Consider the following 288,358-nt stretch of genomic DNA (forward strand, 5'->3'; position numbering starts at 1 on the left):
GTTAACATTTTCAACTAACTTAAAACAAAATAAACTGTGAAAACTGATACAACTAGCTAAAATATTCACATTTGTAAATTAAAAATAGGTTAACCGTGTAATTTAAATGTGTTGTGTATATTTATTGATAGAATATAATATAATATAACAAATTTTTTTGTTTATTTTCAAAGAAAAATTATCTGAATGAGAAAATGTCATTACGCCTGCAAATATTTCTCTTAATATTTTTTTTAAAATTACTTATCTACTCGATTGTTACTAACTTCACTTACTGAACTTAACTCAATGAAATCTAATATAATTTTTTTTTTCAGTTAGATATTTAGGTTTGTGGGTAAATTTATTTAATTTAATTTTTTTCCACATTGCTTAGGTTTTTTATAAACACATTCTGCATTTATTTCTAAAATATATATAGTATTAAAAAAAGTTCATTTACAGTCATGTTTAAAATCAACAAAGTCGTTTAAATCATGTACTAGTATTTTTTAATTAAAAAAGTACCCATACAACACTTCCCAAACAAAAAAAAAAGAGTTTGGGCTTTGGGGGTGTTTTGTACCTGCAGTCAAAAATAGATATTGAAGAATATCACGTTACCCATGCTTAATACTCAGTGCCTGCATTAAATTGTTCCATAAATAGAAACTAATTCTGTGCGTTGCCTTATAATTAAATATTTTCTTGGAAATAATTGTAGTGCCAGGAAAGATATACTGAATATCTTTAATTTTTTACAACGTTAATAAAATTCATACATAATAATTACAAATAAAAAGTCAGTTTATTTTTTATATTATGTAAAATTTTACAAACAAAATATTTAAGATGGAATATTATTTTGCGTCTATTAAAATTTGATTACTTGATCAGTGTACTCAAAAGAACATGAGTGAAATAACACAAACATTACTAAACAATACGGTTTTAATAAAATGAAAAGATTTTCTGGGAACATAAATCGTAATGAAGTCGCTTAAAGCAAACACTTAGAGTTCAGTAACACCAACATTTAAAAAATCCACTGGGAACAAACATTTATACATGTAGCCAACAAAAAAAAGTGTTACAGTTTGTAAATTACGTAATAACGAGTGCAAACAAACAGGTACCATGTGAATAATTTAACAAAAATACTTACAATGTACATAACCGTGATAATAAATTATATTTCTTAAAATAATACTTTAATTCTCGAGAAAAAAATCGTTTCATACCGGCAAATTACAAGTAATGACTCAATTCATCTTCAACGGTCACACAATAAAAACTCTTTTCACTGACGACAATCGGAAGGCAAGTTATGATTTTTCTCCCCCCTTTTTATTTTTTTAACACCAATGAACATCAAGGTTGAAGGAAGAAATTGTCTCGAGAGAGATTGATTTTCACCAAATTTTACAAAACAGAATACAGACACATCACAAAATTTACGTAGAGGCAGCCATGCTTCTCAGACGATCTTTTCTGTCACGTTCAATATCTCGTGAGCTCACAATGCCTCTTGTCTCCAAGTCTTTCCAGAAAGTGTAATTCTTCTCCATGTATTCCAGTAGCTTCGGCATTTCAATGAATTCTGAAAAAAGTAAAGGACTTGTTCAGTTATGCTGATAAGTCGCAAGGAATCCAACATCTTCGAAGCTACACTCATTTACAATAGGTCTGATGTTCTGACACAGCATTTATATAGGGCCTTCAGTTGTTGTTCGACCTTGAAAATGATTGCAGCAATAGTCGCTCTCAAACTTGCAAAAAAAAAAAAATCGTAAAATAAATATTGTTTGGTAGTTATAATATTATTGAATTTATAAACAAATATATAATTATAAAGAAAAAATGCCATATAAAACACGTAAGGAAAATATAGTATATAATAAACAAATGCATTTACACTACAGATGTGATAAATATTAAAATTTCTTTGGCTAAATTACATGTTATTCTTGTTCTTTTCTTACCATATATTTTGGTCATTTACTATTTTAGTATTGTCCGATTTTATGTGTAGTTAAATAAAATACTTTTTTGGGTGAATTAATGGGGGAAGGGGGAGGGGGCGATATAAAAAAATAATTGGGGGGTCCCCCCTTTCACATAGACTTGAAAATATATTTATGATATTTTAAATGCATCGGGTTATAATAATACAGAGACATTTAACCTTGTTTTGCTCAACTCAAAATTTTAATTTACACATAATATCTCATGCTGTGTCTTGACACTTCTAAGCTTGAATAATTAATGAAAAATAATTTTTGCTTATAATCCCGTTTGGTGTGAAAGCAATTCGAGGAATTGAAGCGGCTTTAAGGTTTTGGTGTGATCTTGATTTATGTGGATGCCGAAAGTAATAGAAGCTGCTCCTGACAGGGTGTAAGGACTGTGATTACTCGCTGGTAGTGTGATAAGTAGCACAGAACAAGGAGGGAAATATAGAAGTGCGACTCTTACAGTGGAAACTGAAACCATGTTTCACGCGACATGTGTCGCTATCTGTTGGGTGGGCCCATAACTACCAGCAAATAAAAAATTGTAATAGAGGTTCTCATACAAAAATTTTTTTTTTAGTTAATACTTTTTTTGGTTATATTAAGTTTTCTCCTTGGCAGTGCAATTTAATGGATGCAAAAATACTTAATGCTGTTTTGTAATAAACCGTCATGTAATAAATAAAGGAGTAGGAGGTGCAAAAACTCATCGTATTACACACTACAAAATAAGTGGCTACCTAAATAGAGTGAATTTTCACTGGTTTGTTTGCCTGATAGCTTATACATTACTTCTCCTAATAAATTAATGTAGTTATTTCAGCAATATATTAAGAAAACTACTATCTAGCGGATGGGCCCATAACTACTTCAACAAACTAGGTCTCAGTCTCGGCATTTTAGAGTTTCTCCCCCATGATTAGAAGCCACATTCTCCACGTAGATCAGGCAGGAGTTCTGCCAGCCATTTGTTTTTAACACGAAAAATCGATTTCCTAGCATTTTAAAGTAAATGCAGTTATCTAAAAAAATGGAAGAGGTGATGAAAGTATTAAAGTTATGTTAATCTAATAAACCTAAATTTGGTTTACTTATACAACCCATCACATTAATATTATGTAGTTGCATGCATGGAGATTACCTAATGCACAAGAAGTGCTGCGTTTGACATATTTGGCCTTTAGATCATTGTCTATGGAGGATGGCAATTAGTAATTCTTTTTTTTGCTTGTCTGATTTTAAAGTTTCAAGCTATGTATTTAATTAAAAAAAAATATTGCAATTGTTTACTATGCGAGAGATCTTTTGTGACTTCTTGTTCAACCATCTACATTATTGCTTAAGGGCTATTAAGTTTATATAAACATTATTTCCTTAATGAAAGAAAATAAGAGAAACCATTTAAAAAATGTATTTTGAGTTCTTTACAGCTTTGGTTCTTAGCACAATATCAACTACTAGAAACCTGAAATCAAATGGGGAAAAAAATTGCAAATAGCTTAAAAAATTATACATGGAATGCAATAATATATGATTGGGATAGTAATAATGTTGTTTGATTTTAGATAAGAATATCAATAACTATATGAGAAGTGCTTAATTAAAATTAAAGAACTGCAATCACTAAAATGCTACATCACAGCAAAGTATGCAAGGCTATGAAAACATGTTCCAAAGAAAGTATGCAAGAGTATAACAAATTTCCAAAATAATTTTTTTAGTATCTATTTTACGCAGTGGGAACAATTTGTTTTGTTGGGTATCTATATTTTACCTCCTGGTTACTCATGGAAGCTTTAAAGAATTAAAACAAATTACAAAACAAACCTTCCCAAGCCTCGAACATCTCTCTGATGATGAAGTCCATGAAACCGATCTGAGATTTTGGAATGGAGCAGGTAGCTCTGTCGAATAACGGCATCACCACTGGCAGGTTGTTCGCTTTCTCTTCGTCTGTCTGTGAGACAAAAAATTAATAAAATTGGGCACCATGGTAATAATTACACCTAATCCTTGTACAGCAATTTTGTATTTTTAAACTAAAAAGTTTTATGAAAGTTAAATAATGTACCTTATTAAATCAAATTTAACAAAATAATTTATGATTAAAGATAATTCTAGATCATCAATTTAAATCAAATTTGTTTTTAAAACAGGCAATTATGGTTTAATTGTCCTTATTTTGATAAATTTCATTTGTTTATAACACTATTTCATGAGTATAGTGTAATTTCAACAGTGATACATGCAACCTTTACAACACAACAAAGAAATGTGTAATAAACAAGTTTAAAACCCATTTACTCAAAAAATAACAATCTATCTGAAAATATTTTTTTTTTAAAATTTAAATCAGTAATTCAAATATGAGTGAATAAGTGAAGTACAAATTGAGTCAAATTAATCTTTAAATTATATTTATACATTTTTTTACAATATTCTGGCTAAAATAATGAAATGAAATTAATTTTGCTTACTAAACCAATTATCGCAATTTCCATAAAATCTTGTCCCTTTTTATGAATCGTGAATATAAATTTACTGCCACAAGAGACAAAAATATTTAGGATTGAGTTATATAAGATAAAGAAAATTAATACTTCCTTAAGTATTGTTGTTAAAAAGTGGTTAAGTCCATAAACTCTAAGGTACTAAGATCACTATTAGAGGCAAACAAAGCGGCTTAAGACGATTTATATATTTTTACATTCTTACAGCAAAGTGAGGGAAACAATCAGCAATAAAAAATAATTGATTGCATCACCACTGGAAAATGTACCAAGCAAAACAGTCGCTGGAGAAACTTATTTCATCATATTTTACAGCACTATGACACAATCACTGGCATAATTCATAACCACAACTGACATGTGCTCGCCAAGCAATTATATATACCTATGAACTCATGACGGTTCGCATTTCACCCAATACCTAAATCACGCACGCACGCACGCACACATGCAAGAATAATCCCAGAATCATCCCAGAAACATCCCAAAAAATCCTAAAAACATCCCAGAATCAACCCAGTACCAACCCAGAACAATCCCAGAACCAACCCAGCAACATCCCAAAAAACACCCCAAAAACATCCCAGAACAATCTCAAAACCAACCCACAACAATCCTAGAACCAACCCAGAACAGTCCTCAAACTGTCCCCGAACCATCCCCGAACCAACCCATAAAAGTCCCCAAACCATCATCGAACAAACACAGAAACAACCCAGAACAATCTCAGAACCAACCCAGAACAAAACAGAACCAACACAGAACCAACCCAGAACAATCTCAAAACTATCCCAGACAAACCCACAATCTCAGAACCAACCCAGAACAAAACAGAACCAACACAGAACAATCTCAAAAAAATCCCAGAACAAACCCACAATACCAGAACCAACCCACAACAATCCCAGAACCAACCCAGAACCAACCAATAACATACCTAAAACCAACCCAGTACAGTCCCCGAACCATCCCCGAACCAACCCAGAACAATAGCAGAACCATCCCAGAACAAACCCAGAACCAACCCACAACCAACCCACAACAATCCCAGAACCAACCCAGAACAATCTCAAAACCATCCCAGTACAAACCCAGAACCAACCAAAAACCTACCCAAAACCAACCCAGACCAGTCCTCGAACCGTCCCCGAACCAACCCAGAACCATCACAATGCCATCTCAGAATCAACCCAAAACCAAACCAAAACAAACCCAGAACCATCGCAAAACCATCTCAGAATCAACCCAAAACCAAAACAAAACCAAAACAAACCCAGAACCAACACACAATCATCTTAGGACCGACCTAACTAAACCTAACCTAATCTAACCTTGAAGTGGTTCAACCTGCCGGACTTCGAATTGCCGCGGCGCATCTGTTTTCCGTCCTCTTCCTTCACTGCCCACCACATTCACATCTTTAGAGTCTAGTTATACCACACCTCTTCCTTTAGCTTCCCCTTCTATTTCCTTTCGCACATGCGCGTGGTAATACTTCCTTGCTTTTTAATACATGCGCAAAAGTCTTTACCTTCCTTGTTAGAGCATCTTTTAACCCGACTACGGCGAAGCCAAAAGGAAGGTTTATTTTTTAGAAGTCTATGTATGTATTTTGTGTTTGTATTTACCTTCGTTCCTCCGTAGCGCCTAAACTATTTATCCGATTTTGATTAATAAGGTGTCAATCAATTCGTTATTATGGCCTGGGTAACATAGGCTACAATTTTAACCGACTTCAAAAAATGAGAAGTCGATTTTACCTTGTAAACCCCGATTTTAACCAATTTCATTCCTTGCTTTTTTTTTTTGACGTTGGAAAACGTATTTTTGGAAAGGGCCAATTTTACGTTGCATTAAGTAGGGTTAGAACAGTGGAGGGTTTTTTATTAACGATCTGGACATGCAAAAATTTTATGTAACCCTCATGATTTAGCATCTTTGATGGATTTGGAAAGGCTGAGAAGTAGTGACTCTGTTCAATAATAAGTAAATACCCAGTTATCTTCTTGTATCTATTTTTGTAATGTATTTTCATCTGTTAATATATAGCAGAGTATAATAATTTTTTTTTTTAAATTTATGTACAGCAAGATTACATATATCTTATCTACTCTACACTCACTGACACACCTCCCTCTCATCCTCACATTTTCTTACAAACTTTCACCTTTAGGAACTACTAAGCTTACATTTCACACATAGGTAGGCCTACTCATATTAACTACGCCTATGCTGTATCTCGCAGCATTGTCGGTAGGGGCAGATAAAGAAGGCGGTTTACTTTATTCTATTCCGCATACTGAGCAATTGTTTTATAATGAATGTCCATGTTTAATTATTAAGTATGTAGTACTCAAGCTACTATATCACTCGTCTTTTTTCTGTCGCATGACAGGTTAAATCGGAAAATATTAAAATTTAAAAAATAGCTTAAAAAACTGTATTCAGATTACGAAAAAAAAACACTAAAACGTAAGAAACAAGGTAGGTGCTGTTTGATATCATCTTCTTATTGAGTAAAACATGTCATTTGATATATTATATATTCATTTTTATTTAGTTCTATTGAAATCCTCTGTCACTTCCACATTAATAACATTATAACTCAATTCAAATGCCTTAGTCATGCGTTGTCAATTACAGATTTTTTTTTCTTTTAACTGCAACCAGACTATGGAAAAAAACACAAAAAGATTGCTGGCCAGAGTTTTATCGAACCTCAGCACCCTACAACCTTACCTATCCTAACCTAAATTACTCTCCCTAAAAAAAAATCAAGGGAAGCCTAAGATGTCCATCAAGTACTGTCCCTGCCCGAACACGCCCGAATATACACCTTCGGCCAACCTCGGTTTTTTTTTATATATATATTTATATTTCTCTGATTATTTTAATGTAGCTATACTAACCTAACTAACAGTCCATAGTGTTTTAAAGTGTTTTAATGTAGCTAACCTAACCGACCACTTTTAACATTTGAATTCATTTTTCCTGCGCAAAAATAAAACAAAACCCGAAGTTGGCCGAAGGTGAATTGTTCGGGTGTAATCGGGAATGGCAGAACTTTATGTGCATCTTAAGCTGGGTTTACGATTGATTTCCTTAAGAATTATAACTTATCATCGAGCACACGATTAAGTCAAAACTACATTTTCCAGTTTATGATTGACATAGAAGTCGTCAATTCTAACTAATCACAGCACATGGTCGGCCATTGTTTGAAACGGAGAAGCAGGTTTGAAATAGGTTATTGACAAATGGGATATCTATTTTTCGAAATGGATGATGATTACAAATGACAAATATACGAATTCTAACCAAAAATACTGCCTCGCTCGGTCCAATAATAAGACAAACTTCCGGTTGAAAGGTTCCGGTTTGTTGTGATTGGTCGCTTCCCTTAAGTCTTAACGAAAAATATAAAATATAACCATTTCTGTTAAGTCTTAAGTCATCATATGGTTCGCACACGACCCGTCAAAATTCACACACGACAATCGTAAACCATTCCACTAGTTCACATAGAGTCATATGGTAAGTACACGACTAAGTCTTAAGTCTTAATTCTTAATTTTCAATCGTAAACCCACCTTTGGGTCTCCCAATCAAACCTAACCTAACATTTTACTTCGGTAAACTTCGGAACTGTTCGGGTTGCGGTCGTGGCTTCCACGCGCGTGCGGACCGAAGGCCAACCCCCCCCCTCTCCCCGGACGCGAGAACGCGCAGACGCGGAGGGAAAGAGCTGACCTGCGTGAAGTACTCCTCCGCTATGCGCAGCGCCCACTCCACGCAGTTGTGGACGGGCCGCGTCGGATTGGACACGTCGGCGCACTTGATTAGCATCCGCTTGACCAGCGACAGCTGCTCCAGGCTGTACGTGTGGAACGGGTCTATCGCCTCGCTCGCCTGGGAACAGGTTCGGTCGAAAACTTTGCGGTGTTTATTATTTTATTTATTTATTCAATTTTTTTGTTCTGTAGATCCCATATGGACGCAGTGGCGTAGCCAGGATTTGCGTACGGGGGGGTGTTAAGAAGCATGCCCCCCCCCCCCCCACCGTATTAAAGCGGTTGGTCCGGGGGTCCTCCACCGGGAAAATTGGGATTTTAAGGTGTAAAATATTGCTATTTTAGCAGTTTTCGGTGCTTAAATTTAAATATTGTAATGGTAAAAATTTTATTAATTTTAATATGAAATTTGTTTGAGTGATGAATAAGAAATTAATTAAATATTTGGTGCTAAGGGGGGGGGGGGGGGGGGTTCAACCCCTAAACGCCCCCCCCCCTGGCTTCGCCCCTGTATGGAGATAAGGACTCCGGGATATAGAACATGTCAATTGATGCAAATACATACATACATACATATACACAAACAAACTGTACAACCACAAAAACTAAATATTACAGAGTACTTTTACATCTCAAAAGTAAGAAAGAGAGATTAAAAAAAAAAAAAAACATGGGTACACAAGAAATTGTATAACTTGAAGTCTAAAGCTCAGAGTGAAGAGTTAGTTTACAAAACTCTAAATATTTTTCTCCTTCACACTTCTTCTGTCCGTCCTCAATCGCTCTCTGTTGCAATTTGCACACACAAACGCTGTAATAACATTTCTCCGTTTTTCCATGACCCAAAAATCACAAAATTCCCTGACTAATTCTTAACGTGTAACAACTTAAGACCATGGTGCTGCCATCTGTGGTGGATGGCGCGAACGGAAATTCACAAAGCCAAAGGAAATCATTATAAGAGTATCAACTGTTTAATGCATTCTAACAAGCGGGGCAGTATTTTAATAAAATAAATTATCAATAAATCAAGTCCAACGCTGAAGTTTGGTATTTCTTTTTTTAAAGAGCCGTTTCATAATATGGTAATTTAGTTCTGCTAATCAAATGGATTGATAGTCGGCGTAGCTGATCCGGCAGCGAATTCTAGCGGCGGGTGCGGAAACCACGTGTGATTCGCGTCCAGAAATGCAGTTGAAAACTCAATTTGCTTATATTTATCACGCTCGGCTTTATTTTAAAGATTTATACGTTACATCTCGTGTTCAAGTTTCGTATTGTAAGTGTATTTGCAACACGAAAACACATAAATTTGTAAACAAAAAAAAAAAAGCCAAAATCAGTTGATGTCAAAAGTTTAAAATCATAGACAGCATAAAAAAATTCTGTGGAAGGAATTAGAAAAACATATTACTGCGAAGACGGCCACTGTAGGCTGAAAACGAGAAAGTTCCAAAAAAAACAGTAAATAAAGTAAAAAAAAAAAACCTTGGAAAACACAGCGACAAACAGACTGTCTGTCTGAGCTGACCAATTCCTTTCCCGGAATTTTCTGTGCTGTCTATGATTTTAACTTTCGACATCGGGTGATTTTGGCCCTTTTCTTGTGTGTTAACACGTTCTTAATTTTTATCATTTCGTTATTGAGATTTCTTAATGGAATACAGTGTGACCAGCAATAGCGTATGTAAAAAAAAAATGTAAAGCAATCTTCCACATTGGAAGAACCATTCAAATAACTTTTCTGAAATATTTAGTTTTACTGGTAACTATGGACAGAAGTAGGAATGGAAAAAAAAAATCTATGCCAATAAACTATCAGCTTGATATAATCGACGTATCGTGTTATCAAAATATCAAACTTTTACCCTCAATTTGCTTATTATAAAACTAATATTTAAGGATATGTAACATTTAGTTCTTGACAGCTATGTCCCAAGCTTTTATGGTGAAACTACCTGAAACAAGTTGATCTCTTACCAGCAAAAAGCCAAACTGGTTTTTACTAATAGAAGTAAAATGAAAGTTAAATTATGAAATAGGCCTACACAACCTAACAAAATTTTCACAAAAAAAAATTTCTTAAAGAAGTCCCTATCGACATTGTTGCCTGTTACAATGTATTTATTCTGTAAGGTTTTAGAATACACGGGTGATTTTTTATTCAAAATGTTGGAGATGGAGGGTTGGAAAACATCAAATTATTTCAGTTCAATATCATCAGGACAAAATACCGACGTTAAAACAATTATCGCCATCAAAACATCAACACCAAATTGTAATTAATTTGACACGATGTATCCATATTTCCGATACATCGATGTACCCATATTTACGATACAACGATGTATCAATATTTCCGATACATCGAAGTACCCAATTTCGGATACATAGATGTACCCAATTTCCGATACATCGATGTACCCAATTTCCGATACATCGATGTATCCAAATTTTCGATACAAACCATGTATCCATATTTCCAACACATCGATGTATCCATATTACCGATACATAGATGTATTCATATTTCCGATACATAGATGTCTCCATATTTCCGATACATAGATGTACCCATATTTGCGATACATAAATGTACCCATATTTGCGATACATAGATGTACCCATATTTGCGATACATCGATGTACCCATATTTCCGATACATCGACGTATCCATATTTCCGATACATCGACGTACCCATATTTCCGATACATCTGTGTACCCATATTTCTGATACATGGATGTATCCATATTTGCGACACATCGATGTATCCATATTACCGATACATCGATGTATCCATATTTCCGATACAATGATGTATTAATATTTCAGATACATCGACGTATCCAATATTTCCAATACTTCGATGTATCCATATTTCCAATACATCAATGCATCGATATTTCCGATACATCGATGTACCCATATTTCCGATACATCGATGTACCCATATTTCCGATACATCGATTTACCCATATTTCCGATACATCGATTTACCCATATTTCCGATACATCGATGCATCCATATTTCCGATACAACGATGTATTAATATTTCAGATACATCGACGTATCCAATATTTCCAATACTTCGATGTATCCATATTTCCAATACATCAATGCATCGATATTTCCGATACATCGATGTACCCATATTTCCGATACATCGATTTACCCATATTTCCGATACATCGATTTACCCATATTTCCGATACATCGATGCATCCATATTTCCGATACAAGGATGCATCCATATTCGCGACACATCTCCCGCGAGAGGACACGCAGTCCGCGGCGGTCACCTCCAGGATGCTGAGCTCCTCGTCCTTGGAGCCGGGCCTGCTGAACACGCTCACGAACTTGGTGAGGTGCTCGAAGTGGCGCGTCATCTCCGTGGCCAGGATCATGTCGATGACATTCTGCCGCACCACCTTGTAGGTGTCGCGCTCCAGGCCTGCACAGCGGCACACACAGCCTTTATCCTTTCACACAGGGGCGCAACAACTAAATTTCCAAAAAAAAGGGGGGGGGGGAGGGGGGCAATATACCTTTTTTTTATAAAGAATCATCTATCCCCCCTTAATGAAGTGGGGGGGCCCGGTGGTCCTCCCCCGGAAAAAATTTGTATTTGAAGGTGGAAAATGGTGCTATTTAAGCAGTTTTATTACCCAAAAATTGATTACACAGCACACTTTCTTTGCCCCCGTTTGCCCCCACTTCAAGGTTTCAGAAGGGGGGGGGGCAAAATACCCTTCCCCCCCCTGTTGTTGCGCCCTTGCTTTGAGACACACTTTGTGTCAATTGCCAAGATGCACCCAATCATAATCTATTTATTCTAACTGAACTGTTTTCTTTGGATACTTCAAAATGGCCTTAATCCTTTTAGTCACACTTTTGTCAGTTCCTAAGATGTGCCTAATTATTATTTGTTTATTGTAACTGAAATATTTAATTTGCATACTTCAAAACGGCCTTGATCCTTTCAGTCACACTTTTGTCAGTTCCTAAGATGTACCTAATTATAATTTGTTTATTGTAACTGAAATATTTTATTTAGATACTTCAAAACGGCCTTAAACCTTTCAGTCACACTTTTGTCAGTTCCTAAGATGTACCTAATTATAATTTGTTTATTTTAACTGAACTATTTTATTTGGATTTTTGATGTGCAAAATTCTTAGCTCTCGGTATAGCCTAACAGCATTTGGTAGAAATAATTTCGTGAAAATGGAAAAGGAAGTTGATGAACGGAAATGTGCACCCAAGATGGCGGGCCCGCGTGTAGCAACACAAAACCCGTATATAGTCATTTTCGTTAACATTAGAGGGAAATATCGCCTGTGATGTGTAATCATCGAACCTCGGTAATGAGCAAATTCACGTGTTCTCACGTTGAGAAAAAAAAAATTGTAACACGAAACTCGGACACGAAATTAAAAGTAGAATTATTAAAATAAAATAAAAATCCCAAGAGTGACAAATATATGAAAATTGTGTTTTCAACTACATTTCTTGACGCGAAACCCACGAAGTTTCTCCGCCCGCCGCTGGAGTTCGCTGCTGGAGCAGCAAGGTCGGCTACCGAATATTTAGAGTTGTAGAGCGAAATATTAAACTGTATAATAAAACGTCACCAATTAAAAACGGAAAGGAAGTGAGAAAAAAAACTAAATCCCGGTTTTGGACCTGATTTTCAAAAAGGAATTTTTACTAAAATACTCCCCATCTTGTTAAAATTATCGAGATTTCCTTGGTCTCCATGAACCTTTTTGATCGCGTCATCCGCCACAGATGGCAGCACTGCGATTACACACGCGACTTCCTTTCCGTTCACACAATTACTCCCACCAAATGCCGTATTACCGAGAGATAAGATGTTCACACATGAGCGCTAGGAATGCTGCGGAGCGGAGAAATGAGCATGCCGACGCGTCGACTGCACAAAAAAGGTGGCAAGCTTCCGCAACTCCTGTGTTCTCTCAGAGAGAGAGAGAGAGAGAGAGCTGAAGCTGGTTCAGCAGGCGTCTGCAGATGTGTCTGTGCCCGAGGTTCTACGAGAAGAGGGTTGGTATCGAGGATGTCGAAGGCAAGCCTGTGCGAAGCTTCGTGGTTGCAAAGCTTTGAAAACATGGAAAGTGTAACATTATCTCACAAAAATGTTTAAAAAAAATTTTTTAAAATTTTTTTTTACTTCAATCGTTTTGCAGGGAACAACATTAAATAATCGTTTCGACTTCGCAGAATATAAAAAAAAAAATTCGATTTGGAATTCGGTTGGTATTCGAACCTGTGCGAAGCTTCGTAGTTGAAAAGCTTTAAAAACATTGGAAGCGTATCTTTTGCTGATGAACATTTATAATTTTTTTTTTAAATATTGATTTGTGTATGTGTTTCTCGGTAACATTTTCTTTTTCTTTTTTTCTTTTTACTTCAATCGTTTCGCAGAGAACAATATTCTCAAAACATTTCGACTTCGCAGAATATTTTAAAAAATTCGATTTGGAATTCGGTTGGTATTCGAACATGTGCGAAGCTGCTTATGAACATGTTTAAATATATATTTTTTTGAGTATGTGTTGCTAGGTTAAACCTTTATTTTTTTTTACTTCAATCGTTTCGCAAATAGTTTCGAATTCACGGAATATTAAAAAAAAAAAATTGATTTGATACTCGGTTGGTATTCGGACAGGCCTAGTCGAGGACCAGCACCTCAGGGGAGCGTCGGGACATTCGATTTGATACTTGGTTGGTGTTCGCACAGGCCTGGTCGAGGAGGAGGGCCTCGGGGGAGCGTCGGGACATTCGATCTGATACTCGGTTGGTACTCGGACAGGCCTAGTCGAGGTCGAGCGCCTCGGGGAGCGTCGGGACATTCGATTTTATACTTGATCGGTATTCGTACAGGCCTGGTCGAGGACGAGCGCCTCGGGGGAGCGTCGGGACATTCGATTTGATACTCGGTTGGTGTTCGCACAGGCCTGGTCGAGGAGGAGGGCCTCGGGGGAGCGTCGGGACATTCGATCTGATACTCGGTTGGTACTCGGACAGGCCTAGTCGAGGTCAAGCGCCTCGGGGAGCGTCGGGACATTCGATTTTATACTTGATCGGTATTCGTACAGGCCTGGTCGAGGACGAGCGCCTCGGGGGAGCGTCGGGACATTAGATTTGATACTCGGTTGGTATTCGGACAGGCCCAGTCGAGGACGAGCGCCTCGGTGGAGCGTCGAGACATTCGATTTGATACTCGGTTGGTGTTCGCACAGGCCTGGTCGAGGAGGAGGGCCTCGGGGGAGCGTCGGGACATTCGATCTGATACTCGGTTGGTACTCGGACAGGCCTAGTCGAGGTCAAGCGCCTCGGGGAGCGTCGGGACATTCGATTTTATACTTGATCGGTATTCGTACAGGCCTGGTCGAGGACGAGCGCCTCGGGGGAGCGTCGGGACATTAGATTTGATACTCGGTTGGTATTCGGACAGGCCCAGTCGAGGACGAGCGCCTCGGTGGAGCGTCGAGACATTCGATTTGATACTCGGTTGGTGTTCGCACAGGCCTGGTCGAGGAGGAGGGCCTCGGGGGAGCGTCGGGACATTCGATCTGATACTCGGTTGGTACTCGGACAGGCCTAGTCGAGGTCGAGCGCCTCGGGGAGCGTCGGGACATTCGATTTTATACTTGATCGGTATTCGTACAGGCCTGGTCGAGGACGAGCGCCTCGGGGGAGCGTCGGGACATTAGATTTGATACTCGGTTGGTATTCGGACAGGCCCAGTCGAGGACGAGCGCCTCGGTGGAGCGTCGAGACATTCGATTTGATACTCGGTTGGTGTTCGCACAGGCCTGGTCGAGGAGGAGGGCCTCGGGGGAGCGTCGGGACATTCGATCTGATACTCGGTTGGTACTCGGACAGGCCTAGTCGAGGTCGAGCGCCTCGGGGAGCGTCGGGACATTCGATTTTATACTTGATCGGTATTCGTACAGGCCTGGTCGAGGACGAGCGCCTCGGGGGAGCGTCGGGACATTAGATTTGATACTCGGTTGGTATTCGGACAGGCCCAGTCGAGGACGAGCGCCTCGGTGGAGCGTCGGGACATTCGATTTGATACTCGGTTGTTATTCGCACAGGCCCAGTCGAGGACGAGGGCCTCGGGGGAGCGCCGGGGTATTCGATTTGATACTCGGTTGGTATTCGGACAGGCCTAGTCGAGGACGAGCGCCTCGGGGGAGCGATGGGACATTCGATTTGATACTCGGCGGTCGGTGTTCGCACAGGCCCGGTCGAGGTGGAGAGAGAGAGAGAGAGAGAGAGAGAGAGAGAGAGAGAGAGAGAGAGAGAGAGAGAGAGAGAGAGAGAGAGAGAGATTGAGAGATATAGGGAGGGAGGGGACGCACCTTGGAAGATGTTGACGCGCGGGTCGGACACGGTGAGCTTGAAGGTGAGCGCCGCGTGGTGAGACTCCAGCACGCTGATGTCGTTGTACAGGCAGGCCAGCTCGTGGTCCGAGTTGCAGAGGAAGGCGCTCGACTTGCCCGGGTGGTCGATGTCGTGCGCCGCGGCCGACACGAGGCAGATGGCGCGGTCCAAGGGGTCCAGCACGGCGCGCAGCTTCCCGGCGTCCAGGAAGCAGGCGGCGCACTGCATCACGTCGGCGGCGTGCGTCGAGTTGTGGTACGAGTTGCGGCGGCGGTAGTTGTACTCGACGAGCGTCAGCCAGTTCTTCAGCGTCGTCTCGTCGCAGCCCAGCGCGAAGTGCGAGTCGAAGTGGAGGAACAGGCTCATGCCGAGGTGGACCAGCGGCCTGCGACACACACCGGTCCGATCGCGCCTTTTACAACGCGCTCCTCCGCGAATATCGTGGTCTCTCGCGGCCATTGTCCGGAGTAGCTCGCCGTTTTTTTTCTTCCTAACCTAAGTTAAATCTTTGAATATATATACTGTATAGAAGTCGCCAGCCCAGGTTAAAATTTCTAATACGGTTTAGAGGTAGTTGGTTAATTCACCGCCGCAATCGCCACCATCTCTAGGGCATCGACTTGTGATGGTCCCTAGCGGACAAGTGTCGAACTCTTCAAACACCCCTTCCCCCTCCCGTTGAACGACCTTGAGCTGCAGTGAATGATAGGTGGGTGGTGCGGGGAATGACAGCGGGTGACAGTGCTGCGCTCTAACGTGTAAATAACAACTAAGACGATACAGGGCGTTACGGCAGCGCACTGCACCGGTGAAGTTCCCAAGCTGCTCATCATACGCTTCTGAAAAACGTAGAGTAAATCCTATCTACTAGCGACTTCTATACAGTATATATATTCAAAGGTTAAATCTAAGTGTGTAAGGGAGGGGTCTAGGTAGGGAAGACTCTAAGTGCGTCTCAGGGCAAGCCCTATACGCTCTAAACATGCGGGTTTTTAACCATGCAGAAAAGGTCACGTGCATCATGTGCTAGGAGGGGATTGGCCAGCCATGGCAGACGTTTTCGCAATGACTAACTCCCCTCACTCTTAATTCTAGACTAAAACTAGATAAGTTGGACCCAGGTAAAACCTCCATAGACAGAGGGAAAACCGGCTTCTGGGTTGTAGTCACCAGATGACAAGCAACTACTCAAGGCTTTAGATGGAACGACTAAACACTTTCCTTGAACCGGTTTAAATATATACACACAATGCATTGCTGGTTCAAAATATCCAGCTTCCCATTACAACTTTATAAAGACCATCAGAAGTTGTAACATGATGAACATTTGGTTGAAAAATACCTGTAGAAATTAATTACGACTTTAAAAAGCTCTCAAACTTCTCGGTTACTACATTATTAAAAAAAGAATTAATCATTCATTAAATTAGAAATTATTTGTAAAGTAAAGTAATTACTCCGGAGCATACATATCGTGGGCATAAATGGGTTGCAGCCGCCCAGAAGCCAAGCAACCACTCGAGTCTTAAGATGTAGATGTCACCGGGACGCAGCGACAAAAAAAAAACACTTTTTCTGAACCGGTTTGAATATATACACACAATGCATTGATGGTTTAAAATGTCCAGCTTCCCATTACAAGTTTATAAAGACCATCAGAAGTTTTAAGATGAATAGCACTTGGTTGAAAAATTCTTGTAGAAATTACTTACGACGTTAAAAAGCTCTCAAACTTTTCAGTTACTACATTATTAAAAAAAAAAGGAATTAATAATTCATTAAATTAGAAATTATTAAAAAAAACAAAAAAACTAACATAAGTTCGTATAGTTTCTTCGAAATTCCCGAGACATCTAAAAATACACGGCACAGACAGAACATAAATTTAGTTCTTCCTCAATATTTCATATAACCATTTCACAGAGATCTCTAGAATCCTAGCTTCCAAAAATCTTAGCATCTAAAAGTTAAAAAATAAATAAAATTATTTTCAAATTAAATTGACTGGATGGTTTAACTATTGAAGATATTTATTTAATTTTTAATTAACGTTTTATACACTGTAGCAACTTATGTACGTGAACGTTTTCCTTAAAAATATTAAATTTAGACTTCAAACATACTTTATAAAAAAACTTATGTAAGATTTAAGATATTTAAAATTTGTCCAACTGTTCCAAATTATAAAAAAGTTTACATTTTTTTTCAAAATTTCGCACGAAGATTAGAGGGACTAGACACACTCACACACAAGCTTAATTTTGCATGTGTTAAATGTAATTTCCTGTTTTTTATTAGGAACTCTATTGTCAAAGTGATGCTTCTGTGTGTGACAAACGTCCAGTTTAATTTAGGAACTCTATGATCAAAGTGATGCTTTTGTGTGAGTTAAATGTCATGTCCTGTTTAATTTAGGAACTCTATTGTCAAAGTGATGCTTTTGTGTGTGACAAACGTCCAGTTTAATTTAGGAACTCTATGATCAAAGTGATGCTTTTGTGTGTGTTAAATGTCATGTCCTGTTTAGTTTAGGAACTCTATTGTCAAAGTGATGCTTTTGTGTGTGACAAACGTCCAGTTTAATTTAGGAACTCTATGATCAAAGTGAAGCTTTTGTGTGTGTTAAATGTAATGTCCTGTTTAATTTAGGAACTCTATTGATCAAAGTGATGCTTTTGTGTGTGTTAAATGTCATGTCCTGTTTATTTTAGGGACTGTATCGTCGAAGCGAAGGAAAAAAAGAGGAACAGGAGAAGACAGACCGTAGGTACGCTACCTGAACTCGGTGAGCTTCTCGAGCCTGAAGATGTCGAACTCCCAGTCCAGCGACCGGTCGAGCAGGTCCTTGGCCTTGGCCGAGAGCGGCAGCAGCTTGGACGCCTTGCTTGTCGGCTGCTGCTTCAGCGACATGCGGATGTTGGACGACTCGCTGGAGCTGCGGCGGGTCGTCGACACGTTGCCCGGCGTGCCGCCTTGCTGCGGGGTCACGAGACAAGCCACCTCGCGACATGGGCCATCATGCCCCCCACCTCGTGCTCAGTGGCGGATACAGGATTTCGGTTTTGGAGGGGCTTGAGTCCAGGGGCGTACAGGGGGGACGTGTCCCCCTTTAACTTTTTCGGTGGAGGGGACTGTCCCCCCCCCCAACTTTCTAGACCGTGATATATTTTTATTTTGTAATATTATTCTGCCCAACTTTATTTGCAATTTCTTCACTCATCAAATAATTTTATCTTGAGGAAACAATAATAATTATAACATCGATGTGTATCCAATGGTTTAGATACAAAAAAAAAATCTGCTTAAAAAGCGCTATTTTGCACTTTTAAAAAATCAAAATTTTTCCGGTGGAGGACCCACCGGAACCCCCCCCCCCCCCCCGTCTTAGTAAGAGGGGGAATGGGTTTACATGACATCAAAATCATTAATTGTCGTCCCCCCCCCAACATTATGAACACAGCTACGCCAATGGGATTGACCGAGCTGAGGCTAGGCTTCATCAAGGCAAACACTAAAACAATAGTGGACCCACATGCTTTTGGAGGGGGCTTGAACCCCTTAGACCCAACCCCCTCTGGATCCGCTACAGCGAGTCGTGCTACATTATAACTGCACAGTTATTACTCACATATACACTTTTTTTTTTTTTCAAAATGTTTATTCAACCTTTTAAAATTATGGTTAGATACTATTCTACTAGTTTAATGTAAGCTTCATTTATAAAAATTAATTTTTCAAACGTGATAACTAGAGACCTGCAAAATTCGCGGATTCTTTCGTGATATGCTACATACAATTGAAATAATTATACCTTAGCGCTGCTTCTGCCACTGGTTCACTGTTAATCTGGAGTATTAGAGACCCTCACTCAAAGAAGTGTCGAATCACAGACACCCAGTCGAGACGACTCACAAGTCATTAGCCAATGAACAGGTGGCATTTGCCCGAGTATGTAGAGTGCAGTAGAGTCCATCCTGGAGGTAATTGAACCCGCGAATTTTGCAGGTCTCTAGTGATAACGTCTTATAAATCGATGAACTCCGGCCCACACGCACGAAAAAAAAAAAAAAAGCATGACTCATCGTCACGTTTCGCCTGAGCCCGAGCGTGCGAGAACCGGCCAACCACCGTGAGAGAAAATCTTCTATAATATCAAACAGGTTAAAGGCGGTTTTTTTAAAACTAATTGTTCGTGATTATATGTTTGAATAAATGATTTAAAATTAAATTTTGCAAAAAAAAAAAATTGTAAAAATAATATTTGAAAAATTAAAAAGTATGCAATTTTTCATCAATGTTTTTCTTATGACGTTATCACGTAAAATTATCGTCCGTAAACCGACTTTACAGACAACCCCCCCCCCCTTTTTTTTTTACTTTAAAATAACCACAGCGAGGATGTATATTTATTTCACACGCTGGGATATAAATAAACGGGGCTGGGCCCTAGACCCAGGGGTCCACCCAGCCCCACCCTTGTGGGGATTTTGACTTGCGATCAGCACAGGCATGGACAGCCAGACATGCGAGTTGGGAAAACATTTTTCCCCGACCCGGAAACTTTCGTGCCGCCTCAAAATTCACGAAAGGACAAAACTATCCAGGGATCTTCGTAAACTTACGGGCGATTGCTACCGGGGGTGTCATGAGTAGAGAGACCGGAAAAATTCGAGAGTTCAATGACCTGTAGGATATACTCCATGATCCTCTATGCACGCGGGGGAAAATTACATTTGCTCATTGGCTACTGACTCGTGACACTTGTTAACTGGGACGCTAGTGATTCGATACTTCTTTTTGTTTAAGGTTCTTAATTGGCCAAGTGTCATTCAGATAAACTGTGGCCCCAATCACTGACGCAGTAAAAAGGCAAACGTGTTTGGATTCTAGTCCATCACGAAATGAATCCGCGAATTTTTTTCCGGTCTCTAGTCATGAGACACGGTGAAGTTTGTCGTTTAATCACGTGGAAAAAAACGTGGTTTTCATGTGTCAAATGCTCCAGGTGACCCGTGTCCCGAGAGAACGAAGACCCGTGATGACCCGGGGACCCGGTCGGTCAGGGCGAGATCCGAGTCCCGAGACCGCGTGACTGACTCCCCGTCCACGCTGGGGAAACCTTCTTTTCACAGACGAGAGAGCCAAACGCCCGATCGTACATCCTCGGTTTGTTTTTTGTTCATTGTAAATAAATATGGCGGTGTTGATAAAAGGAAAGACCATAAACAAGGCAACGGTATTTATTTCTAGTTGTTTTTTTTTTAGAGGAAAATACCTAATTGAAGAAACGTACTTCACGGATTTGTATATTTTTCATACCGTACAAAATCTGGGAAGTCTTTGTCTTCCACAAATATTCTCGGGACGCCCCATATTCCGTGAATGCTTATTTTGGACATCTCATGATAACTAATGATCAATTAGTAGAGACCTGCAAAATTCGCGGATTCAGTTACCTCCAGGATAGACTCTACTACACTCTACACACTCGGGCAATTGCCACCTGTTCATTGGCTGCTGACTTGTGAGTCGTCTCGACCGAGTGTCTGTGATTCGACACTTCTATGAGTGAGGGTCTCTAATTGGCCCTCATTAATCCAGATTAACAGTGAACCAGTGGTAGAAGCAGCGCTAAGGTATAATTATTTGAATTGTAGCATATCACGAAATGAATCCGCGAATTTTGCACGTCTCTATCAATTAGTTTAGGTCAGCTACATTATAAATACTTTAAAACATTGTGGACGGTTGATTTGGTTAGGATAGCTACATTAAAGATACTGTGAAATCATGTAAACGGTTTCCTAGCCCTGGATAGCTACATATTAAAAAGGTTATTTGCTAAGCAACCATAAAATGATTTTACATTATTTTTAATGCAGCTATACTTACCTAATATAACCAACCATCCACAGTGTTTTAAAGTATTTATAATGTAGCTAACCTATCCTAATCGACCGCAAAATTTAATGCCACACCGGTTTATACAATGAGATAGAAGGGGAAAAAAAAAAAAGCGAGCATGAACTTCGGGGAACTTCGGGTGTGGCTCTCTCGTCCGTGAAATGAAGGCTTCCCGGCGCGACACGCCGGGACCCTGTCCCGGGATCCGAATCAATCGACCCGTGGACCCGGGTCACCAAGAGCTCGTCGCGGAAGACCGTCGGCGAAACGCCGCAGAAGTGAACCGGGTATCTCTCTCTTGGCGGTTCTTGCCTGGTACATAAAGGGGACCCATCAGCGCTGCAGTGAATACAGCACACCGACAAGCCTCCAATGCACACCAACACGACACTACATCACGCCAGTTAGCCGATCTAACTGGTGGGGAGCTTCACTCCCCCCGCCGAATTAGGTACACGTAACTTTTTGTAGCATTACACAACCTACCAGCGAACACACAGGCCCGTGTGCCAAACCTATCCCAAAAGACACGCACCCCCGCCGTCGATTCAAATGATTCTTCACCAGTGTTGGGTGCACCTGAATTACTATGCACTTAGCGAGTTATATAAACTTCTGTTTCTGGCCTCGCCCACGCTTACTGCCCCGGATGGCAATATCATGAATCTGCGGCGGCCGCAGTGACTAGAATCCATCCTATATTACGAACTGTTTGTTTCACTTGTAAAATTTTAAGTCGAGGAGCGCATTCGGAATACTCTTTGGAATATTTGAATTTGAGATTCTGATCCGAGAAAATTTGGATTTGATCCATCACTGCTAATAACTCAAGAAAAAAACTTTTTTCATTTCTAATTAAACATATTTAGACGCTTAAGCGTTTCATCTTATATACTAATACTTTCTCTATTATTTTCAATAATCCAGTTGTTCAACTCCCAACTCCAAAGGCGTAAACCAGCTTTCCAAAGCATTTTATACCATAAATCGTATCATACCTGCAGTCCCAAATGAAGGTTGAATTCAAACTCAGGCTGTATCATTTACATCCAAGGTAATTTTTTGTAAACGACTATTACTTATTTAATGTTTAAGTTGTAGTAAATCATTCACATTTGACTTTGCTAGACATTTTTGAAACTAATATAGTCTAGTCTTGTCTTTTATCTGACCCTTATAACAAAATTCTCATCACCCCAATGCTTAAAAAGAGCTGAGGAAGTGGTGAAAATAATTATAAAATAAAATTCAGGATTACAGTCACAGGGGGGAAATAGATAAGAGTAATTTATAGAAATATTTAAGCATGAATTTTACAGTTCCCAGTTTTGTGTTCGACTGCATTGTAAATCATAACTCAATTGTTTTATTTAACGCAGTGTTAATAACGGGTGTATTTAATAACTTGTAGTAGGTAGTCCAATCAGTATTCTTACCGTCAAAAGAGCTGATATCAAATCACTTGTCACTGGGTCCTGTGTTTTTAAATTCCTTTCCCGCATTGTTGCGGGGCCATACAGTTGCTCTGTTGTGCGTAAAATTTCTAACACCTGTAAAGAGCAAAGAAACACAAAACAAATCTCATTTAAAAATAAGTAAGAAAAAAAATCAGGCATGCTAAGATTTTAACTGCGTACTTCTAATGAGTAAATTTATCGGGAAAATGCTTATTTGTTTTTCCACTTCATACTTGTCTATTTTGTGGATGTTTGCTCATGCCCATAGATAGTAAAATTTTAAATACTATTTATTTTACATGTTTTAAGAATTTTGTGTTAAAATCAGGTTCCTTTAGGTACCCATCATACAAAAGTACCGAAAGACTTAATGCTCCAGTCGAACTGGAAAACAAAATCAGTTATACTTCCCAAATACATAAATTCAATTAAACACAATCAAATGTTTAAGTAGTAACAAATAGAGCTTCTAATTTCTCTCCTAAAGGTAAATGTTATGACTGACATTACAAGAAGAAATTTATGAAAAATGCATACAAAAAATCCTCAGATTTTTCAACCACACGTTGTAATAAATTGTTTGTATGTTACAACTAGAGGCAAGATTATATATCGAAAAAATCGAAATAATACCGAACTCTAAGGAAAAATAACAAATGTAACGAAATTAACTTGCATCAGCTATTTTTTTCTATTACCTACAATGTAACATTCAAATTCGTAAACCCTTAGGCATTTATTAAGAAAATTAAAACCGAAATGAGCTATGAATCAAATTAATTTTATTTATAGTTATAGTTTTTCTAAAAGTAAACTGGAAAATGTACAAAGTTTTAAAGTTTTTAGTTTCAAAACTTAATTAATAGTTAAGTAATACAAGCTGGTAACATATATCACATCATAAATAAATACATAAGGAAATTAGACTTAGAACACTGCATATATATTTATTTGACTCATAATATCAGTACCTAGTATAATAATAAAAAGTGACAAAGCAAAAATTACAATTTTTTGAAACTATGTCATTCCCATAAAGGAATTAAAACATTCACATCAATGTAATTTTTTTCTCACTAAGCCACTGCTAAAAAACGTAACGTAAGTTAGTAGCACTGTTTTGGTGCATAATATGTGATGTAGGCCAAATTTGAGAAAAATTATGTATGTACGTGTAATATTAATAACACGTACGACATTCACAAAAATGAAAACGATAAAATCTAAATCATAAATTTCTAGAAAGAAATCGGCCAACATACAAAACTATAAAATGTGGCTCTATTTGTAAATGAAAAAAAAAATCATAAGTTCCGATTAAAAAACAAAAATCATATGATAAAGTTAGGCTGCCTACCTTGTCAAGAACAAGAGCTACTTGTTCAGTGGCATCTTCTTGAACTGAAGAAATGAGTTCAATGACCTTGGTGATGGGTGCCTGCAAGGAAAGCGAGTGTATTTTGGCCAAACTTTGCCGCCGAGTACCTGCAGGAACCAACCAATAGAAATTCATGTACCCTGGCATCTACAATAACGGAGATTAAAAAAATCAATTCAGCAATCTTAACAGGTTACAAATGCATGTGAAACAGTTTAAATATGAATTTTGGCAAAAGTCAGTTTGAGAATGTACTGGAATCATAATAGCGCGAGAGACGCTAAGAGGATTATATATATCCAACAAATCACGTTCGATAAATATGTGAACGTGAGAACGATAAAAAATGGCTGACGAGACAATACTTCCTGAGGAGAAAATATTTCTTATTTCCATCGCGTCATAGGCCCGAAGTAGCTGTAATGAGAGTCACAATTTGGTATTCGAATGTTGGTTAAACTGGTGCGCTGGTTATAAAATTATTACTCTTTATTTTTAGAGGTTTTATTTATGCACTTCGGCAAGGAAATCTAAAACAATGTTCACGTAGAACGACGTTTTGGAATAAATATTATATTTAGATCAAAAAACATTTTCCTCGAACTTGATGGTTGTCGTATGACGAGGAACATTTTATATCTAGTAGTTTGTTTACGTGTTTCGCTCGAATAAAAACAGCATGTTCACAATAATGAGATTTTTGCAATCGCGTCTGTCGCGCTATTGTGATTCTCGCATCACAGTAAATGCTGACTTCTTTGTTCAAGAAGTCAAAATCACCACCACCACCTTGTTCTGTTACTGCTTTTCGTTAGCGGGAATAAATACAAACCCACTCCCCAACACAAAACACAGGTTTATATAAACATACAAGCTTTATAAAATTTCCCTATAATATCTGAAGATAAGACGCTGGAAACAAAATTAAATAAATATGATTTTAAATAGTTGAAGAATCTACCTTACAACTGCCTGAAGAGCTAGTGTATATCAATATGAGGAAAGATAACGTTAAGCATCACACGTATGAAAATAACATATACAGTACACTCCCGATTATCCGCGAAATTAAGTGACAGGGCCACCGCAGATAGTGAAAATTGCGGATAATCCGCAAAAGAGCCGAAAATGGGAAACAATTTCAACTTAAAAAAACTAAAAATTTATGTACAGCAGAAGTTACAATTAACAGTAAAAAAATTGAAATGATGAATTTTAGTATTTTACTGAATAATTGAAATACAATATATTTCAGTAATGTACACATAAAAGTGCTCGGCACTTACTTAGTAACAAGGATACAGTACTGTACGTACTCAGAGACTTCATTATACACTAAAAGAGCAACCATACGACTAGAAACAAAGCGCGACAGAGACAAAAATAGCAACGCATGCCAGCCTGCTGACTGAGTTCCGAGAAGGCCTGTGGCGTTTTACTGTATACTGCACACAATACACTCGTCATCCAGTAGAGTTGCTCACTTGTAATAAAATACAGATTTACGTATGTGCTGTATTTCTTCGTAGCATGCGGGGATAATAGGGAGTTAACTGTATTCATAAGTGACGATTTCAAAAGCAGATCATAAACAATAATTGTTATTAAAACGAAAGTTCGCCCACTGGCGTGTCTGTCTGGCTTATGGGCCAAAGGGGTCCGGGTTTGACTCCCGGCCGAGCAGAGGAATTTTAAAACCTTCTCCATGGGTTCGGGATGTACCTTTCACCTCCATCCCGCCTTGGAAAGATAGTGACGTCACGGCTATCACCATGCTGTTGCCTGTGCTCACAAAAACCCAGTGATGGGCAAAACGGACTATCACTATCATTAAAGCATAATAAATTGAATATTACGGGTGAAATCTCCGAAGAAGAGAGTTAATTAAGGAAAATAATCTTGTTTGCAGTTAAACGAAGGGCCTTATTTCAAAAGTGTTAACACTCCACTTTAAACAAAACAAAAACAAAAAAAAATTGTAGTTATCTATAACTTTAAATTTTTCATATAAGTCATTCAATGTCTTGCAACACGCCATGAACGGCAATATTATAGGTGTCTCAACCATGGAAATTTTTACCACTCATTTAAATTAAACAAACTGTAATTCAAGAAGGAACAAAACCGGTGGAATATCACTATTGAAAAAAAAGGGTCTTTATAAGTGTAAAGTATTATTAATAATAATACTTTACACTTATAAAGACCCATTTTTGTAAACGACTATTACTTATTTAATGTTTAAGTTATTATAATAAATCATTCACATTTGACTTTGCTAGACAGTTTTGAAACTTAATGTAGTCTATTCTTGTCTTTTATCTGACCCTTATAACAAAATATCTCATCACCCCAATGCTTAAAAAGAGCTGAGAAAGTGGTGAAAATATTTATAAAATAAAATTCAGGATTACAGTCACACGGGGAAAAAAGATAATATTTATTATATATATTATATATTATATATAAATGAAATATTTATTTGCCCAGGATATTTTGTAATTTGACCCAAGAGGGCACGCACACTCTTGAACCGGCCAAGTACGCTCACCATCGCTGCTGATGGACCGGATGTCGGTGGAGCCCTTCCTGACCGAGTTGAGACTGCCCCGGTGCATTATCGCCTGCTGGTGGCTGGACGTCTGAGAGTTGCGGTTCTCCATCCCAGCGGGCGGCTCGTGGATGTACACGTACTGCGCCGGAGTCCTGCAATGGACCAATTAATTAATTAATTAATTAATGAAGAAATAAATGAATTAATGAAGAAAGGAAAGATTTAATGAAGAAATGAAGGAATAAATGAAGAAAGAAAGGAAATTAATGAAGAAAGAAAGGAAATAATGAAGAAAGAAAGGAAATAATGAAGAAAGGAAATAATGAAGAAAGGAAGAAATTAACGAGGAAATAAAGGAATTACCGAAGAAAGAAAATTAATGAAGAAAGGAAGGGATTAATAAAGAAAAGAAATCAAAGAAGAAAGGAAGGAAATAATGAATAAAAAATAAATTAATCAACCAAGGAAAGGTAATTATGAACAAAGAAATAAATTGATGAATCAAGAAAGGAAATGATGGATCAAGAAAGGAAAGGTAAGAGGAATGAAGAATCAATGAATGAAGTAATGTAGGAAGGAATGAAAGCAGCAATGAAGGAATAAAGTAACGTATACACGAAGAATGAAGGAAAGACTGAAGAAAGGAATGAATTTATTAATGAAGGAAGGATGGGAAGCAGACAAATGAACTAGTAGAATATTATTTTTCAAAAAGAATGTATTTTTGGATGAAGAATTGGTGTGGTAGTTAATATCAGTTATATGGTCGTCGGAAAAGTTGTTTCAGTTCATGCTAAAATGCATAAATAAATTCTAGGCTGCTAGGGAAAAGGAGCAGACGTAATTTTTTTTTTTTTTTTTTTTTTTTAGCCAAAATGGCACTAAGTCAATCGACTGCTAACAGGATGAGCTTTACTATGTGATTTTGGTACTATAAGTCAGCAGTAATTAGTTTGAAAGATTGTTACGTATGCCCGTCATACGTACATTGATGACGCCGGAGAGGCGCCTAACCGTGCGCTGGATGCAACATGTTCGACACCAGTTGTCGCGCGCTGCGCGGAAATCATCGGAGCCGTTCGGAAATCCTCGGCGAACTTCGTTGGGCGGGCTTTCTACCGGACATTGGGTGTGCGGCGTGTTCCGGTCATGTAGGCCCAGAACTATCTCCGATGTTTTTTACCTCGAGTTCCAGAGCTATATAAGGCCCTGGGAGAGAGACAGCTCCGAGACGACAACCAAGGCGGGGAGCTGCTGCTAGCGACTGCTACACCGTCAGAAATCTCGCCTGCCTGCCATCACGCTGCCCGAGCAACTTCGAACCACTTGGTAAGACACTTCTACGTAAAACTGTTTGCCCAGCTAAGAGCAACAGCGTTAAGACAGCGATACCAGTTGGATCAATATTTATAAATTCAGAAGAGGGGCTAGCGTTGACGGCGGCATGGTTTGGAGATGACGGTGTTTGAGCTTAAAACCACCCAGAAGAGCCTTTTTCTTTGATTCGACAAATAACAGTAACACCCGGATTCAACAATCAGAACTACGTGCTTTTCAGTTATAAATGAACTAACACGTAAATGGAGATACAAGAAGAATTTTGAACATTGAGGACTTTAAACGTTGATCAACTTAGCAGTCACTCCCTCACTTGGTTTAGTGAAGTTTAATAATTATGTTCCTAAGAATTAATATCATACTTAAGAGCGTTAACGTAAATGATAAGAGTTTTAGATTTGTGTGTTTGAAAATCATAAAACTTGTTTACTATTCGTTCTTCAAGGAACTGCAGATATCCTTATTCTTGTAATTTATTTCGTTAACGTGCATCAATGTTATGCCTTCAGCATCAAAATATGGTTGATGTATTTTGTTGTAAATTCACGTAATTTGAATTGACAGTGTAACCCGACGCATTGCCGCAGGCGTTATGTACTAGTTGAGTAGCCCTAAACGCAGTGTTTTGTTGAGGCGCCTCCACTTAAGTAAGGGCTGTCCTAATCATTTTTGTATTTTCTGTTCACAGAGACTTTCCAGCTGTGTAACAAGTGAAAGCTCTGGAAACAAATATGATTTGTTTATATCTTGAAGTTAATATTTGTTTGTGATGAAGGGTATGTGTATTTGAAGAATAAAAAAGTTGATGTCTAATACTTAGCACACCTCTATCTACCATCTCACCCCTTGTTCCTCTTGCGTTTGACACGAGAGGTTACAATATATAGTATTACGTTTTTTTTTCATATAATAAATCGTAACTTTCCATACCCAAGAGGAAACGGAATACATGTAAAAACTTGACTTAACTATATTTTTCCTGGCAGCCTAGAATTCATTACCGACCATTAAGTGTCAAATCTGACATATTTTAGAGCAGGCTAAGGATTGGGTTTTCAGAAAAAGATTTGATTGCAAACCAACAATCACGCAAACCAAGTTTACTAAATAAACTGTCATCATTGTACCTATTCAAACAGAACATGGTCAGCGATTTGATTCTGAACCTTTAGGCATATTTAACTTCAGTAAACACATTAAAAAAAATTAAAAATAATAAATCTAAAATAAATAAGTAAATAAATGTGGTGTGTCATCTCTTAAAAGAGAGGCTTATTATACCACGCCATTCAGCAGCGAGATTTACAATAGCTATTGTTTTCTTCAACTGCTTTGACCAAGCCAAAAACTATTTTTAACCTTTTTAGTTTCTAGCTAGTGTGTGCAAGCGTTCTTCCGAAAGTATTTACGAGTGGGAAAGATCCGTAAATCACGTGGCATTTGCGTTTGGACAATCGCTGGTTGTCATGGGACCACAGAATTACGTCATACAACTCGGCTGTTGAAAAATCTGAACAGTCTGGGAAGGGAAAGGAGGGGGGGGGGGGGGGGTCCAACTTGCCAAAAAACACAAAGGGAACAATGTCGTCACACAAGGCGAAGCTTTAGTTGAAGGAAAACATGCCGCTAACTCGACTTATACAAGTCCAAACATACTGTGAAATTGTGTTTAAAATAGGCCACTCTGCATTTAAATTATATTTGAGGAATTTTATATATATATATAGAATAAATTACTGGACTGATTCTGTATTCATGTAAATTATATAAATCCATGTATGAACGAAACACCACTCACTGACTCGTGACCGGTTCTTTGGAACGGTAAAACTTGCGTACAAACTTGTAATTTGGCTGGTATGTCTTTATTTTAATGATCTATGAGTAGGGACCTGAAAAATTCGCGGTCCTCTGTACACTTGTACAAATAACGCCAGTTCGTTGGTTGCTGACTGGTGAGTCGTCTCAACTGGTTTGCCTGTGATTCGTCACTTCTTTGGTTGAGGGTTTCTCATTGGCCCAGAGTCACCCAGACGAACAGTGAGCCAATAGCAAAAGCACCTTAAAGGTATATGTATATAAATTTCAGACTATCACGAAATGAATATGCGAATTTTTCCGGTCTCTATCTATGAGCATACACTAACAAGTGACTCTATGGAAATCAACTCCCAAAGGGGGGCATAGAGGGGTGGGTTAGGAAATTATCTTCCGTTTATGTTACTCCGTGCGACCAATAGAACACGTGCATTTTCGTTATCTCTATAACATTTTTTATATTTAAATGAATGATGCGCAGCCGTGGTACAAGTGATTTTTATAGATTTAGTAGGTTCATTAACAACCCTTATCTTCAAATTTTCAAACGTCAGGATATTTTTTAGTCCATACCTAAGATTACAAAACAAAAATAATTTTTTTTAAACACGCTGGTAACTTCGTTATGATTGTTTTGATTGCACAAATGTCGAACAAGAAATTTGGTTGCCATTTGTAATGTTTCCGTGCACACTGCAGACGGTTGGCGAAATTTCAATATCTTTTGTCTTGCATGATCCGTTTTAACGTTCCCGCCTCATTTTTGAGGGCCATAGGCCGGATTAATATACCACGCAAGAAACACAAGAACGCAAGAAAAGCACGATGCAAATTGTTTAATAAAGTTGTTTTTTTCCAAATAACATTTCAAAAACTCAAGCAATTGGCAAAATAATTACGCCACGCAACCTTTTTTTGCGTTCCAGCTTACGTTTCTGCATTCTATTTTCGATACGAAGTGCTACGAAAAATTATTTTTACGATGCAGACGAAAAACATACATCGCATAGTTTTGATAAATTTCACTTATTAAACTATAAGCCCAGTGAAACAAATGTCTCTTTGAATCAAGGTTTTTAAAAAATTTCAAAAATAATTACGTCTAAACATTATTTATAAAACATGAGGCCGACTAAGTTTCTTTAAGTTTTAAGATCTGGGGGAAGGGGGGAAGGAGAAAGGGGGAATGAGGTGAAGTAGAAGGGAGATTGAGGGGAAGGAGAAGGGGGAATGAGGTGAAGTAGAAGGGGGAATGAGGTGAAGCAGAAGGGGGAATGAGGGGAAGGAGGAGGGGGAATGAGGTGAAGTAGAAGGGGGAATGAGGGGAAGTAGAAGGGGGAATGAGGTGAAGCAGAAGGGGGAATGAGGGGAAGGAGGAGGGGTAAAGGAGGAGGAGGAGGGGGAACAAGGAGCGGGAGCCGCTGACCTGCCGGGCAGCGCCACCGGGTAGACGCGCGTGCTGAGCGACAAGGTGTCCCCGGTGCGGCACCGCCAGCTCAGCAGGCCCTCCCACTCGCGGCCCTTCTCCAGCTCCAGCTGCATGGCGTCCAGGCCCTCCGACACGCACAGCTCCAGCAGGTGTCTGCCCACGAGGCTCTGGCTGGCGTAGCCCAGGCACTGCTCGGCCAGCTTGCTCACGTGCTGCGAGCGACACACGCGCATGTCACACCTCTCAGCATCTCCGTGAACAGCTCGTGGACGGAACAACGGTGCCCCCGAGCACAAGTCTCAGAAAATAAAAAAAAAGACTGAATTAAATTCAACTACGAGAAAACTAGACGTATTAAATTACGAATAGCATTTCACAACTAATAAATAATATTCCATAAATTTATAACTTTAAATAACACAACATACTAGATGAATTCAATCCGAGAAAAATAAATAAATAACTAACTTTAATATACCGTGATGCAAAAGGTAAAAAAAAAATTACAAAAATAATCCTAAACAGTACATATAAACTATAATAAAAATTAATTATAAATAATTACTATAACTAAATATAAAACTAAAAAAAATTAATAAATGAATATAATAAAAAACTAATGATTGCACAATTAATCTATTGAATGAAAATGAATATTTTTTTTTAAAACTAGTATTTGACAAACTTGATACACTTTCCAGCCTGGAAAAGATGGCGGGACCCGCGTAATTCACTAGAGGTGGACGGGGTCCCGTAACTCGGGATAAGAGCTGGGAAAAAGAACATTCCTGAACTTCGGGATTATAATTTTTCTCCTCGAAAAAAAAAAAAGACTAGTAAAAACCTTCGGGAAAACTAATTTTTTTATTCTAAAAGAAAAAAAAACATCATTTACCGTCACCATCTACGTCATGTAACAAAACCGCAACTTTGCACATGTAGGACTGGACAGACGAAGAACAAAGACATCACAAAAAAAACGTAATTTTAACACGCGTTCCTAACAGCTGTTAAGAATAAAACTAGATCAAATAAAGTATTAAGTGTTATCAAAAACATTCAAAATTAATTAATATTCTTTAGTTTTGACGAATGTAAACATATTTGCCGTATTTTTAAATTATGTTTGACCACGGACTTCCCGAGAGAAGCAATGATCAATGTGGCCAAAAGTGTGACATTCGAAACGATACAAACACCGTTTTCAAGAAAGAAAACGAAAGACGCCAATTTGGTATCAAATATTTTATGTTCAATTTATAAGATTGTTCAGTTAGTCAAAATGTATAATCTTAAGTGTATTACGATTTATGGAAAATGAGAGTGAGATTTACAATCTATTTTATGAAATAAAATCATTAACTGTACCGAAACTACCCTCAGCGCATCAAGAGCACTAACTTTACTTTTTGTTCTTTTAAGCCACCCTATCTACATCAGCGCACAAACTGCATCATAACTGTTCCGAAACAACCCGTAAAGCATATAATACACTAACATGGAGAAAAATTGTATGAAATAAATAAAAATTAGCCTAACCTAACCTGGATTCGTTTGGGTTCGATTCGGTTCACACAAAAACACCGTAGCTGTTCCGAAACTACCTGTGGCACATAAAGTGCACTAAATTTACGTTTTTTAATGCCCCCTTACCTACAACTGCGCACAAATTTCATTACAACTGTTCCGAAACTATCCAAATCCCATAAAATCCACTGACTTTGAGAAAAACTGAATGAAATAAATAAAAATAAGCCTAACCTAACCTAGGTTGGGTTGGGTTTGGTTCAGTTAGGTTATTACCAACTTGCTAAACAGAATTATTGCTATGTTTATGAAATTAAAAAAATTACAAGTTTTCCCTAAAATATATACATTTTGTATATATATCACACTCGGCATCATTTAAAAGAATTCATCTTTAAAAATTTAGTGTCTGAGTTATGTCGTATACATGAATTTATTTGCAACATGAACAACATGAGAACACCTGAATTTGCTCGTTACAGAGGTCAAATATTTACACGCGACTACTGAAAGACTCACTCAATTTTTTTTTTTGTTTTTACATTACAACCAATTCTAAAATTCGAACAGGATTACTCCCTAGCATCTTATGTTGTCACAAATATTTACTTTTCTCGGTGTTCTAAGTATCATAATGCATGTGATAAGTCGAGCAAGTGTCTGGGATTGTTACTAGTGGCTGGGTCGACAAACGGCGTACATATGTGAGCGCGCTATTTATTGTACCACTCGAGATTCATTACACGTGTCTGATTACGAATGGAATTCAAAGACCCATTGCGTGTTTCGTATAGTTCCATGGGTTTTAAACAGTGAAAAACTATATATATATATATATATATATATATATATATATATATATATATGTGTGTGTGTGTGTGTGTGTGTGTTTTTTCACAGACGCAGAGTATTGTAAGTGGTTACGAAGACGGGAAGCCTACGATTCACTCGTCCTTCTGGACATACCCGAATTCTCACGTTGGCAAGCCTTCTTTCAACAGACGAGAGAGCCAAACTCCCGATCGTGCATCTTCGGGGGGGGGGGGGGGGGGGCGCGTTGGTTCATTTTAAATAAATATACAACTCATGATAACTAATAGTCAATTAGGTTAGGTTAGCTACATTATAAATACTTTAAAAAAAATTGTGGACGGTGATTCGGTTAGGATAGCTACATTAAAGATAGGTACTGTGAAATAATGTAAACGGTTTCCCCGAAAATAAATACACCTGTTGTGTGGTACGGGGGGGGGGGGGAAGAAGCAACATGAACTTCGGGGGAACTTCGCGGTTTGGCTCCCTCGTCTGTTGAAAAGAAGGCTCGCCAACGTGGAGTATTCGGGTATGTCCAGAAAGGACGAGTGAATCGTAGGGCTTCCCTACGAAAGACGGGAAGTTTCGGTTCCCTGCAAGAATTTCCCGAAGATTTCCGAATGTTTTTGCGTTTCGGCATTAGCGCCACTTCGGCCGCTAAATCGGAAGAAGTTCAAGCATGTTGTGACTGACCTAACCTAACCTAACCTAAACCCATTCGAATTTTTTTTTTAAATTTCAAATTTTTTCGAGAGAGAAATCCGAAGTTTGCACGAACGTGGTAGGGAACCGATACTAAGTGAGTTGTAGGCTTCCCGTGTGTGTGTGTGTGTGTGTGTGTGTGTGTGTGTGTGTGTGTTTCCACAGAGGCTCTCGGTCTCCGTCAAGATCTACAAAATGTCACTGAAAATAAAAAAATAATAAAATAACATCTTAAGATTAAAAAAAAACATTAGGAGGGGGGGGGGGGGGTAAGCAGTAGAGCTGGTACAGGGATGTCTAACCTCCTTGGGACAGGGGGATGTAGGGTTTTGACTGAAAGAAAAAAAAAATCATATTTATCCCACATCGTTTCAGGTTTATTTCCAACACATGAATAAATAAATAATTGTAAATAATGTCAAGCTACTCTTGTCGACAAGGGCGAGGGGCAGAGGAGAGCTGACCTGTATCCTGTGCGCGGAGTCGGTGATGTGCACGAGGTCGCCGCTGCGGGCCAGCGCCAAGGCCATCGCCTGGTTGGCCAGAGACGCCTGGACGCGCGGCGCCAGGTCGCACCGGTCCAGCAGCAGCAGCTCGTTGGCGCACAGCGCGGCGCTGGTCGTCTCCGCCATCACCTGCGCGCGTCGCCACACACACCCGGGGGCGGCGGTTCATCCCTCCACCCCTCCAACCCCCACCCCCACCACACCCTCCCCAGCTGTCGTCACCTCACAAAGATCCTGGACGTAACAAAAAAAAAACCTGTTTTACATCAACGTACACGAAAGAAATAAATTACCTCCATCCCTCCCCCACCTCCCTGCCACGCTGTTGTCACTTCCAAAGATCCTGGACGAAAAAAAAAAAAAAAAACCTGTGATACAACAACGTACACGAAATAAATAAGTTTCCTCCATCCCTCCCCCACCTCCCTGCTACGCTGTTGTCACCTCCAAAGATACTGGACGTAACAAAAAAAACCTGTGATACAACAATGTACACGAAAGAAATAAATTTCCTCCATCCCTATCCCCACCACCCTGTCACGCTGTTGTCACCTCACAAAAATCCTGGACGTAACAAAAAAAACCTGTGATACAACAACGTACACGAAATAAATAAGTTTCCTCCATCCCTACCCCACCACCCTGCCACGCTGTTGTCACCTCCAAAGATCCTGGACTGTAACAAAAAAAAATCTGTGATACAACAACGTACACGAAAGAAATAAATTTCTTCCATCCCTCCCCCACCACCCTGCCACGCTGTTATCACCTCACAAAGATCCTGGACGTAACAAAAAAAAAACCTGTGATACAACAACGTACACGAAAGAAATAAGTTTCCTCCATCCCTACCCCACCACCCTGCCCGGCTGTTGTCACCTCCAAAGATCCTGGACGTAACAAAAAAAACCTGTGATACAACAACGTACACGAAAGAAATAAGTTTCCTCCATCCCTACCCCACCACCCTGCCCGGCTGTTGTCACCTCCAAAGATCCTGAACGTAACAAAAAAAAAACCTGTGATACAACAACGTACACGAAAGATATAAATTTCCTCCATCCCTATCCCCACCACCCTGTCACGCTGTTGTCACCTCACAAAGATCCTGGACGTAACAAAAAAAAACCTGTGATACAACAACGTACACGAAAGAAATAAATTTCCTCCATCCCTACACCCACCACCCTGCCACGCTGTTGTCACCTCCACAGATCCTGGACGTAACAAAAAAAAAAAAAAAACCTGTGATAGAACAACGTACACGAAATAAATAAATTTCTTCCATCCCTACCCCACCACCCTGCCACGCTGTTGTCACCTCACAAAAATCCTGGACGTAACAAAAAAAAAAAACCTGTGATAGAACAACGTACACGAAATAAATAAATTTCCTCCATCCCTCACCCACCACCCTGCTACGCTGTTGTCACCTCACAATAATCCTGGACGTAACAAAAAAAAAACCTGTGATACAACAACGTACACGAAATAAATAAGTTTCCTCCATCCCTACCCCACCATCCTGCCACGCTGTTGTCACCTCCAAAGATCCTGGACGTAACAAAAAAAAAAAACCTGTGATACAACAACGTACACGAAAGAAATAGTTTCCTCCATCCCTACCCCACCACCCTGCCCGGCTGTTGTCACCTCCAAAGATCCTGGACATAACAAAAAAAACCAGTGATACAACAACGTACACGAAAGAAATAATTTTCCTCCATCCCTACCCCACCACCCTGCCCGGCTGTTGTCACCTCCAAAGATCCTGAACGTAACCAAAAAAACTTGTGATACAACAACGTACACGAAATAAATACATTCCCACAAGACCTGTAACATTAATTCTTTTGTATTGTGATATTTTAGTTGTTTTTTTTTTTCACGCCCACGATCTTTCGACTTACTTAATTAAAAAAAAACAGCGAGCATCACGTATTACAGGATTAATACGCTAAGGCTTTATGTATTTACGTAACATTATAATTTCACTACCGAAAGTTTGGCAGGGTTTTACTTATTTTTTTCCACGTAATAACCGAAACGATCGAGGCATTCGTCACGTCGCTTCGTGACACAAGCTTCTCGGTGCCTTCTTCGAAAGAAGAAGAAGAAGTTAGCCGCCAGTGAACAGAGGTACAGGGCCAGCGCCTGGGATATTCCCTCTCCCTCACGACGCCGCTGTGAGGCGGGTGCACTAATCGCGCGTAGTAAGGGGCGCTGGCCCTATATCTCTCACTTGAGGTTAACCTCTTCGAAGAAGGCATCTAGAAGCTTGTGCTACGAAATGACAAATGCCTCGATCGTTTTGACGATAATGTAGAAAAATAAGTAAGACCATTTTGGCGATGAAATTATGTTATGTAAATTTGTGTTTTTTTATAGCCCATCAAGGGTTGGGAAAAAAACAGCCCTCGTATATTCAGGATCATGTCCTCAGGATCAAATGATAAACTGGGATACGTGATGTGGAATAATTACCCGTACACAGTGTTTCACTCTAACAACCCCCCCCCCTTTTTTTGTTTCCTCCAAACCCCCCCCCCCCCCCCCCCCCCCACAGTCCAACATTCACACACGATCGATCCGAACTATCAGTTCTGACTTAAATCAGTCGGAACTGCCGTGTGTGGGCGAGGACGGTGGACTTATCAGTCGGAAATCACGGACTGACGAACTGATGGCTTTCCCATGAAATCGGTATGTTGGTTCGAGAGCCTTCAGTCCGAAATGCCGTGTGTGGGAAAAGCGTTTCGCCGGTCCAAACAATCAGTCCATCAGCTGAATATCGTGGCAGACATCTTTGTCAAAACTCTTAGGTTGCTTTGCTATTCCACAACCCCCCCCCCCCCACCCCCCATTTTTCTAACTAAAAGTGAAACTGCAACTGCAACATCATAACTTTCTTCCATTATTATTATTATTATTATTATTATTATTATTATACGATGAAACGATACACAGCAACAGCAACCACAAGACTTATCGTAAGTCGGAAAGGCTTCAGTTGAGTTCGAACTGTCAGTTCGGACTGAGCAGTTTTGGACTGGCCTTTAGTTTGCAGTACTGAGAAAATGGCACACTATTGACGAACTGATACTTACCGGCTTGTTAACATTAAAAATTAGTCACAGTGTGCGTATGTATATATTAGTTTGCGATACTTCTGTGACAATACCACGGCTTAATGACAGTGTCTGCTGACAACTTATGCTACATACAAGGAAAGAAAAGATGGCTAGTAAACGAGAGTATTCCCTAGTGTTGGTTAATTGAAAGATTCTTCAAGCGGGCCGTACGCGGTTATCACTTGCCTAGAGCTATACCTAGTTGTTCAGGCAGGAACCCAGCAAGCCTGAGTGATCCGATCACTCATCTGCTCTCCGGATAGGGTTTGTTTCCCGGTGAGGTAAAACCATAGCCGAGTGGGAAAACGTGGTTGACGTCGTCTCTTGACGCGTATATAATTAACGTGAGGTTCGTAGGTTTTGATTTTAAATTTTAACACACGCGCAGATGTTTCATTGTTCATCGCATACTTATTCGATTCCTTAGGCTTCGAGTTCTAGGGAAGGTGCTATAATAATAATAATAATTTTATTTCCCCCTTTTTTACATTTTGTTAACAATATTCACTTAGTTAACCAGGAAATTTAGCACTCACGAAAGCAAGCTTGTATGTGAGTGCATCTAGTTCAAATTACATGTGGTATTTTGACAAATGTAAATATTTGTAAATGTATAATAACTGATAAATAAATATATATAAAATATAGCCTAAGAAACCTTAAGTTAGGGCTAGGAAAAATGAAATCACCTTTCCTAACGTGCAGTAAAATAGGAACAAAAAAAAAAACTATGCTTAAGTTCGATTCATGTGCATTTCGTCGACAGAAACCGACCGGCGCAAGTCGATCCTCAAAAGGTTCGCGTCCACTGGACGATTTTGATCGATTTTTCTACGATATTTCAAAAGCTCCGCTCGGACTAAATGGAATCACACGCGCGCGCCGATGCCCGAAGAAAACAAACAAACAAACGTGTCCACTCGACGCATCCCCCAGGCGTTTCGGTCCAGAATCTGAATCAATGTTTAACTACAGCCTCCCCATCCAAACAGAGGCGAAAAACAGCCCCCCCCCCCCCCCCTTTTTAACACAGTCTCCATGGCAATATTAGTTTTCATCTTCGGAGTGCAAAATGTATTGCCGATAGCCCTCGGGAGAACAGATCGCGAACTCTTCGTTGGTATTATTTTTTTCCCCCTCTACATTGTTATGTATAACATTACGAGGTCGCTTTCAGAAATGGGTCGACAGAATTCGTTTGTTCGTTTGGTGGGTTTCCATTTGCACAATTGTCACGACAGCCCCTCTGAAAAATTTTCGTTCCTAAAATTTATTGTTTTAATTTGAAATAAATGAAGTTATGCTTCTTTAGGTATGTCACGAAAAAAAATTATAAGAGTGAATTTTTACGATGCGCGCGAACCATGCAATGAAATTTTCACAGGATGTAAAAGACTATATACAAAAGAAAATATTACATACAAATAAAATTATATATATATGCTTTTATATCTTATACTTTAGTGATTGATTTTGAATACTGGTCCATATCATTGAAAACATTTATTTACTGTAATTATTAGTGATAGAAATTATGTTTATAAACGTTTTCAAGTTATTTATGTAAGTGAGGTTAGGTTATACTCCTTTAGGCACTTCATTACAAAAAAAATGATGAGAATGAATTTTTACGATGCGCAATTGACACGAAGCAAATATGTAAGATATTTTTCCAGCCAAATCACGTTGAACACATTTTTTATGTCACTGCGACAAAATTCGCGGTCGAAACTGTCTTTCCGATTTTGAAAGATTTTCTATTTTCATCACGTTACTGAAATGTGTGTAAAAATTTTTTATCACAAAATACTTGAATGATTTATTGGTGATATTATTCTTCATATATGTTTAAAGGTTTTATTTACAAAATGTATATGAGAATTTGTGCACAAGTAATGAATGAACGTTAAATTTGGAATAAACCGTCTCTGTTAAACACATTGATTAAAATTAACGTATGAATAACAATGACTATCACATGTGTGGTGCTCATATAATGGCCTAAAAAGTTTTTTTTTTACATTTATAGCGCAGTAGCAATTTTTTTTATACTTCCAACGATGTAATAGTTTCTTCTTGCTAACGCATGGCTAGATGTTCGTGAGAACGCTACTGGGACATGTCTCACACGGATAATGAAGGTAAACGCAAAGAAGGAATCTCAAAAACGTTCGTTTAAGCATGAAAACGTTACAGGCAATGGTACTCACCCTGTTGAACCCGGCGGCAAGGAAGTTCTGTGCGACTGATTCATCCTTCTCTACGAGGCTAAAATGTAAAAATTACACATTATTAAATTAAAAAAAAATAGTTAAACTATATCATTACACGCAAACATAAAGTATGTTATTAACAAGCCATGTTATTTAAACGGTGTTTATTAGCAGGCTTGGCAGACTAACTCATCAAATAAAAACTAGAAGAATAAAATTCTTATCAACACCTGGATAACATTTTACGATTCTAAGAAGGAAAACTAAGTGATATATCTAATGCATTATACCGGACACAAAATATTTTTATGTTATCTAAAAAAAAAAAACCAAGCTATATTATACAACCCCATTGGCTAAGGTATTATGATTTATGACGTGTAAAAATATTAGATCTGGGTACATGGAAATTGGTGGGAGTAATTTCGTGAAAATGGAACGGATAGGATGAACAGATGTATATATATATGTATGTATCTAGACTAAGGGCGCAGCGTACATTGTGTCGCTGCGACAACAGTTGTCGCTAGGAGCATTGTGTCGCAGCGACAACAGCTGTCGCTAGGAGCATTGTGTCGCAGCGACAACAGTTGTCGCTAGGAGCATTGTGTCGCAGCGACAACAGCTGTCGCTAGGAGCATTGTGTCGCCGCGACAACAGTTGGGAAGCTAGGAGCATTGTGTATCCGCGACAACAGCTGTCGCTAGGAGCATTGTGGCGCAGCGACAACAGTTGCCGCTAGGAGAATTGTGTCGCCGCGACTACCACGGGCGCCGGAACGACAGCTGTCGCCGCGACTACCGCGGGCGCGCCGGGACGACAGCTGTCGCCGCGACTACCGCGGGGCGCCCGGGACGACAGCTGTCGCCGCGACTACCGCGGGCGCGCCGGGACGACAGCTGTCGCCGCGACTACCGCGGGCGCGCCGGGACGACAGCTGTCGCCGCGACTACCGCGGGCGCGCCGGAACGACAGCTGTCGCCGCGACTACCGCGGGCGCGCCGGGACGACAGCTGTCGCCGCGACTACCGCGGGGCGCCCGGGACGACAGCTGTCGCCGCGACTACCGCGGGCGCGCCGGGACGACAGCTGTCGCCGCGACTACCGCGGGCGCACCGGAACGACAGCTGTCGCCGCGACTACCGCGGGCGCGCCGGGACGACAGCTGTCGCCGCGACTACCGCGGGCGCGCCGGGACGACAGCTGTCGCCGCGACTACCGCGGGCGCGCCGGGACGACAGCTGTCGCCGCGACTACCGCGGGCGCGCCGGGACGACAGCTGTCGCCGCGACTACCGCCGGGACGCACCTGCGCCTGACGACGGCGACGAGCAGCGCGCGGGAGGCGGGGCCGGCGAGGCGCGCCGCGCGGCACACGGCCTCGGGGTCGAGCAGGCGCGGCTGGCGGCAGTCCACCAGCACCAGGAGCGCGCCTCGCCGCGCCGCCAGGCAGTCGGCGGCGGCCTCGGCGGAGCGCGCCACCTGCAGGGCCAGCCCCAGGCGCTCGCCCGCCAGCCACAGCGCGTCCAGCTGCGCGTCGTCCTTGGGGAACACCAGCACCACCTGCGACCCACGTCGCCGCGACTACCCGTCAACCCCTGCTCCTCCAGCGGGCGCAACAACAACGAGTTATTTACGGGCAAAAGCCCGGCCTGGCCTCTCCACCTCCACCTCCACCTCCACCTCCTGGAACTAAACCCGCGAGGGCGTACCAAGAGCACTAGCTTTTCTTCTTTGCTACAACAACAACAACAACAACAACAACAACAACAACAACAACAACAACAACAACAACAACAGTCGAACACCTGGAGGTTTCCTCTTCGGACCAGCGGGCACCGCAGTGTCACCGCGAGACCCGCCCACTGCCGTGATGCCAGTGCAGTTTTACTGCGCATCCTGTCGCGATGTCGTCCGGATGCATGGGCGTGACGAGGCTTTACGGCCGAATATACTTATAAGAATTCTATATTATTTATGGACCGACCTTTTTCTGGGAGGCACAATTCCTGGGAAGCTCGGAAGCTCCAAGGAACTTGTAATGTTCATGAAATGGCGCATAGCATGTCAGCCTACCATTAATAAAATGTGAATCATTAAATGCTCCAGCCATATCGGCTCTTTCTTTCACGTGACACATACGGGAAAAAAAGAAGAAGAAAACTCAATTTATTCTGAAAATAATCAGGAAAATTAAAAATAAAAAAAAATGGGTGCGTGTACTTAGTACGCGCGTGAGAAGTTATAATTCTTTGGCATTATTAAAAAATAGTTTTTAATTGCATGCAAATAATTAATTACAATAAAAAAATTAAAGGGCTGGAAAAATATAGTCAACACAGTCAATAAAGTTAAGTTTAAATTTGAAAAATTAAATAAATAAATAAAATTTAGAGAATAATAAATATGACATAATTTGTACCAAATATATAAGATTCTTAATTATAAATATTTATAATTGATTTTTTAATATTTTAAAAGAAAATAAATAAATTTAATAATAAATTTTAAATTAATTTTAGTTTATTCTTTTTTAAATATTTATTATTTTCTTAATTTAATATTCACTTTTAATTTTTATCAAAACGTTTTCATTAAATTTGTTAATTTATTACTATAAATATTTATTTTTATTCAATCTAATAATAAATAAAAAAATAATATTTTAATTTGATGTTCGATTTTAATTTTTATCACAAGTTTTTTACTATCTAAATGTTTTATTAAATTTATTTCTTTATTTTGTAAATATTAAATAAATAATAAATATTTAACATTAATAATTTAATAATATTTAGTAATAATTATATTAAATATAATATTTTAATTTATATCAATAAATAATACATACGGATAGTTAACCTCAATTATATTGGAGCACTTGAAAAAGTATATAAGCACAATTTTTTTACGAATATTTACGAATAGTAAATAATATTAATCAAAATATTTAATTTAAATCACTACTGAATATAATTTATTAGCACATATATAATTCGCACTTGTATGAAACTAAAACACGTTTTGTGAATGTAGAAACTATAAACATGTGGATAAATATTATAAATATGAAAACAGTGATCAGAAGCGACGAGCGTGCCAACATGCGCGACTAATAGAGGTTCTATTTCTATTTTGTTGGTAGCTTTTTTTCGGGACTTAATGATCGGTTTAGCGGGCAGCTTCAACCTGTTAATTTTGTGTTACAGTGATGCGCGCGCATATTTAAATTTCACTCTCATCATTTTTTCATAACGCGCCTAAAGAGGTATAATTTCAAAAAAAATTTAGAGCATACTTCTTATCCATTCTGTGTGTACATCAAATCTGTGAAATAAACTACACATTGTTCTAAAACATTGAAAAGGTATAAAGTCCTGGATAGAGTTTCTTGCAGTCTAATATTGTCCGATGTTTTAGGGGTTTAAGACACTTTATCTTGGATCAGGTCACACGTTAGAGTACACGCACCCATTACATATTCTGGAAAGCTCTACGGGACTTGTATTACACGTTTATATTAATACTAGCTGAAGTGACCGGCGTTGCCCGGGCTAAACACATCATAATAATATAAGGAACACCACTGCTGATTTTCAAGTCTGTAGGACGTACACTTGAAAAAAAATTGTTTGTCTTTAAAGTATGTTTACGGACGATAGTTAAATGTGACAACGTCATAACAAAACATTGATGAAATGATTGCATACTTTTATGAATAAAATTGAATCATTTTTATTGAATTATCACTGTTTTGTATGGATACAAAGAAGGAGTGAAAAAATCTACAATTTAATTGATAAATTTACTTTTATTTGCACTCATTAATTCAAATATGTTTATTACTTTAACGAAGAAATTATTTTAACTATAACTTTTATACATTCTTGCTTTTTAACTTCTTCCACCCTGTGTTATTCTGTTAAGGATAGGACGATGATAGGAAAAGTAGGAAACGAATGGGAGTGTTTCAAGTTTAATGTGCCTCAAAAAAGTCAAATCGATGGTTGTTCCAATCGAGTGGAAGAGAGATAGATGCGGCGCAAGCGTACAATGAGCGTAACGGGACACAGCGTAACGGGGCAGTGTGAGTAACGGGACACTTTTTCGTGCGTGCAGCCGGCGTTCATTGATTTATTAGACGTTGTCACGTCAAAAAGGGGAAATTTCGAATTTAAAGTCCCATTGATTGCACGGTCTCGGTGCGTCAAGGCTACGTATCAGCAAACTCGGGACGACAATCTTCAGCTTCATATTGTGGGAAGGCAGGTAACCCTTAGGCAAGACGGGACGAATAGCATCAAACGATAGCGCGTTACCAATTCAATGCAACGCCATCCATTGACGAAGTTCTAAACTGAACTGTTATCAGCGCCTTTAGTTCGCTGGCAGGAGCCAGCGTCACTAAGCGGATGGGTTTCGCATGGGTTACATACACATTACTGATAAGTACTGAAAGACTAGTTACCCCTTTTTTTTTGACGTGATAACGTCTAATAAATCGATGAACGCCGGCTGCACGCACGAAAAAGTGTCCTGTAACGCACATTGTCCCGTTACGCGGTGTCCCGTTAGGCTCATTGTACGCTTGCGCCGCATCTATCTCTCTTCCACTCCATTGGAACAACGATCGATTTGACTTTTTCGAGGCACATTAAACTTGAAACACTCCCATTCGTTTCCTACTTTTCCTATCATCGTCCTATCCTTAACAGAATAACACAGATTGGAAGAAGTTAAATAGCAAACACGTATAAAAGTTATAGTTAAAATAATCTGTTCGTTAAAGTAATAAACATATTTGAATTAATGAGTGCAAATAAAAGTAAATGTATGTATCAATTAAATTGTAGATTTCATTTCACTCCTTCTTTGTATCCATACAAAATAGTGATAATTCAATAAAAATGATTCAATTTTATTCATAAAAGTATGCAATATTTCATGAATATTTTGTTATGACGTTGTCATGTTAAACATTCGTCCGTAAACCGACTTTACAGAAAAACAATTTTTTAAAATAAAAATCTACAGTTTCTCTGAGCTTGATGAAATTTGCACAATTGACCTCCATGACAAGAGGGGGAAAAAAGTTAAATTTAAAAATGTGTATTCAAGAAAAAAATTTACATTACTATTGACACTAACACCACTGGCATATGCGAGCCTACAATAGTAGACATAGTCGAAGTAGCTTCTCACACAGTAACATGGTGTCTTTCACAGATATTTTTGCCAATTTTTTTTTTTCAATTATTTCAGTGGAGGGGGGAGGGGTAAAGCAGGGCCGGCGCGTCCACACAGGCGAACCAGGCAACCGCCTAGGGCGCCAAGTAGCTGGGGGCGGCGCAGCACGACACATAACAGCTCATATAATATGTTTAACGATTATTGAAACTAGATGAAAATGGATTTTTGTAACAGTTTGGAATGTTTATATTGATATAAGTAATTATTTAAAGTCCACGGTGACCTGTTTATGATTTGTAATAAGTAAAAAAAAGTAAAACAAAAAAAAAAACACAAGCCTGCACATATTTGATTGTTGACAAAAATCTTAGGCTTACGTGATGTATTTTGAGGCAAGGAAAAAAAAATTTTTTGGGGTGTCCGGCCGGGTGGTTGGGGGGGGGGGGGGGGGGTTGGGGGTGGAATTAAGGTTTTTTCGCCTAGGGCGCAAATTTACCTTGCACCGGCCCTGGGGTAAAGGGACATCACCCTACCCCTTCCCCCTCCTCCCCCCTCACCAACTGACGTCTAAGGCTGGGTTCACAATTAAAAAAATTAAGCGAGTGCATAGCAAGCCATGCACACGACCTGTGCACACGACCTGTGTGAACTGCGAAATTGGTTCACAATTGAATTCTTACTGTTAATTTCAGCCAATGAAATTTCGCGAACTCTGCGACATCTGTTTGCAGTGTTAGTAAATAAACATATAAACTTTCAAAATAACGATAATACTATTTTTATCTCGACATTTTATTACCACAATATGGTTAATAAATATAAACATATTTCTAGTCCCGCCAAAAAAACACCCTGCTGTTCTCTCATTGGCTGTTGTGCCATGCGTACGCGACCGAAATAAAATATATTCATTTCACTCCTATGCGCACGACCTCGCTCCCATGCACACGACCAACTTTCTGCTATTGTGAATCGTTAGGTTAGGAAACATGGCGTTCATATCCTGTGCACACGACCTACTGTTACTGTTACTGTTATTTTTTTCAATTGTGAACCCAGCCTAACAATCTCGGATCGTCCTCGCTGTGACGCCGCGTGAGTCCGTAGCTGCCGGCGACTGTGGTTCTGTGGTCCGGCGAGGGTTGCGGGGAGAGAGGATGAAGAGGAGAAGGTTGTGGGGGTGGGGGGGGGATAATTAGCAATCTGCCTCGTCGGGCCACCCGCGCGGACTGACGGGCCCTGATGACCTCCCGTCGCCGCCGGCAGACGAGACCCCAGGCGCCTGCCGCGGGCAAGGCAGAGCCGATCACAGGCCGTCAGGCGTGCCGGCCCGCGACCAGAGAAACAAGACTTCACAATCCCCCCCCCCCCCCCACCCCCCACACACCTCCTTTTTCTTTAGCGGGTTTCCAGGGTATAGTTTCCTTGATGATGTAATCTCACTTACCTCCTTTCCATTTGACGAGGTAGAAAAATATTATATATATATATTATTTATTATAATTATTTGAGTGCCTACTAACAGTCAGAGCCTTTAACAGGTGGGCACTTAACAATTCAATACTAATATTATAAATGCGAAAGTAACTCTGTCTGTCTGTCTCTTTGTCTGTTTGTTTGTTTGTTACCTTTTCCCGGCTGAACGGCTGAACGGATCGTAATGAAATTTGGCAAGGAGATAGATTATATCCTGGGGATGGAAATAGGCTATCTTTTGTCTAAAAAAAAAAAAATAATCTTTAAACGGGTTAAAAAAAATATCTTAATTTTATGTAATGTGTGTCATAGATATACAAACTGTTAGTGTCATTCCTCTATGCCTGCCGAGCAATAGCTTTCAAGCCATTACGTTAGGTTTTTCTATTGTAAGGAACTAAGTAGAGAGTAAGAAAAAAATAAAGATCTTGACAGTTTGTAGTGTCGCCATATTTGTTTCAATTTTCAATACCATTTTTGTATATTACAATTTAAATTGCAGAAAAAAAATCATGTTTCATAAATACATAAATAGTGAGTGTGTGTCATTTCTCTATGTCCACGAGGTCTCGCCGCGTCAATTTTCTCCTTGGGGCGAACCCGTCCGCTTACTTAAATAAACAGCTTTTATCGTTGAATGATTTCATGATTTATTTCATGAAAATCTGCTCTCATAAAAAAGTAAGTTTTATAGACATTCAATAGGTCTCTCTCTCTCTCTCTCTCTCTCTCTCTCTCTGAAGATCAATCTATGAATCGTTACAAATTTATTTCCTTTATTTTTTTAGTTTGATTTGATACAATATGATTTCACTAAAAATCAATTTCTACCCCTTCCTATTTTCATTTCCACATTACGAAGTTTCACTTCTTCCGCGCGGAGGGACTCCACGCAATATTTTTGCATGCAATTAAAAACTATTTTTTAATGATGCCAAAGAAGTATAACTTCTCATGCGCGTTCCTAAGTACACGCACCCATTTTTTAAATTTAATTTCTTCTATATATATTTTTTCTCCCTACCTAGGGCACTCGTAATTCTTTTAAATTTCACGTGTATGTTTTCAATGTCATTCGAGTTGTACAATTTTTTTTTGTCAAATTGGTCATTATTTATACTTTGTTTCATTTTGGAAGCATACATATTTTAGGTATTATGACAAATAAAAAAAATTAGTTACACTAACATTCTTAGGTTTTTATTGTGTGGATAGTTTCAAGTTTAATATATTATAGGTATATAAATTCTTAAACTTATAAATTTCTTCGAAATTTATTCATAGGCTGGTAGGCCCTACTTATTTTTTCTATGGCCAATATTGTTATTTTTTTTACAGTACCTACTTATTTGCAAGGAGTTTGGTTTAGTGTTTATAATTTATCTGCTGAGCGTCAAGAGTCTTAGGGCTGCTGAGACCGAAGACCAGAAATATTTATCTATTATGTAATATATTGTTGAAAAATTTGAATTTTACTATTTCAGGTAGGTTGATTTTTTTATTAATTATAATAGTTACGTGTAATTGCCATCTTCCTTTATTTCATATTAAACATTATGTTTGGTTGAGTGTGAGATAATTTTATTTATGTATGTTTTAATTTCATTTATTTTCTTTTATATATATATATATATATATATATATATATATATTCTTACCTACCTACTTCTATTAAATTTCAGGTGGATGTTAACATTTTCATTCCAGTTGAATAATTTTTTTTGTCAAATTAGTTGTTATTTATACTTTTTGTTTCATTTTGGACTATGTTTTTTTTTAACTTAATTCAAAGATTTGTGGTGTGTACAGGGAGTGATATCTCTATTAATTTCTATACTCCTTTGGATAAGCGGAATATGGCCACCACAGTTTTACATATAAACAAATCCTACAAATGTTTTAAACATTATGACAAATAAAAAATAGTTTCACTAACATCCTTAGTTTTTATTTGTGTGTATAGTTTGAAGTTTAATATTATGTATGTACGTAAATTCTTAAACATAGAGTTATTTATTAATTTATTTAGAAAATTATTCATAGGTAGGTAATAAGTATTTTTATTTGTCAATATTGTTATTATGGTAGATAGGAGTACAGTAAATGCCTACATTCTTATATTCCTTTATATCTCTTTCGATTTGGAGTGTTTCCGTGCCATTCGGGGTCCTCAACATCACAACCCCACCCCCCACCCCCAGGTGGTTAAAGCCCCAAAATTTCGAAAGTTTAAAAATTTTTCAAAATCTTTCTCTTTCGATTTTAAGTGTTGTCGAGCCATTCAGGGTTCTCAAACCCCCCGCCCCCCTCTGGGAAAAAGCCCCAAAATTTCGATAATTTTAAGAATTTCAAATATCATTTCTTTCGAGATGGAGTGTTCCGAAACATTCCAGGTCCTGAACCTCCACCCCCCCCCCCCCCTTTTCACAAAAGTGAAAGCCACAAAATTTCTAAAAATGGGAGGAAATTGTATTAAAATTAAGTCATTACGAACTAAAGTGTCCGGGGCATGGTGGAACTTTTACCCAAAGTCGACTTACCACCCAATTTTGAGGGAGGGGGGGAGTGCAAAACCCCAAAATTACGAAAAATTTCTTTAATTTAAGTATACTTTATTACTATTTAGAGTGTTTCCGAGCCATTCGGGGTCCTCAAACTACCCTCCCCCCACAAGGAGTCAAAGACCCAATAATAAAAAATTTACCAAAATTTCGAAAACCTATTCTCTTTCGATTTGGAGTGTTGACGAGCCATTCGGGGTCCTCAAAATCACTCCCCCCCCCCCCTCTCGGGGGTCAAAGCCCCAAAATTTAGAAAATTTCAAAATCATTCTCTTTCGATTTTTAGTGTTTCCCTGCCATTCAGGGTCCTCAAAATCACCCCTCCCCCTCTGGGGACAAAGCCCAAAAATCTCGAAAATTTCAGGAATTTCAAATATCATTTCTTTCGAGATGGAGTGTTCCAAACCATTCGAAGTCCTGAACATCCACTTTCCGCAAAAGTGAAAGCCCCAAAATTTCGAAATATAAGAATATATATATAATTGGTAGAGACCGGAAAAATTCGCGAATTCATTTCGCGATAAGCTAAAATACAAATAGTTATACCTCAGTGCTGCCTCTGCTATTGGCTCACAACTCACCTGAATGACGCTGGGCCAATGAGAAACACCCAACCAAAGCCTTATTGAATCACAGGCTGCTACGTTGGGACGTCTCACAAGACAGCAGCCAATGAGTGGGTGACATTTGACCGAGTGTACGTAGAACTGTGGAGTTCATCATAGAGGTCATTGAACCCGCGAATTTTTCCGGTCCCTAATAATTGGATGTTGGCATGTATGACGTCGATAAACTCTTACACCGTTTGACCGATCGCCATGAAATTTGGCACATCGAAGTGTTTTTATCATGAAGAAGGTTTTTATGCTATCCATTTTTTTGTAACTCGCCGCTAGATGGCGCTGTAGCGCATCAACTTCTAAACCTTTCAACCGATCGCCATGGGTAAACAGAAAATCATAGGTCACAGATACACAAACAGTAATTATGTGTCATTTCTTAATTTCCAACACACTGGACATATCGCTATCCATTTTGCTGCAACTCGCGGACAATATATCACCCGGTGTTCATCCCGGGCAAAGCCGGGTACTGCAGCTAGTATTACAAAAAAAAAATAAAAATAACATACACAAAACACAATAATAACACAACAATAAAATGGAACAACACAAACATAAACACATGACAAAAGACACTTAAAAAAATATAATAACTAAATTTGTCAATTTTAAATTAATTCATTATCAATGAAATAACAATAATACATTATTTACGTCAGAAATTATCTTAACTGCAAGAAAATTAGGAATTCAAAATGTCTTTCATTTATAATTTTTGCCCTTTTAAAAGGGTCTAAATCTTTCAAAATATCATTACAATTATCAGTACACCGTTTTGATAGCTCATTTTTTGTGTGATACGTTCGAAAAGGTCGTATTGTTCTGTGATTGAATGAAACACGCATCTATTTCATTTTTAACATGACCCCTTTTACAAATTAAGAGGTGCTGTAACGAGAACGTTGAATAAGAGAAGGTAGTCTAATGAATGTTGACTAATCATTGCCAATATCTCAACTTAAGTTTGATTTGATAAGAATATATATTTTTTAATTTTGAAGATATTTTTACAACCATTCAGGGAGTAAAAGTGACTATAGATTATGAGAATAAATTATCCATGTTTATAAATCATACTACGTGACTTACATACCGTTTGATTAGCTTCAGAGACATTAATTTTATAACAAAACTAAACTGACCGCCTCTTCACACCGTTTGTGGTTGAATATATAAAAAATGGTAGATGTAAAAAAATGCTATGAAATAATATAATAAACTTTATTCTTGCTTATCTTCTTACATCCAGCTTAATTTACATGGATATATGATTTCTTTTTATCAGCACTAACGTACCCCCGATTTACTGCATTTGAGGTCAAATTTCGAAAATGGAGAAAGATCCTTACATAATTAATTATTTGAGTTATTAATTCTCAGTTTATTACATCCAGCTTTATTTACTATGATAAGAAACACGGGCAAGAAATTTAACGTAAAATTCTTTTAAATAATGCCGACCGTTGCGAATATTCAAAAATTGTGTTTTCAACTACATTTCTGGACGCGAATCACACGTAGTTTCCGCACCCGCCGCTAGAACTCGCTGCCGGAGCAGCTACGTCGACTATCGAATAATTTGATTAGCAGACCGAAATTTTAAACCGTATAATGAAATGGCCATTGGCTGCCATAGACTTTGCAGGGGCCTTCCTCGGAAAATTTTACAAATGGTTTTGCTAATATGTCTTAAGATATTTTTTATATTCTATCCTGATTATTTATCCCCAGGTTAGTTCTATAAATGCTCAAGGTCAAATTTCCCGTTTAATCACACAATTATACGTGGCAAAAAAAAAAATCTTTGAAATTTTTTCTAATATGAAATCATGAATTGGAATAGTTATTTACCAGGAAATTAAGTTACAAAATAAAAAAAAAACAATTAATTTCCATTTTTCTATTAACGTCCAATATTTTTAACAAAATAAAATATATACAAATTATTAATTTCTATAAAGTTTTCCTTTGGCTTTGTGAACTTCGGTTCGCGCCATCCGCCACAGACGGCAGCACCGTGGTTACACACTTCCGTTCCACCCGAGAAATTACTCCCAGCTAATTCCCTGTACCGAGAGATAATTTTGGTCGGGAGTTCGAGGGGGGTGGAAGTTCCAGTCGCGCTTGTGACAGTCTTGAGGAATGAGACTGTTAATGCATTTAAGCTCTCCGCAGCCTCGTCGCAACCCTAGTTCACTGCGACCCTTCAACTGGGACAGTTGCAGAGAGATCCAGACAGACACGCCACTCATTTGTCACGGAGGAGGGGGAAAAAAAAGAAAAGAACAGCGCCAGTCAGAAGGCGTCTGCACAGCATGTCCCCCCCCCCCCCCTTACCAGCCCACCGAGAGTACCACGTCGTGTCTCTTCGGGTTTTTTCCTCCCTCGTCTGGACGTGGACTATCTTGGAGGTTCGGCGACCTCGGGGATGGACTCGCACGTTCCTGTCCATGCTCGGTCAAACGCCATTCTTTAAGGCCCCCGCCTACCCGGACACACACACACACACACACACACGCACACACACACACACACACACACACACACACACACACACGGTGCGCAGAGCTTCAGGAAAAAACAACGCGATTGGATAACTACTCAAGATATCCGAGTGGGGTCTGCTTACGAAGAGCATTTAAGAGTTCGCCGAGGGCCGAAAAAGTACTTTTGATTTCGGATTAAGTTTTCAGACTGTAGTTTCAGAATAGTTAAAATGGCATAAAAACGATTTTTTTTTCAGAGTAATCTTTAGGCGTAAAACAACCGGTACAGATTCTTGAAAGCACTTGAGGTACTTGCATTACACCTTTATCTTCATTTCTCCGCCATATAATGTTACGGTCACCGCTCAAATTTCACAGTCGCCCTGTGCACGACGAGAAGACTGCGCGCCAGTCCAGAGGCGACACCCGCGCTAGAAGCACCAGCGAGCGTCGCGCTTATCATCCCGCCTCACTAACACACACACACCCCTGACGAGGCGGAGCCCTTAATACGCTACGGCCGCACAGGGAGCTGAGCTCGCTATGTTTGCGACGTTAGTGAGCTAAGCGAATGAAACACAGCCAGCTGCAACTCATGTGTCACTGGCCACACCAAGCTACGTTCGCTATGTTCGCTATATCGGCGACGTCGCCAGGTGTTTGGTTCTCGGCTGTTTCTTTCTAAAACATCGCTGATTTCGCGCATGCGCAGACAAGCAAAAATAAAATAAAATGTTTTCGCGTGGGATTGTGCTGTACTTCTACGTCTGCTTTTTATGGAGTCTAATTTCTCTCAGTGTTGTGGTGCTTTAAAAAGTCAAGTCGACGGAAGAGTTAATTGACCGATTACGAAAAAAAAAAAAATATCCATGTTTATGGAAAAAAACTATGGAAGAAAATAGAAAGCAGGACAATGCCTGGGATTTTATTCCAAGGAAATGCTATCAAAATTAGTTGAGTTTATCCTGAAATGATCCATAAATTTGGTTTCGTCCTCACTAGCAAATGCTTCATCAAATGAAGAAATTCTTAAAATTCTTCTGTTTTCAAATTAATATCATGAACCCATTTCTTTTTACGTTCACATTGCTGTGAGAGCCAGCAGAATATCATCATGGTCGGAATCTTCACTCGAATTTCACGGCATGCGTCTCTCCGACATCGCGAACTAGACTATGCTGTCTGGCCAACTGGAGCAGCGAACATAGCGAACATCGCGAACATCGCGAACATAAGAGTTGCTTTCTGTGTGGCCTCGGCTTTATAGTTGGCTGCTCACTTGCGATGAGTCCGGACTCAGAACTCAATTCAAAGGGGCGACTGGTTGATGCCACAAGTTGGGCGAACGGGAGTGGTATTTTTTTTTTTTTTTTTTTTTTTAAGCTATGCGCATGTCTTAGCACGTGCTAGACATGACACTACTGGGTATCGGATATAAAAAAAAATTGCTAATCCTGAAGATCCTGGTAAGGATAATGGGACAAACTATTTAAATTATTGCATTGTCATAGGTCCTTGATAAGTGTGCACCGTTTCAAATTAATACGACGGTTTGAAGGGGGGGGGTGAAAAATTACGTTCAAAGATTCTGTCACATAGATACATACAGGCGAAGCTAATAAAAGCGTGTTAAAAAATGGGTCAGGTTTTGGGCCTGCATTTTGACTCCCAGTTACGAATGTCGTGTCCACAAAAATTCGGCCACACATCCAGGCTGGTGAAGCGCCAGGCAGAATCTTTCGCAACGTCCGCAATTCTCATGTTCGCCTGGTACTCCCAGTCGCTGGGTTTCGAGCCGCTCACACCAACAGTATGTCGCGCAACTATTGACGCCACGCTGCATAGGGCGCGTACCATACCGGCGAGTGCGTACACAGCTGAGGAACACCTTGCAGTCCCGACGATAAGCTCAGATCAGCCAGCCACCCCCGGTGTTCAGAGTGGCTGTTCCTGGCGTCGCCAAACCGCAAAGTCGCCGCTTTGTAACCGGAGGGCATTAACAGGCATGGAGGTCGGCAGATGTGCGAGCTACATACAGTAGGCGAGGCATTCTGCCATAGAAGTACTATAGCGTGTCTCGTCCTTAGATTGCAAGGTGCATTTAAATGGGCGGGCATTCTCTCTCTCTCTCTCTCTCTCTGGCTTTCCAATGCACGATGTCTGATATTAGCTCTGTCCCAGTTCCAGTGTGCTCTATTACCAGATACATGCAAAGATCACAAAACTTTGGGATACAACTAACTGTATGATTGAAAAAAAATTTTTCAAAAAAATAATTTTAGGAGGAAAATATGGAATGAGAATTGGAAAAAAAAAATTCTCTTTGGGTGTGTTTCATCAGAACATCATCTCACAATATTTAATTCTATCTTCTAAGGAAACTCAAACTTAGATTTTAACCGTTTTGTCGTAATTTTTTGTATCTTTTGATATTTAAATTTTTGACTTTATTTGACCATAGGTAATAATTAATGGAATGTATTGTTATGTATAGTGAACGAATGCTACAAATACTTAGTTTCTAGTGTGAAATAATAATTGCTGTTTATAATGGATTTATTCTTCTTTCATAGTATCCCAATAAAACTGTAATAAAACTATCAAAATTAAAAATATATATAAAATTATTATAATTATCAATATTACACAAAATAAGAATTTTAATTCTAACAAGCCGGGTAGCACGGATCTGAAAAAAATAAGCGCTATTTGCTCTGTATTGCAATCTAAGCACGAGAAAGACACACAGTGGACACACAAAATGCTATTGTAAAAATGATTCAATTTTATTCATAAAAGTATGCAATCATTTCATCAATGTTTTGTTATGACGTCACGTTAATTATCGTCCGTAAACCGACTTTACAGACAACCAATTTTTTAACGATTATTTGCAATGTGAACGACATGAGAACACACGAATTGGCTCTTTACCGAGGTTAGATGGATGATTCACCCCAGCCGGCGTTTTTTTTGACGTGACAAAGTCTAATAAATCGATTAACGCCGGCTGCACGCACGAAAAAGTGTCCCACTACGGATGTCCCACTACGGATGTCCCACTACCGATGTATCCTGTTTGCTCTTTGTACGCATGCGTGGCATCTCTCTTCCACTCGATTGGAACAACCATCGATTTGACTTTTCAATCACATTTTCGTCGTTTGAATTATTAATATTATGTAATTTAACGATCGTCCACCGATTTTCAGCACAATCGGTACGGTTATTTAAAATTAATGTTGAATATTCAAATACGTTTTCAACCAACAATGGTGTTTTAAAGTTACACATAATAATTCAAATTACACCAGGGATATTTTGCACCATGTTTTAAAAACTATTGTAACACATTATAAATAAGTTTGGTGTATTTGGGATGCATATTTGTTATAAAATCGTGTTATAAAAACGAAATAATATTATTTCCCTACCCTGAAAAGAGTTTATAAATAAATAAATAAATATCATATATATATATATATATATACATATATATAAATGATATTTATTTATTTATTTATAAACTCTTTTCAGGGTAGGGAAATAATATATATATACATATCATTTGAAACTACCAATTTTCAAGTATGGCCTCGTGGCCATGTTAGCGTGACTAACTTTAATTCCTTAGGTTGTCGGTTCGAATCCCGGCAGCATCGAAATTTTTTTTGTACTTGTAAAAATAATTAAGGCGCACGCAACATTTCAAAAGTAATAAATATATTTAAATTAATGAATGCAAATAAAAGTAAATTTATTAATTAAATTGTACATTTCATTTCACTCCTTTGTATCCATACAAAATAGTGATAATTCAATAAAAATGATTCAATTGTATTCATAAAAGTATGCAGAGGTAGATTTATTTTATCATGCAAAAGATAGAAAAATTAAATAAAAATTTCTTCCTCAAAGAATATAATATTTTTAATGCAAAATGGTTTGGTTGCGAAAACCCATTGCGGCTCAGTCTCAGGCCGAATATGATATTTCCTTTTCTTCTGGATCAATCATTTCATCAATGTTTTGTTATGACGTTGTCTGTCACGTTAAACTATCGTCCGTAAACCGACTTTACAGACAACCAATTTTTTTTAGTATGCTCAGATGTTGATCGTTTTTTTGGTCAATTTTCATTTCAGTATGTAAATTAAAAAAAAAAAAACTACTTTTGAAATCCGGCAAACCCGCCAGCCAGCCTATCCGGCGGCCCCACGTGTTTGTTGTTGTGTTGGCCGCACAACGGGATCGCCTCCTTGTATCCGGAGAACATGAAGAGGCGGGAGGTTGGTACAAACGAGCGTGTAAAGTGAAATGACACGTGACACGACGACGATGCCGCAGCGCCAACGCATCGCTTCCTACCAGGAGCACATAACACACGGGGAGGTGTACAGCGTTTTACAGTTAGCTTTCTATCCGTAGAGACCTGCAAAATTCGCGGATTCATTCGGTGATAGGCTAGAATTCAAACACATACACCTCTTAGATAATTTTGCTATGGGCTTACTGTTCAGCCGGAAGAATCTCAACCAGTTATAAACCCTCAAACCAAAGAAGGATCGAATCACAGACAAACCAGCTGAGAGACGACTTACAAGTCGGCAGCCAATGAACTTGCGTTATTTGCCCGAGTGTACGGGGGTATGTGCAGTCTATCCTGAAGGCCATCGAAACCGTGAATTTTGCAGGTCTCTATCTATCCGCACCAAAGAGAAACTAAATTAAACTGTTCCAACGCGCAGAGAGCTTGTACGGGCCCTTATACACGTGCGATTTTTCTGTCGCTCTTGATGCGCTGATGGCAGATGGATGGTTCTGTTCCCATATTTTGTTTTCTAAACTGTATTTTTTAAGACAGTGAAATGTGTGTTTTCAGAGTAAATTTAGAGACGAAACGCCCGGTATACGAGATATTTGAATATCTCACAGTTGATAATTGATTACAAACATATTTAATTTTTTTTTCACCTAGGTTTTCCGCGTGACGAGCTTTGTACAAGTGCATCACCTACCACGCAATATTAAATCTTTCCGATTTGTGTTGTAGCCAAGGGCGAAAATCTGTAGGATTCCCAAGGGAATTTACGGGATGACGTTTTATCATTTCCATTTCACAGTCACTCTTTTCCCAAGAGAGGGTATTTTTTTATTCCAGGAGGGGGGGTTAGGCTCCTATGCTTCCAACTTCCCCCCCCCCCCTCCCGGATATACGCGCATGATTGTAGTATTGCGTCCCCAAAGGCAGACGTTCGGGGAGATAATATTATTTTTATTTTTTTTTAGAGTTTCTGTCTTTTTTTTATGCGACCTCACACGCCACGTGGCAATGCTACAATCGCTTCGGAGACTCGGGTTATGTGCATACTTCACGCCATGTCCCTTCCAATTTATTCCCATTTGTGAAGACGACACATTATCCACTGCAATCATCCCTCCCACACTTTTTCCGCGCACCGTTACCCCCACACACCTTGTATGACAGCATAGTGGCGGCAACATATTAGCGCGTCGACTTGAAACCATACCTGACCTTTAATTTTTCACCCATCACGATGTTATTTTCATTGCAGTGTTTTTTTTTTTTAATGATACGGTGGCCATGCACATTTCGAAATTTAAGGTTGTTAAAACAATTTTTTCCATTAGCAACACTAATACGAATAGGATTTTTTTTTATAAAAAAGGTACTTTCGGACTCAGTTAAAAGTAAACCTATGCACAGTTAATTTCAAAACTAATGTCACCATTAGATGAACGATAAAACATTATGTATGAAAGAAACTTTTTAGACCTTATGTAATAGTTGTTAAATTAGACCACTAACGCTATGTAAGTATTCTAGATACAATATCGAGTACATTTTATAGCAATACATATGTGTACTATAGAGGTATTATTAAAAAAAAATGCATACGTGTATCACCGGTTACACCATTTATCTTATATATGCAATCCAAAATTACATGATTAAATAGAATAAATTTTTATTTAAATGCGAACATTTCATAGCTCTTGCTGATGGAAAACAGAGGTAAAACAAATGACTTTAATATTTAATTTTTACTTTGTCACGTAGTACGCACCGCACACTTACAATACACACAACTATTTTTTACGTAAAAAAAGCTCATTAAATTTTGCTTAAGGCGTTCGGACATGTTTTAGCAAATAAAATACATCATTCCGAAAAGAAAAAAAAATATCTTCAACACAAAAATAATATGTCCGCTTCAAACGTGTGAATTTCTGAGCGGTTTCGAAATAGGCCCTACTCTTATTTTCACACCGATACCCACATTACAAATGCGTCGTCAATCATCTCTTAGTTGATATTTTACTATCAGTTTAAGTAATGCATCATGCTCAATACATCTTAGTTGATCCGTCTCTCTCCTGTGTTTTGCTGGCTTATCTTACTATGAGAATATTTTGGGTTTATCTCAGTGCCCTCATTTCCAACTATTAGGAAGGTCAACCAAAATTACTGACATTCTTTAAGATGTTTTTTTTTCAAGGATCCGTCAAGATGTCTTTTAGGAAGGTATTCCGAAACTAAACATGCTTACATTTAAATAATAACAAATAATTAAGGTTTTCTGTGTTTTTCACTTATTATGTTTTCTATTGTGTTTCATCTTTGACATTTTTCTGAAGAACGACTTTTAATTCTAACTCAATTTCCAGCTTACCTCTCAGTTTTTAAGTGGCGCTGTTGAAACTTGGCCCTAAGCTATTTATTCTTCACGGTCTTTGTTAATTTTTTTTTGTATACAATTAAAACATTCTTCATCGGCTTTAATGAAGATTTACATCAAAGAATACTGCAGATGAATTACATTTGTGCTCATTTTCATTTATCGCGCGATTTTAGCTTCATCACTCATCCATAGTTACTCTCTAAGAAAATATGTGGCTCCATGAAAGGGTAAAATTTTCGTAATCATTTTGTATTAGTCTACTTCAAATGCCACTCTATATTTTACTCACTGCATTATGGTTTACTGCCGTGAAATAAAACAACAAATTTTGAGAATTTTTTTTTTCGGGCTTTAATTTCACAGTTATGGGAGAAAACGGTGCTTAAAACATCTTCGTCGTCCACATCTGTGATAATATTATCTTTATGGTTCTTCCACTCTTTGCTGTTTTGAAATACAAAGTGATAAAAGCTAATTAATAATAAACTGCTTTCGAGCTTAATGCACCTCCGCATTTTAAAGGCATCTGAATGTGTAACGCTGTTCAGTATAAAAGGCTCGCGTAAAACAGACGACATAGATAATTAACTACGCGCCGTACACGCTGTACAAAAGAGTCCTTTCCAAGGATTCTGCTTGTAAAAAGTAAAAATAATGTTTTATAGCGCATTTGTTTTATGAATGCTATAGTCAAAACAGCTAGCCTCTCACAAAAGTTTTAAAATATTGTAAGTACAATTACACCTGATTTAGGTAGAATATATCATTAAATATTTTTTTTTAGGTAACTAATGTACAGCAACTTAGTATTGAAAGAGTTATAGCTTCTTTTTTTTTTTTTCGAGGGCCACATCATTTTGCATGTACTAACGTTACATACGTATAAGTAATTTTTGACGGACATATGATCGAGGTTTATGTACTAACGAAAAATGTTACATAGTATACAGTAATTTCATTCCGCGTAAGATTTTATAACTTGCACACTAAAGTTATGAACTGGTGTAACTTAAGTCAATCTTACGGAATACCACAATTTAGTGGCCACGTACCATAGCCGTAGTTACGTACTGGTGTATTATAAGCCAGGTTTTTTATGGATACCCCGCTTACCACAGATTTGTACTTGAGCGCCATAGTTGTGCACTTGAGCGCCATAGTTACGTACTTCAGTGCCCTAGTTATGCACTTGAGCGCCATAGTTATGCACTTGAGCGCCATAGTTATGCTCTTGAGCACCATAGTTATGTTCTTGAGTGCCATAGTTATGTACTCGAGCGCCATAGTTATGTACTCGAGCGCCATAGTTATGTACTCGAGCGCCATAGTTATGTACTCGAGCGCCATAGTTATGTACTCGAGCGCCATAGTTATGTACTCGAGCGCATAGTTATGTTATTGAGTGCCATAGTTATGTTCTTGAGTGCCATAGTTATGTTCTTGAGTGCCATAGTTATGTACTCGAGCGCCATACTTATGTACTCGAGCGCATAGTTATGTTATTGAGTGCCATAGTTATGTTCTTGAGTGCCATAGTTATGTTCTTGAGTGCCATAGTTATGTACTCGAGCGCCATAGTTATGTACTCGAGCGCCATAGTTATGTACTCGAGCGCATAGTTATGTTATTGAGTGCCATAGTTATGTTCTTGAGTGCCATAGTTATGTACTTGGGTGCCATAGTTATGTACTCGAGCGCATAGTTATGTTATTGAGTGCCATAGTTATGTTCTTGAGTGCCATAGTTATGTTCTTGAGTGCCATAGTTATGTACTCGAGCGCATAGTTATGTTATTGAGTGCCATAGTTATGTTCTTGAGTGCCATAGTTATGCACTTGGGTGCCATAGTTATGTACTCGAGCGCATAGTTATGTTATTGAGTGCCATAGTTATGTTCTTGAGTGCCATAGTTATGTTCTTGAGTGCCATAGTTATGTACTCGAGCGCATAGTTATGTTATTGAGTGTCATAGTTATGTTCTTGAGTGCCATAGTTATGTTCTTGAGTGCCATAGTTATGTACTCGAGCGCCATAGTTATGTACTCGAGCGCATAGTTATGTTATTGAGTGCCATAGTTATGTTCTTGAGTGCCATAGTTATGTACTTGGGTGCCATAGTTATGTACTCGAGCGCATAGTTATGTTATTGAGTGCCATAGTTATGTTCTTGAGTGCCATAGTTATGTTCTTGAGTGCCATAGTTATGTACTCGAGCGCATAGTTATGTTATTGAGTGCCATAGTTATGTTCTTGAGTGCCATAGTTATGCACTTGGGTGCCATAGTTATGTACTCGAGCGCATAGTTATGTTATTGAGTGCCATAGTTATGTTATTGAGTGCCATAGTTATGTTCTTGAGTGCCATAGTTATGTTCTTGAGTGCCATAGTTATGTTCTTGAGTGCCATAGTTATGTACTCGAGAGCATAGTTATGTTATTGAGTGCCATAGTTATGTTCTTGAGTGCCATAGTTATGTACTCGAGCGCCATAGTTATGTACTCGAGCGCATAGTTATGTTATTGAGTGCCATAGTTATGTTCTTGAGTGCCATAGTTATGTTCTTGAGTGCCATAGTTATGTACTTGGGTGCCATAGTTATGTACTCGAGCACCATAGTTAAGTACTGGTGTACCGTAAGTGAGTGTTCCACGCGTCTCCAGAGCCGCTGGTCCTAGGGCCCCACGAGGGAACGCAGCGCGCGCGTGATTTACGACTCACGCGTCTGCGCTTCTTCCCGTCGTCCCACGCGGCTCCGAGGCCGCGCCAACTCACGCACACGAGTGCAGCGTTGCCAAGTTTTCAGCTTCCCGACTTAAGGAGGGTCAGCATCCCAAGTTATTTTGCTTTTAACATTCCCTGTTTTTTTTCCACATGGTTTTAAATAAATTTACAATACACAGAAAACAAATTTTTTTCTGTACTTTTACGAAAGAATTCCTTATGAAACCAGTTGCCAAGAAATTGTTTGTAAAAAAAAAAACTACAAGAACGATATTTTAACTTTGTACAACACATGGCTGTGGTTGATTTCGCTTATTTTCGAGATGATTCCGAATATTTCTCACGAAAATTTGCGCATGATTTTATATTTTTAATAATATTTTATTCGAGCATAATTTTCTTTTCAAACCATGGAAAATATAATCGAATTTTTTTTTTTAATGACTGGACTTTATTTTGCTTCAATGTGCTTATTAATGTGCGCAGTTCTACCGTTAAGAATTTCAGGGTACGGTTACAAATTTACAAATATCTGTAGTCTTACATAAATGTTTCTGTCACCATTTACAAAAAAAAAATTAATAGTGTTAATAAAAGTTTTTCTTTTCTAACAAAAAGTCATTCTTTAATTGTTTTTTTACTTAACTTAAAGGCAAATATTTACATAAGTGCTAACATACACTGAAAAAATGGGATCACCTGGTATACAGTTTTGAATTAACCTTTTGTACGTAGCCTTCGTCTTCAAAAACTAAGTACGGTATATTAGTAATTAAATCAATACAAATTATATTTTCTTCCACAACCATAGAAACCTGTGGTTTTCAATGTTATGGGAAAACCTAAAATTTTGCTTTAACTGCCACAAAAAAAAATGCATTTTTTTCATTATTCAATTCTAATTGATTTTACCAAGTTTATAGTTGAACTTTTAGGTAACTTTCAGGCTTCCTGATGGATGTATCACACAGTTTCAATAACATGCTAAAAAAAGGTAAATTTTGGTTGCTATAATAACTATCTATGCCACTGTTTTACAGTACTGAAAGCACGCTAATTGCTATAATAACTATCTATACCACTGTTTTAAAGTATTGAAAGCACGCTAATATTTCAAGCAAACATACACACGAGACTTTGAGCATCACAACTTCAGTCAATCAGCTAATGCACACGTTTACATGAAGACTACCGTGAACGCCATTTTGCTTGTATGTACTTGCCTTCCGAGAAGACAAGATGTGCAAATTTGCTACGTGAATTTCTGACGTGAAACACATCTGCCCACTTTACCAAGTTTCTGTCGACGCACAAATTATTCAGCAGCAACGTATTAGCATAAGAGAAAAAAAAACGTGTGCTGCTATAGAGTCTCTCATGCTCTGATTGCAGTACAGTGACGACTTAATTCTGCTCGGCTTATTAACATTAAAAATATTATTTTGTATACGATTGTTAGTTATTATAAATTTTGATTTTTTTTTATAATTTTACTATTTATTGATTTTTCTAAAATCAACTCGTATTCTTATTTTATGACAGTAAAATAGTGTCTATTGACAGCTGTAGTCACTCAGAATAAAAAAATAATACTTCAATGCAAAAAGAATTTATTATTTCACACGAAAACCAAGTTGTAGCAGTCGATCACTATTAATAACAAGGCAGCACATTAAATTATGCGCTATAATCAAACAGATTCTACATTTTTAATATTAAATTATGAAAAAAGTTAAAACAAAATAGTTGAAACAAAGATGGTGTCTTTCAGTTAAGTCTCCTTAGAAGTGAAAATGGAATGTAATGAGATAATGCTCTTGATAAATACACTCACACTCACACACACACATAGATACTATATATATAAAAACATTTTTCTCTTTACGTATTTTCCTTTCAAAAATGCAATGTTTCAGAAACATAATAATTGCATTTAATTATAAAGGTATACATGTACAATTGCATACATTATCTACATATATCAAATTGGACGTTGGTATGTATGACATCGATAAACTCCGACACCGTTTGACCGATAGTCTTAAAGTTATCACATCGAAGTTTTTAGGGACAATTGTTTCCATGCTATCCATTTTTTTGTAACTCGCCGCTAGATGGCGCTGCAGCGCATCAACTTCTAAACCGTTCAACCGATCGCCATGGGTAAACAGAAAATCATAGGTCATAGACATTACAAACAGTAATTGTGTGTCATTTATCTATGTTCACCTCACTGTCATATAGCGCTTTCACCCTGTGTTAAGCCCGGGCAACGCTCGGTACTGCAGCTAGTAAATTATAAAACTGTTTCGCTCTAAGGCGTGTATCTGACGACAGACTACACCAAAACGCTAATAGCAGAAATGTGCATTCGTAAGAGAGAGTAAATGCCCTTTAAAATGCACACAGTAAACTAAGTATCAGACAGGTTACAACCAACACGAATTATAAGCTTGAAAAATAATTATGAGAAGTTGTTATCTTCTTGTCAACAGTCAACTTAACTTGTATGACAGTGGAAATTGGGTGAATCGTAGATAAATAATTTCCTAAGATAACAGTGACCAAACGGAATTTTTTTTAACCTCTTCAATTGACTAAGCATTATTCGATAAGATAAGGGGAAACTTTATAATAACCTTGTTATTATAAACTATGAATAAACACAACGACCAAAAATCTTCAAATATAGTACCTACCATTCCTAGTGTTAAGTTAATAAAAAAAATAAAAAGGAACAAACATTAATCAAATAAAAAAGAAAATAAATAGACGTTTGCATTAAGTTTATTGGAGTTTCTTCAGTATAGACTAGGATATAAAAGTTACAATTTTAAGCATAATTATTTACAAGATTATTATTGAGTTGCTTTGACCTCAAATTCACGTAGGCTTCAATATGTTGTTGTTCCAACTGGACGGATTTCAGTATAATCCACACGACGTGGACACAGAATGGGTGAGTATATAGAAGAGAAATGCCAAGACGGTCGTATGTTAGTGAGGCTCCAACAACAACGTGTCTTGTACTTAAATTCGACCGACAAAACTAATTGCAGGTTTATCACGAAGAAACATTTTTTTTTTAAACACAGGTCTATAAATGCAACTTATCGTTAAACACGTTTTTCACAATGCTGGTTTACCTTTGCATTTTTAGGTAAAAAAAAATTATTATTTAGGTGGGAAAAAATAATTATTACAAACAATAAAGAAATTATTTAAAATGGAAAACTAAGCGTTTGGGGGTAACAACTCGTCAGAAAAAAATTGCATGGAAAATAATTTTATTATTTAAATAATATAATTTTACGACTGCGAAAAGTTTTTAGTTGGTTGTAGAAAATATTTTCATTTAACATCATACAGAGCCCAGTGTTCCATGTTAAATACCATAATTATTATTTCCAACAAATTTAAAAAAAGTTTGTTTTTTTTCAGCAGAAAGTTCAAGGCCACACATTAGAATCGCGAAGCTCTTTTTTGTCTATAAGTTCAAGACGAACCTGCAGCGGAAACTCGTCGGTCCAAATTCCGTTGTATTTAGTTCAAATTCCTACCCATATACCTACTACCGAAAATGAGGTTCAATTTATTAGACGCTGTGAAAACCGTGCAGACAACACAAACAGGCACCCATGACGGGACGAATACGGAAAAAAAAGGGGAAGGAGGAAGAGAAAGAAAAGTTCAATATAGTATTTTTTTTTTTGTAAATGGAACGGAACTATCAATGTAAAAATACATATATTTGTAAATTTGTACGTTCTCTCACGAAAACAAAACTGTATCACTACAAAAAAAATTGTTCGCCGTAATACTGGGTTCCTACCCGGGCAGGCTTTACAGTGCCTCCAATAGTTAAATTTATTTATAAACCTTTCCCTGACAGATTTCCAGTATTAACTGCGCATATTAATAAGCATAAGAAAACAAAATAAAATTCAATTATTGAATATTCCCAATGTTTAAAGAAAAAAAATTGGGTTGAATGGAACATCAATTAAAATTTAAAATTATCCACCAATTTTTCGTTATAAATACTTAGTATCATCTCGAAAAAAAACGTATTTCGTATTTGAAAAAATAACCATAGCCATGTGTTGTACAAAGTAACAATATCTTTCTTGTAGTATTACAAAATATTTCTTGGCAACTGGTTTCTTTGCACGGGTTGGAGCTAAGCTAAAGTGAAATATAAAAAAAACATTGTTGTAGGAAGTTAGCAGTTAGTAGACCGTAAGTCATTTGACCGAAATGTTGGAGAAACGACGGTAGTTAGATGACTGTCGGACAAATGACTTTTCCGTTGGCAATATGACTTTCGGTCTAGTGCCTGTCGCCAGAGAAAAGGCGTTTTTGACGTGACAACATCAAATAAATCGATGAACGCCGGCTGCACGCACGAAAAAGTGTCCCGTAACGCACATTATCCCGTTACGCTTTGTCCTGTTACGCTCATTGTACGCTTGCGCCGCATTTATCTGTCTTCCACTCGATTGGAACAACCATAGATTTTACTTTTTCGAGGCACATTAAACTTGAAACACTCCCATTCGTTTCCTACTTTTCCTATCATCGTCCTATCCTTAACAGAATAACACAGATTGGAAGAAGTTAAATAGCAAACATGTATAAAAGTTATAGTTAAAATAATCTTTTCGTTAAAGTAATAAACATATTTGAATTGATGAGTGCAAATAAAAGTAAATTTATCAATTAAATTGAAGATTTCATTTCACTCCTTCTTTGTATCCATACAAAATAGTGATAATTCAATAAAAATGATTAAATTTTATTCATAAAAGTATGCAAACATTTCATCAATGTTTTGTTATGACGTTGTCACGTTAAACTATCGTCCGTAAACCGACTTTACCGACAACAAATTTTTTTTAAAATGTTTTTTGGTGCTTCACGTGTGCCACGCGGATTCTACGAAACTATTACCGATCTAGACGTTCAGTTGCGAACTGACTAAATCCGCAAAACATTTTCCGGTCCCTGCCAATGAACTAGAGAATTAAATATTCTCTGCCGGTAGTCCGTCGCCATACTCGGTGCGATTGAGAAACTTAAGTGCGAATCTTCATGCGCACGCGGTCGCGGTCTGGGATGAGGGGATGTCGGGGGGGGGGGGGGGGGGGGGGGAAAGGGGGTATGACCTCCCCGGCAGCCGTGCCATCGACGCTTATTATTCAATCTTCGTCACAGTCGTTCGGCAAACGGGTCACGCCTCCACCGTCGCGAAGACTTAACACTTCAGAGACTCGGCGAGTGGCGAAAATGGCCACGGTCGTGTATACGTACTGGCCGGTCCTGCGCTAGAGGCTACGGGAAGCCTTCTTTTCACAGACGAGAGAGCCGAACTCCCGATCGTGCATCTACGGGGTTTACTTTTTTGTAGGTTAGGTTAGCTACATTATGAATACTTTAAAACATTGTGGACGCTTGATTTGGTTAGGATAGCTACATTAAAGATACTGTGAAATCATGTAAACGGTTTCCTAGCTACATATTAAAAAAGTTATTTGCTAAGCAACCATAAAATGATTTTACAATATTTTTAACGTAGCTATACTTACCTAATATAACCAACCATCCACAATGTTTTAAAGTATTTGTAATGCAGCTAACCTATCCTAATCGACCGCAAAATTTAATGCTACACCGGTTTATACAACGAGATAGAACGAAAAAAAAAGCGAGCATGAACTTCGGGGAACTTCGGGTGTGGCTCTCTCGTCTGTGAAATGAAGGCTTCCCCTAGGCTACAGGCTGTGGGGCTGGGTGCCGATCGCCATCTTTGATTTTGACGTCACGGCGGCCATCTTGAATGACACTGACCTTCAAAATTTGTCATCATTTCCAGTTTTTAAGAAAACGATTCCACCAAAAAATCTCAAAAAAATTTTGAAAAAATTAAAAAAAATTATATTTTTCATGGGAAAACCCCCGATGGCCGTCGTGACGTCACAATCCAAGATGGCGGTAGGCATAAAGCACCACAGCCTGAAGCCTGGCGCAGGACTGGCCAATATATACTACTTATTTGCACGCAGTGTGCGCCAACGTGTTGGAAAAAAAAAACCTTCGGAAACTTGAATGGACGCAATACACAAACAAACACGAGTAAAAAAAAAATATGCAAAACAACATACGTAAATGAAAACGACAAGAAAAAAATAACTCTAAACGGATGCAATAATAATTTTTTTCGTTCATTTTAAGCGAGTTTATGATTTTCCGGGTAATTTTTTAACAATCTTTTATAGTTTTACCTAATTTTGGAAGTAAATTGTGCACATGAAAAATGGCTGCATTTATAGTTTTCCCATGAAAGTTATTACATAAATTTGTAGTTTCTCTTAAAAATCTACTTCACAGCAAATACACACACACACACATTATATGTATCTACAGTGCTGCACTCTGTGTAAGATCACGTGATCCAAAGGCGTAGTTTTCAGGGAAGGGGGGGGGGAGGGCAGGAGCGGAATCAGGGGCCCTCTTTTAATTAACCAACTAACCAGCTTAAATTAACCTATATATATGACTCTGTTTATTTAAAAATTTCGCTTATTTTTTTTTAAAAGGTCTTAAGATAGTCAAACAAATGTATGAAATAATAATTTTTTGAAAAAATTTTCTGGGGAAGGAACTACGGACCAGCCGATTTTCCCCGAACGGAAAGAGAGGGGAGGGGATTATTCCCGTACCACTCCCTTCAGATTCCCTAAATGAACATGAACACAGCATAATAAAAACAGACTGAACACAAACTACTGCTCAGTAGGCAATGCAACTAAAGGGCAACTAGAGCTGAAGAAATGAAATACGTCCTAAATGACGGCAACAGAATTATAGCAAAACGAAGTTAAAACTCACGCGAGGCGGGGCACACGCCTCAAAAGGTCTATATAAAAAAAATGGCGTTCTCGTTTAGGGGTCGTCCATTAACCACGTGATGTTTTTTCAGCAAATTTTTAACCCCCCCCCCCTCCCCCCCTAGTGATTAGTGGCGAGGTTTCAGACTACCCCCCCCCCCCCCCAATAAATCACGTGTATTTTTTTGGTACAAAATATTTTTAAAAATTTCAGAATAGTATCTTTAAATATAGGTATAATCTAATTTAATTCTGGAAAATTAAGCAGTGATAAAAATGTCCAGGTTTATTCTCACTGGCATAAAAATAATAAAGGAAAGGCTTATATGTGATTTACGCATGTATTCGGCGCCAAAATCACAGTCTTACTGGCGACTGGCAAGCCGAGCCGGGCGGTTCATGTTGCGGCGGGCGGGGGATATTGTTGTCTGGCTACGGCGAGTCAAGGTCACGCGTCCCTTTTCGGTTTAGTAGAAATCGCGCGAAAAAATAAATACACGTGATATCTCTCTACACCCCCCCTCCCCCCTTGTGATATTTCGTGATTTTTCCCGACGCCCCCCCCCCCCCCCCCTTTTCGAGCCTCACGTGATTAATGGACGATCCCTTAGAGCTATAAGTCTCTCCCGCAAGTCCTGGCCAGGCGCGTGAAGGACGGGCCAGGCGCGACATGGCTTCTTCGTCGCTGCTGCTACACTCACCCGGGTGCCGCAGGTCTCGGCGGCGGCGGGGTGGCCGTCGACGTCCGCCGCAGGGGCGGCGGAGGCGGCGGAGGCGGGGCGCACAGGCCGGTGGCCGGGCGGCTGGACGCCGGTAGCCTTCTGGAACAATCCCCGCCCCCACCCAAGGGCGTTAAGAAAACCCGCGCGCCGGACTCGCGTCACGTCATCGGTTGCGCGGCGTCTGGTAGGAGGCATACCAGTAGTGGTCTAGGCGTGGACGAAACCTTAGCGGAGCTGCGGCGAAGGGAGGGCAGCCATGTTGCCTATAAATAAATAATAATGTTGAATCGCGTTAATGTTATTGTTCTGATTTGGTTGTTATTAATTTATTAGAGTTTATTTATTTGTGAACTTTTAAGTATGGGGTAAATAATAAATCTGTGTCTGAATTGTTTAATTATGTTTTCTTTCAGTTCGTGAATATTTCCCTACCCCACCTGTATAGGTAGGAGACTAGGTCTCGGGTACCTCATGATAGTGCTCTCCCATTTCTTTTTTTTTTCTACCCCCAAAGTTATAGTCATGTTTTAGGTTAGAGAATTGTCGGAGGCCTGCGGATGGCGCGAACCAACGTTCACAGAGCCAAAAAAAGAGAAACCTTTGAATGAATTTTAAACAACAAGGTCAGTATTTTGAATGGAAATTCACTCGTCGAAAATCATGTCCGAAGCTTCAATTGGGGGAAGCCTTCTTTTCACAGACGAGAGAGCCAAACACCCGATCGTGCATCCTCGGTTTTTTTTTGTTCATTGTAACTCATGATAACTAATGGTCAATTAGGTTAGGTTAGCTACATTATAAATACTTTAAAACATTGTGGACGGTTGATTTGGTTAGGATAGCTACATTAAAGATACTGTGAAATCATGTAAAAAGTTTCCTAGCCCTGGATAGCAACATATTAAAGTTATTTGCTAAGCAACCATAAACTGATTTTACAGTATTTTTAATGTAGCTATACTTACCTAATAAAACCAACCATCCACAATGTTTTAGAGTATTTATAATGTAGCTAACCTATCCTAATCGACCGCAAAATTTAATGCCACACCGGTTTATACAATGAGATAAAAAGCGAGCATGAACTTCGGGTGTGGCTCTCCCGTCTGTGAAATGAAGGCTTCCCTTCAATTGGAGCCATTTCACTCATAATTTCGGTCTGCAGACGGAATGTTCCGATAGTCGACGTGGCTGCTCCGGCAGAGAATTCTAGCGGCGAGCGAGGAAACTACGTGTGATTAGCGTCCGGAAATTCAGCTGAAAACACAGTTTTTTTTTTTTTTTTTTTTTTTTCCGCATGTTTAACATGCTCAGCATTATTTTAGATTTCGTGAAAGAGTTTCGTATTATAAGTGTATTTGCTGCATGGGAACACATGTATTCGTTTTTTTTTCTATTTTTTTTTCGGATGTCACACACTACGGTGAGTACTTAAAATATCGTTCACATGTTCTTTTTTATAGTTCTGTGATGTACCACAAAATAATTCAAATTTAGCATGTATTTTTCAATAGTTATTTAATACGGTCACGTAGTGCGGAGACGGTGAGTCATACAACCGTAAATTTAGTAAGTGACTATTCTCCAGGGAGGGTCTCCATTTGCACCTCACTGATATATATATATTTTTTCGAAATTTGTCTTAGTTTTTTTTTTTAACTAATTGTTTATTACCGATTATTGACCACGTTTTCCCGATTATCTCCATGGCAACGGTTGTTGTATTATTGATGCTTTATTCACGTTAGGATCTCAATTAAGACTTTTAGTATTTGTCATCAATAATAAATGTTAATTTGAAGGCCCTTAAAAATGATCACGTCTTTGAGTTATTATTACATTGTTTTTTTTTTCATAAGTTAGTTTTCAAAATAAGATAGTTTTTTTTTATTAGTCAAGGTGTGACAGTGGCGTACCCACGAGGTGGGGCATGTAAAGGGCCTAATGAGCTATGCGATAGTTCTGCCTTCAAAAGCGAAGCGCGGGTACATCAGCTAGCTTCAAATAAATAAACGTGCTCTGCTTTTTCGTAAATAATAGTATGTTCTCTCTCTCTCTCTCTCTCTCTCTCTCTCTCTCTCTCTCTCTCTCTATATATATATATATATATATATATATATATATATATATTTCAATCGCAACATCAGAAGTTATCGGTTCTATTGACCAATAAAAAAATAGTTCCATAAAAAAATAAAAGGAAATTATACGGCAATAAAAAAATTATCAGTACGTTTCACATTTCGCGTGAGTTTTCCCATCAGGGATTCAGGTTGAAGGAAGGTTTTACACGGGCGCGAGGCGCTTCTCAAGTTTGCAAGTAGCGAGAGAGAAAAAAAAAATAGGTGGTCGCTCTGAAGTGACAGGAACTCGATACAGGAAAAGTACCTTTCGTCGTAACGACCGGCGAGTAAGTGAGAGAGACAGAGAGAACAAGAAAGGAAGAGAAAGAAAGACAAAGAGCCAGAAAGAAAAAAAATTAAAGTGATAAAGAGGGGGGAAAAAGAGTAGAGAGAGAGAGAGAGAGAGAAGGAAAATAAGTAAGAGAAAGAAATAACGAGAGAATATGAATGAAAAAGGTATAGAGAGCAAGAGAGAAAGAGAGAAGGAACTATATAGTAAGAAAGAGAAAGAGAGAGTGGAAAGAGTTATTGTTCAGACTCCAAATAAAGGTTGAACTTTGACCCTGATTGACCGCTGCTTCCTTCTGGTGCGCCCTTTCACGCAAGCGCTGGGCACGAAAACACTTATACTGATTTCAAGAAGGTTCGGTTCACGATCATTACCTTTCACACATTGAAATGTAAATGTTCTGTCACAGAAAGAAAAATAATACAGGCCAGCTCACCCTTACACAGAATTCATGACCATCTGTAAAACTTCACATAGTTCTGCAATTTCGCTTGGTTTTGTGGCATAAGGCTGGTATTCACTGAACTCGAAGCTTAGCACATATTTGCCACTCCGAGTGGTGCACGTATACTGTTAAGGGAAAAAAAAAAAAACTTTCACCTTAAATTTACGGAGAATAATGGTTGAACATAATCCAAGGTTTTTCGTAAATTTGCTGATGTTTTCGGACATGTACAAGTTTGAACATCAGCCCACAAGTATCATATTTGATTATTAAATAAACCTTTTAAATAAACCTTGGGAAAAAAAATATTTAACCCCTGCTTTAGACCTGATTTTCGCCAGTGAATTTTATCATAATACTGCTCAGTTAATACTGTAAAGTTTCCCTTTGGCTTTGTAAACTTCAATTAGCGCTACCCTCCACAGACGGCAGCACCGTGGCTGTAAGTCCAGTAAGACGCGATCAGTAGGTATTCACGTGCATGCATTTATTGGAACGTCATTATAAACGTTTTCAAACCTTTACTTTTTTGGTTCATTAAGTAAAATATAAAGTGAAAAGTGTTTTTAGGGAGATTTTTAATTACTAAAAAAATGTTTCACCAACAAATACAAGGTGGCACTGTTTCGTTATCCGGAAATGCGCAAGGAATAAACAAGTTTAGTTTTACGCATGCGTAAGCCCTTGCGTTGAGTCTTCCGGGTACCTGTAAGTGTACACTTCAGAAGACTTCAGACACGGCTTTCGCTACGGAATGAAGTTTTTTTTTTTTTTACGGGCCGAGTCTTGAGCCCCGGGAAACAGAAAAATAAAAACCGTACGGCGTGTCCGATAAAAACACGCTTATTCCTCCCGAAAAAGAGCACTCCGAAATCTCCACCGGAACGGTTTGATTTAATCGTTCAACAGACGAGCGCGTAATGTTTCAAGCGCGCAGGCCTCTCTCCGTACGACTGAAGTAGTTAAACGTCAACTTGCCCATTCCGTCGGAACAGGGCGGGGTTTTCGACACGTGCGTGTACCTATAACCCAGTTCCACGGGTAATGGTCGGTGCTTTTACTGCCCGTAAGCTACCGTTCCGAAATGGGTCGCATGGCTTAAGAGTTACAACCGAATCAAACATCGTCTCCGCGTTTTCGTGTCGACAACGGATCTTCCTCCATCACAACGTGATTGAAGTTGAATAATTCTCAGCTAACCTGACATTAATTTTTTTCTCCTCATGAGTATAAGGTTTTTTAATGGTTACCATACACTTTATACACTCAAATCAGCTAATTATTTCAAGAGAATGAATTTCGTTATTGCACAAAAGTCCCATATTTCGACATCAAGCCGAGAAACGTTGATAGGCCAGTAACTACAGTCCTGAATTTTTTTTTTTCAAATGTCGTCGTTTTAGAGTGACATGCATTTTTTTATTTATGTTTTTAAATTCCCATTGCGCAACAAATTATTATATGAAACGACTACAATAATTTAATTTTTACTACACAAATCAGAAATAAAAATACACTTAATAAAAACAATTCAAACTAAAATAAAACATAGTACAGTTTTATGCCAAGAAAAGGGGGAAGGGGGGGGGGGGGCAAATTATTTGGATGGCTGATTCAGGAAAAATAAATTAATCAGGTAAATTTGACTAGTCATGCAGTAAAAAAATACATTCAAATTATTTAAAAAAGATGCTAAATAAAGCAAAAGAGTTACTAAGCTAGCAAAGTAATTTTTTGCATGAACAGTTAAAATTACCCGATTAAAAATTTTTGTCACATAAGTCGTGCTTTCAAGAATCTGTATCGGGGTTTCTTGCCTAAAAGTTATTCTGGAAACACGTGTTTTAGCTATTTCCACTCTTCTAAAATACAATTTAAAAATGGCAACACGGAAACAGAACTACTAATTCGTCTTCCGAGTATTCCTAAGCGCTTTTAACAGACTCCATTCGGATATCTCGATAAGTTTTCAAATCGCGTGGCTTTTTGGATGTGACAACGTCTAATAAATCGATGAACGCAGGCTGCACGCAAGAAAAAGTGTCCCGTTACGCACATTGTCCCGTTACGCGGTGTCCCGTTACGCTCATTGTACGCTTGCGCCGCATCTATCTCTCTTCCACTCGATTGGAACAACCATCGATTTGACTTTTTCGAGGCACATTAAACTTGAAAAACTCCCATTCGTTTCCTACTTTTCCTATCATCGTCCTATCCTTAACAGAATAACACACATTGGAAGAAGTTAAATAGCAAACATGTATAAAAGTTATAGTTAAAATAATCTCTTCGTTAAAGTAATAAACATATTTGAATTAATTATTGTAAATAAAAGAAAATTTATCAATTAAATTGTAGATTTCACTTCATTCCTTCTTTGCATCCATACAAAATAGTGATAATTCAATAAAAATGATTCAATTTTATTCTTAAAACTATGCAATCATTTCTTCAATGTTTTGTTATGACGTCAGGTTAAACTATCGTCCGTAAACCGACTTTACAGACAACCATTTTTTTTTTTTTGTAAATTCTGTACACCATGTATGTGCCTAGGTAGGCACTTAACACTGCTTACGTCTACTTAACACTATTCTTCCTTGCACGTGCACATTGACCTTGTCTACGAACGGAACAAAGAATTACGGAATTGAAATCCCGTGCAGGTTCTACGAATATTCAGTTATGTAAAACAACGAATAACCCCTCGTTTAGTTGAGGTGTATTCTTCTTAGAAAAGTTCGTAAATTTGCAGAATTTTTTTACAGTGTTACTGTAATTTTTTTTGTAAAAAAAACAGTAATATTCATCGTAAAATGACAGATATTTGTAGAATTGTACTAACATTTACATGAAAACAACTGTATCACTAACAAAATTGTGTTCACAGTAATACTCGGTTCGGATTCCTACCCGGGAATTTATGATTTGTGATGGCCCAGTGCCTGCAATTGTTAAAATTATTTGTCCCCTGAATAATTTTCCCAGTATTAACTAAGGAAATAATAAGCAAAATAAAACAAAATAAAGTCAAATTATTGTATATTCGATTAGCTTTTCCATGTTTTTTTTAAAATATGCCTGAATGAAAAAATAAATCAGAATATTAAATTTAAGCTTCTATTTTCATAAGAAATACTCAGTATTAATTAGAAAGAAAAACGTATTTCATATATGTAAAAATAACTATAGCCATGTGTAGTAGCCTACGAAGCTAAAATATCTTTCTTGTAGTATTACAAACTATTTCGTGGCAACTGGTGCGGAAAGGAATCTTTGTAAAAGTTCAGACTTTTTTTTTTTTACGTGTATGTAATGTTTACCCCAGCAAACATCGCAACAGAGCCCTAACAAATGTCAGTTGTTTAGATAAAACGTTGTCGCCTTGCCAACGCACGATGCAAGGTCAACACCACCTGTGAGAAGACAGGGGACTTGCTTGCTACACGGGTTACCGCTCTTTACTCCGGAAATATTCGATTCTGTACGTCATATTTTTTTCCGGCACCGATACAGCCGGTCGTGTTTTGAATTTTTTTTTTTGGGGGGGGGGGGGGGGGGGGTAGTTTTTGACGTTAGTTGACTTTGACCGTCGTAACAACATCCAACTGCACGTTGCATGCGTCTTTTTAGTTCTGTCATTTTTCTTTTCTTTTCAACATCGTAACTGCCGTGTATTAAGTTTTTTTTTGGTATTCCTGTTAAAACTATATTGACGTTCGATGATCCGGCAAATCGTTAATTCGGCACGACCATCGACCTAAATGTGCACGATTAAAAACTTTTTTTTTGTACATCACAGATAACTTATGACTTGATGTAAGTTTTTTGGACATACTCCATTTTTTTAGCAATGGCGTATGTCCAAAAACTTACATCAAGTCATGCACTCCCATTGCACAAATCTTTCAAAGATAATACAGATACTTATCGTACCCTCCGCCCACCTGCTTGGACATCCTCGGATGTTGTGAAACAGAGGTAGGTGTCTGACGAGGAGGAAAAAAAAAAACCTTATCTGCAGGCAACGGAAGATGGCCCGGAAACTTTGCCAGGCCCTCAGGTCAACGGGTCCCAAAAAACCATGGTCCATTGTGAAGATCCCGTGGCGAGATGGCAATTGGCTAGTCTGGGCACAACTACTTGTGCTCTGTAAGGCCCATGCGACCGGGCGTGAAATAACTGGATTTCAATCAAACTGGGTTTTGCCAATATCATTCGCGCTACAGTTTCAGCAACAGCAACCCGGCTATTAACGTACGATCTGAAATTAAGTCAATTAAGTAGGGACCTGAAAAATTCGCGGGTTCATTTCGTGTTATGCTAAAATTCAAATAATTATACCTTAGTGCTTCTTCTGTCATTGGTTCACTGTTAATCTGGACTAAGGGCCAATTAGAGACCCTCACTCATAGAAGGGTCGAATCACAGACCACCCAGTCGAGACGACTCACAAGTCAGCAGCCAATGAACAGTTGGCATTTGCCCAAGTGTGTAGAGGACATTGGAGTCTATCCTGGAGGTCTCTACAATTAAGTTATTTTTTTTCTGTTTCCGTAATAAATGAGTAATTTTTCGAAGAGGGGGGAAAAACCGATTTTGAGACTAGCTGTACGGTAAAAGATAGTTGCGTTGGTCTACGTTTCTTGATCGGTTGAGTTCCACTCAGGCACGTGTATACTGCATACACGCCAATCACAACCATCCAGTGCGGAAGAAAAAGCGTCCTGAGTGACCTGGCCAAAATATGGCAACTGTTACTCCTGCAGACGGCCGCCAATTTCAAGGAAGAAACCGCTCGGGGGCGTGCGCACACACCTTATCGCCGTCTTGCTGGAAGTTTAGAGATAGTTTCGCCCCTATGGGAAAGTAAATTTCCGTGACTGGACGTAGGTAAGTTAAAAAAAAAAAAAAAAAAGTAGCACCGGGCAGCACTGAAAGCGTCAGGCTAAGATGGCGCCACGCGTGAAGGTCGAAAAAAAGACCCGAGTCTGCGTCGACGCGACTCTATGGTGGTGTGCATACGTACCATGGCGTGCGGGCTACTAGCAGACGACGACGCCGGCTGGGGGACATCGGCGTCCGACGTAGTCCTCAGCCCATCGGCTCGGTTCGAAACGACACGATCTCAAGGCATTTCCTCGACGACGACGACTCTCAGAGAACGTCCGAGGGTGGTATTGGTGGGGAGAAAAAAAGTGGGGGAGAGGGTTGGAATACGAATCCCTCCCAGCCACGCTGGAGACAAACGAAAAGACGTCAACGCGGCAACTGAGGTTATGAAGGTGCGCGCAATTCGGTAGTAGGCGTGAGGTGGAAGGCGGAGGGGAGATAGCGCCACGATCCCCGCTCTTCCCTGCACGTGTACAAATGGTTACCCCTTCCACCCGCGCCGTCCTGCTCGCACCATCTCTCCGCCTGCGTCATCTCGCCGAAAAGGCACGGAGGAAACGCGTGTCTGCGGCACGTGACGCCAGATAAGACCCTCCCCCTCCTCTCCCCACTTCTCCCCAAAACATTTCCCCCTCCACCGCTCTTTTCAACAAAGTCAACCTGAGGACGACGTCATCGGGTGCTCCGGAGGTTGGGAAGTGGAAAGGGAAAAAGGGGTGTCGAAGAGGGGGGGAGGAAGGCACAAGGGACGCTATCGCTGCGGCGTCTCGTAACATCTAGGACGCTACCATCTTCAAACAACAGCCATCGACCCATTTCAAACACACGTCCGTTTGTCCCTCTCGTGTTTCCGCGTCAGTTGTGAGATCTCCCAGAGGATTCCGCATGTCACGCGCAAACTGTCCGCCTTCGAATAAACACGGCCACGATTGTTTCCCGTATTCGTCGGGTTAGCAAAGTAGACTCGAAACGGTGGCATCGACCGTACTTCAGAGTACACCTGGGAATTGGGCACTGCAGCAGTTACGTTCAGTATCTGGCTCGGGTCTGAAAATTTCGTCTTCGTCGTCCAGACGTCCTTGCAGCTACTGCGATATGTCGTTCGCATTTCCCCCCCCCCCCCAACCCCACGATGAACGAAGACACGAGAGGAGCAAATGTACGAAGAATTCTTCTCGTATGATGTTTCGCTGTGATTAGTATCAATTTTGGTTTACTCGTATATTGATAGTTTGAGACGACACTGTAAACATGAAGTCCGTGTGCCTAATGTGGAACTGCCTGCAGACATTTCGCCTACTCGGTTTCGGTTGGAGACTCGTACGCGTACTAGCACACAAGCAGATGTGCAGCAACCAATTACCGTGACGCCTGGACATGAATCTAAATCCAACACAGAGTCCCGTGCATTGCAGGTAAATGATAATGGATTCCACCTGGCGAGATCTGCACATCGTGGAATTTTGAAAGACAGCTATTATCTAAACACATTGAGTGAGTCAAAATACATTTGTACTTTTCTTTACGATTATCAAGCAGAACATAATTAATCAGATTACAGATGAAGTAGACAACGCATGGATCTTTAAAATACAACCTGTGGATTGACTGTGTGTATGGCAAAACATATATCCATTCGAGGACAAGGTGAAGATGTGCGAATTCAAGGACGGTGAATACTCCAATTTACAATTCCGACGATGTAAAGCAGTCTGTTGAACACAGTATCGAGGAACTCTGTCGGGAAGTAAAACACTATGTAGGAAAATGATTGGGCTGGTCTGTGTCTTCAGTAAACCGTTTGGAGCTGAGAATTAGCTAGTTAAAGCCAATTAAGAACTAAAAGTTTATAAGATTGCTTACTTTCGCAAGTGGCCATGTTGTAGTGTTAAAATTTATGTAATAAATTGTATTTGTAAACAAAAAATGTGTTGTTTTAATTGTTGCACCTGAAACCTGTAACATATATGAAGTATTAATTTGAAGGTATTTTATTTTAATATATTGAACCTAAAATTATTTGATTTTGCATCAGCGAAATATCGAATCAAGGACAGTATCCGATCGAATTCATTTTAAAAAGCTATTTTTTTGGTAATTTTTGGATTTTTTTTCCAGAATTTTGAGCAAAATAAATACATATTTTAAGGATGGTAGCCAAGACGGCCGATAAGACGACGGATGCCACAATTATAACTACTACTGCACTCTAGAAGTATAAATTAGAAAACACGATGGCGACAGCGCTATCTAGCATACGATGTGTGCACTACGTGACTTTAGCACTCCTAGAAGCAAGTACTGAAAATAAAGATAACAGCATCCAGCAAACGAATACAATATTGTGGCTATGATGTCATAATCCAGGATGGTGGCCTTCAAAAGACGAAAACAAGATGGCGGTTGTGATGTCATAATTCAAGATGGTGGTCCAGCAGATGAAAACATGATTGCGGTTGAGATGTCATAATCCAAGATGACAGCCTCCAGCAGACAAAATCAAGATGACCGCCATGACATCATAATGGATGACATTTTATATGCATTGGTATAAGTGGTGGGAGGTCAGTCTGTTTGTGACCTCCATGGAGGAAGGAACCATCGCCATATTCTTTTGAGCCCTCATCGGGTTTGAATTGAGGACTCCGTGACGTATGTGCGTTTTTTATTTAAAATTTTATTAAAATTTTATTTAAATAATATTTTATAAATTTAATTTTTTCCCGATTTTATATCTTAAATATTATGGATTTTCAAGATTGCGGCCGTAAAGCAAATTTTAATGATGACGCTATAATTCAAAATGTCGGTCATGACATCCTAATGGTCGAATTCATGACCTCGGCGGCATAGGGCGGCTTGATTTTAGGAGTCTTAAGCAGCTTTTAGGAATTTTCAAGCCATCGGCATTTTTTTGAGGACTAAAGTGTTACATTATCCCTCAAAACGGGATTTTTTCCCTTGAAATAGGGAAATTTTTATTTGTCATTGTTTTTAGATTTTTTGACGGGATTTTTTTTTCTCCTAAAAACAGGAAATTTTGGCGAAATTTTGGCAAATTTTAAGTCATTTTTGACCATTTTGGCAAATTCTTAAGGCCAAGGTCAAAATTAAAGATCAAGGTCATCCAATATGGCGGCCATGGCGTCACATTTTAAGATGGCGGACCAGCACCAGGCACTTCACTTCGAACCCAGCCGCAGTACATACATTTATATACTACTAATGTTTTTATATAGCTATAGTTGTCGTAACTCTTTTCTCTTAAAATATCATAAATAATTATTCGATTTTGCCAAATTTGCCCCCGCCCTCCCAAAAAGACATTATGGGGTTTAGGATATTGGAAAAACCTAAGTTTTATTTCTTTATGAATGATGCCCTAAGAAAGTTTTACGAGAAAGGGTAAAAAAAAAAACAAAAAAAAAACACTTGATTCTAAACTGTAAACTACACCATTGGTCTATGTTCATGGTAGGATTGAGATGTAAAATGGTATTCAGTTTTCGCAAAACCACTTTATTAAACTGATGAAACCATTTATATACTGCTAACGACATTTAAGATTTGTGATTTGTTTTCAAATTATAAAAGCAAAATTATACATATTTTCCTTGCCGCTGGTAAAAAAAAATTAAACATCATCATCATCACGATAGAAGTAAGCATGATTGTATGACGTATGAATCGACGCTGTTACGCGTTTATCGCGCGAAACAGGAGGGACGCTTCGTTTCACTTCTTATTTTCAAATTCATCGTCGAGGGTGAAAAATAAAATTTACACCATAGAATGTTTAATTTTATTGATCCAGTCCCGAGCCACGAAACGCGACACCTTGCTGAAACTTTTTTTTGAACGGGAGTGTTTCCATGACGACGGCACATAACACAGTGTCAACACGCGCCCCTCTGGGCGTCAGAAAAAGGTCTCTCATGCGTCTTCCGAAGTGTTTCGGTACGTTCACGTTAGTAGCATTCATTACCAGACTGTCGTGATGACATCCGAAATCTCGCCGGACATCTTGACATCCCATCTCAAAAATATCTGTAATTTCTAGGGGCATGCAGATTTCGCGAAAAGATTTCGAGACCAGATGAAAGTTAAAACACTGTAGCACCGCCTGTGTTTCGCGATTGGGTGAGTTTCTCCCATAGGTATATATCGATTGTTACAACACCAATCACAGTGATTCAGTGCGGAAGCAAACGCGTCCTGAGTGGCTCGGTCAAACAATGCAACTACTTCTCTCGCAGACGGCCGCCAATCACAAGGAAGAAACCACAGGTGCGGGTAAACCTTGTTGCAGTCTAATAAGAGTTCAGAGCTTTTCGCGAAAAATGCCTGCCCCTAGTAATTACTAATATGAAGATATTCAAAACATCTAAAAATCATTAAAAAAAATAACGTAATAAATATACTGATTTACGGACCAATTCCTGTCTTCTTTATATTCTTCATCGATGCAAAAAAAATATTATCTAATATTTTTCTTGAAACATTTAATTTATTTTATTGAAATCAATTCAATTTGTGTTTCACCTTAAATGTCTAGGTTTCAGGTGAATGAAATAAATGAAAACCTTTAAAAATATTTGTAAATACTACTGTATTACAAGAAGCATACACAAACAAGTAATAAATGTTATTTTTTATATGATCAACCATTACTGCAAGAGGAAAATATTGTGAATTTGCCAAGATATCACCAAAAAGAAAAAAATCGGAAAATCGCAGAATCTTTGATAACTTGTCACCAGCGTTCTTAGTAAATTTGAAGTTAACACATTTTTAACAGTTTAAAAATTCATATATTTTCCTATCACTTATCAAAGATCTGAAAATGTCGTGGACTGCGACAAGCTGGGATAAAAACGCTCATGCAGTTATTTTTTAAATGGATGAATTTTTCAAGAAGCGTTACTTAGAGTTAAAGCAATTTTTTTTAACTGTACGCTTAATACAAGAAAAAGAAATAGTTTCTAATTTATTTTGTGTAAATATTTTTAGGCAAACAAAAAAAAGCACTGTGCTGATAGTGTCAAATAAAAAATCGCTCAAACAGTCTTATCTCACTGAGTCTTAGAACGTTATCTTCCTGCTTATCGAAGCTAAAGACAGTCACGTTACTGCATTAATCGGAAATCAAAGATTAAGCGCGTTTCAAATAAACCTACACTGATTTCATTTTGATACGCACGTTACTCACGGGATAAATAATGTAACGAAATGAAACAGCTATAGCATTGAATATTATATCTATATATATTGAATGGCTTTAGCAAAAACAATTATCACAAATGCTACGAATTACTATAAATGTAGTAACATCAAGTAAGATGGATATTTTCTAAAAAAAAAAAATCATTAAAATTCAGTATTGCTGTTTAAACAACAAAATTTAATTTGTCTAAAAGTCAAACTTTGCGTTTTTTTAAATGGCCTAGGCATAAGTATAAATAAAACGATAGTTATTTTTAAACATCAACTTTCATTACTTGTTTATCAATTATATCGGAAGTTAAGGATAATAGAAAACATTAAATTTTTATGAACCTTTAAATAATAGTGTACAAATAAAAACAAATATAAGGTATGGGCCGATTTTGAAAAATTATATATCATATATAGAAATACCAATATATATAATATGTATCTATGCATATATATATATATATATATATATATATATATATATATACACACACACACACACACACACACACACAAAGTGTTCGGAAATTGCTGTCATAAATAAAATGATTGGCAGGGAATGCCAGGAAAATATGTCCGGGAATGAAACCCTGGAAAGTTACCGGCGCGAAACAGCAGCGCGCAAATTTGAATTTCGCGCGCATTAGGCGCCACTCCACTGGCTGAGAGGACGCGCGATGGCAGCGCCGTGGCGTTCGAATGTACCATCGGAAGCGAGCGCAGAGCCGGGCCCAGACGCACGCGGTCGCAACTGACTGTCTAAAAAATTCCAAAATAAAAAAATCAAGCACGACGGATGACTTCGAACATTTAAGAGCCCAACACCCTGAATCATCTTGCTTCTTTAGAAACGTGTTCTCGCCCATAATTTAAACAGAACTGTCAATGTAAGTATGGTTTACTGGTGATAAATGTTTACATTCCAATCCTAGCATCAACTAATACCACGCAGTTATGTGGTATGCAGTTTTGAACTAACCCATTTCTACGTAGCCGTGTCCCAAAAATCTCAATTTTAGGCTATTATTAATATATTTTTTAAATTTCACTAAATCTTACTTATTCCCTACCCTTCCCCTTTTTACATTCCCTAATAAAAACTAAGGATTGGAACATTAAAAAAAATTAAATTTATAGTATTAGGGCCTATATTTAAAACACAGGAACTTTTTTTTTAAACGTGCTAGTAAGAATCGTGAGCTTTCGTGGTCATTGTCTGAGGTTGCTTGGCTCGTGGGTTCTAGCCGCGCCCTGAAGATGGCGACTACAGCGTCGACCGAAACGTCCGCGAGCCCTTCGCCTTCGAAGCCGAAGCAACCTCGCAGTTTGGAAATAGTACGTGGCTTCGGTGACCTTCAAAGACGGACTACCAACGCTTGCCAGGCGTCACGACTCGGTACTCAGCGACCCGACAGTTGTTATTTATTTATTTATTTTATTTTATACACGAACAAAATTCAGCACTAGGCCGGTTTGCAATTTACTCGTGTTATTACACTAAATTATAAAAAAAAAAACACTTTTACACTGAACATTGGGACCACACTATTGAATACAATAAATTAAGGAAGCTTAATGAATAATATGAATTCAGAAGAAAAAAACACTAAAAAACTTTTCCAAAAAATCACTTGGAAAAATAAAACATAAATGTAAGGGTTCGTAGCTATAAAATACAATATGCCGCATCTGTAAAAAATATTCCGTTGTAATATTTACTGGGTAGGTCACATTTCCAGTGTGCAGTCACCATTATTGTGTCAAGAGTTGCAGCTGACTGTTGCTTGTGAAGAAACGCGCGGTAACGCGTTTTGAAACCAGCGTCGGACGTGCTCTGCCTTGTGTTGAGGGTTCCTCGCATCGGCCAAGAACAATCCTTCCCACAAACAGAGAACCTCGACGGCAGTAACAGCACGTATGACAAAGTGTCTGAAATTATTTTAATCAATCATGATGTCAGTCGCCGAGTTTTCCCGGTCTCCACTCATAGTCACATTTATTTAATTTAAATCATGGCTTTTTGGTGAAGGGGAGGTTACATATCATTAAAAGCAGTACGAAGACTATCTCGCATGCTATGTCTTATTTGTTTTTATATTTTCTAGTCTTAAATTTTAATTTTAGGTTACTTCTATAAATTTAAAAGGACACCGCACATGAATTTCTTGTTGTCACAAATATTATCTACACACATTCAACAAGTTTAAAATATTGGGTTTAAAATGTCACGGAAGTGTTAGCAATTATTATTACTTAATTTAAAAAAAAACTCATCAAAACTTGAGTTGTGGTTTTTGGGGGAAAATCTATTTTTTTTATCGATTTATGAATAAAACACTAAAAATAAAATTAAAAATTTCGAAGACAAAGGCTATAAAACGAATGGTAAAAGACAAAACTGCATAACACACGATTTTTCATACTTGCATTGTAAGTTCATAAAACCATTCAGTAAGGAATTGTTTTGGTAGCAAACACCACTTACAAACAATTTAAGTATCGTCATATTACGAATTTATTGAAGAGGGAAAAAAATGTGAGCTGGTCTTTCAGTACTTGTCAGAGATGTGTAACATCTAACCTCGGTAACGAGCAAATTAATGAGTTCTTGTGTTGCAAATACACTTATAAAACGAAACTCGGACACGAAGTTTAAAATATAACTCTTAAAAATAATGGAGAGCTTAATAAATAAATGTGTACACACTGTGTGTTTTAAAACTACATTTCCAGACACGAATCACACGTAGATTCTGCACCCGCCCACTAGAATTCGTTTCCAGAGCAGCTACGTCGATAATTATCGAATCATTCGGTTTTGCAGAGCGAAATTTTAAAACTATTTAGTAAAACGGATCCTATAGTAGCTAAGAAAAAAAAAATTGAAAAAATAATAAAAACCCCTATTCGGACCTTATATTCGGCAAAGGGATTATTTTTCTTATTAAAATACTGCCCATTTTGTTAAAATTCATCGAACAGTTAATACTCTAAAGTTTCCATTTGTCTTTTGTGAACGTGGGTTCGCGCCATAAGCCACAGATGGCAGCACCGTTGTTTGCACATTTCCCCTACGGCGCGAATCCCGTTTTCGTTGACGGGGATCACTCCACACCAAAATCGGTGAGCTGAGGCCTGAGATGTTAAGGGCTCAGCCTACCCGGGCACACACACGGTGCGCAGAGCTTCAGGAAAAACAACGTGATTTCAATACTACACAAGATATCCGAGTGGGGGTCTGTTTACGAAACGCATTTAAGAGTTCGCTGAGGCCCGAAAAGTACTGTTGATTTCGGATTAAGTTTTTAAACCGTATTTTTTAGAAGAGTTAAAATGGCTAAAAATGCATGTATTCAGAGTAATTCTTAGTCGTAAAACAACCGGTACAGATTATTGAAAGCACTTAAAGGGACTTGCATTACACCTTTATCTTCATTTCTCGGCCATATAGTGTTACGGTCACCGCTCAGATTTCACAGTTGTCCTGTGCACGACGAGAAGACCGCGCGCCAGTCCAGAGGCGACACCGCGCTAGAAGCACCAGCGAGCGTGGCGCTTATCATCCCGCCTCGCCGACACAGATACACCCCTGTCGAGGCGATGTAACTCGGGCTTCCAGCGGCCCAGGGCAGGGTTAGTACGCGGACTCACCACGAGGTAGCACTGGTGGTGCTTGATGTCCTCCGAGTCGAACACGATGAACTCCCTCCGCCGGCAGCAGAAAGGCCACATCGCGCACCCGGGACCAACCTTCTGGGTGCAGTTCACCGACTCTGCCGACCGATGATAACCGATAGCCGATCCGGGCCCACGCATGCGCAATCTGTCCGGCTCCTCGTCTTTATAAAAACTCGCTCTTATCAGGAAAATGTATCCCTTCCCCCCCTCCTTCACCCATCCTCTCTCACCAACAGCCACTTTGAACACTCCATTGGCCCCGGCTTGGAGCGTGATTAGGCGAACGATTGAACGATTACTATCGAGGCCCCCCTTCCACCCCGGGCACACCCACAGCGTGGAGAGCTTCGGATAAGAACCACACGGTTTGCAAACTGCTCCAGACGAGTCCGTTTTAAGAAATGCATTCGAGAATGCGCTGAGGGCAGTCGAGTAGTTTCTATTTCCGACCTCGGCTTCCCGACTTCATACTTCGAGGAAAGAGAAAATGGCCAAAACGCGCGTTTTCCAGAGGAATATTTAGGCGTGAAACAACCGGTAGCAAATATTTTTTTTTTTTTTTTAAAAAAGCACTGGAGGGACTTGCGTTTCACCTTCATTTTCTACGATCAAATTTCTTGGTTGTTCCTACGCTGGTCGAGAAGACTGCGCGCCAGTTCGCAGTCATGCTCTTAGAGGCGACACCACCCTGGAAGAACCAGCGATTGTCGACTTTTTTGTCATTCCGTCCCACCCACACAAATGCACCGCAAATGTATGGGCCCTAGTTATATACATAATAAAAAAAAATAAAAATTAGCACTTCCCACCTAGCTTATCTACGTCCTGGCACTCTTGAAAGGGTTGTCGTTAACATAGCATTGTTTTTTTCTTGTGTCTAATAAATCAACACCGGTTAGAGCTATTCCTAGTTTGCATAGTTCAAAATGATTACAGTCCCTACTTGGCAAGATATCATGCAAAACTTCAGAATTTCGACACACACACTTCAGCTGCTGGTTAGTGATTGAAAAATTATATTGGTATTTAAAGTTTCTCAAAATCACTATATAACACTTATTGAAGTGATGAAACCATTTATAATCTATAAGCTCCAATTATATAACATTCAATTTAAATCCGTTCCATGCATGAAACGGAAACTACCAAAACTCAAGTGTATGAATTGTGAGATAACATGTTAAACAAAGAACCATGCACGTATTAGCGAGATTATAGTGAAGGAATTACACTTAGGCATAGAAATAAATCTTCTTTTGACTGTAACATCGTAGCTTTTGGTATAGCCTACGGCATTTGGTTGGAGTAATTTCGCAAATGCGACGGAAGTAGAGGAACGCAAATGTGTAACAGACTGTGCTGCTATGGCGGATGGCACGAATCAAACTTCACAAAGCCAAAGGGAAACTTTTAGAATTAACTTATGAATTTTAACAAGATGGGCTGTATTTTAAGAAAATTCCTTGTCGAAAATCAGATCCAAAGACGCGGTTTTGTATTTTTCCCCCCCAAGTATCTTTCTCTTTTATCGGAACCGTTTCATTATATAGTTTAAAATTTCGCTCTGCTAATCAAATGATTTATTAGTTAGTCAATGTAGCTGCTCCAGCAGAATTCTAGCGGCATGGTGGGAAATCTACGAGTTACTCGCGTACAGAAATGTAGTTGAAAACACAATTAGCTCATATTTATCACGCTCGGCATTATTTAAAGAATTTTACGCTCATATCATTTCCGTGTTTTGTATTGTGAATATATTTGCAACATGAGCACACATGACTTTGCTAATTACCGAGGTTAGATGTTGCACATCACTGGCGAGTAGGTACTGAAAGACTCGTTAACATTTTTTCCTCCTACACCAACACAGTCAACCAATTTTATGGTAAGAGTTTTCTATAGTATATCAAGTTTAAGATTGAATGCGAAACGTGAAAATCAGTTTCTCAGTTTGGGCGGAGTCCCTTGCAAAACTTACTATTATTTGACCGTAAAGCAAACAAAATTCAATTCCGTGACAACACGCGTTATTTTTTTTTTTTGGACAAGGGTTTTTTTGTTCCTCGTGGAACAACAGGTGGACCGTTCCGAAACGTTATTTCCACTCTTGTAACGAGTTCTTGCGTCGAAGCCTTCTCTCCCCGGGCTGGCAGCAATACCAATTGATACCGGAACGGGCTCTCTATATTGATCTTGAGATCATCTCTCGTGCGGACGGCCGGTCCTACCAACGGTAGCCAATAAGAAACCTGGACGGTCACCCATGGGTTTACCCTGGGGGGTTGGAAATAGGGAGGGAGAGATTTAGTATGGAGCCGTTATCAAAGCGTGGACGACGGACCGAAGTAGCTGTGGGTAAGGTGGGGGGGGGGGGAGGAGGGGAAGCAACGTACGGCCAATATTGGCAACACATCTTCCCTTGATGTAACTCTCCCCCTCCCCCTTTTTTTTCCTTCTCGAAAAATAAACCCTTCGCGTGATACGAACCGAGGCAAAAATTTGAGCCACGCTGTTGCAAGGAAATTGAAAAAAAAAAAAAAAAAAAAAAAAAGACGTCAAACTAAAAGCTCTGGAAAAAATATAACTCACAATCTAACTTAGCTAGCTTGATACCAAGACTTATTTTGCGTGGATACAATAAATAACGTGCGTATTTTAGACTGAAAAAAAATGTTGGACAGTTGTTATCCATTTATATGAACAATAAGAGTTAAAGTTATATTAAAACTTCCGGGTAAACCAAATTTTTGGGTTTTACGTTCAGGAGGAAACAAAAACTCGTAAACAGACTGCTTACTCCTGATCAAAATACTATTTACTCCCAACCTGACAGCACATGAATGTTAATAAATATTAAACAAATTTAAATTCCCCATTGACTCATGGGATTTATTTATCAAACTTACAAACCAATATTAATTAAATATTTGTGCTAAACAATCAAAATATAAGTAACGATACTTGATATTTGGTATATGATTATCATAATATCCTTGTAATCGTTATATATAAACCAATAAAATAGAGACTAAATTAATAATGGGGTTGCTATCTAAGTATTGTTTGATTTCAAGTAAAAAGCCCCAGACCGAATTATTTTTAAAAGTTAGTTTTGGTTTGGGAACCTATTTTGCTAACATAAATATTATTTGATATATATTAATACAAAAATCACAGTCAGAAACTTTGATTTTATTGACTTATTGGTTATTGGTAAAGCACTATGTGGTACATCAATACCGCAAAAGTTTCTTGATCTGTCATTCAGTCGACTAAGAACACTAACACTAGCATTTGGAAATTTACGTTCAGTTATGAAACTGATATTTCTGTAACTCTAAAAGGATATATCAATAAGTATTTTGGTGTTAAATGTGCCAGAAGCAATGCATGAATGAATAAGCAAAGAAATATTTCCTTTTTTAAAAAAAACGCATTTTGGTGTAAAAATTATGTTGAACAAATGACACTTTAACACATGAAGAGATTACATCTTATCTTTGTGATATTAATTGAATTGTGTTAGAATTATTAACAATTCCGTGATTTAATTTGCATTTCGGCGTAATATATATATCGTTTTCTATATCTATATACCTATGTCCCTCCATAATGCTCACTATATTTCTATGTATATATAAAATATCTCTTTATCTCTATCTGTCTATATAAATCCATCCATATCACTCAATATGTCTATATCTATCTCTATGTATCTATATTTCTATCTATAACTTCATATATATAAATCTTATATCTATATACCTCGTTCTATAGGTCTATATCTTTTTTACACTTGTGTACCTCCCTCTCTATACCTATCTATATATCTATATCTCTATGTCTACATCTTCCTATTTATACCTTTATTTTTATAAAACTGAAGACGAACATACAAACCTTCATTTATACATAATTTTTACCTACCTGTATTTTTATCTATTTTTTTACCCGTCAGCGCGTATTCGAATGCAACGAACGTGTCAAAATTTTTAAGCAATCCGTGAAGAACTTTCGGAGACTTAAGGTTTTGAAAGAACAAACCTTTACATACAAACACTAGCCGTGTGCCCGATGGGAAAGTATGTGAACCTCATTTTTTTATGAGTCACTTAAAACAAACACTGATACAACGGACTTATTTATATACATAAGCATAAACATCAATTTCCATGTTTCTAACTTAAAATGATGACAAACTTCCGTACAAACTTTTATCACTTGTTTAACCCCCTTCAGGATACGAATTTTAAAGCTTCGTGTCCAGATGTCTTGTGTCAGTTAAAACCCACGTACAAAACCTTCAGCCCCCCTCCGACCCCCTCCGCCCCACTTTTCCTTGCTGATTTCTGTGAGCTTGCGAATCATACAGATTTGCGCCTCTGGTCTGAATTATTTTTAATCGAACGAATTTTCTACAACTCCCTCGAATTATTTCGTTGTCGCAATATGTTTTTCTTAATGCAAAAAAATGGGGGGTAGTAACACGTCACCAGCATACGTGGAAAAAATAAAGGCGTTGTTCCCCAATTATTTCAATGAAATCATTTCACGACAGCCACACGTTTCGCTGCGATTTAGAACATTGATCATTTAATCATTATCTAGACGCAAAGTGATCCAGAGTTAAAAAATAAATAAAAATCTTTCTCTACTATGTACAATAAAACTGTTGATCAACTCCAACCTCAAAGACGTTGGAAAGGACTTTCAAACCTGCAGTCAAAGTTGGACGGGTCGATTTCAGACTCACCCTGTATCTCAGCCATTCGTAAATTGTCTTAGTGGCGGTAGTAAAATTCCTGCAGTCGGAGATTTTGGCAACGCTTGATAAATTAGACGACATCCTTTGCGGCTTGGATTCCAACCGGTTTCTCAAGCCGAAGGCAGGTTGCGCAGATAAATCTTCGCGCGCCCGACTTTTCATATATACAATACGAGCGTAAATCCGCGAACAAGCTCACCTTATCGTGATTAATTGCTCCGAAAAAAATTATATATATGAAGCTTAGGTTACGTTGAACAGGTTCTATTTTTTTTTTTCCAGAAAGCAAATACACCGTCTAACCGTGACAACACATTTTTCACGCGGGCGTTGTGTTTGGTTACGGTGCTCTGGTCAGGTTTACGCCCAAGTTGCGCTTCGCGTCGAAGCGAACAAGGCGGTTTGGAAACCCGATCCATGATCACACACTGCAGTGAGAACATCCTCAGACATATGCAAAACCTGAGACTTAAGATCGTCACATCGGCATGCAGTAGGCCCGAAATATTATCCCACCGAAAGGCAATGGACCTTAAGGCCGGGCTTGTAAAACTACGCCAAGAATTTCAAGGCAAAATATTTCAATAAAGATGTTCTCAAACTCTCGTTTAATGCCCCTATCTCACGAAGGTCTTTCCATGACAGCAGGTATGGATGGTTATGTGGAAGAATTGGCTGGCCGTTTTCATGGAAGTTTTTTGCAATCAGACGTGTTCAAATTTTTGTGGCATGTTTCGTAGAAAGTGGAAATTTCACCCTATCAGAATGAAGTGGTGGTGTGTCCGTAATGTTAAAAAAAAATTGTTATTTATTTTGAAGGAATTGAAGAACGCGTGGTCTGTTGAAGAAGTTACAGTATTACGCGACAATTATCATAAACATCCATGTTTATACAATACAATAAAAGAATTAACTTTCATAACAAACATAACAAAACGTTTCGCTCAAGGCATGCCTACACCAGTCACAATTTTACTTGTGATAATCTGTTGCCAGGTCCACACCATTGAGGAAAAAAATGTTTGTAATGCAATGAATAAGTTTTTTTAACAGGCATCTGAAACATTGTATTTTGTAAATTAAAATTTGGAATTAGAATTTTATAAATACATATTTATGTTTTATTTCATCACGAGCATTTTATGATAATATTCGTTATTTATATATGAATGGTAACTGCAAGACGTCATCTTATATTCAACAATTTTTTTCTTCAAAATTTTTACATCAATAAAAATATTTTTTTTTCCTTCCTCTTTTGAGCACTGCTCTAATTTCATGGAATGTGTTGTAATTAATCTCATGTGAAACAATAATTTTTGTTTGGCATAGAATTATTGTTTTGTTAAAATGACTACCACTGAGATAATGTTGTCAATTGACAAAAAAATTTAGTCTCAAAATACAATAAAAAACTTATAATTACAGATGGCATACAAATAAAAATTGTTGATGTTAACAAGTTGGTTAATATCAATCTGGCCAAAGTGGTAGGCAATTCCTCTGTACTACTACGTAAATGTGAGACGGAGTATAGAATTAATACATCTTGACGATTTTAAAGCATTTTAAATGTCACAGCCTAATCCAATCAACTTTTAACTTTTTTAGTTACGATAACCTAGGGTTGTTGAAACCGACTGGCTGAAAAATAAAAGCAGGCAGAAAACAATTTAAGAGATCTAATCTAATCTAACTTTTACTTATATAACACGAAAAATAAAAACTAAGACACACGAATGCAGATTATTCGGGCGTCCGGCTCGGGGTCAATGAATCTTAAGCTTTAGTGCAGTTTTTTGGACATACACCATTGCAGTTTTGCATTAAGCCATTGCAAAACTTCAATGGCGTATGTCCAAAAAAAAAACTGCATTAAATCAACATTACCTATTGCTAGGGGCATGCATTTTTCGCGAAAAGATTTTGAGACTAGTTGAAATTCAAAACATTGTAGTATCGTCTGTGTTTCGTGATTGGGTATGTTTCTTTCAGTTACGTATCTACTGTCAGAACACAATCACAGTAGTTCAGTGCGTAAGCAAACTTGTCCTGAGTGGCTCGGTTAAATAAGGCAACGGCTCTTCTTTCAGACGGCCGCCAATCACAAGGAAGAAACCGCTGTTGTGGGTATACCTTGTTGCAATCTAATGGGTATTCAATTCTTTTCGCCAAAAATGCCTGCCCATACCTATTGACTGAATCATTTACAGAACGAATTTTAGGTTTCTGGTGTTAAAGGCGCCTCTACAATAGCAATGTCCCAGATTGTCACACTGATCGCTGATTGGTCTACGCGATCCTCTGACGTCATGAATGGCGCGGCCAGTGGTCCAAATCTCCCTGTTCCGAATATATTGGTCAACTTGAACTTTATGTCCCATTCTGTGTCCTTTGGTAGCATACAAGAAGAAGAGGAACACTAATTATATGCGTGGTTTCAGGTTTCCGGTTAAAAAAAAGTGACAAAAAAAAGGAATGGGCGACATGATAGGAATCTAAGAATATCACGACAAATTTTTTGATTAGTGTGTGTTTAATGCAAAATAAAATTAGAAGAAAAAAATGAAAATTGAACAAACTAATTGTGGCGATCTATATTTACTGCACTCTGGCCACTTTGCTTTTATGAAAAAAAGTAGATTCGGCAATGCAATTGTTAACACGACATGTTCCCGTGCGACAATATGATGACATTCGCATTAGGATAAGTTACACAGACCGCTAACAGTTCGGACTGTTCAGACAGGTTATGATTTGGGGGGGGGGGGGGGGTTGGGGGTTGGGAGGAAGGGAGGGGGAAGGGTTGTGGTAAAGGGGGAGGCAATAAACATTTATCCTAACGTTAGATCTATCGCCCGAGATGTTTTCTACTCAAAGAAACTTCCTCCTCGGAGTTAAGAGATACAACGGCACCAGCTTTTTTCCTACCACAGACACACACATACATACACATACAACACGTGGTGTGCAAAACGCAGCGGTAACAGCGCACAAGACGGCAAGAAAGTTAAAAGAATCAATCTGTGGGCAGTATACATTACCCGACGTTGAAAAATGTAAACAAACACTGCGATAAACTATCAAGGGGAAACGAACAGCCAGGCATACCGAGGGTAGCTTCAAAAACTTTTGTAGGCCATTTTCTGGAATGATTCGACATTCTTTGAATGATTCATCAAATGGAGAAGATTGATTTAAAACCTTTTTATATGCAAACTAAATTGCTGGTTTCCATTGTACGTCAAAGAGAATCACAAGAATGAATATGAAAGATGAATACACAAACAGAGAAAGCAAGCCAAAATCAAATGTTAAAACACATGAAAGCACAGAGAATTCTGTGCAAGGAATCAGCAGGAAAGAATTTCGACGGTACAGACGAACAATGGGCTGACAACGACGAGACAGTTTCAACAAGAATTGAAAATACAAATACAGCGACAAACAGATGAATCCAACGATAATACAAAAACCGATATTCTGGACAAAACAGGACGCGTAAAAGTTCTAAATATTCATTGATATTTTACAAAATACGATAATTTTTGACGTGACAACGCCTAATAAATCGACGAACGCCGGCTGCACGCACGAAAAAATGTCCCGTAACGCACATTGTCCCGTTACGCCGTGTCCCGTTAAGCTCATTGTACGCTTGCGCCCCATCTATCTCTCTTCCACTCGATTGGAACAACCATCGATTTAACTTTTTCGAGGCACATTAATCTTGAAACACTCCCATTCGTTTCCTACTTTTCCTATCATCGTCCTATCCTTAACAGAATAACACAGATTGGAAGAAGTTAAATAGCAAACATGTATAAAAGTTATAGTTAAAATAATCTCTTCGTTAAAGTAATAAACATATTTGAATTAATGAGTGCAAATAAAAGTAAATTATTCAATTAAATTGTAGATTTCATTTCACTCCTTCTTTGTATCCATAAAAAATAGTGATAATTCAATAAAAATGATTAAATTTTATTCATAAAAGTATGCAATCATTTCATCAATGTTTTGTTATGACGTTGTCACGTTAAACTATCGTCCGTAAACCGACTTTACAGACAACCAATTTTTTTTTAAACCACGAAAAAAAATCGAATATTCAACAGTTGGACTTAATTTGGTTTTGTTATGCTTATTTATGTACGCAGTTATTACTGGAAAGCCATTCAGGGAACGATTCACAAATAACTTTAACTGATGTGTATACTAGGAGAATACAAAGGATAAATGCCCGAGCAAGAGTCAGAACCCCGTATTACGGAGACCAATTTTTTTTTTTGTAGCGATACAGTTGCTTTCACGTAAATGTACAAATCGAAGTTGCTTGGTTGGCAGTAGCTGTCCTGATGATAATGATAACTGCAAGGGGCAGGCATTTTTTAGCGAATAAATCTGAACGCCTATTAGACTGCAACAAGGTATATACCCGCACCAGAGGTTTCTTCCTTGATATTGGCGGCCGTCTGCGAGAGAAGCCATTTCCTTTTTTTTTTTTTGACCGAGCCTCTTAGTACGCGTCCGCTTCCGCACTGAAATCACTGTGATTGGCGTTGGTTACATTCGATATGTATCCGGGAGAAACAACTCACCCAATCACGAAACACAGACGATGCTACAGCTTTTTAACTTTCAGCTATTCTTGAAATATTTTCGCGAAATCTGCATGCCCCTAGTGATGATGCATATTGAGTCAGATATTATTTAGCTGTCCAAACTCTTTGTCGTTGTATTTATTTTTTTAAAAAATACATAAACTACTGATTATTTTCAAATAACCTTTCCCGGGGGGGGGGGGGGGGGGGGGAAGAATCTGCACGAGCCACTGGATACCAGGCAAAAAAAAAAAAGGTTCGCTGCGCACCTTGCATAGGATTTTTTTTTTTTTTTTTTGGCAATCTCGTAATTGGTCGATGGTCTCCAGACCTCCGACGCTAAAAATACTTCCCCAGGCAGGCCGGCACCGGCACACACGCTCAAATGTCAAGGGTTGAACTGCTCGTGAGGTTGAGGGGGTGGTCACGTGAGGGGCGGGGACGCGGTAGGGCCGTCGAGGCGACTGAAATGCTGCCCCTTCTTGGAAGGGCAGCCCTTCATACATTTTTCTGGCAAATGGTTTGTTTGTACAGCGACTGGAATGGCAGTCCGTCCAATTTCTGAAGACACGTTTCTTTAAGTGTTTAAATAATCCTGAAAACTGGCCCCTTTGGAAGGACAGCCCATCAGGAAATTTTCTGACAAAGGCGTTTTTGAATGGTTGTCTGAATTGTCGCTCCCTGGATAGGCAGCCCTTCAGGATTTTTCTGACAGTGGTTAGTTTGTAAAGTGACCTAACCTAACCTAACCTAACCTAACCTAACTTAAACTAACCACTGTCAGAAAAATCCTGAAGGGCTGCCCATCCAAGGGGCAACAATTCAGACAACCTTTCAAAAACACCACTGTCAGAAAAATCCTGATGGGCTGCCCTTCCAAGGGGCAACAATTCAGACAACCTTTCAAAAACATCACTGTCAGAAAAATCCTGATGGGCTGCCCTTCCAAGGGGCAACAATTCAGACAACCTTTCAAAAACACCACTGTCAGAAAAATCCTGATGGGCTGCCCTTCCAAGGGGCAACAATTCAACCAACCTTTCAAAAACACCACTGTCAGAAAAATCCTGATGGGCTGCCCTTCTAAGGGGCAACAATTCAGACAACCTTTCAAAAACACCACTGTCAGAAAAATCCTGATGGGCTGCCCTTCCAAGGGGCAACAATTCAACCAACCTTTCAAAAACACCACTGTCAGAAAAATCCTGATGGGCTGCCCTTCTAAGGGGCAACAATTCAGACAACCTTTCAAAAACACCACTGTCAGAAAAATCCTGATGGGCTGCCCTTCCAAGGGGCAACAATTCAACCAACCTTTCAAAAACACCACTGTCAGAAAAATCCTGATGGGCTGCCCTTCCAAGGGGCAACAATTCAACCAACCTTTCAAAAACACCACTGTCAGAAAAATCCTGATGGGCTGCCCTTCCAAGGGGCAACAATTCAACCAACCTTTCAAAAACACCACTGTCAGAAAAATCCTGATGGGCTGCCCTTCCAAGGGGCAACAATTCAACCAACCTTTCAAAAACACCACTGTCAGAAAAATCCTGATGGGCTGCCCTTCCAAGGGGCAACAATTCAGCTCCCCCGGGCCGTCACGTCGCGGAATCACGCAGTTTCCCGGCAGCGGTCACTCTTCACGACACACGTGCGCGCGGTTAACGGTCACGCGGGCGCCAGCCGTCATGTCGTCATCGTTGCAGGGGCGCAGCCAGGGGGAGGGGCGTTTAGGGGTTCAACCCCCCCCCCCCTTAGCACCAAATCTTTAATTACTTTCTTATTCATCACTCAAACAAATTTCATATTAAAATTAATAAAAATTTTTACCATTACAATATTTAAATTTAAGTTCCGAAAACTGCTAAAAAAAGCACTATTTTACACCTTAAAATACAAATTTCCCCGGGGGAGGACCCTGGATCCCCCCCCCCCCTTCAATACGGAGGGTAGGGGGGGGGGCGAATGCTTCTTAACACCCCCCATACACAAAAATCCTGGCTACGCCACTGCATCGTTGTGACGTCATCGTAAACGAAACAGAAAAATATTTGTGTAAAACGTTGAGGGGGGGGGGGGGGGGGGCAGCTGTTGTGACGTCACCGCACATCGTAAACGAAACTGAAAAATTCGTATAATTTTTTTTACACAAATTTTGTAAATTTTGTACGTTTACATGAAAACAAACTGTATCACCACAAAAAAAAAAGTGTTCCGCAGTAATACTGGGTTTATGCTTTGTGTCGTCCCAGTACTTCCAACAGTTTGAAAACCGTTCCCTCAATAGCTCTCCGGTATTAAAACTGGGCACATTAATAGGCATGATAAATTCAAATAAAGTCCAATTGTTGAATATCCGATTATCTTACCATGTTTTTTTTTTTAAATTGTGAATGAATGAAACATCGATTAAAATGTCAAATTATGCGCCCATTTTCGTAAGAAATACTTAGTATTATCTCGAAAAACATATTTCGTATTTGCAAAAAAAAAAAAAAATAACCATAGCCATGTGTTGTGCAAAGTTACAATATATTTATTGTAGTGTTATAACTATTTCTCGGCAACTGGTTTTCAAAGGAAACTTTTGTAAAAGTACAGATCTCATTTCATGTGTACGCAAGCACAACAATTTTTTATAAAAAAAATAGTGGCATTACATCTTGGGAAAATTTGATTTCATAATATAAAATTATTATTTACTTATGTTTTTAATATAAGTGTTCAGTGTTTTCCAGTAAGAATGGCCAGCATTTTATGAGCATGTATTAGAAAGAAAAAATTAATTAATTAATATAATATTTTTAATATTGTCATCAATGTGAGGTAAAAAGTCACTTAATTTTAACCTTTTCAGTCTATTCATCCACTGAAGTGGGCAATTTATGTTACAATGATACATGGAGGTTATCAAACCTTTAATGTGTGGTTTAAGGGGATTGGTGCAGGACAAAAAACAGTCATTCGTCAGAATTTGTTGGAAATGAGCTTAAGTGTTTCATAAATGCTTGTTTAGTACTACTGTATGGCCAGCCAGCACGTATATAAGCTAGCGGGTGAGATTTGGCAAGTTAGTGGCGAGAGAGCTTCTGTGAGGGGAGGTTGTCGAATGTTGCAGCTCTGAGGCCTGCCATCTAGCGGGAATCTTTCGAAGGTCTTCCACAATATCGCCTTTCTCTCTCTCTCTATCTCTCTCTCCAACACGGACACCCAACCAGCTCTTATCGCTTCCCATCTCGCCCTATCCTTCATTCTCGGATCAGGTAGCCGCCCTTCCCCGCGTAGACTTTCGTGTTACTCCAGGAAACCAAGACAACCTGTGAACAATTTGTCCAAAGCTGAATTTTTGTACTGTGGTAGAGTTGACTATGCTTAATAACATACCGTAAGTTTACCGCTGTAGACCTTGTGCGTTATCACCGAAAATTTGCATTTAAGTCCTAGGTGACAGCAACTTGCATCAGTCCATTAAAATGCTACCCATTTATACAGTTTTTAATTTAGACTGTCCATAAACTTACCAAAATAATCTAGAAACTGTAATACACCCATTAATGTTAGAAAAAATTTAAATTTTTAATATATATGATATAAAGCGATTAATTCACGACATATTTTTTTTTTATCTTTGCCACCCAGATAAAAATACGATTTACACCGATTTGAAGAGCCCAATGCGAAAAAATGTCTTAATAAATGTTTTTAATTATACTTTTAGCTTTAAGATAGTATATTTATAAAGAGTCTAGCATAATTAGTTGCCTCATTAAAGCTGCCCGAGCGTTGCAGTGTACTGCGGCCGTACTGATCTTTCACGGCCGGCGGGCTTTGAAACACGCTGCGTACTGCGACACTCAATAAACTTGGTCTTAATTAGGGATTACTTAAAATATATTTAATGCATATGATAGGGTGTATTCATGTTACATCTATTGAGATATACATATTTTTTTTATATATGAATGATTTTTGATACAATAAAATTAACAATAAACAATTTTTGCTTGGAACTTGTAAATCAAAATTCTAGAGGACCTCTTGTTTTATATATGTGTGTTCGTATTTTGTTACAAAAATTATATTATTAAAAATTATTTTAATACCAAAAAATATAATTATTTTTTATTTCTAATACATTATATTATTTTAGATCAGAACTGTGCAAAATTTTAATGTAGCCTATATTATAAAATATATATATATTTAATTGTATGAAATTAGTTTACTATATAACAATTGAAGAAAACGATACACCGTTAATGTGCTTATTGAGTTTTGTCACATTTATAACATAATTCGTATGATAATATTATTTTTTTCCAGAAAATAAATAATACATAAGTTGTGTTGTAAAATGTACTGATAGAATTACATATTTAGTATATTTTTTTTCTAAGTTAATTCATTGGAGTGCTGCGCCTAGCTTACTTCGTTGAATTGCTAGTGGCAAAGAGCGGTGGTGGATGTTTTTGCAGGAGTTTGACCGTATTTTATGACCCTAGCTGTGAGAGGGTGTTCGTCCCAGAAATCCTAACGGTCAAGGAAAATAGCCTTTCTCTGTAGTCACGTACGGGTCTGCTACTCGCGCAATATCGTCAGTTTATCACAACTTTCCGGGAAGTTCTATTGTTGTTATTTATTTATAATTTTGAAATTAAAGAGTCGATCATACTAACATTTTTACCTAAGCAAATTGCATCCTGGAAGATTTTTATCTACGTTTGCAGCAAAAATCACTTGCAGTTAGGAAACTTTTATTCTTTCAGAGTAAAATTCAGTCTGGAATTACCATACATTAAAAACCTTAGTTTTCTGGAGCAAAAAACGTCCCAGCACGAGCGACTTTAACACTGCTCAACCACACACTACGCAGCTTGAAATACATCAGTGGTCAGACTATTGTACCAGACACTCAAAATATACACATTTAAACCTTTAAAAAAAAAAAAACACAGACAATATTTATGAAGTGATTTTGACGTTACGCTCAACATATTTATGTAACATGTAGTCAAATTTCTATAAAAAAATATATTTTTTTCTTACCTTTTATGATTAAAATTACCAATTTAATAATAGGACGTTTAAACTTTGAGGTGTTTATCACAGTTACCATGTAGGAAATTCTTTTATATTACTTTGGTGCCATAATGAGAAACGACTTAAAAAAGTATTAAAGTTATTACATTTACGAAACATTTTTGTGGATCATTGTAGAAATTATCATTAAGGACTCAACTGCTCATTTATTGGTGTGATCACAAGGTTTCATCGGTAAAATTTTGACGTGTTACTAAGAAATGTTCATTCTACTACTGTACAAAATTTTTCCTGTGGGATAATTTTCCACGTATTAAAAATTTTTGTTTCTTAACAGCGAAATTCGTCTCGACCCGAACCTACTTCGACAACCTCGCAGTAGTATACACTACGCGGCTCGGATCGCTTTAGTGGTCAGACTAATTGTATGAGACACTTAAAAAATATACCAATTTAAAGATGAATAAATATGCAACAACGATTACTTTAAGCGATTTCCACGTTGGGCTCTTTAAGTTTATGTAAGATGTATTTATATTTCCTTAAAATTGAATGAAAGTGAATTCGTTAACTTTAATGATTTAAAAGGTCTATTTTATAGAAACATGTTTAAACTTTGTGCTTTTTATCACTATCCTCAGATAGGGCAATGTTTCTAGATTATTTTGGGTTCCATACTGACGGTCTACTCCATAAACTGCATTTGCAATATCCATTATTGTGGATCGTTGCAAAAAAAATTCATTTTGGACTTAACTGCTCGTTTTCGGTGTGACACACAAGGTTTGCGGCAGTACTTAAACTTTTGACGTGTTACTAAGAAATGTTCATTCTACTACTGTACAAATTTCGGCTTTGGGATAATTTTCTATGTATTAAAAACCTTTGTTTCTTCACAGCGAAATTCGTGCCGACCCGAGCCTACTTCGGCAACCTCGCAGTAGTATACACTACGCGGCTCGGATCGCTTTAGTGCTTTAAGAACTAAATCGTGATCGTAAAATGGCCGCCATGGTGATTTGCGAATTTATGGAGAAATAAAAGCAGTTAAAATCTTATGTAGTTTCCAAGAGACATTATTACATAACCAATCATCTTAAGTAACAGGTTTACAAAATTTCAACATATTCACTAACTAGTCATTTTTTTTTTCAAATGTGTTAGTATTAATAATCTGGACCATATCTAGTCGGTGAGGTCTGTATTGTTACAGACTATCTGTATTCCGGTATTTGGATTTTGAAGCTACTTAATGATTCGCTTTCAATGTCTATTAAAATATACTTAATGCTAATTGCAGGAATATTTCTACTCGATTTCAAAATTATAATTCCTGAACATTTGTAGCGGACACATTTCAATGTAACACTCACTGATTTTCGAGTTGTGTTGAGGTTTCGCATGCCACTTCGTGTACACGAGATGGCCCCTGCTCTGGTAACAATGAGTCATCACAACCGGTGCCGTCTGTACGAGCGTCTTCACAAGTTATCCTGAAATATGTTCTTAAATATTAATTCAAGTGAATTCTTAAAATCCTACACACTTTATCTTAAGTGTCGTAAATGAATCGTTATATTTTGTAAATCCATATAATATAGGAGCCAACATGGCGCGAAGCGATGGACGCGATACGAATAATATTTTTTTTTTACCAACCACTACATCAGTAAATATTTGTGGTTTACATTCGCTATGAATTCAAGCATGTAACATGTGTAATGCTTCTTCAATACGGCCACAATTAAATGGGAGGCTCTGAATCACTGAAAACTCCTCAACAAAATCAACGATGAATCACCGGCATTACAACAAACAGTTGTCACAAGTCAAGTAGCCAATGAGCAGGTGACATTTTTCGAGTCCGTAGAGGATTGTTGAGACTATCCTACAGGTCAATGGCAACGCGCCCTTACGCGCATGGTTAATGCATGAGTAGAGTGTAAAGGCGTAAGCCTGAGACATATCTAGGTCCTCATCTAACCGCGCACACTTAGATTTAACTCAGGATAGGGTGAAAAATGTTTACTAATTTTGCAGTCCTAACAGTCACCAACGAAACGCCAGCAAAATAAATAAATAAGCTCACGAATATTGTTCGTGAATGAAGGCGAAGCTGATACTTGGAAACGTTACCAGCAGATATTAAATAATGTTTAACTATTATTTACGTAGCTTACTTCTTAAAACTGCATTCATGTAAACTGATTTTGTGTGAGACTATGTTGAGTGTTTTCTGCTACACTTATTTTTCTGAAAAAAGTCTGTGGCTTAATAAACTTGTTAACATTGATGCCTGTCATAAAAAAAATTCAAACGTAATTATACGGATACATGTTGAGTATAGTTTATTAATGGTTCACGCATTGCTGAAAAAAAAAAAAAAACATGTTTACAATTTTACACATCTTTCTGTTGTCGCATCGCGTCCATCGCGTCCATCGCGTTGTACATACGCAACTCTGAAAAATAAATGTATGATAAAAAAAGCTATAATAAAATAATCTCTTATCTTTCTTTATTCTTTTTTCTAAGTGCTATAATGGCTTTCGATAGTTTTGTTCTTTTGTGTACTCTGCTTGGTGGAGGTTTCTTCGGCATTTTATTCCTGAATAAATCTCACGCTTACAACAAAAAACATCTAACTAAATCACTGTGCTAAATAATAACAGAGAATAACCATTCAATTATACGCCGAGCTAGACCAAACACGTTCTCTTATCTACTGAAAATGAGTACGTTGACCTTCATCATCAGTTTCCCGCGAAATCCCATCTCCCCTTCGTAAACAGCAGACAGCTGTGGCAGGCTGCAAAAAGTTAGAGAAACTGTCGCAAGGTGTCACTACTGTCCAGCGCGCTCCATAATTCCTCGTATCCGAGATTGCACGCTGCTCAAATTTCTACAGCTACGTTTTTACTTTAGGTCCGACTGCAATAAGCTAAAGACTAAAATAAAGTCAATCATTCAGCCGACATATATGTAGGCGTTTGAATTACAAATGAAAACGCGAATGTTATTAAATTCGCAAATGAATATCATGCAATTTCGTAGCAGCTCATTTATTAAAATTCAAATTGTAGATACGTTAAATTAATAATGATTACAGATAAAATAATGGTCACAGTCATATCTCCCGTGTCTGAAAATTTATCTGCGAAAGTTTTACCACTGAATTCTTTATAGTTTTTTAATAAAGCTTGAATTTTAAAAATTCCCGAAAATCAGCAATAACTTAATTAAAAAAAAAAAATAAAAAAAAAATTTACACCAGAATGGTTCAAATCTTCTCCAGCAGCTGAATAATTACCAAATATATTGTTTTTTTTAATACGATGCTGGTGCACCAATCCCCTTAAGGTGCACCTACATTATAGTGGACATCATACTTCACGGCATTGAAGTAAAGAAATTTTGTTTTACTCTAATTATTATAAAATAATTATAAATTAACATTTTAAATATATTGTTAAGATGATTACCACACAACAAAAAATTCCCAAAATAGTTTAGTTATAATAAAAAATTAAAATTAGGTATATCTTAGGCATTGACATAGTGTGACTGAAAGGGTTAATGCTTAATTTTATTAATAAAATTAATCGTATTTTTTATGGTTTTAAGTTTATGACATAACGGTAGCGGCTTAAGGAGTACAACCGAGTTTATGTGGCATGATAAGTGTGACTCCTACTGGTACTTCTTAGCGCATGGCTCTGAAATATCGCGTAGTCTGAATGCCTTGCGTAAGGCAACTAACCACCAGATTTAGGTAAAAAAAAAAAAAAAAAAAAAAAAAAAAAAAAAAATGACAGGCATATGGAGAAGAGGGTGAAAAACAGTACTATGATTCCGACCTCAACGTATCCTTAAATGCTTTTCGTGAACAGATGCCAAAATCATTTTTCTAGAGAAGGTTTTTAAAATCACACGGGGTCTTGAGAAGCTCTGCACACCGTATGCGTAGGAGAACATTAAACTTCGCCACGTGCAAACATAGGACGAGAGGATGTACAAATTAATTATGTCCGGTTTATCTATTTTAAAGCTTTTCTCGCTCTTTATAGACACAAACACACAATGCGGGCGGGCGTTCCTTTCGTGAGTAATACAAATGTTGCCTCTGCGCCAATTATTTTTTGCAGACGGTTCTTCAGTAAGCTCCCAAAGCTTTTATGAATACAAAAATTTGTTTCCCTCAAAAACAAACAGCCCCCCCCCCCCCCCCCCCCAAATCCCCAACCCAGCATGTTGCTTTACAACCGTGTTTAGATTAGCACGAATACGCTCGAGGAAGGATAGTTGGAGAGAACGAATAGGAAAAAGATAGAAAGAAAGATTTGTTGACAAGAACTTCAAAGGCGAAGTAAAGACGGTTTGTCCCATAAAATTACTGACGATGGCGTCTCAGGTTTACGGGAACTCACGCGAAAAAAAAAAAAAAAAAACTGGAGGTAAGATGGGACAATAAAGAGAACGTAAAAACCACGGGGTCGAGTTAAAACAGATTGGAAGATAAGTACGGTGGCTCTTTACGCGAGTTATTTCAGATGGATGTCCTTCCACACGTTTAGATGAACGGAGCCAGGAGCGCTAAATTCTGGGGCAAATGTTCTAAAGCCAGAATAAGCGCTCGAAGTTCGGTTGGTTTGGTTTCGTTTTCTTGTCGTTGCTATGAATTAAAAGATTTTTCCTTGTAGATTTATTTCAACAGCTACCTTGCAAGTTTTGCTGGGCCACAAATTTCTCTCCAAAGTTATTTACTAAACGTTATTTTTGAACTTTAAAAGGTCACCTGCCTGGCAATTTTTTTACCACTATTAAATAGAATTTAGTGAATTTATGCGGTGTTAAAAAAAAATTGAAACCCAAAATGAAACGCAAGAGCGCTTTGTAATGAATCTCAAGGAAAAAACCTTCTTTTTGCTGTAGGATCCACGTCGCAAATTTCACGGTTATTGGTCTATCCATACCCGCGCTAATGCAATTATGGACAGAAGAACAGACTCTCTCTCGCATTTTTTAATATAGAAAAGTTATTGCAAGTCACTACGGACCCCTTCTCTCCATGACAGAGAATGTATTTCGAAAAATGTCAACCCCATCCCCCCACACACCCCCACACATATTGCACCCTCTTCCTTTTTGAGTTAGAGCTTTGTTTCCATTCCAAGTATTTAAGTAATAAGTGAAGTCGGAATGTAATTCTGGGTGATACAGGGTGAGTTGTTACAACACCTACAATATTTCAACTATGTAAAAAGTCGCGTCTCCTAATGTTTCTTCTATATACCCGTGTGCCAGTGTATTAGTGTCAACATCAAAGCAATTTTTTTTTAATACACATGTTATGTAACATCTTAACTCCCAGTATACGGCCTTTGGTGGGAGTAATCTCGTGAATGAAGCGGAAGTCAAGGAACGGAAATATGTAACAACCACGGTGCTGCCATCAGTGATGGATTGCGCGAACCAGAGTTCACAAAGACAAAGGTACAATTTAAAGTATTAACTTTTTAATGAAATTGAACAACATGGGCAGTATTTTAATAAAATTACTTGTCGAAAATCAGGTACAATAATGTGTTTTATGTATTTTTCCAAGTCTTTTTCGCTTTTTTTTCTTCTTTTCGGAGCAGTTTCATTACATAGTTTAAAATTTCGGTCTGAAAATAGGACGATCTGATATTCGATGTAGCTGCTCCGGCAGCGAATTCTAGCGGCGGGTGCGGAAAATACGTGTGATTCGCGTCCAGAAATGTAGGTGAAAACACAAATTGCGCATATTCATCACACTCTGCATCATTTCAAAGAATTCTACGTTTAGATTTCGTGTACAGAGTTTCGAATTACAAGTGCATCTGCAACACGAGAACACGTGAATTTGCTCGTTACCGATGTGTGATGTTGGACATCACTGGCTAGTACTGAAAGACTCGCTTACAGGATTTTTTTTTTCTCTATTTCTTTCTAATTTCCCCCTTTCCCCGTTCCGAAAATATTTATTTCTTCGTCACTGGCACGTGTTTACAGCACGCTCAAGATTCAGAACCAAAATTTTAATATCTAAAATTAATGGTGAAAACACACGCATTGGCATATTTTCACTGACGGTGTTGGGAAGGGGGGAGGGTGAAATTGGACTGGGAACTAAAAAAATTATACAGAGTCCTCCATGACATAAGTTCGATACAGGTACGTGATTGATACTTGATCTGACTTGATGTAAGTTTTTGGACATACGCCATTGCTAAGAACTTTTTCTGTTGAAGAAAAACTAATAAATAAAATAAATAAATAAAAATACCCAAAAAAAGACAAAAAAAAAAAACACACAAAATTAAGCAAACAATTGCTGTTGTCAACAAGGATATGAACACCACAAAATATTCCGAAACAGGAATATGGTCAACAAACAAAGAAAAACAAAGAAAAATGTACTAAGAGAACGAAAAAAAAAATCCCCACAAATGATGACAACACAAAAATATTGAAACCCAAAATAATTCAGCACAAAAGTTGAAGCGAGACAAAAAAAACACGACAAAACGAAAAGACAAACAAATACAATAGTTTTACCAAAACAGAAACAAGCGACGTTTCGGGAACTGCTATCTGCTCCCGTCCTCAGGCAGAGACGCACATGGTACGGAAACACAGGTGCGATCATATTCCTGTTTCGGAATATTTTGTGGTGTTCAAATCCTTGTTGACAACAGCAATTTTTTGCTTAATTTTGTGTGTTTTTTTTGTCTTTTTTTTGGGTATTTTTATTTATTTATTTTATTTATTAGTTTTTCTTCAACAGAAAAAGTTCTTAGCAATGGCGTATGTCCAAAACCTCACATCAAGTCATGCACTCCCATTGCACAAATCTTTTAAAGTTAACATACTTGATCTGGTGAAGCCTCGCGCGGCGACCTGCGCATGTGTGAGGCTTCTAAAAGCCCCGCCCAATTTCATCAGGCGGCCAATTAAGACTCGAACGCGGTTCCCCCCTGTGTAACGCACGTTGCAGGGCCGTTTGAAGTGTGCTCGCCCTGCGCGGCCCTTTGACACCCGCTCGCTCGCGGACGCCAGACAAACAAGAGGAGTCGCAGGGGAAACGGCGTGAAGGGGTGACGGTGGAAAGGCGGGATGAGGGAAAGGGGTGAGTGGAGGCTGAATCAGGGTACGTGAAGTGTGCTGTCGCAGACAAGAGGAGCATACAGAAGCGTAACCCCCGCCTACCCGGGCACACACATGGTGCGCAGAGCTACAGGAAAAAAAAAAAAAAAGTGATTTCAAAACTACTCGAGATATCCGAGTGGGGTCTGCTTACGAAAAACATTTAAGAGTTCGCTGAGGGCCGAAAAGTACTGTTGATTTCGGATTAAGTTTTTAAACCGTATTTTTAGAAGTGTTAAAATGGCTAAAACGCGTGTTTTCAGAGTAATTTTTAGGCGTGAAACAACCTGTGCAGATTCTTGAAAGTATTTAAGGGACTTGCATTACCCCATTATCTTCATTTCTCGGCCGTATAATGTTACGGTCACCGCTCAAATTTCACAGTTGTCCTGTGACGACGAGAAGACTGCGCGCCAGTCCAGAGGAGACACCGCGCTAGAAGCACCAGCGAGCGTCGCGCTTATCATCCCGCCTCACTAACACTCATACACCCCTGACGCTTTAACGCGTCAGGATGTGAACGTTTTCGATTGTGATTTTCTTTTATGCGTTCCTAAAATCTTAGCTCCCGGTGTACGGCAGTTGGTAGGAGAAATTTCGTGAATGGAACCGAAGTCGCATGGAACGGAAATGTGTAACAACCACGGTGCTGCCATCTGTGGCGGATGGCGAGAACCATACTTCACAAAGACAAAGGAAAACGTTAAAGTATTAACCGTTTGATTAATTTTAATGAGACGGGCAGTATTTTGATAAAAATTCTTTGTCGAAATTCAGGTCCAAAGTCAGGGTTTAATATGATTTAATGTATAATGAGAAACAAATAAGATTTCTTTTCTCTAATGTTATGAGGTTGTTTGTTGTTCGGAGAGGATTTTTTTTCGGAGTTACTGGTAGGGATTCGGTGAGTGACATTTGTAATTACTCCCGTAAAATAAAATAAATATTTATTATTATTTTTGATTATGGGTACAAGTGTTTCAATAATGAATGCAGCTTACTTTAATGCATTTTAAAACAGTTCAATATTATTTACGCGGTAATGGGGTGGATTAAAAAAAAACATAACAAAGATTAATGTATGAATAAACACTGAGCAAACAGATCCCTATATTCAGCGTTGCAGCGAAACTTAACTTCATAGACCAATTTAGACAATACACTCGACAGACCGCCTGCGACCTTGACATTGTCCTTCGAGCGGCCAATCTCACGTGAAAAATATGGGTCAAAATTCCAGTTTACAAACTTAATAGTGTAACATCTACGACAGGTGATAAGATAAGCATAATTACTAAATGTTTGCAACAATAATTAAAGTAACCCGATATCTACTTCCGGTGTCGACAAACATTCAACACAGATCATATCGAATACACTGGAGACTAACACCAGACAGCTCTAAACTAACAACAACAACAAAAGGTGAGCTTGTACAAAAATAACCTAGCGGAAAGTGGTGAGACCACATAAATATTTTGTAGGTTAATTGTTTAATTTTATTTTATATTATCCGGTGTCAACTATGAATAACTTTATTTTTTAAGAAATTTGAAACACCGGGGGGGTTTATTTTCCCCCATAATCTGCATGTATAATGATTAGAGAAAAGGTTTTCTAAAATGAATTTTTTTTGTAAGTTGTCATAATGTTGGTACCATGTGTATCAAACAGATAAACTGTTCTACTAGGCATACCGCCTGCCATCTATAGGACTGACGCAACAACAACGCCAAATTTTCAAATCAAAAATATTGGAGCAGTACGGTAGCCTATTAGTCCCAAGTGTATTTGATAGTATATTAAATTTACATTTAAATTGTTTTATCCGACGATATGAAGTCGAAGCAATTCGTAGCGGCTCATCCGTTGAGAAATACGATTGTAAACTGGGCTCTGCTAAAGAATTTACCTACCTCAAAGGGCGAAGCTACGTAAAACTGGAGTAAATTTCGTTTCGGAACGACCTAAGTGAAGCGCGGACTGGTGGTGTTTACGAACCCTGGTTCGTTTACAAAATAAAGACTTCCCAGAAACAACTAAACTGTACGATGCCGCCCCGCTAGACCCAGCCTGCCGATCGGTGTAAACTTTCTCCGTTAAGAAGCCACTTCACACTGTTTTAACCAGTAGGCGTATGGAATTTTGCCAACTGAAAGACGCTTGGAAAACAAAAATTAAAAAAAGAAGTGAAAAATCCTTCTGCATTGTAAGCAATTGTCTGTTAATTAATATTAGTTTCAAATACTGTCATCAAAAGCACATTAAAAAAACAGCGCTCGAAATAGTTCTGAAAAAATTAAACCACTAGAAGTGTAAATTTGCTGACACTGAGACAACGAATTTCTAGTGGCAAGTATTTTTCAAGAATAAAAATCTGATCGCTCATCAGACTGCAGTAAGGTATGTCCGTGCTAGCGATTGTTCCCTTGTAATTGGCGGCCGTCTGTACAGGATGTCAACATAAGAATTTCCCAGTTTCAATGGTATATAATGACAGTTCAATTTAGACTATTTAAAACAATTCATACACCAAATTGAAGGTTCAAAGTACCTGGTATTTCTTACAAAGGTTCAATAAGTACAACTTTAACTATACGGCTCACATAAAGTTCCAAATCTTCCCAATCTTTGGTTAACAAATCCGGAATAATGGAAGCTATAACATCTTCATTTATGTGAATCAACACTGGCAAATGATTAATTAGTATAGACCAGTAAAATTCGCGATTTCAAATCCCTAAAGGATAGACTCCATGATACTCTATGCACTCGCGCAAATTACATCTGCTGATTGGTTACCGACTCGTAGTAACACCTGTTGACTGGAATGATCGTGATTCGCTAATTCTTCTGTTAAAGATTTTTCATTGGCCCAGAGTCCTTCAGATAAACTGTGGCCCAATCACTGAAGCAAAATAATGTCAAAAGTATTTGGACTCTTATCCTATCGCGAAATGAATCCGCGAATTTTACAGGTCTCTAAATAACGCTCAGGAGTCGCCATTTTGCGTATATGGCGCGGCAAGCGAAAAACATCAAAGCAGTTCCCGCGCATTGGCTTATCTAAAACTGTTTGAGTTACGCTTGAATTGTGACCTTGAGCCAACACTCTACAACGCTTACAGTTAAAAATTATAACTGGAGCATTCTTTTATGGACATTCTGTAAGAGTAGCCACAGTCCAATTTGGCTGGGCCATTCAGTACGAGTTTGCTTCTGCACTGGATGTCTGTGATTGGTGTGCTGACAATAGGCATCCAGCCAAACATAAAAAAAAAAAAAAAAAAAAAACAGATAATGCTACATGGTTTTAACACACAGATGGTATGGAAATGTTTTTACGAAAAATAAATGGTCCTACGTACATCTTCAGGGCCTTCAGTTTGTATGCATAGGGCTTGGGGCTTGCCTATCGTGTACCTTCGGGACTGATCGGGTGTATACGTCTTCGACTCCCACCGCAATACTCTCAATCATTTCACCGACTGTGTACCAGAGTGCAATGGCGTAGCCTTATACGGTAGCCTTTTGGAGTCGGTAACAATATATATATTTTTTTAGATTTTGGCCACTACTACCACTGCATATTAATAACATTTTACTTTAAGAATTTGTTAAAACTCTGCTACACTGATTTAATTCGACGAAGAAGAGGCCGCTGAATTAAAATAACTAGGGAAAAAAACTTTGAACTATTGTAAACAGAAAAAGTATAAAACGAGTTCACAGTTTTATATGATATAAACGTAAGCCGTTGAAAAAAAAACAGAGATATAAAATTCAGAAAAAATCACTTTAATTACACCTCACAATAAAATTAATCCTGATGGTTGTGTTTGCGGCTTCAGCCAAATATTTATACACCCCTACTATAATGTATTTAGCAAACCACTTATTAAAATATAAATAATTTAATTATTTATGTAAATGTAATATTATTTATAACAGTACAACAGTCACTCGTATATAGCAGATATTATTTACAAAAAGAATTAGATCAACATTTGCAAGAAAACCAAAATAAAAAGATTTTTTTTCTGGCCACAGAACGAAGAGTAATCGGGAACAACTTAAAAAAAAATTAAAAAGTTAAATCTCTTAAAAATATATTCCTTGCTTATTAAAGACTTGAAAATAAAAGATGAAAATGGTATTTAATGCAACAAAATGATCCAAGATTACAGGCTTTAAGTCTGGCTGCACAAACTATAAACTAGGGTTGCGCAAATCTTATGTATATTTGATAGAGACAAGTGCATCTTTTGCAGACCAATTTTTAATCATGTATGGATGTATGCAGTATAATTTTTTTGCAGGGTGAAGTGGCTCAACTGTAACACGATGGATTTGCATTGGGTAGGAGGCGGGTTGGAATCCCAGACAATCTATCCTGATAAGGGTTTGCCATGGTTTCTTGATATGACTCCGTGGATAATGCTGGGATGATTACGACGAAGACTAACGCTGATTCATTCTTTTTTTTTTCTTCGTCTCGCTATTGTAGCATGTGCCCATATTTAATGATCTCGTTTTTGAAGAGACAAACAGAAAAAAAAATTATGGGGGGGGGGGGGGTTTACATATTTTCCCACAAAAATAAAATTCGAGACTATTAGTTTCGGATTTTCCTTCAGGTACACGTTTACTATCGGCACAACAATCATAGAAGAAACTCTGTACGTAATCAAAAGCTTCCTGAGTGACCCGGCCCTAATAAGGCAATGGTTTCCTCTTGCAAACAACCACCAATCACAACTATAAAAACACTGGCGTGGACAAACATTAATTTGTGAAGAATAATGAGCGTAGAGTTTATTTCACGAAAACAGCAACCGACCATGGTAATAAATATTAAGGGTGTTTATCCCGTTCCAGGTAAGTTATTTATATTTACAGTCCAAACAGTTGAACTTGTCAACTTTTTTGAGTGGCTGAACCTTCAAAAATTGAATATATATATATATATATATATATATATATATATATATATGTATATATATATATATCGCATACTTTTTGTACAATTAGCTTGAAATTTTGTGCAGTTTGGATAAGGAGAATGAAATGGAGTATAAAACTGGGTCCTTTTTTTTTTTTGTTGGAAGTCAATTTTTCTGGTTTCTGTGTGATATGATTTGATTTATTTCAGAAACAAAAATATATATATTTAATTTAAATTGGCCTTTTAAAATCTTCAGAAAATTTATGATTTTAAAACGCTGAATAAAAACTAAATATTTTCAAGTTCAACCATGTTAAACGTAAAAAAAATTATAAAGACCTGTAACGGGAAATACACCCTTGAGATATTTTTCTTTTGTTAATAAAAAAAATGTGTTTCCCTGTGTTAATTTTTCGAGAGAGAGAGAGAGAGAGAGAGAGAGAGAGAGAGAGAAAATCGTTAGCAGTCGCCGCACTGGTATGCACAAGAGTTGTAACGATGACCTTCACCTTTAAAAAAAAAAAAGTATATCTATGTATCCGTGAATTTGGCCTCGCAGCTGCACTCGAGAGATTGCAGGAGAAGGCGCGCGAAAAATGATTATCGCACGCGCGCCGCGGAAGATAACTTTGTGCCGAGACCCGGGCGCCGCCGCGACTTTGCGCAACAGGTCCTCGAGGTGTCGTCGGCGAAGGTATGGGGGGGGGGGGGGGGCACGAGGGTCCACGAGGATCCTCCAGAGGATCCTCCTTGTCCTCGGGACCTCCGACCGTCGAGGACGGAAAAAACACTCGGCGCGGCAGTCCACGCCACGTCATTACTAGAGACCTGCAAAATTCGCGGATTCATTGACCTCTAGGATAGACTCCACAGTCCTTTAAATACTCGCGGAAATGACACCTGTTCATTGGCTACTCACGCGTGAGACGTCTCAACTAGGGCTGTCCGTAATTCGGCACTTTCTTGGTTCAGTGTTTCCCATTGGCTCACAGTTCCCCGGATAAAATGTGGGCCAATCACGGAAGCGGTACGAAGGTATAGTTGTTTTGATGCTAGCCTATCGCGAAATGAATCCGCGAATTTTGCATGTCACTAGTCATTACTAGAGACCGGAAAAATTCGCGGGTTCATTTCGCGATAGGCTAAAATACAAATAGTTATTACCTCGGTGCTGCCTCTGACATTGGCTCACAACTCACCTGGATGACTCATGGGCCGATGAGAAAACACCCGAACAAAGCTTTATCGAATCACAGGCTGCTACGTTGGGACGTCTCACAAGACAGCAGCCAATAAGTGGGGTGGGCATTATGACCGAGTGTACGTAGAACTATGGAGTTCATCCTACAGGTCATTGAACCCGCGAATTTCTCCGGTCCCTAGTCATTACTAGAGACCGGAAAAATTCGCGGATTCATTCGGTGATAGGCTAGAAAACAAACACATATACCTTTATAATGATTTTGCTATTGGCTCACTGTTCATCTGGACGAATCTCAACCAGTTATAAAACCCTCAACCAGAGAAGGAACGAATCACGGACAAACCAGCTGAGACGACTTACAAGTCGGCAGCCAATGAACTTGCGTTCCTTGACTTCAGGCAATGCACCTACCATGATTCAGTCCGCTCGCTTGGTACAGTGGCTAGCGTGTCTGCCTGGTGGGTCAAGGGGCCCGGGTTCGATTTCCCGGCAGGAAGGGGAATTTTTCGAAACCTCCCTGGATACAGGACTACGTGTTTGTGATGCCCCTTGCACCATCTTCGGAAGGCAGATCATTCTGTCTCAGCACGCATAGGTAACAACAGCACGGCTGTCTTCACTGTAGCGTTGCTCCCGGTACCCAGTAATGTCCAAAATTAAAAAAAAAAATTGAACATTGTTTTGTCTTTTCAAAAATTGTCGTATTTTCGGCACCTATCCCTACCCTTCAAGTAATGACAGAAACCAACCAAACAGAATACAAATATCGCATATTTGGAAATGACTTGTCACTAAGAATCAATTTTTTTTGACGTGACATAATAAATCGATGACCGCCGGCTGCACGCACGAAAAAGTGTCCCGTTACGTACATTGTTCCGTTACGCTGTGTCCCGTTACGCACATTGTTCCTTTACGATGTGTCCCGTTACGCTCATTGTACGCTTGCGCCTCATCCATCTCTCTTCCACTCGACTGTTTAAAAAGTGAACTGAAAAGTTAATGTGGTTTTCATTGCTTATTACAACAACAATTTCGGCAATAAAGGTTAATTATTCTTGCATTTTAAAAATATGATTACTAGTATAAATTCAAGTATTTAATCTTTTATTATTAAAATAAAAATGATTCAATTTTATTCATAAAGAATGCAATCATTTCATTAATGTTTTGTTATGACGTCACGTTAAGCTATCTTCCGTAAACCGACTTTACAGACAACCATTTTTTTTTTCAAATTTTACCAGAAGTAACCGCACCCCCATTCCACGCAGAAGCGCACTTACTCAAACACACCAACCCAATACGGATTACAGCAAAACTTCACGTTCGCTACTCGATACCGAATTGCAGGAAGGATTCTGGATGATCCGAAAATCTGGCGATCCGAACAAGGCCTCTCGATTCCAATTAGTTCGGATTACCGGCACTCTTGTCGGTTACGATGGAGGGGAAAAGTTTCCAGAGTAAACAATTCGAGCGCAAGGTATGCGGGCTCGCCGAGTGCTTCGAAAACTTCCAGTAACTCACTTGGGATATCATTTTCAAGAATGAAATTACGTTGCCGTGGCAAGACTACCTGGTTTCACTCCTTCAGTTACGATCTCTTACAGTTTTTTTGTGTCTATGTATTTAGTAAAAAAAAAAGTTTGGAATTAATCACATGTTTTTTTTTCTTTCCATGGTAATATTTTAGCAGTACTCCGAAATTGGGAGATCAAAGCCGATGGTTAACGAGCTATTTAAGACATAACATTATGCACCAAAATTTCGATAGAAATACTCAATATTATCTTGAAAAGCATATTTTATATAGGCCTGTGCAAAAATAACCACGACCATGTGTCGTACAATGCTACAATATATTTCTTGAAAAAGTACAAACTATTTTTCGGCAACTGGTTCCCAAAGGAATCTTTTGGTAAAAATACAGAAGATTATTTTTTTCTGTGCATAAAAGAAAATCTGAGATCGCTTTTCAGGCTAGTTTGGGTCAGCTACATGAAAATAATTGAGAGCTATCTGATGTTAGGTTGTGGTCAGCTACGTCACAAAAATCCTGAGGCATATTCTAGGCTCAGTTTTTGAAGTGAAACTTCTTTGGGCGCAATGAGAGTAACAAGGGCGAATTTTAATGCAACGTTTTCGTGAAAAATTGTGAAACGTTTCTGGCGCGAAAAGGACAGATAATAGGTACTTGGACAAATATATATAAAGAGAGCACTATGCTATATACGGGGGACGCACCACAACGCCGAAATACCACAACGCCGAACGTACAATAACGCCGAAATGCCAAATTGACCACAACGCCGACAGCTAGAAAACTGCTGTGTACCACAACGCCGAAATACATTAACTCCGAAAAATGTCATTGCAGGACTGCCACAAAGGTTAGGTTAGGTAAGGTTAGCACACAAATTCATTCAGTTGTTTTTCATTTTGCTCCTGTGCCCCCCCCCTCCTCCCCGCAGAAACATTTTTCGGCGTTACTGTATTTCGGCGTTGTGGTACACAGCAGTTTTCTAGCTGTCGGCGTTGCGGTCAAATTGGCATTCGGCGTTGTGGTATTCGGCGTTATTGTACGTTCGGCGTTGTGGTATTTCGGCGTAGTGGTAACGACCCCTATATACGTTGCTGGGCTCGTTTTCGTTCTATTCTTTGTGCAATGATTAGTCCCCCCACCCACAAAAAAAAATAAAACCAAGAGAGATAAACGAAATAATAAAACAGAGAGAGAGAGAGAGTGTGTGTGTGTGCATGCTCTGTTTCAGAAAATAGATACAGGTATCCTATGCAGTCAGATGTGAGTGCCTTGAATTTTCATATTTGCTACCAGCGCGCTCGCGTTCCTCCTCGTTCAACCAGCAGCGCAGAGAGCGCTGTTGGGACAGTCCCTGCATTTCCCGCACAGATGGCGGCGCTACCCGTTTAGAATTTCATGTTTCGTTCAGAGATTTGGCGTGTTCCAAAATGGCGGAACTGTTTTAGGAAACAGTAACACGCACAGCTTTGATTTGTGGTGCATTTCAAGAGTGGGAAATATTTATTGTCAGTGAATCATTGTTTACTGATCAATAATTATTGATGTCCTGAGCAGTTATTTCGAAGTTGGTTCATTCATGTTCATTTAGAAAATCATACCTCTCTCTCTCTCTCTCTCAGCTGTTTTTACCCCTTTACTTTACTTACTTTATTTACTTACGAATCGAGGTTTGAAATGCCAAGGAAGTTTTACGCGCTTTTTTTTTTGACGCGATGACGTATTATAAATCGATGAACGCCGGCTGCACGCACGAAAAAATTGTCACGTTCCGCCTGAGCCTTAACGTGCAAGAACTGGCCAGCCACCGTGCGAGAAAAATCTATAATATCAAAAAGGTTAAGGCGGGATTTTTAAACTAATTTTTCGTGATTATATTTAAAAAAAATATATTTAAATTAAATTTTGCAAAATCTGTAAATAATATTTTGAAAAAAATTTAAAAAGTATGCAATTTTTTCATCAATGTTTTTCTTATGACGTTATCGCGTAAAAATTATCGTCCGTAAACCGACTTTACAGACAAACCCCCCTTCCCTTTATCTTTTTTGCGCCAGCCTCCTCCAGTTCCCCAATCTGAAACTACGCACCCCCCCCCCCCCCCCTCAACATCCCTCGGCACCGGCGCGCGCCAGATCAATCGGCCCATGGTTCCCGAGCAGCGCGTGGCCGGGGGTTAGCCCACAGAGATGACGTCGCTAAACCGGAGCTCCGACACAAAAGGGCCTTTTCATTAGCTCCCCACTCCCCCCTTCCAACCCCCCTCCCCCCTCCCTCCACCTGCACTCCCCTCCCTCCACCTGCACTCCCCTCCCTCATCCCCCACTCCCCCCTCCCTCCTCCCCCCTCCACAACGGGCGGGATGGGGAGGCCGGATCGATGGACGGTGAATGCAGACCGATGAAAGGACTCTGTCAGTTCGCGCTTGCTCTCGATTTTCGGGCGTCGAAGAGAGAGACTTCTATACAGAATGTGTTCACGCTACTCTGAACACCTTTGAAACAAACCTACTATACTATATATATATATATATATATACACACACACACACACACACATATACACACCCACGTTGAAAACTGCACAGGAAAATTGTTTGACTGATTTTACATTTTTTTGTCGTGAACATTAAAAAAAAAAAAATCAAGTAGGCTACTATTTGTGTGAACTAAAAAAAAAAAAAAAAAAGTGTTACAGGTTTTGGATGAAATACAAAAAAAAAAGTGCAAATATTATCTTAAAATAACTTTTGTATAAAATTAAGCATTTTGATGTATATGTGAACGAAAAAAAATAATTGTGAGCTAGTCTTGCAGTACTAACCAGAGATGTGTAAACATCTAACCTCGGTAACAAGCAAAAAAATACACTTTTAATACGAAACTCGAAAGCGTGCCAAGCGTGATAAATATACCAAATTTTTAATTTAATTTAATTAAACTATGTAATGAAAACGCTCAGATAAAAAATAAAAAAGACTTGAAAAAATACTAAATGCCGGATTTGGACATGATTTTCGATAATGAATTTTATTTAAACACTGCCCATCTTGTTAAAATCCATTAAACAGTTAATACTATAAAGTTTACCTTTGGCTTTGTGAAATTTGGTTCGCGCCATCCGCCACAGATGGCAGCACCGTGGTTACACATTTCCGTTCTTGACTTCGTCGCGAAACACGTTCACTTAATGCCGTATACCGAGAGCTAAGATTTTACACTTCAATAAAACACAGAAGTTCTAATTAAATAATTTTCGTACTATTTTGTCATGGTACTGCTGTTTTGAATACACACTAAACTTCATTGTAAGAGTGCTAAATGTTTGGCATAGTCAATGTACAACGACTATGTAACTTCAAAAAATACATCTTGGCATTTTGAAATTTTTTTTGACATTAGCTTAGTAATTATATAGCACTAGTTCAATGGATGATTAGGAAAGTGGCATTCACGTTACATCGCGATTTATTAGTGAACATGATGGGCGAATTGCTCTAATTGCTAAGATTGCTAAAAGCGTTTGCTTTATCATTAAAAATTGAAAAAAAAATAAAAATCACTAAAAGGTACACAATGTTAATTAACAGCTATACACAACAAAACTAATATGTAAATATTAAAGAAATATGTATTTTATTAAATGACGCAGTAAAATGAACTGACCTATTGGCAAATTACTAAATGCTTAGCTATGTAAATGTACATACTTCGGGTAAAAGGACACGCACAGCTGTGGTACATTTGCCAAATAATTACACAAACATCAATGGAGACATTGCTGCTATATTCACTGTTTAAAATCAAGACAATTTTATTTATAGCATATGTTAACTCTCGGATCTAGGAACTATGAAATGAATAATTAGATAGAAATGTTCCGGAAGTCACACCATTGTACAACAGCAATGATTAGTCGGACTTCCTTCGAAATCTATGCAAAAGTGATACAATCATGGAAATAACGATACAGACTGACCTCATGATGTGATTGTTGGGCCTGTTGTTTAGGAAATTTTACAGCTCCCCATAACAGATAAAACCATTAAGTTTTTTTAGCTGATAGGGAAATGGTGAATGAACCTGTCTCTAAATTTTAAAATGCTTTTTAAAGTTCTGATTATAGGTAAGGATTGTTTCGAATGTATGGTTTTACACAGATGTTTTATGGCTCGTGTATAAATCATAATAAAAATAATATTGAAACAGCTAGAATATAAAAAAGTTCATTCAAATGGTATATAAAATACACAGGTCTCTGCTGAATGCATTGTTCCTGCATTGTTAAAAAAATTAAATTTATGAAGAACGCTAGTAAACTTACTGTTAGCTTCGTAAATTTACAGGTACTAAGTTCGCTTATGTTGAACATGAATCTACAAGAAAAATATTGGTATGGTATCAAAAAATCAATAAACTTGTTAATACTCCAGCAAAAACAATCTTATTACTTCTACGAGTGTGATTTTCCTTGAAAACAGAGTTCTGAATTCGAAATACGGCATAGTTTTTTTAGTTTCTGAAATAAAAAGAAGAACTTCCGTTTAATTGAGTGGAATTATTCGTTGAAAATTCCGTAATGTACTGTAATTTCTAAGATGGAGGATAGATGATTCAAAACATAGATTAAAGTCGGCAAAATGTAAATAAACACAAATGATTCTTCAGCTCTCCCGAGATGTGGCTAATGCTGTTTGTTTAACACCGAGCATTTGAATTACGGATATCTGACGAGGGGACAAACTCACCGAGTTGCTGGCGGCCTTATTGTTGGTACTCGCCGACTTCGCCGAACGTCCAAACCTCCATGTTCTGCTCCCGCCACCACTCACTGCAACACACAAGATGCCACCACTCACTGCAACACACAAGATTCCACCACTCACTGCAACACACAAGATTCCATCAATCACTGCAACACACAAGATGCCACCACTCACTGCAACACACAAGATTCCATCACTCACTGCAACACACAAGATGCCACCACTCACTGCAACACACAAGATTCCATCACTCACTGCAACACACAAGATGGCACCACTCACTGCAACACACAAGATTCCACCACTCACAGCAACACACAAGATTCCACCACTCACTGCAACACACAAGATTCCATCACTCACTGCAACACACAAGATGCCACCACTCACTGCAACACACAAGATTCCACCACTCACTGCAACACACAAGATTCCACCACTCACTGCAACACACAAGATTCCATCACTCACTGCAACACACAAGATGCCACCACTCACTGCAACACACAAGATTCCACCACTCACTGCAACACACAAGATTCCATCACTCACTGCAACACACAAGATGGCACCACTCACTGCAACACAAGATGGCACCACTCACTGTAACACAAGACACCCCGAGACACGGTCACGGATCAGAAAACTGTCGCCTCAATTGAAGGGCAGTCAAAAGCCCGAAAGAATTCGCGATTTTTAATATGTACCATGTTAGCTCTCTGTACGTGGCATTCAGTGGGGGTAACTTCATGAATGCGACAGAAGCCATGGAACGGAAATGTGTAATAACCACGGCGCTGCCGTCTGTGGCGGACGGCGCTAACCAAAGTTCACTAAGACAAAGGGTTACTTTATATTATTAACTGTTTAATGAATTTTAACAATATGGGCAGGACCAGTTGATAGATTTTATTTCTTTCCTACTAACGAGTAAAAAGTACTTACAAGTAACAAGTGTTTATTTCAACACGGTGCCAAAGCCAAGTCATATGCCATGTCAAACAAAAAAAAAAAAATTTAGTACGGACGCTTTATCGAAAGCAGTATCAAAATTATTTGATTTTGCAATATGGCGAGGTCTAATAAATTGGTTTAAAATACGAGATTAAATTTCTAATTAATTTTTCATCAACAACAATATAATTTTTTGCAATTAATTCATGTTTGTTGCTGTGATTTTCACTTACAACATTCTGACTGATTGACTGAAAGCTTAAGCATCAACAGTGACCAACAAACTGTCAAGATTTTTCACTTAAAATAAAAATTTGATGTTAAAGCATACAAAAATGCCATAGATATTATTTTAATTGCATTAATATTCTGTCCCTTAGAAAGTCCTGGAGAAACCTGATGCGTAGTTTCGGGAAAGTCTAAAATGGGGATGACTGCTCCAAAAAGCCACAGAAAACGGTTAAATATGTTTTCCTTTTTGCTTTCTGAAAGCATATTTTTAACAACACGTCATCCTGCAACACGTCATCATAAGGAAAATTACTCAGTATTCATTACTGCAAACGATTCTTCAATAGCGCTGTATCAGCTACCCAACCAGATAAAATTTTGGCATTCGAAGTGTTGAATTGACATGCGCTATCAAACTGTCGTTAATTTATCGTCTTATGACAACCGCAGAGTAAATACATCAATCAAGCCAAGAGGGTCGTTAAACGTGACGAGATTGATGAAATATATTCGTTATTTTTTTTTTTTCGTAGAGTAATTTTTAGGCTCCACGTTTAGATTTAATGATCGAAAACAGCAATACTTCTTTGAAAATCGATGTTTTATCAATTACACGCCCTCCATTTACCACCAAACCACCCCTAAGTAAATAAATATTTATGCTGGAATCGCAACAGTGTAACAAGCGCGACACGATGAACGCGACGCGAATAAATCAATTTCCTGGCCAATCACGGCACATTTTTCGTGACGTCAGTGCGACAAAATACAGCAGACCGAAAGTAGTTTCCGATTAGAAAGATATTCTACATTCATGTTGTCGTGTGAGCGACGTTGTTGAAATGAGCGTTAGAATATTGTGTGTTAAAGGTCTCTTAAGAAAACAATATACAAACAAATTTTGATGGAAAAGTTTTATCTGATTTTCTTGTATTCGAGTCTTGTAATTGTGTATTAAATGAAAAAAAAATGTTGATATTGCAACAGATAATTTTGTAAATTTGATATAAAATTACACAGACAAAGCTAGTTCGCTTACTGTTAATACACGTAAGTCAGTTAAAATGTTAAAACAATGGATTACAATCGGGTTGATTAATTTTATTAGAACACTAGACAAAATTAAACAACAATTAAACAAACAACCATTTAATACGCAGCTAAGACAAACATTTTGTAACTACAGAAATAGGCTTACGTCTCTTATACGAATACTGAAGACAATTATTATAAAAGAAAAAATTCTGAAGCACAAAATGATTCTAAAAAAGTTTGGAATATTATTAAAGAGGTAACTGGCTCAAAAAATGAAAAAGTAGATATTAAAACTGTATTCAATTATAATAACATAATAAATGCAATGTCAAATCCTGAGCACGCTGCAAACACACTAAACATATATTTTACAAATTTTGGAAATACTATGGCTTCAGAAATAATTAAAAGTAATTCTAGTAATAAGTACAGAAATTATTCGGTTGCTACAAAAATTGTTCAAGGGTCTTTATTCTTAGCTCCTGTGTCAGAATATGATATACAATCAATTATTTCTGAAATTAAAAACTCCAATGCGTTGGGTTCTGATAAGATAAGTGTAAACATATCAAAAGAAACAGATATAAATTGTGCAAACCTTTAGCTCATATAGCAAATTTAAGCTTAAGTTTAGGGAAATTTCCTAGACGGCTCAATGAAGCGATTGTCATACCATTGCATAAAGGGGGTAGCTTTGCATCCTCAAATTTTAGACCAATCTCTATATTAAGCAACATTAAAAAAATTATAGAAAAATGTGTTAAAAAACAATTAATGTCATTTTTGGATAACAACAGAATACTGTCTGTAAACCAATTTGGGTTAGAAAAGGTTTAAGTACAAATTATGCTCTAATTAAAGTAACAAACTTTGTGCACAAAGCCATAGAACAAGATAAAAAACGTATTGGTGTAATGTTGGATCTTGCTAAGGCTTTTGATACAGTCTCACATGAAATACTTTTAGATAAACTGGATAAAGTAGGAATAAGAGGTTTGGCAAATACTTGGTTTAAAAGTTATTTGGAGGGTAGATCTCAGAGAGTCAAAGTAAATAATAAATTAGGAGACATCCTATATATAAATATAGGCGTCCCACAAGGCAGTGTACTTGGGCCAATTTTGTTTCTGATAAATATAAATGATCTATGTAACTTAGACATAAAGGCAGATAGTTTATTTAGCAGATGATACTGCAATTTTATATTCATCCGACAATTGGCCTTCGGTTTTTGAAACGGTAAATAACGAACTTAAAAAAGTCAAAGAAATGTTAGATGATAGTTTTCTTTCTTTAAACATAAATAAAACCAAATATATTACTTTCTCTGTCAACATTTTGGGTCAACCTATCGAACATGAACTAAAAATTCATGTATGTAACGAAATAAACTATATACTGTGAAAAATGTAGTGTCATAGAAAGAGTACAGGATATAAAACACTTAGGTATAGTGCTCGACTATTTTATAAAATGGGATAAACATGTTTCTTATCTTTCAAACAAGATACGAAAATGGTGTATAAATTTGTTGAACTAAGATTAATATTATCTATTGAAGGTATTAGAATGGTTTACTTTGCTATTTTTCAGTCTGTTATGCAGTATGGCATTCTGGCTTGGGGAGGGATGAGTAAAAAGTCAATTAAGCCACTTATAACAATACAAAAACTTATTTTACGAGTTATTAAAAAAAACCACATGTACACATCCAAGGAATTTTATAACTATTAATTGTATTTGATATTAAATGATTGTTTATTAGAGCTGCAATAATTAATATGTATCAAAGGGATAATCAGTTAAATTATATAGATCATAACTATCCTACACGGCATAGATAAATTTACAAATCCCTCTATTTCATAAAACAAAATCTCAGAGATTTATAGAATTTTAGCTTACAAAAATGGTTGTTATACTTCCTGGAAAACTAAAAACTAAAAATTATTTTCAAATTAAATTAATATGTTAATATTTGGCTGGATAATTTAACTGATGAAGAGATGGCTTTAGTATTTAAGTAAATTTTATATATTGTTATAACTTTGCACCTGTACTTTACTTAAAAACTAATTTTTATTTAATTATATTTTAATTTATTCATGTAACAATGTTATAATTTATACGTTTTTGTTTATACATAATATTGAATTGTAATAAATTGCTCTTTTTAACATTCATCTGTATATGACTAATGTAAAGTTTCTTAGGTTATATTTTATATATTTATTTCTCAGATATTATACATTTACAAATGTTTACAATCGTCAAAATACCGCATGTAATTTGAAGTGACTAGATGCACTCACATACAAGTTTACTTTCGTAAGTGAATATTGTTAACAAAGTGTAAAAAAATGGGAAATAAATTATTATTATTATATTGTTCACGAATGATGTTTACGCTGATTAATTGTTTATATTAATATCCGCGGGTATATAAAAAAAAGGGTTTGTTTACTAAATTCATCTGTGAAATCCTTAAAACGTTAAATGTCGGGTAAATAAAACTCGTAAAAAGAAAACGATAGCTGTCGTTAAGTACGTGTGGTGCGTACATGTGTTATGGGCGAAACCATTATATTCATGATCGTTTATGGGTTTTTTTTCTTTCATTCGCGTGAAAACATCATGTGCACAAATAACGCGATTCTTTACTGTCGTTCACATCCTCCTCAGCGATATCGTGGAATCAGGCATTGGCGTGTTTTATTTTCATTTTTATTTCTGTGCGTCAAAACGGAATTCGGGCGACCTGAAGTGATTGACACATTACAACCTTCAGCTCTATCGTCGTCCGAATCAATATTAAAAAAAAACGCAGACGAAGCGCGGAAGGGAAGCTGATGTGTAGAGACCGGAAAAATTCGTGGATTCATTTCGTGATAGACTAGAATCCAAAAACGTTTGCCTTTTTACTACATCAGTGATTGGGCCACAGTTTATCTGAATGACACTTGGCCAATTAAGAACCTTAAACAAAAGAAGTATCGAATCACTAGCGTCCCAGTTAACAGGTGTCACGAGTCAGTAGCCAATGAGCAAATGTAATTTTTCCGCGTGCATAGAGGATCATGGAGTATATCCTACACGTAATTGAACTCGCGAATTTTTCCGGTCTCTACTGATGTGAGATAAAAAAAATTGCAAAACACAAGAGAGAGGAAAAAAAACAAAACAAATGAGACGCTTTGCGGGTCTCTTCGGCGGAGGTGTATGTATGACGGGAAGCCTTCTTTTCACATACGAGAGAGCCAAACGCCCGATCGTGCATCTTCGTTTTTTTTTTTTTTGGTTCATTGTAAATATTTTTAATGCAGCTATACTTACCTAATATAACCAACCATCCACAATGTTTTAAAGTATTTATAATGTAGTTAACCTATCCTAATCGACAGCAAAATTTAATGCCACACCGGTTTATACAATGAGATAAAACGAAAACAAAAAAAAAAAGCTAGCATGAACTTCGGGGAACTTCGGGCGTGGCTCTCTCGTCTGTGAAATAAAGGCTTCCTGTCGGGGCGGCTCCGTGACCGACGAACATCCAGCGAAGTCCTGGCGCCAGAGTCACAACTGGGGAACCTGCGAAGAAATTCCCCACTTCTGCACTTCCACAACAGATTCTTTTAGAAACCTACTGCCAAGAAACAGAAAGATATTGTACCTTTGTACAACAGATGACTGTGGTTATATTTTTTTTGCACGTATTAAAACGGCCTTTTTTTTCTCTCTGTCTCTCGAGATGATACCGAATATTTCTTACGAAAATTTGGCGCATAATTTTATATTTCAATTGGACATTCATCCAAGCCCAATTTTTCTTAAACTATGGAAAAAAAAACCGTACCTACATTCCATAGTTGGGATTTTTTTTGTTTCGTTTTTAATAATAACGTAAAGGTATTCAGGAAACGCGGTTTTACAAGTAACTTTAAGCATTGTCGGTGCTGGGACAACACAAAAAAAGAACAAATGCAGGGGAAGAATCCGAAACCCAGTGTTATAGCGAAAAAAAAAATATATATATTTTTTTTGGCAGCGACAAAGTTTCCTTCATACGATTGTACAATTTTTTTTTTTACAGATATCTGTAATTTGATACGATCATTTCAGTTCCATTTACCAGACAAAAAAATATTACATTCGTCTCTTGTTTTGGCGACGGAGGAAGAAGAGGTGTATGTGTGATCGAAGGTTGTAAAGTTGTTAATTGTCGTGGGTATTGAGGCATCGGCCAGCCGGGGGAGCTGAATTGTTGCCCCTTGGATGGGCAGCCCTTCAGGATTTTTCTGGCAGTGGTTAGTTTAGGTTAGGTTAGGTTAGGTTAGGTTAGGTTAGGTCACTTTACAAACTAACCACTGTCAGAAAAATCCTGAATGGCTGCCCATCCAAGGGGCAACAATTCAGACAACCTTTCAAAAACACTACTGTCAGAAAATCCTGATGGGCTGCCCTTCCAAAGGGGCAAGTTTTCAGGATTATTTAAACGCTTAAAGAAACATGTTTTCATAAATTGGATGGGCTGCCATTCCAGTCGCTGTGCAAACAAAACCATTGCCAGAAAAAATCCTGAAGGGCTGACCTTCCAAGGGGCAGCATTTCAGTCGCCGCGGCCAGCCTGCACGCACCTCTATGCACTGTAATTCCGGCTCCGCGCTCTCAAACGCAGCATCTGTCTCCTTCTCCTCCGGCGACACAGTCTCGGGAAAGCCACGTGGCGGGATGGATGAATGGTCCCCGGAAAGGAAGGGGGCGGGGGGTTGAAGTGTATCGGGAGGTGTGGCCAGCCCAGTAATGGGATCGCGCAACTCAGTAACCGGATCGCCACAGACGTGTCACACACCCACACGCGTGTAAGAGATTGCGTCCAGTCCGCAGGTGTGGTCAGAAGGGTGATGGTGATGGTAGGGGGGAATATCAATACCTCCACCACGGATACACCACCACCGAGCGTATCACACTCAGGATGAAGTCCCTTGCCCCACCCGGGAAGCACACGTACGGTATGCAGATAAAAAAAAGGTTTGTTTGAATCCAAAAAAAATATTTGTTTATACATGGCGAAACAAATATTTACTTGGTGGAGCAAAATTTTTTTGTTAGTTTAACCAAAAACTCTGTAAAAAAATTTTTTTACACCTAACCAAATATACACATTTGAGTTGATAAAATCTTTTTTTTTTGGGTCAACAGAATCTTTCCTACTACAAAATATTTGTTTGAATTTAAAAAAAATATGTTTATTTCGCCATATATAAACAAATATTTTGTTGAGGCAAACAAACCTTTCTCTCAGTGTATGCAGAGCTCCAGGAAAAGAAAAAAAATTCAAGCTATTTAAAAACTGCTCGAGATATCAGAGCACAGTCTTACAAAAGTGAAGATGGTTAAAACGAGAATTTTTATGCATGAAACAACCGCTAGCAAAGGCACTTGCATTACACCTTTATCATCATTACTTCACATTATGTTTTTTTTCTTCTGATTATGGACACCCTAGTAGATTACCATGACGTTCCCAGTTCAAAATTTGACGGATATTTATCTTCGGACATCAAATTGGAAAATAACATGTCGAAAAGCTACTTCATTCAGTCCGGGGATTTTCACGATACTTGTACATACGATGATAGATGGCTTAATGCTTTGGACAAACAAGTGGTTTAGATAGACAACACTTGGACTAACGCAAATATTGCGCACAAAGTAGAACACTAGTTGTGATTTTATCACGATTTTATTAGCTTCACCTGTACGTATGAATGGATTATGTAATATAATCTTTCCATTAAATTTTTACCCACTTTTCTTCGTCCGAATGTGTTGAAATTTTGCATACATATAAACCTCTGACAATACAATATTTTGGTAACTTAAGACCTTAGTGTTAAGGGGGAGTGGGAGTATCAGAGGGACAAAAAAACCACTAATTTCGAACTATGGGTAATAACCATGCTTTTTGTGTATACATGAGGTCGGGGCATGGTGGGAATTTGCCCCGGGGTCGACTGTTACACTGGAAAAGGAAAAAAAAAATGGGGGGGGGGGGGGGAGGGTAAAGCCCCACAATTTAGAAACTTTTAAAACTCAATGTTTTTTTCGAATTGGAGTGTTTCCGATCCAAAAGGTCAGATTATGGACGAAAATGTGCCCAGGTAAAAAGAGCCGTAATGACCCTAAATTTTGAAAATTTTAAAAGTATATTCTTTTCGATCTAGAGTTTTTCCGAGGTCGTGCTATGGTGGAAAATGTGTCCGGGGTTCGACTTTCTCCCCCTCGGAGAAGGGTGAATTATTTGGCTGCTAAACAAAGTTTTATTTTTTAATTTTTAGTTCTTTCAACGTTAAAATCTTTTTTTTTTTAGTTTTTAACACTCTAAGATTATTATTGTGTTAAACAAATTCAAGCGTATGTTAATGTGTGAACTATACCTACACTAGTCTTTCTAAATAGTAGGATAAACGAACTTTAGATTGTAGTTATCTGCGTTTAGTATTTTAAAATATCTCCAGCTGATATATCGACAGGAAATGATTATAAGTTTGAATGAAAACTTTTTTTTGACATATACTGAAAACCAGTAATGGTATATGTCATAGAAAAATCCTCAAAGATGGAAAAAAAGGGGATCAATACACAAACACACAGAAAAAAAAGAGCCTATGTTTTAAGTTAAATGCACAGATACCAAAGAGAAATCTGTGGAAGGAATAGCAGAAAAAATATCGAACACCGTGGGCTGACAGCGACGACATGTTTGAAAGAAGACCAGTAAATTCAGAGAAGAAACGCCACTGGAAAACCCGGTGACAAACAAGACACCCAGCGATGAGACGAAACATACATTCGTTAAAAGCCCACAGTGTTTGTCAGTGCTGTGATATTTTTTTTTTTATAATTCTTGCCGTCTATTTATCTAGTTTTCGACATCAGCTGATTTTAGCTACTTCGACTATTGAATAATTTGACTAGCATACAGAAATTTTAAACCGTATAATAAGATCAGAGCGAAAAAAAAACACTTGAAAATCTACCAAACCCAGGCTTAGGACATGATTTTAAAAAAATAATTTTATTAAAATATTACCAATGTTGTTAAAATTCCTTGAACAGTTAATACTTTGAAGTTTCCCTTTGGTTTTGTGAACTTAGATTCTCTCCATCCGCCACAGATGGCAGCACCGTGGTTACACATTTCCGTTCCAAGCGACTTCCGTCCCATTCACGAAATTACTCCCACCAAAGACCGTATATCGAGAGATAAAATGTTAAACATCAATAATAATCAGATTTATTTAAAATGTTATTTTGAAATAAATAATGAAACTTTATTTGTCGTGAAATTTTCGACGCGTTAGGAGCACAATATCCAAAGGAAAATCGCCACTGAACTATAGAAGGTGGCTACGACCAGTTTATGCATTATATGTTAAATATGCTAAATTCAGAACATTTAAACAAGTCCGAATACTGAAATCTACGAGCAAAGTTCGGAGTGGGTGCGCATCACGTGTGCTAAAAACACACGAGTCTGGCTCGTGCGAGTATGGGCCGTCTAAATAGGGAAGCCTTCTTTCCACAGACGAGAGAGCCACACCCGAAGTTCTCCGAAGTTCATGCTCGCTTTTTTCCCCCCCGTTCTCTCTCATTGTATAAACCGGTGTGGCATTAAATTTTGCGGTCGATTAGGACAGGTTAGCTACATTATAAATACTTTATAACATTGTGGATGGTTGGTTATATTAGGTAAGTAAGTATAGCTACATTAAAAATACTGTAAAATCATTTTATGGTTTCTTAGCAAATAACTTTTTAACATGTAGCTATCCAGGGCTTGGAAACCGTTTACATGATTTCACGGTATCTTTAATGTAGCTATCCTAACTAAATCAACCGTCCACAATGTTTTAAAGTATTCATAATGTAGATAACCTAACCTTTTACAATGAACCAAAATAAATAAATAAATAAACCGAATATGCACGATCGGTAGGGGTAGGCATTTTTCGCGAATAAAACTGAACGCCTATTAGATTGCAATTAGTTATGGTTGCGCTAGCAGTTTCTTCCTCGCGATTGGCGGCTGTCAGCAAGAGACGTATTTGCCTTATTTGACCGAGCCATTCAGGGCGCGTTTGCTTCCGCACTGAAGTAGTACTGTGATTGGTGCGCTGACAGTAGACATGCACCTGACAGAAACTCGACCAATCACGAAACACAGACGATGTTACAGTGTTTTTTAACTCTCAGCTAGTCTCAAAATCTTTTCGCGAAATAGACATGCCCCTAACGATCGGGCGTGTTTGGTTCTCTCGTCTGTGAAAAGAAGGCTTCCCGTCTAAATGATGCCGCGAGCGGTGTCGTTGGGTCTAAGGAAGTAGAAGAACATGACCTTTCCGGAACCACGTCAGGGTACGGGCTGGCGGAGGGGGGGAAGTGGCGAGTAGGGGGGGGGAGGAACTGCGGACGGAGGGGGTAGGCGTCGCTGCCGCTAATGACGCCAGTGGTTCGACATCAGGGGCGTCGCGCTCAGCCTTGGACGTGCTCCAAAACGAAGGAGAGGAGGAGAGGAAGGAAACCCTCCCTCCCCCCCCCTCCTCGCCGCGCGATAAGTACGGCACGTCCCAAAGTTTTCCCGGCGTGCCATAGCGACGGAGCTGCTTTGCGTACCATAAACCACGAGGATATATCGAAGGAAAGTAAACGTACGCCCTGCGCCAGAATAATCCACTCATTCCAAGTAACCATTACGTATCCAAGCTACTTACTGTTCACACTTTTATGTCACAGAGAAACCACAAGAACGGACAAAACATACAAATATAAATAGACGAACACGAAGAAAACAAGCCAAATCTCCTATGTTAGAAGGCGAACGCTTAGACAGAACAGATAATTCCGCAGAATTAGTTAGAAAAAAAATATCACAGCACAGAAGAACACAGTAAACTGACAACGGTACAAAAATAACAGTAAATACAGACAAACAGAAAACTTCGACTACACATAACAGCTTCAAACAGGAGAACCCAAACGTTGGAACCAAATAAGACATTTCGCAAGACACAAGTAGAACACAGTAACGCACAAACTAACCAAGCGATGAAACTGAACTGATAACCTGGAAAGAACAACGACGACAGAATCTACGAACAAGTTACGCTTCCTTCCATGGAATTTTCTGTGTGGTCTGCATTTGATTTCTGACATCGGCGGTTTTCACCCCTTTTTTTTCTGTGTGTTATGTGTATCCACTTATTTTTGTTCTTTGTTGTTTATCAATGATATTATATCAATATTCCTCTCTGCAAAAATTATTCAAATAACGTAAAAAAAAAACAAAATGGTGCTAGCTACTTCAAATAAAATAAGCCAAAAACTGAGCTTAGGAAAATTTTACAGTTCTACTAAGTCCACCAGCTCTCTCTTAACACTGAGGTTCACCTGTCATAATTTATTTTTAGATTATTTTTGCTACTAGCAGATGTTTATAAATAAATATATTTTAAATAATATGATTGTAGACGTTCATTAATTTGTAATAAAATCATTTTTCATCTCACACTTCAAAGGCGTATACCAGCAAAAGAAAAAAACTTTAAGCTAAATCTGTTGTAAACCTATATGTATACAATTATTTTTTTTTCCTGATGAATCTGTACCCGAAGTCTGTTGGTCGAATTCAAGCTCAAACTGTACAGTGAAGTGTTCGGAAAAAAATTGTCCTTAAAATTAACTGATGACATAAAAATGCAACTGTCCGAATTGGGGAGTGAATGAAGCCTGCTCCAAACACTACTAGGAATGCTGTCGCGTTAGTTACGTGCACTAAAGAAAACTATGGGCGAATTCAGTGGGCAATGCGTGTATTCGGCGGCATTAGATTCTTTCATAACCTTAGAATTAAAAAAAAAAACCTTCAAATAGGTACTTGTATTCCAAGTTTCGTAGCAATAACATTTAAAATACTGGCCATGATAACATTATCTTTACAATACGTCCTAAAAAAAACATTTAAGTTTCACGTAAAGTTCACAATATGACTACAAATAAATTTTCTCCCATAAATAATGGCTAAAATGTGGAATTGAAGTGACTGTCATAAGTGGAACACACAGTGAACAGGGTGTCTTTTCGTGTGCGTATCAGTTAAAACAATATAGTTTATATTTGGCTTTGTGAACTTTGGTTCACGCCAGCCGGCACAGATTGCAGCATCGTGGTTACACATTTCCGTTCCATGAGACTTCCGGTCTATTCACCAAATTACTAGAGACCTGTAAAATTCGCGGATTCATTTCGCGATAGGATAAAGTCCAAATACTTTTGACATTATTTTGCTTCAGTGATTGGGCTACAGTTTATCTGAAGGACTCTGGGCCAATGAAAAGTCTTTAACAGAAGAATTAGCGAATCACGATCATTCCAGTCAACAGGCGTTACGAGTCGGTAGCCAATCAGCAGATGTGATTTGAACGAGTGCATAGAGGATCATAGAGTCTATCCGTTAGGGATTTGAAATCGCGAATTTTACAGGTCTGTACAAATTACTCCTACCAAATGCCGCATACCGAGAGCTATGATGTTACACAACACAAAAAAAAAAACGGTACAAGGGTACGTCGATTATGGTACGTCACACAACACTCGCGAAGGGACCCTGTGTTCCCTCTTGAACAAACCAGACACGCAAACACGCTGACGTCACGTTGGGTGCTGTGAAAGATGTATGAGTGGGAGGGGTAGAGGGGAGGAGGAAGGGAAGGTGATTGGGTGGTAGGGGAGACATGCGCACGGCTTCCCCTCCACTTACCCCTCATTTCCCCTCACCTAACCGGCGACGCCCAGCTGTTGTGACGCACGGGAGAATTATCTCAAGGCGCCTACCTGTTGCGCGCGGCCCATGGCTAACAACTCGCTGAGACAACTCGCTGAGACAACTCGCTGAGACAACTCTCTGAGACAACGTTTTGTTCTCCACGGACTCCGCCGCGCCCGCGACACTATCGCCCGGAACTGAACTCTCTGCCCTGGAGCCTTCGTCCAGGGACTTCGCCGCTCTATCGCCCGGAAACTCCGCCGCGGGAAAACTCCCGACTCCACTGAACTGACCCACTCCCTGCCCTGGAACCTTCGTCCAAGGACTTCGCCACTCTGCCGCACCCGCGGCACTATCGCCCGGAAACTCCGCCGCGGGAAAACTCCCGACTCCACTGAACTGACTCACTCCCTGCCCTGGAACCTTCGTTCAAGGACTTCGCCACTCTGCCGCACCCGCGGCACTATCGCCCCGGAAACTCCGCCGCGGGAGAACTCCCGACTGAACTCTCTGACTCCGACGTCCTTGGCTTATATATCAGCCCAGGCGCCTTCCAGAAATCACTAGCGCAGCTGGGGCCAGTCGCGTCATTCCGCGCCCACCCGACGGCAGAAATCTCTCGAAACACGTGTCGGCAGCTCACGTAACTCCGTAGCTGTCTGGTTTCGGATGTCAAACTAACAGTTCCGCGCGGGGAGCTGTGGGCTGGAGGGAGGGGAAGCGGCGACCCAGGTGCGCGCGGAACGTCTCATGTTGCGGCGGCCACCTGATGTCAGCCAGGTGTGCACCCGCACGTGTCGCGGCCTTGCTCACGTTCGTAACAATATATATACACACACGTGTGTGTGTATATATATATATATACACATTATGTGTGTGTATGTGCACGCGTGTGCGTCTGATTCAAGTTAAACAAGGTTTTTTTTTTTGTATTCCTTACGTGTGATTATATCAGTGAAAATCAAACACTAATTATGATTATGAAAAGTACGCGGATATAGCACAGACCGGTTTTACGACATTTAGGTACTGCGTAGTATGATAAGTAACTAATACTGTTTTGTAACTAAGCTAATGTAAACTTCCCTGTGTTTTTCAGGGTTGGAAAAAAACTTTTTTTTTTTTTTTTTTTTTAAAGTTTTAGTTTTAGTTTTCTCCGTCTGCGGACACACTGCTTCTGCTATCGGAGGAAGAAGATTCCTAGTTCCTCTACCAATCTGCACCACGAATATTCCTTACCAGGAAACAAAAAAAAATGCTTCACACTCGAGCACGTGGGAACAGTTTCCATAACTGAGAGACTGTTGTTTATTTTCCCTGAAATACGAGCAATTGTTTTTCCAAACGGACCTTTTACGAAAAGTTAGTGTCGCAAAAAAAAAAAAAAAACAATTCAACCATAGGTTTTTGGTGTACTAATCTCAGAATGTAAGGTAACATCAAACGGATGCATTTTTTTATGTGTAAACATCTTAGCTCCCGGTATACGGCATTTGGTGGGAGTAACTTCGCGAATGGAAATGGAAGTCGCATGGAACGGAAATGTGTAACTAACGGTGCTGTCAAAGTACACAAAGCAAAATTAAAACTTTCCAGCATAAACTGATTAATTAATTTTAACAAGATTAGCAGTTTTTTTTTTTTAAATATTCCTTGTCGAAAATCACGTCCAAAGCCGGGGTTTGGTAAAAAAAAATTTTTCCAAGTATCTTTCGGTTTCATCGGAGCCGTTTCATTTTATAGTTTAACATTTCCGTCGGGTATTCAAATTATTCAAAAGTCGGCGTAGCGGCGGGTGCGGAAACTACGTGTTATATTCGCGTCTAAAAAAAAAACGTAGTTGAAAATACAATTTGAGTAAGTATATTTTGAAGAGTTCTACCTACGTTAAATTTTGTTTCTAGGTTGTATTATAAGTAGAGACGTGCCAAATTCGCGGATTAATTCGGCGATATGCTAGAATTCAAACACATATACCTCTTAGATAATTTTTATATTGGCTTACTGTTCATCTGGACGAATCACAACCAGTTATAAACCCTCAACCAAAGAAGGATCGAATCACAGACAAACCAGCTGAGACGACTTACAAGTCGGCAGCCAATGAACTTGCGTTATTTGCCCGAGTGTACAGGGGTATGTGCAGTCTATCCAGAAGGCCATCGAAACCGCGAATTTTGCAGATCTCTAATTATAAGTTTATTTGCAACATGAGAACACATGAATTTGCTCGTTGCCTAGGTTACATGTTACACATCTCTGCCGAGTACTGGAAGACTGGCTCACTTTAATTTTTATTTTATTTTTGTCAGCTGCAGCAAAGAGCTCAGAAGACGAATGAGCAACGGGCTTGCTTCTAGGACCTACCGCGGTCATATTACTCCCTGAAGTTGTGCCTAATGAATATTCATGCAGTTGGTTCAGAACAAAAGACGAACGCGACCCTTTTCAGGTCTCATGCCAACGACGGCTAACAGGCATGCACAAAGAGGAAATGACTACTGACCGTAATAACTCACACACGCGTGTTTCGGAACCAAATGAGTAATTCACGTCAAGGCAAGTTTACGGGAGAGTAAAAAAAAAAAAAAAAAAAACTGTACTTTTCAATAACGATACCGCGTTTTTTCCATCAACTTCCACGTGAGTGTGGTGGTACAGAAGGAACTTACGATTATTTTCTTCCCTTCCAATCGGAAGGACTTTTTATCCAACACTCACAGGCCAAACCTTTTTAAACTGGAAACAGTTCCGAATCAACCAAAGCCTTGGAAATTAGGGACTTATAACTCTCGCTAAATGCTTTAGAATTTTTTTTTGTACATATCAGTTACAAAATTTCTGACGTTTACAAGGTTCAAACTTTTTTTCACTAGGAATGCGCCAATTAAATCCTTAAATATTCGCATGGTACCATAAAATATCACATTTTATAAAGATTTGTTATTTGAGAGAAAAAAATATTTGAAGTTAATTATTAAAGGAAAGGAATTTCAGAAATTGAAACACTAGCACTTGTGTAGTTGGAAAATGACTGCATTAATTATCTCTACCAATGCTATTAATTAAATTTCTGTACCTGCCTCGCAGCAGTTAAAATGTTTAATGTGTTTAATGTTTAATTTTTCTTCAACATTAAAATATTTATATCACTGCTACTTTTTTTTTTTGCTCTGGAGATATAGGTTTAGGTAAGGCAGTATTTTAAGAATCGAATTCCGAGAATAAGTTGATTCGATTCATTATTAATTTCTACCATTTTTTAAAATCACTTTTTATATCTTTGGAAGAACAGTCATAGATAAAACGCTAATTGTAAGCGTGCGGCATTTAAGAAGCCTATACCGTTATTTCATATTACTTAAACACTTGTCTGAAACAAATGGATGGTAAATTTACAGAAGAAAAAAATATCATCAACGTTGTTCCTTCAGCGACCAGCAAGCGTTTTCAAAAGGTACAAGCGTTCGATGTTTATATCTCAAACAGACGTACCGACAGTAAATATTTTTCCAGGCGATCGGCTTAACCAGTGGCCATTAATCGCCAACACCCACAAATAAAAAGCAAATCCCGAATACCGATCAGCGATTGTTTTGCAGTCCCTATTTTAGTTTTTTTGTTCGCCTCGCGCGTTCCTTTTGAAGCTCTCAATCGAGCGTAGAGAGGTTCCGAATTAAAATCGAATGACTGGCCGTGTTTTCCAGTTTTACACGCTCTTATTGAAACGTAATTAACATCGCAGATAAAAATAAATAAATAAAAAAACCACGTGTAAATGAAATCCAGCGAACGAGAATGCCAATGTTTATATAACTTAAAAAATTATGACTAACTAAAAAATGATACGTTACACATAAACGTACGTAAAAAAATTTAATTTTCTATTTAACTGACGAATTGCTGTAGGATATCCTTTTCCATTTGCAATACAGGAATCCCGGGTTGAAAAAAAATTTTGATTCCAATTACGTTATCAATGATGGATAATCCTCGCAAAATCAAGGGGATATATATTTGTTTGCCCCGAAAGCAGGCGTTCAATTATCGTCCCCTCGAGGGCAATCCCACGTCATCAATTTCGTTTAATTAGCTGCGAACGTTTGCGAACGTTCATATGTCGGTGCAGCATGCCACATTTATTCCCTTATCACGGTTCGCGATTCGTCGTCCACGAGTCAACGTTCACGGTTCATCGTTCAAGGGTCACCGTTCACGGGTCTCCATTCACGGGTCTCCGTTCACGGGTCTCCGTTCACGGGTCTCCGTTCACGGGTCTCCGTTCACGGGTCTCCGTTCACGGGTCTCCGTTCACGGGTCTCCGTTCACGGGTCACCGTTCACGGGTCACCGTTCACGGGTCTCCGTTCACGGGTCTCCGTTCACGGGTCTCCATTCACGGGTCTCCGTTCACGGGTCTCCGTTCACGGGTCTCCGTTCACGGGTCTCCGTTCACGGGTCTCCACTCACGGGTCTACGTTTACGGGTCACCATTCACGGTTCATCGTTCACGGTTTATTGTTCACCGTTCGAACGACTTCTGCATTCATACTCACCAGAGGGCTCCCCCCCCCTTTTCCCCCTCTTATTCAATCAACTACCACAACGCCATCCACACCCCATAACCCCCCCCCCCCTTCTGCTTTGGGATCAAACACTTGTTTGCTCTTGAGCCTTACCCTATCGCGGAAACAAAGCACACACGGGAAAAAAAAATTATCAGTTCATGGCGTCACTGCTGTGCCAGACTGATGGATCGATCTATCGATTGAGAGCTCTCGACGTCGTCTGGCGCGGAACAAGTACAGATGTCGGCCGGCGTGTGGTGTGAGAGTAGATGGGATGACCTCTGTGATTATTATTTTGGCATTGTCCAACTTTAAAGCAGCGTTGAGAGCCAAGGTAAAAGTTCGTAAACTTTGGCAGGCCAACTTTTTATCTCCGACTTATTATTTTAATTTTTACCAAAGGCACACAGTTGATTACCAATACAAGATCACATACAAATCAAATTGTGTACGTCCGTGCTAAATTCTTCGTTTGAAATACCGTTTATTTAGTAGATACGTATTTGAAATAGTCATACAAATTTTTGGAACTTTTTTAAATTCCAAGTCATTTTAAGGGAAAATGCACCTACTTAACAATTGTTTCTTCATTTGACAGAAACCAAATTTTTATCTTCTCCATTACCCTCCGCAACCTTTCACGATGGATGAAAAGACACAATTAAACGAAATTTTTTGATCATTCTTACGTATGTTACAAAAATTGAAGAGAGGTCAAAAAAAGAAATACTAAAACAAAACCAAATTAGCCCATTTTGAAAGGGAGCGATTTCATAATTAGTTGAAATTAAAGTAAATAATGGAAATTTAAAGAATGGATAATGTAAGTACATAATGGATATTTAAAGAGCGCATACAGACCTCGGAGTCCTGAATATACAGAAATAGTCAATAGAGTGAATAGATAAAAAAAACTTTTCTTCTTAAGATAGGGGCTTGAAACCAAAAATAAAAAAAATTATGAAAAAAGCCTGTACAATTAAAAATAAAATCACATAAGCAAAGTATCTATAATAATATAATCTTAAAACGAAATATATTTCAATGATTTTCTTTTACAATTATTGCATAACAGAAAGTTTAAATAAGTTAAAAGTTACAATTGTAATATATTTTTCGTTTTAAGATGTGGTTACTACTAAAGAGGTTTTTCTTCAATGTGATTTTAATTATTTTACAGCAAACTTTTTTTCCATTTTTTTTGCTTAAAGCCCCTATTTTAGGGATAAACGCTTGCAAAAAAAATTTTTTTTTTAAAACTATACACCGAAATGAAAATATCTAGCCGACAAAACCAATCCCATCGAATTCTGTCGACTCGTTCAGATTGTATTATTGTTTTTATATTCTCGTCATTCACGCAAGATGCGACCTATCCTATCCTCTTAAACTGGTCAGATAAAACTGCCTCATATGTGATTTTTGTTCGATTTACCAGCCGGTTCAAACTAGGATATATATATTTGGTACGTGGGAAACTTAGCGGACATCCCTTTGAGTCGGTGGGATTTTTTTTTTTTTATCGGAGTGTTACAATTCTCCACGCCCTATGAAATACGTCAGTCACTGCTTCTAGTACGTCGCTCATTTCCTCATCTATCTACGATGACTTTGAGACATCGAATCGATCATTCGTCTCACAAAAAAAAAAAAAAAAGCACGTACCTGCATTTCCCTAACAGTTAGGCACTACACGATGTACACTTGCAAGTGAAATTGCCTATCCACCAACCGTGAAACGGCCGTATTCAGCACCGACGCTGCAAAGTCAAGAAAGTCTCGAATGTCGTAAACGTCGTGAATGTCATAAACGTCGTAAATGTCGTCAGTGTGGTTACCCTGACTGTCGGCAGTGCTCTGCACTGGGGTGTCGGTACAGCACCGTCAAGTAACTACCATCACGCGGCAAATAGCTGTACCGCTTCGACCACCGCCACAACAACAACAACAACAACAACAACAACAACAACAACAACAACAACGAAAGAAGCAACACTGCTATTAAGAGCACCCCAGTCGCTGGTCGGCGCCGAAGCCCTAATACCCTCCCGGTAGAGACCGGAAAAAAATTCGCGTATTCATCTCACGATATCCTAGAATTCCAAACAACTGTACCTTTATATTGCTTCTGTGATTGACTCACAGTTTATATGAAGGGCTTTGTGCCAATGGAAAATCTTCAAACCAAAAAAAAGTATCGAATCGCAAGCGTCCCAATCGACAGGTGTCACGAGTCAGTAGCCAACGAGCAGGTGGCATTTGCCTGAGTAGGTACGGGGTTGTGGAGTCTATCCTAGAGGTCATCGAAGGCGCGAATTTTTCCGGTCTCTATACCTCCCGGTCAAACAACAGGGAGCGATCCCTCACAGTTCTGTTTTCTTAAAAGCTCTGGAATGTTTATAAAAGAGAGCTGAAATGCTGCTCCCACACCCTACCCTATTAGGGCGAATATGTGGGAGAGGAACGTGAGAACGCCGGCCGTAAGGTCGGAATAATCTGCTGTTAAAGAGCGGTCTGAACATGTCGCTTGCCACACCCTGGTCAGAGTGGCGACGAAAAAGGAAGAGTTTGGTTGAGTGAGGAGGGGGGGGGTGGGAGGGGTTGGGAGGGTTGCTGCTGCGCGACAAAAACGATCAATCACGTCGCAGGGTTGATTTCGCGCAGGTTTCTAGGGGGGGCGTGGCGTGCGCTGCATTTGCAATTCAATCAGCGGCTCCGAGTCGGGATGTCGCGTCAGCGCGGCCACGCGGCCAATTCACGAAACAACAGGTTGTACCTACCACACAATAACTCCGTAAATCTCTTTTCCCTCGCCTCCTCCTTAAGTTGCGTCCGCCCTGGTAAGAACTCACGCCGAGAGGTGCAATTTCAAAAGTGTCACTGCTGACATGTAGTTAAAAATTACTGCATAGTGCCAGTTCAAATATTTTTAACATTATTTTTTTTATGAATCTTGTATTAAACAATTTAAAATTATTTTTGAAGAGACAACGTCTAATAAATCGATGAACGCCAGCTGCACGCACGAAAAAGTGTCCCGTTACGCACATAGTTCCGTTACGCTGTGTCCCGTTACGCTCATTGTACGACTGCGCCGCATCTAGTATCTCTCTTCCACTCGACCGTTTATAAAGTGAAGTGAAAAGTAAATGTGGTTTTCATTGCTCATTACAACAACAATTTCGGCAATAAAGGTTAATTATTCTTGCATTTTAAAAATCTGATTACTAGTATAATTTCAAGTATTTATTCTTTTATTATTAAAATAAAAATGATTCAATTTTATTCATAAAGTATGCAATCATTTCATCAATATTTTGTTATGACGTTGTCACGTTAAACTATCGTCCGTAAACCGACTTTACAGACAACCAATTTTTTAATTATATTTTTAAATTTTTTATATTTACAAGTTATTTTTTGTAGGTTTGTATTGTAGTTGTATGTTTATTTCATGTACATATTTATTGTTTTTATTCAGGATAACTTACCTAGTTATGTAAGATTTGTTTTATTTTGACACGATTTTATTAGCTTCACTTGTAACTAACCATGTAATCCAATCTTGAAAGCCTATTTTTACCTGATTATAATAATTGTCGTAATCGATTTGTAACTTTGCAAGTATATGTAATCCGGTTTACAGTAAAATAATTTCATGACTTTAACCTGAATAAATATAATTTAGCCTTTAAAATCATAAAATTTCTGAGGATTTTAAAAGATTAGGTAAAATAAAATAATTTATTCTGAAAGAAATTTAACCGTATCACATATGTAGCCAGTAAAACTGACTTTGAACATAAATAATTTCCAGTTTTATATTACGTTTCATTCTCCTTATCTATACTGCACGAAAACGTTAAAAAAACGCAACTTTTCCAGCTAACTACGCAAAAATTATGCGATATACTTATTTTTTTTCATTTTGTGAAAGTTCAACCACTCAAAATGTCAGCAAGTTTAATCGTGTGGAACGCAAATATAAAATAATAACCTGGAATGAGACGAATTTTTAAATTGTATTGAGTAATTTTTATGTGGCGCGTCAATGTTTTACAAATTACATATAAAATAAAATTATATTAAAAAAACAAAAAAAAAACAAGCTTTATATGTTGCATGAACTGAAAAGTATATAATAATCTTTAAATTTAAGTAATTCATTAAAACGGTGACAGAATGAACTACATACATCAAGCATCACCCAAAAACAACACAATGTCTCACGCATCACTCCTTGCGACCGCCGCTGGTATATAATAGTCGGAAGTGCTCAGGTTCCAGCGCGTTGAACCTTGACCTTCCCAATCGAGCGCAATAGACCATCCTAAATAAAACAAAAAAGAAAAAAAAAATACCGATGGAAAAAAAATTCACGCGTAAACAATGCTCCTTATTGTGATTCGCGAGATACGTCGCCAGCCAAGTACGTGAGAGTAGTGCATAAATCGCGTGTGTGTCTTCCCGTCGTAGCCGAAGACAGCCCAAGAAGAATTTGGTGGGGGGGGAGAGAGAGAGAGAGAGAGAGAGAGAGAGAGAGAGAGAGAGAGAGAGAGAGAGAGAAAGAGAGAAAGAGAGAGAAAGAGAGAGAAAGATAGAGAGAAAGAGAGAGAGAGAAGAGAGAGAGAAAGAGAGAGAAAGATAGAGAGAAAGAGAGAGAGAAAGAGAGAGAGAGACAAAAAAATCCTGTGCAATGTTCGGCTTCCAACTCGACTAGGCACGAATGAAAGAATTATTCTCCTTCTAATATTTCGTTTTTTTTTTCTCCTGATGATTTAACAAATAATTTCATAGTTTATAAAACTTTGCTCCTGCCAAGCAAGTCATTAAAAAATTATTTTAATGAGTTTTAAAAGGCAAATTTTTATGTCAGTCCTAGAATGTACTGAAAGCATGAAATTATGGGGAAAAAAAAGTTTTGGATTAATCTTTCTTCTGTATCCTTCGTTTTCAAAGTCTTTTACTCTCAGTATAATATAGGTATATTTAATTAATCAATTAAAAAAAAAATTGTTTTCTCAAAGTTCTGAAGAAAAAAAATCAGGTTTCAATGGTTTTCAAAAACATTGATTTAAGAATGATAGACTAAAATAGCGTGTTTCAAGACGAAAACTACATACTAGCGGCTAATCCAATTTGTATACCACATGATTTCATGCTTTCAGTACATGCTAGGACTGACATAAAAATTTGCCATTAAAAAAAGAGCTTGTTTAGTTGGAAAAGCCACTTATACATTTTTTAATATGGTTTATATAGTTAAATTATTTAAAAGACACGAAATATTATAAGAAAAAAGGTTAGGATACTAGCTAACCCTGGGCAGCAGTACAATGTGCAGAGCTTCAGAAAAACAACACGTGATTCAAAAACTGCAAGATTTCCGAGTGGTGTCTTTTTACGAAAAGCATGTGAGCGAACGGATGGTTATTTTTACCGTATTTAGTTTTTAACTGTATTTTTATGAGCTTGAAAATAGTTTAAAACGCGCGTTTTTCAGAACAATTTTTTAGATATGAAAAACCAGGTGAAGATTCTTGAAAGTCTCCCAAGGCCTTGCATTACACCTTTATCTTCATTTCTCCGCCGTATTCGAATTTGATAGTTACCTACCCTATGCACGACGAGAAGACTGCGCGCCTGCTCAGAGCCTTGCGCTTAGAGGAGATACCGCGCTAGAAGCACCAGCGAGCGTCGCACTTATCATCCCGCCTCGCTAACACCTCTATCTGTCTCCCACGCCGTGTCGGTTATTTAATTTCTTTGTAATCACTATTTTTTTTAAAAAAAAAAGCTATTCATATTAAGTTATCACGATATCTGTCCGACATTTCAAATTTCGTCACATCTTTTGTCACCGGATATGTCACTAAATGAATGAGTTCCTAAAAAATATTAACAAGTTTTTCTGCAAATGCTACGTTCAAACGGTTAATTAAAAGCTGGTGTACCACATGACCAAAATGATTTTTAGTTCGCGCCAGAGTTCAATTACCTATAATGCTGCATTTAATGCCACGTTACCTTCGAGAATCTTAACCCGCGCCGCTTTTTTCCCCTCCCCGACAGTTCTATTGGTTGTGTTAGCTGTTGGGGTAAATAATAATAATAATAATAAGTAACTGAGCAGATTGCGCGCTTAGTCCCGCTCATCATTAGTCTATGATTCAGCATGTCATAAATCATTCAAGAAGGATGGAAGAGAGAAGTAGGGGAGAAAAAAAAAGTGTGTGTGTGTTGGGGGGGGGGGGGGGGGGGGCGGTTTATCAGTCTCCAACCAGTAGAGAAGAGAGACGCGTGACGTATGGAAGGCACGTGATGAGAAAGAAATGTTTTGAATAAGAGGTGAAAGATGAAAAAAAAAAAAAAAGGGACGAAGGGAGAAGGGGAGGGGGGGATGTATTTCAAAGACACAAAGAGCGTGGAGGATGGAAAAAAAATATATATATATTCTACGCGTGATGTGGGCCCGCCTCTCAAGGCCGACGTTGCGTTAATGTCAAAAGGCGAAGGATGCGAGAGGGAAATAAAGTTTTACAATGTTGGTACCACTGCACGCGCAGCCCAGCCCCGTCCCCCCGAAAACCACGTTTGAGAGAGTGAATCAGGGCCGAAGAAAAAATTTTGTGACGACGGAGACCCGGTACAAACATATATATATATATATTTTTTTCATGAGTAAGTATTCCTTGTAATGAAATTTTTTAAAAGAAAATTTATTGTGACGCCAAAATCTCTAAGAATAGCAGACTCTTAGAACTCCGAAATTCACACATAAAAATTTAAGTAAGGATTTTGATCGAGTAAAAAAAACTTTTATTTTGTATTTTATTATTTTCTAAACTTTATTATCATGCCATTTGTTTGATGAGTTAGTTAAAAAAAGTACATAAATACGTTAAAATTAATGTAATTAAATACACGAAAAATGCATGTCGAGTTTGTATGAAATACATGCGTGCAGTAATATCACGAGTGCAAACCGGAACTATATATACACACACACACACACACACACACACACACACACACACACACACACTCCTTGGAAACCACTTCTGGGTATGAGGCATGTCGGACTGTGATAAACAGGAATTACAATGTTGTAGCCCATTAAGGATTACAATAATCCTTCCAAAACAATCCCTCTGTAACCTAATGTAGTCAAATGGATGTAATATTCTCATTCTGTTTTCGCCCTTTTTTTTTTGTCGTTTATATCATAGAGTAATTAGTCCGGACCCACGGTTATTCCCTCTGGCTACGTCATGCACGAATAATTACGCCTCTTTTTTTTTTGACGACGTCGTTATAGCGGTGGGTGAGTCAGAATTAAACCGACAAAAATCAGCCGTACGTTCACCACCAGAAAAAAAAATAAAGTTCGCAGGCTTTCGCAGCCATTGAAGTTGCTTGCCTTCTGGGTTACAGCCGCGTTGCAGCCTAGATACTGATTAGGAAACACTACCCTTATGATGGCGACTGCAACGTCGTCGAAAAGTCGCTTATATGTTTCCCTTTGGACGCGGCTTCATACAGAAGCCAAGTAATATGTACCTACTAGCTTCAGTACCCAGCGTTGCCCGGGCTGAGCACAGGGTGAAGGGGAACTGTTTAGAGATCAGATGTAGTTAGTAATTGTCTTCTTAATTTGGATGTCAAGTGTGCAAAATAATTTATATCACTTTCAGATCCCGACAGACGTTGTTCTGCCAGTTTATAGTTATTTACCTGGTCTGTATGTAATCTAGACTATTAAGCAGTATAGAAAAAAAACTGAAATATAAGGGATTACTAATATTGAAAAGATTCCATTATCTAGCTAATGCTCGGCATGCATTGCAATGCCTCATTCAGTTTTGTTTTGTAATATGTTTGAAGTAGTTACACACATACAAATAATCTATCCATGTATCTAAATATATATTTATCTCTGTCTGCATCTATAGTCCTATATATCTATGTATCTATCTATCTGTATTTATCTCTTTATATCTACATATATATACCTCACACTATCTCTATGTATTCTATATGAGGTACTGATTGCTTCGTTGTTAATATCACACGGGAGTTTTTTACTTGTATGGGAAAATTAAGAATGATAAGGCATCTAGTGCGTGGCAACTTCTAGCGCCTGCGGCATTGTCAACACGCACTTCGTACGTGTACTGCATGTTGTATCTAACCCCCTCCAACGCATTTGATTCTAAATTGGACTTTTAGTAAGGATCCCTAATGTTATTGATAATATAATATAGCCAATAGCCTTCCTCGATAAATGTACTATCCAACAGTGAAAGAATTTTTCAAATGAGACCGGTGGTTCCTGAGATTAGCGCGTTCAAACAAACAAACAAACAAACAAACTCTTCAGCTTTATAATATTAGTATAGATAAAACGTTGCATTGTTCCCGGAATCAATTTTGTTGTCACGTCAAAAAATACTCGCCAGTGATGTGTAGACAGGCACCTAACCTCGGAAACGAGCAAATCCACGTGTTCTCAGGTTGCAATTTAACTTATAATACTACGAAACACTGACACGAAATTCAACGTATAATTCTTTTAAAAATAATACCGAGCGTGATAAATATACGAACATTGTGTTTTCAAGTACATTTCTGGACGCTAAATCACACGTAGTTTCCGCATCCGCCGCTAGAATTCGGTACCATAGCAGCTACGACTATTGAATCGTTTGATTAGTAGACCGAAACGTTAAAACTATATCGTGAAACAGCTCCGATAAAACCGAGAGAAAAAAAAAAACTTTGAAAAAAAAACCGACTTCGGACCTGACTAGAAATTTTATTGAAATGCCACCCATTTTGTTAAAATTCATTAAACAGTTCATACTATAAAGTTTCCCTTTGTCTTTTTTAACTTTGTTTCGCGCCATCCGCCACAGATGGCAGCGTCGTGAATGTTACATATTTCCGTTCGGGTCGTTACCACAACGCCGAAATACCACAACGCCGAACGTACAGTAACGCCGAATACCATAACGCCGAATGCCAAATTGACAGCAACGCCGACAGCTAGAAAACTGCTGTGTACCACAACGCCGAAATACAGTAACGCCGAAAAATGTTAAATGTATCTTAACGCCGAAATACCACAACCTAACCTAACCTAGGCTAGCCTAACCTAACCTTACCTTACCTAACCTCACCTTTGTGGCAGTCCTGCTATGAAATTTCTCGACGTTAATGTATTTCGGCGTTGTGGTAATTCGGCGTTGTGGTACACAGCAGTTTTCTAGCTGTCGGCGTTGTAGTCAATTTGGCATTCGGCGTTGTGGTATTTCGGCGTTGTGGTGCGTCCCCTTTCCGTTCCACGCGACTTCAGTTCCATTCATGACATTACTTCTACCAAATACCTTATACCGAGAGCTATGATGTTACATATCGAACACAAAGGTATAAAACACACACACGACTTAATGACCTGAAAGTTCTCCTCAAGGCTGGTGGCACAAGTCTGTGAAACTGGAGCCTACTGACTTGGTTTATTCCGAATAATGGTGAACCTACTTAATACGTAACACTGAGCTAACTAATTAAAGTTCTACAACCATCGCCGAATTTCTCTCTGTCGCAAAAACTATTTCGATAGTCCGCCATTTTTTTGGTCCGCCGATCCACCAGTCATTTAACGGAAATCTTCAGTTACTAACATTTCACCGAGTTAAATCAACGATTGAGATTGATTTTATGACAATGAGTGCGATCTTCCAGAGTTTGAGAACCTATTCTGTGCCACGAAAAAAAAATCTTTGTTTCAGATTCGTCAATTCCGAGAAGTAGGGCCGGAACATCACTCGCGAGGCAACGTTAAGGGGCCTCGCCTCGTCAGGGGTGTATGTGTGTCAGTGAAGCGGGATGATAAGCGCGACGCTCGCTGGTGCTTCTAGCGCGGTGTCGCTTCTGGACTGGCGCGCAGTCTTCTCCCAGTGCACAGGATAACTGTGAAATCTGAGCGGTGACCGTAACACTATATGGCCGAGAAATGAAGATAAAGGTGTAATGCAAGTCCGTTAAGTGCTTTCAAGAATATGTACTGGTTGTTTTACGACTAAGAATTACTCTGAATACATGCATTTTAGCCATTTTAACTCTTCTGAAACTACAGTTTAAAAACTTAATCCGAAATCAAAAGTACTTTTTCGTCCCCTCAGCGAACTCTTACATGCTTTTAGGAATGAGACCCCCACTCGGATATCTTGAGTAGTTATCAAATCACGTTGTTTTTCCCTGAAGCTCTGCGCGCCGTGTGTGTGCCCGGGTAGGCCGGAGCCCTTAACGACGTTTTGATGTGACAACGTCTAGTAAACCGATGAACGCCGGATGCACGCACGAAAAAGTGTCCCATTAGGCACATTGTCCCGTTACGCTGTGTCCCGTTACGCTCATAGTACGCTTGCGCCGCATCTATCTCTCTTCCACTCGATTGGAACAACCATCGATTTGACTTTTTCGAGGCACATTAAACTTGAAACACTTTCATTCGTTTCCTACTTTTCCTATCATCGTCCTATCCTTAACAGAATAACACAGATTGGAAGAAGTTAAATAGCAAACATGTATAAAAGTTATAGTTAAAATAATCTCTTCGTTAAAGTAATAAACATATTAAATTGTAGATTTCATTTCACTCCTTCTTTGTATCCATACAAAATAGTGATAATTCAATAAAAATGATTCAATTTTATTCATAAAAGTATGCAATCATTTCATCGATGTTTTATGACGTCACGTTAAACTATCGTCCGTAAACCGACTTTACAGACAACCAATTATTTTTTTTTTTGTTTAAGAACACCGACGAGCAAGAGAACTTGTCCACAAACACAGCTGAAAGAACTGCAGTGGTGGGAGGGTACGTATGCCACTGGTACTACTTTCGAGAACCGTCCAATTCACAGGCAAGTTACACGACACAGACTTGCAGACGTGGAAACTATGCACCCTGGCTCCAGGAATATTCAACAGTCGCCCGCGCTCGGTTATTATTAGCAGCCTTCGCTGCCATAGTTACGCCCATTAAAAATGCATCATGAAAGAGCCGGTGATGGAATATGGTAAACCGGGGGGTTGTCTGTAGGGAAGTGTAAAAACAGGCTGATTCACTTTCCTCCTCTGCTGATATTACAGATGGTCTCTCTCAGGGAGTCAACATCCGGGAAAGTCAGAGAAGTTGGAAGTGGTCAGGGAAAGTCAGGGAATTTACTTGGAATCCATGGAAAAGTTATGGAATTTCTCCAGTGCAAAGGTAGTGATTCGAGGGGTAAAATTTCAAGCTCCAGGGCTGCTATCACCCAGACCGTGGAAGTTTTTTTTAAATTCCTCCAGATGATGTTTTAGTGCCTATTCATGCTCACTAAAATAGTATGCAATATTCTGTTTGAATTAAAATTTTTGTTGTACCTATTTAATCCTGGGCTAGATGTTTCATTCATAAAATCGAAAAAACACGCAAATTATTAAAATAAAAAAAGGCCAGGGAAATTTGAATGGAAAGTAAGGGAAAAAAAGTAAAGAAATTTTTTTTTGCAGATTTGTGTGGACACCCAGTCTATGTCGGCGGGGGGAGGGGTGACATTGTATATACGCTCACAAGACGCATTACAAGAAACACGCGCATTCCGTGTCCTGTCGAATCTTAAGTATCAACACTGGGACAAAATTGTCAACATTTCCATTCGGCAATGCGCTTTATTTTTTTTTTTTCACGCGGGACTAATGTATGGTCTATTGGAATTTTTTTATATCTAGTGATGATTTATTATTTGCATTACGCATAATTTTTTTGCTTGTAAATATTTAATAAAAATAGCGGAGTGAAAAAAAAACAATAGTTGTGCGTGAGAAGATAAGTACAAAGTCGACCATCAAGTACAATAGGAGGAGCCAATACAAGTCGTAAATAGTTCGTTCATGCACTATGCTGTCGGAATATATATATATATATATATATATATATATGGACAGAATTAATGTATTTTTCACGGTTTTAGAGTATTTTAAACGTCGCTTACATAACACATTCAACATTTACGATCACTTACAACAACCTAGACGTGCGGAATCATCCCCTCCAGAATTTTATTTACGTAACATGCCTAATTTTGCCTACCATTTCCTTTAACAACAGTAAAAATTAAATATCCGATGACAGATTTTCCACAGAATTCTGTATAAAAATTTCCGTTACATTTCCCTAACTTTTCACAGCCAAAATTTTAAAATTACATTATTTACAAAAAAAAATGGCTTACTTATTTTGAGATTTACAAAGGAATTATAGACATTCCAGCCTCAGTCATCCACATAGCTGGCCTAGTTCATTCTCCACTTTCCTCATTTGAAACAGAACCTTGCTTATGCCAATTTTAAAGTGTGAATGACTACGCACTGGAAAAAAAAACAGCCTGGAGAATAAAATGTCTTCACAGGTAGCGTGATGGCAGACCGAAGCATGAAAATTTTATCCATCACCGGAGAATTTTTCACACGACTTTCCCACCAGGATTTAAAAGTAAATCCCCCCCCCCCCCCCCACAGACTTTCCCTGCATCTTCCATGAGTTCTCCCCCGACTCTTCAGAATGTGGACACCCTGAAAAGATGGTCCGGGAAAAATTAAATAAAGTGAATTATTTCTGACTTTTGATTCGGGGTCAGTGAATCCCCTGGTGGCTCGCGGCCCAGTGACCCACTACAGCAAGCAAGAGTGCGTGTGTGTTGCGACACGCACCACTTGAAAAAGAAAAAGAAAAAAACACGACCTCGGCTGGAGAGGAGATTTGACCAGAGGGGCTCCCAGCAATAGGAAAAAATAAAAAAATAAAAAAAAATCGGACAGAGAGAGAGAGAGAAGAAGAAAAAGACGAAACGTGCAATCAAAATGTAGAGCAGCTAAAAAAAAAAAAGTCCAAGCCTTCATAATTCTTCAGGACCTAATGACATCGTGGGCAGCGATTTCTCCCTCCCACAAATGAAAATGTACACAGTTTCAATCACTTCCCTCCCCCCCTCACCACTTATTGCAGGATGAAATAGGCCAAGGAACATGCGGAGGTGGTGAATGATCACGTCTCTTTATTTTTTTTTTCCCCTCTCCGGTCGATGGATGAACATCGTTTTGGCAACGCAAACACTCGCTCATTGAAATGCGACTTCCACGTCCATTTACTTCAGAGCGAGGCCGATACGCCTGAACAGAACAGAAAAACCACTCGCACGCCTTTGCAGAAAGTCAGTCAGACATAAATTAAAGTTGAGCCTATATTTTATTGCGTCACCACTCGATAAATCTTGCAAGAGAACCACCAGCCGACAAGCCACAGAACATTAAAAAAAAAAAAAAAAAAAAATATTTAATTGCATTTGTAAAAGTAAAATAGTGTCAAATTTATTCTCTAACACCGCATGTTCATGAAAATTTCGGAAACTACACCTACTTTCTCATACAAACTCATTCAAACGAATTTATTGTGAAATAAACGCTGCTCAGTTAGAAGATTAAAAAAAATATTTATATACTTGAGTAAACCATTGAAAACTTTTTGGTTTATTTCAAAGAAATACTACCTATTGTAGCCATTACCATGGTGCGACTTCCGGAAAAAGTTTTAATAGCTTTTCGTTTCAGGGTCCATATACCCCAAAACCACTTTAAAATCTACCTACGCGTGTAGGCTGTGCCGAAAGGGATATATATTTGTTTACTTTTTAAAGCAACTAATATGTCGTGTAATAAGGTCTAAAGAGATTATAATTGACAGGTTGGATGATTTGAAGCGAAAATATTTCGATATGAGCTGCATTAATATATATACTATATATATACTGTATATATATACTGTAGCGTCGTTTATATTTTATGACTGATAGAATGTACGTTTTGGTAAATTTGTTTGCCTGCGCGCAATGCAGTCAGTGTTAAGGGCCTCAGTGGCTTCCATCGCACACAGTAGCCAATGACGGTTGCTAGCAAATATCAAATTTGTAATCAAACGCCATTGAGTGTGTAAATTTACGAATTACTTGTTAGTGTATTTTGACATTTTTGTTGTGCAATAAAAAAAAAACTTATAATTTGTGTATTTTCACACACTGCTTGTGCAAAATTAATACTCCATAGCGTAATTCTACACTAAATGAGTAGGTTGATATTCTAAAAAAAAAAAACAAAAAAAAACATGGGTGTAAGAATAGTGTTGTCCTGTAAAGTATCGCTTTTTTGAATTCTTTTTAAGACAGTAAAAAGTGTTGCGGCGATTATATAATTTTTTGTTTCTTTTAAAACTTTTCAGACGCTAAAAGTCCCATAAAAAATTGGTTGTCTGTAAAGTCGGTTTACGGACGATAGTTTAACGTGACGTCATAAAACATTGATGAAATGATTGCATACTTTTGTGAATAAAATTTAATAATTTTTATTGAATTATCACTATTTTGTATGGATACAAAGAAAGAGTGAAATTATATCTACAATTTAATTGATAAATTTAATTTTATTTGCACTCATTAATTCAAATATGTTTATTACTTTAACGAAGAGATTATTTTAACTATAACTTTTATACATGCTTGCTATTTAACTTCTTCCAATCTGTGTTATTCTGTTAAGGATAGGACGATGATAGGAAAAGTAGGAAACGAATGGGAGTGTTTCAAGTTTAATGTGCCTCGAAAAAGTCAAATCGATGGTTGTTCCAATCGAGTGGAAGAGAGATAGATGCGGCTCAAGCGTACAATGAGCGTAACAGGACAAAGCGTAACGGGCAAAGCGTAACGGGGCAATGTGCGTAACGGGACAATGAGTCATCCTTTTTCGTGCGTGCAGCCGGCGTTCATCGATTTAGTAGACGTCACGTCAAAAACTTTCTTTACTATTTTCAATAAAAAAAATGTTTCAGCTTAAACTTCAAAGGTGTGTATCAGTTTTAGTAGACACTTTGGACCCTAAGTCATACGTATTGTATGTTTTCAATTTTTTTTATTTCTTTCCATTATGAACATGCAGCCGACATTTGTGAGTCGAACTCTGACTCACTCTCTACGAGACACTGACACAGTTCGTTTTCCCAGTTACTACTGATAAGACTGTATTTGACGACATTAGAAACATCCATTAATTTTTGTCGACTTCACGAAAGTGGGGATAACATTGTAGGGTTTTGTTTTGGGTTCAATATTTATGTGCTGTCATCATTTGTGGTGTTTTTTTCGTTCTGTTAGTCCATTTTCTTTGTTTTTCTTTGTTTGTTGACATACCCTATTTTCTTCTACAGACATGCATGTGCTTAGCAATGGCGTATGTCCAAAAGCTTACATCAAGTCATGCACTCCCATTGCACAAATCTTTCAAAGATAATAGGGAAGGTAAAAAATAACCACTATTCGAGGAAAAATAAAATAAACGTCTTTAGAGCCCCCTCGAACGTCAGCATTGTGTACACACTCGAAAAAAAAAAAATTGAAAATAACACTTTCTTGTAAACGTTGGAGTCTGGGTCCTGGATACTGTGAGACCTAGCGTGGGGGAAACAAATACAGCATTTTTTGAAGAATAAACAGCAAAACACATACACGATCAACTCCGTGTTTCTTTTGTAGCATGTATAACTCAACATAAAAAAAAAAAAACACACGGCTGAGGGAAGATCTTTACCTAAAACTTAACATGCGGTATATTCCAAAAATTAAAAAAACTATTGTCAGCTACAGGAAGTGCATGCAACTATCAACTCAGGCATAGCCAATAATAATAATAATAATAATAATAATAATAATAATGTACAGCAAGGACACTTCATAAGTTACAAATAAAAATAAACACTTGTCCCTTAAACCCTTAAATATGTACAAAAAAATTCAAATTGCTTTTTTTTTAATAGGAGGAAGAGGGTAAAAGAAGGCGGGAGAGAGACAGCGTGATAAAATGAGAGAGGTAAAGGGAAAGAGGTAGAGAGGGAATCAGGGTGAGAGAGCTAGAGGGAGAAAAGAGTAGGAGAGGAGGAAGAGAATAAAAGAAGGCGGAAGAGAGACAGCAGGATGGAAGGATACAGAAACAGGGGGAGATGGATACAAGTTAAGGCGGTAGAGTGTGAATCAGGTTGAGAGCTAGAGGGGAAAGAGAGAAGGAGAGGAGTAAGATGGTAAAAAAAGGCGGGAGAGAGACAGCGGGATAGGAGAGAGGTAAATGAAATATATGAAAGAGGAAAGAGGAAGAGGAATCAGGGTGAGAGAGCTAGAGGGAGAAGAGAGCCGGAGAGGAGAGAGAAGTAAGGGGACAGAGGTAGAGATGGAATCAGGGTGAGAGAGCTAGAGGAAGAAGTGAGCGGGAGAGAAGGAAGAGGGTGACAGCAGGCGGGAGAGAGACAGCGGGATGGAAGGCTAGAGGAACAGCAGGAGGAGACGCGGAAGGCGGTAGAGCGGGAGAGGAGGAAGAGGGTGACAGCAGGTGGGACAGAGACAGCGGGTGGAAGGCTAGAGGAACAGGAGGAGGAGACGGGGAAGGCGGTAGAGCGGGAGAGGAGGAAGAGGGTGACAGCAGGTGGGACAGAGACAGCGGGTGGAAGGCTAGAGGAACAGGAGGAGGAGACGGGGAAGGCGGTAGAGCGGGAGAGGAGGAAGAGGGTGACAGCAGGTGGGACAGAGAAGGCGGGATGGAAGGCTAGAGGAACAGGAGGAGGAGGAGACAGGGAAGGTGTGAGAGCGGGAGAGGAGGAAGAGGGTGACAGCAGGCGGGAGAGAGACAGCGGGCAGAAGGCTAGAGGAACAGGAGGAGGAGACAGGGAAGGTGTGAGAGCGGGAGAGGAGGAAGAGGGTGACAGCAGGCGGGACAGAGACAGCGGGTGGAAGGCTAGAGGAACAGGAGGAGGAGACGGGGATGGCAGTAGAGCGGGAGAGGAGGAAGAGGGTGACAGCAGGCGGGACAGAGACAGCAGGATGGAAGGCTAGAGGAACAGGAGGAGGAGGAGACAGGGAAGGCGGTAGAGCGGGAGAGGAGGAAGAGGGTGACAGCAGGCAGGAGAGAGACAGCGGGTGGAAGGCTAGAGGAACAGGAGGAGGAGACAGGGAAGGCGGTAGAGCGGGAGAGGAGGAAGAGGGTGACAGCAGGCGGGAGAGAGACAGCGGGATGGAAGGCTAGAGGAACAAGAGGAGTGTGACGGGGGAAGGTGGTAGAGCGGGAGAGGAGGAAGAGGGTGACAGCAGGCGGGAGAGAGACAGCGGGTGGAAGGCTAGAGGAACAAGAGGAGTGTGACGGGGGAAGGTGGTAGAGCGGGAGAGGAGGAAGAGGGTGACAGCAGGCGGGAGAGAGACAGCGGGTGGAAGGCTAGAGGAACAGGAGGAGGAGACAGGGAAGGCGGTAGAGCGGGAGAGGAGGAAGAGGGTGACAGCAGGCGGGAGAGAGACAGCGGGATGGAAGGCTAGAGGAACAAGAGGAGTGTGACGGGGGAAGGTGGTAGAGCGGGAGAGGAGGAAGAGGGTGACAGCAGGCGGGAGAGAGACAGCGGGTGGAAGGCTAGAGGAACAGGAGGAGGAGACAGGGAAGGCGGTAGAGCGGGAGAGGAGGAAGAGGGTGACAGCAGGCGGGAGAGAGACAGCGGGATGGAAGGCTAGAGGAACAAGAGGAGTGTGACGGGGGAAGGTGGTAGAGCGGGAGAGGAGGAAGAGGGTGACAGCAGGCGGGAGAGAGACAGCGGGTGGAAGGCTAGAGGAACAGGAGGAGGAGACGGGGAAGGCGGTAGAGCGGGAGAGGAGGAAGAGGGTGACAGCAGGCGGGAGAGAGACAGCGGGATGGAAGGCTAGAGGAACAGGAGGAGGAGACGGGGAAGGCGGTAGAGCGGGAGAGGAGGAAGAGGGTGACAGCAGGCGGGACATAGACAGCGGGATGGAAGGCTAGAGGAACAGGAGGAGGAGACGGGGAAGGCGGTAGAGCGGGAGAGGAGGAAGAGGGTGACAGCAGGCGGGACAGAGACAGCGGGATGGAAGGCTAGAGGAACAGGAGGAGGAGACGGGGAAGGCGGTAGAGCGGGAGAGGAGGAAGAGGGTGACAGCAGGCGGGACAGAGACAGCGGGATGGAAGGCTAGAGGAACAGGAGGACGATACGGGGAAGGCGGTAGAGCGGGAGAGGAGTAAGAGGGTGACAGCAGGTGGAGGAGAGACAGCGGGTGGAAGGCTAGAGGAACAGGAGGAGGAGCCGGGGAAGGTGGTAAAGGGGGAGAGGAGGAAGAGGGTGACAGCAGGCGGGAGGGAGACAGCTGGTGGAAGGCTAGAGGAACAGGAGGAGGAGACGGGGAAGGCGGTAGAGCGGGAGAGGAGGAAGAGGGTGACAGCAGGCGGGAGGGTGACAGCGGGGCGAGGCAGGCACCGACCTGTGCTGTTGCAGCGCGGCGCCTCGTCCCCGCCGCGAGGCCCGCGGCCGGGCAGAATGCTGGGCGCACAGCCCATCACATCCTGGCGCGGCGGGCAGCGGGCCAAGACGCCCCCGGGGCCCGCCCTAGCCGCGCATGGCCCCTGCAAGCACCACGTTCAGGCGTCACCCTCGCCACCTATACTTTCCCACTTCACTATCATTCAGTTCACCCATAAACAGGAACTACACACGAACCTGGACACAGTTTCCAAGAAATAACACATGAATAGGGACACCTGTATTTCGCGAATACATATCGTGTCAAGGTATTTTACAAAACACTGTAGATTTTTCTTGTAAATATTGGCTGTGGTCGGTGAAGGCCTTTTTTCCCGCACTTGACGGGGCCAATGAGGACATAGTTACCGTACTGCTGCACGCCCGCAATTCGCCAAACCTCTAAGAAAAAAACTACAGTTATGTGTGAAATAGCCTGACACGAGATGTATTCGCGAAATACAGGTGTCCTTACGCATGAAATACGTTTTTGGAAATAATAGTGAATATTACTCATCGCGCTTAAGACAATTGGCGCATAATTTTAAATTATGCATCTATGTTTTACACGTGTTAAAAACAAGGAAAAGATAGGTCATCAAATTTTCCACCAATTGGACTTAATTTGGTTTTGCACTGCTTATTAATGCACACAGTTAATAATTGAAGGTTATTCAGGGAACTGTTTCCAAATAACTGTAACTTATGTAGGTATTGGGATAGCACAACGCATAAATACCCGGGCAATAAGAAACCCAGTATTACTGCTAAAAAAATTTATAGCAATACCTGCTTTCACGAGAATGTACACATTAAAAAAATTATAATTTTACAAGATTTTTTCATTTGAATTAAAAAAAATATATAATGCGGTATAACATATTCCTGATTTTTCCATTACTTTCCATGATCCAAATTTCACATTGAAATTAATTTTTTTTTAAATAAACTTTTTTTTTTTTTTTTTTTTTTGCAATTTCGGAAAGAAAACGTTACAGTTACCATTCTCATATCTGGCCAATAATTATGCAAAAAAATGTAAAATCAAATAGAACCTTGCACATGCTAAACAAAGTGCGTAAAACTAAGCACTAACAAATTACCTACAAATATATATTTCACAGTCTGGGTGATGGTAAGCTGGAACATGACATTTTCCCCTCAAACTGTTAACACTGGTTATTTTGCACGACTTTTCCCGAATTGAAAGAAAACCCCTTCCCTGACCAATTACATCTCACCAGACTTTTTCCTGAATTTGCAGAACGTGGAAAACTTGATAAAAACAATTAAGTAAACAATACAGGAACACACTTGAGAGTGACCATTGTAACAAACATGGCGTCATAAAACCGGCAAAAAGTCAAACAGTCGTCAAACAACTTTATTCGTAGGGGCAGGCATTTTTTTTTTCGCGAGAAATCTTAAACGCCTATTAGACTGCACCACGGGTTTCTTCTTTGTGATTGGCGGCCTTCTGCGAGAGAAGTCGTTGCCTTTTTTGACGAAGCCACTCATGACGCGTTTGCTTCCCAACTGAATTACTGTGATTGGTGTCGTAGTAATCGACATGCGACTGAAAGAAATTCACCCAATCACGAAACACAGACGATGCTACAGTGTTTTCACTTATAGCTAATCTCAGAATCTTTTCGCGAAATTTGCATGGCCCTACGTATTCGGAACCAATGAGGGCGCATGGCCCAATGGTTAGAGTGACACGGACTCCCTAGCCGGCGACTCGGGTACGAAACATAGTTTCCCACACGAGGCAGGGTCTACATGGCTGGCGTTCGGATAATGAGGGAGGAATGAATTGGTGGAGGGTAAAAACGGGAAAACATCAGGGAAAACCCACAGGCCACTGCAACTTCAGCCACAGTTTCCCCACTTGCAAAAAAAATTGGTTGTCTATAAAGTCGGTTTACGGACGATAGTTTAACGTGACAACGTCATAACAAAACATTGATGAAATGATTGCATACTTTTATGAATAAAATTGAATCATTTTTATTGAATTATCACTATTTCGTATGGATACAAAGAAGGAGTGAAATGAAATCTACAATTTCATTGATAAATTTACTTTTATATGCACTCATTAATTCAAATATGTTTATTACTTTAACGAAGAGATTATTTTAACTATAACTTTTATACATGTTTGCTATTTAACTTCTTCCAATCTGTGTTATTCTGTTAAGGATAGGACGATGATAGGAAAAGTAGGAAACGAATGGGAGTGTTTCAAGTTTAATGTGCCTCGAAAAAGTCAAATCGATGGTTGTTCCAATCGAGTGGAAGAGAGATAGATGCGGCGCAAGCGTACAATGAGCGTAACGGGACACCGCGTAACGGGACAAGGTGCGTTACGGGACACTTTTTCGTGCGTGCAGCCGGCGTTCATCGATAAATTAGACGTTGTCACGTCAAAAAAAAAAAAAAATTCTGGTCCGACACCGGCGCGGGAATCCGAAACCCGATCGCCGGGAGGCTATGACGTCTGGTTTATCATCGTGACTTCTGGAACCCTCTGCCAACCTCACGTACATACAACCTCCGTGATGAAGACGGCGTATTGTTATTCTTTTTTTTTATCTCGTGCCACACGTGCATACGAGCCTTTTATCAGCGGCATGCAAACACGTCTCGGCCCCGCTAGCGAGAGCCGACAAACATCGCTCACGAGCGACGCGGTACGTCCACAGACCGCGAGCAACAAAAAGCACAGTACGTCCCACAAGCGAGTGCACATTTTCAAACGATCCACTCGTCAATGTCCCGGGCGACTGCAGGTATCGGGTGCATCGAATTCAAGAACATTTTTCTGTAATTTTAAATAAACCTTTAATAAAAAATATTTATTTAAGAATGTAATTTCTATATATAATAAGTAGAGACCGGAAAAAATTCGCGGATTCTTTTCGCGATAGGCTAGAATCCAAATACGTTTGCATTTTTGATGCTTTAGTTATTGGGCCACAGTTTATCTCAAGGAATCTGGGTCAATGAAAAACCTTCAACAAAGGGAGTCTCGAATCACAAGCATCCCAGTTAACAGGTGTCACGAGTCAGTAGTCAATGAGCAGGTGTAATTTTCCCAAGTACTTATAGGATCGTGAAGCCTATCCTAGAGGTCAATGAAGCCGCGAATTTTTCCAGTCATTATTGATAATAAGATAAAAATGAATCCATTACGAAATAGATTAACAATTTGGAAGAACATGCCAATTTTTTTAAAGTGTAAAACACACAAATATTTTCAGAGGAATAACTCCCACATAATCTACGTAGAAATCATACAACTATTTACATTTTATGTGCAACGATAAATTTGAGTAAGGCGTAAAAAAAAAATTGAAAGTTATTAAGAAACTGCTGGAAATTTTGCGTTTCAACGCTTCCAGCACCGTTACTGTTTATTTCGAGACATTTTCGTTACTTCAGTAACCAGTCGATATAATTTTAAAAAACATTTATTTATTGTGAAAATTAGAGCTATAAATTATGTTTGTGAACTTTTTGAAGTGAATTTGGAAGTGTATTTATATAAGTGTGTTTGTATAACGATGTCAAGTTGCTTGTAAGTTTCCACTGTCGCTGGCAGCGAGTGTCTGTGGAAGGTTTAATAATTTCTTGGCCGTTTTCATGGGAGTGTCTGGGAGGTTATGTTCCCGTACGTCTAATTTATTTACATAATGAATTATTATATTCATATTTAATAAAAATTAAAATCAATAAATTATAATAAAAGGTCGGAATATTTATTTGTTATCACTATGTAAATGTATCACGATTATTTTACTGAATTAAAAAATAATTATTTTAAACATGCATTTGTATTAATAATGAATAATTTATTTAAATATTTTTAATTACCAACAGTATTTATGATTTATAACTCCAGTCCTTTTATTATTTTATTCCTAGTAATTGTTTCCATGCAAAATTAAAGAGATGTGCTGGTGCCCGTCCGCCATCTTGGATTGTGACATCACGACGGCCATCTTGGGTGATCTTGACTTTGACCGTTGACCCTGACCCCGGCGGCCATCTTGGATCCACCACCTTGGATTACGCCATCTCGGTAACAAGCAAATTCATGTGTTCTCATGTTGCAGATACACTTACAATTCGAAACTCTGGACACGAAATCTTACGTAGAATTCTTAATAAAAATAATGCCGGACTTGAAAAAAATACACACAAGTCATGTTCCCAGTTAAATTTCTTGACGCGAGTGTCACACGTAATTTCTGCACTCGCAGCTAGAATTCGTTTTTCGGAGCATCTACGTCATCTATCGAATCATTCTCTTTGCAGAACGAAATATATTATAAAACGGCTACGAAAACAAACGAAAAAGACTTGCAAAAATCCTAAATCCCATCATTGGTCTTGATTTTTCGACAAGGAATTTTATTAAAATACTGCCCATCTTGTTGAAATTCACTAAACAGTTAATACTACGTGATTTTCTTTTGTCTTTGTGAACTTTGTTCTGTGTCATCCGTTACAGATGACGGCACCGTGGTTACACATTTCCGTTCCGTGCGATTTCCGTTCCAATCACGAAATTACCCCTACCAAATGCCGCATACAAAAAAAAACAGAATCGTTTATTAAAGGCCACCGCCTACCCGGGCACACATACTGTGTGCAGAGCTTCAGGAAAAACAACGCGATTTGAAAAGTACTCAAGATATCCGAGTGGGATCTGTTTACGAAAAGCATTTAAGAGTTCGCTGAGGGCCGAAAAGTAGGTACTTTTGATTTCGGATTAAGTTTTTAAACTGTATTTTTAGAAGAGTTAAAATGGCTAAAACGCATGTTTTCAGAGTAATTTTTAGGCGTAAAACAACCATGACAAATTCTTGAAAGCACTTAAGGGACTTGCATTACACCTTTATTTTCATTTCTCGGCCATATAATGTTACGGTCACCGCTCAAATTTCACAGTTGTCCTATGCACGACGAGAAGACTGCGCGCCAGTCCAGAGGAGACACCGCGCTAGAAGCACCAGCGAACGTCGCGCTTATCATCCCGCCTCACTAACACAGATACACCCCTGACGAAACCAGCAAGGGCCTGCGAAACAGAACCTCGACTGTGCATCTGGCGGAGACTGCCGCTGTGTTGTTCGCAATGAACGCGGCGTAACGAAGTTACGCCCTCCCAGCTAACCCGCGCACAGGCAGGGCTTTAAAAAGATACCGGATGCTGTTACGTCTTTGTTTGCGGTCGTCATGGTTACCACCACGCCCATTTCGATCAACTGCCTCATTAAGTTACGGCACCGAAGTGTCGCCTCGGGTAAGTAAGGGGAATTAGGGGGGGGGGAGGAGGAGGAATAGAGAGAGGAGAGAGGGAGAGAGAAAGAAAATGAGGAACCTGTAGGAAGGGGGAAAAGGTAGAACCATCGTCGAAAGCCTGAAGCCGAGGCCACACAGATAACTAGGGGTATGCAGATTTCGCGAAAAAATTTCGAGACTAGATGAAAGTTAAAACACTGTAGCACCGTCTGTGTTTCGTGATTGGGTGAGTTTCTCCCAGGTACATATCGATTGTCACCACACCAATCACAGTGATTCAGTGTGGAAGCAAACGCGTCCTGAGTGGACCGGTCAAACAAGGCAACGACTTCTCTCGCAGACGGTCGCAAATCACAAGGAAGAAACCACAGGTGCGGGTATAACTTGTTGCAGTCTAATAATTGTTCGGATCTTTTCGCGATAAATGCCTGCCCCTACGAGATAGCTACGCCATGTTCACGATGTTCGCTATGTTCCACTGCGCCAGGAGGCCAGACAGATCAGTCTAGTTCGCGATGTGGGAGAGACGCATGCCGTGGGATTGCAGTGAAGATTCCGATTAAGATAATATTCTGCTGGCTGTTACAGTATGTGAACTTAAATAGAAAAAAAAAAAAGTTCATGAAATTAATCTAGTACCAAAAAATTTTGAACAATTTCATCATTTACGAAGCAGTTCCTTGTGAGGACGAAACAATATTTATGGATCATTTCAGAATAAATAAGTTTGTTCTTTTTTTTTCCTCTTTGTATTTAATATCTGAATTAATATTTTTATACCGGCCAATCCCACCACGTCAGTGTTTGTCGTTTCTTCCTTCGAAAATTCAAGATATGTTTAAACAAGTTTATCTTTCTTCTGCATCGGATAGTTCGAGAAATTTTAATAAAATATATTATTCTAATTAACTACAATTTTGAAAAAGTCTAGCGAATCATTGTTAATTGTTAATGCTTAATTTTTCTATTGAAAATTTTATTTCTTAACATTGTGTCTCGTAATAGTACTAAACAGATCAATCTTAATTTTAGTGGATCCACTTTTTCATTCTTAACAAATTTTTTTATTTACACATATTAGTGACCAGTATAAAATATTTATATTTATGTAAGATTTATGGTTTTGAAATGTTATATTTGTTTGATTTTGATGATAATCCCATGACCCGAAAGAATATCTTGTTTATTTAATATACTAATTTTCTTTATTATATTTAAAATGTTGGTAATACTTTACCTACTTGCTTTTTTTAACAAACTCTTTCATCATTTAATGCATAATAACACAGCACAGCAAAATGAAACAAACCGAGATGATCTTTCATGTGTGTTAGTGTTTTTGGTAGACTTCAATATCATCCATCGAGGTTATGTGAGATGTTACATCTGAAAGATTTCACTTTTAACCACATGCCCCAATATTCCCTTTTTGTGTACCTTATTGAGGTTTTCTCTGTGACATACAGTAAGACCAGAAATGGCGTAATTACGTCCACAAATACATCTTAAATCACTATGACCCATTGCAATAACGAATTTAAAGAACGAATTATGGTGACGTTATGTGTGCAGTGTAGGTCGGATTTTTAGCGGCGAGATGGTTTCACCTTACTTTCTTTCCACCATGGACACAACCACGGTGACGTATGTGCGCAGTGGAGGACGGGTTTTAGCGGCGAGATGGTTTCACCTTCCCTTCTTTCCATCATGGACACAATCACGGTGACGTATGTGTGCAGTGTAGGTCGGATTTTTAGCGGCGAGATGGTTTCACCTTACTCTCTTTCCACCATGGACACAACCACGGTGACGTATGTGCACAGTGGAGGACGGGTTTTAGCGGCGAGATGGTTTCACCTTCCCTTCTTTCCACCATGGACACAATCACGGTGACGTATGTGTGCAGTGTAGGTCGGATTTTTAGCGGCGAGATGGTTTCACCTTACTCTCTTTCCACCATGGACACAACCACGGTGACGTATGTGCACAGTGGAGGACGGGTTTTAGCGGCGAGATGGTTTCACCTTCCCTTCTTTCCACCATGGACACAACCACGGTGACTATGTGTGCAGTGTAGGTCGGATATTTAGCGGCGAGATGGTTTCACCTTATTCTCTTTCCACCATGGACACAACCACGGTGACGTATGTGCGCAGTGGAGGACGGGGTTTCAGCGGCGAGAAGGTTTCACCTCCCGTTCTTTCCGTCACGGTCGCGCCGCTAGGGCCCTGGACCCGGGTGCGGTGACGTCAACGATATGAGCCTCACGCGCGGGCGCCTGGCGGAGCCAAAGGCAAATAAACAAGTCTCCCAGCGCCGGCTTCGCGCGGAAATCTCTCTCTCTCTCTCTCTCTCTCTCTCTCTCTCTCTCTCTCTCTCTCTCTCTTTTAACCTCAGGACTGGCGCTGAGCTCCGCTCGACACCCGTATTTACGAAACTCGCAGGGGCTCTTTTGAACCAGCTTGTAAATTTTACAAGCCGACATGACAAACCGAAAATATATATATCGCGTCCGGGGGATTTTTTTCGAAATCACTGACGTGAACGTTGTAAATACAAACCTCAAAGCAGAAGAAAAAAAAGGAAAAGGATTTAGATTAAATAAATTGTACTTATCGGATTGCGTTACTATGAGACCAGGTTTAGCTGCTATACTTGACGGGATTTAAACGACGTAACGTGTTCCGGGCTCGAATCTCGGATAACGTAATGGACGTGCGTAAAGTTACTCGTTCAAACGTTACGTAACATTAATCATGCACCTTTGCATACTACTCCCCCAACACATTTTTCCGATTAGCTTGAAGGCGCTTGGCAAAGCTGTAAATAAGCAAAATTATTTTAAAACTGATTTAATACGATATCATCCTTCCCGCACGATTAAGACTTTTTTTTATTTACAATCGCTTTTAAACAACCAGCGTCTTATGCGCATAAACATTGTGATGAAGCTGGCTAAAAATTGGAACTTAACAACATTAAGCCATCATTCCCTATTTTTCATTAAATATTGGCAGTGTTGCTACAAGTACAGAAAACAGGTAAATGTCAGGAAAATTAAAATAGCCAGATAATACCTTCAAAAGTCGGGAAAATCACCTAATATTTCTGGCAGCAAAATATAACGATAAATAGACCTCGCGCCGCCGACATTTAGGCCCCTCAGAAAGTACTAAAACGTTTAACATCACGAAATTCGGCAGATTTGACAGGAATTCTGAGCTTTTCACAGTAAACACAAGGAAAGAAAACTTATCTCCGTTAAGTTTACATACAAGGTCGATAGCCTACCTTCCACATTTTCTGGTGATTCAGTAGCAACTGTTCGTAGACATGTGTATATATCTACAACAGCATTAATTTTGCTAAGGTGACTCACTCAAACGTCATATAAAACTCCCCCCCCCCCCCCTAAGCAGAAATCAAAATCAAGTGGTCCATGGAATTATTTGTGTCTGAAAGAAGTGTTATAATTTGACTACCATCATAAGCATTGCAAAGATTTCACACATTATCTCCCTTAATTCTTGTATTCATATTTTCTAATTTAACTTTGTTTTCCCCCTTTCAAACTGCATGGCTAATTGAAAACAACAAAGGCGGTTTTTTTAACGATGACATGAACTATAAAGTTATTAATTATTTGCTCAAGATATTTGCCGTTAAATTGGTGCAACACGCCTAATTTGTTCGAATGCTGGTCCAGCAGTTTTATTGCAATATTACTCATTTATTACTCGCTTTAATGAAAGCACGCCCCCTTAAGAAAGGAGTTCAAGCCATAAGCGTTAAAAAAAACTTTCCTCGTATTTTTGCATTACGTATCGGTTTACAAAGTTTTTCGATATAATTAGAGATACATACTTAAGTACATCTGTGCTTCAGAGACAAGCAAGCGTAACTCCAAATTTGTAGACTATTCTTTCATTACGGATCTTTTCTTGAAATTTTGTTTTCTATCGAACCAAAACTTTGTAACTCATTCAATAATATTTCTAAAGGATTTAGCGAGAGTCATAAGAGCCTAAATTCAAATATTTACTTGAGCCAAAAAATACGTAATTCCAGTTAAAATGTAATCCACCCGTGACTGTTTAAAAGTTCCCCATTTGGAACATTCATGTCGATGTTGATGGAAAACACAGTAGAATTGAAATAAAGTTTTTTTACTCTCCCTTGTTAGTCGTCCAAATGTGAATTAGCTCATTTGTTCGAAACATATTATTCCAAGAGAAATTCCATTATTATATATACATATATACATATACAAAACAGTGTTCTCTTATAGGCAACATTAGGCACGCTGATTATTTTGTTATGCGTTTTATGTACAATGAAAATAACTTTAGTTACAACGTTACTTGTTCTACCAAACTAATCACTCGTTAATTGTTTTCCTCGAGCGAATTCCAAGCAAATTACCAGGTTAACGAGACGCGTATTTACGGAAACATGCGTTTAATTACGGGTTTTAAAATAAAACTGCATATTGGACTTCCTGGAATGGGACGGAGTTATAAGGCACGCGACTTACGAGCGAAAGACGCCTCGTTAACTCGTGTTTAAACGACCCCGGAGTAAACAAGATTAACTACTTCTGCAAGTTCCTGAGAGACGACGTTCAGATAACGAGGAAAATGAACGAAATGATAGTTCACGTCTCAAGTAATGAAGTAGGCTACCCTAAGGCACTAAATGGAAATCTCTAAACGCAGCAAAATGACCTCAAAATGGCGGCGCTTCCCCCTCCACCGCGCTCGATGCGTTACAGTCCTCGCTCAGCGTAACGAATTCTTTGATCCTTCAGCTATCCGGTGGTGTATTTAAATTTTTTATGGAGATTATAGATATGTAGCTGCAAAACCAAACTGTATCCCCCCCGATTTTGTTATCATTCGTTTTTGACGTGACAACGTCTAATAAATCGATGAACGCCGGCTGCACGCACGAAAAAGTGTCCCATAACGCACATTGTCCCGTTACGCAGTGTTCCGTTGCGCTCATTGTACGCTTGCGCCGCATCTATCTCTCTTCCACTCAATTGGAACAACCATCGATTTGACTTTTTAGAGGTACGCTAAACTTGAAACACTCCCATTCGTTTCCTACTTTTCCTATCATCGTCCTATCCTTAACAGAATAACACAAATTGAAAGAAGTTAAATAGCAAACATCTATAAAAGTTATAGTCAAAATAATCTCTTCGTTAAAGTAATAAACATATTTGAATTAATGAGTGCAAATAAAAGTAAATGTATCAATTAAATTGTAGATTTCATTTCACTCCTTCTTTGCATCCATACAAAATAGTGATAATTCAATAAAAATGATTCAATTTTATTCATAAAAGTATGCAATCATTTCATTAATGTTTTGTTACGACGTTGTCACGTTAAACTATCGTCCGTAAACCGACTTTACAGATAACCAATTTTTTTTGTCTCCCACTATGGAAGCAATTTTAAAGACGTATTAACGTCAAAGAAAAAAAAATGAAAGAAGCAAAATGGCGGCCGAGATCCGGCCGCTGGTCGCCTGGCGCCTCGTTCACTGGCCGCTGTTCCGTCCAGCGACCTCGGAGCCACATGTCTCTTCCGAGAAAGCCGTTTGCGCAACGCGACGTCCGACGACTGCTTTTATCTCTCTCAATCTCCACCGACTGCCCCTGTATCTCCAGCCGTATCCCTCCACCCCCTTCCCCTCCCTTTTCACTTCCATCTCGCGATGGCGGTGAATAGCTCCGGCGACGGTGCTGCCAAACATTCATACGCAGCAAACAAAAAAAAAAGTTAGACAAGTGCGGGTCGAATTCGTTCGTTGAAGTTTCTTTCTTCATAAGTAGGGACCGGAAAAATTCGCGGGTTCAATGACCTGTAGGATGAACTCCATAGTTCTACGCACACTCGGTCAAACGTCACCCACTCATTGGCTGCTGTCTGATGAGACGTCCCAACGTAGCAGCATGTGATTCGATAAAGCTTTGGTTGGGGTGTTTCTCGTTGGCCCAGAGTCATCCAGGTGAGTTGTGTGCCAATGGAAGAGGCAGCACTGGGGTTTAACTATTTGTATTTTAGCCTATCGCGAAATGAATTCGCGAATTTTTCCGGTCTCTATTCATCAGGCATAAAGTGGAAACAATTTTAGATACAAATATTTTGTTGCTCAAATACAGACAGTTTCCATATATTTCTTTAACGATCACCAGTGGCCAGGTGGTGATGTTCGATAAACCTAAGATTCAATGACACTGAGTCAGACGCTAGAATATCAAGATTACTTTTGATGTGTTACATAAATTAGATTCTTACAAACGTTTTCTTTGGAAGGTTTGTTTCTGCACGTCTAAATGATCGTAAATACAATTAAAGTTTGATTCAGTTAGGTCAGCGACATTTAAAACACTCTAAAATCGTAAAAATGAATAATTATTGGATAATTGTGTTTTTTTTTTTAGATATATATTTCAATTACGAATCTGCGCGAACGATGGGTGAACTAGGATACGTGTTCGGGGCTGATGAAGTGTAAGTGAATCTTAGGCTTCCCCATCTAGAGATATCGCTACTCTCTATAGCGACCCACTATGGCAACTAAATGGGAAGTCTTTTTTTCACAGACGAGAGAGCCAAACGCCCGATCGCGCATCTTTTGTTTGTTTTTTTGTTCATTGTAAAAGGTTAGGTTAGCTACATTATAAATACTTTAAAACATTGTGGACGGTTGATTTGGTTAGGACAGCCACATTAAAGATACTGTGAAATCATGTAAACGGGTTCCTAGCCATGGATAACTACATATTAAAAAGTTATTTGCTAAGCAAACATAAAATGATTTTACAGTATTTTTAATGTAGCTATACTTACCTAATATAACCAACAATCCACAATGTTTTAAAGTATTTATCATGTAGCTAACCTATCCTAATCGACCGCAAAATTTAATGCCACACCGGTTTATACAATGAGATATAACGGAAAAAAAAGCTAGCATGAACTTCGGGGAACTTCGGGTGTGGCTCTCTCGTCTGTGAAATGATGGCTGCCCCAACTAAATAGTGCTGGCGACAGTGCTGCCAACCCTGACGCAAATAAAAAACTCAGAAAGAAACTAGGCACGTTCGAGCCGGATTATTCAGCTGAAGATTCTATGCCAAGCGTTAAGGTTTAGGTAGCTGGCAAAATAACTTTAAATACAAATATTTTATTTCTCAAATATGAAACATTTTTCCAATTTTCAGCACGAATACGATATTCTTTAATATTTTATGGTTAAAGCCATAACATTATAACAGTCAAGAAACTCTCGCACAGTTAAAAGTTTCTCAAACATTTATAAAATCAAGCGCGAACGAAGTGCCTTGCATTAGCAGTAGGTATAAAAATATATTTACACGAACAAAGTTCCTAGATTAATATTTTTTTTAATTTTAACAAAGATTTCCCATTTTTGGTAAAGTAATACATAATAGTTATAAATAGTTCAAAACCATTATTTTTTTAGCATAACTAATCTCCGAACTCTTTTGCCCGAGTATTCAAAAATGTGAAAAATATCCTAAAGATAAAATACTGTAAATCACGGTTAGTTATTTTTCAATTCTAACCAATAGAGACAGCTATATTTTACGGGAACCCTGGGCTGTTTCCTAGAGTTTGATATACTTCTTTATTTTACGCAAAGTAATTTTATTTGATGGCTAAAATATACACTAATATTTGAAAGAGTTTGTAAGAAGTGAAGTAAAAAAACTACTGTACCAATTATATATATATATATATATATATATATATATATATATATATATATATGGAGAGAGAGAGAGAGAGAGAGAGAGAAAGCTACATTACCTCAGAATAGCAATTTTAGTAACCAAAACCTGAAAAAAAAATCTAAATTTCCTGATTTCTTGAAAAACTTTGAGTAAGCCGTTACAGACATAAGTAACTATTATTTTATGTCGTAGTACCTTATTCACTTAGACACGGGTCACAATATCAATTGCAAAAGGGGTCATTCCGCTGCCCATGTTTTAAGTTTCGATAAACATATAGTTTGCAACATTATGAAAATCAATCATAATAAAGTAGATAAATCTAATATGTGTACAACATAATTATTCCTAAGTACCACCATATGGTGATGATACTTAGGGTATAAGTTATTTTCAAGGTGAATTATATATATATTTATATACATCTATCTGATTTTAGCATAATGCCATTATGCTTTGCGATGAAACGAAACGATAGGTACCACACATAGTCTTTCATAATGGCTCTTTTAGGCACTGCGTGAATACCCATGTACTACTGAGAGTTAGCGATTCGCCTTAAAATAATCAAGCCCTGAGAGACGCATAATTTTATCAAAAGCACGAGAAAAAACGAACATCAGTGTTTAGTGAAAAATACATGCACGAAACTTTTCTTTGAATTACAATTGCCTTGAATACATAGTACATATGTACTTATATTATAAAGAAAAAGTTATGAGTTTTTGTTTGTACGAAATTATATCGAAAACTACTTTAAATTCTCTAAACCTACATTGTTCGAGATGGACATAGGCCACGTTGAATTTTCTAAAAAAATATATAGTTCCGTAAGATATAATCATATCTGTAACTTAAACGGGAGGAAGAAAAAAAAACAACGTGACTTAATTTCTTGGCTTACGCTAATCAAACCGTTACAAATATTAAAAAAAATATCAATGCAAATGCGCGTTCCAAATATTCTATCTTATATACCTTATATATATATATAATGAACATAATTATTGGATCTTAATCCAGTCGTTTTGTAAATACTTACTCCAGCAAAGTGACAACAGTATTGATTACGTAAAAGGCCATGTACCCAACAAATTGTTTGAAACCTGAAATTGATTTCGATATGTTTTTTTTTTTTAAATAGTGATTCTTAAAATAAAATCCACTCTGTTAAAAAAATTGTTATTTACCCGGGTGACACTTGGATGCCCCCAACCAGTATATAAAACTTTAATCAATTGGCAACGTTTTAGTGGCCAAAAAAAAATTGGATTGGAATCAGCCGCGAAATGACTAGATTGGCTACACTGGCCAGGAGATTGTAGGATGACAGGTATGCATGTAAACTCAGCCCCCCTCCCCCCCAACCCCCTCCCCAACACACAAGCTTCTCTACGACCAAATACGCTGTACCTACTTGCCCAACGTCCGCATCTTCCAAGTCACGACACTACAACCAACCTCCAAGGAGAACAGCATTCAGTTGTGTGTGTGTGTGTGTGTGTGTGAGTGTAAGAGAGCGAGAGAGAGATTGGTTGAAAGCAAAAGAGGGGGGGAGGGGAACGTACTACTTCGTCACCCCCCCTACCCCCCCCCCCCCCCCACGGGCACAAAAACCCACCTACTACAAGGTCTTTTGCGTTGACTAGTTGCGACAGGTGAGGTGGGATGGTTACAGCTCGAGATTTCGCCCCGAGTTTTTTTTTGGGGCCATGACTCATCCACGAAATTACATCGTGATGTTCCTCAACCACCCCTCCCTTTACCATCACCACCCCGTCTCACGGCACCACATCATCACCTACTTTTTTTTTTTTTTTTTTTTTTACCTGTGCGTAATACAACCTCGTGCCTTTTATTAGGCCCCCGAAAACAGACTAAAAGTTCGCCGCTCGCTCAGGATGAAAAAAAAAAGAAGAAAAAGAAACAATTTTTCCGATACTTCACAAGTTTTCACGATCAAGAGTATTTTACACGTCACTGACTGAATATAAATCTTGGACCCAACAAACCTTTTTACTTAATTTTACGATCACGTAGACGAGCGAAAAACCTACATCCCCAAAAATAAATGAAGAACGAATTTTTTTTTTGTAACGCGCCTTACCTTACCTAACATTTAGTTTTAAATCAGTAAAATAAAATCACAAGAAGATGCACAAACGCAGATTATTCGACTGTCTCGTGTCTCAGGAATGATGAATAGCAAAGTACCTCGCCGCCTTTCTGTGCCATAATAGTTCGTGGTTGAAATATTCAATGAATGGCAAATTTAAATTGTTTATATGTTTAAAGTAATTATTCTTAATGTTCAATTTTAACATATAAATATATTACTCCAGATTTAAAAATTGGTATTGCAAAAGATCATGTACAAGACTTATGGACTTCCCAGTGCTATATCGTTACGTTTTACGCATACGAATTAATTTAAATACGTGAATAAATCTTGTAAACGTTACGTCATTAATTACTTTAATCTGAAATGCTTCACAAAACAGTATATTTCAGTTGAGTAACACCTTTATTAATGTCTGAAATGCTGTGTCGTCACTATTAACGGATATGAAACTCGCCATAAATCATCCAAAGTAACCTAATTCACACTGGTAAAAATCGCTGGCACGTAAATTATTACTGTTCACTAAGGCTTATCCTAAGTAGTGTCGTTGGACGAGAACATATCTTATTCACACTTGTCTCGTAAAGGAATTAACTAAAATTAATTTAAATGCATTATTCGACGGATTTCACACTTTAAAACATTGATTTGATCGGCCTCGCCTACAAACTATGCTGTTCAGCCATTATCAGTGACGGGTCGCCTTCGTAATCTCGACTCCAATAATTGGAAAAGAAATTCAGGGGAGCTGAATTGTTGCCCCTTGGAAGGGCAGCCCTTAAGGATTTCTCTGGCAATGGTTTGTTTGTACAGCGATTGGAAGGGCAGCCCATACAATTTCTGAAAACTAATTTCTTTAAGTGTTTAAATAATCCTGAAAACATTTCCCTTGGAAGTGCAGCCCATCAGGATTTTTCTGACAGTAGTGTTTTTGAAAGGTTGTCTGAATTGTACCCCCTTGGATGGGCAGCCCTTCAGGATATTTCTGACAGTGGTTAGTTTAGGTTAGGTTAGGTCACTTAACAAACTAACCACTGTCAGAAAAATCCTGAAGGGCTGCCCTTCCAAGGGGCAACAATTCAGACAACCTTTCAAAAACACCACTGTTAAAGATATCCTGGTGGGCTGCCCCTCCAAGGGGCAACAATTCAGGATTATAAAATTACGAAAATATACACATTTTAAGATACTGGAAGGGCTGCCATTCCAGTCGCTTTACAAACTAACCATTGCCAGAAAAATCTTGAAGGGCTGCCCTTCCAAGGGGCAGCATTTCAGTCGCCCCAGAAATACGACATGTGTTTCCCCGCCTGAGGCAGGGTCTGCATGGATGTAATGCGGCTGATATAAACAGGAGCCGGCTGCCCTACCAGATGGACAGAACTGTCGTTCCGGCCAGCCCGGATAATACGTGAGGTGAGGTGGAAGTGTGGAGCAGCGACGGAATGAGTCGGCGAATGAAACTGGAGCACCCCGAGAAAACCCACCAGGACGCGGCAAACAGAGCCAAGTGATTCAGAACGCTTTGCAGCCAAACGTAAATCCAATTATCCCAGGACAAGTATCACAGTTAGAAGTAAATATTAATAATAAAAAAAAGACGTGGGTGCATGGAAGCCAAACTGGTTAAGAAGTGAAACTGTATAGGTAAGAGCGACAGGAAATATCCCGCCATCTGTTGGCCACCAGTACAGGGAACCTTGGTTAACCCGTGTGAATTTGGGCATACCAATTTTGTGGCTGTAAAAAAAATAAAAGAACTTTCTCTTAGCAAAAAAAAAAGGGGGTTGTCTGTAAAGTCGGTTTACGGACGATAATTTTACGTGATAACGTCATAACAAAAAATTGACGAAAACTTGCATACTTTTTAATTTTCAAATATTATTTACAGTTTTTGCAAATTTAATTTAAATAATTTGTTTAAATATAATCACGAACAATTAATTATTGAATACACTGAAATCAAATCAATGTCAATACATTGTTAATTTGAAATGACGAAATTGGACAAATAAATCAATTTTTTTTTTTAACTGCTGCTTTTAAAAAAGCCCGCCTTTAACCTGTTTGATATTATAGAAGATTTTCTCGCACGGTGGTGGTTGGCCGGTTCTGGCACTCTCGGCTCAGGCGGAACGTGACAATGAGTCATGCTTTTTCGTGCGTGCAGCCGGCGTTCATCGATTTATAAGACGTTATCACGTCAAAAAAAAAAAGACATGGGTGCGTGGTAGCCAAGCTGGTTAGAAGTGAAATTTTACTGATAAGAGGGACAGGAATTATCCTGCCATCTGGTGGCAACCAGGGAAATTGGTTAACCCGTGTGAATTTGGGCATATCAATACTGTGTGACTAAAAAAAAAGCACTTTCTCTTAGTAAAAAAAAATTATTTACAGCTATAAAATTGATGGTTATATAACTACCTATACCTCTGTTGCTTCAAATATTCCGATGCAAGTGAAAAATGTTTGTCGTCAGATAGTAAAAAAAAAAACAGTTGTTTAACTATTTTATTTATAAAATATTTCAATTTCATCGTGCTAATAAAATTTTTCACGACGCTAGGTGCAGCTCATGCGGCAAGAAAAGCTGAGCATCGCTTGTCTCGCGGATTTTCGACGAGTCTGCTACATCAACTTTAACAACAGTTTTCGGTCCAAACCCTATCAAATCCGTCAATAAACAACATGTCATACACATGCCGATTTCCAGACATGGCGGTAAGAAGTACGGGAGTTGGTGTGTCCAATCTTTTTCCATGTAAATAATTGAAGTCAAAATGAAAACGACCCCTCATCCATAGCATATAAAAACAATTTTTTTTTGTTATAACGAAGTTTAACGTTGATTTATTTGCAGATATGTCGGTGTTATGTTGGTTTAGCAATATTCACTACATGTTAGCATCTTCACGATATTTTCTAGCAAGTTCTTTTCATGCTATCAAACAAATTTATAGCATATTATACCTTTATACAGCTAAGATGTTTTGCTATCCAATTGCTAACCAGTTGACTTCAACTAATACCTCCATGATCCCAGTGAATTTTTGTTTCGGAGCGTCAAACTGAACAATTTCATTAGGCCATAAAAAAGAAACAAATGAAAAAGGTTTATCGAAATTTTTTTCTTCAGAAAATACTTTGATAATTTATTCATATGTAACAGAAGGAATGATCTAATTCCCCCCCCCCCTCCTCCTTCGCAATCCAAGCCACTTAATGCACTTCGTAATTTTTTAAGCGGGAAATTTTGTATCGTACGTTGGCTAGTGACAGACACTAATCCTGCGTCCGCAGATGTAAAAAAAAACAGCATCACAGGCCTGTGAATATTTTATGTAACATTACGTTGCAACTTCAAGGCAGAAGCACTTTTCACCTCATTACTTATTAAATTAGCTGGCATGGTAACGCAAACTCTCGATTCCAACTGCAAACTTTCTTTTCTGACTCCACGAAATGGCCCTAATGAGAACGAAATAAATATAAAAAAATGATGAATAAATCATACAAATAATCGTATTAAATAAATATATATATTAAAATTAATTTGCAATACAAATAACCAATGGGCATTTTTATTTTGTTTTGAAATCATACAATAGTGAAATAATTTAACAGCCCTCTTTTTATCATGACCACATATTCGGAAAAATAAATATGGTAATCAGCAGTGCGTTTAATAAACGGCGTTGTAAAATCTTCAGTATTAAAATTCGTAAAATTACCGATCTGCTTTGCGCAACAAAAAAACTATTATATTTCAAGAAAATAAAAATATTGAAAAGGCAGAATAAAACAAGGAACCATTTAAGAGTATTTATTTTTGCACGCTGGTGTATTTTTTTTGTTGTTTATGAAACACCTAATAATTTTTATTATAATTATTTACAACTAAAAACTGCGAATACTCAAAAAAACACTTTTTATAAAAAAACTTTGTGTTTGCGTGATAGGTGATATCTATATAGTTAGAAAAAAAAACAACGTAAGAAATTCATTTGATTTTTTTTTTCGTATTCTTTATTACCTTAATTTCGTGTCAGATAATTAATCCACGTAATTTTTAGAAAAATAAATACATTTCCTCTACTTAAAATGTTCATCCCTTGCCCGGAATTTGAACACAATATCTCATAAAGTCCGAAAGGTATGGCTGAAATATATTTTAGCTTCACAATGCACATTTAAGCCAAAAACATGAATAAAAACCGCCACTTCAACACGAAAAAAATTCCCATTAAATTCCACTATAACTCTCATAAATAAAAATTGGTTGTCTGTAAAGTCGGTTTACGGACGATAGTTTAACGTGACGTCATAACAAAACACTGATGAAATGATTGCATACTTTTATGAATAAAATTGAATCATTTTTATTGAATTATCACTATTTTGTATGGATACAAAGGAGTGAAATGAAATTTACAATTTAATTGATATATTTACTTTTATTTGCACTCATTAATTCAAATATGTTTATTACTTTAACGAACAGATTATTTTAACTATAACTTTTATACATGTGTCATTCTGTTAAGGATAGGACGATGATAGGAAAAGTAGGAAAAGAATAGGAGTGTTTCAAGATTAATGTGCCTCGAAAAAGTCAAATCGATGGTTGTTCCAATCGAGTGGAAGAGAAATATATGAGGCGCAAGCGTACAAACTAGCGTAACGGGACACAGCGTAACGGGACACTTTTTCGTGCGTGCAGCCGGCGTTCATCGATTTATTAGACGTTGTCACGTCAAAAATAAAATTTAGTTGAGTTATACATACAAACAAACCTTGTAGGACGAAAAAGAGGCAAGAACTGCAGGGTACACACCCTATCAAAGTCCCTATCACATTGTCAAATTGTCAAATTCGCTTGCACCACCTTCCAATATGTTTTGTCAAATAATGTTGGATCTCCAGCCAAGCATGATTGAGAAGTTGAATAATTCGAGTTTCCATTTAATATTACGAGTACAGGACTTGTTCTAAATTATGCTGGATGTTGGATGGAGTCAGCCATCTGTATCGTGACCAGCGAAAACGGAAATGGCGTACGTTTTCGCACAAAGAATCTTAAATATGGTGAGTAACACATTGGCGATAAAAAAAAAGGATTTGAAAGCGAAATAACTTAAAATATGAATGTCACACGCGAAATAATTTCATGTTTAAAAAGTAAATGATGTGTCTATAACTTATAGAAATCACCCTACATTAGTTCCTTCATGAAACTAGTATAAGATGAATTTAAAGATTTTTTTTTAAAGTTTAAAACAGAAAAAAAATATAAAAAGTTCAAAATTTGCATTAAGCATTGTGATGTATTATTTAACTAAAAAAAAAAAAGTATTAAATTTGAAAACGCTTGAGTTGGCTCAGGCCAAAATTAAACATTCATAGTGTGACATGATTGAGACCATATTTGAGGTTATCTGTACAACTTTATTTGATGGGAGAGAAAAAATTCACAGCCATTTTTCGTCCAATATCACACTTCCAACTCCATTGTCAAATATAGTTTGGAGATGAAAATCTGACACTTGCGACAGGGTCGCACGCAGATAGAAGGTAGAGAGTGCTGCAGTTATGGCAGCCTGCAACCAATCAGCTGATGCGTCATTTGGACTGGCTCATGGCAACGTGCACCGTTAAGAGTTCAGGCGTGATCTCGTTTCATAAACTGGTTTGATCACGGTTCGAACTACATTTTCTGTGGGTCCATTGTGTTTCGAGCGGGTAGCGGCGTTCACTGGGAACTTCTGGACGAAACTACTGACCTGATAGTTCATAGCGGGGTTTTTTTTTTGCAAGAAGACGTAAACATACGAGCATGTATTTACAAAAAAAAAATATTATATATAGTACAAGTATGATGAATGCGGCTTTTTTTGCACCTACTATCTACGACATGCCAATATTTTAATGTGTTGGAAAAAAATCCAGTTGTTTTAGTTAAATTCTTTAATAAAGGTTTCTCTGTCATCAATAAATACAAGACTTAATTATTAATATATATATATATATATATATATATATATATATTACAGACTCTTTAGTTTAATAACAGCTTTCGCATACTTACATGTCAGTCGTTAGTATCTCTCAAAATATAAGAGGTAGCGACAACATTTCTTCGGCGCTGTTGCCGCAGTTTGAAAGAGTACCAACGTTGGTTCATGCTGACGAAGATCGATTAGTCCCAAAATGTTTTGGCATAACGAATGGAGGGTTGATTATTATATCATTTCTTGCCCAATGTCGCTGGATCTCTGATAAAAAAGGAGCAAGGCGCAAATGTATAGGGTTGAACAAATTATGGGAAGCAGTGATCCAGATTTTTTCGCACAGTTCCGGTACTCGCCAGCGATGTGTAACATCTAACCACTGTAATCAGCTAATTAACGTGTTCTCATGTTGCAAATACACTTATAATACGAAACTCGGACACGATAATACCTTGACATTCTTTAAAATAATGCCGAGCGTGATAAATATACCAAATAGTGTTTTCAACTAAATTTATGGACGCGAACCACACGTAATTTATGCACACGCGGCTAGAATTCGCTGCCGCAACAGCTACGTAGACTATCGAATCATTCGATTCGTAGAGCAAAATTTTAAATGAATGACTTCGATAAAATCGATAGACTTGAAAAAATTACTTAACCTCAGTTTTGGACCTGATTTTGCGACGAGGAATTTTTATTGAAATACTACAGTTGATGCTATAAAGTTTTCCTTTGGCTTTGTGAATTTAGGTTTTCGTCATACGCCACAGATAGCACCACCGTGGTAACACATTTCCGTTCCATGCTACTTCCGTCCTATCCAAGGAATTTTTCTACCTACCGAATGCCGCATTCTAAGAGCTAAGATGTTAGCACATCAAAAAAAATCACCTCTTCCAACGTGGCACGCCCCTCCGGTAATATAATTACCGATGGGCTGCTTATCACTACAGTGAGTAATTAGCTCGGAAGATCATTAGTCCGGCAGCAGGCGCCGGCAGGCCCATCCTGTCCTGTCGACCGCGAAGCTGGAGTGTTCACGATGAGAGTGGCTGGCTTGGACGGAAAAAATAAATAAATACGTAAACGAAATTAAAATTATCGCAAATTACCTATAGCTTTCGGTACGACAGTAGGTGTAGAAGAGCATGTGTGCGTTCATGAACGTGGCCAGGGGGAGGTTTTTCCTGGAGTCTAGACCTCTCCCTTCCAAGATTAATATACATACACACACATATATACATACACACATATACATACATACACACATATACATACATACACACATATACATACATACACACATACAGACACACATATACAGACACACATATACATACATACACATATACATACATACACATATACAGACACACATATACATACACATACACACATAAACATACCTCTATACAGACATGTATACATACACATATATACATACACATATATACATACACATATATACATACACAAATATAAATACACAAATATAAATACACAAATATAAATACACAAATATAAATACACATATATACATACACATATATACATACACATATATACATACACATATACATACACAAATATAAATACGCATATATACATACACATATATACATACACATATATACATACACATATATACATACACATATATACATACACATATATACATACACATATACATACACAAATATAAATACGCATATATACATACACATATACATACACATATATACATATATGTACATAAATATACACACACATACACATATATATATAACACAAGCTAAGACAATATGAAAATTATAGCAACTTATTCACAGTTTACTATGCTAATACTTTGGAAGGATTATCGCAATCCTTAGTGGGTTACAATAATGCGTTTCCTCCCCATTACCTACTACCGGACACTCCCCACACACAGAAGCGGCAGAAATTTGTTTCCAAGCAGTCCATATTCAAGAGGTTTAACAAACTATTGTAGTAAACATGGCAACGAAAGCGTGTGCAAAGAATATTAGTAGTCATTCGTCTTCTCTTACTTCATCCGCTCTGGGCATTATTTTTTTTTTCTTCTTTTCGATTTCACCTTGCTGACGTCGTTCTGCTGACGTCATTTCCCAAATTTACTCTTCGGGCTGCAAATAAGTTTCACTTAAAAAAAAAAACCGTACCAAATTTCGAGGCAAGAGACGGAGAATGTTGAGACAGTTTCTTTCCGACCCGATTGCATATCTGCACGGGCATAACACGTGGCTTGTATGTTAGGGCCTCGAAACATTGTAGTCTTGATGTTATCGCACAAGATATAATATAAGCTTTTTTTTTTGACGGGGAAACTGATGGACAATGTGGGTCAGCGGTATTATTATTATTATTATTCTTTTATTTTGTCGTAAGTAGTATACTTTCTCCCGGAGTGTCGACTCGAACTCTGGCGGGCGGGGAAGCCGAGACAAGGCTACGCGAGACCTCCAAAAAAGAACGCGCAACCTGTTTTGTTATTACCTGGCTACCGACGGCTCTGTTACCACACCCCGCCTCTCACAGGTGGTTTGAGCCCCCTCCCCTCCCCACCTCCAAAAAAAAAACATTAGGAGCGCTAAAACACGAGGAAAGAGACGCGCATCATAAGTCACATGTCAGGGTTGCCGGAGAAGGGAAACACTTAAAAAAAGAAACTACTTCCTTTAAGGGGGTGCCTCCTATTTCAGGTCATGATTTTATATTTATACTAGCTTTGCCCACGTTGAATAGTGTCTTTGGGTAGCATTTTTAATTATTTAGGCTAATTATTTTACAAATAAGACACATGCGTATAAATAATGAGCTATTTGCAGTGTTTCACTAAAGAAAAAAAAATTAGTAACCCAACCCAAAAACTTAAAGTTATTTGTATTTCACGAAGAACATTAATTAAATAAACAAAAAAAAATAGTGTATGCAAATATCGAATTGTAATCAATTTGCAGTGAATAACAATGAATTTGCAGCGGGAAAAAAAATCAGTATTCGCATGCGTGTGGCACAGTCGTCTGCCCTCACGTGTCTGCCCGTTGGGGTAAGCACACTTAGGCATATTTCCCCACCTACACCGCGCCGTACCACGCCGCCCCCCCCCCCCCCTGGCACGGCTGCACAACACTCATTGTGTACGACGCGGTGCTTGGCAAGTTTCTTATTCGCGTTAACTTCAGTTTCACATTTTGTAATGACTCCGTAAATGTTACATCAGAATAGCTCTAATATTTTGTTTCTTGTAGCAAAGTTATAAAACATTCACATAAACCTTACATATTTCCATACAAACTTTCATCCCCTATTCCCTATTGTTATTTTACACCCTTGAGGGTAAAACTGTTACAAACTTTGAATGTCATATTTATTTATATCGAATCAACAGCCTAAAAAATAAGTTTCACGCTTCTAGCTCTAAAAATGACGATAATTCCATACAACTTTTCATCCCCCCCTTTTCAACCCCTTACAACACTCTTTTGCATTAAAAAGTAGCCTATGTCCTTTCTCAGGCTCTAGTCTATATGTATACCCAATTTCATTTAAATCGGTTTAGCAGTTTTGGCGTGAAAGAGCGACCGACAGACAGACAGACAGACAGACAGACAGACAGACAGACTGACAGTGTTACTTTCGCATTTATAATATTAAGTAAGGATTAATCATTGATCAACTTTAAGACTTTTTAAATTGTTTAAATTTCACGAAAGGAAAAAATATATATAGCGTATACTTTTTGCATAATTAGCTGCCAAAGTTACATTTTTAATGTTTTTGGGTTGTACAAATAAGGAGAATTTAATTTATTGCAGAACTGAAACTTTTTAGGTTTAACTGCAATGCTTCATGTCATGATATGATATATCTTCATGATATGGTTTGCATTTCTATCACAAAAACTCATTTCATGTTTCTTGGCTGCCAAAATCGTAACAAATTTGAGAATTTGGAAATGCCAGGTAAAATTAATTAATATTATCTGAAGTAGCCAGTAGCATTGCAGTTAAACCTAAAATGTTTCAGTTCTGCAATAAATTAAATTCTCCTTATTTGTACAACCCAAAAAAGTTAAAAATGTAAATTTGGCAGCTAATTATGCAAAAAGTATGCACTGTATACATTTTTCATTTCATAAAATTTAAACAATTGAAAAAGTCTACAAGTTTATCTGTAATTACTAGAGACCTGTAAAATTCGCGGATTCATTTCGCGATAGGATAGAGTCCGAATACTTTTGACATTATTTTGCTTCAGTGATTGGGCCACAGTTTATCTGCAGGACTCTGGGCCAATGAGAAATCTTTAACAGAAGAATTAGCGAATAACGATCATTCCAGTCAACAGGTGTTACTAGTCGGTAACCAATCAGCAGATGTAATTTGCAGGAGTGCATAGAGGATCATAGAGTCTTATCCTTTAGGGATATGAAATCGCGAATTTTACATGTCTCTAGTAATTACTGTAAATATAAAATCTTGACCTGAAATGGGAGGCACTCCCTTAACGGGGTCCGCCTGGATAGGAGTGTGCATCTGTGTTAGTGAGGCGGGGGTGATAAGTGCCACGCCCGCCGGTGCTTCTAGCGCGGTATCGCCTCTAAGCGCAAGGCTCTGAACTGGCACGCAGTCTTATCGTCGTGCTTAGGAAAACTGTGAAATTTATATGGCTGAGAACCTAAGATAAAGGTGTAGTGAAAGTCCCTTTAGCGCTTTAAAAAAAACTGTAACGGTTGTTTTTATGCCCAATCTTTCGCTTCTAAAACCTTCTAGTATGTTCGATAAAATACTTTTGGAGTTTTATGACGTCATCGAAAACGTCACTGGCGAGACAAGTTGGATGATTTGAGTTGCTACAAAATTTTTTGCACATAGGATGGGTTCTAAAATATGTTGTATTTTGGACGGAATCTGTCAACCAGAACCGTTTACGTAACAACGAATTTTTAAAAATGATGATAAATTCTTGATGTCGATACCTTTTAAAATTGCATATCTAGTATTAGGTTAACTATGTAAACAGTGTTATTGTGACTTAAATTTACAAATGTTTGTATAGTTAATAAAGGCATTACATATTCCCAAAGTGTTTATTGGAAGTTTACATACTGGAGTTTATGCTTACTGCCACACTGGAAATCTGACTAATCTAAACAGATTTGACGACCATTTCGTTGTCTGATTAAATTTAAAAAAACCTGTATCAAATGTTAAAAATTTGTGTAAGGACTATCAAATATATCAAAACTACTGATTTGGGCAGTTTTTCTCTTTTTTTGTTGTGTATTTACCGTTTACATACCTTAAAAAAAAGTAATTACTCAGCTCACAAAACCTGGTTCTTGGTCACACTGTTTTAAAAAAATTCACAATGTTGAACATATTTTAAAAAAATTACCATACGAATTATTTTCATAATTACCAATACATAGGGCTATGCATATTTCGCGAAAGGATTTCGAGATTAGTTATAAGTTGAAACACTGTAGCATCGACTGTGTTTAGTGATTGGGTGAGTTTCTCTCAGGTTCCATGTGTACTGTCAGCAACACCAATCACAGTAATTCAGTGCGGAAGCAAACGCCTCCTTGAGTGGCTCGGACAAAAAAAAGGCAACGATTTCTCTCGCAGACGGTCACCAATCACAAGGAAGAAACCTCTGGTGCGGGTATACCTTGTTGCAGTCTAATAAGCGTTCAGATTTATTCGCGAAAAATGCCTGCCCCTACCAATACAATATTTCTCATCTCGGAAAATTCCCAAACAACGGTTTGTCATATGGTTCTGAAATGATACGACTGATTTTTTTTTGTAATTAATACCCGAGCTAGGTATGAACAACCAACTAACTAACTGATAAAGCCTCTTATTATTTGGCGGATTTACGGTAGCAAAGTGGACTTGAAACACATATATATTTACCTCGCGTTGATGATTGGACTACACATAGTGGTCTCGACACTCCATTGACGATCCTGAGCCAATTATGAACGAGAAACTTGCCCAAAGACGTGACCTTGTTATCGACCAATGAGCGCTCTGAAAAAAATCTCGATTGTGTATCGATATGTGGAGTCTAGCCTGGAGTGAAATGAAGCCGCGAAATAATCGTGGCTCTACTCATTGATTAAGAAGTTGTTTCTTTAAATACGTCACTGCTGGTTACACTGCATACAATAGATAAACCTCAACAGGACAGCAAATACGTATACGCAAACACACAGAAAAGAAATGAAAATAAGACATCAAAATATTTAAATACGCAGACTGCACACAGAAATCCGTGCAAGGAAGTAGTCATCGTTAGGTTCGTCTGTTTTGTCACTGTGTTTGTCCAAGGTCGGTTTTTGTCTTTATTTACTGTTCTTGTTGTGACTGTCTTATCATCCGACTATGTTAGTCTTTGCTTTGCCATTTATTTTCTGTCAAATTACTTCCGAGGAAATAAATCTGCGTGCAGTCTTTGTACTTGAATTTCGATGTGAGTTGGATTTTAACTTGTTTTCAATGTTCACAATTTTTTTTGTCCGTTTTTTGAGGTTTCTCAACACGCATAGTGTGATCAGGAATGCAGTGTAAAAAAAAACACAATTTTAAATATATCTTTCACATTGCAATAATCATTCAAAGAACCTACTTATTGATGTTTACCACTACATCTACTTTCGCAGAAAAATGATTTGTTTTCAAACATGTATTTTTATTCGTCCCACGCATTGATGGTTAACTTAATAAACAACCAAAAACAGCGATCCGATCGGTTATACTTTCCTCGTTTCCACCAGCGAGCGGGCTGTTCACTCGAGAAACCGTCTCCAAGTAATACAACCTCGTGCGCTTGGCAATTTGAAAAAAAAGAAAAAAAAAGTAGTGACGAAGATGTTTCCCTGTGATTACTTTTTTTTTCCAGACTGCCGAGATTAAACTTGTAATTTCGCCTTCAGAAATCTTCAAGGTTCGTTACTTAACAACCGGCCCGCTAAAAAGGCGTGAGTTTGTAGAAGAAGAAGAAAAAAATTCCTCGGGTGCCTTGCTGCATCTGGGGTTCATGGAGAACCATGGATTATCGTAGATGTCAGGTAGTTGGCTATGTATTGTAGAACAGTATCTTAAATATTCGTACATTTGCTTATTATTATCGTAGATGCCTAGTAGTTGGCTATGTATAATTGTAGTATCGTAAATTATAATGCTTATGTAAATTTGTACATTTGCTTATGATGCCTAGTAGTTTGCTATGTATTGTAGTATCGTAAATTATAATGCTGAAGTAAATTCGTACATCTGCTTATGATTATCGTAGATGCCTAGTAGTTGGCTATGTATTGTAGTATCTTACATAATAATGCTGATGTAAGTTCGTACATTTTCTTATGATTTTAAAGGAATTAAATAAAATATTTATGATTAATTGGTATTTGTATTTCTTGTTAATTTAATGGTTTTGAGAAAATTAAAGGAAAATATATATTTCATTTCTAGAATAAAAAAAAATAACTTGTAACCGTGTTGTACACAGTTTTGAGTAAAACTTTTAAATGTGGCATTTTTCGTGACTTTTTTTTTTCTGGTTTTACCAGAAGACTAGATACCTGAGATTTTCCGGGTTTTGAAGGTAATAACATAACCTAGATCTATAAATGAAAAAGTAAAAATAAAATATTTTACAAAAAATACTAAAAATTGGATATCTAATATTTTAATACTCTGAAATCATGCTAGGACTGAAATAAAAAAAGACCGTCTTTATCTTGTGGCACATTATTATTGCTGTTTTAAATTAGCTCGTCGAAATATTCTGGAAAACCACAATGTGTGATATGACAATGAATCATGATTGTGAGTTGTACACAAAAACCTATCCTTAAAGACCTGACACAATTTGTTTGTGTTGTGATATTTTTTTTTGGCCAAGATCTTTCAACGTACTAAATAAAATCAGTAAGCATTTGTATTAGCACATTTCAACAGACACGAATAACACACAAAAATTACTAATTAGTTGTCACTGTAATCACTTCAATCAATACTACGTTATCAACACTGCCTATCTGGAAAAAAAATTTGTTTGAAAAAATCTTGTACTCTTGATTGTAATCTAATGAACGAATATATATATATATATATATATATATATATATATATATATATATATATATATATATATATATATATACACACACACATACATATATATATGTATGTATGTGTGTGTGTGTGTACACACTGAGCTTTGAATTAATACACAGTTGTTTGTGTCCCTTGTATATTAAAAATTTATGATTCAAATACATTCGGTTTTCAAGCCATATTGAGACGACATAGTAATGAAAAATCACTGATACCGTATTGTTGTTGGCCTGGATATTGTCACGTTCCTCTGTGTTTTCCACGTTTCTGAAAAATATTTTTAATTTTCCGATTTTTTTTTTATTTCCCGGCTGCGAAAATTCTTTTATGTCAGCGACTGAAATTAATTGTACTTTAGAAGGTTTAAAACTTAATTTCGTAGAAGATTTTACTACCTCGAAAAAAAAAATACCCTGGCGATGTTTACTGAATTATCCGTCCGGAAAATCTAGTTTTTTAAATTTAAAGGTTTTCACTTCAACGACTTCCAAGTGTTCCTTACGCTCCGGAGTGTTCGCTAAGCTTCAGGTTACTTCCCCCGAGATGCACACAGGGCGACCGTCGCTATCTTAATTAACGTCACGACCTGTCGGGAGCGCTTAACAATTACCGGAGTCGTGTGGTTGAACGACAGCGATGAAACGCATCCTTGAACGAGAGACGGAAAGATGGAGGAGAAAAATAGAGGAGAGCAAGACACAAAGAAAGAACGAGAAAAAAAAATAAAGAGAGAGACTACGTGAGGGAGAGAGAGAGATAAAAAGAAAGAGATTAACGCAGCCATTTCGCTAGCGAATCTCAGAAACATAAATGTGGAAAGGACATTTTATACTTACTATTTTGGTCTGCAAAGCATGAGCCAAGAACAACACAATTTAAGTAACCTTCCAGAGATGAAATAAAAAGAGCTAGTCTTTCAGTACTTGCCAGTGATGTTTAAATATTTCATCTCTGTAAAGAGCAAATTCGTGTGTTCTCACGTTGCAAATATACATATATCATACTTAATTCTGATACTAAGTTTAACGTAAAATTGTATAAAAAAAATTGGTTGTCTGTAAAGTCGGTTTACGGACGATAGTTTAACGTGACAACGTCATAACAAAAATTTTATGAAATGATTGCATAGTTTTATGAATAAAATTGAATCATTTTTATTGAATTATCACTATTTTGTATGGATACAAAGAAGGAGTGAAATGAAATCTACAATTTAATTGATAAATTTACTTTCATTTGCACTCATTAATTCAAATATGTTTATTACTTTAACGAAGAGATTATTTTAACTATAACTTTTATACATGTTTGCTATTTAACTTCTTCCAATCTGTGTTATTCTGTTAAGGATAGGACGATGATAGGAAAAGTAGGAAACGAATGGTAGTGTTTCAAGTTTAATGTGCCTCGAAAAAGTCAAATCGATGGTTGTTCCAATCGAGTGGAAGAGAGATAGATGCGGCGCAAGCGTACAATGAGCGTAACAGGACAAAGTGTAACGGGGAAAAGCGTAACGGGACAATTCGTGTAACGGGACAATGAGTCATCCTTTTTAGTGCGTGCAGCCGGCGTTCATCACGTCAATAATGCCGAGCGTGATAAATACGAAAATAATTATTTTTAGGAAAAACGGTAGACATTTCACCCCTTTAAATATCTAACTATAATTCTGTTTAATAAGTTGGTACTACTGATTTCTCAGGGCTAGCCGAACAACAAGACCCGAACGCGTCGCATGTAAATGCCTCGACACTTAACCTGTTACATTTCCCCCCCGAACAGGAATTATCATCGCCTGCGTTTTTAAGGTTATGCTTCTTTAGGGGAGTTTAGGTTGACATTTTTGTATGCACCAGACATGCAAAGAAATAAGCGTGCATCACACAACGGAAATTTAACATGCTGGCGGTCCAAACCACACTAATTGTACAAAAAAATACTTCCTAAATGTATTTTACAAACAAAACAACAAAATTATTTTTTTTTTAAATTTTTATATTACATAAAATATGTGGACACACATTTTGTGTAAACCACAATACGTTATTTAAGGACCCCGCCTACCCGAGCTCCAATACGGTATGCAGAGCTTCAGGGTGAAAAAAAATACGCAATTTAAAAACTGACCAAAATATCATACGGGTGTCTGTTTACGAAAAACATTCACGAATTCGCTGAGAGCGGGTGAGTTATTCTGTTCCGGAGTTCGTTTCTACACTGTACTTTTAGAAGAGTGGAAAATGGCCAAAGCGCATGTTTTCAGAATGACTTTTAGTCACGAAGCACCCGGTACAGATCCTTCAAAGCACTTAAGGGACTTGCATTACACCTTCATCTTCATTTCTCCACCATGTAATGTTACGGTCATCGCTCAAATCTCATAGTTGTCGTGTGAACGACTAGAAGACTGTGCGCCAGCGCAGAGGAGACACCGCGCTAGTATATAAAAGCGAGCGTCGCGCTTATCATCCCGCCTCAACCGACACAGGTACGCCCCTGACTTGGATAGCCCCTTTAACCTTTACTGGTCATTTTCACAAATTTGTTAAAACATATATTTCACTCGTCAGTAGGGGCAGGCATTTTTCGCGAATAAATCTGAACGCCTGTTAGACTGCAACAAGGTATACCCGCACCAGTGGTTTCTCCCTTGTGATTGGCGGCCGTATGCGAGAGAAGTCGTTGCCTTGTTTGACCGAGCCACTCAACACGCGTTTGCTTCCGCACTGAATCACTGTGATTGGTGTCGTGACAATTGACATGAGCCTGAGAGAAATTCACCCAATCACGAAACACAAGACGATGCTACATTGTTTAAACTTATAACTAATCTCCGAATCTTTTTTTCGCGAAATATGCATGGCCCTACTCATCAGTTACAAACTCGTACCTTAGTCAAATGGGTCCCAGTTACGTTTCCGTTGGCGGGGGGATAGGGTTGGAAAATAGATCGTCGGACGCAATTATTCTCCGAACAAGGCGTCCTGCCGCACGGACTACAAATGGCCTTTCATTTTCGCGTGTCCCCCAGGTGCAGAAAATTGCTTTCCCGACGAGAGTTTCGCGCGCCTAACACCGTACAGCAGGGATTAAGAGATGCAACATCCAGTCCAGGTGGATCAGCGCAGGAAAATCAGGGCGGCGCTGGAGAGGAGATAGGGATGGAGGCGAACAGCTGCGGATGGCAAGATCCATTCCCGATCCAAAACTGAGTTCACGGGGGGGGGGGGGGGGGGGGAGGGGGGGGGGGCGAACGCGCCATTTCCTGAAGTTGCTGGCCTCCTGGTTTCTAGCCTTGTCGAATGTCGAAAGCGAAAATTTCACCGACGTTCGGACAGACATTGCAGTTTCTATCTTCAGGGACACCACTTACAATACGCTGCAACCTCAAATATGAACTACAACTTTTTTGATCTAGCCACGCCTGAAATTGATACCAGCAAACGTGATACTGTAAGAAACATTGCAGGTACCTTGACACTGCCTAATATTTTTCCACGCACAATACACTTACTTAGTTACTACCTCAAAAAAAAAAAAAAAACACCCAAAACCGTAAAACTGAATGGTCGTGTAAAAAAAAATGTTTTATTTTTATTCCAGGAAATTTTCCAACTCCATTTCAGCGAATACCCCGCGAATTAAGCCAAGTTTACGATAAACAAAATAATAGCAAGGGCATAAGCCGGCTGTGCGCACGACCTGTGCGAAATAGGTTCCCATTTAAATTCTTATGCATTAATTTAGCTAATGAAATTTCGCGATTTAACCGACATCTATTGATAATGTTCGTAGATAAATATTTTAATTAAATGGTAGGCCTAACTATTTCGCGACAGCTGGCCAGCATGATATTCAAACAAATTTTTCAATATCTGAACTAATAGGTTATGAAAGGTTATATAAAAATTATAGTAACAATTATAACCTAGCAACAAATTTTAAGTATTTTTTTTTTTTAGTTTAATATATTGCTAGATACGTTTTGCAAATAGTTAAAAAGATTTAGTTTCAAAGCGAAAATTGCCTGAACGATGTATTATCTTCAAATTTTTTTTTGCCATTTGTGATAAACATCAAACTCTGCTCTCTTTGGCTGCTCCACCATGCCTCAGTGACAGAAATAAAATATACCTATTTGCCTCATATGAGCAAAACCGATCTTGGACAAACGGACGAACCCAATTACTGTTGTTGTTGGCATTCCACTGTGTTCGTCTAAATTGTGTTTTTTCCCCCCTCATTCCTTCTAAATAATTCTCTGTACTGTAAATGCGTTTAACTTTTTACAGCAAATGATTTTTTTTTCCCGCGCGTTTGAGCATTCGTCTTTTTTTTTGTCTGTTATTGACGTTTCTCTGAGACAAAGCGTAACAAGCAATGGCGTATGTCCAAAAAAAATTTAAACCATCTTCCCATAGCAATCACCATTCAGAGAACGCACTACGAATGGTTGTTAATCGGTAGGTTCAAAACATGGTGGTCAAAACTTGTGCACACGACACATGGTCTATGTTATGGTTATTTATTTATATTTTTCAAGTGAAAACTTATTTAGCCGACTTGTGCGAGTTTTTTGAAGTGTACCATCTTAGCTCTCGTTATACGGCATTTCGTAGGGGTAATTTCGCGAGTGGAACGGAAATAGCATGGAACGGAATTGTGTAACCACGGTGCTGCCATCTGTGGTTGATGTTGCGAACCAAAGTTCAAAAAAAGCCAAAATAAAACTGTATAGTATTAACTTTTTAACGAATTTTAACAAGATGGGCAGTATTTTGATAAAATTCCTTGTCAATAATCGTTCTAAAGCCGGTCCCCCCCCCCCCCCCCTATTTTTTTCGAGTCTTTTCCGCTTTTATCGGAGCCGTTTTATTTATATACCTAGTTTGAAATTTCGGTTTGCAAATGGAATGTTTCGATAGTCGACGTAGCTGCTGCGGCAGCGAATTCTAGCGGCGGGTGCGGAAACTGCGTGTGATTCGCGGCCATAAATGTAGTTGAAATACACAAATCGCGTTATATATTTTATCACGCTCGGCGTTATTTTAAAGGATTCTACGTTGAATTTCGTGTCGTGCGGTCGGGGGAAACGCAGGGAATACCAACCCTGACAGTCGACCAGAATATATTTCCCCCCAAAACAGTCCGCCAGGGTTTCGGAATGCAGTGTCACCACCGGCTGACGGCATTTCAAAAAAGAACCGCACGATTCCAGGAATTCTTCACGTCCACGGAAAAAAAGAAAAAAAAAAAAACATACCGACGTTCGGGAGGCGAAGCGGTTTATCGGTGACCGAACAAAACAAGTGAGTGAAGTGTTTTTGGTTCACCCGGTAGCGGCACGTTGTCCAAAGGTTCATATTCGTGTGTGAAATCCTGGGGCGTTGTTGTCACGCTAGTCCGAGAGATGGCAGAATGGTACACTGTAAATTAATTTTTTTGTAAATGTAACAGAAATATTCATGTAAAATAAAAGATATTTTTAAAATTTGCACAATTACATTTTTTTTTTTAAACTGTCTCACTGCGAAATGATCCTCGCAGTAGTTCTGGGCTCGGATTATTATCCGAGCATTTATGCTTTCGTGCTGTCCCAGATCCTCCAATAGTTTAAGTTATTTTTAAAAAGTTCCCTGAATAACTTTCCAGTATTATCTGCGCACTTAAATAAGCATACTAAAACAAAATTAAGTCCGTTCATTGAATATTCGATTATATTTTACATTGTTTGAAAAAAAATCATCCTTCAGGAAAACATCAGATCATAAAACACAATTATTTCGTACGAAATACTCAGTATTATCTCGAAAAAACGTATTTTATATATGCAAAAATAACCATAGCCATGTGATGCACTAAGTTACAATACCTGGAAGTAGTAGCCTACTTATATAGTAGTTCTTCCGGAGCCTGGCTTCTGGCTATGAATTGTGTGGATTGAGGATTGTGTCCGCTATCTTGGATTGTGACATCACGACGGCAATATTGGATGACCTTGAACTTTGACCTTGATCTTAAAAATTTGCCAAAATTTTTCAACAATTTTCCTTTCCGTGCCAGAGACTCAACCATACAGAAAACAATTTTTTATACTTTTACAAAAGTACCCTTTGAAAACCAATTGCCAAGAAATAGTAATACTACATGAAATATATTCCCGGATTTTCCCATAAATACTCAATTCTCTGACAGTTCGCGACGATTCCAAGTTTCCCTATTTACCCCCTCCCCCATGTTGGACATCCTGTTCAATCAACCGCGATACATTTATTTTCTCCTTAAATTTTTTTGAAGTACTACGCTGACAATAAAAAGAGCGCAAACAGATCGACCGTAAGAGGTAAAATATAACTATATAACAATTGACAAGAAAACCTGAGCGGGTCATTAAAGCAAAGAAATAATCATCAGTTTGCGTAAACGCTAACACAGAGATATTTTCGATTCGAATGCAAACGCAAACTTTCTATAGATTAAGTGTGGATATAAATAAAACACACCGTTCATTTCAATCTTTAATTTACAGCGACCACGCAGTATTCCTTTGCGAGATAGCTTCAAAAGAATTACAAAAATTTGTATATATTTATGAAATATACAATGTATTAATGTGGTGATGTATCAATGTGCCAAAACTTCCCGAATTATCACATTGCACTTTTTAGGGGTGATAGAGTCTGATCCATACAACAATTTTAACATGAAATGTACATTTTAACAAACTGACACAACCTTTCTTAATTTAAGAAACCAATTCGTGTAAGATTTCACCGGTGGGAGAAAATTAATTCATAACGAGAACACTCTTGTATTTTGTTAACAACAATCGACTTGGTTTGGAAAAAAAAATAATCAGTTAAGAATTCCTAAAGTATTTTTAAGTTGCACTGATCAAGTTATGATAATTTTATTGATCAGTAACTGTAAGTATGTAGTTAGAATTTGCGGTCTTTAGACACGACAAACCCATAAAACCTGTCAGCGAAATTAAAGTAATTAATGTTCTGTCTCACTAAAGATTTTGCCATTTATTTTTCTCAAACGAACAATTTCCCTCCCCCCCCCCCCCAAGTTATTCAGTCAGGAAAACTCGTTACAAAGTTATTATTTACTCAAGAGTAATTATTCGACGAACATAAGTAACTTCAACGCTCAGCTCGTGACTCATATTAATTGCTGCCAACTCCGTGATCAGCAAACCTACCTCGTAATAACTTACTGTTTATTCCGCTGCAACGCGAAAGCGAGAAGTAATTACGACACCAGCAGGAAGAATGGAAATAACTGTACTACAACATCGATTAAAAAAGCACAGCAACCTCAAATTAGTTTCATGCACTTGAAGGTCCGCTTCAGCTATCACAGGTTCTATGAAACTTCGAAGCAAGTAATAATCAATGATAAGTTGGCGAGAGTACCTACCCGCCTAAGAGCATTTCCTGGATAACATAATCAATTGTTGCGATATAAAGTATAGGACAAGAACGATGTTCACTGTTATTCGTAGAGATACTGCTGTCTGTGATACTGTGCTTCTCAGTGGCGTCTTTGATACTATGGATTCGCTTCCGGACAAGCCGATACTACCGGCAGTTGTCCAAGATACTAGGACCAAAAGGAATGGCAATTCTTGTGAACATGTCGTTGAGCATTCTACACACTAGCCACATCATGGACTTCTAATTTAAGAGGTTATGGAAAGACTACGGACGAGTTTTCCCCATATGGACCAGACCTCAAGCAATTGTCGTCATATCTGAACCACAGGACATCAAGATAATCCTGAACAAGAAGGCCCGTACACAACTTTGGCCTTGTTATTGGGGTATAAAATGTTCACGGCCTACAAGGACGACTGGAAGAGACACCGAAAGGCCTTCCTTCAGCATCCCCGACTTGGAAACGTTTCTCCCAGTGTTCAACGAAAAGAGCGAACTGTTGGTGGGGCTTATCGGAGACACATGCACACAGCAAAGCTTTCGACGTGTTGAAATTCATGACGAAGTGAACTCTGGACACCATCGCCGAGACGGTTTTGTGGACGAGAAAGCACGTCGTGGGAAAAGGCAGGGAGGATCTGGTGAACCATCTGAACGTCGACAAAAGATCTGGGATTCTTCACGGTGTTACGGCCGTGGTGCTGGATACCGTCCATGATGATGAACATTTCAACTTACAAGAGACTGACAGGAAGCATGCAAGTGCTGTGGGACTTTGGTGGGTGGACCTTGCGGAAGGCTCCGGTCGGCCACGAGAGGTGCCGAATCAGAATTTTGGGTTCCTGGATCACCTGGCCGAGCGCGTGAAGGCGGAACCGTGTAAGCTTACGATTGACGAGGTGAGGGCCAACACCATGATGAGCATCATCGCCGAAATGCTCTCGGGCCTGCACCAGGACGTCCAAAGGACCGTAGTCGAGAAGCTGCAGGGCGTCAACCGTCCGGCGACCCCGGCCGACCTCAAACGGATAACGTACCTGGAGATGGTCATCCAGCGAGACTCTGAGACTGTACCCGTTCGGGCCTCTCATCGGCAGGGCGATGGAGAAGGATGTCAGCTTCAATGGCTACACCCTCCCGGAAGGAACCATCGTACTGATGCCGATCTACCTCGTGCACCGAGACCCCAAGAGCTACCCTGATTCGGATAAGTTCGATCCAACCCGATTCAGTCCCAAAAACATAGACAGCCGCCACCAGTACAGATTCATTCCGTTATCTGGTGGACGAAGAGGATGTGTCGGGAAGAGCTACGCCTACATGCAGATGAAGTCTATCTTGTCGACATTTCTCCGGGCCTATCGTGTCTTTCAGTGTGATTCGATAGGAGACATGGAATTTGTGCAGTTCAATGTGACGCTTCATTTATTTAATGATTTTAGGATCGAGGTGGTCCCAAGACTGTGGCACAGCATTGGCATTGATTAAAAAAAGGTAATTTACTACTGACAAACCCAGCTTACAAAAACACATCTAGGCATTAAAAGTTTTTTTTTTCAATTTCATATCATGGAGTTTCTTTCAACTAGTCATTTTACAATTGAAATTATACTGTAATGTGTAGAATTTTGAGGTGATACAAACTTTCATTTTGTGAGAAATTCCGAATTTACATTTAAAACTATTATAAATCTCATAAAATGAAATCTCAAGGATATATGTATAATATTACACTTTGAAAATACTTTATAACATATAAATAATGTTTTTCTATTGAATGGAAATAAAAACACGATTTAGATTGAGGCCGGGCCCCATCTCAGAGTCCCAACTCCCACTGCAAGCACATACTCTTGTTTCCTTCCACAAGGTAACACTTGCCCAGATGGGGCCTAGCCTGCATATTAAAAACCAAAATCATAATCAAAACCTAAGCTGAAGAATGTAAGGTGGCAAAAACATTGACCGAACACAAAATATATTTTCCAAGTTTTATTATTAATCTGTATCTCACAAATAGTACAAAAATAGTTCGATCTCATAAATATATCACAAATATTTTATAATTGACTAGAGACATCTCATAAATAATATATTTTATAATTGACACACAATAAGATATTCCTGACTAATACTTTCTTTGGTTTTTTTTCAAAAAACTCTAGGCTAGACGAGCCAACATTTATTGCAAGTTACATTTTAAACCAAAAATAAACAAACTATTACCCAACTCACAAGGAAAAGGTCTTTGGAGAGCTAAAATCAATTAATTATTGAAAGCAATATGGCCGCCAACAACAAACAAAATGCACAGGAGGTGCAGCAAATTTACCAAGTGCCATTCAACCTTATGAACTAAGTTTAAACAGGTGCATCATACTCGCACAAAAACACAAGTCCAAATTATACTACTCAAAGTTATTTTCATCATATCAAACTCTACTGGCCATTTCACAACAAATAATTACGACACTTATATACTTAGCTCTCCAAAACACCTTGCCTTCTGTCAATCTCCCTCTCTCTCTAATGCCTCATGATGTTGGTGATGGTCCTGCTGCTCCATGCCTAACTGATCAAAATCCCGGGTTTATATACCCATTTCTCACCCCCCCCCCCTTCCCTCCTATTGCCCCTCCAATCTCGGGATTAATAGAGATTATTTTCGAATGTTCTAGAAAGATCTTCATACCAGTTCACATAATCGATAAACAACCAATTTCCGGGATTTATTCTTCTTCTTGCTAAATCCGGAGTTGGTAACACTGAATTCGATGTTGTGTAGGAATGAAGTCTCCACTTTGTCTATGGTATTTTGTTTGAAAGTGCACTGTCTTCTGCCACACACAGCCGTAGCCTATCTATGAGTCGTGACGTCACAAGAGGTCAGTTTATTCCTACATGTCAACATTAAAGGTAAGCTTCTTCATATCCTTAAATGTTTGGTGGTGGAAATTTAATTTAACGCCATCGTGACCATACACGGTCACAAGATACAAGTTGGTTACTACAAAATTAATTCCCTTTGAGTAGGTAAAAAAGGAACGTCATGATTACACAACGCAGTAGCCGGTTATATTAATATCCAACCTGAAAAAAAATTCAGTCCTTAAATACATTAATTCCTCTAACGGGCAGCTGTGCTAAATGTGCCAAAAAATCCAGCTGGTATTGCAAAATTTTGTTATTTTTAATTTCAAGGATATTGCTTTGCTCGAGACTAAGAGCATTTCGGTGTTGCGCGTCAATGTCGATTAATAAATTTGAAGCTAATCACCCCATAATGCTATTGCCACATCAAAGTTACTTAAGTGCGACAACCCGTTTAGAAGACGATGGCTTGAGAGAAAAAAAAACACCCAGCAATGATTTGTTTGCAATATGTGTTTTTTTTTTCTCTCCGAAGGAAGATTTTCGAAATGTTACCAACCTGGAGGAAGAAGTGTGAATGTGAAGTAGGCAACTCAGACCGGTCGGTGCGGACCGGTTCATAAAACTTAATTAGTCGGTGTGCTGGTTGTTGACAACTTCTAATTGAATGGGAATGGCCATAAACTACCAGAGTTTATTTCCTTAAACGTTATTTCTCCAGAGGTTGCACAACAACAAATTTTCCTAATGAAATGAGAACCAAGATTAAGTGGCAGTGTAATATACAGTCTAAATATTACACGTTTAGCGAACCGTTTATGCTAAAGAACGAAGTCAGCACGAAACCTGATTTAGGGGTTATGAGTTCGGGAAAATAATTTAAAGGGGGCCCGTTTAGATAGGCGGAATTATTAAGGTCGACGGCCCCCTGTTGCTTCTAGCGCGGTGTCGCCTCTAGGCGCAAGGCTCCGAACTGGCGCGTGGTCTTTAACATCGTGCTTGGGGAAACTGCCAAGTTTTGAGCGGTAACCGTAACATTATATGGCGGAGAAATTTAGTGCTTTTAAGAACCTGTACCTTGGTCTTTCGTGCCTGATGATTACTGTGAAAACTCGCGTTTATATGCCATTCTCATCCTTCTAAAAAAATGCAGATAAGAAAACGAAACCCGGACACACAACTTCTCATCCGCCCTCACTGTATTCTTAAATGCTTTTCGTAAACAGATCCCACCCGGATATCTTGAGCAGTTTTTCTAGTCGCGTGGTTTTTTTTATGATGCTATGCACACCACATGTGTACCCGAGTTGGAAAGGCACCACAGAGCAGAGTTCGTACTATTTCAAATTAAAATTAAATTTTTTTTAAAAAAATTCTGAACACATTGAAAATCGCCTGGTTTACGTTAATATATTTCAATGGTCAGATCATTCGCCTCCCACGAAGTTGAGCCCGGTTATAATCCAGGCGGGGTGAAATCAGAAGTTTCCACGGGTGGGAAACTTGACGGACTTTGCCGTGCGCCTGTGGATATTATCAGGGTGCTTCCATCACCCCCTCTTCCCTCTTTTATATACCTATGTCACACCTGTGACAAATAAAATATAGTTGAAAATATAGATACGTAAACAAAATTATTTTTTAATACTGTTATTGCAATAAAGGGACATATATAGAGATAGACACAAATATGTATAGGTGTATATAGGAGCGATATATATATAGAGGGTGATATATAGATATATAGAGATAAATAGAGATGGAGAGAGGTGGATATATATGTAGTTAGAGATAGAGATAGATAGATATCGATATACATAGAGAGATAGATACAGATAGAGAATTGTAGCGAGAGATATAGAGATGCTTTGTATAAGTATACCTACTTCAAACAAATTACAAAAAAAATTGACTGGGAATCGCAATGCATGCATGGGATTAGCTAGTTAGACAATAAAACAAGACATGATAATAAAAACATATTTTCGGCATGAAAAATAATGAAACCAGCACGGTGACTGTCCTACGGTTCCCATTAACACCGGCCAATAAGGCACTAATAACCAAAACTTTAGAGATCATTCACTTGTAAGATTAACTGGGTAGGAAGTCTTAAAGCATCAAACACAAAGATAGCACAGGACATCATTTTAACGTGAAAATCATTTCTCAGCGGTGAAGAAAACACACTCGTAGAAACAGGTTTCCAAGACTGATGGAAATCGGCAAATTGGGAACAGGCTTCATCGATTACCACGGACACTAATCGTGCTGCAACTGAATTTAACGGATGTTTGGCAATCACGATTCGGACGAGGCATTTATTCAGTACAGGTGAGAAACCAATTTGACATTAACCCTTTTGGACAAACTTTGTCATTTTCCTAAGATATCATTGTATTTTTTTATATTTTAACTAAACTATTAATTTGATATTTGATGTAGTAAAAATCTTAAGCTCTAATTATAATACATATTAATATATAATTTTTATATCAAAACAAATAACTTAATATAATTTTTTTTCATAGCCCTGAAAAATGATGTTGACTAGTTTGTAGGCTACACCATGACCCACAAATTCAAAGTTCAACTAATATATGTACCAATGAGATATAAATTGTCCAATTCAGGTGACGAATAATCTGAAATGTTGAAGAGTTTTAAAAAACTTACACTTCGCAAGCACACACTGAACACATCTCTATGCCATACACTGGCAAATAAGCGCATTGTGTGCACATAGTAATAAAAAAAACCTTTCTAACGAGCTCATAAAGCAACAAGTTTTCGAAAATTTCTCGTGGAAGTTTGCTTTCAGGATTCACATGTCTTCTTGTAAGTAAGCGCATTTTGTGTGCATAGTAGAAAAAATTTTGTTAACGAGCTTGTAAAGCAACATGGTATCGAAAATTTCTCGAAGAAGATTACTTTCAGGATTTTCCATAACAACGCCAATTAAAATATCTACGTCTCACTTAAATATTTGGCATCGATACAGCAATATATATTCGAAGCAATCAGAGAGAAAAAAGTCACAAATTTCATTTCAGACTTGTAATACAGGAACGTTTCATAAAATTATTTTTTATCTTAGCTTCTAAAAAATCATGTGTTTTATGACAATAGGGTCATAAGGGGCGCCCTATGGGCTAAAGTCAACCTAATATGACTTGTCTGGAATTTGAGCCTAGAAACCCCTGCTCACTAGTTAGTTGGTTGCATCTTCGAGACCAACTGCGCCACGAAGATTAACACGTTTTAAGTTTCTACTTTGCGATCGAGCAACATTTTGCTAGACGAGTAAAAGAGTACTCGAGAATCAGAAACAAACCTGCGGGTAAACAAAGTTAGAATCATAAAAAAACAAGATACTTGCTATGACAAACTGACAAATTTAAATATTATTATACTTTACACGCTACTGTCAAAAAGGAAGTTTTTTTTGGGTTTTGTACTTCCGTGTGTGTGTATATATATATATATATATATATATATATATATATATATATATATAAACTTATACTAGCTGAAGTACCCGGGTTTACCCGCTCCGATTAAATTGTAATATAAGTAACATTACAGCCGAGTTCAAAGTCTTTTCGACCAAAAACGCGATTCAGCAACTGCAGGACTGTGTTTTGTTAATATTCCACAGGAACTATACATTTTTCCTGAACAAGTAGTGCCTTATGTCCTAGTCCAGGACCTAAAGTAACTATATATCAAGTTTTATGAAAATCCGTTGAACAGTTAAGAACACACAACAAACACACGAAATAAGAAAAAAAATCGCATTTATAATATATCTATGGCTATGATATACAGTTTAATTTTGTGTGATTGTGGACAAGAAGCACTGCAAGTCAAAATCGAAAACTTTAGGATAAATTGGGTTGGACTAAATATTACGAGGCATCAAGAAAGTAATAATTCCACTTGTGTGTACAAGGTATTAAAAGTTGCCCTATCGGATTAGTTGGCGTAAAATCAATTGGTTATGAACATAAAACATGGATTTCACGAGCTAGTCATTCGCGTCTGATAAGGAGAAAAAAAAAAAAAAAGAAATGGAGCCCACAAATAAAAGGCGAAGGCTGTGGCATAAAAAAAAAAGAAATATATTTAATCAGGAATAAGCTGTCTTGAGAAGCGTTAAGTGCACTATGAAGTAACAATAAATATCCGTTAAGAAAACAGCTGTGTATGGATGGCTCTGTCGTAGAACGACCCGGTTTAATGGGCGTTCTGTGTTCTGGGCAGGGCGGGGCAGTCCATTTCCGATGTTGGCCGTTCTTGATCATTTACCCGCGTTCACTCGAGCAGCGCGAAAAAAAAAATACCCAAACACCCCCCCCCCCCCCACACACACACACACACACACGCACAACCCCCTCCGACACACCCTCCCACAAGACCCTTCCACACTGTCAAAAGTCTCGCTTCCAAAACCATCCCGATAAAGATGTTCAAAACTACTGGGCCATCGCTGATAGACTACAGTTCACAGGAATGAATGCAGCAACAACAACAAAAACAACAACAACAACAACAACAACAACCCGAATGTTCCAAAGTCCACCGAAGAAAGATATTAGGTAAAGTTAGGTCGGAATGATAATATTTTTTTCCCACGAGCGATCGGCAGACTTCGGAGAACTTCGGAACCGTTCGGGCGAGGCTCTCATCCCTGTGAACTGTGGGTGCTGACTGGCGGCGGAGTGAGTGGTCAGTGTAACCACTCACCACCAGGGGCGCTTGCGTCCCTGGTCAAATATTCCAGATACAAATAAAATTCAAAGCGAACTACGAGTCCAAGTGCCCAACCCCCGCATGGTAGACTCTCTTCTACTCTGTCCAACACTTCATCCAGACCATCCTCTGTCTCCTGTAAATTCCTACAATGCCAATTTGCATCCCGCATGAATGTGCCCAGGGTTTTTCCCTGTGTCTATGCAGGTTTTACCTCGGCCCAACCTATCTCTAGTTATAGTCTAGATTTAAGAGTGAGGGGAGTCAGTCATGGCGCCAATCGTTGCCATGGCTGGCCAATCCCCTCCTAGCACATGATGCATGCGACCCTCTCCCTGCATGGCTAATCCCAGCATGACTAGGCGTATAGGCTTCGGCCTGAGACGCACCTAGGTCCCTCCCTAACCCGGACCCCTCCAAAATACACTTAGTTTTAGTTAGGTTAGAAAAAAATCTCTCATCCCTGTGAACTGTGGACATCCCACCACGTGATCGGGACTACTCTGCGCTTGTTGGTACACAAACGATTGCGTACGTACCAACATCAAAATGTCATTCATAATGTCACTTGTTGTCAAACTGCTTACTTTATAAATCTGATTAATTGGATTCTTACAAAGTTTTAGTGTTGAGACAAACGTTTTACAAAACAAATGCATTTTAAATAAAGGTGCAAATTTACAGATGTTTCACCGTCAGGTTGACGTCCTTGTTTATAAAATATCGTCCATTAAACATTACTGGATTTTGCACGTGTCCATCTCACGTATGTATTTAAGATGATAATTAAAATGCACATGGATTGAATAACGAGTAGCGCCTTATATGTAAAGGTATCGGAAAACCTTTGGTAAAGTTTATGTTCATACACAAGTATCAATGTAACAGTTGAATATTTAAAAATACAAGTTAATCAAAAATTGTACATAACATTTACGGTATATTTTTAGCCACAATTGTAAAATAAGTTAATGTGTCTATTGTTTTAGATGGGAATTGATGTAAATAATTATCGAGGGTTTAGGAGCCAAAGATGGTTACTGTGAAATTTATAGGTTAACCTGAGATGACATTCTTAGTTTCACATCATTGAACAAAAATTTTAATATCTAATAAAACATTATGATGATTCTTCGTTAATTTCCCCTAAATATCAAGAAACGGATGTTCAAACAACACAAAATTTTACTAAAACTTATACATTTATTTCGAGGGCCTATATTCTGAGCCCTAATCATACCAGTAACCAAACATAGACCCGATAGGGTTCGGGACAAAACGAAATTCTTTATGTGTTATTCTGTCTGGTTGGTAGTATTAGAATCATTAGTGTCCGAATTCAGAGAGAGAAAAAAAAGGACATGTCTAACCTGGGAGTGAAATCTCTGCTTCTGTGCTCCTTCGTAGGAGGATTGTGACGTCACCGAAAATATCACTAACTCCATGTTTTTTTTTTTTTTTTTGCGCCAGATGAATAGCTCTTAGCGTCCATTAAATATTTTTTATACAGGACTGACTCACAAAGTCGTTGGACGCATGTCGGAATCAACCCAATCAGAATCGTACTCCAGCGAAAACGGGAATGGCATGCGTTTATTTCACAGCGAATCTTTAAATCGGTGAAGGAAACAGGGGGAAATAAAAGAGGTTATGAAAAAAAAAATTTTTTCACATGAAAGCCGTACCTTAAGTCATTTAAGTGAAGAAGAAAAAGTGAATGATGTGTGCATAAATTTCGATGATGTCTGATTATTTATTATATCATGAAATGGGTAATAATGTTATAATTTTTATGTATTTATTACATTTATAACGATTCACAGAATTTCCCATTACGTTTGGATTACGTAATCCAATTAGTTAAAAAAAATAAAACAGTCATTTTTTGTTTTAGATAAAATTAAGTTTCCTTAAAAAGTTTCTATTGCACGTGTTTGTAAAAAATATAATTTTAAAAGTTTACGAGACTTTATTTTATCTGAAGCAAAAAAAACAGACGATTTTATTTTTGTGAAACTCGAAGTGGATTACGTAAACCAAGACGTAATCCAAGATGGCGGTCGCGGATTCCTGGATCCCATACCCGCATACCCATGCCAGCATACATACTTACCAGAAAACCTTACTACTGACGATATTGCTCTTCCGCATTTTTTTCTTGTCAAATAAAATCTCAGACGACAATATTCTGACGGTGTGACCAGGGTCTTTAGAGCCGGGATGTGTGGTTCGGATTCGCGACCGTAAACCAGGTCGCTTTTACGACGGGGCGAAGCGGCTGGCAGTAAAAGCTATCGTGGTTTAAGGACGCGTGGAGGAATGAGGGAAAGGGGGGGGGGTGTTGCCGAAGATGCGGAAGATGTTCTGGCCCGCGAGGGACCAATGCAGGTCCGTCAAATGGGGTCAGCGACGCCAGAGTATCAATTACTTACGACCTCGAGGACGAAGGCGAAACGGGCAGAAATTACTTAAAGTTGTGCTCCCTCGTTGAAGAGACGCAGACAATAAAATTTTTTTTCCGTCTTTCCAGGACGCGGACGAGAGATTCAATGACGTCATAAAGTAACTAGCATGATCGAAAATGCTCTGATGAAACTGTAAGGCCGCGCGTCACACTATTTCTGTTGAACCAGGGCGGTTGCTGGGTTTCCACTCTGTGATTTCTTATAGATAGAGACCGGAAAAATTCGCGAATTCATTTCGTGTTATGCTAAAATTCAAACAATTATACCTTAGTGCTGCTTCTACCACTGGTTCACTGTTAATCTGGAGGACTGATGGCCAATTAGAGACCCTCACTCAAAGAAGTGTCGAATCACAGGCCACCCAGTCGAGACGACTCACAAGTCAGCAGCCAATTAACAGGTGGCATTTGCCCGAGTGTGTAGAGGATATTGGAGTCTATCCTGGAGATCATTGAACCCGCGAATTTTTCCGGTACCTACTTATAGATGATCAATGGAAACCGTTATGTGAGAAAGGTCGGGGTCAGGTTCCAAATAGCATTCAAGAATCGTTTCACCTACTTACGTGCAATGCGTGTGTGTGTGAGGGAGAGTTTATTCAAAAGTTGATTAATATAATTTACGTCAGAATTAAAATGACAATATGAGAATCTAAAAAGTTATATTCACGTAAAAAAAAGTGAGCTAGTTTTTTTTTTTTTTTCATTACTCACCAGAGATGAGTAACATTAACCTCGGTAAAGAGCAAATTAATGTGTTATCGTGTTGCAAATACACTTATAATACAAATATCATACATGAAAATAAACGTAGAATTCTTAAAAATAACGACGAGCGTGATGAATATACGCAAATTGTGTTTTCAACTACATTTCTCGGCGCGAATCACACGTAGTTTCCGCACCCGCCACTAGAACTCGCTGCCGGAGCAGCTACGTCGACTATCGAATCATTCCATTTGTAAGTGAAAATTTCAAACGATTTAATTAAACGGCTCCGATAAAAGCGAAATCTAAAAATACTAAACATCGGCTTCGGGCCTAATTTTCGTCGAAATTTTTTAAAATTAAAACACCACCAATCTTGTAAAAATTCATTTAACAGTTAATACTATAATTTTTCCCTTTGACTTTGTAAATTTTGGTTTGCGCTATCCACCACAGATGGCAGCACCGTTGTTACACATTTACGTTCCGAGCGACTTCCGCGCTTCATTCACGAAATTACTCCTATCAAATGCCGTATACCCAGAGCTAAGATGTTTACACATAAAAAATACACACTAAACCAACAAAATTACTATGAGGTAAATAAATAAAAATTGAAGATGTATAATAATGGAAATTATTTTATGTAAAAGAATTGAAAATTAATTTTAGACACATAAATGATATAAGAGATACTAACACTGGACACTAATTAAAAATAGGTTTGAAAAGTAGATAAACATAATAAATAGAAAATAAAACATAAATTACTTTCACCTGAGATGAATGGGTGGCCAACCAGAAAAGAAAGAATTCTCTGATTGGCCCACGGCTGCAGCCGAATCAGTAAACACTCACCTCTCAAGCGAAAGTATAATAAGGCAGCAGGACTGTCAATACTCTCAGTAGGAAACTTTTACTCTGATGATGGCCTCTGCAAGGTCAACCGAAACGTTGGCAAACCCTTCGCTATTAACGAGTTTAAAACCCACTAGCCGACAAACCTCAAAATTAAAAGTTACAATTTACAAACTTTTGAAAATATCCAGTTGCAAGTGTTTCACACGAGCACTCTTGTGAACTTGTAATGACAAATGAATTTCCACAACATTAACAGGTGATTTACTTGTACGCTACTGATAAAGCCTAGGTTTATCGACCATTTTAGCTTAATAACTTGTAGATGACACTTGTTTACTATTATATTTCTACGTAGCTCACATCTTAGGTACGTATGTTGTATTTAAAGTTTACTAAAAAATTCTGATAGAAACCTTTTTAGTCCGGTTCTTCCTCCAATGATTTAAAATAAAATTCGGCAATGAACTAAAATCGTACAAATTTCATGCTACAACTAAAAAATAATAACTGTTGTTAGCCACAAGTGTACCAATTATGCCTGTCACACACAAAATAAACCTTTACTATATACAACTTTTGAAAACCAACGTGAAACGCCGATTCGTAACAACTTATGATTACAAGATATTGTTTTCACGATTGTTAATAAAAAAAACACCCTTAAATCTGAGCAAAAAGGCCCTAGGTGCAGGAAAAAAAAAATACACGCTGTATTTCAAAACCTGCCACGTTTGATGTGCTCAGAAGTCACGACTGCTTAGAGGAGGCAGTTTAGATGAAGACCTTTAAACCACACCCATCATATTGTGAGGCTGACATTTACAACACAGTCAGAGCTTGGATCGTAAATCATAGTTCGTAACATCGCGAAGGCTACTAAGTAGCTTGCAGAAAGCTGTAATCGGTAGGTCCCGACACTTTCACATCATTTCTGTAAATAACCCCCGCGATGAACACATTATGGAGAAGCGTGATTGCCGATTCAACTTTCAAGGATGTTCAGCCATTAGTGACGAGAGTTATAATTGGCCATTGTATCGTACAGGCACGTGGGTTATTACTGTGTAGAGATCACCACCACTTCATTATTAAGATATAGCTGAACATGGCAAAGTTGAGAAATCGTCTAAATGGGCAATTTCAGACAGATTTTATCTTTAAACCTCTAGCTATAAAATAATAGTTTTTTTTAATAACACTTAAATAACTGCATAAGAAAATTAAACAAAAATAATACATTTGACTGCTTTCATTTATTGAGTTGTTTACCTACGTCTTGTCGACGGAGTTCCTAATGTAAGGAAACAATAACACGATTAGTGAACATTGGAAAAAAGCACCAGTTATTTCTTATTGTAGGGAACATCTCGGCGTTTTTTTCCCCTTTAGTATTATAATTTAACTTATGATGAGATCTCTTTTAGAGTTTTAGTTTTATGTTCTCTGATAGCATATGTGCATAATTTTTTATTGTTTTTTATTTAACTAAATTTAACATTTTTATTACATTTTTGTATCATGAAATACTAGTCAAGGGTTTTTGTTTCTTTGTTGTATTATGTCTTAATTTTACATTTAATGGCTAACATAATTAAAGTACCACACGCAGCATAAACAAACTAGAAGCTTGTTTTTGCGATTCATAAATTTTCTGAAAAACTTAAGTGTGATTGTATGAATATGTAAAAAAAAAAAAAAAAATTAATAATAATTTGGGGAGACCACGGGAAAACCGAAATAAAGATGGCCGAACAAGATGGTCAACTCGATCCGTTAAACCGTAAACACTCGAGATCTTCGCTTGAGATATCTTAATATATATAAATCCAGTGTCCTGATGTTTGTTTCCAGTGAACTCTTCACCAAGTCAACCGATTTCGATGAAAATTGGCATTTATGTGTAATGTTTTCCAACTTGAGAGATAGGATGGTTTTCATTTCGATGAATGGTCTTAATAATTTATATTTAATAATAAACTGATTAATCAATGTTGATTGGTGTTTAAGCCCGGGAAACAGTGGGCACTTCGTCTCCATGACAACGTTGCGTGCTCGAGAGTCGGGAAACCATCGGTGCTATTCGTTTTTTCCTCGGTTCATTACAAAGCATTGTATTAAGTTTTTGTCAAAATTAATTAATTTTCATTTTATTTCATTTATTATAACTGTAAATAAGAGATTTGGTCTCATTTTTCCCCCCCATTAATACAACCGTGCGAAGCCGGGTCGTGCAGCTAGTATATATATATATATATATATATATATATATATATATATATGTGTGTGTGTGTGTGTGTGTGTGTGTGTGTGTGTGTACACATATTTCACCCCCCTCGTTTATCGTAAAAAAATTGAAAACTTACTGATACACATTAATTTCAATGTGCATTAACTACTTAAGTTTAATAAAAAAATCCTTACAGATACGTCCTCACGTTAAATTCGTCATTTCTCTTGCATGGATCGGCAGTCATTTCGTGAAAACGGAATGGAATTCGATGAACGGAAATGAGTTGTTGGACCCATGCGTAGACACACAAACCTGTACATGATGAAATCACCTTGGATTTAATCTGGTGAACTAAATTAGGCATATTAAAAAGTAGCTTCAATTTTAAAAATACCTAAGAAATCTGGCAGTACAATGATTATAATACATATTCTGATTTTTATATCCCCAATCGGCTTTATAGCACGGCGGAAGAGAGCGCGCTTAGTAACCTCAAAGGACGTGGTTTGAATCTCGTCACTGAAATTTTATTTCTAATTTGTTAATGACAATGTTAAAGTTTTTGTAGGAATTATAAACAGAACGATTTCAGCCGTTTAAGCAAAAAAAAAACAAATATACAAGCATACTGGTCTACTTATTGTTATGATGTGTGTTTTAAAATGATTCAGGTTAATATGTTAGTAAATCATTACAGTTGTCTAATACTCTACTTTAATCGTCATTCTCCCATCCGCTTCTTCATCAAATACGTGAAATGCGTTGCATTTTAGTTTTTTTTTTCGAACGCCTGATTAGTAGAGGCAGCCTTTATCGCGAAAAAATCTGAACGTCTATTAGACTGCAACAAGGTATACCCGCACCAGCGGTTTCTTCTTTTTGATTGGCCGCCGTCTGCGAGAGAAGTCGTTTCCTTGTTTGACCGAACCACTCAGGACGCATTTGCTTCCCCACTGAACTGCTGTGATTGGTGTCGTAACAATCGACATGCGCCTGAAATAAATTCACCCAATCACGAAACACAGACGATGGCACAGTGTTTTAACTTATAACTAATCTCGGAATCTTTTCGCGAAAAATGCATGGCCCTATTGATGAGTCATCCCCTCGGTTAACTCTACCAGCAGTAAATAACTTTCTCTCCAAAAATAGATTATTTTTATGTGTAACATATTAAGCTCTTGCAATACGGCATTTGATGGGAATAATTTCGTGAATGCGAAGGATGTCAAAGAATGGAAATGTGTAACAACCACGATGCTGCCATCTGCGGCGGTTGGCGTAATACAAAGTTCACAAAGACAAAACGGAAACTTTAAAGTATTAACGATTGAATGAATTTTAATAAGATGGGCAGTATTTTGATAAAATTCCTTGCCGAAAATCAGGTCTAAAACAGTAGTTCAAATTTTTAAAAAGTATTTTTCGCTTTTATCGGAGCCCGTTTCATTTTATAGTCAGAAATTTCGCTCTGCTAATCAAATGACGTAGCTGCTCCGGTAAACGAATTCTAGCGGTGAGTGCGGAAACTACGTGTGATTCGCGTCCGGAAATGTTGTCGAAAACACAATTAGCGTATGTATTTATTACGCTCGGCAAATTAGGTGTTTTATTTTTTAAACAAGTGAACACACGAATTTTCTCGTTACCGATGTTTAAGATGTTTACATATCACCAGCGATTACTGAAAAGACTCGTTCATAAGCTAAAGCACAATATTTTCTTCTGTTCTCGCAACACGTAACGAGTGGTTCGACTTTCTTTTCTTTGTTGGTGCAGAAGGCTCACTTTGGCAACAGCTTCTCGAAGTTCATAGGCCGGGTCTAATTGGACAACTACGGCCTCACCTCGCGCCTCATCCCCTCTCACCCACCCCTTACAACCCCCCTCCCCTTCTTCCCCTTCTACGTCGCATTCCCACCCTTAAAAAACCATTCATTCCTGGGGCCACTCCAATCGATAGAGACCGGAAAAATTCGCGGATTCCTTTCGAGACAGGCTGGAATCCAAACTCGTTTAGTTAGCTTAATGCTGCGTCAGTGATTGGACCGCAATTTACCTGAAGGACTCTTGAGCCAATGGCAAACACTCAACAAAAGAAGTATCGAATCATAAGAATCGCAGTTAAACAGGTGTCCCGAGTCGGTAGCCAACGACCAGGTGATAGTTGCCCGAGTACATAGAGAATCGTGGAATCTATCCTAGTGGTCATTGAAACCGCGAATTTTTCCAGTCCCATAGATGCTGTTTGATTACGAACGGTGGCAACATTCCGGGGTCAGATGGGCGACCGGCGTCAAACCAGGAAGCAACAATGGCAGCGCGACGCGGCGCAACGCGGCACAGCACGACATGAATTCATCCACTCGCTGCTTTAAAATTGAAGCCATCACGAGATGAATGGGAAAACACTGTGCTGCACAAAAAAAAATTGGTTGTCTGTAAAGTCGGTTTACGAACGATAGTTTAACGTGACAACGTCATAACAAAACATTGATGAAATGATTGCATACTTTTATGAATAAAATTGAATCATTTTTATTTTAAGAATAAAGAATAAATACTTGAAATTATACTAGTAATAAGATTTTTAAAATCCAAGAATAATTAACCTTCATTGCCGAAATTTTTGTTGTAATAAGCAATGAAAACCACATTAACTATTCACTTCACTTTATAAACAGTCGAAGAAACAGTTCACGTGTAGATGCAAGTTGTGTGCTGCCGCTGTCTTTCTTCTCCTTGGACGCATAGGCCAATCGAGTGGAAGAGAGATAGATGCGGCGCAAGCGTACAATGAGCGTAACGGGACACAGCGTAACGGAACAATGAGCGCAACGGAACACTTTTTCGTGCGTGCAGCCGGCGTTCATCGATTTATTAGACGTTGTCACGTTAAAAAACTTCACATTTATTACGTTAATAGTAAAAATTTCAGAAATTAAATTTGAAGACTATTCTATTTTTCTAGTTTTCCGCCTGCCATTTCTATGTTTTCAGTTTTCACTGGCAGTTAAAGTTTCAATAAAAATTGATAAAATAAATTGTTAAAAGGTTAACGATTTTTTGTTTCATTTTATTTTAAATTAAAAACTAAACAAAAAAACAAAATAAAAATATATATAAAACAATGTGATTAACGAATTTAAAAAGAAAACGTGAAATGTCGCGCCGTGCCGTGCTGCCATAGTTAAATGCCACGGAGAGACTTCATCCGCAGACTCTTTTTTTTTACACGCGTTTCTTCACGCACGTCAAGGAAGCTTAAGATACAAAACGGTGGGATCGGGGGAGGGATAGACTCTGTCGCACATAAAACTCTAATAAAACGCTTTCACAACAGCCCGCCGTTTAAATCTGAATTCGTCGGCAAGCCAAACACACACGCTGTCTGTCTGTCTGGCTGGCTGGCTGGCTGGCGTCGCATCACACACGCATACACACATGCACCCGATTTGGAGAGCCGCCTAGATACATGATGATGTAGATTATGATCATTGTGATCATGAAACCAATGATGCTGATGACGATGCCAACAAATGACGATGCCAATGACGCTAGCTAATAACAATGCCAATGATGCTAATTACGATGCCAATGACGCTAATTACGATTACAATGACGATTATTACGATGCAAATGACGATTATTACGATGCAAATGACGATAATTACGATGAAAATGGCGCTGCCAAAATGTTAATAATGCTGCCCAAAATTCTAATGATTCTGCCAAAAAAGATAATGATTCTGCCAAAAATGCTGATGAAGCTACCAAAAATGCTGATGACGGTGCCAACGAAGCCGATGCCAACGATGCCGATGCCAATGATGCCGATGCACACGACGCCGTTTATCACGATGCCGTTGCTTACAATGTCGTTGCTTACAATGCCAAGCTCCTGTGCACGAGGCTATAATCACCGACCACCTGAATGAACTCGCCAAACAACAGGCACTATATTTAATGGGAAATAGCCTCGCAACTGGGGAGCTTGTAAAACGGCAACCTGGTTGTAGAGAGCTCCCGCGCGGCTTGTCGTCAGTATTATTTAAACCCTGACAACACTCGCGCCTTTACCGTCTGCTCGCGGTGCGCGTGTCCAGAACTGTTCGGGCGCCTGACTGCATCTCGGTGGATCTCGTGAAGACTCGCCGCAGTCAATTACGAACGTCAGCTCGGCCCGCGGGTCCGACAGCTGTGACGGATTGCGCGGGGCGATGACGGATAGCCCGCGCGGCGTAATTGCATTCAGTCAGCTCTCGTCCTCCAATTACCGGCCACCAGGGCGGGCGCTTCGGCAAGTGACGTTTCACCGAACGAAGTGGACTCTCATTCTGTACAACTGCGAATCCAGCATCGTGTCCGGCATTGAGTCCGACGTCGAGTCCGACATTTTGTCCGAGATCGTGTCCGGGATCGAGTCCGAGATCATGTTCGGGATCGAGTCCGAGATCGAGTCAGGGTCGAGTCAGGGTCGAGTCCGAGATCGAATCCGGGATCGAGTGCGAGATCGAGTCAGGGTCGAGTCCGGGTCGAGTCAAAGATCGAATCCGGGATCGAGTCAGAGATCGAATCCGGGATCGAGTCAGAGATCTAATTCGGGATCGAGTCCATAATCGAATCCGGAATAGAGTTCGAGATCGTGTCCGGGTTAGATTTTCCGGGTTCGTCTATGCGTCACTGTGTTGCCTAAGGTAGATTTTTTTTTCTGTATCTACTGTCCTTGACGAAACTATTTTCGGAATACTTTTCCTTCCACGTAATTTTCTGTGCTAACTCGGCTAGCATAATTTGACATCAGCTGATATTGGCTTGTTATGCGTGTGTTCGCATTCATCGTTCTTCTCCAATTGTGAGGGTTTTTCTATGGCAACTAGCCTAAACCAGCAATAGTGTATGATCAAGAAAGGAGAAAAAACTGCTGCTAACACCAGAAGTTTCCAAAATAAACTCATGGCAGCTTCCAAGCTGTGTTTGCGATCGTAAATCAACTTAAAATATCGTGCGCAGAAAGAAACAAATATTGCAAAAGAATAACGTATCATTGGCATCACTGTAAGATTGAACTAATATGTAAATAATATCCCTTAGATTCAAATTCATGAGCACTGAGTATGTAACCAAGTTTTGTACGGAAAAACCAAGTGTTAATATGAATAGATAAAAAATTGTTTTGAAGGGAAAAAAATAACTGGTTAAACTAGGACTTACTCTATATGCGTTATTCCAGCACCAATTTAAATGTTGGGAGTGGAGGTGAAAAAAATTAGGTATTCATCAGTGCATGCACACGCATACCGTTGACGCATACTCAAATGAATTTGACGACGCACAGTTGACGTAAAATGCAGAGAGAATAGATGCTGTGACGCAAATGTATGTCATTAAAAAAAAGGAAGATAACGAGGAGTTCTCTTCACAAAGTCGTGGCGGGTAAATACTGTAAGACAGTTGTAAACGTCTTCTGGAAAAATAAAACTTAAACCTTCTTTGATAAACTGCAGAAACTGCGGCCTACGGCCTAGCACTATTGTGGGTTTCGAACGGGAAGAACTAACCACAACCACAAAATCAGATAGGGAGCCAACGAAAATTGATCCGACTAGATCACCGTAATGGATTTTACTTCACTCAAATTATTTCCGTTTCTAGTATTGGAGAAGAGTAGGGGCAGGCATTTTTCACGAATAAATCTGAACGCCTATTAGACTGCAACAAGTTATACCCGCACCAGCTGTTTCTCCCTTGTGACTTGCGGCCGTCTGCGATAGACGTAGTTGCCTTATTTGGCTGAGCCACTAAGGACGCATTTGCTTCCGCAATGAATTACTGTGATTGGTGTTTTAACAATCGTCATGTACCTGAAAGAAGCTCACCCAATCACGAAACGCAGACGATGCTACAGTGTTTTAACTTTCAGGTAGTCTCGGAATCTTTTCGCGAAATATGCATGGCCCTAGAGAAGAGTCTAAATTCAACCGACCAGTCAACGGCTGCTAGTTCATCATGAAAGAATAAATTGAAAACATGCATGACTTATGGTCCGGAGTGCTTCCCAATGCTGATATACTTATTTGAAGTTTGAGCTGAACGACTGGTTTATTATAAATATAAAGCATTTAAGATGGCACACTGAGCGTCCGGATAAAGTTTCATAGAAAATGTTCCACAACTTGTTGCTGTCGTAAATTAATTTGACCGAAATTAATGGGGGATGACAACACGTTACAGAACTACTTGGGAAATCTATGGCTAATGATGGGCAATTTACACTCCGGCAAGTAAAATACTAGAGCCTGTAATTTTGTAATTTTAAAAATGATCGAGGATATCATTAGTACACTTTTTTTTCACGTTTGTAACACACTTTTGTTTTCTGGGACCATTACTAAAATATTGAGTTATTTTTTTCAGTCAAAAGCTCTGGTAAACTTTGCTGTTTTTTTTTTCTATGGAAGCAAGTCTTTCAAGTCAGAAAGATTCTTTTTTCTTAAACCTCAACAAACAAGTTTCTTAATAGCTAAAAGAAGTCAAAAAAAATTTATTGGCATACTCCGATGCCGGTTTTCACTGTATGTCACAGAAAAAACCAAGAGAATGGACAAGAAAATATGAATACACAAACGCACAGGAAATGCAAACCAAAATCAGTCAATGTCAAAATTGAAATGGATAGACAGCACACAAATCCGTAAAATTCATTTGTCGGGGAAAAAAAATTACGACACGGACGAACACATGTAGACAGACAAATACGAGACAGTTGTAACAGGAACAGAAAAAAAAAACAGATAAACAACAACATTGGACAACCCAACGACAAACAGAAGAAACCTACCGACGATAAAAAAACATATCATCTGGACAAAACAACGATCCAGCGACGCGCAGAGAAAACCAGCGATGAAACTAAACAGATATTCTGGATGAATCAACGACGATGACAGCACAACAACTGTATTCATCTGTACCGTGATATTTTTTCGACTAATTCATTTCACGAAATTCTCTGTGCTGTCTATTCATTTAAAATTGGCAGATTTTTGGCTTTTTTTTTTTTTTTTGGTGTATTCATCTTTTATCCTCCAATCTTGTGGTGTATCTATGACATACAGTGAAAACATGCAACGGCGTATGCCCAAATGTTTCTTTAAAATAAATGTTCCTCATTGCAAGAGACATTCAAAAAACGTAATAGAAGAAGCTGTTTTGTAAACATAAAAAAAAAAAACATGAATTAGACTGGGTTTTAACAACACATTTTAAACCAGTAAAATATTTCACACTTAAGGGGCCCACCTCGTCAGGGGTGTATGTGTGTTAGTGAGGCGGGATGATAAGCGCGACGCTCGATGGTATTTCTAGCGCGGTATCGCCTCTAAGCGCAAGACTCTGAATTGACGCGCAGTCTTCTCGTCGTCACAGGATAACTGTGAAATTTTAGCGGTGACCGCAACATTATATGGCCGATAAATGAAGATAAAGGTGTAATGCAAGTTCCTTAAGTGCTTTTAATAATCTGTACTGGTTGTTTTACGCCTAAAAATTACTCTGAAAATATGCGTTTTAGCCATTTTAACTCTTCTAGAAATACAGTTTAAAAACATGATCCAAAATTAAAAGTACTTTCCGGGCCTCAGCGAACTCTTAAATGCTTTTCGTAAACATACCCCACTCGGCTTTATTGAGTAGTTTTGAAATCGCGTTGTTTTTCCTGAAGCTCTGCGCACCGTCTATGTGACCAGGTAGGCGGGGGCCTTAATGTGCAGCTGTGTTGAGTGCGTTTGATGGCTCTCGACCCTTCTGAATTAGAGGTTAGATCTTCTCGCCATCTCAGTTCAAATAACTGGTTGTGAGATCGACGTAAAAAGAAAAAAAAAGACATTGGTGCGTGGCAGCCATGTGCGTTGGAAGTGAAATTTCACAGAAAAAGAGGGAAAGGAAATTTTTTTTTAGAGAACTGTAATATTTGAAACATGCCTGACCATGTGTTGAAAAGAGACCTTTATTTAGCAGCGTCTTTCTACGTCTTTTATGGAGTCTCAGAATGAATTAACGGGTTTACGATAACTGTAATATTATAAATAACCCTACTGGAAATTTCTATATGAATTGTCTCAATTCTAATGCTAACACCGAATCCAAACTCAGAGTTGAGAGTTTAGAGTGGCGAATTACGAGTTGCAAGAGTATGCAACAGCACGCAAGAGTCTGCAAGAGTATGAAAGAATCTGCAAGAGCATGCAAGTCTGCAAGAGTCTGCAAAAGTATGAGAACGTACGAGAAAGTGTGTAAACGTTTACAAAAGTATTGGGAAGCATAAGAACTCATGCGCTGCTGTTGCAGTCTGTAACCGGCTGAAAATATGGTTCAATTCAAATCATTTTCTTTTCAAGTCCACGCCAATAAACCACATTCGCCACATACGTTACACACGTCAACATAAAACTTGATCAGCTTCATCGTTGGTTTCATTTGTCCTTCATTTGTCCTATATAATTCAATATTTTTTGCGTGTGTGTATTTTTATTTTAAATTTTTTTTCCGGAGTTTCTCCATGACAAACAGTGCAAAACTGCAATGGCGCATGTCCAAAAAAAAACTGCGTTCTATCAAAATTATCCGTTGCATGAATTATTTGAAGAACGTTAACTCCTTTGCCTACTCACTACTGCCACCCTGTGATTCTGATACCGCTCTACCGGCTGTAAAGGTTTCGCTTGAAAGTAACTACATCGCGCTCCAAACGACAAGGCTTCGGGCGTTTGTTTCCCCAATTATTACCGAGAAAGAGATCGCTGGGGAGCGCGCGAGTCGCTTGTGTGTGTTCCGAAACTTAGCATCCAACAAATTGGCCTTTATTTTTTTCTCCTCTCTCTCTCTCTCTCTCTCTCTCTCCTCCCAAGGTTCCTTCCTTGCTGTTTGTCATCTCGTACCTCACGCGGAGTTGCACGGGATGGCCCAAAATGTCACTAAAAAAATTGGTTGTCTGTAAAGTCGGTTAACGGACGACAGTTTAACGTGACAACGTCATAACAAAACATTGATGAAATGATTGCATACATTTATGAATAAAATTGAATCATTTTTATTTTAATAATAAAAGAATAAATACTTGAAATTATACTAGATATCAGATTTTTAAAATGCAAGAATAATTAACCTTTATTGCCGAAATTGTTGTTGTAATAAGCAATGAAAACCACATTAACTTTTCACTTCACTTTATAAACAGTCGTGTGGATGAGAGATAGAGGCGGCGCAAGCGTACAATGAGCGTAACGGGATACAACGAAACGGAACAATTAGCGTAACGGGACACAGCGTAACGGAACAATGTGCGTAACGGGACATTTTTTCGTGCGTGCAGCCGGCGTTCATCGATTTATTAGACGTTGTCACGTCAAAAATAAACCGAACATCGAGTACGGAATTGTCAGTATATGGCATGCTGTGACGTAGATCGAGATTTTTTTTTTGACGTGAATGCGTCTTTAAAACTGCTTCCATAGAGGGAGGCAATTCCAAAAACGAATGATAACAAAATAGGGGGATAAAATTTGGTGTTGCAGCTACATATCCATCATCTTCAAATTTTAATTACACCACTGGATACCTAAAATATCAAAGAATTCGTTACGCTAAGTGAGTGACTGTGACGCATCGCGCGCGGTGGAGGGGGAAGCGTCCGCCATTTTGAGGTCATTTTGCTGCGTTTCGAGATTTCCATTTAGTATAACTTTTGACTCAAAGATACGACGTTCGTTTGGGTTTCAATCGTCAGCTCTCGTCAAAATCTATTCGATTGCATATATAAAACATCAGTGTAAAATAGTTACAGTGAATATCATTATAACATACATAATTTAGCGTATTTTATATTTTGTATTTATAATATTACCTGTCACGTACACGTATTTATGTACAACACACGGCCGTATCCATGACACAGCCACACCCCATTTTTTTCACCTCTCCATCGCCATATTGTCACGCCCGAAACATTGCGGAAATGGTGCTTGACCACGTCTGATGATCTTAAGTATGAATTTAGAACCTCCGTCGTTAAAAATAAACTCGCAGTCTCGTCCGTAAATAAAAAAATGTCATTACAAAATTGTTACCACGATGCAAACGATACTTTTCAGCCAATGTTCCGGGAAAAAAATCCAAACACGGTACAGATCATGCATGAACTGAGCAAATAAAAACGGCTTCACGTTTTTACCACGTAGTAATTCAGACGTGACCAGACCACCCCTTGATGCCCGAAAACTTCCGAATTTCGTGGTTCGAAGAAGATATTTTAAAAAAAAGTAAGAGTTCTTCAATATTTACCATTTTTAAGTATTTCAAATGTCGTTGACCTGACCCAACCAACATTCCACTTCAAATGCATTCACCCAGACGAACAAAAACCTACCCTCCTAAAAAAAAATCTAAATTTTGTGATAATTTTAATAATAAAATATAAAATTATTATTTAAATAACGTAACGTGGCCTTCATTTTTCTTTTATACAACATAAAAAACAACCTAATGATCACGAACGCGAAGTATTCGGGCGAGTCACTCCATATCAGAAAACTTTAGATACCTGAGTTTTTTTTTGTACTGCTACCAGTTGGGGAAGAAAAGGTAAAAAAAAAACGAGGCGAGGGGAAGAGAATATAGGGTTTTATATGGATTAACTTCGCACGGTTATGCATGGAGGTTTAAGGGGCCCGCCTTGTCAGGGATGTGTGTGTTAGTGTGGCGGGATGGTAAGTGGGACGCTCTATGGTGCTTAAAGTGCCTTTATCGCCTCTAAGGAAGGTGACTGAAGCCATAAACGAGTATAGGTTTAAGGCTAAACCCCGAACGGTAGTAAAGCCATAAACGCGGGTAAATAGCCCCAATATAGTCACTAAGAATTTTAATAGTAACTAATAATATGAATTAAGTTATTTACACCACTCGTTTATAACCAAACATATGATCGTTGACCTACACATGGTAGTGTTAGTAAATACTATAAATATTTTAAGTATGTTTGTCTACAACAGCTACACATCAGTTTGTAAACACTTCTTTTCAAATCATAAACTGTATTACGTTATAATAGTTTAAGCAAAAAAAATTGTAGTATAAACAACTTTCAGAAGAAAAAAAAAAGTAATTTAATACATTTATCTAAATAATTATGAGGATAGTTTTCAAACTGATAAAATTTGCATTTCGATGATTTCTTACCACCATAGGATAAATAAATATGAACTGTTTCCAACACCCACCAAAATTGCAATCTAATCTGCTCTTACTGATGGTGCATCATGCATCCGAAAAAATTGGTTGTCTGTAAAGTCGGTTTACGGATGATAGTTTAACGTGACAACGTTATAACAAAACATTGATGAAATGATTGATCCAGAAGAAAATTAAATATCATATTCGGCCTGAGACTGAGCCGTAATAGGTTTTTGCAACCAAACCATTTAGGCATTAAAAATATTATATTCTTTGAGGAAGAATTTTTTTTTTAATTTTTCTATCTTTTGTATGATAAAATCTACCCCTGCATACTTTTATGAATAAAATTGAATCATTTTTATTGAATTATCACTATTTTGTATGGATACAAAGGAGTGAAATGAAATCTACAATTTAATTAATAAATTTACTTTTATTTGCATTCATTAATTCAAATATATTTATTAATTTTGAAGTGTCGCGGGCGCCGTATTTATTTTTACAAGTATAAAAAAAATATTGCAGCGGCCGGAATTCTATCCGACAACCTTTAAATTGGTAGTCAGCGATGCTAACCGCACGGCCACGAGGCCATATTCGAAATACTTGTTTCAGATGTTAGTATATAAAGAAATTTTGTTTTGTGTTGTGGAAGTTTTAAAACGCATTTGAATATTCAACATTACTTTTCAATAACCGTACCGATTGTGCAGAAAATCGGTGGACGATCGTTAAATTGCATAATATTAATAATTCAAACGACGAAAATATGATTGAAAAGTCAAATCGATGATTGTTCCAATCGAGTGGAAGAGAGATGCCACGCATGCGTACAATGAGCATAACAGGATACATCCGTAGTGGGACATCCGTAGTGGGACAATGTGCGTTACGGGACACTTTTTCGTGCGTGCAGCCGGCGTTCATCGATTTATTAGACGTTGTCACGTCAAAAAAAAATTAACTTCCCTTCTATATGCGCGATCTCTCTCCCGTGGATACGACCGTTCTGCGTGTTGTGAATATGTCGGTTAGAAAACATGGCGGTCAAATACTATGCACACGACGTAATGTAATTTCTTCAATTGCGATTTCAGACTAACTCCGGGTTTACAAACTACGCCAGAAACCCAAGATGCAAAAACTTAATTAACCACGTTTTTTAGATACCCGTTCGATAAAGTACGCGAGATGGAATATCGTAACGGCGGCATTGACCAACTTTCATCTTCTTGTGATTTCTCCTTGCATTTCAGCCGTACGTACTTGAAGATGCAGCCAAGGTACAGTTTTTTTAAGTATTTTTTTTTTTTTACTTGTTAAAGAAAATTTCACAAGTTCACATGATAACAAAGAATTCCCCGAATGTCTTGCTTTATTAAATACAGTTTATTTCTTATGTTAGTAGCGTCTTGCGTCTTTGCGTTTCCTACGTACTTTATGAACCCGGCCTAAGAGCATTCACCGAGGATTATGTTGAAAGAGAGAGAAGAAAAAAAAAGCTTTTAGAGCCCACCCTAAAAATAAATGAAATCTCTAAAAGCTACAGCTAACAACGCGAATTTTTTATACTACGGTGATCTAAAAGGTGTGCTTATAAAAAAAAGTTGAAAAACAAAATCCTTGGTAGAAAAACCACCCTGTTTTATGATTCGTATTCCCATTCGGGATTGGGAAGTATTTGTTTTCTGTTTCGAACTTCTTCAGTTCGAAGTGTCTTATATATATATATATATATATATATATATATATATATATATATATAAACTTTTTATTTTAATTTTGGCATCAGAAATGTTCAGACCAACATTATTCCAACTTTTAAGTTAAGCATATTAATGCAGAAATAATTTTATTCCTGTATTTACATATAATCTTATATATAAAATTCTCGTGTCACAGTTTTCGTTGCCATACTCCTCCGAAACGGCTTGACCGATTTTGATGAAATTTTTTGTGCTTATCCGGTATCTATGAGAATCGGCCAACATCTATTTTTCATCCCCCTAAATGTTAGGGGTAGTCCACCCCTAAATTTTTTTTTTATTTCCAGTTTTTGGTAGGAAATCACCATGGCAACGGCTGTTGCTTTGTTGATGCTTCATTCGTCTCTATGGCAACGGCTATTTCATTGTTAGTGCAGTCCTCATCACCGTTGAAATTTTGCAAGTACTTTAAATATCAAAAATTGCCCTTTTTTTTTTTTTTCAAGTATATATATTTTACAGACTTGAAACTTCACAGTAATGTTCCTTATGTTACGCAGGATGACATTTTCCGAAAATTAGATCCCATAGCATAGGTGGTTAAAACCAGGCAACAGTGGGTACTTTGTCTGCATGAGAACAGTATTTTGCATTGTTCATGCCTTCTGTATAATGTAAATATACGGCTAACGAACGTAATGAAATGGGTGGGACATTTTACAACGTATTAAATTTTAAATTGTATTAAATTTTCACGGAATTTTTTATTATTTACCAATACTGTAAATGGGAGATGTGGCTTAATTCTTTTTCCATTAGTATAGCCGTGCGAAGCCGGGTCGGGCAGCTAGTTATATATAAATATGCTTATTTTAAAAGTTGGAATAATGTTGGTCTGAACATTTCTGATGTCAAAATTAAAAATAAACTATATTTTATACATTATTACAACTTATAATTTTACCGTTTAAGTAGACAGCGCATTTGGGAATGTAGTTATAAATCCAAAGTCCCCCTTTATTGTTTTTTGTTTATAAATTGTGGTTGGTGTAATAGTTTTATATTTATATGCCTCAGTACCAAAAAGCCTAAGTCACAATTTGAGAACTTTATATGAAAGTAAAGACACTGCAATTTCAATAATATAACATTATTTATTTACTTGTGTTATGTGCCATCCAACAGCTGAGGCCCATTAACAGAATGACACAAACAAATCAAATACATAAAACATACAATTCAATATAACATACACAACTACACAAAAAATACAACACAAACATGCGAATTAAAAGATACATTCGGTGATAATACATGTGACGACAAAACACACAAGACAGAAATATTTACATTAACAAAGTTCATAACAACCAAGTTTAAATTTTCTTATAGCTTTCCCAAAATTTTAACAAGAATACAAATAGATTTGTAGATCTTTACAACGACATAAACTAAAGTCATATAATATAATAATTTTAAACTTTTTTATCTTTACAGTGAAAGGCTTTAGTTCGTTAACAGTTAATATGATAATTTCTGAAGCACCTATTTATCAAGCATTTCTGTTTACAGATAATATTAAAGTCTCATTTGTGATATGATTGTAAAATGGAATTCTTAAATCATGCTGTGAGAACTAAGCGGTCGAAACAGTAAATGAGACATAGTGCATAGTGCACTGTGATCGAATTCCATATTACAAAACAGTATTCTAGTTTGGATGTAATAAAAGTAAGAATAAGCACAGTAGAGAGCCGGTTTTTTTATTACAGAAAATATTAATTTTGTTTGGTCCAGAGTAGTTTTTGTATATTTAATATTCCTGTTGGCATATTTTGTTCGTGTGTGCTGCGAATCCTGAGTTTTTAATTAAGATGACAACCAGCGTAAAACAGCAATGTTGTATGTCCAAAATATGTTAAATAAACGTTCTTTATTGCAAACATTCATTATTTGAATAACTGCTCTTTCAATGATAACCGTGTTTTTTCATCAACCTCCATTTGCGTGTTGCTGGCAATATTATACTTATGATTCATTTTTAACAACAGCCGAGAGTTCATAACATCGTAACAAACTTGCGTTTGTCTAGCTCAAATAAACCTTTGGACTAAGACTTTTAAAACACTCTCCAAGCACTATAAAAAAATCTGAGCGTGTTACGGTTCTATGGAGAAAAAATATATTGAGACATCATCTACAGTGAAACAAATACCAACTGTTCTGGACTCCAACTAGTTTAGCGATGAGGTACAGATTTACGCTCAGATGTCTTCACAGTCGCACGCTATCACAAGATTAGCAAACCACACTAATTTGCATATAAATCAGTGTCAAATCAACGAATCTGTATCACGTTTTATTTATTTAAAAAAAAAAACATAGGTACGTTATAAGTGAAACGTCACCCATTATATTTTTAACACGCGTTTTCATGCACTCAAAATATAGATCCTTCATTTACTAGTGTCTGTTCATATAATCAGTGATATCTAAAAAAGAATTAATGGGTTATGATACGTAACCGTACTGGAAATGTCTATACAAATATTGTCACAATTCTAACGCTAACACCGGATCCGACCTCAGAGATAGAAGTTTAGAGTTTCGAATTGCGAGTTTCAAACGTATGCGAGCATGGAGACCAACAGCACAGATGCTGACAGTTGCTGTGAAATGCACGTTTATTACACCGTCTGCTGAAAGCGCTTCACCTACTGACGTTACACACCGACTCGCGTTTATCTAGTTGCGTTTTGTTTTATCATCCCCTGACGTATGTGCTACGAATTTCGAACCAACCTGTATTCACCTACAGCTGACATGTCTTATTTTTTTATACACCCTGTATAGGCAACAATGAAGCAACTGCCGCAGTCCGAGCTGTACGAATGTCAGATGCACGGATATGAGAATCACGAATATCAGATCTCTGGATACTATCAAACACGATAACGCCGATCCTTGCGGCAGAGTGAAGTGGAGTTTCTTTGGGAATTAACGAATTTTTTTTAAAAAAAGTAGGGTTAAATCGTGATGACTATGGCCATGAAAATTTCGCTAAAAGATCCCGAGAGTAGCTGGAAGTTAAAACACTGTAGCATCGTCTGTGTTTCGTGATTGGGTGACTTACTCTGAAAGGCATGTCGATTGTTACAACAACCAATCACACTAATTCAGTGTGAAAGCAAACTCGTCCTTAGTGGCTCGTGCAAACAAGGCAACGACTTTATCTCGCAAGACGGCCGCCAATCACAAGGAAGAAACCGCTGGTGCGGGTATACCTTGTTGCAGTCTAGTAGGCGTTCGGATTTTTTTCGCGAAAATTTCCTTCCCCCAAGTGATGACGTAACCCAGAAGTATAAACGGCCCCGGTCAGCCTCGGAGAAAAAAAAAAAACACGTCAACGTAGCTACAAAACAGGCTAAGGTCGAGGAGGATTTAGAACGCCTTTAGGGAGTCAGCCAAAGCTCAGCCCTAGCGTCACTTCAGGCGCCGGTGACGGATGGACATCCACGACACGCGTCAAGACGGTTGAAAGGCTCAGGTAAAAAAAAATTAATGAAGGTAGCTCGGTCTTACCTGCCCAGATGGTCGTCTAAAATACTTGGTATTGCTACCAACTGTGTGGATTTTGACGTGACAACGTCTAATAAATCGATGAACGCCGGCTGCACGCACGAAAAAGTGTCCCGTTGCGCACATTGTTCCGTTACGCTGTGTCCCGTTACGCTAATAAATTGGCTAAAAAATTATGGTGATTCATATAATTGGTGATAGATATTTGATTACAATTTATTTATATCAAAACTTGTTCAGAATTATATTTTAACTTTATAGCTAAACGCCAGTTTTTAAAATTAATTACAAGTCATCTACACGTGAACTGTTTCGTCGACTGTTTATAAAGTGAAGTGAAAAGTTAATGTGGTTTTCATTGCTTATTACAACAACAATTTCAGCAGTAAAGGTTAATTATTCTTGCATTTTAAAAATCTGATTACTAGTATAATTTCAAGTATTTATTCTTTTATTATTAAAATTAAAATGATTCAATTTTATTAATAAAAGTATGCAATCATTTCATCAATATTTTGTTATGACGTCACGTTAAACTATCATCCGTAAACCGACTTTACAGACAACCATTTTTTTAAATTAAATTTCTTTCTATAGTTTACCAAATAGTTCCTACATGTTATTTTCGAGCTCTAACAAGGTCACGTGAGTGATCATAGGAACGAATATTTATGCGTTGCGTTTTACACGTCGTAGCATAATATTTAGTTAATAATTGTTGAGAAAAATTTGAGCCAAAACACAAAATGCTGGACAGCAATCGTGATGAATTCACATGGAAATTCCTCAAACAAATAGTATCGACTAGAAAACGATGTAACTACTAGCATGCCGTGGGAGTCACCATCGCAATAACCAACAGTATCAATCACAATATCCAAACACAAGTAGCATCACAATCACAATCACCAACAACACATCACCATCTCCAGCATCTTGTCCAGCACCATCCATCCATCCATCCATCCATCCATCCATCCATCCATCCATCCATCCATAACTCCACCTCCAACATCATCTTCGTTACCATCATCATAAATATAGCCTAAGGGCCATTCCTCCCACGTCATTTCCGAATCCCTGTTTAGCTCTGTGTTTCCGTCCCTCTGCAATATTAGAAACATCAGATAATTAACAGGCAATTAACAACAGTGCACCTCAAAAGTAAGATATTTTTAAGTGACAACGTCTAATAAATCGATGAACGCTGGCTGCACGCACGAAAGTGTCCCGTAACGCACATTGTCCCGTTACGCGGTGTCCCGTTACGCTCATTGTACGCTTGCGCCGCATCTATCTCTCTTCCACTCGAATGGAACAACCATCGATTTTACTTTTTTCGAGGCACATTAAACTTGAAACACTCCCATTCGTTTCCTACTTTTCCTATCATCGTCCTATCCTTAACAGAATAACACAGATTGGAAGAAGTTAAATAGCAAACATGTATAAAAGTTATAGTTAAAATAATCTCTTCGTTAAAGTAATAAACATATTTGAATTAATGAGTGCAAATAAAAGTAAATTTATCAATTAAATTGTAGATTTCATTTCACTCCTTCTTTGTATCCATACAAAATAGTGATAATTCAATAAAAATGATTCAATTTTCTTCATAAAAGTATGCAATCATTTCATCAGTGTTTTGTTATGACGTTGTCACGTTAAACTATCGTCCGTAAACCAACTTTACAGACAACCAATTTTTTTTTGTAGTCACAGATAACTCGAGCTCCGCTGAAACTGCGCCGGAGTTCTGTGTTTACTTGACGACAGGATTTTCATGTACGTATAAAGAAGAAGAAGAATGTCTTGGTTATAAATCTAAAGAGTTCTTTTGAATGTTTTGTAAACGTTCCAAGGTAAATTGCAATGTGTTAAGAAAGCAAACTTTCACTACCAGAACACCAGAAGATTTATAAAAAGTATCCCGAGATAATTGGTTTCTAATGTTGATTCTTAAATTTAACGTTATTTTTTTTTCTTTGACAGTCACTAGTTGTCGACAGGCGTCATACAGATGTATATACATACAGACATGAAACAACTTGAACGCCCACCGAAATGAACCCACTCCCGCGTCAGTCTTGTCAAACAGGTGTCCAGTTTACGTTCGAAATGACACTGTGACTAACCCCCCCCCCCCCCCTCCCCGGACATCAACCGGTTAACATTCCCACACTAAACACGCGCGCTTTGACTTTCCGAAAAAGGTCAGGACTGCATCGCAACCTGAAAATGACAGCATCACAGTGACGACGGAAGCCAACGATTCACTGATCCCCGATTTAGTTTCCCCGAACACATCCGAAATGTTCGTCCTCTTTCTCTCTCTCTCTCTCTCTCTCTCTCTCTCTCTCTCGTGCAACTTCGCGGCCAGAGTATGAAGAAAAAAAATTGGTTGTCTGTAAAGTCGGTTTACGGACGTCATAACAAAAATTTTATGAAATGATTGCATACTTTTATGAATAAAATGGAATCATTTTTATTGAATTATCATTATTTTGTATGGATACAAAGAAGGTGTGAAATGAAATCTACAATTTAATTGATAAATTTACTTTCATTTGCACTCATTTATTCAAATATGTTTATTACTTTAACGAACAGATTATTTTAACTATAACTTGTATACATGTTTGCTATTTAACTTCTTCCAATCTGTGTTATTCTGTTAAGGATAGGACGATGATAGGAGAAGTAGGAAACGAATGGGAGTGTTTCAAGTTTAATGTGCCTCGGAAAAAGTCAAATCGATGGTTGTTCCAATCGAGTGGAAGAGAGATAGATGCGGCGCAAGCGTACAATGAGCGTAACGGGACACAACGTAACGGGACAATGTTCGTAACGGGACACTTTTTCGTGCGTGCAGCCGGCGTTCATCGATTTATTAGACGTTGTCACGTCAATAAATAGCTAGTCTTTCAGTACTCAACAATTAAGTGTAATAATCTGACCTGGGTTAATGAGGAGCGAAGTCGTGTTCTCATGTTGTTCATGTTGCAAATAAACTTACAATACTAAATTCGGAAACGAAATTTAACGTAGAATTCTTTAAAAAAATATATAATGCCAAGAGTGATAAATAATGGATGAATAATATTCGCAGCTTTACAATTGCCAAAATATCTGGACGCGAATCACACACATACTTTCCGCGTCCGCCGCTAGAATACGCTGCCTAAGTTATTGCAAACGTTGCTTGCCGCCATCAAACGCAGATAGCAATTATGAGCACGAAACAGCCGGAGATATTAAACTATTACAAACGGTTCCATTAAAACCCAAGCTTTGGACCTAATATTCGACAAGATATTTTATTAAAATTGTGTCCATCTAGTTGAAATTCATCACACGTTAAAAGTTATACTTCCATGGCATCATTAAAATATTAAATGGAAATATTATAACCCCTAAGTATGTGTTTTTATATTTGTTTTTGCTTAAACGACTGAAATAAGTGTGTAAATAATTCCTGCAAACAAACATTAATCTTATTGAGCTAATGAAACCTTATCATTATATTATATTATTATATTATGCCACGAGGGAGGGACGCGATGCAGGTAGCGCCCGAACATCCATTACCGCTGCACGGTAAACCCGATTAGAAGCGGCGCCCAGCTACCCATCTTCCCTTTCCCCGAGCGCTTTATCAACCCAGAGCCCGGAGATTCTCTGCGGCTCTCGAAGGTTCGACACGTTCCCAGAAGACACCCTCTGCGCCGAAGCTGCGTAACTGGGACGCCACTGTTCTCGTATCTTCGGGTGTTTGAGTCGAGGGGATATTCTGACGACGTGACACATCGGTAGGGATGAGAGACCTTTCCAAGGCGGGGGACTCGGCAAGCATACAAACGGGGAGACTGGCCCGCGTGGGCAGCGAAGTGAAGAGGGCGAGCGAACACCCCTTTTGGCGAGCGATGGTGGGTGACGAGTGACGAGTGACGGGGGGGGGGGGGGGGGGGTTTCGCTCGCGATGATTAGTGCATCTGGGGCTGTGTTGTGTGTGCGGCGGACGAGTGAGGAACGCGGGACAGTGAGTTGGGACCGAGTCGCGCGAATAGAGACGAGCAGTGTCGACCCGAGCTCCAGCGGGGAGGGTCAGTTGTGGACCTAATGAAAGGGTGGACAGCACACATTGTTGTAATTTAATTATTAGCGTAAATATTAGCTAATTAATTCCGGGAATGTTTTCCCATTTGTAACATTGTTTTAGCTGGGAAATGCAAACAAATGTACTTCTTTAGTTTATTTTGAAATATTCTTTGAATAGATTTGTAATAAGCATAATATTTTTTTATTTAATATTATTTTTAAACTATGTGTAGTATTCTAAAATTTATATTATTTCTAAAAATTTATATTAATTTGTTTATTTAGTTTGTATTTTATTGTACTTGTAAGTTGTTTTCATTTTCTCGGTATATAAATTTCCTCGAAGTTATCTTAGTTACATATATATAAATGTTTGGTTTGTAAATTAATTTATTTGCCCCTAGTTTGGAAACGTTTGTGTGTGGTTAATATCGTCAGTTAAATAAATCAATGAAAGAAATAAAAACTATAAGCGGGTTTGGGCAATAGAGGGATTCATTCGAAGACACCCACCGAATCAAAGGAAACGTTCCACCACGTTTCCAAACTACCGAAAAAAAAAAAAAAATCCCCGGGGTTCGACCCCAGCTGGGAATCGAGCTCGTATCACTTCAGGTTTTTTGATATGACCGCGCCTGTGTTACGCGACTAATTAACTATCCACAGATGGGGAAAACAAATTTTTGTCAGTTCATTTTCCAATATTGTTGCCAACCTAACGAATGTGCGTGCATGTGAGACCGCAGTCAATAAAATTGAAGGGGGGAGAGGTTTTTTTTTTTCCATCTCTTCCCCCAGACCATACTGCGTGGGAAATTCCAGCTGATAACATACTGGCCTCGTAGGCCGCCACGGTATTACGCCCGGAGCTCCCGCGGCAAATATCGGATCGAGATAGCGTCAATACAACCACGGACGATAACGATACGTATTGGATACGAGGCGCGTTGCGGTTACGAACGGCGAAGGAGAGACGGGAAAAAAAAAATTGGTTGTCTGTAAAGTCGGTTTTCGGACGATAGTTTAACGTGACAACGTCATAACAAAACATTGATGAAATGATTGCATACTTTTATGAATAAAATTTCATTATTTTTATTGAATTATCACTCTTTTGTATGGATACAAAGGAGTGAAATGAAATCTACAATTTAATTGATAAATTTACTTTTATTTGCACTCATTAATTCAAGTATGTTTATTACTTTAACGAACAGATTATTTTAACAATAACTTTTATACATGTTTTCTATTTAACTTTTTTCCAATCTGTGTTATTCTGTTAAAGATATGACGATTATAGGAAAAGTAGGAAACGAATGGGAGTGTTTAAAGTTTAATGTGCCTCGAAAAAGTCAAATCAATGGTTGTTCCAATCGAGTGGAAGAGAGAGATAGATGCGGCGCAAGCGTACAATGAGCGTAACGGAACAAAGCGTAATGGGACACTTTTTCGTGCGTGCAGCCGGCGTTTATCGTTTTATTAGACGTCACGTCAAAAAAAAAATCAGGTTCGTCCGAGCATCAAATTCAAACCTGTCGAGAAATTAGACCTTATTCGCTGAACCCCTCCAAATTTTTTCTCAAAACCTGCAAAAGAATTTTTAAAAATATAAAATTTTATTTTTACACTTTTAAATTAGTAAAATTGAAATTAGTTATCTTAAAAAAAGGTTGTTTGTACATTTAGTAACACAAAGAAATATGTTTTTCACCTATATTTTTTTTTAATTAACAAAAAAAGCCTGTAACTATTTTATATGATTCGGAATCTTAACTTTTAATTTTGTTTTTATTTTTTTCAGTGAATGTGTAATTTACATAAAGTTCTTGATTGTTGCTTGAGCCACATTTTACCTTTGCTTTGGAACATGATTCAAAACTGGGTTTGGTGCCATACCTTTTTATAAACACACTTGAGGTGGATTGAAACTTTTTTTAAAATTCATAACAATGCTATTTGATAAATTGTTTGACTACCCTACTAAAACATATTTATGAGATAAAAATTCCACTTATAAGAGCATGATAAAAAAAACTAAATTTTCCACATAATCTTACCCTGACACACAACAATAAATTTAAATAAAAAAAATTAAAAATTAAATTAATAAATTAAAAGTAAATTTTAAAAAAATGTGCCACTAAGAGAGTCACATCAATGACGGAGTTTGCTGGAAATGTCCAATGACATTTTGTCAAATTTAATTTCTACCCCGGTCTCCGTGCATATAAAAAAACAAGACAAACAGAAAATTTTTAATATGCATTAGTTTTGTACCTACCTATTGTAAATTAACGCTATTTTATTGCAAAACTTATTACGAAAGTACATTTTTGTTGTTTAAACCCGTGTGTACGTTATGTTCCGTAAGTGTGTTTAGTTTGTAAAACCTTTTTTTTTTTAACACGTATTTTTTTATTTGTTTGGACGGAGCCGAAACAACGCTGACACAAAAATAAATGTTTGTTTTACTGACCTAACAACACAGGAGAGGTATGGACTCTTTGATGTAGGCGCACCCATTAGCTGATTGGCCACGCGCTACGCGCTGTTCAGGGGAAGAATTAGGATCCAAAAAACACAACCGTTTTCAACAAACTTCATGCGAAAAATATATTTTTTTTAACGTCTAATATTGAAAATTTTCTTTCGTTAAGGAAGAGACTATGCACTCAAGCTTTTCAGAGACATAGTGTATGTTGATAGTATTACTACAGCTAATTACAGTCACTCCCGAAAATCAAATTCAACACAAAATGATCATGACCTCAACATCATCATTTGTGGGGTTTTTTTTTATTCTCTTCTGTTTGGGATAACTATTGTGTTTGTTTTGTCTTTTCGTTTTGTCGTGTTTTTTTCTCGTTTCAACTGTTGTGCTGAATTTTTTTTTGGGTTCAATATTTTTGTGCTGTCATCATTTGTGTTTTTTTTTTCGTTCTCTTAGTCCATTTTTCTTTGTTTTTCTTTGTTTGTTGACCATATTCCTGTTATGGAATATTATGTGGTGTTTATATCCTGTTGACAACAGCCATTTTTTGCTTAATTTGGGTTTTTTTGTCTTACGGTATTTTTTAGTTTTCTTCTACAGAAAAAGTGCTTAGCAATGGCGTATGTCCAAAAGATTACGTCAAACCATGCACTCCCATTGCACAAATCTTTCAAAGATAATAGAGAAAACTATTTATAGTAGCCGGTCAACTATTAACTTCACAGCATTCCACTTAGTTTAAATAATATTCTTTAACGAAGACAAATTTCGAAAGTTAAAAGAAACCAAATTGTTATGGCAAAAAAAAAATCTCTTGAAACTAAGATTTCAATCCTATATCTCCCACGTAAGAATAGTGTAAAATAAATAGGATTGACGTATTTATTTTTGGCCGTCGGCTTGTCTGTCGGAGATCTTCCGCCAGGTCCGTGTGTGTCCGTCGCTGTATGCCAAAGACGGGGTGCTCTTCAATTTTGGTCTGTCGTCTTCGGTTTCTGCTCCGGCCGTAATCCTCCACCGTTTGCCACCGAAAAATAAACGTTCCTGAACGTTAAGACTCGTCGAAATGTATAGTTACACACATTTTGCAAACTAAGAGCAGATTACTAAAATTTATAAAAAAAATACGATTTATGTGTGCTGCGGAAAAATGTTATATATTTAAGTGAGTGGTGGTGCTAACATTGACATTACTATTTGGTGAGCTGAGAGAAAATATGAGGAGTATTGGACAGTCGCTGAATCAATCATGCGTGGAGCTGTGATGTAGTTATCAGGCATTTTAGGGAAAAAAATCGAGCAAACCTAAAAAAAAAAAATTAGTTTTGAAATTTGGCACAGACGTTCCTTTGAGTGTTAAAAATTGATCCTTAAAAGTCCCCATCTCTAAGATGCCGGCTTTATACTTTTTTTAAGGCAATAAGGGCGTAAGTGCCGAAATATGCATATCACGACTGTTGCGCAAAAAATATTCATTCTAATATATCAAAATTTGGTCAAAATTTTAAAGTTAAGGGCCCTTAGTCCTTAACCATTCGTTTTTATTACTTTATACACAGAAAAAAAATTAAGCCTTATTTATAGAGACTGGAAAAATTCGCGATTTCAGTGACCTTCAGGATAGTAATAATATTGGAAGTAAATTTGCTGCTCTACACATGCACACATTGAAATTGTCCATCCACCCTCAAGCAAGACAACAGGAAAGATTTACAGTACATCAGCTATTCAGCAGGACATTGGTGAAATGAAAAACTATATTTTGTTTTGTCATGCTATGACTGGATCAGATACAACCAGTGCTTTCTTCGGTAAGGGAAAGAAGCCAGCATGGAACATCATCAAGAAAGATGTTTCCATGTTTTTACATGTCCACATGCGGACAAGAAGTTCCTTATTGCAGCTGGAGAAAATGTATCAGGGACATGATAACTATTCCACTTTGAATGAAATGAGAGTATATGTATACCTGCAAGATAGCAAAGATGCCTGTTAGTGCTTCTTTCCAGCTAGCCTCTCTTCCACCAACCAGTGCCGCATGTGATCAGCATTCTCTTCGGGTTTACCTACAGGTCGAGTGGCTGGGCCATTCATTAGATCCTGTTTAGTGGGGATGGAAAAGTGTGAGTGGCACACTTATTCCTATAACAACATCCCTTCCTCCAGCTCCAGAACAGCTCCTGAATTTGATATCATGTAACTGTAAAAGTGAATGCAGCTACAAATGCGAGTGTGTGCGGGCTGGACTGCAGTGTGGTATTATGTGTGCCAAATGTCGTGGGGCAACATGCACTAATGTTGTTGTCATTGATGGTTCTGATGAAGAGGACCTTTAATGGACTGGTTAATTTTTTTATTGTGTACTTCCATTAATTGATTTTAGATCAGGTTTCATTTTTTTGCTATGTATTATGCAACAATAATGGATGTTAAATAACTAAACACCTTTTACTTCACATCTTTTACAAGTTACGATACAACTGAATGAATATTTTTCGCGAAACAGTCGTGATATGCATATTTCGGCACTCACGCCCTTATTGCCTTAAAACAGTATGAAGCCGGCATTTGAGAGATGGGGACTTTTTAGGATCAATTTTTAACACCCAAAGGAACGTCTGTGCCAAATTTCAAAACTACATTTTTTTTCCCAGGTAAAACACTAAAATTCCTGGGCTATTATGCTCCAGACATATCAAGACTGGCAACAAGTTATGTGATCAGCTACTGCCGAGTTGGGACCACGAAGCAGAACTTATTGAGATGCCAATGCAAGAAATTACATTTTGAGCAGACAATGTATTTTTTTTTGTCTGGATGAGAAAGGCGGACGGAGTGACTTCAATAATTAATGCGGTGAAGACGCACGCGCCCACCCCCTGACTTCTTATACCTCCGTGCCACGATCTGACCGCGCGGGACCCGGGCTGGCGTCGCCAGAACGATTATTTGCGCTCGGAGGTTAATGGTATTAACTTTGGCCGTCTTCCCATAAACATCTCCTCCCTCCCCATCCTCTAACCCCACACACACACGCCGCGCCCTTCTTCCGCCTCGGCTAATGAAATAACGGCGCCTCCGCCCACCGCCGCCGCTGCAGCGATCAACACATCCGCGCCGGCTCGTTCGGGGAGTGCGGGCGGAACCCGGGGCTCCGACACGCGCTCGCACAGACCGATCCCTGTCTTACAATCACGTGTTCACAAACATGAAGTTACTCGTCATCGTAAAATTCATCATCGTGATCACACAACACACCACAGTTATCACATAACTCACCATCGTGATCACATAGCTCACCATCGTGACCACATAGCTCACCATCATGATCACATAACTAACCATCGTGATCACATAACTCACCATCGTGATCACATAACCATCGTAATCACAAAACTCACCACCGCAATAAGTAATTCACCTTCATAATCATAAATTCCATCATCGTAATCATAAAATCCATCGAGGTCATCATAAAATTCATCATCTTATTCCCAAAATTCATCATTGTCATAATCGTAAAATTCAACAGTCATTATCGTAAAATTCAACAGTCATTATCTTTAAATTCATCATTGTCATAATCATTAAATTCATCATCGCCATAACAATAAAATTCGTCGTCACAATCATAAAATGTATCGTCATGATCTTCAAATTCGTCGTCATGATCTTCAAATTCGTCATGATCTTCTTAAAATCTTCTTCTTAAAATCCGTTGTCATAATCTTCCAATCCGTTGTCTCAGTCTTCCAATCCGTTGTCTCAGTCTTCCAATCCGTTGTCTCAGTCTTCCAATCCGTTGTCTCAGTCTTCCAATTCGTTGTCTCAGTCTTCCAATTCGTTGTCTCAGTCTTCCAATTCGTTGTCTCAGTCTTCCAATTCGTTGTCTCAATCTTCCAATTCTTGTCTCAATCTTCCAATTCGTTATCATAATCTTCCAATTCGTTATCATAATCCTTGAATTCGTTATCATTGTCTTCAAATTCGTCATCATATTCATCATACTTATCCTTTAACACATCGTCATACTCACCATATTTTTTTCTACTCAATCGTAGCATTGTGTAGCAGATAAATTACATCCCAGAGGCATTAAAGGGTTCAAGATTCGATAAAGTGAAACGTACAAAATAACGCGTCATCTCGCGTATATACAACTCCGTGCGCGACTCACTCACAGACTTACTGAATGACAGTTCTATAAATATTCTAACCCACTTCCAAGTGAGCTACAAATAGTGGCATGCATATTTCGCGAAACAATTCCGAGACTAGCTAAAAGTTAAAAACAAAGTTAACAAATTAAAAATAACCATTATTTATTACACAGACCGAACCGAACCTAACCTAACATTTAACTTCGGTTAACATCGGAACTGTTCGGGTTATGGTTGTGGCTTTCATCCCTGAAAACTGCAGGCGATCATTTCAAAACAAAACTTTTGTGGAAACGCACTACCTCTAATGTAATGTTACATCTGACCCATTGTTGTTTAGACGATTCCTTCCACAGATTTCCTCTGTTCTGCCTAGGCACGTAAAATTTGGCACAGGTTTCTTCTCCGCGAGATTATGTGTACCAATTTTTTGTCCATCATTGAGGTTTTCTGTGACAAAGTGTAAACTATGGCATTATAGCCATGAAATCGTTTAAAATCAATATTTCCCCCAATGAAAGGATTATTCAAAGACGGTATAATGCTATGTTTAAGTTTAATTTTTTTGCGGCTGTCAAAATACAAGACTTCCCAAAAGTTGTTACAAAAAAAATTCAGATGAGCATTAGTGCACTATGTGAACCAATAAAGTCCATCCTCGACCGACTATTAGTTTGCTAAACGGGCACTCGTCAATTCCGCGCAAATGTGGTATCGATGCATTATTTTCTTATTTATTATTTTTTAACTTTGCGCACCGATGCGTCTGACGCAAGTAACGGAACGTATTTCTTGCTACGTGATGCGCATTGCGTGGCCAAACGAGGAAACCGGTTCTTCACCAAAACTGCGGTTATTGTTGCTGGCGTGTTGAAGGAGGTGGTGAAGGGGTGGGTGGGTGGTAGTGGGGGGAGATGGAAATTGCTGCATGGTTATGACATCGAGTGAGGTTAATGATCATGCGGACGAATGAATGCAAAGAGATTTTCTCCGGTGAATTATACGCCACGAAATTTCTGCTGGTGGCAAAAGGGAAATCTACATGACCTCGAAGGTGGTTTCGCAATAGGAATGGACTAGCGCGCATGCATGCATGCATGCATACATACATATATACATCAGCAAACTTTCGCCAGCTGTTGGATTGCCTTTTCACGTTTCCTAGTAACAACTAAACCTCAATCCATGTAGAACAATACCTTGTGTAACATTCGAATTGGTATTAGATCTGTAATGGGTAAGTAAGAAATATTTTTAATTTTTCACGCTTTTAAATTATTTATATTAATTTAAAATATTGCAAAAGTTGCTCATATATCAAGCAGTAATAAAAAATATATATTCAAATATCTTCTGTACACATAACAACAAAGTTTGTTCCAGATTTTATATTATTTAAAATCTAAATTTTTATTTATTCTTATTTTTTTCCCTTAAAAATAATTGTTTAGAATGTGTGTGATATATTTATATTAATAAAAAAAAGATTGTTCACTGAGCACAAATTTTCCCCAGCCTAACAGTAATCGTAATAGGGGCCTGGAGGAAATTTTAGTTGGATTAGAAGAAATTTTTGTTAAACGTTTTGTGGGTGAACAATTTTTAAAATACAAAAACCGTGTTATTTTATTCTTTTACAACAAATAATGATGAATTTATAATAATGCGAAAAATTTCGAAGATACAAGAGTGATTAAGAAAAAGTTAATTTTTTTATCCTATTTACCTCCAGCTTACCATAACTAGAAATAAATGTCACAAATGGGTGTAGGAAAATGGTTAAATAAACTGGTTCAAGTAAATACGTGAAGTCAAACGTAACTATGCGCTTGAACTTATTAGCAAGTTGGATGAGGCTCGAAACAATCATGCAACGTATTTTACCCGATAAAATATTTTTAATAAATAATGAAAATTTATGCTTTACTGTTATTCGCACACCTGCCTACATTATAATCAGTATCGTTGCAAATGTAACTATTAAGTTGTCTGAATAGTCAATTGTTTTTAAACAACTTCCAAAACATTAGATGAATAGTGAGTGCTAACTTATCTAAAATGAAACAATATAACTATGTATATCCATAATCAAGAATGTTAACATTTCTTGCTGTGAGGTATTTTCGTAAGTTGTCTACAGATATCAAGAAAACCAGTTTCTGGACTCCCTCATAAGCTTTTAGAAACATTTTATCAAAAAAATTTTTTTTAGATCACAGAGTGATTTGTATGAATTGAATTAACAAAAGTAACATGAACATATTTCATACAAGTGTATCTATTTACATGGAATTGTCTATTTTTAACATACAAAGCTTAAACCTCTTCAGAGATAATTTCCATATAATTTAAGTTAGTGGTGTGACTCAATATATTTATATTTAATCTGCAATTTTAAATAAAATAAAAAGTTTAATGCATTCCGTAATCTAATGCTTTTTCATGGGTAGTTTTTTTATACGAGCTGAAAATGCTTTCACCGGATCTTAAATTAAACTTCTCTAAAAAAAAAAAAAACTTTTATTTTGCTCGTTAGAATGATGTAGCGTATAAACATAAAACATAGAAATACTGCAAAATGCAGGCTAAATATTGACGTATATCAACACACACATTATAGCCATTACATATTGACCACGCATAAAATAGCCATCAATGTTTAGTTTTAATAATCATGTTTGAGATAAATAATATTAATTTAAATATGACGTGAATTAAAAAAAAATCATTGTTCGTGAACACAGCTCAAAGATTTCAAAGATAAATTCAGTAAAAGTCACATAAAAAAAAATACGAAATATAATTGTATTACTATTAATGCACCAGTCTTGGCATCAAGCGAAAACAAAATTCTGATGGAAACAGATTATATATATATATATATATATATATATATATATATTTATATTAGTAACTTGGAAGTTTGTCACGCGCGTGAGTGGTGTCACCCTGACGTCACATATTGTGTCGAACGTGATTTGATGGGAAATGATTTTATTCATATCGGTCAGAAGCCTCGATTGCGACTCCAGCGTCATACACAGATACAGAAGCGCAATTTCCTGTGATGAGTAAGTTATTCCGTACTATTTCAGTAAACTGTATTTTCGAGAGTATTTTTTTCACTCTTGAAAATACACTGTTAAAACAGTACCTACAAAAATGTTTAGTTCGAACTATAACAACGCAGGTACTGAAATCTCCCGCAGAATTGTAACAACCTCTGAAAAGAAATTAATGAATTATAAAAGCAAAAGTTTTTAACAGGATGATCAATCAAATCATTTGAACAAAAGATAGGCCTACTGTTTTAACTTGGAACATTTTATAACGAACCCACACACGATTATTCGATTTATAGATTTAGTAAGCGGTACTTTAGTACCTATTCATATGTATATAATTTTTGATTAAGGTGCACAAATACATCATCAGTTTTGTACTTAAACAAATGCGTGTCATTTGATAATTTAATCAACTTATTCTACACGTTTGCTGCACGCAATGTTTCAGATATATTTCAGAAATATATGAACGACAAATTTTATAGCTGTATTGAAAACTAAGAAAATATTATAAAAATAGCAACTACAGCAAGAAATTTCGATATTTTTTTTCCAGATTGAAAGACAACCTAAAAATGTATGCCTGCAGATAATAAGAATGGCTCAATATTTGTAAACAGCACAGTAGAATTAAATTTAATTAGTTTAATGTGTCCAATGTCAAATTCACAGTTATGTACTTGCATATTTTACTTACTCTTGTGCCGTAACAGAGCAATTACGATGGATACAATTTTTGCCTCTATAAATGTTAGTATCCAAAAACAGGTAAATTTTTTTTTCAGTGACTAAATTTATTCCTAGAAACATATTTTAAGATGAAAATAGTACAATTTTACACTCAATTACAAACGCAGACATGTATGGGTATCGACTTACGATTTTACCTTAGTTTTTTATATTACGAAATAAAGTCTATATAGGTATGTATGTATTTGTCGAAACTTTTTTTAAAACATGTAAAAAAAAAAATTCATTACATATGCTAATTCTAGTTCATATATAAAGTAAAAATTATTTTATGAGTCTTTTAGTAACTAAAGCGTTCAACAAAAAAAAACCTTCAACGCTGTTCAAAATATAGACGTTTCTTTACCTCAAAGTACCCGAGAAGTATACATACAGATTCGTTTACTTACATACTTGCAGTCTTCATTTTCAGTTGGCGCTGCCATTGTGATGTTACTTCCGGGTACAAGAACGTATAAATATATACATTTTGCGATTTCGGTTACTGCCTAAGAGCAGCATTAATTCAAGGAACCGTACACAATACTGTACTATCGCTGTAACATCTAAATTAAGGTGTCTCATTACGAAAAGCGTTTAAGAGCCATTAAACTAGACTAAACAAGTTTCATGGAATTTTCTTTTGACGTGACAACGTCTAATAAATCGATGAACGCCGGCTGCACGCACGATAAATGATTACCCATTGTCCCGTTACGCTCATAGTACGCTTGCGCCGCATCTATCTCTCTTCCACTCGATTGGAACAACCATTGATTTGACTTTTTCGAGGCACATTAAACTTTAAACACTCCCATTCGTTTCCTACTTTTCCTATCATCGTCCTATCCTTAACAGAATAACACAGATTGGAAGAAGTTAAATAGCAAACATGTATAAAAGTTATGGTTAAAATAATCTCTTCGTTAAAGTAATAAACATATTAGAATTAATGAGTGCAAATAAAAGTAAATTTATCAATTAAATTGTAGATTTCATTTCACTCCTTTTTATCCATACAAAATAATGATAATTCAATAAAAATGATTCAATTTTATTCATAAAAGTATGTAATCATTTCATCAATGTTTTGTTATGACGTTGTCAAGTTAAACGATCGTCCGTAAACCGACTTTACAGACAACCAATTTTTTTTAAATGTAATTTTAGGACCGCGGATAAGACTGGAGTTAAAAAAGATATGGAAGAACTGGTATTTAGTAATGTACATAAGTATTACAGGGACAATAATCAACCTTTTAATAATAGGGTAACCGCTTGAAGTCCCATAGAGGCATCACGCCAGTTCGATGCCCGGCGCGTAGAGGCGACGAGGCATGTGATGAGCGACCCATAACCGCCCTTAGCGCCCCCGAGCTCTTATAGCTCGGAAATCAGCCCCGAGGCCCCTTTAAGTTATCTTTTATAGCTAGCAGCACATTGTACATACAAGTGATTTTTTCATTCCTTACCATCAATCTGTGAAACGAGTCACGTTTGTGGACCACTGCTTGGGTGATTTGAAATGTGAACAATTGTAACATTTCGAATCATGCTTCGGTGGCAATAAGGTACAGTTATGTGGGATTTCCAATTTTTTCAATCGGCGATGTAAAACCTTTATAACGTAGGCCAGCAACTGCAGTAATTTTCATAAAAAAAAGTTTTAAATAAATAATATTGCGTATATTCAGTAACTCTGCCCATACAACTGAATAATACTGTGGAACATGATTTAGATAGTGTTATACACAGGGGCGCAACAACTAAATTTCCAAAGGGGGGGCAATATTCCTTTTTATAAAGAATCATCGATCCCCCCTATTGAAGCGGGGGTCCTCCCCCGGGAAAAATTGTATTTCAAGGAGGAAAATGATGCTATTTAAGCAGTTTTATTATCTAAAAATTGATTACACAGCACTTTCTTTGCCCCCGTTTGCCCCCACTTCAACGTTTCAGAGGAGGGGCAAAATACCCTTGCCCCCCTTGTTGTTGCGCTCCTGGTTATACATTTCATACTTATTTCTCTTTATTTTATTTTTAACAGTTCCTGCACTAGCGGCATTACCTTTTATTAAGTTCTGAATGATCAAGTTTGTCGGTTGCCGACTTATTTGGACGGTTACTGTGCTTCAGCTTCCAAGTTCTGTGCCAACTGCCAAAATTAATAACGTTATTCTATACAACGCAGTAAAACGCCAGTAGCTAAAGCTACTAACAAAATTATCGAATCGGGGAATTTGGGTCACCCAATCAGCAGGATGCCTTAAAATTCACTATGCTTATCTGCTGTCACGGATATATTTTGGCTGAATATTCTTTCGAACTCTTTTCTTAAGAGGGTACAATGCAGGTCTCTCTCAAGAATGCACTTAAGTAAATATATCAAAATCAAACATGTAAACAATTGATATAGGAAAATTCCCGTAATAGAAACTTGCAATATCTCCAGCCTAAATGTTTAGAGTAGTGAACATCAAGGATAATAATTATTAAATTAAAAATAGGTTAGGTTATTTCAGTAAAGTAAATACATAATAAGTAAACCTTGGTTGAAATGGTAATTTAAGTATAACTAAAGATAATGAAGCTGACCCAACTTAACCACAACTGGTGGCTCACTTTATTCGCATGAAGCTGCTACTCTACACATTTACAATGTTTTTTGTTGGTTTTTAGGTTTGCCAAAACAGACAAAGACGCTGGTGAAGAAAGAAAGAGAAGAAAAAAAATAACACGTAACATCTTTCGGAGGCTCGCTGTCCGCTCACCGCGGGGCGAGCACGCTTCTTATTAGCGTCCCGCCAAAAGCCAAAGTCAACAATTGGTCACGTGAGCATATTTGCCGAGCGTAGCTCGATTACGTCAAAACACGGGTGCGTGCAGATTTGCTAGGCACACGCGCTGAGATTTCACTTACTACCGCCGCCGATATAAATTCACTGACCCCAGCATTTGGAAAAAAAAAAAACTTCAAATTCGTTCGAAATTGATACCGTCTAACGACAACAATGACAGTTTATCTGGGGGTTCACAATTCTGACTTTTTTGTTTTGTTTAAAATGTAAAAAAAAAAAAAAAAAAAAATCTTGGTGGCTCACCCTGCTGGTAGTCGAGCCTGTCAGTGGACGTGACTGTCAGTAGACGAACTATGGCCGTTTCCAGTTCCCAGATGGCACTTCCCATGCTAACGCGACGACACTTAGGCCCCGAGGTGTTACCGCTACGCGGCTACTACAACTACTGGCAAGGCAAGCCGACGGCACGCCAGCAAACTGTTGCGCCTCCCCCACACACAGGCGTGCTGCTGGGCGACGCCGCTCGAGACATCTAGCGGCGAGAATCTGAAACATTTGATCTCAATACTTTGGTACCGTTGTTTGACCCAACAGTAAAATATTTCTTCTCTGAAGGGACAAAGTTTAATTTTCAAGGACGTATATAGCATCAAACGGGACGAGTGTGTTTTAGGATAAAGAAAAGAAAAAAAAAGTGGAAGGGGGCTGAGGAAATATAATTTTTTTTAATTCAAAATCTTTCATGGAGGAGGATGTTAAGACTTCTCACGTATGTCGCAGTGTCTAAAACTGTTTTTAATCAATTTTCCAAACTGCAAGAATCAAATAACTTTGTAATAAGTGTCTTTCAAAGTGTTCAAATACCAACAACAACCAGCCTGTTAATAAAATGCTGCATTACAAAATTTGCACTAATAAATTTGTGAATGTTAGTCTGTGTATATGTATGTAGATATACACACATGTGTACATAAATGTACAGATACACATATTATAAAATAAAATTTAAAACAATTGAAAGTTATAACCAAAAAAATGGTTTAAATATAGGTCTTAAACTAGAACTAGAATATTTATTTGTATTTTTTTCAGACATCCACTAAGAGGAAAGACTGTAAGCGCCATTGCCCAATTAAAACAGTACACATGCTACAATATTATCATTAAATATAATCAGGTTAACAATTAAATTCACAGAAAATACAACATTATGGTTGTGACGTAACGAGTCACAACGGTAAATTCAAAACAGTTTATTCTGCTATTTTAATTATTTTCTGTTTGCAAGATATTTTCATTTGTTTATTTTATGAATTTGGAAATAGCACCGCTCTGTGAACTGCTTTACTCTATGGCACTAGACCAGCCACGCAACAATAGCCTGCATTCTCTAGACAGAAGTTATTTCATTGTTACTTTACCATAAACATTTGTTTCGATTGTCGTATTATTTTAAACTATTTTTATTTTGAAATTTGGAGTTATTATTTGTATTTTTGTGTTAATGCATGTCCAAATAGAAGTTTTCTTTATTTGGCGTCTGTTGGCTTGGGTCCACCGACGACCAATCAGGATGCTGTATTTGATTCTAGCACGTTAATTATTCGGAATTGGAACATACGTTGAAAATTGACGCCATTGTACAAACACAAAACAAGTGACCGAGTGCCTATTTATTAGCAAAAAGTTATTGAATGTTCTAATATTGACCTTCTATATATATAGTACAGTGAATAGTGTTAGGATAAACCTAAAAAAAAGTTATGAATTAGGAGTGATCTACACACGCAGTTAGTCTGATAAACTTTCCGGTAATGTAATGTGCATAATACTGTGTTTCAAAAGGGTACTTCACTATCCTGAGGTGAAATTATAAACATATTTCACATTCTTACATTTGATTAAACACTAAAATGCCTATTACTATCCCTTCTGCATCAGCCAGACTTTGTTTTTCAGAAAGTATTTTATGCGGCCTATAAGGCGTAACTACAGAGTTAAGTTTGTTTATACTCCCCAGTAGTCGCAAGGATACCGAGGTTTTGGGCCTACCCTGAGTCTTCTAGCCCGGCAAATACAAAGTGAAGTTAAATAATTGAAAAAATCCTGACATTGATAAAACAGTAAGATAGCTCAGAATAAACATTTTATGAAAACGATATAAAATCCTAAGTCAGCGAGAATTGTGCTATCTTTATACTGAAATTTCTATGTGCACGACGTAACTTTCCGGTGGATTATCACATTTATGCCTGTACAGTCTTACTAAGCTGCATTTATTTTATTTAGTAACATATTTAATATACTGTATGAATTTGCAACTCGGCGTATGGGTAAAAGAGTAATGTGTGTTAAATTAACCTACTAATAATCTGTCACATCAGCCCTTACAGGCATAAATTCTATTATTCAAATTTCTGGCATTTATTAACATATTTGTTTTTATTATTAACCTGATAATCCACTACTTTGTGTTTTCTTTTCCCACACATATTACCTTCATTACTGTGTATGTTTTTAAGTCAAAACAATTCTCTGACCTTGGATCAATACAGTGGCGTAGCCAGGATTTGTGTATGGGGGGTGTTAAGAAGCATGCCCCCCCCCCCCCCCCGTATTAAAACGGGGGGTCCCCCGGGAAAATTTGGATTTTAAGGTGTAAAATAGTGCTATTTTAGCAGTTTTCAGTACTTAAATTTAAATATTGTAATGGTAAAAATTTTATTAATTTTAATATGAAATTTGTTTGAGTGATGAATAAGAAATTAATTAAAGATTTGTTGCTAAGGGGGGGGGGGGGGGGGTTGAACCCCTAACCCCCCCCCCCTGGCTACGCCCCTGGATCAATATAACCTAAATACATTTGTCATCCCTGAGCATCTATGTAAGTTAAACTTAGGTAAAAAGGTACCATAGATACCTGGCGCCCAACCACATGTTATACAATTACTTTTATTGCCACATAATTTGACATCTTGAAGTTCTGTAGTGAAGCCTAAGCTATATACATTATTATATAGATAGCCGGCAGCTAGAACTAGAATCTTTATTTGTATTTTTTACAGACATCCACTAAGAGGAACGACTTTGTTCGCCACTGACAATTAAAACAGTACACATGCTACAATGTTTATATTAGGTATAACCAGGTAAACAAATACAGAGAAAATCCAACATTATGGTGTTCCTCGTCAGAACTCAGAAGTATATAATGTTTCCTCCGTGGACAGGTTTCAGGATGTGTATTGGGATTGTCCGACCGTCATCTTGAATTGTGGCGTCATGACGGCCATCTTGGATGACCTTGACCTTAATTATCTGCCAAAAGTGACTCAAAATGGTACAAAATATGCCCTAATTCAACTAAATCCGCGAAAATTTCAAATTTAAAAAAAATTCTAACGAATTTAAAAAAATATAATTTTTTTTTCGAGGTAAATGTTCCCGGTTTGAGAGAAAATTACTCGTTTTAGTCCTCAAAAAGTCTAATGGCTTGAAAATTCCTAAAAGCAAGCCGCCATAAGCCGCTGAGGTCATGATCTTGACAATCAGGATGCCATGGCCACCATCTTGAATTATGACATAACCGTTACGAATAACGTTACGGCCGCCATCTTGAAAATTCGTATTTGTTATGCTAGAAAATCGGGAAAAATTTTTAAATTTATAAAAAATTTAGTAAATAAAAATATAAATAAAAACATTCCGCCATATTAGATTATGACGTTACGGCAGCCATGTTGAAAATCAGTAAATATTATCCAAAAAATTCGGATAAAAATTTAAAATTTATAAAAAAATTTTTAAAAATTTTGTATTATTTTAGTTAAAAAACTTTTTCCCACTATAGTGCAGTAATAATTTATTACTGTGATGCTTGCCATCTTGACATTTAGGCACCATCTTGGGAATTCGTGATTATTTAGCTAGAAATTCGGGAAAAATTCCAAAATCAATAAAAAAAACACTCATTAATATTACTGATTGATTCGATCTGTCACTGTCCTTGTTCGATACTTGACCGATTCAAAAATTTAATTTTATGGAAAAAAAATATTAATTTAAATATATATGATGAAAAGTCCTATAAGAGACTAAAATTACTCTACTAATAGCCTCTAGTAAGCCGATTATGACATATTGACCACCATCCTGAAAATTGGTAATAATTAACCTATAATTTCGGGAAAAATTCAAAAAATCATCAAAAAATCACTCATTAATTTTTTAACTGAATCAATGAATTACTGCCCTTGCTTCAATACTTAGTCCTTCCAAAACAGTTTATTTAATTAAAATTACCCCAAAATACATGTTCGAGAAATAAAACAACAAAATTACAAACCAAAAATATAATTTATTACATAATTTCTACTCTACTAAAGGAAAACTTGCTTAAGTAAGGAATCTAATAATCACATAGTTCTGCATCAGCTGGAAGGGATTAATTCTTAGCTCCAATCGGTTTACCGAAGACAGAGACCCGTGCATCATGGGAAAATGAGAACGACATATCGCAGGAGCTGCAAGGATACCTAGTTGATGAAGACGAACCTTTCAGACCCGAACCAGATGATGATAATGATGACGAAGTTATACCAACTCCCGGTGTACTCTTAAGCGAATAAATTAATCGCTGTTGCAAAGAAACCGTTATTTTATGTCGTACGGCACGACCTCTACAAGTCTTCATGTGCGTTTTCATGTTATCTTTACTGGCAAACTGCTTATGACATTTCTCACAGCCAAAAATTTTGCGTGAAAGATTTTCTTAGCACATTCTCTCTTCTCGTGTCTTCGAGGATTACTGTTGTTCGAGGATATCTTGTCACAGTAACGACATCGATGTTTGATAGTTGTTGACGAATCACCATCCATTGGAGTCTCCATCGAGGGCGGAACGTCGTTCATCGTGGTTTCCTCTGCAGCCAGCGAGATCTGCTTCACCGTCGTCGAAGCTGCTGTCAGGGTTCCCGTAGACGATGGTAAAACTATAATTTAGTTCGCTGTTAAATATGGTAAAGATGCCATACGGTAAAGGTAATTACGTGGCCTAATTATCAGATGAGTCAAATTAGGTAATCCTTCCACCGTCGTAGCCAGTAACAAACTGAAAGTCCTTTGGTATTAGACTCGCTTATACCTATACCCGCGACTGATCGACTAATATGCTAGTCAAAACAAGAATCCTTTACTATACTACACGAGTAAAAATAATGTTAAAAAAAGAAAGCACATTTCGAAGCAAATTCGACAAACTAATTGGACACACAAAGTAAACGCAATGGACACACCGTACACACAGTACACACACAGGACACACAATGAACACACCAGTACACATACAGGACACGCAATTGACACACACTATAAGCACAGGATACGTAATGAACGCAATGAACACACAGTATTCACAATTAATACAAAGTATAAGCAATGAACACCCAGTACACACAATTAATACACAGAACACACACAGTACACACACAGGACACGCAATGGACACACAGTACACACACAGGACACGCAATGAACAAACAATACACACAATGGACACACATATTGGACACATAGTACACACACAGAACACACAGGACATGCAATGGACACACAGTACACACGATGAACAAACAATACACACACTAGACACGCAAAGAACGCACAGTACACACTGGATATGCATTGGCAACGGTGGCTTACTGAATGGTGGTAGACGGAGATTTTAAGCCTCTTTGGGGAAATTTTGTCGTATTTAATTAAATAATCATTTTTAAACTAAAAATATATATTTTGTATCGACAAAGGATGGAACCAAAGATTAAAATTAATAGAATCAATATTTACATTATTAGTGATTTTTTATGATTTTTAGAATTGTTTTCGAATTTTTAGTTTAATAATTACGGATTTTCATTAAGGCTACCAAAATTGCGATCAAGATGGTTGATGCTATGACAGCTGACTATCTAGTGGTTGATATTACTGTGCTTGAGTGGGTAAAAAATAAAATAATTTGGTGACAGCGAACTCTAGCACACAATGTGTACACTATCCGACATTAGCACTCCTAGTACCAAGTATTGAAACCAAGATGACGGCAGCATCCTCTAGCAGACGATGTGTGCACTACACAACACTAGCGCTCCTAGTGAAAACAAATATGGCGACTTGGCCTGCAATAGGTGCTCCTATTATTCCTTACATTAAAAAAGTGAGTAATTCATTCAATACACACCAGTGATGTGTATGTAACATCTAACCTCGGTAACGAGCAAATTTATGTGTTCTCATGTTGCTAATATACTTTAAATTTTGTGTCCGAGTATCGTATTATAACGTAGAATTATTTAAAATAATGCCGAGAGTGATAAATACACGCAAATTGTTCTTACAACTACATTTCTGGACGTGAATTACAAGTAGTTTCCTCACCTACCGCTAGAATTTGCTGCCAAAGCAGCTACGTCGACTGCTAAATCATCTGATTACTCTGTTATAAATAATTATATCAAAATAACGGACTTTTCAATAAAAAATACGAAGAGTTCTTCATAATTTCAAATAACCGAATCTCCGTAATAATTCACCAAATTTTGATTTTCCCGTTATATATTTCGTCATAAACAAAGGTAAACAAGCGTGGCCAAACGGGTGTTCTTGCTGTAGACTTAACAAATTTTCAAATGTTTTGTTAATACACCAAGAAAATTCATTTGGACTCAAGTTCAAAGTATGTAAGTGAACTCAGTATCCATAAATTTACGAAGATAGCCATACATTTCCTAAGATCTGTTAATAATATGTAACAGGCGTTCTTCGTAAATTGAAGGTGAACATTATTAACAGTGCAACAGACTGAATTTTTAAACTATCTAATGAAACGGTTCCAATAAAAGCGAACATCCCCCCCCCCCCCGGCTCTACGGTTGAAAAAATACTAAACCTCTTCTTTGGAACTGACTTTAAACAAGGAATTTTATTAAAACATGCTCCTATTTTACTAAAATTAATTTAAAGTTAATACGTACTATGTTTTCCTTGGTCTTTGTGAACTAAGGCGCGTGGACGCGATTAATAGCCTACGTAGTTTCCGCACCCGCCGCTATATTATGCTGTAAATGGCGGATGTTACGTTCTAATCAATATGGCAGAAAGTTCTAGAAAACAAAGTGGCGGGATCCAATATTTAGGAGACAGTTAGCTATATATTTTAAGATGGCGGCTGTGGAGTCATTATTCAAAATGGCGTAATTAAAATCGTCATCGAAATCCAGGTCATCCTAGATAGTGGGCGGGGTCAAGGTTATGGTTATCAATATGGGCGCCGGGACGTCCAAACCAAGATGGCGGCCTCAAATTTCAACCCACACTCCGACTCAAGGTGCCGGTGTCCTTAATATATACTAATTTCGTATTTTATAGCTGTTAGGATTTTATCGCAGAATAAATATAGCTACATAAAACACATTTCATAACAGCAATAAATATTTACTGCAACCAAATGTAAAAAGTTATTTTTCTTAAGCGGAAAAAAAGTGTGGTTTGTTTCTATCTATAACTAGGGACCGGAAAAATTCGCGGGTTCAATGACCTGTAGGATGGACTCAATAGTTCTACGTACACTCGGTCAAAAGCCACCCACTCATTGGCTGCTGTCTTGTGAGGCGTCCCAGCGTAGCAGCCTGTGATTCGATAAAGCTTTGGTTGGGTGTTTCTTATTGGCCCAGAGTCATCCAGGTGAGTTTTGAGCCAATATCAGAGGCAGCACTGAGGTATAACGATTTGTATCTTAGCCTATCGCGAAATGAATTCGCGAATTTTTCCGGTCTCTATCTATAACTCATGATATTTTTTTTACGCAGAATACGTAACGAGTGCTTTTTTTTGACGTGACAACGTCTAATAAATCGATGAACGCCGGCTGCACGCACGAAAAAGTGTCCCACTACGGATGTCCCACTACGGATGTGTTTTGTTTGCTCATTGTACGCATGCGTGGCATCTCTCTTCCACTCGATTGGAACAACCATCGATTTGACTTTTCAATCATATTTTCGTCGTTTGAATTATTAATATTATGTAATTTAACGATCGTCTACCGATTTTCAGCACAATCGGTACGGATATTTCAAAGTAATGTTGAATATTCAAATACGTTTTGAACCAACAATGGTGTTTTACAGTTACACATAATAATTCAAATTACACCCGGGATCTTTTGCACAATGTTTTAAAAAATATTGTAACACATTACAAATAGGTTTGGTGTATTTGGGATGCGTATTTGTTATCAAATCGTGTTATAAAAACGAAATAATATCATTCCCCTACCCTGAAAAAAGTTTATAAATTTGTATATATAAGTTGAAACTTCTAATTTTCATGTATGGTCTCGTGGCCGAGCGATCAGCGTCGCAAAAAATGTGTATATATAAACTAAATTAGGTAAAAGAGCACTGAGTGCTGGAATGCCATGCTGCAATAACAAGATCTGCAAAATGTAAAAAAATTTGTCAATAAAAACCTATTGAATTGAATTGATACCAATTCAAAGGATGTCAGTTCGAATCCTGGCAGATGCAATAATTTTTTTGTACTTGTAAAAATAAATACGGCGCACGCAACATTTCAATAGTAATAAAATAATATATTTGAATTAATTAATGCAAATATAAGTATATGTATTAATTAAATTGTACATTTCATTTCACTCCATATAAAATAGTGATAATTCAATAAAAATAATTCAAATTAAAAAAAATTTCTTCCTCAAAGAATTGTGACAACTGGTTGTTTATTATTATTATTATTTAGTTGATTTTGATTTGACTTGTTACTGCTACAAAATTATAATGAAATAAATATTGATATTATAAAATTATTTGTTTATGTAAGTAAAATGCTTGACCGGAAACGTGTCAGGATAAACCAGCCTCACAACAGAATACACCTCATCAATTATAATTACGTAAGTCCAGAGGAACTTAGTTTAGTGAATGACAACAATATACGTATCTTCATCTATTAGTGGTGATATATTTAGTTAGAAAATACATTTAAAGCAAAACAAAAAAAAAAAAAAACAATGACTCATCTGAAGAGGTAAACAAAAGTCATAAAATTATCATTAAAATGGAATATTTGTTATCAATAGTAAACCTAGGGTGCACCCAAATTACAGGCTTATAATGTTAAAAATTACTTTATATTAGTTATTTAGTTTTATAATAAATTTAAATATCATGTTATATCCATAATTAAGATTTTACTAATTGAGTCTATAACTTTAAATGTAGATTAAAAACTTCTTCAGGAACAAAACAAAACATTATACAAAAATACTTAATTTAAGTAATTAAAGTCTTTTTGGAAACATTAGGTAATTAAAATCTTTTGCCCAACATTAGGCGACGAAAGTCTTTTTCTTTTGTAAGCGTTAGGTGACGAAACGTTTGGACGAAAAGCAATAATAAAAAAATTAATTAAAAAAAAAAAAGAACGGACTTAGCTGAATATGAAAATATGCGTGACAGGTTCAAGACCAAAACTCGTACAGCAGCCGGCGCAGAACCATGTTTCCCGGGCCGACAAGGACGTAGATTCAATTCATAATTTTAGAAGGTAGGTTAAAGAATAACCCAAAACGTAAAGAACTTGAAGAGGATCCAAAACGTTAACCTCCTGCAACATAAGGTTGCAGAGAAACAAAAATTAAATCAAAAAAGGCAACAACAAAAAAAATACTCTCACTCTCTCTCATGCTTTCTCGTGACTTACCGAAATCGGAGGCTGAAGAAATTTACATTGAACTTCACGTCATCTTGTAAAACCAAATAAAAACACCACTTCTACAAATCCTAAGTGAAATGTCTAAAAAAAAAAAAAACTATGGTGGGAATAAGTACATCAATCAACCACCATCACTGACTGGAGCCATCTTGGCGAATGCCGAGAACAACGGACGAAGCGGGTAAGTAATTCTAAAACAATGGAGCATCGGAAGCTTACCGAACTGCCACCAGGTTGCGTGGACGGTACTAAAATAAATGCTCCAGGAAAAAAAATGGTCTAGAGTACAGATTTTTTATATGAAATCACGTGAAGAAGCGAGGAGAAACTGCAAGCAACTGCTGACAATCACGTGGACAGCACGCCGGGACACGGCGGACAGGCGGGCGTTACTAAAAACTCTTAGGCTAGCACAGAACATCCGGCGAACAAATGGAAGGTTTTGACTGAAGCCAAACGAAAAATAGAATTGTGTGCTTAATGGAATATAATACAAAAATTTAAAGTAAATATCATTAATAAAATTAAATAAAAAAAAAATTCAGTTTAAAATGTAATTAAACACAAGTAAACATTATAAAACTCAATATAAAATAATTATTAGGTAGAGAAAACAAAAATATATTTTTACTATTTTACGAGTGCCGAAACATGAAACGGCACAGAATATAATATTGTTAATGCCTAAATGGTTTGGTTGCAAAAGCCTATTACGGCTCAGTCTCAGGCCGAATAAGATATTTCCTTTTCTTCGGGATCAATCATATCATCAATGTTTTGTTATGACGTTGTCACGTTAAACTATCGTCCGTAAACAGACTTTACAGACAACCAATTTTTTATTAGAGAAACTTCTTTACAGCTGAAGGGTAGAATGAGTGATCACGTCATCACGGGATAACGTAAGTGAGTACACAACGGAAGTACTCAATAGCACGGGGAAGGGGAATGGGAGAATCAAGATTAAAGTAGAGAGCAAGAAAAATGTAAAACTATTCAGGTTCATCGTTGAGGGACTATTCATATTGAAATTTATTTAATAACTAGCTAATAACCCGCGGCTTGACTTGCGTAATTTAAGGGTATTGCTGACATTTTATCATTGTAAGAAAAGTAAGTGATTAATTCCAAAAATTAATTCCACTAAAATGTCATAAGAAACCCGTTTATGATTGATAATTTCTAAGGATTAATGCGTATAAGCCTGTTTAATTTTTACTATAAATTAAGTATCCGATTTTACAACTACCATTTTAGTGTAGGTATTCAAATATTTTTACATATATGAAGACCAATAAACCTCCTTTTTATTTAATGAGTTAACCAGGCTAAAACATTTCTTTTTGCAATTACATCTTCATTTATTTTGGTTATAGCTATGGTAGGATTATTAAACATTTTCGCTTTATTTGAGATACATACAGTATTTTAATAATTTTGAAACAATAGCATATTTATTTCAAATGTATAATACTGGTAACACATGTATATTATTACCTAATAGTTAATTAGTAGTAATGCTTAGCAATTGATTAAATAAAATTGCCAAAATTTCCATCCCTCGTCTTTTTCCCCAAGAGATGCTAATGTGAAAAACATAACTACAGATTTACTTAACATGATTTTATCCATCAACCAAATTAAAACAAACTGATCTCGTTTATACTACATGTTTTTGAAATCCAAAATATCTTCAATAAACTTACATTAATATTGAATTCAAATTTATCTTGCCAAATGTACTATATACTGATTTAGTGGATACCATATATTTACGTTTAAAGAAACTTAGATATACAATATATAGATAATATGAAATATAAATATAGAAAATAGTTTTAGAGAATATGTTTTGTTGTTTTTTTCCTCTAGCTTGAAGAATCTATGTATGAAATTTCAAGACTCTATATTAATCGCTACGCGAACTGCAGACTGTCAGACGACAATATGTATATTTCATTAATATAAATTATGGAAACATTGACTCTTTTCCCCCATGAAAAAAGTTGCATTCCAAAAAAAAGTGAGCTAGTTTTTCAGTATTCACCATTGATGTGTGACATCCAACCTCGGTAACGAGCAAATTAACATTTTCTCATGTGGCAAATCCACTTATAATACGAAACCTCGACGTGAAATTCAACGTAGAATTCTTGAAAATAATGCCGAGCGTGATAAATATACGCAAATTGTGTTTTTCAACTACATTTCTGGACGCGAATCACACTTTTTTTTTTTTTCGCAACAGCCACTAGAATTCGCTGCCGGAACAACTACGTCGACTATAGAATCAAAATGTTAAACTATATAATGAAACGGCTCCACTAAAAGCAAAAAAAGTGACACAAAAAAAATCCTAAAATTCGGCTTTGGACCTTATTTTCGACAAGGGATTTCATTAAAAAAAATGCTGCACATAATATTAAAATTCATTAAAACCGCAAGGTTTTTACTCTTGTCGTTGTGAAATTATGTAAGTTCCCGCTATCCGACACAGATGGCATCACCGTTGCTACATACACATTTCCGTTATATTCACGAAAATACGCCCACCAAGTGACGTATACTGAGAGCAAAGAAATAATCTCTCTCCCCCCCCCCCCCCCCAAACCAGGATACACTCTTTACGGCGTTCAAAGGGAGGACCATAGATTCCCGTGGCTCTCGGAAGCAGGCATCCACGCACGCGCGAGAGAGAGGATCTAGGTCACTGTAAAGGAGAGTATCTAGGTAACACACCCGGCGGCGCGGCGAAGCTGTAAAAGCGCGCCAGAAGGTACCGCCGACAGCCAGTCGCCGCTCCGCCGCGGCGTGAGATAGTCGTGTACTCGTTTAGCGGAGCGCGTGCCACGTACGCGGGTGCTTTCCTTTCACGTGCGTCACGTGCTTGGTTCATTTTTTTTCTTTCAGCCGCGGCGAAGGACTGTTCCGGACAAACAGAACGGACCCCACCAAACTTCCGTGACATTATTAATACAATCGAAATGGCAAAATGAACCGTTAACAAAACTTAAACTCTCCCAGTTCATGGTACCTCAGCACGATCCCAATCCCAATAGATTCACGTCTTGAAGCTTCCTACTGAAAAAAAAATAGAAGATGAATCGTAGATGAGAGTTTAAACGTATCGGTATTACGGAACGTTACAACTCGAAGTTAGGTAAGTTCTCACAACTTGTCTATTTATTCTAAACGATATAATAGCCGCAAATAAATATATATTTTTCAAAATATATAGTTCAGAATTTAATAACACACTAGTACAGTTCAATATCAATAATAAAAAATATATTTACTTTAGGCCACTTACCTGTTGATTTCCTTCGAAGCAAAAAAAATATTTAAGTATGTTTCAATCAACTTAGTATCAAAATTGCAAAATAAATGATTAAAAATAATTTTGTCCCTATTTACGATACCTCAGGGCAATGCGAATAGATTTATGTCGTGAAGCTTTCTACTAAAAAAACGTTTAATCGTACATGAGCGTTAAATATTACTGGTAGATATTACGGAACACGTTATAACTCGAAGTTAGGTCTGTTCTCCCAAGTCTACTGCTCTGAAAGTTATAACAGCCACGAGTATTTCTTTTAAGGAATTAATTCCATACATATTTTATAACACACTGACAGACGAAATAATTTGCGTAGACGGCTGGTGCGGCAAAATATTTATTCCTTTTGTGTTCCTTAAAGATAATATTGATTTTTAAAAAAAAAATTGGGAAACACACTTTCAATTATTCTGAGAAAATACATCTTACAAATATCATAACTAGATCTACGATGTTTTCAATTTAAAAAAAAAAAGGCTTGCTTTTTCTTGTAGGTGTTTTTCACGTTTTGATTAGAAGTAAAAGGGAGCCTATTGTAATGTATGATTTATGGCTGGGCGTATAAATAAATGTCCATTGTGGATGTTCACATAGGCTTTAGTTTTTTTTCTCTCTCTCGCCCGTCTCTCCGCGGTCGTAGAATCCGCAAAACACAGCAGTTATTAATTACTCAGATGCTTCTGCCACGGGCGGTAGGGTCGGAAGTGGAGCAAGAGGCAAGAAGAAGGGGGGGGGGGAGAGGTTGGAGTGAAGAGTTATTGCAATGAAATATTAATGTTCCGCCTCGCCAATACGACCGCTTTCAGACCCTACGCTGTTAGAAACACGCCCGTGTTCGTACATCTGCTGAACCGTCGCTCGGAGATTACTTACCAGTAGACACGCGACAATTACTGGGGGAAAAATATTATAATAACTAAAAAAAAACCTCCCTTGAAAATTTTTTTACTATGTTTTTCATTGCAAGGAACGAAATGCGTATATCTTAACATGATTGGACTTAAAATCTATGGAAGATAACAGCCGCTTTTATTTAAAAGTGATTTTAGATTTGCGTGTCTATTAAATATATAATAGACACATATGAGAATCAAATTAAACGAAATTTTTTAAATATTTTTACACTGTTGTTTTGTATTGATGAGATTGTCATTTGGCGATTAAATAAGCTGCATTGATTAGCAAAGTGCGAAATATTATAAGCATTGTTTTTATTATTATTTGCTATTTAACTACATACTGTAATTACAAATATTTGTAAGTTTGTACATTTATATGGAAAAAAACTGCACCACTACAAAATTGTGTTAGCAGTAATACTGGGTTCGGTTTCTTACCCGGCCATTTTTGCTTTGTGTGAATCCAGTACCTCAAATAGTTTATTTTTTAATTTTTTTTTGGTAAACCGTTCCCAAGACCGCGTTCCAGTAATTTGCATAATAAATTAAAATAGTCAAAATATTGAAAAATCAAAAATATTTTCAATGATTTTTTAAAAAATTAAAAATACTCAGCATTATCTGAATAAAAGTATTTCATATGTGCAAAAATAACCATAGCCATGTATTGTAAAAAACAACAATATATTTACTGTAGTATTACAAACTATTTCAGTTTCCAAAGGAATATTTTGTTAAAGTGCCGAATTTTGTTTTCCTGTGTATAATCTATTCACGCAGGGAGAGGAGGAAAAGGCGATAATACAAACTTGCTAACCCACCATTAATGCACAAAATTTTTTTGAATGAATGGGTTCGACTTCTCATCGGGATTGAGGTCGCTAACAATGACCAGTGGTGGTGACGTGGTAACGGAGCATTCACGAAATGAAAGGGGATGGGATATGCGGGAGCACCCCGAGAAAATCACGCAAACGCACGGGCGAGCACTCCGACCACATTTATTTCACGTGTAACATCTTATCTCTCGGTTGTACGGCGGGAAGCTTAAGATGTCCATAAAGTTGTGTCCCTGCCCGATTACACCCGAACAATTCACCTTCGGCCAACATCGGGTTTATTTATATATATTTATATTTCTCTGTTTATTTTAATGTAGCTATACTAACCTAACCGTCCATAGTGTTTTAAAGTGTTTTAATGTAGCTAACCTAACCGAGCAATGTTAATATTTAAATTAATTTTTCCTGCGCAAAAATAAAACAAATCCCGAAGTTGGCCGAAGGTGAATTGTTCGGGTGTAATCGGGCAGGGACAGAACTTGTCGGACATCTTAGGCTTCCAGTTGTGCGGCATTTGGTAGACGTGATTCCGTGAGTGGAACGGAAGTCGATTGGAACCGAAATGCGTAACCACGGTGCTGCCATCTGTGGCGGTTGGCAAGAAAATCGTGGTTCGCCAAGCCAAAGGGAGACTTTGCAGTATTAACTGTTAAATAAATTTTAAGAAGATGGACAGTACTTTTAATAAATTTCCTCTTCGAAAATCAGCTCTAAAGCCGGTTTTAAGTATTTTTTTCCAGTCTTTTACGATTTTATCGGAGCCGTTTCATTATAAAGTTTAAAATTTCGTTCCGCAAATGGAATGATTCGATAGTCGACGTAGCCGCTTCGGCAGCGACTTCTAGCTGTGGACACGGAAACCACGTGTGTCAATTTGCGTATGTTTATCACGCTCGGCATTATTTTAAAGCATTAAATCTCGTTTCATAGCCAGAGTTTCGTATTATGAGAGTGTTTGCAACATGAGAACACATGCATTTGCTCGTTAGCTAGGTTAGATGTTACACATCACTGGCTTAGTACTGAAAGACTCACTCAAAATTTTTTAATTTTTATTTTTTATTTCTGTTGTTTGTCTGTTCGTGAATGAGGACGTGACCAGATCTCCTCAGTTTTCGAAATGTCGCTACAATTGTCTCAGAAACACTTCTGTGTTCGTCTGTGCTGTCAGAGTTCTGGTGTCCAAAATATCTGTTATTTTAGCTCGCTGGGTTCGCCTGTGCGTCTCTGTTTTTTCGTTGTGTTGTCCATATTATCTGTTTAGTTTATCGTTGGGTTCGTCTGTTTGTCTCTGTGTTGTCCAAGGTCGTTTTTAGTTTTTATGTTCTGTTCTCGTTGCCCACTGTCTCGTCGTTGTTGGCTCACAGTGTCCATATGTGCTGTAATAATTTTTACTTATTCCTTCCATGATATTTTCTGTGCTGTCTATGGGTTTAATTTCTTGATATGGACCGATTTTAGCTTTTTTTTTCTGTGTGTTTGAAATTTCATCCTTTTTTTTTTTTGTCCATTGCTGGTTACACTGATGTCAAAATATATCTTAAATAAGCTCTTCGGTAATTTACATCACCAACGAAACTTGTTGTTAACATGCATTAGTATTATTTTTTTATTTTCAATGGCTATGGACTATTAGTGAACAATCTAGACTATGCAAATTTACACCCCATGTCTTACTCATGACTCGAACCCAGAACCCTTCGAACTGAGAGCCGGCTTTTATCCAACTAAGCCGTGAAGGTTCACCCCACTCAACCAACTCAACCACAATGGCTCCCACAATTGTTTAACTACTTGCATTATACACGTAGATTTGATGGCCATAAAATTTTTGAACTGTTCCGTATAATTAACACCATACATCACGAGTTTACATTAAACAAATTTCTTCAGAAGTAACGCAACACAAAATAAAAAGTTAAAAAAAAATTGAATCCGAGAAGAAATTTTTTTCGGGGGGGGGGGGGGGTTGGAGGGGTCGATGTTGATAACTAGCTGGCTCCTGTTTGTTTCCTAAAATAGTTTCTCAATTTGGCATGGTCTTAAAAACTAGATTGTAAATGATCAAAGATTTCACTTTGTTGAACAACCTGAAAGGTTCCGCAATCAGTGACACATATATCATACATAGAGCCATTTCTGTCAGTGTTCCCAAATCTGTTGTTGTTTGTGGTCAACATCAGACAGATGATATTGTTTCGATGTTAATGTTACACTACACGTGTTTGCAGCAAAACTAATAAAAAAAATCAATATTGTCTTGCTTATAGCAGTGGAGGTATAATAGTAAAATAAAATATAATGGCATTGCAAAGATTATTTACTATGTTCTAACATTAAATTCTGCATTGTCGAGTAAAGCAAACATTAAAGTGCTAATTGCGGTATGTGTTGATGCAATGATGCAGTGAAATCTTGTACCTTTAAAAAATAATGACTTTCCACCAGGAATTAAGTCGACCTATTTCATTGTAAATGCGTCGAATGCTTGTGTTTTTAAGGCTAAGGTTAAAGTCGATGCATGTTCTGACGAAAATGAATTCGTCAGAATAGCTCAGATTTGTTCGTAAGAACAATAGTGGTTTTAGTGCAGGCATGTTCTGATATCAGTTTTTTTCTATCCACCAACAAAGATGTAACCCATAGATGACGCGTATGTCCTTGAAAGTCCGATATAAAATGAGTAGTAAAAAAACGAATACGTTTACGGATTGTTGGCTGCAAGAGACGATAGAGTAGTGCATCAAAAGTTCTTTCAAGATCTTTTAAGTCAACCAATAAAGTGTTTTTTTTTTGCATATCCCACAGACACTTGTTTACAAATAAAAGACAAATTAATTGTTCTGCATTCATTGTAATGACCTATTGATCAATATTCTACAAACGATTGCACGTCAGAACTAAATGCGAAAATTCAAACTGGTTTGAACGACCAACGTGTTCTGACGTGTTCGTGAGTGTTCTGTAGAGGTCATTTGTGTTGTTTTAATTTTTCTGAAGAAATCATCGGAACCTCTTTTCTCCAGAACACGCATCCATGTTACCGTAGCCTGACGCGCGGAGAAATGATTGCCTCGAGTTTGTGGCATCTTACTGGGTATATGATAGCCTAAGGCTATATACTGGTGGAGTCAAAACCCGTCAAACTATGGTCTTAAGTGTTTCCAAAGCATGTTATACGACTTGCAAGTTGGAGCTGAACAATATATATATATATTTGTAATAATAATAAAAAAAAATTAATGAAAAATTAATCGTTTAGAATTTTTAAAACTAAACGGAGCTCTAAAATCACCGCAAAATTTGTAGCTGTTGAAAAGTGATTAATTGGAAATACTTGGGATAAAGTTTTTACTCTCCATGCATATTTCTAACGTGGTTTTTTTTCCCGGTCTTTTACGGAAGATTCATCTTCTTGAGGCAAACGGCGATGTTCGAAATTTGTGCATGGAAGTTGGCGGATAATTCTTTCCACGGTTACTGAAAACTTAACACTTTCCAGGTTGTGTGGCTTTCAGGCAAACAGCTGCACTATTTCGCACTTCCAAGCCATTACATCGAACACATTTCGTTTGAAAATAAATAAATATTTATGTTGCACATGATGATTCAAAATTCCTTGCAAACAATCTGAAATCATTCTAGTTTTACGTAATTTGGGAGTGAATGAATCGTTCAAAAACTTGGCAGATTCAATGGTATATCATAAAAGTTTAATTTAGAATATTTACAACCAATTGTACATTAAATTGAAGGTAGACTAACCTGGCTTTTCTTTCAAATGTTCAATATGTGCACCTTTAGTTATAAGGCACACATACAACCTAATTCCAGTTCTTCACACACCTTGGTTAACACGTCCGCGGAGAAATGGAAGCGATAGCCTCTTCAATTTTCTGTCTCAACTCTGGCAAAGAATTAGGTAGAGGCGGAACGTACACACGATCTTTTGTGAAGCTCCAAAGGAAAAAAAAAAGCATGGAGTTATGTCAGGTAAACGTGGGAGTCAGCAAAAAAGAGCTCTTTTCGTCTCTCCCATTACGACCAATCCAACGGTCAGGGACTTCGACGTTCATCCAATCTCGTATAAAGAAATTCCAATGGGGAGGGGCTCTATCGTGTTCCCAAATAAAGTTTTCAGGTTCACTCTTTATTAATTGGGGAAAAAGAGCCATTCTTTTGCGCTGCAAGCGAAAAAACAACAAAGCGGTATTCGCGAATGAGCTTATCTAAAAACTGTTTGAGTTACTCTTTGATTGTGATTTTGAACCGACACTCTACAACACTTACAGTTGATACTATTATGTATTATAAGTGGGATATTCTTTTATGGACATACTGTATATCACTCGGGTGAAACTGCTCTTTCACCGTGACGCGATATATTTTTTGTTGCGTCATTCGCGCTGTTGCTATCCCAGCGTCAGAAGCACTAGTCTGCGTCGTTCTAGGAGTTAACCGTCTCTCTACACTTACGAACACGAAAATTATTTCCAACCAAACTTCGAAAGTGTTCACTTCCGCAGATCTATATTCGACGGCGGTTCAGGAGAAATTTTTCTAGGGGAAGTGTGGTGTTTGCTTGAAAGGATGGCACAAAGTTTCCTCCCACCTCGCCATAGTCTGTTCGTAAACTTTCACTGCGCTTTAGGCTTGGAGTAGACTCTGCATAGCAAATGGGGCTGTGATCTACGGGCCTCTAAGATCGATTTTTAAAGCGCACCGATTATAATCTGCTGTTGTAACAGGCATAAATTTAAAAATTTTAAACTTCGGAATTAAGTCTTACAGATATATTTATAATGTTTCAAATATTAGGCCTAAACCTACAAAAGCATTCCAAGGGTAAATTTTAATTTTACAAACCGTAATTAATTTTTTATTAAAATTTTGCAAAGACCTTTAATCTATAAGTATATAGGTTATAAGGCTGACAGTATAAACAAAAATAAGTGCAATCAATCAATACGAATAAATAAAACCAACGTGACTGTCTGAAAACAAATCTGTCATAAAAATATTTTTTCGCCTGTATGTACGAAATGATTGAATTTAACGTGTGCTGATGTATTTGACCTAAAATTCAAATAAGTTTAAGAAAGTAACCGAAAAATATATGTTATATATACCGAAAAAAATTAATTTTACCCTAGATATTAATATCAACAATAATCATCCATCTTTTCTAATAGATTTTTAAAATTATTCTTTACGTGCAAAATTAAATTTTAACTCCGTGCCTTATTATTTCATAAATTTCAAATAATTAACGTTTAAAACTTTGCAAAAGTTAAATAACTGTATAATTTTACATTACCACGCATTGAAAATCGCTGAACATGATACAAAAATAGTGACCTGAATTGATTCCCGTGTGATTCCGAGAAGGTTCGGTAAGGTCGACTTTAAATGAGATATAAAATGCACTCGCGCCCTTGTAATCGTCACGAAGTAAAAAAATAAAAAGACGCCGTAAAATTTCTTGCAAGTTCGCACTGTCTTAATGGGAAATCAATAAATGGGGGAGGGGGGGGGGGTTGTGAATACGTGTTAGAAGGATCGGCATGACATGCTAATGTTCCTCCGAGAAAACAGCTGCGAAAGACGGGAAAAGAAATTGTAAGAGACAAATACAACACGAAAACGATGTATAATAACGCTTTCGACTGATCTTACAGTGCAGAAAGTTGGTAGAGGTGAAGATATTTTAGGTAAAATGTTATGACTACGAAGAACGTTTCGTATTAAAATTTTAAAAGAAATTGCAAGAATATCCCTATTTATATTCTTTCTTTAAGCAGTCTCCTCAAAACGAAAGAAATACAGATACTTTGAATTAGCACCAGCATACAATAAATTATTTATAAATAAGCCGTTATATTATTTATTCCAAACTTATTATACAAATTAGCAAAAATATGTATTAATGTAATTTTTAAAGGCCAGGTAAAAATCAATATACATTTTTCTAAACGGAACTCAAACCTCACCGTGCAATAGCTACTAGAATTATATTTAAAACAATTTTTTTTAAGTTCAGTATTCCATTTAACTATTCTTAATCTGTAATAAATAGGTACTTAAAAACCGTTAAAAATATTACATTTGCATCCAATAATACAAATGAGTCTGTATTTGACCATCAAACTTAGGCTGCAGGTTTATACGACCAAATAAGTTACATAAATATCACTTTTGATCTGAAGAGCTTCCAATGTGTGATATAAGTCTTTGAAGTTGGAGTTGAACTACATTTTCACTGCAAATAAAGCACAAAGTATTAGGTACAGATGGAATACCTAGCGACTGTGTTTTGTTTAGTGAACGAAGTGAATTTTGTCACTGTAAAAATATTATTTCATTGAAATAGTTGGTGGTAGCAACAAATCACAAAAAATATGTGGGAAATAAAGGTGTTCCTCCCAATTAATTGTTTCAATGAAATAAATTTGCTAAAAAGGCAAAAATTCGCTATGTTTGTGGAACACAATTCTATTAAACATTATTCAGACGTTCGGTGTTCCATTTGAAATACTTTCTCTGTTATTCATACTCGTATATGTAAGACTGGATGTTTCTTTGCTTGTCCCGTATTCGTTCCTGTGCCATTCGTCAGATTGCGTTGAAACTGTTGGTGAGTTGTCGCGCGCAAGCCAGTTAAGGTCTGAAATAGTGAAACAATTCTGCAACAGGTCGCGCGTGGGTCTTTTCAAAAAATGCGCGTTAAGATTATGTAGTTTACGTTTTTTTTTTATATATATATATATATATATATATATATATATATATATATATATAGGCGCGCGAGCGTGTTTAGAATTGGATCGAATCAAATACAAACGGCGACATTTCAGTTCTGTGTGTGACACGGAGATCGGAAAAAAAAAATCCATGCTTCTCACGAGGACATGATGTGTGTGTGTGTGTGAGTGTGTGTGTGTGTAGGATGACATGCTCGCGCGTCGGAAAAAAACTTTTGATTTATTCGTGTACGTACCAGACGGGGGAAAAAAATAATTAAAAATCACTCCTGCCAAATTGCTGTTTGCCGAGAGCTACGGTGTTTACACATTATACTATATAGGCTAATATAATGTATATATTATATAATTATAATATAATTATATAATATAATGTATGTATTATATAATAACAATATAACTTGATGTAAGTTTTTGGACATACGCCATTGCTAAGAACTTTTTCTGTTGAAGAAAAACTAATAAATAAAATAAATAAAAATACACAAGAAAGACAAAAAACACACAAAATTAAGCAAACAATTGCTGTTTCAACAAGAATATAAACACCACAAAATATTCCGAAACAGAAATATGGTCAACAAACTTGTTGACAACAGCAATTGTTTGCTTAATTTTGTGTGTTTTTTGTCTTTCTTGTGTATTTTTATTTATTTTATTTATTAGTTTTTCTTCAACAGAAAAAGTTCTTAGCAATGGCGTATGTCCAAAAACTTACATCAAGTCATGCACTCCCATTGCACAAATCTTGTGAAGATAACATAATAACAATATAATTATATTATTTTATAATTTATGTTACAATATATAATACAATTGTATATTATTATAGTATAATATATATAATATAATATTATATATCGCTTGCGTGTTTCCCTGCGCAGGCGGGCGTGTGGGGGGTAGCCTGGGGGAGGTGCGCAGGACATGGACTTGGACGCCATCCTGCCCGACGTGGGCGAGTTCGGCGCCTACCAGCAGCTGCTGCTGTGGCTGGTGCTGCTGCCCGCGGTGCTGCCCAACGCCTTCCACGCCTACAACCAGCTGTTCATGGCCGCGCGCCCCCAGCACTGGTGCCGCGAACCGGCGCTGGACTCCGTCGCCAACTCCAGCGCCGACCTGGCCAGGCGGCTCAGGTGACAGAGACGTCTACCCCCCTCCCCCCCCCCCCTCCTCCCGCCCTCCTCCACGTCGCCCCGTGCGTCCCGACGCCGCAGACACACTTGCGCTTGTTTCTCCTCCTCCTCCTCCCCTCTCCCCTTCCCAAATCTGAGCCCCTTTCCAGGATACATCAGGAGTCAGCTTACATTACTCGACGCAAGCTTTCGGACGTACGTAGAGACCGGAAAAAAAAAATTCGCGGATTCATTTCACGACAGCCTAAAATCCATATAGTTATACCTCAGTGCTGCCTCTGCTATTGGCTCACAGCTCACCTGGACGACGACTCTGGGCCGCCAGTGAGAAACACTCAACCGAAGCTGTGTCGAATCACAGGCCGCTGCATTGGGACACCTTGGCAAGACAGCAGCCGATGAGAGTGTGACATTTGACCGAGTGCGCGTAGAACTATAAAGTTTATCCTAGAGGTCATTGAACCCGCGAATTTTTTCCGGTCCCTAGACATACGCCATTGCTAGAGACCCATGAATTTCGCGGATTCATTTCGTGTCGTGCTAAAAATTCAAATAATTATACCCTAGTGCTGCTTCTGCCATTGGTTCCTCTGTTAATCTGGAGGACTGAGGGGGCCAATTAGAGACCCATCACTCATAGAAATGTTGAATCACAGGCCATCCAGTCGAGACGACTCACAGGTCAACAGCCAATGAACAGTTGGCATTTGCCCGAGTGTGTAGAGGATATTGGAGTCTATACTGGAGGTCATTGAATACGCGAAATTCACGGGTCTCTAGCCATTGCTAGAAATAGGAAAAATTCGCGGGTTCATTTCGCGATAGGCTAGAATCCAAGTGCGTGTTAACCTATTGCCGCTTCAGCGATTGGAACACAGTTTGCCTGAAGGACTGTGAGCCAATGAATGGACCCTCAACGTAAGAAGTAATGAATCATAAGCATCCCAGTTAGCAGGTGTCGCGAAGTCAGTAGCCTGATGTAGCTGGTGTAATATTCCCGCGTACATAGAGGATCCTGGAGTCCATCCTAGAGGTCATTCAAACCGCGAATTTTTCCAGTCCCTAGCAATTGCTAAGCACATGTAAGTCTGTAGAAGAAAACTACAAAAAACCCAAAAGACAAGAACACAAATTAAGCAAAAAAATTGCTGTTGTCAAGAGGATGTAAACACCACGTAATATTCCATAACAGAAATAAGGTCAACAAACAAAGAAAAACAAAGAATAATGGACTAAGAGAACGAAAAAAAAACACAAATGATGACAGCACAAAAATATTGAACCCAAAAAAAATTCAGTACAACAGTTGAAACGACACAAAAACACGGCAAAACGAAAAGACGAAACAAACACAATAGTTTTCCAAAACAGAAGAGAACGAGAATAAAAAACCACAAATGATGACACAAATGATTGCACAAATCTTTCAAAGCTTACAGTTCTGCATAAAGCCAAAGCCCATCGTCTGGACCTAGCAGGCTTTGGAAAAAAAAACAGGTCCCCTCCGCACTCTGTCAACTCGCGGATCGAGACGCACTTGCAGTTTTATTCCAGTCTATGGCCGGCAATGTGCGCCCTTGTAGGGTAGAATGGGAACCAGGGATCACTCCCCCTCCCTCCATTTTTTTTTAAATCAGGAAAGGTGTTAGAGCTTCGGCTATGATCAGATACCAGGGAGACCCATCCGGGGCATAGTCACCACCTCGTGCCCCCTGCCTCACTCAGCTGACCAGACAGTCGGCTGTGTACTTGGCCTTTATACTTTATCAGTAGAGATCGGAAAAATTCGCGGGTTTAATGACCTTCAGGATAGACTCCAATATCCACTACACACTCGAGAAAATGCCAACTGTTCATTGGCTGCTGACTTGTGAGTCGTCTCGACTGAGTGTCTGTAGAATCGACACTTCTTTGAGTGAGGGTCTCTAATTGGCCCTCATTAATCCAGATTAACAGTGAACCAGTGGTAGAAGCAGCGCTGAGGTATAATTATTTGAATTTGTAGCATATCACGAAATGAATCCGCGAATTTTGCAGGTATCTACTTATCAGCACTGCTGGCGCCTTCCCCTCGATCACCCACTTCACACTGGGACCCCTCAAAACAGCCAGAGATGCAATTGCAGCACGAAACTCGACGTAGAATTTTTTTTTAAAAGAACGCCGAGCCTGTGTTTCCAACCACATGGCTCGCGGGTGGTTCCCGCACCCGCCACTACACAGCGCTGCCGGAGCAGTCACTGTAAAGCTCTGCACCCTGGCAAGGACCTGATTCTCGAGAAGCGATACTGCCCGTCTCGTTGAAACTCACTTGAACAGTCAGTACTGCAAAGGTTTCCCTTTCTGGCTTTTTGAACCTCGGTTGGCACCATATCTATAGACAAGGGCGCCCATATGATAATTTGTAGGGGGGGGGGGATTTTGGAAGACTAACTGCGGCTTGTTACTAGCCATAAAATAGTTCCAGTTCTGACCCTGTTAACAATTTTTGTCCATTTACCAAAATAATAGACCACAGTACTCATTCGCCATAAAAAAACTTTATTGGCTACTTTATTAATTAAATATTAACTATTTTATTGAAGCAAGTGAATTTTTAGCAACCCAAATGCAGGAATACAGTCCTTATATTTTTGCAGCGTCTCGGGTACACGAATATCAAGAATACAGTCCTCCAACTAATTGCTCTCTTTACCCCTAAATAAATGTCGCGTACAAATTAAATTAAAATAATTATAAAGTTTAAAACGTGTTGGTCAAAAGATTTAAATATGTTATCACAGTAAGAAAATAGTTGTTTTTAAATGTAACGCCTGAACTACGCTTATAATTATGGTCAAAAAAATTTTCAAACAATTTTTTTTTCAACTGTTGTTTACCTTTACCACGGCGACATTTTATCATACAAAATATTCCCTCGCTCAAAGTTAAATGAATATCAGTATGTTTCGATATGAATCATAATTGCTTATAATTTAGAATTAGCACAGATGGATTCAGTAATCGAGGACTATAAGTTTATTTAGTGATAGTAAAGTTTCAAATTACAAATGTGAAATCTGTTTACAATATTCAAATAAGATATAAGTTACTATCAAAAGGAATTGTTTCAAATCATGTAACTTTAAACTCAATTTAATATTATCAGCGCAAATCATGTTATCAATGAGTGCCTTTAAACAGTGCTTACGGCTATTTTTGCTCAATGGTGTCAGCAAATTGGCCCACTGGATATGAACTACACTTAAGGGACAAGGTCAATTCTCAAAAGTAAATTGCAAAGTTAAGTTATTAATCAAACAGCAACTTCGAATTCCATCTGATCAGACACAAAATCAACATTATAGTTAGAACAAATTAAAATTTAGTTCATGCCAAAAATTATTCACAATAAAATTAAATTGAAGATGAACTTCTGGAAAACTAGTGTGATCTATGATTATATGAAAAGAAAATGATTTAGGTACTTGATAATCGATAGTTCAAGGGACTCTCGAAAATTGTTCAAATGCTATTCAAGACGACGATAACTAACCTCCGTCAGTACATGCGAAAGTATGACGACACAGATGACCTCTGGCTCTGCAACACAGCTGTGCGTGGTCCGGGAACTATGGCTGCTCACTGCCGCTGCTTCCTTCCTCGCAGTGGGAAAGGTCTTGTTCGGTACGCACCAATGGTCGACTTCGAAGTTCTGTGTGAATCACGGCGCCCTCAACTGCTTCTATATCGCCACTGCCGGTCAATCGTTGGCCTTCCTTCCTTCCGGCTGGAGCGGTTTTGATATGAACTGGCAGAAATTCTTCTCCTCAGCTCGATTCTCTTCAGTCAAAAATGTTGATCGCTGGCATTACAGCACGCTGAACAGCGTCAGTAATCAGTCTTGCAGGCTGTAAACTTAGTTGACTGGTTTCATTCGTTTCCGTCGTGAAAATTTTATACTTCGTTTCAAAGCAAGCAATAGATTGTGAATAAACCCTATCGTGGTAGCAGTTTATCGCCTACGATGATTCAAATTTTGTCACAATAATCTAATTCATTAATACTACTTCTGCCACATTGCTTTATTAGTAAAAACTTGAATTTAGTCGAAACTATAATAAAATCTTGCAAAATTGATATCTCGTGGATAATCAGAAGTAGGTAATAACGATGTCTCTACAAAACCGTGGTAGAACGAATACTCCTTCGTTCTAAAGAATGTACTTTTCCTTTGCTATTTAAACGACTTTCAGATGTCAAAACACAAAACATAAGCTGAATGTCCTAGCTATCGCTATTCCCTGGATATGCTAGCCAATCATTAACTTTCTTACAAGTTCATCTTCTTATAATAATTAAATTTATTGTTTAACACATGAATTTCAATGGGTTATTTATAAAATATGAACATTTTATGAAACAAGCAAAGATTAAAAAAAGAGGAATTTCATATCAGTGTCCAAACACAATTATAGAGGATTAACCTAATTTATGTTAACAGAATTCTTAAGTAGGAATAAAGTATAAGAATTTAGTTTTCAGTATCTTATGCTTCTCTACCTTCATAATTTAATACAGAAAACAAATTAAAAATGCACACATCACACGATTTTTCACTGGTATTGACATAAAAAGCAAATTTTAAGATAAATTATTATGCATATTATGCATATTATGCATATTAAGTTTGATTACGGATTTGACTCTAAAATTTATCTGAAAAAGCAAACTGTAAATTTCTTTTCCTCTTGCCGAACAAGTCAAGCACTTTGTCCTCGAAACCAGGGTTTTTCACTCTTTTCCTGTGGACACTTAGAAGGCACAAGCTGGACAGACGGTCCTCGCCAGTAGTACTTCTCAGCCACGTCTTCACTTTACGCAGTGTGCTGAAAGAACGCTCTATTGTGCAAGTTGTGGGGGGTATGGTTTGGTAGAATATAAGCAGTCTCCTTACTGCTGGGTAAAACATTTTTTCTGAAAGTATATCATGGAGCTTTGTTTTTTCCAAACATTCCTTATTCGTCCAGACGTCATACCATAATCTGGCTTCTGCTTCCAAGTTGTCGATTTGATAAAACTTTTGCTAACTTTTTATGTCTCTCATTAAATCTTCTTTCGTCTCCTTTTTCATCAAATGTTGGTGAAGAATTCCACCTTTGAAAGGTATGCCTTTATCTCTTTCAAATCTTGTAGTAAGTGACATAATTATAGAATCCATGTACAGATTGTAAATTGCAACTTTGAAATAGTCTTCAGGTGATGAGCACTGGAATTTCACGTTACATCTGTGGGTCTGCCTTCCAGCCAATATTGGGATTTTTATATATATGTCAAGCTCATTACAATCTTCTTTTACTGCCTCGAAAATGGTTATGAATTTGTCATTGCTTTCTCTCTGCTTTCGAAAATTTTCTAGCAGGTCAGTATTGATGTATCTGTCACCACACAAAAGTTAACATGATGCAATGCGTGGTGCAACTGTGATTAGTCGCTGTGAGGTCACTTTATATCACTCGTGCAATGAGGCAAGTTATGGAATGTTAAAAAAAATATAAAAAAATAAGGGGATCAAAGGAGGGCAGAGGGCAGAGCGCAGTCATTGTTTTTACTATTTAATATTATATTTATTCCGTTCAATAAATTATAACATGTATCTTCAGGGGGTGGGGTGTTTAAAATTTTATGAAGATAACGATTTTACGAATGCAATCCAAGCGACCGTGAGCGTACGTAAATTCGGGATTCCAGTGTGAATTGCTTCCGAGTCTACTGAAGGTAGCGGAATCCTTATCCTCTTAAACACTTTTGAAGAGAAAAAAATTTTTCCTCTAAATTCAAAATTCCAACATAAATTTTACGTTTTAGACTTTTCTGAACAATAGTTCTTATTTGAGTAACTATAATGGTGTAAGCTTACCTTAAAAATTGTGAATATTCTGAGTGGATGTGACGAATGAGGAAAACTAAGAAACACTACATAATAACAATGGTTTTTATCTTTACAATTTTCACTGATTTATTTACACTTAAGTTACTGACTGACTACACTAAACTCAATCTAGACCAGATGCATAAAACTATATACCTAAAGAATATTGAAAAATCTCTGTTTTGAGATGTTATTTGTGAACATTAACATTATTATGACGAAGAAGTAGCAAAACATTTCGCCGTCTGCAAGCACATGTCAACTGTCGCGTCGTCTAACTCTGACTGGTCTAAATCTGTTGTGTTGTGTTATCGCGCGAGCTTGGGCAGGATTACGAAGGGGAATGACTCGCCACGGGCGTAGAGCTTGCCCGCATTTTCTCCCTGTACACAACACCTTATATCGCAGCAGCAGAAACTAATGCTTGAACTAAAATAAAACAATGAAGTAGACATGTAAAAAACGATATACAATAATATCTTCGTGTTGAACCACTTCTACATAATACCGAATTTAAATAATTTTCTTTAAAGTAAAACACCTGACCACACTATATTTTTTTTCCTTCCCTGAAAGCTAGGGGGGGGGGGAGGCGCCCCCCCTGCCCCCGGGTATGGGCGCCCTTGTCTATAGAGACCAGAAAAATTCGCTAATTAATTTCGCGATAGGCTAAAATACAAATAGTTATACCTCAGTGCTGCCTCTTCCATTGGCTCACAACTCACCTGGATGACTCTGGGCCAATGAGAAACGCCTGACCAAAGCTTTATCGAATCACAGGCTGTTACGTTTGGACGTCTCACAAGACAGCAGCCAATGAGTGGGTGACATTTGACCGAGTGTACGTAGAACTATGGAGTTCATCCTGCAGGTCATTGAACCCGTGAATTTTTCCGGTCCCTACATATCTATGTGTACCAATTTTCATGGCGATCAGATGAACGGTATATACGTTCATGCGCTGCAGCGCCATCTAGTGGCGAGTTATGAGAAAATGGATATCGTGGAAAATATTCTCCATGTTCAAATATCTATGTTTACACATTTTCACGGCGATCAGATGAACGGAATAGAAGTTCATGCGCTGCAGCGCCATCTAGTGAAGATTTATAACAGAACTGAAATATTCTCTTTTTTTTTAAGTAAAAAATGGATAGCATAAAAACCTTCTCCATGAAAAAACACTTCTATGTGCCAACTTTCATGGCCATCGGTCAAACGGTGTTGGAGTTTTCGACGTCGTACATAAAAACATTCTTATATATATAATTATTTTGTGTGTAAGCTCCGAGTGAGTCAAACTCGACAGTAACCGTTGTTCTGGAGTCATGATGGATCGCGATTGAGAAATTCTTATTCTATTTTCTTCCAAACGGTGTCTACGCTCTTAGTCAGTCTCATTTACTCGACGATCATGTAGTTGGCTTGCGTTGCGCGTACGGCGACCGATATCTCGATGCCTCGCTGGTGACATTTACATCAATTAACCACGAACTAAAATCAAATGAAATTTCCAATTTGATAATTTTTGACGTGACAACGTCTAATAAATCGATGAACGCCGGTTGCACGCACGAAAAAGTGTCCCACTACGGATGTCCCACTACGGATGTGTTTTGTTTGCTCATTGTACGCATGCGTGGCATCTCTCTTCCACTCGATTGGAACAACCATCGATTTGACTTTTCAATCATATTTTCGTCGTTTGAATTATTAATATTATGTAATTTAACGATCGTCCAACGATTTTCAGCACAATCGGTACGGTTATTTAAAAGTAATGTTGAAAATTCAAATACGTTTTGAACCAACAATGGTGTTTTACAGTTACACATAATAATTAAAATTACACCCAGGATCTTTTGCACAATGTTTTAAAAAATATTGTAACACATTATAAATAAGTTTGGTGTATTTGGGATGCGTTTATGTTATAAAATCGTGTTAATATTATACCCCTACCGTGAACAAAGTTTTTATAAATATCTATATGTAACATTTGAAACTACATTATCTTAGTATTGTCTCGTGGGCGTGTGGTTAGCGTACCTAACTCTTACACTTAAGTTTGTCGGTTCGAAACCCGGCAACTGCGAAATTTTATTTCTTACTTGTAAAAATAAATATGGCGCACGCAACATTTCAAAAGTAATAAATATATTTGAATTAATGAATGCAAATAAAAGTAAATTTATTAATTCAATTGCACATTTCATTTAACTCCTTTGTATCCATACAAAATAGTGATAATTCAATAAAAATGATTAAATTTTATTCATAAATGTATGCAGATGTAGATTTTATCATGCAAAAGATTGAAAAATTTAAAAAAAATTCTTCCTCAAAGAATATAATATTTTTAATGCCTAAATGGTTTGGTTGCAAAACCTATTACGGCTCAGTCTCAGGCCGAATATGATATTTCCTTTTCTTCTGGATCAATCATTTCATCAATGTTTTGTTATGACGTTGTCACGTTAAACTATCGTCCGTAAACCGACTTTACAGACGACCAATTTTTTTTAACGGTTATGTTATGCTACGAAAATATTTTACAGTTTCGAATGCAACAATGATATAATAACCACAGATAAAACACTGGAATGTTCAATGTGTAAGTTGATGAATTTAAAGGTTATGTTATGAAAACGTTAAATCGATTGAACGTTCCAATTTTATAATATTTATTTTTGATTCTAGCATATCCTAAAATTAATCAGCGAATTTTTTTCTGATCTATAAAAATAAATGAATATAGTTTTCCCCAAGACAAACAAATGAGAAAATACAAATCGCCTTCGTACTTAGAACCCTATGAGATTTAACCAGTCAAATGGGACATCGCAGATAATTATCATGAAATTAATATATATGATATAGAATTATATATAATCTACACATACATTATTTATAACCTGTAGATTCAAAAAAAAGTAGATGGTCTCCAGCTATAGTTTTTTTTTTTTTAGATTTTTTCTGTGATATTTGCAAAATTAAAACTTTCACAAATGATTTCACACATGGATATAGGCCGTGGTTTGCCATGAGTTAAAACCAAACCCAACAAAAAAAATTAACGATAAAAACAATATAAAATTTTTTTATAACAAGGTGTTGGATATGGAGGTAAAGAAAGGAGGAGGGGGTGTTTTAAATCATCCTGCTCATGTGCAAAACAAACAGTTTTGTAATATGTTTAATTTGAGTCCTCGCAGCTTCACTGGATGATTTTTTTTTACTCGAGTTAGGGTTCACGGACGTGACGAGATATAATTTCCAACACCCCCCCTTTTTTTCTCTCTCTGTCTCACACTCTTTTTTTAACAGGCTAGCTTGTATAAAAATGTTAACGACTTGGCAAATTACACCTGGCTTATTCTCGGTGAGTTCTCGTTCCCACAGGCAGAAAAAAAAAATCATTGTTTATAAAAATTTTCCCACGCCGGTATTTGTTCTAAAAACAAATGAGGCACAATAAAAATGTAATATTTCATTCGTGACCACCCAGAGGTATCAACAATTGTTATTCCAAAACAATAAGCTTCGTGTTTTTTTGTGTGTTTTAATCCACAATACGTAAGCTAAAAATAACGCAAAGCAGCATAGCTTATTTCTAGGGCCATGCATATTTCGCGAAAAGATTCCGACATTAGTTACAAGTTAAAACACTGTAGCATCGTTTGTGTTGCGTGATTGGGCGAATTCCTTTCAGGCGCATGTCGATTGTTGCAACACCAATCACAGTAATTCAGCGCGGAAGCAAACGCGTCCTGAGTGGCTCGGTCAAACAAGGCAACGACTTCTCCCGCAGACGGCCGCCAATCACAAGGGAGAAACCTCTGGTGCGGGTATACCTTGTTGTAGTCTAACAGGCGTTCAGATTTATTCGCGATAAATACCTGCCCCTACTTATTTCTTTTTGTTTGGTTCTACATGAGCTACTTGCTTAATTGCAAAAACTCAAAAATTATCAAAATTAGTTTTTCTTGCGATTGTATGCAATTGATTTATTGGCAAATAAACAGAACTGCATGTTTTTGTATGGTAGTCCTTAAATTATTCGTGAGCTCACTTACGAGACACCTAAAACACCAGCAGACAGAAAGTAAAAAAAAAAAAAATATTTTAAATTTTTTTTATCTGAAGCAAGTGATCGAATCTTCTCATACTTTGAATATTTAAATTGATTATATAGTTTTACAAACCAAACGGTCTAGCTATTTGATTTATTAGTCATATTATTTTATTTTCCTTTTCGCACAAGTAACTTAAACACTCCAGTTTCCACATCTACAAAAATTAAAACTAATATCGGAATACGCGATATTTAAATGAGTCTTTTGCCCCTTTGTTTCGTGTTGCCATAAATTCTAAAAAAAAAAAAATTAATTTTACGAATAACGCTGATTAAAAATTATCCAGGGATGTTCTTAGATTTACTGCAATTTTCTTAAATTTACGGGAAAAGGATAATATAGTTTTGTAAAAAAAATTGGTTGTCTGTAAAGTCGGTTTACGGACGATAGTTTAATGTGACGTCATAACAAAACATTGATGTAATGATTGCATTCTTTTATGAATAAAATATAATCATTTTTATTGAATTATCACTATTTTGTATTGATACAAAGAATGAGTGAAATGAAATCTACAATTTAATTGATAAATTTACTTTTATTTGCACTCATCAATTCAAATATGTTTATTAATTTAACGAACAGATTATTTTAACTATAACTTTTATACATGTTTGCTATTTAACTTCTTCCAATCTGTGTTATTCTGTTAAGGATAGGACGATTATAGGAAAAGTAGGAAACGAATGGGAGTGCTTCAATTTTAATGTGCCTCGAAAAAGTAAAATCGATGGTTGTTCCAATCGAGTGGAAAAGAGATAGATGCGGCGCAAGAGTACAATGAGCGTAACGGGACAAAGCGTAACGGTACAATGTGCGTAACGGGACAATGGGTCATCCTTTTTCGTGCGTGCAGCCGGCGTTCATCGATTTATTAGACGTAGTCACGTCAAAAAACACATTCAAAACAAGTTAAGTCTACGGCAAAAAAATAATAAGCCAGTATTTTAGTACTTGTCTGTGATGTGTAACATCTAACCTCGGTAACGAGAAAATGCATGTGTTCTCATGTTGCAGTTACATTTATAATACCAAAGTCGAGCCTCAGACCGTAATTTTAAAGTAGAATACTTGAAATAAATAAATGTGTATTCAAGTACATTTCTGGACGCGAATCACACGTGCTTCCCACAACTGCCGCTAGAACTCGCTGCCGGAACCGTAAAACTGGCTTGCCACCATCGCGCGCAGAGAGCAGCGCGTTCGCTGCGTCGACTGTCGAACCATTCGCCTAGAAGACTTCCTGTTACGCATCCGCGAGATTGCTCCCACCAAAAGCCGTATACCGAGAGCTTTATATCCTTCCACGCGTACGTTTCAACTTGTTCACAACGAGACGTATTTCTCGGAAGTAATAATCTGGCGTTGTGTTCCCACTAAATAACTCGTTTACTTGAGGTACATTCTTCGTCGGAAAAAAATTGGTTGTCTGTAAAGTCGGTTTACGGACGATAGCTTAACGTGACAACGTCATAACAAAACATTGATGAAATGATTGCATTTTTTTATGAATAAAATTGAATCATTTTTATTGAAATATCACTTTTTTGTATGGATACAAAGAAGGAGTGAAATGAAATCTACAATTTAATTGATAAATTTACTTTTATTTGCACTCATTAAATCAAATATGTTTATTACTTTAACGAACAGATTATTTCAACTATAACTTTTATAAATGTTTGCTATTTAACTTCTTCCAATCTGTGTTATTCTGTTAAGGATAGGACGATGATAGGAGAAGTAGGAAACGAATGGGAGTGTTTCAAGTTTAATGTGCCTCGAAAAAGTCAAATCGATGGTTGTTCCAATCGAGTGGGAGAGAGACAGATGCGGCGCAACCGTACAATGAGCGTAACTGGACACAACGTAACGGGACAGTGTGCGTAACGGGACACTTTTTCGTGCGTGCAGCCGGCGTTCATCGATTTATTAGACGTTGTCACGTCAAAAACCGTATAATTACTGTAATTTCTAACAGCTTACCCACTTCAGCCAAAAGCTGGCTTTCGATCCCGACCCGTCAGGATGACCAACCCACCCTGTCAATCAACAAACAAGCCTTCCAACTGCATCCGCGTAATACCGCCAACACGTGGAACCTCTGACAACACGGCGGGGTTTATGCGGGGGTTAAATGGGGCATGGGGGAATGGTTCCTTTCTCCCTGACGTAGATGAGTTAATTACAGCCATAAACTTAAAAAAAAAATCCCAAATGCAATTATGGTTATTACAGGCGGGCGAGGGCTGGAGCTACGAGATGGATCAGTTGCGGAATTTGTTTTAGGGGAATTTTGAAAGTTGCGGTTTATGGGAACCACGTGGAATAAATAAACGAAATAAATTTTATCGGTATACAGAATTTTTTTAACCCTTATAATAAAGGATATTTTTTATTAAAGGAGACATTGAAAATAAAGTGGTTTTAGAGTCGCGTCTTCTTTAAATAAGTAGTAACTAAACGCGGATTACAAATTAAAAAAAAAATTACGTTGCTACTAATTTCGCTCCCTTAACCTAACCAACTGTTCACTTAGATAATATTAGACATATTTCCCGGAATCCTTGTCTGTACAACCATCAAAGGTTAAAAAAAATTGGAATATTGTATTAACCCATTCAGAAAACAACGCAATGTTGTTTCTACACCCTGATACAATTTGTTTCATTAATTTATCTCACGTAGTTTTAATAAGACGCGACATTTAAATTTTGCCTTTTGTTTTATTTGCATTGGTTTAAGAACTGTTGGCAATGGAATTGTTAGACTGAAGTAAAAAAAAAAATCATTGTTTTACGTTTGTAATGTTTGAACTTATTAGATTAACCGGCTTGGCCCAATAACAATATTAAATAAAAATTAAATAAACAATGTATAATAAAAATAATTTTAAGCATTCATAAAAGAAAACGGAGTACCTAACTTCTTTGAATGATTTTAAGTAACTAACTTTATCAAGCAACACATAATACAACACAAATATAAATATGTTAATGAGCAAATCTTAGGGTTCCAATGTTTTAAAACTTCGCAACAAACACGAGGCTTCTTATCAGACGCGTATCTTTGCTGCAGAACCGAAGCTTCAAAAATAAAACGAATAGCAAATTCCCCTGGCGAAGTCAAATCGAATATTAAAGAGAGATTCGATTGATTCTCTTAGTCGAAGCTTCACGCAGGCTTGCGGATAGACTCCACGATTCTCTTGTGTACTCGATCAAATTATGGGAATCCTTCTCTTCACAGACGAGAGAGCCAAACGCCCGATCGTGCATCATCGGTTTTTTTTTGTTCATTGTAAATAAATATGGCGGTGTTGATAAAAGGGATACTAATGGTCAATTAGGATAGGTTAGCTACATTATAAATACTTTAAAACATTGTGGACGGTTGATTTGGTTAGGATAGCTACATAAAATATACGGGGAAAAAGCATGAACTTCGGGGAACTTCGGGTTTTGGCTCTCTCGTCTGTGAAAAGAAGGCTTCCCTCAAATTATACCTGCCCATTTGGCTACTGACTAGTCTCGCCCGTTAAAAAGGGTAATGGATGCTCGTGTGATTCGACGCTTCTTTTGTCGAAAGGGGTTTCCCCATCGGCTCGGCGTCCCTCCAGGTGATACTGTGGTCCAACCACTGAAGCAGCATTAAGGTGAACGGAGTTTAGATTATAGCCTACACAGAGAAAAAGGTTTGCTTGAATCAAACAAATATTTGTTTATATATGGCGAAACAAATATTTACTTGCTGTAACAAAATATTTTGTTAGCTTAACCAAACTTGGTAAGTAACAAAAATTTGTTTGTTACACTTAACCAAATAAACAGTTGAGTTGAAAAACCATTTTGTCGGGTCAACGGATTCTTTCCTACTACAAAATATTTTGTTGAATTAACAAATTACGTTTATTTCGCCATGTACGAACAAATATTTTGTTGAGGCAAACAATCCTTCCTCTCGGTGTATCTCGAAATTAATTCCGAGTCTCTAATGATAATCCAGAGGAACACTTTGCCAGGAATTCCGCGGCGATTGCGTGGAATGAGTTGGGGAATTTATTGGGGTGGGGAAGGGGGGGAGTGGAGTCCTCGCGTTCGTCTAGCCGCAGGTGCTGGTCCAGAATGGACGCTCAACGGGCGACGCGAACGTATAATATTTCAGCTTTACCGCGGCGATGTTTGCCGTGCGGCCCGTGTAATGTCCGACGCGTCCGTCTCTCGCGTGTAACGCACACCTCGACGCCTTCGTGACGTGGAAACGGGCAGTGCTAACGTGTTCCCCCCCCCCCCAAAAAAACCCCACCATTTTTTACAATTTTTTTTTCAGCCTCGGCAATGCATCTCGGGTTTATGAAACTAGACATGGGACGCAATAACTAGGGGCAGGCATTTTTCACGAATAAATCTGACCGCCTATTAGTAGAGACCTGCAAAATTCGCGGATTCATTCGATGATAGGCTAGAATTCAAACACATATACCTGTTAGATAATTTTGCTATTGGCTTACTGTTCATCTGGACTAATCTCAACCAGTTATAAACCCTCAACCAAAGAAGGATCGAATCACAGACAAACCAACTGAGACCACTTACAAGTCGGCAGCCAATGAACTTGCGTTATTTGCCCGAGTGTACAAGGGGTATGTGCAGTCTATCCTGAAGGCCATCGAAACCGCGAATTTTGCAGGTCTCTACCTATTAGACTGCAACAAGTTATACCCGCACCAGCGGTTTCTTAATTGTGATTGGCGGCCGTCTAGCGAGAGAAGTAGTTGCCTTATTTTGGCTGAGCCACCAAGGACGCATTTGCTTCCGCAATGAATTACTGTGATTGGTATTTTAACAATCGTGATGTACCTGAAAGAAGCTCACCCAATCACGAAACGCAGACGATGCTACAGTGTTTTAACTTTCAGCTAGTCTTGGAATCTTTTCGCGAAATATGCATGGCCCTAGCAATAACTCCAAGGTAACAAGCAAATTCGTTTGTTTTCTCACGTTACAAATACACTTATAATACGCAACTCGGACACCAAATTTAGCGTAGAATTCTTAAAAATAATGCCGAGTGTGATCAACATTCGAAAAAAATTGTTTTTTTTTTCAACTAAATTTCTTGACGCGCCGCTAGATATCGCTCTCGGAGCAGCTACGTCTACAATCGAATCATTAGATTCACAGAGCGGAATGTTAAACTATGTAATGAAACGACTCCGATAAAATCGGAAAAGACTTGGAAAAAACCACTGAACCCAGGTTTTGGACTTGATTATCGACCAGGAATTTCGTTAAAATACAGCTCAACTTGTTAAAAATTTCATTAGACAGTAAATACTTAGGGACTGGAAAAATTCGCGGTTTCAATGACCACTAGGATAGACTCCACGATTCTCTATGTACTCAGGCAACTATCACCTGGTCATTGGCTACCGACTCGGGACACCTGTTTACTGCGATTATTATGATTCAATACTTCTTTTGTTGAGTGTTTGCCATTGGCTCAGAGTTCTTAAGGTAAATTGCGGTTCAATCATTGGCGCAGCATTAAGCTAAACGAGTTTGGATTCCAGATTGTCTCGAAAGGAATCCGAGAATTTTTCCGGTCTCTATAAATACTATAAAGTTATCCTTTGGGCTATGTCAAAGATGTAAGCACCGCGGTTACACATGTCTGTTCCATACAACTTCCGTTCCAATCACGAAACTATTCCTACTAAATGCCGTTCACGGAGAGATAAGCTGTTGAACATCATAAAAACGGTTGTTTATAAACACATGACAGTCGCTGAAGTCTCCTACTCCACAACTTGAAATTGGAAAACAATTTAAAAGTTTATTCTTTCCGGGGATTATTTTGGTAATTCATTTTTATCGTATAAAACATGGAATATTATCAATAACTTGACTTAAAAGTGTAATTTTCTATTGCCGAGGTGAGTGAAAGTTCTACAAGTTAAAACGTGATGAATACAGTAAAAACAACATAGTAACTCTGTATCTTTGGAAAGTTTTCGAGACAATTCACTAGGGGCAGGCATTTTTCGCGAATAAATCTGAACGTCCATTAGACTGCAAAAAGGTATACCAGCACCAGAGGGTTCATCCTTGTTATTGGCTGCCATATACGGGAGAAGTAGTTGCCATTTTGTCCGAGCCACTCAGGACGCGTTTGCTTCCCCACTCAATTACTGTGATTGGCGTATTAACAATCGTCATGTACCTGAAAGAAACTCACTCAATCACGAAACACAGACGATGCTACAGTGTTTTAGCCTATAACTATTATCGGAATATTTTCGCGAAATATGCATGGCCCTACAAATCATTTATAAATAGAAGGCGTAAACGCAAGTCCAAAAGTAATAATAACGTCGGAAGTTCAACAATGCCTGCGTTGCGTTATTTGGTTTCGAGTAGTTTATGAACTGGCACTCTAAAATAAAATGTGTTTACTGAAAATTATTGTTCTTGTTTTTCATGCGTTTATTGTGTGGTTTATAAACCCAGCCTTACGGCGAACGCAATGCAACGAGTTCATATCGTGAGGTCATGAAAAACAAAAGTTTGTAACTGAATGGACATGGGTACAAGTATTTGGCTGCCAAAGAAAATTTGGATTTGTCGAAATTGCTTAACGTCTGAAACATCTATAAGGAATATACTTCTCGCTGCTGTTGTTTTAAAAATCATCATATAACTAAACCTAATATAATAATTACTAAGACAATTTTGGCCAAGACAATTTTGGCCAGCCTGTCTTGTCTTTATAAAATTATTTAACTCGAACACTGCTGGCTCTTTTGACCCTAAGATAAATTTGGTATTTATTTTATTGTGATATATCAAACGGTTTTCAAGTTAGAGAATTACAACTAAGCAATATGCTTTTACTAACAATGGCATAGTTTTAAAATATTTTATTTCATATTTAAACGAACACAAAAATTTTCTACGAACAGAATATCATATTTTAACTTTGGAGCAATACTAGTTTTTTTTTTTTTAGCCTTAGTTATCACAAATGTGATATATCGGGAACGGGATTGAAACCTTTTTTTTTTCAATTATAAAACTAATAACGTTTCTGCCGAATTACTGTCAGCACAAATATATTCATGACTTATTTAAATAATCATAAATAATAATGATAACAATGATAAAGAATTAATTATTACGAGGAGAAAAATTCTATTTATTATTTTAAAGTTTTTTTTTTACATGACTTTGCTGCGACAGGACGGAAACTTCATTGTAATCTGGAGAATCCCGGCGTTTCGGCAGGGTCGTAAAGTAACGACCAATCACCGCGGTTAACTGCCGGACTGCTCGTTGCTACGCCCATACCACGCTGTCAGCGGGGGTGTATTTTTTTTTTTTTTTCCGTCAGAAGGGGACCAGGGGGCAATCTTCCGGTCCCGCGAGGAGGGGAAGTGTAGGGGTGGGGAGGAGGTTGTAAAATTGTCTGCGCAAGTGAAGTGGGTAAGGGGAGTGGGGGAAGGGACATTTATTAGACGTACCTACGCTCGTAATTCCTGACTTCCTAATTACCCTTCCACTTTAGCGCGTTGGGCGAACGCGCACAATGGCAGCTCGAACAACCGACAAGCGGACAACGGGTTTGGGGTGGGGGTGGGGGGTTGTTCCACCAATCACGGCTTGGGGGCGCTCGCCGTCTACGGCGACGAGGCGTGGGAAGTCGAGAATTTCTAAGCCCCGCTGTTGGCGGCCCTGGACTCTCCGGTCTCTCTCTCTCTCTCTCTCTCTCTCTCTCTCTTACGAGGCACGTGTATATATATTTTTTTTCGCGAAAAATTTCCAGACCAGCTGTGTATTTAAAACAATTTTGGCACCGTCTGTGTTTCGTGGTTGGTTGGGTATTATTTTTTCAGGTGCCGCCTACTGGTCTACTGACAGCACACCAAATCACAACCATCCATTGCACAAGCAAGCGAGTCCTGATTGGCCCGGCCAAGTGGCTGCTCTTGCAGACGGCCGCCAATCACAAGGGAACAATCGCTAGCGTATAGGCATAACTTATTGCAGTCTAATGAGCGAGCAGATTATTATTTTTTTTTTTAGCAAGAAATACATACACCTAGAGACCGGAATAAATTCGCACGGTTTCGTTTCGCGATTGTCTCTGTCTAGATTCCAAAAGCGTTTAACTTTCCCATGCTTCAGTGATTGGTAGGGACCGGAAAAATTCGCGAATTCATTTCGCGATAGGCTAAAATACAAATAGTTATACCTCAGTGCTGCCTCTGCTATTGGTTTACAACTCACCTGAATGACTCTGGGCCAATGAGAAACACCTGACCAAAGATTATCAAATCACAGGCTGCTACGTTGGGATGTCTCACAAGACAGCCAATAAGTGGGTGACATTTGACCGAGTGTATATAGAACTATGGAGTTCATCCTGCAGGTCATTGAACCCGCGAATTTTTCCGGTCCCTAGTGATTGGACAATAGTTTTTCTGAAGGATTATGATCCGAAGATTAACCCTCAACGAAAAAGTACTGAATCACAAGCAACTCAGTTAACAGGTGTCACGTGTCAGTAGCAAATGAGCAGGTGTAATTAACATAGGTACATAGAGGTCACTGAAACAGCGAATTTTTCCAGTGACTACATACATAACCTAATAGTAGGCTCGTGTATTTTCCGCAAGAAAAAAAAATCTGAACGCACAGTAGACTGCAATAAGCTTTGTTCCCTTGTGATTGGCGGCCGTCTGCAAGAGAAGCTATTGCCCTATTTGTAGAGACCGGAAAAATTCGCGGATTCATTTCGCGATATGCTGGAATGCAAATAATTGTACCTTTATGCAACTTCTGGTATTGGTTCACTGTTAACCTGGAGGACTATGGGCCAATTATAGACCCTCAGTCAAAGCAGTATCGAATCACGAGTCTCCCAATTGAGACGCCTCACAAGTCAGTAGCCAATGAACAGGTGACATTTGCCCGAGTGTGCACAGGATCGTGGAGTCTATCCTGGAGGTCGTTGAATACGCCAATTTTTCCAGTCCCTACCTATTTGGCAGGGCCATTCGCGTCGCGTTTGCTTCCGCACCTGATGTCTGTGATTCGCGTGCAGACAGAAAACACGCACCTTAAAATAAATTCGACCAATCACGAAACCCAGACAACGTTGCAGTATTTAGGCACACGCTTACCGTCTGGAAATCTTTTCGCGAAAAATACGTGGCCCTACCTACAAGTGGAGACACCTACGAAATTCGCGTTATCATTTGGTGACAGTATAGATTGCAAATGTCTGTACACTGAATGGCCCGTGTATTTAGGACACTAGTTATTTGACACGACTTGAAGTACTGAAAGCAAATGACGAACGCACAAATATCGTATTACAGAATTATGTTGCGACGAGGACAAAAAAAATTGAATATGGCACCAACCAATAAATAACTGGGTTTGATTTTATTTTGCTATTTAGGCCAGCTCTGGAACACTGTTTACACGGCACAGCTAAACTAGATTCAGCAGGGGCGTACCATAATTCTAGCCGAGTGGTACCGATCAAGCAATCATGGTGCAAAAGAACCAAAACTATCAATTTTATTAAATCAGTAACCTAATGTATGTAACGGTAGGATGCCTACTACTCGTTGGTAAAGTTGGTTTTGAATTTGAGTGATTCATTTGACCGCTGTGATGTTTAAAACATCGGAGTCTACAACCAACCTGTTATGATGTACATGTGCACAACATATATACAAGTTATTTTGAATGTGAATATTTATTTTTATTAATACGATTTGAACTATCACAAAAGTACTTTCTAATGGCAAGTCCAAGTGACCAAATATATTCGAAAACCTATACTTGATTGAGAGAAAAAAAGTGCCTGTCATGTTACACGGGAAAGGATTTTTTACAGATAGAATCGATAGTAATTTTTACGTGTATACTCATGTGTTTACTGGGATAGGTCATTAATATCATTCTTGAAGCTTTCGTATAATTCAACTATTATTTATTACCATTCACTTACACGAAACAAATCATTTCATATATGTACTTTATTTAGGCTACCTGTTGCTCATTCTGCTGCTGCTTGACTCGCATTCAGCCATTTATTCAGCCGTGATTTGTTGACGTTAAGCCAAAGAATCGCAAGCAAGCATAAAAAAAGAGATTTTCTGAAGTAGTTACAAAAACCTGTTTAGTTTGAATGAGAAATAAACCCGATCAGAATATGTTCAGAATTCATGCAACCAGTTTACGAGTAAAACACACTCCAATGAAGTAGTTCAAAGTGCCGTGTAAACATGGCCTGTCTCAAAATAGGTTAAAATAAAAATTTTTTTCGAAATTTAATGCAGATTAAAGACAGTTTGTACGCCTGTAAATTAAAACTAGCTGTGGCAACCTTCATGGTTGAAACATAAGACAAGCTATAACTTAGTTGTTATATGTGCAGATAGTAACAGGAATGGTCATCAGAAGACGATTAAAAAAAATTTCATTTCATTCAGTATATAGTTTAACTTGTTCCTTCTAGATAAGCTAAATTAAGTCTTGAAAAAGTTTATTTTTTGTGAACTGTAGGGGTACTCGTAAATGAAACAGCTTATTTTCAAAAAGAAGTAAAACACAAATGTTTTTTTAGGAATACATTAGCTAAATTTGCCAAAGTAGCAACTTAGTCGGCAAAAAAAAGCGATGGCAAAAAAATATTCCTACTTATTTTTGATTAAAATAAACTAACCGTTTAGTTGACTGACGCCTGAAATCTGTAAGGTCTAAACTGTATCTTTGTTATGTTAGGAGCGTCAAGTAGATTTATAAACATTTGATCCTAAACAAAGTAAAAAAAAAATATCCACGGTAGTGCCAACTTCTAATTAAAGCATGCCTTTATCTCCCGCGGGAGCTGAGAAATAATCACCGCCAACTGTTGACGGCGAAAAATCCCGTGGGCGCGCTGCGCATAAAGAGACGTGTTAAGTCGCGGGTGCTGATAAGCCGGGTGCCTTCTGGTTCCGTATTTCGCCGCGATAAAGCCCGGGGCGCTAGCTTCTGCGACGTCCAAACGAACGTTCGTAACCTCAAGGATGCAACCTAACGCACATGCATACCTACATCTAATGCTTCCTGCGATAACACTTACAAAAAAAAAATTCTCCTGAGAAAATTCACGTTTACACACACTCTTTCTAGCCTTATTTCTTTAAATAGCAAAACGTCTGAAACAACACTAAACGATTATTTTTAATGTCTCGTAATTTAGAACCTGCTGTGTTGGAATTTGTTTCGAGAAAATCGCTGGCAATTCTTTTATCTTTCTCCCCACGTGAAAAAAAAAAAAAATCCTCGTATGAGGCAGCATTTCTGAGCAAACGTTAAGTTAAAGGAGGCATAAAACTCAGTGTTTAAACATGTACAAATGTTTGTTTTACTAAGAAATTTTGGTGTGGGTTTAATAACAAACACCTGTTTGATGCATGTTTGCATTACAAATTAAAAAAAAAAATTGCGTAAACGAAAATTCTTCGAGACTACGTAAAAAGGAAATTATATATATATATATATATATATATATATATATATAGGCTATACTATTTTTTTTTGTAATTTAGAAAGTTTTCAATAAATTAAACTAATTTAAATTACCGCGTTTAAATTATTAAAGTTTTCAAGAAAAAAGTGCGGCTGACAATTTTGATGACACTTCAGGTTTCTCGTGTGCATAACTTAAAATATCGAAAACACTGCAATGAAAAAGACCATCTGATATACTCTTAAAAAAAACTTTTATCTGTTTTATAATCTCCCATATAAACTTGGTTTGTGATTTTCATACACCGACCGCACCTTAGGTGTAAATGCTATATTTAAGTAAATGATAAAAAAATAAATACTCTGACAAAATAGATGAACTAGTAATTGTAAGGAAACGTGGTGTATGTGTGTATGATTTTATATATATATATCTATATATATATATAGTCTTAATTAAACCTAAAAAATTCGGCTGCAGATTCATCACGACAAAATAAGTTGAAAACCTCTTTATGACTTACGGTCTAAAGTACTTCCTAAGGCTGGTATACGTCTTTGAAGTTGGAGATCAAACACATGTTTTGATGTAAGCTTTTGGACATACGCCATTGCTAATCACATGTATGTCTGTAGAAGAAAACTACAAAAAACCAAAAGACAAAAAAAAAATTAAGCATAAAATTGCTGTTGTCAACAGGATATATACCTACACCACATAATATTCCATAACAGGAATATGGTAAACAAAAAAAAAGAAAAAGAAAAACAAAGAAAATTGGACTAAGAGAACGAAAAAATGAAAGAACCCCCACAAATTATGAATTGAACCCCAAAAGATTCAGCACAACAGTTGAAACCAGACAAAAACACAACAAAACGAAAAGACAGAACAAACACAATAGTTTAGCAATGGTTTTGCAATGGCGTATGTCCAAAAGCTTACATCAAGTCATACACTACCATTGCACAAATCTTTCAAAGATAAACACATGTTATTGCAATTAATAGAGAAATTTATAAAGACGCAATACTGTTGGTCTGGATTATGTTTAATTGAATGAATATATACAAACACTGCGAATTTCGTCGCAATCAAGTGCTCCATCTTAAATACTTTCTCTATAATTTACCATAAAAGTCGTACACCAGCCTTGGGACGTAGTACTTTAGACCATAAGCAGTTTATCTGATTTCAACTTATTTTGTCGTGCCAAAGTTTGTCAGTCAGATTCAGAAGCATTATATATATTTTTATATATTCTGGTCACTACGCAGTGTATTTTGTAGGCTTGTTCATTTAAGGCTTGCCATTGGCAAGGATTAGGATATATTCGGGCGTGTTATAAGCTCGATACTTATAATCGAAATTCAAAATTTGTATTGATAAATGACTGATTGTACAGGAAATTAAGTATTGCGCGTCAGAATCGACACACAGACGATTAATTTCAAAACTGTTTACAACACGATTATATGCTCTATGTTCATGCTATGGTTAAAAGAATCTTGGCTTCTGGTTTATAGCCGTGTCCTAGGCAAATAATTCACCGACGTGTCGGTCGACGTTGCAGTCGCCATCATCAGGGAGCAGTTACCTACAGTTAGGAAACTTGCTCCCTGATGATGGCGACTGCAATGTCGACCGACACGTCGGTGAATTATTTTGACAATGACACGGCTACAACCCAGAAGCCAAGCTACTTCAGAGAATGGCCGTGAAAGCCTGCGAACATTATCATGCTAGGGTTAGTTTTTTTAAATACTATATGTTAAATAAATACGTATTTATTGTATAAAACACTCTACAAGCAATCAGCGATAGTTATATTAATACATTTTTAAATTTTATTAGTAGGGACCTGAAAAATTCACGGGTTCATTTCGTGTTTTGCTAAAATTCAAATAATTATACCTTAGTGCTGCTTCTGCAATTGGTTCACTGTTAATCTGGAGGACTGAGGGCCAATTAGAGAACCCTCACTCATAGAAGTGTCGAATCACAGGCCACCCAGTCGAGACGACTCACAAGTCAGCAGCCAATGAACAGTTGGGCATTTGCCCGAGTGTGTAGAGGATATTGGAGTCCATCCTGGAGGTCATTGAACCCGCGAATTTTTCCGGTCTCTAGTAATGAGCAAAATCACATAATTAAAGGGAGTGAAACAGTAAAGGGTGCTAACCGCCTCGGCCGGTGAACGTGGACGGTGCTCCAGCGAGCGTGTTCCTCCCTGGAATGTTGCAGCATCCCGGCGGAGGTGCGCGACGGCGTCGAGCAGCACAGCCAGTGCAGCATGTTCTCCAGGAACTACTCGCGCATCCTCCAGGCCGCCGACCCGCTGGAAGGCTCCTGGAACGCCTCCAACTCCACGACGGGCTGCCGGCACGGCTGGAACTTCGACTACTCCGAGTACGCCACTACCGTCGTCACAGAGGTACGTGTCGCTGCGCGCGGACTGCGCGCGGTCTCGCCAGGCTTCGAAACCATCCGTCCACGGGCTTCAGAACCCGTCCAGAGGCTTCAAAACCCGCCCACATGCTTCAAAACTCGCCCACAGGCTTCACAAACCGTCAACAGGCTTCACGACCCGTCTACAGACTTCAAAACCCGTCCACAGACTTCAAAACCCGTCCACAGACTTCACAACCCACCCACAGACTTCACAACCCGCCCACAGACTTCACAACCCGCCCACAGACTTCACAACCCACCCACAGACTTCACAACCCACCCACAGACTTCACAACCCACCCACAGACTTCACAACCCGCCCACAGACTTCACAACCCGCCCACAGACTTCACAATCCGCCCACAGGCTTCAAAACCCGCCCACAGGCTTCAAGACCCGCCCACAGGCTTCAAGACCCGCCCACAGGCTTCACAACCCGTCCACA

General features: G+C 38.0%; 1 protein-coding gene across 3 annotated transcripts; it reads right to left on the minus strand.

The window, feature by feature from the left end:
- Nucleotides 1-715: 715 nt before the first annotated feature.
- Nucleotides 716-241,562, minus strand: LOC134539962 (high affinity cAMP-specific and IBMX-insensitive 3',5'-cyclic phosphodiesterase 8-like). Of its 3 annotated transcripts, none has more exons than XM_063382353.1 (17): nt 241,429-241,562; nt 156,529-156,670; nt 120,504-120,586; nt 69,826-69,945; nt 41,785-42,038; nt 40,474-40,531; nt 35,091-35,261; nt 31,582-31,796; nt 26,997-27,151; nt 24,425-24,552; nt 23,047-23,160; nt 18,483-18,682; nt 15,685-16,091; nt 11,596-11,747; nt 8,252-8,410; nt 3,819-3,948; nt 716-1,579 (listed from the first exon to the last, which is right to left on the minus strand). In XM_063382353.1, the coding sequence occupies exons 2-17, from the start codon at nt 156,602-156,604 to the stop codon at nt 1,434-1,436; spliced, it is 2,568 nt and encodes an 855-aa protein (XP_063238423.1). In that variant the 5' UTR covers nt 156,605-156,670; nt 241,429-241,562; the 3' UTR covers nt 716-1,433. The 3 variants fall into 3 exon arrangements, with proteins under 3 accessions (XP_063238423.1, XP_063238422.1, XP_063238424.1); XM_063382352.1 differs by having other exon boundaries at nt 120,504-120,613; XM_063382354.1 differs by lacking the exons at nt 120,504-120,586; nt 156,529-156,670; nt 241,429-241,562 and adding an exon at nt 77,733-77,981.
- Between the last annotated feature and the right edge of the window lie 46,796 nt (nt 241,563-288,358).

Source organism: Bacillus rossius, chromosome 16 (genome assembly GCF_032445375.1).
Source record: "Bacillus rossius redtenbacheri isolate Brsri chromosome 16, Brsri_v3, whole genome shotgun sequence".
NCBI classification, from domain to species: domain Eukaryota; kingdom Metazoa; phylum Arthropoda; class Insecta; order Phasmatodea; family Bacillidae; genus Bacillus; species Bacillus rossius.

Excerpts from the sequence above, each read along its gene's own strand:
- LOC134539962 (XM_063382352.1), bottom strand. The coding sequence starts at position 156,604 with ATGGGCTGTGCGCCCAGCATTCTGCCCGGCCGCGGGCCTCGCGGCGGG. Across the intron at positions 120,614-156,528 it reads GCCGCGCTGCAACAGCACAG|TGAGTGGTGGCATCTTGTGT; the intron begins GTCGGTGCCTGC and ends TGTGTGTTGCAG. Across the intron at positions 27,152-31,581 it reads CCGGTGGCGCTGCCCGGCAG|GACTCCGGCGCAGTACGTGT; the intron begins GTCAGCGGCTCC and ends GGTCCATTGCAG.